At 46.2% G+C, this 288,358-nt stretch overlaps 1 protein-coding gene across 3 annotated transcripts; it reads right to left on the bottom strand.

Annotated features, from left to right (window-relative positions):
- Positions 1-63,464: 63,464 nt before the first annotated feature.
- On the bottom strand, positions 63,465-275,405 carry NTRK3 (neurotrophic receptor tyrosine kinase 3). Of its 3 annotated transcripts, XM_069867254.1 has the most exons (18): positions 275,075-275,405; positions 241,350-241,424; positions 239,974-240,045; positions 220,452-220,520; positions 213,282-213,439; positions 210,853-210,995; positions 209,609-209,750; positions 207,164-207,460; positions 203,730-203,753; positions 202,801-202,871; positions 200,932-201,034; positions 157,771-157,959; positions 104,509-104,639; positions 100,282-100,454; positions 95,159-95,402; positions 84,251-84,325; positions 66,896-67,054; positions 63,465-63,977 (listed from the first exon to the last, which is right to left on the bottom strand). In XM_069867254.1, the coding sequence occupies exons 1-18, from the start codon at positions 275,320-275,322 to the stop codon at positions 63,792-63,794; spliced, it is 2,559 nt and encodes an 852-aa protein (XP_069723355.1). In that variant the 5' UTR covers positions 275,323-275,405; the 3' UTR covers positions 63,465-63,791. The 3 variants fall into 3 exon arrangements, with proteins under 3 accessions (XP_069723355.1, XP_069723356.1, XP_069723357.1); XM_069867255.1 differs by lacking the exon at positions 84,251-84,325; XM_069867256.1 differs by lacking the exons at positions 63,465-63,977; positions 66,896-67,054; positions 84,251-84,325; ... (1 more) ...; positions 100,282-100,454; positions 104,509-104,639 and adding an exon at positions 130,037-132,694.
- Positions 275,406-288,358: the final 12,953 nt, after the last annotated feature.

The raw sequence follows: 288,358 nt of genomic DNA, 5'->3' as shown, positions 1-288,358 counted from the left end.
CTAATATGGTTTAGTTAACACAGTTTTCCAAGCTCATCCAAATAAAAATGATCACTGGATCTAAGCAATTGATAATTAGGCAAGATTTAATATCTTGGGAACCCTTTGCTTTATCCTTGCCATGACCATTTTCCTTTTAATTGGAGAAGGCTTTGTGGGCAGACTGGTGCCTGCTCAGCCATAATTTTTGCCTTTCTCTGATTAACAATCTCAGCACTATCAGCATTAACAAGTGCTCAAAGTCATTAACACTTTTGTTTTTCTTGCAGAGGCTTCTGGGAGGTTACTAAGAAACAGCATTTCTGAAAGGCTGTGTTACAATAGTATCCAACATAAATAAGATTATATAATTCATTAAGTTTATTTAGTATGCTTATAACTAAAATTACTAGCTCTACCTGCTATGTGCAGTTGATTGCTTTTAAAGATTGTCAACAGCCTGTTTCAGCTTTACCTTCACACTAGCTGAGCGACCAGCCTTTGGGTTGTATGGCTAGCCTCTTCCCACAGAAAACAAATCATCTGCAACCTGGAACTCAGGCCAGCCTTGCTGAATGGTTCACAAAATGTTCACTTAGCCTGAAGCTGAGATTTGTATTGTCTGAGCCAAATTTCAAGAGAGGCAGCAAGGGTTTCTAGTGTTGGGTGGGTGCCAGGCAGGTTATGGAAGTTATGAGCAAGTGTTGAGGCCTGTTTCAGACCCAACTTTCAGAGATTCCACTTAGCAAAGCAGAAGCCTCAAGAACTGAAATTCTCATGTAGACCCCTAAGAACTGAAATTACAGCTCTCGCTGCTTTTTCCTCTGAGATCTGGCTGTTAGCTGATGCTCATTTGCACACAACCTCAGGTTTGTAGATACCTCCTGGACTTCTGAGACAGAAGTAATTTCATTTCAGCTTGTGATGATGCCTCAGAAAGCGTAAGGAGAAGCTTCTACTCACAGGTCTCCTGAGTTTTCTTTCCAAGTTGCTTTCCAACTTTATGGCTTCTCCAGAGACACTGGGCTGTTTTACTAATAGTTTCCATCAGCAGCCAGCCCGAGCGCTGCATGAACCACTGTCCAGGCCTCTCTACACAAGTGTTAAATGGTGCTTTATAGCTCTGGACTCTGGTGCATTTGCTCTGCCTAGGCACTAAAATACTCTCCTGGTCTCTGTTCTCTCTTCTCCACCTTGTCCTGGGCCCTCCTTGAAGTTCCTTATGTTTTGTTTTCAGGATCAAAGTCATTCTGGATCTGAAATAGTAAGGCATTGAGCACCAAAAAATCATGGGAACATATGGGCCAGATGAATTTATAGGTTCACCCCTCCATAATGAGCCAGAGCCTGGCAAGTTGGGTGGAAGAAGGGAGCATGGAAATATTGTTAGTCCTAAAGTGAGTCCTGCTTTGTGTCATTGGCCTAGTACTTTTTATTGGAAATAAAAAAAATTTAAAAATTGTTCCTGATATAAACATTATCAACAGTAAAAGACTCTTCATGTTGGATTTATGAATCCATTCTGCCTTGGTGCTCTTGCTCCAGGCTTTCTAAACAAGAGAGCTCTGTTGCTTGGCTGGCTGTGGAGGAAAGAGGTTAATACTGAAGACTACACAAGGTTCTGCAATTAGACAATTTCTTTGTAGCATAATGTAGGCGCCAAGATGACCTCAGAGGCCTTTTTTGCTGTTGCAGAAACATATTGGACAAGTTTTCTCAGCAGCTGTGCATTAGTGTTCCATATTAAATGGGATGATTATAAATTACAACAGCTACCCTAAGATCTTCCCATCACTTTGGATTTCTTCACGGCAACTTTCTTTCTTTCCATCTTTTCCCTTGCCTCCAAGGGCTGCTTTGCAAACATGTGCCATCCGGTGGGAAAGCAGATGGGGGGATAATAAAAGTTATGTTTTATTGATTCATATGAAAATTGCTCTGTCCTTTTCCTAAAAAAAAAAAAAAAAAAGGACTTGCTTCATATTTATTTTCAGGAAAAGAAGTTTCAGGCTAGTAGCATGGGATTCATAGCTAAGGAAAGATATAAGTGTGTGTACACCATAGTATCTGAAGAGTGAGAGAGAAGAGATTTTTCAAAGCTGAGGTGAATTTTTATTATTAATGTTTTGCTGCACCTTGGGCTTTTTTATTTATGTTCTGGTTAATCCATCCTACCTGTACTATCTTCCTTCACAAAACACCAATTTCAAGACACAATGTATTTCTGCTTGCTGGAGGGAAGAGCTCATGGAAAAACCTCAGGGACAAGGGCTAATTGCAGTCGTCTTGGCTGCCTGGGAGAAGTCACACAGCTGCTCGGCCCAGGGCAGGGATGTCCAAACTAGCAAAGTGGCCCAGCTGCTGGGCATCAGTTCATCACTTACCCCCAATTTCCTCTGCACACTGAAAAGACCGTGCAGGAGGGTCTGTATTTTACAGTTCATAGGGTTTGGAGAGGTTGAGAGTATTTTTGGTAGGTTTTGCCCCAAACTTTCCCTAACTCTAGCTATAAGATGTGTTTCTGGCTTTGATACACTTTAAATAATCATAGAATCATAGAATCATAGAATAACCAGGTTGGAAGAGACCCACCGGATCATCGAGTCCAACCATTCCTATCAAACACTAAACCATGCCCCTTAGCACCTCGTCCACCCGTACCTTAAACACCTCCAGGGAAGGTGACTCAACCCCCTCCCTGGGCAGCCTGTTCCAGTGCCCAATGACCCTTTCTGTGAAGAATTTTTTCCTAATGTCCAGCCTAAACCTCCCCTGGCGGAGCTTGAGGCCATTCCCTCTTGTCCTGTCCCCTGCCACTTGGGAAAATGCCTTCTTCTGTGTTGCCTTTGGTGGGTTTTTTTTTCCCCCTTTAGTGTTATTTTGGGGAGAAGTGTGAAGGCTGCTGGTCTGGCGTAGGTAGTTAACAAAAGCTGCTTTCTGATCAGTTATGTTTATTTTTCCAATTGCTTTCTGTAGATAGCCAGGGTGTCCATGCTTTTCTAATGGAGGTGTAATTTTTCACTGAGAAGCAGATGTTTTTTCTCATAGAGGAAATAGAGCACAAGGTCCTCTTCACCTATGATGTAGCTGTGTCCTGTAATTGATGGGTTTTTTCCCCACTTTCAATGTGGGCCCTGAAAGTTTTTGAGTGGCATGATGAATTATCTTGCAAGAATTTATGGCTTTACTTGGTCTGTTAACTACCTGTTATGAACTCTTAGGAGGCTGGAGTCCTTAAGGGGCAAATTGAAAACGTGGTTTGCAATTGTTTGTGAGTTAATCTGAGTCTAAGTGTTTTGGCTGACTTCTGAGCTTTGTCTCTTTCTCTTTTATTCCCTTTTCCCCAGTGCATGAGTCCATCTCAAGAGACCTGGCGACCCCCAGTCTAATCTTAAGCAGCTAAACAAAATTGAATGTTTTTACAATGGTATCGCAGGCTTTTTGGAACCTGAAACACAGCAAAAGGTTTAGGCTTATACATTCCAAAAGCGCATTTGCTAACCTGGCCTTCTTGCTTAATGTGGGCAAAAGAGCTGTTAGAAATAGATCAGTGGCACCTCTGAGTTGGCTGAGACGCAAGGGCATGAAAGCAGGCACCTGGTCATATGGATGGACATGGAATGGGGCTCTCCAAGAAGGAAAACATTGAAAAGCCAGACTTCTCAGGCTGAGACTGATGATGAGCCAGTCGATTTTGGAGGTTCTGTATATTTGTTACGTGTATTCTGCTCTAAAGCTGGCCTACCACATGGATGGTATAAGTAGCTTGTTCACAGTTCAGGAGAAAATACACAATACCAAATTATAAGCAGCTTTTTAGACTAGTGGAGAAAGGGATGTAACAATATTCAATGTCTGGTTTTGTCTATCATTGATTTCTAGTTGGGAAATTAGGTGGGTGATTTTTGCCAATGAATGATGAAGCCCTGGATCATCCACCTGAGTGACACGGCAAGATTTCTGTTACTTAAATCCAATATGTCAGGTTCATATCACTTTTTTGAAGGAGACACTCCAGCTCAGCTAGAAGTTCCTGAGCTCAGGAAAGGACCATTGCATGAATTCTTACATCGACAGGTAAGTGAGAGGTCAGATTAGATGATCATAATAGTCTTTTTTTACCTTCAGAGTTGAAATCCTTGAGTATGTACTTTATAAAAGTGAAATCAAAAAGATGAGAAAGGTCTTGAAGCCAAATATTACCTGCCAAACCCAATTATCAGGACTGCAGTTCGAAGCGATCTGTGCCCTTGCTGGGCCAGAAGCATTTGACCACTGATTATGGCAAAGGATGTCAGAGCTAGAAGTGAGAGGGCTGCAAAATAATGGTTTCCACCTGTACTTTCCTCATGCAGAGAAAAGACCAGAGAGAAATGTGAATTGCCTTAGGCTAAGCTAATGTTTGCATTACAGAACAGGACCTCCCAGAAGGGTGCAGGACCCAGTGTGTTCGCAGTGTGGCTGTAAGGAACAGAAGAAGTGGGAGCTGCAAAAAAAGTCACAAGGATGGCTCTGACCATGAGCAAAGATGAAGAGGGAGATGGGCAGCTAGTGCCAAATTATGATGTGCCTCAAGGCCTGTGCTTCCTTTCCCACTACAGCAGCCACCACCCAGGTGGGCATGAAACAGGTAATCGCACATTTTCAGTGTTTCCCTGCAATCCCTTGTAAGGCAGAGAGGAGAGCCCTTGGTTCCCAGCTCAGAAAGGAGGGAGCAGGCAGCTCCATTAATGAGTGCTTGCAGCCAAGCCTGTCTTGTATCTGATGCACTGCATGCATACAGGTTATGAATAATTTCTTCTCTAAGAAATTAGCCCAAGTTAAAAATAGCCTTTGCATTTAGCTGCTTGCTGCCTCCTTCCTGCTTGCTGGGGCCGGAGATCTGCTGAAGTGTTGGCAGTCATTTTTAATGTGGAAATGTTTAAAAGCCAAAATTGTCTGGCATCTCTTGCCAGTATGGGGAGCTCTGGGGACAGCTGTAGGGCAGTCTGGTTTTCTCCTTACACTGGCCTGGAAGGGAGCCTGTCTCCAGAGAGGACTGGAGACAACTTCTCTATTGCTCACTCCAGTCTTGACCCTTTGCTGAGGCTGTTACCTAGTGCTAACTGGCCTTTTGTTAGTTTTGTAATGTGCCACCTTTTCCATTGGGGTAAGATGTGATATTTTAAAGCTGCTACGTGAACAAATTGAGCTTGATACTTTACCCGGTATATGGGACAGCCCCCTGCATGTGACACCTGCTCCCTGTTACCATCTACAGTGAACTTGTAAACCCAAGGAACAAGTTTTTTGGAAAGTGTAAAGTAATAGTTTCACCTCTCTATTCCTGCTCCTCTTCTGTGGGATTATATCTGCCAGGAGCGTGCAACACTGAAAGGGTTGCAAGTTTAGGTCTAAATTATGCTGATGCTTTCTCACTAATTCTCAGCTCGGGGCTCACTGGAGTTTGTCACCATATGAGAAGCAGGGGCACATAAAGCTGGTAACACATGAGGATTTCTTCATCATCTGCTGACCTGAAGGACTCAGAAACAGGAATATAGAACATCCCCTGGCACCTCTGATATCAAAAACCTCTGCAAGAATTATCCTGTTTATGAGTTTCTGGTATACAGATCCCCATCAGACAAGATCAGTCATTGACAGATTTAGGAGGGTGAGATATTTGACTTACACCAGCTCCAGAAGGGCCTGAGCTAGGTGCCAATTACTGAGACTGTTTAATTGGAGCCTGAAGGGAGCTGAGAAACTATAAACCTCCATCCATATTATCTCAAGGCCATGACCACACAACAAGGCAGGAGTTGCATCACCAAGTAAGCCCTTCCCTCTTAGCCCAGCACTTTGAAAAGATGCAATGGTTGCCTCAGTTGTGGAACTTTTGAGCCTGAAGTTTGTCTCTCCCAGTGCAAACCTGAATGGCTCTCTGCTCATCTAATGCACCTATGCTTTTGCTGTGCTGGCATCCTGGAGCATCCCTTCTGTGGGTGCTCTCAAATCCTGTACCTTCTTCCCTTTCTCAGCTGCCAGAGCAATTTGTGACCTCAGGTCTCAGTCAGCCCTTCTCCCTTGTTTTGTGGCTACACCTTGTCTGCTCCTAGCCTCAGAGATTCATGATAAAAAATGATCAAGTTTTTAGAAATCACAAGGTTCCATGTCTTCCACTTAATTATTGTTTTATTTTGGTATGCAATTATGTTTTGAAGGCACCTCAGGGCTCCAGGCGTTAACCACTTATCACTTGCTGAGTGATTTAAAACCAGTGAAGCACATCCCATTTTCAGATTGGAACAAGGCCTGAATCTTGTCAGAAGACAAAATGAGTTCAGGAATACTCCATGTTTGTAACTTCTTGCTTATGGTTTCATTTCCTGGCCCTCTGAGAGGGGCCAGCTATGTGCTGGAGGCATGTCTGTTCTGTTGCTATTCTGATAAGAAGCAAAGGGCTCATTAGAGGCTGTGAAAGGAAGAAGTCTATCTGCTGTCTGTTCCATACTATTTACTTTGTCAAGTGTCTTCCACAAGCCTCTCTCCACTACAGACCATGAAACTTAGCTGCTAAATCAACCCACAGCTCGGGTATCCCCTGTGTGAGAGGTAAAAATCACCTGTAGAGTGAGACTGTTGTAGGGGTGGAAAGCCAGTGAGTCTCAGCTCTAGAACTGATATGGAAAATGCATACAGTCCCACAGGGCTTGAGTTATTAGGTAGTTATTGGTTTGTCTTCAGGACTTGTTATTGCCTACTAAGAAGCAATTTGTTGAGCCTGCTCCAAAAGCATGAAACCCACAAGCTGTAGCAATTTGCAGGAATAAACTCAGAGCATTTCCAGAGGTTGCAGGGTGCTCTGAGCACTGGCACCTTGGAGAACAGAGGCCTGGCTTATCAAATGCTGGCTGGCTTTCTCCTGAAGATTTTATGACCTAATGGCTTGGGTTTTGCTCTCCCGTGCCTCCTTGACTTCCAGGTGGCACAGTTGGAAGCCCATTTGAAAACATAAACCCATTACATCTCCTTTATTTTTATGTCTCACATTAAAAATATGACACAGCAGCCAGGCACGCATTGAACTCCTCAGTTGGAAGGGTGAGCAGCCCAGCTCATGCATGCTGCAGAGCATTATTATTGACATTATCTACAGTGTTATTCAGCATGCATGCCATATGCTCCAAGGTGTATGCTCTCCACGTATTGACTGAGTCATTTTATGTTTTCCGTATGGGGTCTGTCCTCATGGTTCCTCACAGACTCTGAGATATCGGGGTAATAATGAGAAAGATGAGTGTAATAAGGGAATGAGAGGGCTGAACCTTGCAGGGAGCCCCTGAGCAGCAGGAATGGGAGGCTGGTTAACTCATTTCTTTGTCTTGACTTGGAGATAGGAAGGGAAGGAGCGGTGGGAATGAGACGAGGTGAACAGGAGGGTGGTACACACACTGCAGGGAATGGTTCCCTTCCCACTTGTTGCCTGATGGGTCTTTTGGCGGTAGAAATTTCCCATGCTGAATATGCTTATTTAAAACTGTAGTTTCTCTGAATTTAGTAGGGAGTCTAAGCCCTGATGAAGTGTGCAGTTGCCCATAAACATGTCCCCCGAGCTATTTTGCTGTTGTTCCTAACCTCGTGGCTCATGCAGGTAATGACTCCCAGCCACTTTCTTCTCTATACTGGCCATTTTTTGAGAAACACAGCCATTTCTAAGCAACAGCCAGTCTGAATTACATGTCAGAGCAGCCCTTGTCATGTTCTCACCTGTGCATCATCAGAATAGGCCCAATAAAAAGCCCAATTTCTTTTTATTTCCTAGTGATTTTAACTCCCCCGTCCATTTGACCTTCTGTTGTCATTTATGTTTCTTTCCAGCCCTATATCTGCTGCGAATTAGAGGTTGATGGTTCCAGCATATCTCTTGACATAGAAAGCAGGACCTGGAGAAGAGTCTGTGTGTCAGCACCCAGAACCGTGGCATTTTCAGGGGCTGTTCCAGCCCTCCTCCCCCATGCAAGGCCTGGGTGGTACTTATTCTGTGCCTGTGTCATCCCCTTCCAGCCTCAGGCTCCTTGCAGCCAGCTGACTAGGATGCCTCAGCTCTTTTCCACAGCCCTTTCCGTGTTCTCAGCTTGGATTTGGGGCACAGCTCAGCAATGTTTACTTCTAACATCTGCACCAGGCTGGGGACAGCAATGCTAATACTGCAACAAATTTGGCAAAGCTCAGTGATAGGATTTGACTCAAATTGCAGAGGGAAAAAGAAGCAGCTCTGTAAAAACTGAAATTCCTCTGGATAATAAAGTCTATTAGAAGCAAATAAATAAAAAAGCTAGGTATGAAAGGGGCACTTCCTGATTTTTCTTCTGTCTTAGTGTGATTTGAACATAATTTGATGGGGCTCAGCTAAGCAAGCAATTCAGAGACCCTGAGGAATGGGGCTGTGTTTGCTGAGAAGTCAACATTATGCTCCCACAGCAGTAGGAAATGTGTGAATGAGATTGCATAGAATCAGATCCCTTTCTCCCTGTTGGAAGCTTAAAGAGATTGGAAATGCACTTGAAACCAAATAGACGTGGCTGAACTTGCAGGCTGTGTGGGCATCTTGATTTTACTTGCCCTTTTCAAGGGCAAAGCTCAATAAAAAATGTAATGAAGATGCCCTGGAACTGACTAGTAAAGGCAGGTCTGGTCTCCAAACCAGCATGCAGACCTACCAGGGAAGACAGTTTGGGGTAAAACAAAGGTAAGAAAATAGTGAACAAACTCAGTTAAAGTCAAGAAGTACCAAGAGTTTCTTTGGTGAAGCTACTCGGCTGCTTATCATCAATAATTAGCATATGATCAAACAGTATTTATGGACATGTCCTTGCTTGATGTAGGGTCTATGCATTTCTTCCTGTGTAGTTATTTTGCTTCCCTGCAACTGGAAAACAAGGTCTCTTTGAACCAAGGCCTTTTTCAGGCAACTGCAGGGACTCCCTTGCAGCTCAACACTCAGGGTGAGAGTGAAATATTTGCAATTCAGTTGGACATGCTTTTAGTGATGCATAAGCAGCAGCAACTACTCTCTAAGTGTGGAGCAATTATATAGATGTCAGTTTATGCTTGAAGACCCTGAACTTGCACATGTAAGTCAGGCAAAGAGACAGGACTTCATCTAACTGGTGAAGGTAAAAGATGCAGGTCTGAGTCACAACACAGCACAGACAAAGGTTATTGAAGGATGTGACCCTTTGGAGTTGTGAAATGCAGATATTAGAATTATAGGTGAATATTAATCATAGAATCATAGAATAACCAGGTTGGAAGAGACCCACCGGATCATCGAGTCCAACCATTCCTATCAAACACTAAACCATGTCCCTCAGCACCTCATCCACCCGTGCCTTAAACACCTCCAGAGAAGGTGAATCAACCACCTCCCTGGGCAGCCTGTTCCAGTGCCCAATGACCCTTTCTGTGAAGGATTTTTCCCTAATGTCCACCCTAAATTTCCCCTGGTGGAGCTTGAGGCCATTCCGAGTTCTTATGATGTTGAACCCTTGCACCTTGTCTTATGGAGTCAATATAAATATATTTCTTAGAACGCATACTCAAGTGGGGTTTTTTTCTGTTGCTGTTGAAGTGAGGTGATGTTTTCCATACATAGCCTTGGTGGATGTGCCTGAGGCAGTGTTGAAATGTAAGTTCTCCAGCTTATCTGTCTCCATTATTTCCCTACAAGGCTTAGGCTGGGAGATGAACAACTACTCAGTAGTGTATCCAGCAGGAATTGGTGCTGATACAGGAGGGACACCTTGACAGAAGAGCCATTTGAAGGAATATTAATTATCAGGCAGCTAGTTCTGGACAATTGAATCTCGACTCCAGATGTTTCCATTCTAAGTGCTCTAGCAAAATGCTTAATTGATTACTATCTTGTGAGCTCTGTGTGTGTGTGATAAAACACAAGTCTGCTGAGCTAGAGGGATTGTCTGTTGATAGCAGCCCAGTGCAATGACTGTTCCTTCACCTTTTTAAATTTATGCTTTTTTATCATAAGGAAACTAGGTCAGATTTCAAAAATGCTCTTTAATTTATAGTCTTTATTGTAGTGTCATGGTGCTGATTAAAATCACTGAAGGTCCAGCTATACATGGATGAAATGAAATAAAGATAAATCTGTGTTTGGTCTGAAAGGCCTCTGAGTCTTGTTTAAGGAGGGACTGCAGGTTCAAGGTCTTCTTGATTTCTATAAGTCTATAGAACAGGTGCAAGGACAAGGGAGCAGATTAAAGAAGAAATAGGCCATTGGGATAAAATTAAATCAACCTGAGCTTTTGCTCCAGGCTATAATTCATAGAATGGTTTGAGTTGGAAGGGACCTTAAAAATCACCTAATTCCAGCCCCTCTGCCATGGGCAGGGACACCTCCCACCAGCCCAGGATGCCCAAGGCCCATCCAACCTGGCCTTGAACACCTCCAGGGATGGGGCAGCCACAGCTTCCCTGGGCAACCTGGGGCAGCACCTCATGACCTTCGCTGTGAAGAAATTCCTCTTTATGTCTAGTCTAAATCTGCCCCTTTCCAGTTTATACCCATTGACCCTCGTCCTATCATTACACGCCTTTATAAATAAATCAGAGCTGAAGTTCAAATAAGGAATTATTTTCCCTTTTTCTACCCCTTGAGCTCCAACCAAGCTGAGAAATGTCAAACAAGTGTAAGGCTGTTCTAGCTAACATCTTTCCCGCGGCAGGTTGCTCTAAGAACCACAAGTTAACAGAAGATGTATAACAGGAAAAGTGATATTTTGCAATGGGATTATAAGGCCCTAGAGATCTGACTTGGATTCCTGCAGCTGGATGGGAGAGGTTTTTGTTGTTGATCAGATCAAGCTTCTAGTGAAATCACAGAGGTCTTTTGATTTAAGTTCAATGGAAAGTGGCTTGACCCTACAGGAGATGTTGCTCACAACTCTTCTTTTCATGGTGGTTAGTAGACTGCTTATAAGTTGATCCAATGTGGTTTCTCAGTGAGCAAATACACTGATTTCAATGCAAATACACTGACTTTTAGGCCTCATTACTTTTCCATAATACAAAAGCTAAACTGAAAGTAGTGGAGGAAGAAAATTAGTTCCATGCTTCTGAAAATAAGAACACTTTGAAGTCAATGGACAAGGCTTCCATAAAAAACACTCATATTCATAGGTAATAGTAGTATGAAAGAGCAATTTCATGTTTTACTTTTGTCTTTCCTCTTCCAAGTGCCACGGCATGAAATTCTGCTCTGTTAAAAACTGCTATAAAAACCTCAGTGATCCCCGTGACCACTGAAAAGGACAGATTTAACAAGGGGAAGGGAACTCAATTTGATTTGATGAAATAACCAACTATTTATTTCTTGGTGTTTGGTTATGCTGAATGCTTTTGTTCCAGCTGGGGTTGCTCATCTGTGAGCAACAAACTGATGGCATAAGTCTCTGCACGCAACCTTCATGTTTCTCCATCTGTAGTGTAAGAAGGTTCACAGCCCACTTAATTTGCAGGCACTGTCTGGTTATACCAGTCTTTGCCATCACTGATGTGTGCAGAAACCAGGTGAATGAAGGTAAAAAGCCAATCTGAGGGCAGCTGTAAAGTAGAGACTTAATAGTCCTAATATGCCGAAATTTATGAGTAATTAATTTGTTCTTTTAAAAAATAGCGTCTATTTTTAGCTCTCCAAGGGGGTTGTTTTCTAGGGATTAGTGACAGGCTGTGCTGCCAAGGTGTGTGGGCTGATTTTGGAGAAGGATCCAGCCAGCTTGTATGGAGGCTGATGTCTTGCAGACTCCTGAAAGCACATTGGCAATGGGAAGCTTCCTATTAGACTTGGGCTGTAAAAACTATAGCTGAACTGTTCCTTTTTACAGACAGTCCTAATCCAGACAGCTAAAAGGGAGCAGCAGCTCTGGAGGAATCCAAGATTCCTTGGCTTCCCTTCTTGATAACAAACATAGTATGCTTTCTTCTGAGAGCATTGCTGCGGACAAGGCAGGCATCCTGGCACCAGGGCTTATGGGACAGAGGCTATTTATGTACAGAACAAGGAAGGAAGGAAGGAAGGTGGGATTTTTTGTCTGCATGCAGCTACCTGATCCCATTTAAATGCCATTGATACTCAGCAGTAATTGTAACCTTCTAGTCCATAACCCACTGTCAAGAGCTACAGTCTGTCATAGCTCACATGGGACTAGAATCCAAATACCCAGAATGTCAAGAACTCAGATTTGGGCATCAAAACTGAGCCTCCTGCAGGGAGATGTCAAATCCTGGGCTGAACTTCTTCTGGTTTGTTAGTTCCCAAACTCAAAATGACAGACGGTTCCTGCAGCTAACAAACTGCTACTCCAAGAGAAGAGATCAGTAGGAGCAGTTGGGCACTGATGAGCAAAGGCTGAGTGTCTGTTCCACGATGTGTAGGGCTTTGCGATAATAATTAGATCTTAAAATGTGTCAGTTCTACATGAGACAAATCATCGGCGTAGGCCAGGAGCATGTTTCCATGGGAGTGTGAGCATGCACGTGTCTGCGTGATTTGCGCAAGAGTTAGCTAATGCAGCCATGACCCTGCATAGCCAAAACCAAGTTTGTAAACTGTAGGAGCGGGATGGAAATTATGAGAGAAGGAGGGACTCTTGTTACTTCGTCATTTCCACTGTCTTCACCACTTCTGACTTTCACGAAACCTTTCCCCACAGAGCTGCAGCCAGTGTTGCTGCTGTAAAGGCAGTGAGGAGCACAGCCATGGTACAAGGGTATTCAAATAAAAACTTTCCTTTCCCATCAGGAAAGCTGTTTGCTATAAATTGTCATTTGAGTGTCTGAGAGAACAAAAATACTATGTCTCTATGGTTTCTGTTTCTACCACTTCTCTTCTCTTGTCTTAAAAGTTTTTATGCTCTGAGGAGGGAGGAGGCCGCTCATCTGAGGGAAGAGGAGGTGTTGAGGTGACAAGGGATGACTGAAGAAGCAGGAAAAGAAGGGATGATCACATAAAGTGGATATGCTGGTCTGAACCATTGCAGTGTGCTGAAGTCATGCTTTCTCTATGCATCCATAAATCTATGTCATTCAGAAGCACCATAGCAAGAAACCTCAGCTGGTCATATCTGGCTTCTGCAGACCAGTAATGGCTGGAGAAATTTCTTATACTCATCATTTCCATCTTCCCGGGGCTGAATCAATCAAGAGGGTGAAGAGGAGGATTTTTTTGGAAAAATCTTTGGGTTTTTCCAAGGCTCTGTGGCAAAACATTGCAGCCGGCTTTCAAGACACCCATAATTTTACCTTCTAAACTCTTGTTTCTTTTCCCCTCCAGTCTTCTCAATATTCCCTACACAGAGTATCCAAGATCCTTTCAGTTGTTGCTCTTTTCTTTTCTTCCATGCTTGCTGAGAAATGGCTCAGGATCTATTTCCTGTCCCCTTGGGTTTAGAACCTGGCCAGGCGTTTGTGAGAAAAATCATGCATCCCCAAGCAAACCTTTTGTTTTAGGATTTGGTGAAGGAGCTTGTTGAAGATCTGGACATGAATTCTGTACACTACTCCTGTGAACTCCTCCACCTGTCAAATGTATGAGATCATACAAGGTCTATTTTTGTTGATTGTGAGACCAACTTTATCATCCTTTGGCCTGTCTCTTTTGAAGGGGTTGGCATGAGTACTGATCTGTATTCCTCTTTTCCAAGCCTTTAATTTTGGGCCATCCTTTCAAAGGGAAGAGCAGTACAGTTGCTCTTGCACAGCCCCTTATCTACCACTACGACCTTATTGAGAATTAGGTCAAAGTGCAAAATATGTGAAATCTTGCACACAAGAGAATACCCAAGGGGACTCCAGACAAGGAGAGTAGAGTGCTTTGTCACCATGTTAAATTGAATCCACAACACAACAAGTTTGTCGTAGCCTGCAGACTTCAGAGACTTTTGAGGATGGGGGAGCATGGTGGGGAGGGATCTAAGGAGCTATTAATTTTGTGTGGAGTAAGTACTTTTCTCTGCCCCTGTAGAGAAAGGAAAAATACACATAGCTTATGGGGCCTGTCATTGCTGAATTTCACATGGATTTGAATGCCAGCCTTATAGCTGTGGCTTTGGAGCTCAACAGGCCTCATAGCAGAAGCAAACATATTGTTACTCAGTGCTAGAGAAGTCAACTGAGCCAGTAAGTATCCTGCAGAAACCGTGGTTATGACCTACTTGACCACTGCCACAGCAGTACCAGAATCACCACTTCCACTTCGGAGTCCATGATGTGTGGAGGTAATCTACCAAGCCAGAGAGGGGAAGATGTGTTTCTTTTCAGCATGTTGGCTGGATTGCAAAGCAGATAATCTTATTCTGTCATGCAAAATTTCCTCTTCATTTCTTTTATCTATGAGGGGTACTGTCGTCTTTTCTGGCATGCCAACTGCTTTGAGAACTATGCTGGTCCCCACTGACCACCAATTTATTATATTGCAGAGGGATGCATTTCAAGCATGAAACCAAGTAATTCCTCTGTCAGCTCATTGTGAGATGTCTCTGGCTAAAAGCCTGGGAAACAATTTTCTTATGACCTACCGTTTGATGATAGTGGACCCTTTTATGGTGCTGCAGTCTGCCCCATATGCTTGGCTTTGACTGATAAAGCTCAGCCGAGAGAGAAAAAAATCTGCTGATCTATAATGCTGCTGCTGGCAAAGGCCAGAGCCCTGCATGGGGCCTCCAAAGAAGGACAAGAATCTATCTGTTGAGATTGAGCCTGATTTAATTCTTCTTATAAAGCATCTTGGCAGCTGTCTAGATCTGACAGGTTGATAATAAGACTTTTCCTCAATGCAGAAGGGAAAGTAATTTACATTGGCTTCACACCTCTGGCAAGCAGGAAAGATCCTGCCCTACGTTAGAATGAATGGGGAGCAGACGTGAGAACAAGAGCAGGCAGCACTGGAGAGAAAGGAGGAAGGCTTGCTCCGTGCTTCAGCAAGCATAAGAAAATGCCATTTGGAAAATGCCTATGGGTGAGAGAGCTGGGCTTGGAATCAGCATTCTGTCCACGACAATGGTTCTGAGTAGCTTTCCAGCCAAATCCTAAAGGATCACTCTCTTACAAGGAGCAGCATTACTACCTGATTTCATTTTGCTCCATTTAGACAGTGCTTCTGCTGATATGCTGCTTGCTCCCCCTTGTTACAGGCACACAAGCACCAACATCGAGCTGCCCTAAGATATTTCTTTTTTATCATTTAGTTGATAACCAGCTGAGGGCCCCCAGGGGAGGACTGTGGCTCTCATTGTGAGGTGAAGGCCTCTCTAAGAGGTACAAGAATGCAATTACCCAGCCTCTAACTCTCTCTCTACCTGAGCAGGCACAGCCATCCCCAAGAGGGTTGACAAGCCAAATCCAAAACTTAACCTGTGTTATGTTCCCCCTTAGACCTGCTGTCAGGCTAGTTCTGGTTCTCCAGTTAGTGCCCTTTGTAAGCTGGGCACTTAGCAGCTTTTTGTTGGTCTCCTGTCCTCCAGAAGGAATGAGTTGAGGAAATATCTCCATGCTTAGACATGGGCTGTGCTGCACCCATGCCTCAGTGCAGCACCAAGGGAGGTAACGGTCCTGAGATGTGCTTTGAGATCCTCAGATGAAAGCATGCCAGGACAGTGTCAGATCCTTCAGGGAAATGTAAGTTAGAGGGCTTTGTTCTTCACAACCTACCAACTTTAAAGGTCCCTGTCTTTTCTGCCAAAATTGAACTGTGAAATGATGGGGAAGGAAGAACTGAAATTATGTCAAAACAAGAGAAAGTGGACGAACAGTGAAAGCATTTAGCTTCCCTGCTCCCCAACCACTAGCATCAGGAAGAGTATTTGCTCTGCTAGAAGGCACTGGCTAGGGCACAGGTCTCTTTCTCTCAAACTGGCTTTTGTTACAGAGATATTTTTTGGAGACCTCATTCTTGAGCATACTCAGCCAGAGAAAGGGCAGACTGGGAGACTCCTGAGAGGTTTGTGTGGCCCTGATCAACTTCTGTGAAGGTGGGAAGGAGGACACTGAGATGCAGACAGCTACTGAAGGCTGCTAGGAAGCAGAGTAGAGAAGGAGCTTGTGCTGCAGGGACACAATGACGATAAGGTAAGTTTTTCTGACCCCTTGTTTAGTCTGTACTTGAAAGAAACCTGTGTCAGGTTTCTTGTAGTATGTAGCGTGTATTTGAGCTTTGGATAGTGTCATGTGACTGCTCCAAGGAAAGTGGAGGTCCCACTTCAAAGGTGGGGCTGATTTTAGGGTGTTAGCAAGGGTAAGTAGGGAGGAAGTGTCCTGTGGTGGGTGGGAAGGTTCAAGTTGTTGAAGAAAAGATCTGAAAAGCAGATCTTGTAGAATCCCACAAGATAATACCACGGAGAAGATTGCTCAAGAAATGGTATTTGATCCCTTTCGGGGGAAGTAATCAAAAACTATGAGAACTTTACTTGAATATTAGTTGGAAGAGCAATGTAACTAGGTGTGGAGCTTGCATCCACATCCTGGCTGAGCTGTGCTGGAGAGTAGCATGCTTCTGCAGCATAACCTTATTGTCTGGAGGTCTTAAATGCTACCTGTCATTGTGGCAGGTAAATATGGAACCTTCCTATAAAGGCTCAGCATTTACAACAGTTTTTACAAATGAGAGATCTTGCCTTAAAGCAAAAGAGATGAAATTAAGACAAGTGCAAAGCACTCCTCTTAGTCAGGCAAAGCAGAATATACAAAGACAAAACAAGGAATATGGAATGAAACAGGAGAGGACTACGGCTGTACCAGTTCGCAAGCAGAATATGAATCAACCCCACGATACTGCTGCAAAACAACTCATTGTGTCCAATACTGTATTAACAAGAGTGCTCTTTGCCAGATATGTGAGGTAATTATTATAACCTGCTGGCAGAGCTTCAGCCAAGTGTGAGTGTACAGAACTGATGTGAAACTTTGCCTACACCCATTTTCTCTGGAGAAGGAGTCCAGAAAGAGAAAACAAAATAAATGAATGATAAGAGGTTAGGCAAATGTGTCCTGTGAACAAAGACTGAAGGCACTGCATTTGTTCATTTTAAGAGAGAAATGATGGAAATGGGAAGCAGTAAGTCATTCTACACATACATAGTACTTCTAAAAAGTCTAGTGATGAGATGTTTTCCATGGTCACTGGTATAAGAAAAATAAAGTATTTGAATTCATAAAGAAGATGATTTAAGATGTTTGTTAGGAAAACTCTTCTAATCTCTACACAGATAACACTGAAGTAGGCTCATTGGGGAAGGTATGGTATCCCCTTTCTTAGTGCATTTTAGGAATGGGCTAGACAAAAAAACTACTAGGAAAAATAGTTATTTAAGTATATTCAATCCTGCCTCTGATGACCCCATAAAATGCTTTCCTGCCATATGTATCTATAATTAAGCACAATGCAAAAACACAGCTTCTTCCTTGAGGAGTTAAAAACCCATATATAATTAGATAAAGTCTTTATCCTTTAATGGCAAAACTAGGTTAAACGTGCTTTATGTGACAGCTCTGTTCATACATCATTGTGGAGCAAACATCAGGAGGAAAGGGAACACTTTAAACTAAAGAACAATACTGCTATAAAATCATGAGTATATAAATGGCCAAGCATAAATTAGGCAGAAATTGAAAGAAAGTTTCAAACTGTTGAAACAGCGATGTTCTGAAACAGCCTTTCATAATGGGAATGCTGGGGGCAAAAATCAGAACTTGTTTTTAAAATGGAGCTTGCTAAATTAATTCAAAGGATCATAGGGAACGCCTGCCTGTCATAGCAGAGTCCAGAACCAGGAGATCCCTTTTGTTGCTGGTTTTTAGGAGCTGAGGCAAAGAGAAGTACTTTATGCCAGTGGGACTGTGTTCTGCTCTTTATTGACTTAAATGTACCTCTTTCATCCCTGCGCTTTTCCATGTGTGAGGCAGTTACCGATATTCCTTTTAAGCTCTCAAGGTCATATCTCTGTTTATAATTGCATAATTGCACCAAGGTGAAGGAAAGAAATATAAGTTTGGGAAGACCTTCTTGAAGGGGACTGCAAATCCTCAGGTGTGCTGGGTGTCCTCCTGACTTTTCCAAGGCTGCAAACACTTTGTGCTGATTGGAGTGAGTGTCATTTGGGTTTAATGCAAGCAGCTGGGAGAACTGCCTCAGGGAAGAGCTGAGCCACTGTAATCTGCTAAACTGGAGACAGACCTCATGTCCCAGGAGGTCACTACTTAGCAGCTCTAGTGGGGCAAGATAAGGTGTTGAGGAGGGGCAAGACTACTGCAAAGCAACGTGGTGTTGTGCCAAACGTAGCTAATAGGACAGCACAGGCTGTGTGCCAGAAGACGAGCTTAATTTCTTTGCTGACAAATGAAACAAAGATGTGATTGGAGGTGCCACATTTTGGAGGTATGAGCAATTTCCCTATAATCAATCATCCAAACCAAATTGTTTTCATTTCTTTGCATTATTTAGCAGCCATTTGATGGCAGACAATTTGATGGCTAAATTTTTTTTTTTCTTCACTGATATGATTTGTGGGCTTTGGCAGTGGGATGCTGGGGTGAAGGAAAGGTGAACTGGGCTTCTGTGATCAAAAAAAACTTGGCAAAGACCACATGTGTAGTTATCAGCTGATCATTCAGACATAGGCATTGTTTGTCTGCTCTTATTAGATCTGTAAAGTATTTGGCTGTGCAAAGCTGACAGTGAAACATCTACTTGAGAGGAAGCAAGAGGGAAGGAGTGAGGAGGTGATAAGGTAGAACTTAGTTTGATACCAGCCCCTGGCTCTCCTAGTAATTGCAAGAAAGGTGAAACATACTATTAGATCTATCAGCTCTCCTGCATATTCCCAGGAGAATGAAGCTATCGATGTGGTTAGAGACCATGGAGGGAGGGCTAGGAGGGGCAGGAGTGCTGGTTTCTGTATACTGGGCTGTACTGTATTGAGCAATTCCCTTTATTTTCCTAGGGGTAAATGTATCATTGAGACCTTGAGGGATCCATTTTACTTTCCCTTGGACAATGCATGTGCTATGGGAGAGGAAGGAGGAGTTAGTGGGAAGCATACGTTAAGGTGACTCAGTGACTGGTTTGTGTTCTGACATGGATTCTGCTCAGGTTTTTTCCAGCATTCCCTTGTATTGGGTCAGGTAGAAGGAGAACTGCTTGGTGCAAATATTGTATAATAAAAGGGAAAGTTGTGGGGAGATACAGTAAGAATAACGTCTAATACAAAGGGTGTGCTTTTTATCCCTTCTAAATCTGGTGATTTTGACCCTATTCTAGTAACGGCCAAAGAGCCTGCTTGCACCACACAAGCCAGAACCTGATTTATAGAAGGGCACCCTACAACTGTGAAGTAACAACCTGTGTCCTTAAATGAAACAGGAAAGGCTTTTCCTTCAGGCAAACAGAGCAGGACATTCTGATGCATTACATTCGAAGCTTCTTTTAAGCTGCTTTGTACCAGGGTATGTCTCTGGAGGCAGCATTATAGACAAGATGCAGATCTGTGTGTGTGACTTATGATGCTGTGAATGTCCTGAAAATTCCTGCTAAATGGAGCCTGTCCTGCTCTATGGTGCTCCCCAAGGGATGCTTAGACTGGGATCGTGTAATTCTATGGCAAGGAGCTGGTAGGTGATACTGCTGGAAAATCTCCACACAGCAAATCCCAGAACTGCCTAATTTTGTGATCCATCGGGGCAGGACACAAGCACTGTCTTTCAGAGAGAGCTTCAGGATGAACAGAATTGAAGATCAATTTAAGGATTCATGTCTGCTCTGACTCAAGGGCTTGAATATGTGTTTAAGTATCACCGATGTGTTTCATTTTTCATTTAGCTGGCTTTCTAACAGTTATTGGTGGTGTGGCATGTGTGGGAGTTTAGAGGAGAATGGCTGGGTTTGCTGCTTGTTGTCAAATCTGAACACACACAAGGCTGGGAGCTTGTGCAGTTAACTCTGGGAATGACAAAGGCATCAGGACCTCCTAGCACGTATAGGTAAACAAGAAAGGTATGTTGATTATATCACCAACACAGCAGATTGGCTCTAAGTACACACTCGCCTCTCTGTGGCTCAGCTTCTTGTACAAAAAATAGAGATCATGATACTTTTCCTCCTGCCTTTGTCTGTCTTGCCCATCTGGCTGATTGTTCGTGGAGTTCTTATTGTTCTTATTGAGTATTTGTATGGTGTTTTGTACAACAGACCCCTGATCGCAGCAGGGGGCTTTCATGTGCCGCTGCATTAGAGTGAGCACAGGGATATCTGAACCCTGGTGGAAGCAGCAGCCTGTGTAGCACTAACGAGGATTATAGATTAGGCATGTGCCTGTCACACTGCAATGTAGTCAAATTTCACTGTAGCAAACGTTGCTTCTAACAAACCATTTTTTGCAACAATAAGAAACATCATTTTTCACATTGCTAATTAGTTCTTGATAAGGCAAATGCTTACAAGACGTTGAATGGATAGGAAGATATTTGTTTTCCTGCTTTTCCCAAGGTATGTTGTATTTACCCCTGAGGATACATCTTCTGTTCCCCTTCATGTCTTTATTTTCTTTTTAAAGTGCATTTCAACGTTGAGCAGTGCAAAGCCTCAAAGTACAGAGTATTTATGGACAATTCAGATCGAGTGCTTTTCCTCATTATTCTGAGGTGGTGAATTGCTGTCTCTTTTTATAAAGACTATCAGGTTATAATGAAAATTTAGTTCAGCTTCTTGAATGGCCACATTGTGCAATACCGAAGTCCTTTATCTCTTGCACTTCTTGCATCCTCTTTCTCCTGATCTTCAGAAAAGAATACACCTCCTGATCGTGATTGAGGTAACAAAGCAAGAAACAGCCCTTTTTTGCTTCGTTGGGCTGGTGGAACAAGCCATGCATGATGTTTATGCTTTTACTATCAAACCATTTACAGGATTGCACTGTCAACAGATCTTTAATGTTATTGGGATGTGGAGAGGTTTAACCTGTTCTTTGGCGTAGATTTCACTGATGTCCTGTTGCCTCAGTTCAGCGTTTACTTCTTTTACTGGGAAGCACATGCTGGGGACTAGGAATAGGACAGGGTTTTTGCTTTTTTTTGTCACTACTGGTGGTACATAGCAGCTGCTTCATGAGGGTTAGTGAAATCCTCTGTGCTGCAGCAACTGTTGAACCAGAAGAGGAAATGTTGCAGCAAAATACTTGGTCTTTTGTTCTTTTTGCTCCCATATTGTCCTTCATGCTTGTCTGCTCTTTGCTAGCAAAAGTACAGCAGTACTTAAATACTGTACTCGGGTCACCCTAATGGCCTCTGATTTCACTTGAATAGGCACAGACTGGCAAGAAGTGGAATAAGCGTGTACTGTACATTTATCTGCATATTAGTGTGTGCTCAGGGAGGCTTGGTGCACGTGTGAGCAGACTGAAATTGCCAGCTTTGCTTTTCCCATCTCCTCTCCTTTTCCAGTGATGGCAGTTCAGTAACCACCAGAACCAACACACACAAATATAGGTCCTTGGGATTCACCTCCCTTAGGTGAAGGGGCAAAAAAAATTGTACCAGCTCCCGCTGGCAGTCATTAAAAGCTGCTTTACCAAGCTTTCAGCAGCTAGAGAAACTCATCCTAAGATGCTCTGCGAGGAAAGTTCAAGTTACAATGGCTGCCACAGTCCGAGCAGCTTTACCTCCTGGTGTGAGCCTGTGATTACACGGCAATGATGGAAAGCTTAGTCATAGCAGCATGTCTCCAGGAAACCTTGTGTAGGGGAATGTTGCCTTGAGGCAGCAGACAGCGTTATCAAAAGCCTAGCAGGGACATATGCAAAATATAGGAGTTTAATTGCCAAATTTCCTCTTTATCTTGGTATAATTAACAAGCTGGTGTCTCTACAACTCTAGTTGAAGGGATTACTCAGAAACGCGTTAGGGATGTGTTAAGGAACATAGGACCTGTGTTTATGAAGTTGTAGTGGCACCTTTCACAAAAGGAGATATCTCAAAAATTAAGAATGGTACTTTCTTATAAAAGTGCCAAAGAAATAAGAGTCTAGCTATCAGTCTTAATAGTTTACACTCCTCTCTCCTCCAGATGTTGACATGCAACGTGGCTTAGTTGACCATCCACTTGCAGCAAGAAATAGGCATTAACTTCTCAGATGAGAGGTGTACTAATATTCCCTTGTAGCTGAGGCTAGCAACTGTCTGTTAATGGTGAATCTCAAAATAATTTGTCATGCATCCACACAAGTAATCTCAGCAGACTGGTCACAGCGTGATATACAATGAATGCAGTGACTCAACGCTGCAGTGTTGCATGCAAACTACCCAGGAGGTGACACCTGACAGTATCAAAAGGTGAAGATTTGAGTTAAAATTTCCATTATGACTCAGCTTAGTGTCAAGTAAAAACCCACCAGGTCTGTTAACTTGTGCCTTGCATCTAGCAATCACAAAAGTCTCCTTGGTTTGTGAGTAAAGAGACATTTTACAATAAAAGCTGGGTTCTGCCTCTTCCCTGTTCATACGTCCTTGCTTTTCAGACAAGATGACATGTATAGCCACAGCAATGAGAAGCAGATTTCTGGAGTGTGAAAGCAAGCTTGGCTGAGCCTGGGTGCTAGTCAAGTTTGAGTGAGACTTATCTTGGGAGGGGGCTGGCAATGTTTTTAAAGGCAATACACTCCCAAGCCTTTTGAAGCCTTATCAGGGATCTGACTGTTTTATCTATAATGGCTTTTCAGAAGGGATGCAGAGTGCTCCTGTATGTTACTCATGCATCAAGCATGCACAAATCATCCTGGCTCATAGAGCAACAGGTGGAATTGCAAAACTGCAGTTAATGACTGAGTGACAGCCATCTGCAATACGTGCTTTCAATGTGATATTATGAAGGATAATTTTTATCCTGCCTGTGAAGCTGAAAGAAACCCAGGGGAGAGGATCTCTGGGGTTTATTTGCCTTGCTTTTAATTGATTTTGGAGATTAAAGCCTGAGTGAAAGAATTGGCTTGAAAGCCCTGGGTACTGAGAGCTTCTGCTTTTGTCAAAGAATGTGCATGGGAAGCATATTGTTAGCCTTTCTGGGCCTTGACCAGAGGCTGTCAGGATGGTGCAGGTTAGTCCAAGTGATGCTGTTATGGGGGATGTGACATCGTTTTTACAAACTCAGTGGGCTATAGAAGTGAAGTGTTTGAATTGTAAAGCACTGAAGACCAGAAAGACTTCATAGGCTTTGAATCTGTCCTTCACAGCCAGATGCAGACAGAATGGGGCCCCTGCTGTCCTGAAGCTAGCTGCAACTTAGGCTGCAACCTAGTCTCTGCTATGTTAGAGAGGATCTGGGACTGAAGGGAATCAGAAACAATCCTTGTGGCAGGTGCAACCTTGGCGTGCCTGTTCCTTTAGCGTGCACCCATCTGAATCCTAGGGTATACACACTCATGGCTTTAAAAACCTGTGATGGCTGGTTAAGCCAGCTTTCCTCTTGCCTCTCAGAAAAACTCTGCGGAGAACATGCTCTCCCTGCTGCTCCAGCAAGCAGGACCTGCCCAATGCTTTAACAGCCCTGTTCTGGAATTGATGGGACCTTAGCAACACTGATTTACATTCAGCTGTGTAATACAGGCATAGGGATAAAGCTCCATCCTGACACCAGCCTTTGGTCTGGCTCTCAGGGTGCAGTGGGATTTTGGAAAAGCTTCAGCTAACCTGCACCCCAGCCACAACTGCAGCAGAGGTTTTGTGATGGATGTGGGGGGAACTACCCACACTGTATCTGAAGGCATTTTGAGATCTCATAGCTGAAGCTTGCTTACTAGAGAATAGGTCTCTCATGAGCATATTGTTATTAGGAAGGGTTTTTGAAAAAAAAGAAACACTTTGAAAACTGGCTAGTTTATTTACACTCCCAACTTACTTGACATGTTGTATCATAAATCCTACCTCAGTCTACCATGTATTTAATAAACAAGTAATGCATTTATCCTGCTAGAGAGCTCACTTCCTACAGCATTGCCCTCTGCAAACATACATGTAAAATGCTATTTTTGCTGCTCTGTTGATGACTTTTGAGATAGGAGGTTGGATAACAACAAAACCTAAGTGTTTGCTGTTTGCAAATTGTTCCTAAAACGTTTCCCTCACTTGTCCTGACTCCATTCCTAATCCGTCTGTTTCTCTATTTGTTTATTTGCGCACCAAAAAGTTTTTGCCATAAATTATAGTGTCTTTGAAGGGCTTCCTTATAACCTTTAAACCGTTGCCTGAAACAGCATGAATAAAAGCTTCCCAGTAAGGGGATGAATGGATGTTGGGCTGTTTTCCTAGGTGAACTGGGCCCTAGATCTACTTTCAGTTTAATGATGCTTCTACTCACATGTGAACCCCTTGTTTCTGTGCCTTCCTCCAGCTGCAGCTGACAACAGTGAATGTCGGTATGTGCTCACTCTGAGCTCAGTTTAGGCTCTGAGATAAAGTTCCTTGACAATCAGAGGGGCTGTGCCTCTGTAACACTGATTAGGATGGCAGAGAGCTTTCCTGGGCATTGAATATGAAAGGGCTGGGAATCCTTGGCTGACCAGCATTTAGAGATACTATGCAGTATCAAACCAGAGGGCTATGACTGAACCCATCTGTCACAATAATAAGACAATTTTCTGAGAAACATTTTTTTTTTTCTCTCTGTATTGTGCTCTGGCCCGGAGCTGGTCTGGAAAGCATCCAGGATCATAGCAGGCAGCAGGTGAGACTGTAGTCTGCTAACTGATGTGTGCCATTTAGAACTGCTTGGGAAAAAAAGATCAAGGCCTAGCATAGGGAAGAGAGAGGAATCTCTGTTACTGGGCTGATGATTAGTTTGGAGGCTGTATGGCCATTTTGTCCAGGCCTGGGAAAAGCCAACAGCCAATTTCACTGAGGTCTCCATTCTGTGCTTTCCTGAACAAGAAAGGTAAGGGTGCAACTGCAGAACATGCCCTGCAAATGACTGTCAAACTCATAACCTATATGAATGGGTGGTTTCTTATGAAAATAGCAAGTTATGCTCTCTGTTCCTGCTCTTGCTCATTTGTGCTTCATGGCTTCCTAAGGCACACCAGGGCTAGGTCTCAGTGAAAGGAATGTGGAAGTACCTAGGTCTGTCAAGCACTTTGCAGTGTGCAGCAGTTTTTCTAGAGCCAGACTTTGTCTAGGAGAAAGCCTTACTGCCTGCATCAGCCTATAACCATCTGTGCTGCCTTGCATGGTCCTTCTTTCTACATATCCTGCTCCATATGTCCTCTGGATAACCATGATCCATGTGACTATCCCTACTAGCCGTTCTCTCCAAGCCTCTATCCCACATAAGGCTCTTTCAGTGAATGCCTGATAGGTCACACAAGGTGAGCAGGGAAAGTTTCCATGATAAGCAAGACACTGGGGTGGCTCAGGAGCAGAGGATATAGCCTTAAATTCTATTACTGCTGGGAACTTACCACTGGATTGACTGTAATGACCTTCATTTTTATCTCAAAAGCACTGTGTGATGCTCCCCCTCAAGAATTTTCTGAGTTCAAGAGAAAAGGAAAGAAGAGAAAAATACCAAAAAAAGAGAACCTTTTGTTTCAATGATGCATGACCCTTGTTCTTTGGGCAAAGAAAGCATGTTGTCTCACTGGTCTCTGCTTCTGTTGTACTGAGAACAGGCCAGATCCCATTTCAGCATTCCCTTGTGCTCTTGCACAAGGCTTTAAAACCACAGAGGTCGCTTCCCTGAGCTGCTGACAGGTCAAGCATTCAGTGTGATGGTTGTGCTGTTAATCTGAGATGTCAAGAAGCATGCCAGCACAATCCTCTCTTGATGCGTGACTGTTCCAGTCTGTGTAGCTGTCACGGATTTTGATTAGGTTAATTTATTTGGGAGGCTGGAAGAATCTTTGGGTGCTTCTGTATTTTTCTGATGGCCCTCTGGAAATCTATTTGCGTAATTAGCAAAGGTACACATGTGGATCCAAATGGAAATCTTGTGCTTGCAGAACCATTGACTGCATGCTTGTAAGACGACGTGCTCACCAGCGCTCTAAACGTATTCTAGCGAGTTGTAGCCCTTTCCACAGTGAATTCATTCTCAACTGCTCCCGTATAATGCATTTCTCTTCTCTGCATATCTCTCAGCTGTGACACTGCTGCTGTTTTGGTGGATTGCTTTTTCTAATCTCTCTTCTTTCTTCAAACTGTAAACTTGCTCCTGATGTAATTACTGTGATAAAGTTCTGTGGCATGACAGATCATCCTTAACAGCACTGTTGCTCTTAACTTCAGACAAGAGGATATTTTATTCCAAACTTTTGTGGAAAGGGTGGTAAACAGTAAACAGGTTTGTTTTCCCCAGCACCATCTCCCTCTGCAGTATGCCTGCTGGAGAAGTTGGTCCCCATGTGCATCTTCCTCAGCACTGAGGTTCATTTGGCACTTCTCTGCAGCCTAGAATGGTGCTAATGAAGTACTGAAAGGTGGACAGCATCTTCTGTAGAAGATGAGTTAGTTGTCAGCCTAGTCCTCCCAGGCACGTGCCCACCATGCTGATGACTGTCCTCTCCAGCAGTGTTCCTGCTGAGAGTGCCAGTGTCAGTGTGTTGGACTCTGCAGGGCAACCTCCACCCAACCCTGAAAAGAAGTCACTCTGGGGTGAAAGGGTAATAACTGTTGTGAGGTTTTTTCCTGCTATAAGCAGAGGACAGCAAATTACAATCGAAACACCCTTGCTGATCAGAATGCAGGAGAGTCTTGTTGTATGTAGCCATTGCCTGAATCCTGTTTGTCCAAGTATGGAAAGGCCTAATAACTGCATGATTCAAAGAATTTCTGAGTAAGGGAGGATGGTAGAAAAGCAAGTTTTGCACCAGTCTGGTAGCTTCTCTCTTTTTACAATAGTCTGTGACCTATCTTGTCTTTTGCTGTTTAAAAAAAAAACCCAAACAACTACTTACTCTCTGAAACTCATTTTTACTATTTGTTTTCACAGTCTCGCTTGACAACTAAAAGCTATAGCAACTGCAGCTTTCCAGGCTCCGTTTTACTGTGTGCTGTATGCTGTGGTGCCTCAGAACAATTTACAATAAATAGAGGGATCCATGGGAAAAAGGAATAAAAACAGATGAGTTGTCAGCATGATATAGGAGCAGGGAGTTTGCTAGGTTTCTGAAGGAACCTCATTGCAGTGAATTCCCAAACAAAGGGCAAATATGGAACGAGAAAACTACAAACAGTGACAATCTCGTGTTGCTTTAGGGATTTACCCACCCATTTGGAGGGTGTCGGGTTATTTAGGGAGTCAGTGGCGCCCACGGGGATTGTGCCACTGTGCACATGTCACAGTGTAAGAGAGGTCTGGGTTCATGTGTGACTGCAGATCATTTGGGGTCAGAAAAGTTTTCGGTGTCTTTCCCTGTGACTCTCAGCTACACTGAAATGCTTTTATGCCAAATCCTTTCCTGGCCTGCAAAATAGATATAGTCTCAGGTATATAACTTTTCTTCCTGAGGAAAGTCTGATTCCTGCTCAGTGTGGCTATGTATTCTCCTCCACCACCCTGCCGTGGACATTTAGGAGCCTGGGCTGCCAGTGAAGCTCAGAGGACTCTGGAGGCTGACTTCCATTAATTTGGTCCTTTGTGATCCTAAGGATTGACTTTGATAGCTTGTACAGACCTATGTGCATCAGGAGTCAGGGGAGCCCTCTGGTTGTATTTCTTCAGTGACATGGCTCTTCAGAGCTCAAGGACAGTAATTGAATGTAATGTCCAAACCCCAAACCAGTCTGCAAATCCCAGTGCTGTGAACAGGAAGCTTCAGAAGAGCTGCTTCCCTCATCTTATCTCTCACAGACAGTTACTGTGTTCTTGATGTAATTATAGTGATAAAACAATGTGACATAACTGCTGGCTTCTATCATGGTATCACTGCTGTTGACTTAAGTGACAGGGTAATAATTTTATAAGAGACCTTTTATTTTTCTTTCCCTGGCAGCCGCTAGCAGTGTTTAAGTGTAGGAGCCAATGTCTCTGATAAAGCACATTATGCACGTTCCAAGAGTCCTAAAAGTTTTTATCAGTTTTATTTATGCACTTCTCTTCCAGGTGAAATTTCCATTTGTTTCTGCAGCATCCAGTCACTGGCTCTCCCCACGTGGCACAGGGACTGATGTTTGCACAGTTGAATTGGAGCTGCAGTGGCAGCAATCAGTCATTCTCAATGTTTGAGAGAGGAGACAGAAAAAGGCCCTTTTTTTTGTACAAAATTCCTGCACTTTTCAGTTGTTAGTGCATTGTGAACGTGCTGGTCCCCTTACTCATCTGCAGGAGGTGTCCTTGGGATGGCTTCTATGAGAAAACCTGGTTAAAAATGAGGCACGTAAAGAGGATTAAGGTGGACTCGGACACCTCCCTTTTTAATATATCAAAGCCCTGACAGAGTATATATCTGTTGCTTTAACTTAGCTGGGAAGATGCAGCCTAGAGGCAGACTACGCAGGGAAACATTCAAGCCAACAGGAATCTAATCATAAGTATTTATGTTCCTGCTCTCGCTTGTCTCAGCTGTACGTTTATTGATGTAGTTTCACAGGAGTGCAGAGCCTTGCTGATGTATGTCATTGTCTACCACTGTCAACCAAATCTCACCGTAAAGCACAGGCCATTGGGTAAAGAGGGACACGTGGTAATTCTGGTCCATCTTGCAGCCATCCACAGTGACTAGAAATACTTACGAGTGCAAAGTGTAGATTTTCATAGTGCCTCACGGCAAATGGAAAAAGTGCTGCTGTTCTCTATAAATACATGCAGGTGATATAACAGGGCTGCACAACAAGTGAGGCCCATGGGCTCCTTCCAGCAACACTCATGGGACCAGATTAGCTGGTAGGACTTGCTGGATGTTGGGATATTTCCTTACCCATCCAGCCTGGATGCTAAGACTTTCATGAGCAATCCCTGTGATGCTGCTGCACAAATATTAGTTCCCTGTCCATTTTGGGTGAACAAGCCGAGGTGTTTAATGCTGAAAGCTGGAGGAGGTGATGATTTCATAAGCTCTGCTTCCCCATGTGCAAAATTAGTTGTGCAAAACAGTAAAAATACTTTTTGTTTCCCTGTACAGAGTTGTCAGGGAGGATGATAAGCTCAGGCAATCTAGTTATAGGTAGACTGAGTGGCCCTTTGCAAGGTCTTGGATATTTAGATTATTTAACTGATTTCTTTACTTTTTTTGTTCATTACGAGACACGAGAATGTCTGGAAGAACCAATGTTTGCATTCGGTAACAATCAAATAAAGGGAGGAACCATCTGAGAATATTAATGGGCAGCAAACCTTAGAGTTTATAGTTTGAGCTTGTCAAAATGACTCTGTGAGGAGTTCTGACAGTGTATAGGTTTGAGTAGGAAGAATTTTTCACTTCTTTAAACCAACCTAGGGTGTTTGTATTGAGGAATATGCTTTTTTTTGGATGGTTCAGAATTTTCTGGGGTTTGCCTCTCCATCCAGGAAGTAAAGCAGGAGGGAAAAATACCCGAACTTAGTGCAAAATCATTTTTCTGTCTTTGGTTTCTCTTGGAAAACAATACCAACCAATTAGGGTGAGGTGGGAGAGCAGCTCTCTGGAGAGGCAGGAGGGGGTTTTAAAAAAATTCTACCAGTTTTAGAAGCCGTGGTTGGAAACAAGCCCATGGAAGGCGAGGCCATCATGATGTCTTTCCCAGCATAAGCAAACTGGGAACTGATGCATTTGCGAAACTATGAGAAATCCAAAAGCAAACTTATAACTGTGCTTTTCCTCTCTTGCACTAAGAAACCACCATGTTTTATCATCATCTTTAGGGAAAATGGGAGGTGTCTAGCTGATGCAGGGGCACCCCATTGCCCTGTGCTGCAGTGGGGGCTTTTCTCACCAGCGACGTGCTGGGGGAGTGGGAGCTGCTCTCAGCCTGTATTTGTTTGTGTTGCTCATTTGTGATACAGTCACCTCTGGCAGTCCCTAACGACAGGCTGAGAAGTTGAAACAGGCACAAGAGGCAAGTGAGGGATGTGACTGTTGGTTTAATGCTCCTTTTGTAGTCTTTTCCACCCGTATTAAAGGTGTCTGTTTAATACCAAGTGATGACTGCCCCGACTGTCACTCTCTGGGAGATATTGTGTCTCGGTGCCTTCCTGAGCTTTTCAGGCAATCAAATGGTGGCATATGGCGACGATAAACAAATGCCTTTAAAGATTCTCTGCGTTGCTATTGAAGTGCTGATCCTGCTGGACGTGTGACCCATCAGACAGCAGAACAGGGAGAGCTTTTCACCTACCACTGTCATTCTCACAGCCAGGAGCTTTTGTGTGGCTTGGAGCTGTGGTAGAGCCCCAGACAATGGGAAAAGGATGTTTTAATAATAACCCTTTCTGCAATCGACCTGCTGCTGATGGGAGCTGCCAGGAAGGGCCCTGAGGCTTAGAGCTGGAAAAAGACCATTTTTTTTCTGGATCTTGGTTGCACAGCAAGTGCTGCTAGTCAGAAATAATGCTTGGCTGGGGATGGAAGAAGCTGGGGAATGAGGAAGAGAGACAGATCCTGGGCTTGGAATGAATTAATACTCATGGTGCAGGTGAGAGGGTACTGGACTTCTTCCCCAGCTACCCAAATGGGCCAGCAAAGAAATGAGATCAGGCCTTTCCTTGTGCCAAGTTTAGCTATTGCCATCGATGACGAGGTGTCAGGATTATTCTCAAATCTTGGACTTGTTAACAAGCACAAGTAAAATCTTCATTTAGCTCAGAGAATTGGTTCATAATGCCAAAAGCTGATGGGATAAGTCAGAGCTAAAAGTGGGGTATTCGTTATTCCTCAGTGCATGTGACACAGCTGTTACCACTATGTAGATGATGGACACAGAACCTTCGTGCAGCCTGGTGTGGGGACAAAGCTGTGTATTAGACCCCAAGAAATTACATTTGTTGCTTTGTGTCTGGCCCATGAGTGAAAACATCCGCTATTTCCCTGCCCTGACGTAGCTATAAGGTGAAGAAAATGGCTGCAGTTCTGTATGTCTAAAGGGTGAAAAATCATAGAATCATTAGGGTTGGAAGGGACCTACTAAAAACAACTCTTGAGAAGCCAGCAAGCTCAAAGTTGAGAGCCACTGTAGTGCCAGGGTTGAAAAACAGGGAGGGAGTTGGCAGCCTTTGGTCAGCTTGAACGATGCTCCCTGCATTCACAATGCAAGCGTCCCATGGCTCTGCTGAGGAGAGCAGGGTAGCAGGAATAAGATGGATAATATTCCTTTGTCATTATCAATATAACCATAAAATATCTTACAAATAATACCATGTGTAGACATTTTCATAACTAGTGCTGAGACCTAAGGTAAACATGGCTTGTGTGAGCAAGTAGGTGCTGGGGATGCCTGGCTGATTGGACAGGAGATAGATGGATGGAGACTTCAGATTTGTTGTGCAATGGAGGCATGTTAGGTAGGGACAAGCTCAGAAAGATGTAGGTTAAGGTGCTGGACCACACCAAGTGCACATGGGGAGGCTCCTGCTCCTGCTTTGATTTTCTTCATTCAGCACCTCACCTGTTTTCTTCTCTTAATTTCCTCTCTCTTTCTCATTTCCTCCTCCTCAGATTAGTTATCACTGTAGCTCCCCTAGCACCTCCCCTCCCTTCCCACCATGAAGAACTTTTCAAGAAAGGCCTAGAGCCCTGCAGGGATTTCCATGCTGTTTTCTATCTTTTTTTTAGGCCCCTAGTTCACCTAGGAGATGGGCTGCAGAAAGGACTGGTCACTAGCAGTGCTTTCTTTTCTTGACAGGAATGAATCTCCTCTTGCTCGATTTCCCCTTCACAAAGCGTGAGTCAGCTTCATGGCCAAGCTTTCCACTGCTGTGTACGTGATAGTTTTTAGAGTAAATCTCCAACATACGACTGGGTTTGATGGTTTATTGCAACATCTTAAAAGGGATCCGGTGCCTTTACCTTGTTCTTCCCTTCAAAAGTAACTCTGTAGGGGGCTTGTATGGTTCTGTGGGAGAGAAGGGGGATGCTATTAGTTGCAACATGTATTGCTGGTACGCATTTGAGGCTATGCAGCCCACAAGGATTACATGCTTCAAAAAAAGTGGAATTAATTCTGATTTCAAAATAACATTTTGTTAAAGTGGAAATGAAAAGCGTTTGCTTCACTCTTTTGAGGCAGCTTTCATGTTTGGGGGAAAGGGAGGAAAGTAGAGGGAGTGAATGGAGTCAGTCCTCTGAATCAGCTTGTCCAAAGTAATATCTCATTCTTATAAATATTTCAGCAGTTCTCAGCTACTCTGAGAGCATTATGTTTTGGCCAGGTAGTCCAGATTTACATGCGATGTAACATCAATTAATTTGCAACCACCATCATCTGTAATATGTCACCTACTCAATCACAGACACAGTATAGCTCCTGGCCCAGGGCTCTGGCATCTTCTTTCCAGGGCAAACCACAAGTCACTTCTAAATCTTTCAAACCTCTTTCCCTTTCCGGTTGGTTTGGGGATTAACTTCTCATCTGAAAGCCCTTTCCTGTGCTGTGAGATCTCATTTTGTTTTCTGGTAAGTAAAGTTCATTTGCTTTACTGAAAGAAATGCAGTGTATGTTCTGGTGATTTTCATCAATTCTCTTTTTAAAAATAAAAAAATAAAATAAAAATTAGCCTCTCAGTAGAACCCATTTTGGTAGGTAGGTAACAGGTGGAAGAGCTTAGTTCCTGTCCTTGGGTGAGGTAGTTGTGCCTGGAAGCTGGGCAGAGGGTGCTTTGGAGATGATATTGTTGATGAGAACACGTTGTTGGAAAACTGGGATGTGTCCTGCCAGAGACAGCCCAAAACAAGGAGCACTATGTTGCGTATCGTGCATTTTATTTGCCTTCTCCTGCATTGAATGCAGGAATGTGTTTGGCTGAAGGATGTCTCCTGGTGATAATTCCAAGTGTCTTCAAAGTTTTAATTTGAAGTCATCAAAAGAAGAAAAAAATACCACCCAAAAAACCTATCCTTTCCTTTCTTCCTGTTCCTCATTGTTGCCAATGTGTGCTTGATTTCTCATTTGGGTTCACCTGGCTTTATGTTTCAGTTGCTGTTTGTTCTTGTTATGCCTTTTCCTGTGTGAGCAGAAACCTCTCCAATATTTGAGATCTTTGCTGCTAGAAGTTGCCAAGTTGCTATCCCCCATAACTACCTTTTTTTTTTTGATAAAACAAATTGAGCTCCTCTTAGCCTCTCACAGCAAGGCATTTTCCCTTTGCATCTGGTATTTTTTTGTAATTCTCTCTAACACCATCTCTAAGGGCTTCTTAGCAACCTTTGAAAAAAGTATTTGTGAAAGCTGTTATCAGAACGCCAGCATCAGTCTCGTGCAGTCTGAAGTTACAAGCCACATTCTCCATCCCTTTTGCATACGACTAAAGACTGCATAAGACACTACTGACTATATTCTTCTCTGGGAGCTTGCAGTCAGTTACTTTATTAGGCAGTAACTCCCCTTTTTTGTGTGCCTGTGCATTGCTTTCTTTTCTTGTTCTCACTGCACAGATACTCCCTCGCACTTCCCTGAAGCTTTCCACCCACAGTTCAGAGGTAGATCTGTCCTACTTTGTTTGTTCCCTGACGCATACCTCTGTGTTTACCTCTATTAAGGTGTTTGGTTTGCACAGGGCCAGCATACCAGGAGGTCTGCAAAGCTTTGTGGGACCTCCTGCTGAATTTCTGTATGCTGCTCGGCCAGCTATTGTGTTGCCTGCAGATCTTAGTGGCAGAGTTTTTACGCTGCCTTGCTGAACAGCACCAGAAAGGCTGACTGGCACTGGGTAATACCAGTCCCCCTGGAACCCTACAGAAACTGGCCTTTTTGGATGCTAATTTCCCCACACTTCCATCTGTCCCATTTTATAATTTCAGCTCTTTGATTTATTCCCTTTTCCTTTCTCAGTCCAAGATTTCTTTACGGTAGTCGTGGAGAAAACAAGAAGTGGGGTGAGAAAAGCTGGGTAATGAGGGGGGTGAATGGGGAAAATGCCAGATTTACAGGTACCAAGAACAAATCTGTGTGTGTGTATGTGTACATATTACAATGCAGAGCAGAAAAGCCTGAAGTCTCCTTTAGCACAGCCTGTAATCCTATTAGAAGGATTACTCTGTTGTCCTAGGCTATCTGATCGTGGTAAGAACTCATTTAGGTCAGCTGTTTAGGAAATTTACACACACAAGGAAAAAAAAATTAAATAAGCCTCTTGCTCTATTTCATAGGGATCGACAAGCTCCTTTCAGACTTTCTCTGTGCTACTGATTACATCCCTGCTCTTGTAGTTTCTCTCCATCCCTCTTAAACCCTCATGTAAATGACTTGCTTTCAGGTTTTCACTTCTAACAGCCGATGCTGGATAGACGGCATGGTAGCTAGACCCTAGGTATTTCCACCTTGAAAGGATTAGAATTTTGAACACTAATGTACTTTGGTTTTTGCCCTCCCTCTGTGTGTTTGTGCACATTATAAGTTTGAGAGCAAGGGTATGGGCAAGCCTGATTTGTGGGCAGAACTTAAAGAAAGCTAAATCTAGTCTGGCAGGGCCCCAATCAGTTTAATCCCTGGTCTGCTGATTATCAGCAATGTTATAATTTAATTTGAAACCTCTGTATTTAGAAGGTCAGTGAAGCACTCCCATGCCTTCATTAATGGAGAGAGAAAGCAGGGCGGCAGTTGGTTCAACTGCCTGTCTCTGTCAGTGCTCCAGTAAAGCCAGGTATTAAACAGAGGAGAGCTTAAAACAAGCAACCAAACAAAACAGCTGGACACAGAAATGTTATTATGCAGCCAGGTAGGAGACCCTTCGTGTTAAGAAAAGCATGGTTGGAGCCTTCACCTCCTGAACCGGAATAAAGCCATGGCCGTCCTGAGCTTTGAATTGTATTTCAAAGCCCTCTCACACAAACGCAACCCCCACCACCCCAAACTTTGCTGCAGAGCTGGGAGAGAGGTGTGTATAAAAATCTCACCTTTTGCTGCCAAAACACAGCACACTCACAAGCTCTGGTTGTTGGCAGGGCTGAGTCTGCAACGTGCAGTTGAGTTTTTTCTTTCCATCCAGTTGAGCTGTTCCTTTCCATCCAGAAGGAAGTGTTGCCAATGTACACTCAAAGGTATGAATCCCTGTTTTTACATAGCATTTTGGTACATTAAGCTCTTCAGCATCTCCAGTTAGAGGAATCTGCCTGAAGTCTGTCAGGACTTTGAGGAGATCCACATGTCTGGCAGCTCAGTGTTGATCATACCTACCCGAGCTGCCATACACTCTGTAATCTCAGTCTTTCCTGCAGGAAGCAACCAGATTAATCATACAACACATATTTGTGAGATGGAGACCCTTCCAGAAAACATCAGATATAGTGTGAATGTGCCACCATGGACTCAACAGCTGGTCTGGTGTACACAGGCTATGTCTGTAGCAACCCCTCTCTTCCTTAAGCATCTTGCCTCTCTGTGTCCCTCAGTGTATGGATCTCATTGAGAGTCAACTGGGGCTTTGTCCAAAGTTTTCTCCTCCTCCCATGCTGGGATCTGAGCAGCAGCCAGGTTGAGGTCTTGTCAAAGTTACTCTCTTCTTAAACTGGCACAGGGCCTTGGAGTAGAAGTATGTTTGACAAGGTGAAGGGAAGTGAAAGGCTTCTGTGAGCATGGAAGTCAAGGTGTTGATGTACATCAGCAGGTTTTCTTCATAGGGAAGTGTCAGATTAAGGTGGCGGGTATTTCTCATTTGTACTGTACCCTTAAGGCATCCTGGTACACAAGATTTGCAGCCGGAGGGGTGGCCTCCCCCAAACCATCATCTTTCTTTCTTTGGCAGCTGCTAAGGCTTGTGAACTACTGCATATCTGGGAGATTCTTACACCATCCTTGATGTTTCCAAGCTATCCAAGCTAGGATGGCAACCTCCTTTCATCCTTTCCTTCACCTCCTCACTTGTGTCTCTTTTCCTGGATTTATTCTGGTTCAAGGGTACAATAGATGATCATTGTTAATTCATGCCCAGCCAACGCATCTTCTTTTAGCTAACCTTTCTGCTTGCTTTAAGAGTGGAGGTTTTTACTGCCAGATACCTGCTCCCTCCTCTCTGTTTCCAGTGGAGTGCTGGTGACATCCAGTGTCTAGTTTGGCTTATCACTGGCACGCATGCCTGTCCTATGCCAATATCCCCAGGGGATGCTATAGATATAAAGACTAGCTTTCCCCCTCAGCTAGTCTGCATTTGAATGAGGAATCACGCACCATGTCGGAGGTGTTTGTGACATCAGTAATTCACACACGAAGAAAAGGGAACCTTTGAGGCCAGAGCTCCCAGGAAAATCTGCCTTTAAAAGAAGAGGTAACTGTGTACAAAGAGAAATAAGAACTGAGAAACAAATCACAGCTTCCATTGGAGATAATGAAAATCTCAGATAGTAACACAACGTGCAACTTACTGAGGCCAAGAGCGGTCCTGTCTCTCTGTTCCCCAGAGAAAGGCTTAGCAGTTTGTAATACTCACAGGGTCACTGCTTCCATTCCCTTTCTGAAAGCAACACTGGCCTTGCAGGAAAAAGGCTGGAAAAAAGGTGCAGAAGAAAAGCCAAGGGCCAGTGGCACAAGCAGCTCTCCGTTCACTGCTTTGTTGCTGCCTGGGGCACATGTAGAGGGACTACATTTTCACAGGTTGGTAGGGAAGGAGGCAAGTTCCCATTGTCCAGAAGCTGAGCTCTCAGCTGGGACTCACACTGGCAAGAAGGACTTTGCTGAAGCACTGGTGGTGGAAGGTCTGATACAAGCCAGCTCCAAGTACTCCAGAGGTGCAGCACAGGATCAAGGCAATATTTATGCTCATCTCCACTTTCCACCCCATTTTATTAACTGAGGCAAACACAGGCTATGCCTACAAGGTTTCTTCCCATGAAGATTCCTGAAGCTGTAGAGTTGTTCCCCAAGAGTAAGTAGAAGCCCTGGTTGCTTGGGTCATTAAAAACAAGACAAAGCACCCTTGGGCTAGGAGAGAGGTCAAATGGACCTTTCTGACCCTAAATGTTGTGATTTTCTCCACTATTCATTTTGATAATGAAATCCATCCCCAAATGTAGTTGCTGCTCTCATAGCTGTGTGCCCAGCCTTGTGGGCAGAACATGCTACTGCTCTCTTTCTGAGCATCTTCTCTCCCATTTCACACATGCTATTAGAAAGCAGTCCTTCTTTAGCAGAGCTTGAGAGTCATAGTTTGATGTGGGTGCAAGAGATGCTTCTAAAAGTCAGCTTTATACTTCAGAATTTTACAGATATCTGAACTGCAAATGGTGGGACTAGGTTTTAAAGAAACAGAACTTTCCTGCACATTAATGAACTTGGGATGAACTGTGCCTCTCCTCGTTTTGAACAAACCTTGAGATTAAGACAGGTGTTTTGATCACTGAGGGACTGAAGGGGCCCTGGGCTGAGCTGCCAAACCCACTTGCTGCAGGACCTATTCTGTGACCACCTCCCAAGCGGTCCTGTTCTCTCAGACCATTTCTTGTGCAAGAAGTGTAGAGGAGTAATATGTTAGCCTGCGCGAGGCCAGAGGCAGCCGACTCCCAGTAGGATAGTTTCCCTGTCATCTAGCTCTGATGATCTTAGTTTATACTGTTTGTTTTCTTTAATTGAATATTTTATAAATTAACATGATTTCCGCATAGTGTTTATCTTTCTCTCTGTGAGCCTTTATGGCCAAGATAGCCTGGAGTAGGCTAATTAAAACACTGAACCATGACTGTGCCCCTAGCTAAAGAGTAAGAAGACCATATAATGTATGTGATGTTGATACAGATCTGGGAGCTGGTGAAGCAGAGCACCAGAGGATCTGTCTGTGCCCATCAGTCTTACTTAAGAAGCCTTTTCTATTCATTGCTGTTGAGGCCTGTCTCTTCTCTGCCTTAAGTGGATGCTAAGATTAGGAGCCTCTGGGTGAGCATCATCCTTCCAGATACCAGTGCTGCCAACGATGCAGTCAGGTACTTCTGCAGATGTTAGTAGAAACGTCCCAAAATGCAGAGCAAAGCTGTACACTGTTACTGCCTGGGAGGACTTTTCCTCTGTGCTTTATTGGTGAGCGTGTCCTTAAGAAGCAGCTACAAGTTGTCTTCCTGCCCCTTAAGATGAGTAGCTGTAAACGGCATGTTCATTCTTATCTCACTAACCACAGACAAGGCTGAACTGTAGCTTTTCTAACCCTAGGTGTATTGATGAACCAGGGGGAGAGCTGCCACCGTGGGGCTGGAGGCATAGGAGTTAAGTCTCCTATGTTCAGCTCTGAGGCAGTCTTAAAGGGACTTTTCAGACGACTGCCTCCATCCTTTACAGGCCTTTTTTTCACTATTGTTCTTTCAAGATAAAGACCTTGGCTCTGTAAAGGAGTAAGCGAAGCACTGTTTTATTGCTACCAGCTGAATAGTAAAAAGCCAAGCATAGCCCATTTGCTGTTGTGCAGTGGTTAAAATCCTGCTCAGCATTTTGCATTCCAAGGCATTCTGCCTCATCCTTTTTCATAGATTCCCTCGCAAGCAGTAAAAATATCTTGCAAACTACTTACGCCCAACCACAAAAGCCCCCATGTAAAAATGTTGGTGCTCAGTTACAGAGGGGAAGGAACTGCACAAGAGCAGCTATAAGAATCCTTGTTTAATTTAAATGAGGAAATCGCTTTCTGCATCTGCAGAGACATTTTAATGTTAACCTCAGACTGCAAGCTGGTTACCTATACAAGCAAGCTCAGATCATAGTCAGGCTGGTGCTAATGCCTTAAGTCCTAACTGAACAAAAGCCTCCTCTGGGCATCATCTTTAAAAATGTTTATAGTTACAGCCTGTGCTGTATACCTTTTAGTATCTGGCTTCTCAATTACATAACCAGACATGGGGTCCAGAGTAGGTGGATATCATAGCTTGTTTTGATGATTTAGTTCTCCTCCTTTCTATCTGTGGTCATCTTTACCTTTGTAACCCAAGTTCCTGTGCTGAATATTGTCATTGTGGCAGCAGGCACCTTCCTCTGTAGGACAGCAAGGCATGCTTTGTACTCACACTTGCACGGAGAGGATGGACAAACTGGGGTCCTGGAGGAGACTGGAGGCAGTAGATCTGAAGGGAAGCAAGGATACGCTGCTGGGACAGATGCCCTGAGCCTAATTCCTACAAAGCTTTAGGCTCAGAACTAGAGAAGCCAACCAGAGCTGTGATGGATGAACAGTTCCCACTGAATCAGGGCAGTGGAAGCAGCTCTATTTAAACATTTTCCTTCCCCTCTACAGTGCCCTTAGCGTCTCTCTTGAAGAACCTTAACATAGATTGATAGGTACAAATCCATTCTCTCACACTGCCCTCTCTTCTCATTTGGCTTAATGTCTAGTGCCAATCCATTGTATTTTCCATTTATTCCAGTGACTATAAGTGAATCTCCTTGTAAAATCAGTAAATCCAGTCCCCTTTCCTGCTTATCCTTTCTCTCAACCATTTCTGTATAATAGTTTGGGCTGAACTTTCATTACTTCTAACTGCTACGGTTGTGGTCTCTGCAGAATGGCTTCCCCAACCCATGTAAGCTCTCAGCCAAAATTAGTTAGCTGTTCTCAGACTTAAAAGCCCTCTGGTTCCAGAGACAGATTTTCAGTATCCCTGTCTCAGCACTCATTCATGCCATTTTGGTGTTGTCATCACCAAAAGCAACCTAATACTCATTGTCTCAACCCGACCTCACTCTCTACCTTACAAAAAACCGAAAGCCATAACCTTCTAAGATGACACTAGTGCCACCACCCATGAGTGAGGCTAATGGTAGGAAAATAAGATCTCCAGGCTGTTTTCTGATATTTTTTTCCATGTGAGGGACTTGAAGTGCATTTGTAGTTTCAGAATTCATGCAAAACAAAGAGGAAGAGATGGAAGAGTGGCTGTACACAGGGAAACAGCAGTTCAGTTCCTCACGGTGTGAACCCAACAAGATGTATTTCTGATTGTTGTTCTTGGAGGGACTCAGAGAGGCAACAGGACAGGGCTTATGGGGCCAGGTTCCTTCCCCAGTAGGAGCAGAAGTAGTCAGGATGTCTCCGTAAAGCGTATGGAGAGAACAACTGCTGAACTTCTCAGACCCTATTCAACCCCAAGGTTTTGAGTATAGCTGCGCCAAGTAAGAGTTAAAGCTGTTGGTAAGATCCCAGGCTCTTTGGTGTTCACTGCTTCTTTGCACATACAGGGAAATTTTGGCAATCTTGCTGTGGTGTTGTCATTAGCATACATTCGTTTCAAATTAATTAAAAGTGAAGATGAGATTCCCGAACTCATTTAACTTCCTAAGCTTGGTTCTCCAGGGACTGATAGTGGAAAAACAGCTGGGGACCCAACATGTCCTTTAGAAGGGGATGAAGTGCAGTTAATCCTGGTTATATCAAAGGGAACGGAAATGAAAAGTAGATTCCCATTTGAAAAGAGTTTCATTTTCCCCTGAGCATTTTCCCCACTTTCTTTTTCCATACAAGAACTTTCTTGTCCAGGAAGGTTGGAAGATATTTGTAGCCTTGATTGTTTAAATATTAATCTGTACTTTAACATTCATTTGTGTGTGTGAAAGAGGAAGACAAGTGCAATGAAAAAATCTCACAAATGTACTATCTGTCCGCTGGATAGAGCTGCTTCAGAGTGTGCTGTGATGTTAGTCAAAGCGGGAGATGTTATATGCTTTGACAGGACCAGTCTATTATGGGTTTCAAAAGGACTAACCTGCAGCAGCCCCACAATATTAGAGGGGGTGTATGGGGACTGAGTTTGCCTAAAATCATTCATTATTGTTCCTAACCTGAAAAAATCCTTTTTCTGAGCTGAAAGTCTTTGCAGAAGTGATATCTGTGTTACATAAGAGGAGGGTGTTTCATCCGTAAAGAGAAGAAGCAGAGGTCAGGCTGAGAGGGTGGGCTCCCAAGGTGCTAGCTCTGAAGAAAGACATGTAGGCACACTTAACTCTGCAAATGAAATGTGTGAATTGAGAGTTATGTAAATCTAGAGTAAAACTCTGTTCTTTCCTTCTCCAAATAACGCTTCACGTAGCTCGTTTTTATTTTGAAGCAATTTTGCTCTCTGATGATGCAGTGTGGAAATCTGCTGAAATAAAACAGAAGTGAATTGCAGAATAGTTAATATTGCAGAACAGCATGGAAGGTACACATCACATTTAATTTTGGGGTCTCGTCCTTGTTTAAGGCAGTTAATCCTCATCAGACCAGGGAAGAGTTGCAGTATCTGGGAACTTAGCTGTTTACTCATGCTCTGGCACTAAATATGGAGGACACATAATAAACTACTTGCAAACAAGCTCAATCCAAGAAGGTAAAAATCCATGAACAGGTTGGTGAAAACATTTGAATAATGAATAAATAGGAGACAGATGACAATTTATGTCAAGGAGGAGCAAGCAAACTTTTTCACTACACACCCATTCTTCTTCCCTTACTTGGCGTTTTCCACTAGGTAGAATGTGGGGCTGGAGAGCCAAGACCATGAACTTGAGATCTGTCATGTCCTATTGGCAGTGGTTTTGGAGGCAGGCTTTTAAACTAAGTCCAGCACAGCAAGAGGGTGTTGCTCTGGTAGCATTGGTCTAATGCCGTAGGATGTGATGGAGCTGTACTGAAGCTCTGTATAAGGAAGTTTTCATAGCACCTGCCCACAGTTTGCTTGGCTACATCCCACAGAGATCTCACTTTTACACATAGCATTTGTGGGTCTGCAGTTCTATTAAGTAGACATGAATGATGGAGAGACCAAGTGTGTTTCCTCAGAGAGCAGCAAGTTAATTAATGGCTCCAAAGCACATTACTGTAGTGATGAGATGATGTATTAGAAATCACTTCAAACCAGGTCGTATCCGTGTGCCATGGACCTTGTATATATGCACTCACTTTTCCTCATCCGCAGTGAATGTGGTACATCCTTTGGTGAAATTATTATTCAGACCTTTAAAAAGAGTGGGCATAGAAACCACACTCCTGAAGTGTTTAAAATAAACCCTGCAGCTACTGTATGTCTGAGCTGTGCATCTAAATAGGTTCTGGGGACACCTCTAGGGCTTTGGAGAATCCTTTCCAAATGGGTATGAGTCATATAACACTTAATCATTTAGATACTGATTGTTTGCTTATGAGTACTCTTCCTTTTTCTGTAAATTGAGTTGACTTTTTGAGGGAAGGAAAGTGCTGGCTTTGCTGTGAGATATAACTGGTCCACACCTGCTTGTTCAAAGAGCTGTTCTTTCTTGTATCTATATCACTGAGAATCACTAGTAAACTTTGCTTCCTGCAATGGAAGTGCCTTCCATTTAAGACAAGTCATGAGGTACACAGAGACTGTGAGGGAAGGGAAAAGTAGAGAGGAAGCATGTCCTAATTTTGGCTGCTAAGTGGATTTATGCATCTGTTCGAATGAGAGCATACATTTGCTGATCAGACTCACTACTTCACTAGTTTAACTGCATCATCCTCCCGCTCAGCTGTTGCACGTTGCTGAGGGAGTTGGGGAGGTTCACAGGCATTACATGTCCTTTGAATAGTTGTGTTTCATTCTGCCCCATTTATGGTATTTTCCTTGGGAATAACTTTATTTCCACTGTGTAGGCTTTTGCTTTTGCCTTCTCTGTTTATCAAACATTAATTTTATACTCTCTATGAATCCTGTGGAGAATGCCAGTCCACTTGAAGTCTGAGGTGACTTGAAAACTGTGTTAATGAGCAGTTTCCTTCCTTTTACTTGTGCAGCTAGAACTTCCAGACAATTTCTTGAGACCAAATATATCACAGTGCCTGATTCTACTCAATCCAAATAAAAGTAGGCTCCTTTTTTAAAGTTAAAGTGGGTTTGGAAGTATTCCTTAAATGTAAGAAGGAATAGATCAAGCTAAAATCTAGATTTCTGGGTTGGGTAAGCTGAACTGGGAACATACTGGAGAAGAGAAGAGAAAATAGTGCCAAAAGGCAGTGGGATCATCTGAAAACAGGCAGCTGGGTCCAGAGGCTTATCCAGAGAGCAGAACTTCATGGGAATAAGAATAAAAGTAGTCACACTGCAGTTAGAGGGAACCCTGAGAACCTGCTTGAGGCTCTAAAGAATGAGGCTTATCACATGTCTTAGTTGTCATCTCTTGTGACTAAGGTTTACCACACTGACGTCTTCATCTCTTGAGATGAAACTGTCTGCACTTTTAGACCTTCAGAACCTTTTGTACCTTTTATCTTTGATTTGATTCCATCTTGTCTTTCTAGCAGCCTTTGATTTCCCAAGTGAATTAAAGTTCCAAATGTCATATATCCAAGGACTGGCATAAATGGGAGTTTAAAAGGACTGATTTTGGAGCAGTAGGAACCACATGCATCCAGCATTGAACAGCTCCCAGATGTCGCAGCTTCATTTAATTGCTGAAATCAGAGATGTTGGGAATGGATTTCATCTGAAAGTCTGATCTCCTAAGCTAAAAGGCATAGGACAGCATTTGCTCATCCCCTGGAGATGCTGCCAGAAGTCTGTCTCTGATTAGCAATGTTAATGGAGTATTAACATAAGCCACGCCAGCTAGGGAAACTGTAGAACACATTATCATCAGGAGAGCCAGCTGTGTAAAGGCATGTAAAGATGATGATAAATGTAGTTTGTGGCTTGGGAAGCCGGCTGCTGAATGGCTCCATCACCTAATCCAGAAGGAGCAGAGTAGGGATGGACATGCCAGCCCGCTGTTCTCCGTGACATCTTACCAAAGAGAGATAGAGCAGGGATAGAGTAGAACAGATGTTACCTTCATAGGAACAGGAAGACGAAGGGGACTTCCCAGCTGAGTCAAGACTTTTGCTATCACAGGCTGAATACTTTTGGCTCAGTTCCATCTTTCAGTTGTTTAGGATCTTGCCTTTTGCAATATCTACGGAAGATTAATGCAGGGTCTAAATACTGTGATGACGCTGATTTCCACTCTAAACATCTCCAGAGATACTTTGTACTATTTGTTCTTGTTTTGTTTTCTCCCTGCCTTGGCTCAGGCTCTGTGAACAGTCCGGTCTGAGAGTGAAGCTCACAGACACTGTAAAACTATTCATTTATGTTATTGCCTTGGATCCTTCATAGTGAAACATTGACCACACACGTCTTACAAATCCTCACATGCTTGCACCATTGTATCCCTCATGGTGTTAACACTTCCATCTGAACAAAGTTTGTTTCTCTGAGTTTGTCCTTGAAATCCAGAAACTTCAAATGAGCAGACTCGGTACATCAGCTCCTTCATCTATAAATTGTGGTGCTTTCAGCTTTGCCATGTGAAGAGAGCAGTGAGATCTAGATCAGTAATACAGAGCACTGGAGCAAAATGCTTATGCTTTAATGTCACAGGACCAACAGACACTTTGCAAGGTGATGCTAAATCCCACTGGCACAAGCTTGTTTGCATAGATTCCTGACGGAGCTACACATTTCACCCATTGACCTTTTTGACATTTTCCTGGTTTCCCTCCTGCAGGAGCACTTCAGCAGTAAAGTGCCATACTCTGCTGAGCAAACTTGGCATCTCGTCAAGCTGACTTATTTGGTATGTATTTACACTTGTAGACTTTAGTACTCTCCTGGCAATTGAGCTTCCTTCCTGACTACATAAATATGATTTCATTATTAGCTTTGTTTAGCTGTTGTTCTGCATCTGCATGCTTTCTTTTCCAAAGCTGCCAAAGAGAATTGCAGGTGTTGATCTCAATTTGCGCCCGAAGCATCTTGAACTCTCTGTTTCACCTGCCAACTCTAATAATGAGTAGAACTCTTGACCTCCTACCTAAAACAAATGATAAAAACTCTCCTCGATATTTTTTTTTTTTTACATCGAGGAGCCTGTAAATTCTGTTACAACTATGGCCTGTGGTTTTGTTTCGTTTTGCTTAGAAAAAAGCATTCAGTTTCTCTCAAAGGTACCTTTCTGCCTTTTCCATCTTGTCCTTAGACCTATAATGTTTACACAACACACAATATAAGCCAGAGAAGCTGCCTTTGCACGAATGGTCCCAAAGTATGTGGGATTTATCTTGTTTAAGTTCTTGTGAGGTGCAGGAGAAGGTGCTATGAGCATGATCTAGACAGGAAATAAAGATCTTATTCCCACTATAAATGCTGTTGCATTGAGCAGGTCAGATGAAAGGTCTCATGCAACTGCTCATAACATTGTGTTAACCTCAAAGGGTGTTAACAGCCTCAGATCCCATTGATAGTAATGGGTGCCCATGTTGATCAGGCTTTGTGGGTGCAGGTGATGACTTCCAAAATGCATCCTAGGAAGACTGAGTAACTTCAATACAGGCGAAAATGAAGAGCCAGTGGTTCGATCTCCACTCTTTTGCAGTCTAAGTATTACCAAGGTCTGAGAGCAGCTGGCTTTGGCACTTCAACGTAGAGGTGGATGAGCTACCAGCACACAACTTTACACGTTTCAGGGTTAAACAAGCTGTTACACAATTAGAATAGAAGGAGGCAGTTTCTGCACAATTTTTGGACAATTCCCATTTACAGGAAACCAACTAATGCTGGTAATCTGAGCATGCAGTCTCACAGCCCCTGTACCTGCACTTCTGTCCAGGGAATTTGAGTCAGAGGAAAGCTGTATGGAGGGTGGCATTCACTGCATGTTCAGCCTTTCATGGGCAGAAATACTGCAGGTGACTGTCACTTTGAACAACTGTTCTAGACTTCCCTGCAAGATTTTGCAGTTTTCCTGCAGAAGAAGAATTTTTCCTCCAGATTTCTTGGAATTAATTTCTACTTCGAGTCTCAGAGCTATATTTGAATCAAAGCATTTCTGCTAGAGAAAAAACCACAAATCTCACTTTACCAGGCTGGTACCTGGCTCTGTAGTGCATAGAGAAGCTGCTGGAGTAAGGGTAGATTTGCTTTTCTCCTGTGTAGGGGCCGACAGGAAAGGTTTTATGAGATGGAGGAGAGCTGAAGAAAGAAAGTGAAACCAAGCAGTCAATTTGCTAGCTGCAGGCTTTTGATCTGTGGCTGTCTGCAAACAGAATCGCAGCTCTGTGATTAGATGTACATGCTCATTATGTGCTGTACTCTCCAAGCAGGCATTGTACATACAGCACAATGTATTCTGCTTCCTTCTGCCCAAATATCTTTTTTCATCTATATTGCATTAAGACCTTGAGGCCTATCATTGGGGAGAGAAAAAATACAATTTTCTTATTGTACAATGCATTTCATTCCCAGCTGCTGTATTAAATTTATTCCTATTTGAAGTGGTGTCTGCAAGTATAAATCATTTAAGTTTATATGTTTTTGTTGCTGTGGCAACAGTTTGACTAATTGAATTCCAAAGTGTCTCTCTCTATTTCAAAGCTATGATAAAGGGCACACATATTCTTAGCAGCAGGAGTCTGAAATGGGGGGGGAGGACAGGCAGCCCTGTCAAAACAGCATGTACTCAAATCTCCTGTGCACAGCAGGACCTTTGGCAATTGGTGGCTAGGACAGCAAGGGCTGTGGAGGAGTCACAGCTACCTGTAAGTTTTCCCCAGGAATACCACGCTCAGAAATGCGTTAATGCCTTGGCAGGATGGAGAAGGCATGGAAGACCAATGACTGAGGCATTGGGAAGGTTATGTTTTACCTCTGTGTCTGTTTTCCTCATCATTCACCAGTCCTCAGTGGACCTGACGAGCTAGAGTACTTCGTGATTATAAACAAGCCAGAGTTATAACATCCCATCTTCTTTCTACGGGAACTTTATGCGAGCTCTTGGGCCTTGTCTGCTAGATGGGATCATGCATGTATTCCCAAGAGATTTCTTACCCTGTCAGTTTTTAGGAGAAAGACAGAACAGTAGGAAATACTGGAATGTCCTGAATCTGCCCATGGTGACTTGCAGGGAAAATTTCTACCTTGCTCTTTCATCCAGCTGCAAAGTAGAGTTAGATGGCCTCCCAGAGTGGGGCAGGAGGACAGACACGCTAATGCTTAACTTTTGCAAGGGAATTTGTCCCAGGAGGATGGAAGGAGCACTTCATTTGCAGGCAGAAATTTCCAGGCAAGGAACCAGTCTGCCTGTGTTACTCACAGCTTGTTCTGGCCACTTCTGTTAGCCTAGAGAGGGCTTCATTTTGTGTTAATTATGTAGGTGTTTATTACAGCCACAAAATGTTAATAGACAGCCTAATGGAAATCATGCTGACTAATGAGAAGCCCCTGAATACCTGCTGCTTTTCTCTGGGAATAACAGCAGCCACAGTTCAACAGGAAATAATTTCCCCCATTCCTGATCTGTACTTTTACCTTGTGATTACATCCTACTGTTAAACTTTTGTCTGTCTCTCTCTGCAACCTGGGGCGAGACCAGGACTTCTCCCTTCCCTCCACCCAAAAGGGATGCAGGAGTCTGCTTGCCTCTCCTGCTTTCTAAAGGATAATTTGTGAAGGGTTTCATGGAGCTTGAAAAGGTTAACTGTGTGCACCTGAGCCAGCTCAGGGTGGCTGTAGCAGGAATGAAGTAGAGCGAACCCTGAGTGATCCAGTCCTTCCTTCACCTGCTTGCCTTCAAAAGATGCTGTTTGGTCTGGGGCAAGTGCCCGTAGACTGAAAGCCTGGTTACAGGCAACCTCAACTGCTCTCTGTTTTGGTGTGTGTCTATTCCCAGCTCATATGCTCCACCAGCCACTGCATGTTCATGTAATCACCTCATCTCAGGCAGGCAAAGACAAATAGCAACAGGTACTGGAGAGTGGAAAGAACAAGGTGACTCTTAGGGAACTTGGTCAAATCCTGAGGATTTCTTTTTTTCTTTGTTGCATTTTTAATGCGTTTCCAAAGGTTTCTATCACATAAATGCTTTAAATCAATAATAAAAGGAAACTCTGTCTATCAGGCTGCCTAGCCAGAACTAATGTGGCTTCAATGCATATCATCAGTTACTGGTTTGTTATCCTGATGTAGGGAAAGGAAAGGGAGCCGTGTTTGATGAGAGGTAAGAGTGCAGCCTAGTCTTGGGGCTCAGAAAAGAGCAGGAAAAGCTAGCTAGTGAAGCATTTAAGGGGAGAAGAACAGGCTCTTGTTGAACAAGAGATGGAGTAGGCAGAAGAGTGGGTTGGAGGAGTGAAGTATATGTGTGCACTGGGTTGGGAAGGGTGTCACACTGGAAGACTTGATGAGAAGGTGGGTGTGTACTGGATTAACTGTGTCATGTGTAGGCTTCTGGGAGAATAATAGGTTTGGCTATGACCAAGGGATGCTTGAGTGTGCACAACTGCTAGAGGAGAGCACGCACCTCTGATTTCCACAAGGGAGCAAAGGTCTACCTTAGCAAAAAGAAATTCCAACAAACCAACCAACCAATGAAAATAAACAACAAAAAAAAAATCTCATCTCAGGACGCAAAATCCATTGGAGATGTTGGAAAGCTGCATAGTTGAAGCTGTGAATGGAATAAGAGACTCTGTTCATAGCGGCAATATGGAAACTCCCAGCTGGGACCAAGTTTCACATTTTTTTCCCCTGTGGGCAGAAATTTTATGTTTGTGTCTTCGCCCGCCAAAAATAATAATTAAAAAAAATGTTGTCTTACTGCTGCAAGAAGGAGCCAAACATTTCCCTCGTGGTCTGTCTTAGTGAACAGTTGTGAAAACACCAGATTTCATTGTAAAGGTGGGATTTCTCAATGGTGAGAAGCTGTAAATGAGGCATGTTGCAGGGTCCTTATGGAGTGGTTGGTAGGAAATCGACACTAGGCTCTTGGAAGCATTTCAGAAGAGGTTTTAGGAAACAGAAGAAAAGAAGTTCAAAAGGTTAGCTTTCGGTAATACACAATGCTGTAAAAATAGCATCTGAGCATCTTCTGTTACCTGGGTACTGGTACCCAGATGCTGCCAAGTGATTTTTCTGGCATCCTTTCTCCCTGCCTTTACTTCAGCAAGTTATACAGATTATTTTATGATCAATAAATATCCAAGCAGACACTGTGAAATTCCAATCACAAAAATTTATAACATTAAGGCAGATATTGTATAGCAGGATATAAATAAATAGAAATTGTCAGTCAAATTCCTAGCAGCTGGAGTCTGGTGTCAGTTGCAGTAAATTAAGCGTTACTTCACAAATCACCTTTATGGTTTTGCCTAGTAAGTGTATCTGCGCAAAGGCTTTTTTTCAACTTGCAATGGTAAATATCCTCTGGTTCCTGTGATTTCAGTTGAAACTGGTGTCAAGAATCCAGGGGGACAGAGTGACAGCAGTGGATTTTGCTGTAAACCTGAGTCCTGTTCCCAGCTGAGATTTGCTCGCAGGAGTTGATTTTAGGTGCTAAGCAATCCAGGCAACAACAAGCCAACAACATGACAGGGAAGTAACTGGATCCTTTTAAGTCAAGGATAGCTTTCTACACCATGGGAGGGTTGCTTATGTAGTGATTTGGTGACCCAGTGACAGACAGGAGGAGCAGCATGGACTCCTGCCATCTCTACTATGAGGAAGTGAACTATGGTTGTTGTAGGCTGTACCTGAGAAACTATTGACTTGATTCATTCTTCCCATTCTAAGACCTTCATTTACTGCAGCTGGAACAGCATTTCACTACAGATTATCATGTTTCATTAAAAACCATTGAACTTAATGGCCTGACCAACAAACACAAGTCCTAAAGCATCACGTGGAGTTTCCTGCACTGTTGAGATAGCTGGAAACTGCAATAATTTTCATCACAGACTTTTATGAATTGAAGCTCAATGTTCACATGGAACAAAAAGGAGAGAAGAAGCTGCTAGTGGTAGTTTTGTCCTTTATTTGAGAACTACATAAACTATGTTAGGAAGGTACAGGTCTACACACAGTTTCTTCAATCAATAAATGGAGTTGTTAACATAACATTGAAGATATGATACTTTGAAGAAGACATAGACACATGACCAAGGAATATTTACAGCTCTAACATACAATATATTTATATTTGAGAGAGAGTTTCATGTGCATCTGTGCATGCATATACCACTGTGTACGTGGTGCACACACACGCACATGTAAATAGGTATAAAAAGCTTTAAAAAAAAATTACATAATTCAAGAAATGAGTCTGCCTTTCATTTGCAGCAACTGATTATTTTCAAGGTGGAAATGGTACTGGTTTGTGGTGGTCTGGAGTGGAGGTTTCAGTTTGAAATCTCTGTTCTCCAGCTGTTGTTGGCTGAACCTGAAGTAGGTTTCTGGGTGTCTGGTACACTGTGGTGGGATGGTGACAGGAGATGTGTGAGGTGAATGAAAGGGAGGGTGGTGGAGTAGTGGGGAAGAGGGGACACACAGCCTCTGAGGCTGGGGCAGTAATACAGAGATGAAAAAAATGACCTTTGGTGATACCATTAAATCATCCTTTATACTAAACATAAATTATCGACACAGTTTTAAAAAAATAATTTTCTGTTTCATTTCAAGGCTGGAGAAAGAGGAAGGGACAAGTGGGACGGGAAGGAAGGGAAGGTCTGGGGAAAGTAAGTACCTCAGCACTTTAAAAGGTCCCTTGACCTCACTGCAAATCCTTAATTTAAAAAGTCTTCTTGTAAGTCTAACTAACACTGTATCAGTCATCCCCTTCCAGGGTAGCAGCTTGTTCAATGCACATGATGTGGGGAGAAGCAGGGACCCTACTTTGGCCAATATCAGGGTTCCTTATCCTCTGAGGTGGAGCCAGTGGGGATGGGAAGGGCAGGCAGAGATCACAACCACCTTGCTCTCACCATGTTCTCCCATAATGGGTAACCTGGATTGTTCCCAGCAGGGGATAATAGTGAGTTTTGAGTTGGAGAAGGGGAGACTGCAGGATGGAAAAGGTTGAGAACTGACAATTCAGTTGCAAAATGGCAAATAGGATTCAAATGATGCAAAAGAATCCCCAGACTAAGCAAACACATGGATTGTTGCATGGGGTAAAAATAAAGTCTGCCCAAAACAATCAATTCAGCAAATATCACCAGAGGATTTGTTTTCTGCTCATCCAGACTTTCAGTGACATTAAGTAAGGTTAAAATAAGCTGGTTTAAATAATAGTAACAACAAAAAGGCCATTAAAATGTCTTTCTTCCAAGGTGTAGCTGCATCCTCCCATCAGTGCCAGCTCACTGCTAGAGTGAGCTGCGGACCAGCACCTTCTGGGGGCCAAACCTGCCTGCCTGGTTGAAAGGCAGTTCAGCTGGGAGCAGGGACAGTTTCCTGGAAAAGAAGTCCACCTTTGCAGTTTTCTGGAGGGTAGGTGTTTTTCCTTGTGGCAGGAATGCAAGCATGATTTCTCTGTCTAGGCCATCACACTGCCACACAAGCCACTGATGGACCATATTGCTTCAACACAGATGTCTCGCAGAAATTGCTGGAGGCAAGTGCACAAAGCAGCCCCTAAACAGCATCCTAAACACAGTCTGAAGGCCCAAATTTCTTCATCCAAGAAGGTTGTGTATCCACAACCTTTACCTGAGGAAACTCTGCTTCTTTGCCTAACCCAGAAAAGGCAGAGGAAGCTGTGACACTCTCTGAACACTAAATCAAGGTCTATCATTTGACTGCACAAAAATCCTTAATTTCTATTGAAATAACATGTGTAAAATAGCACTTTGTTAAGACACTGTGGGGTAAGGGGATGTAATTTAGTGTATTTATTCTTTTTTTTTTCCTGTTACGCTTTAAGCCTATCTCTATGAAGCTTTCATGCACGAAAATGCCTCCCAGTTCAGCTGAAAATGTAAAGGACATTTCTGGAAAATAAAAAAAAAAGAGGCAGTTCTTCACGGTGGATGTGGGACTGAGCAGGGGGAATGAGGTGAACTAAAACAATCTAGCCTACTTGTACTGAAACCAGAGTAATCAGAAAACAGGATAAATACAGTGAGAATAATGTTTTTGTAAGGATTTGAAGCAGAGAGAGTGGGCTTGGAAAAAACTTCAAGACTTGTTTAGATGAGCACACACCACTTTGTAGTGACTGCTTCCTCACATCCATAGTTATTCCCTGACCAGAACTCTCTTCTGCCTCACCACAGCCCACACTGGACTTTCACTATCCTCACAGTTGCTGACCCCTCACTAAGAAATAATTCCTTGCCCATTTTCTTCATCTCCCTGTGTTCCAAAGGGCTTCCTTGTCCCTTTCTTTACACCATTTACTCTCCGATCTCCTTATTAAATCATCTTTCTCATCCCCTGCAAGATCATTCTTTCTGAGTTTGAGATGGCCCTAAGCATCAGAAGTCTGGCCTCAATTTTTCATTTTCAGTGTTTCAAGCAGTTATGAGGTTTTGTGTTTCAGGCACTTCAGGGTCCTCACTCTGAATGTCAGACCAAACATCCTTTAGTAGTAACTGCCAATTACAGCTGAGGAGTATGGAGGAGATGGGATATAGAGGAAATTGCTTCTAGGAAGCAGCATGTGTTGGGGCATGGGAAGCAGGAATAATCTGACTTTTCTTCCTCACACTAAGTTTTTCTAGGGATGGAATGCTCCTGCATGCTCCTGCCCAATAGATTCCCACCACAATGATGAGGTTCAGGAGATGTTCAGCCCTAATTTGAGAGCATCTCTTCCTTAGTATGGTCCAGGAAATACCACGTATGCAGGCTGAGCAAGCTGGATATTGAAGTACCCGCCTTTTTTTGTATGTGAAGTATGGCTGCTTCTCAGTTTGCAGCGTTGCCTGTTGATGCCTGCTTTTCTTTGCATGGTTCCTCTTTGGCTGACTGTTTTCTGATAATTCTCCATTACATAGTGATGTGGTGGTTTTTGTGGATTGATGTTAAAATAACTTTCAGGGCCTGTTATTTATATGCCCCCTACTTTGAATTTTCCAAGAGATTTATCTGTTTACCATTTACCAACAGGAAATTCAGTTGATGGGCAAAGCTGAGTCACAGGAAGCTGCCAATAAAATTAATACTCTGTTTCTAAAGGCCTAGCAGTGTAGTATTTCTCCATTTGTAAAATTGTCCCAATACATGAGAGAACAGGAACATTTCACAGTCCAAATAATAAGTGATGGAGCCTTCATAGGTGGAACACCAGTGCAGAGTTTGAACAGAGGCTTTAATTCTGAAGGGTAAATAAGTATCTCTCAAACTGAATTGATTATTTTGCATTTTTAACCATCCCACCTCAATCAGACCCATTAGATTGGATATTAGGAACAATTTCTTCACCAAAAGGGTTGTTATCAAGCATCAGAACAGGCTGCCCAGGGAAGTGGTTGAGTCACCATCCCTTGGAGGAATTAAAAAGACATGTTGATGTAGCACTTGGGGACATGGTTCAGTGGTGGGCTTTGCAGTGTGAGGTTAATGGTTAGACTCGACGATCTTACAAGTCTTTTCGAACTTAAAGGATTATGTGATTGCTTGAAAAGAGGATCCTGGCTAACCGAGGGGGAGGGGAAGTGGCTGCGGGCGGTGCCGCTGTCCGCGGTGCTGATCCCAGGGACCCTCCGCTGACTTCCTCAGCTTGCTGTGAGCTTTTCAATTACTGTTCTTGGGGGCTGAGCTGTGTTATTCTCGTTGCGAAGCCTACTTGTAGCAAACAGGGGTCGTGTAAAGAAAAAATACACGGGAAACTTGCTATTGAAGAGGTGCAGGACTACAAATCTCTTACATCATCCAGCAGGATCTGGTATCTCTCTTACTCTCCCAAATCTGCCTCTGATCTTAATTTCAGTTTTCAAGAAAGCCATAAGCCAGGATTTGTTCTGTATTAGCAGAAGAAGGAGAAAAAGGAAATTAAAAGTAAGAGGAGGTTTGCAGGAATGAGAGCTGCTCCTGTCTTGATGGCCCATGTTCTTGGTTGCCAGGGTGAATATTCTGAGTCTTTTCTCACAGACAGCAGTGGATTTTCTTGTATTATAAACTAACGAATGTCTTTTCTGATATACATTTGTTTTTTTCTTGTTGCATTTCTCTTCCTCTCTTCTGCTGTTCTGTCCCTAACATCACAGTGAACTTCGGTGCCTTTCAGCATCCACAGTCTTTACTGACTTCAGAGAAAGTTGTGGGTGTTCTATCCCTTCAAGGTTTAGCCCGGTGTTGCACAAGAAGGTTTAGTTACACAGGATCAACAATTCAGTCCCTTGCTGATCATTTCTATTGTCTCAATCTAGCTACATAAGAATGAGACTGGACTCGAACAGATCACAGCCGGAATCAATCCCAGCCATCTCTCCAGCAATCAGAACAACCTGCTGGGAGCTGAGTAACAGCTGAGTTCTTGGTGAGAGAAATTACAGGCATAAAAACAAAATCAAATAGACTTCTTGTGCTCATTCAACATTTCAAGGCATATTTATAGGTACTGCTGCATGGCATCCTAAATATCCAAGTTAAAAAAACAACAACTGGATCACTCCTGTTGGGGAAAAGAATTTTTCTGTTCTGTTGCTTTCACTATCTTTGCTCTGGATGAAGAAGGGGGAGAAAGACACTGAGTTAAACACGCATTCAGTCCCTGTTATCTCTTCTTTGGGATGTTTGGATATGCTTGAGATGGATCTTTAACAGTAAATCAAAGAGATCTGAAGGTCATTCCTCAGAACTGGAGTAGGAACAAGAGAGCTGGGCAGGAAGCTACTCATGAAAATCTGGGGATTTTTTCACTTTCACTTTCAAGAAGACAGAAGACCTGGGGAGAGAATTTTTTAGATTTTAAGATTTTAAGAGGGAAAATGTTCTTCAAAAAGGTTCACAGGAAAACTGAACAATGGATCAGCAGTTGTTATAGAGAGGTGAGGCATAAATCATATGACTGCCAAGACCAGTGCTCTTTAATGAGAAAAAACCCTGAGTAGCTAATAGTATTTGCCTTGGGAGCAGTAGTCAGTGAGTCTTGGGTAGGACGAGTGTAGGAACCAGAACCAGAATGAGCTAAAACTTCTCTATTGCATGCCTGAGACTCAAGTGCTGTGTCATCTCTGTGGCACAGATGTCTAAGAACCATTGTGGATAGCAGATGGCTGCTGAATGATGAAAGCAGATGAAAGATTCTGGGCCATAAGACCTCAAATCTTGACTACAAAAGTCAGTTCTTGAGATTAAATCAAACCAGGCCCCTGAGCAGAAGGGAGTCCCACAGCATTGCACAAAGCCAAAATGCTACCAGATATGGAAGGGCTCTTGTAAAAATCTCCACATCCCTTCCCCCCAACACACATGCACACACACTGCCACATACAGCAAAAAAAATATCAAGGTTATGTGTTTCCTGAAATATGGCTGGCTGAATAAATACACTTACAGAGAACTCATTGTAAAGCAATAGCAGAAAGAGCAACAGATCATCACTACCAAGGGAAATAAAAAGAAAAGTAACCCAACTGCAATTCAGCCAGAATCATTCCAAACCCCAAAGGTTGGCCTCTTTTTTTTTTTTTTCTTTAATGTGTCTGACATTTTATGGCATCAATAATGCAAACAAAGAGGAAATCATATTTGCAGAACACTAATGCACGGATGTCTAAAGCGAAATACAATACTGATTACTTTTTAAACGAAGCCACCAGGTTTTGATGTGCTGTGGTGGTTAAATTGGTCCATCAAATTCCTTCCAAAGCAAATTCCAGTCCAAAGCAACAGCTTGACCTTCTCTGTAACCTTGGGTAGCCTTTTCAGCTGTATTCTGATTGAGGGTAGTAAATGTTAGTTTCAAGCAATCTTCCTGTTGGGCCTGATTACAGAAATGCCAGGGGCACACAACTCCATATGAAGATGAGGGGAAACTACAGGCATGTCCCCTCTTCATAGGCTATCCCAGGCCTTTGACAAATATAACAGTAAGCCTTGTATGAAGAGCTGTGGGTGAGAGGATGGGTGGGCTGTGAAAGAGATTTCTGGAAGTACTATTGAGATTTTGTCCTTAGGGTTAGTGGCTAATGTTTGGCACACAATAGCTTGTCTCTTGACTAGACTCTACTGCATATGACTGCAGAGAAATGTTTAAGGACGAAAATAAATGTACGAACAAGATGTGGTAAGAACACAGAAATAAAAAGTCTTCCTTTCCTCTTCCATTTTTTTTTTGGATGCTAGTGGTTTTTCCTACAAAGAAGTGCCTCTCAGAGGTGCATCTTGAGAACCCCAGACAGGAGTGTCCCTACTCACACAAGAGTGAAGAAGTTGTTCTGCACCTGCCTAGGAAATCTTGCTGCTTGACCTGCTCCTACAGCAAAAGACTAAAGGGCTTGGGGTCAGGCTTTTGCTTCCAGCTTTACAGTGAGAGCATTAATATCAGGAGTTAAGAGAGTTGTTTTGCAATGTTCTCTGATTTGCACTGAGTGAACTGTGTGAACCTTAATTCATGCAGTTTTGGTTTGGTAGGCAGAGTTAATAGTGTGCCTGTGGGCTGGTGGGTAGTAGGATAGGATGCTGTCGTCTCATATCAGCTGGGAGTTTGTCTGCCATTTAGTCCTGGATCATGACTGATCAGAGCACTGTGTGTGGGGATTGTATGTGTTGGAGTTAATCAGTGCAAGCAGCTAATTGCCACTGGTTAACTAGTGCCTTTTAATTAGGACTGTGTTGCTGGGTAGATACATGAAGGGAGCAGTTTGTCATTGGCAAAAAATGTCAGCCTTGTGATGTAAACCTCTTTGGGGAATTAAAAAAAAAAAAAAAGGACAGGCTGAAGCTACTGTCACTTCAGCACAGCAGAAAATCAGTTTCAGCAGAACTGGCCTGGATGAGGTTAGAGTCACGCTCTGCTGGGGTCAAAAATGATAGCAGCTGCTCCCCGACCCTTTCTCCTGTGCAGAAGGGTGGGACACTATGGGTTTCAGCTGGGATTTACAGGAGACACCCCACATGCATTACAATGAGCTTTGCTGTAAAATTCACTGCACAGAGGTTAATCTAGATGTCAACACTGCCTGACAGCAGTGAAATTACTCCAGGGCAGTGCTCCTTCTGAAGTCTTAATATAACAGTCAATTCCATCCTGCCTGCAGGAAATGAAAGTTTTCTGCTTTGTGTGCGGAATCATTCGGCGCCAATTTTCTCACTGTTTGAAGTCCAAACTGTTTGTGGTCTTGGGATTCACCTCACATTAAGACTTTCGCTTCATTTAAAAACTCTGCTAGTCAAGTCCTGAGAACTGCAAGGACAGGAGTTGTGCAGGGAGAAAAAGAAGAGGGCAGGGGGGAGAAATCTTGTCTCACCTACCACATCAAAATCAAACAGCTTCACCAGTTCTCTGTGCTCTGAAAAGGGCATGAATGTAGAAACACAGTTATTTAAGTATCAAGCAGCAAAGATTCAGGAGGTTGGAAGCCAGCAGAGAGCAGGAGAAAGCATGCAAGAAGACATTCGGGCCTCCCAGAGTTATTATTTTTCTTTAGAGGTATTTCAGTCCTTCCCTGCTGGGACCTTGTCCTAAGCAGCCAGTAGTTCAGCAGTTAAACATCCCCTCAGAACAATTGCTCAAGTTTCAAGCTGTAGGATCAGTCGCTTGTGCTGGGCGGGAGATCGGTTCCCATAGAGGACTCCTGACTGTGTGAAGAAGCGATGGTTAGATTTGTTGTGCCTCCTTTCCCCTTGGAAAGGGATGCTACAATTGTGAGACTAGCAGAAGGGAGAAGAAACCAATGGTCATTCCTTTAGTCTGAAAAGACTTGTCAGGTTGTGTCTGTGAGAAACTCAAGCCACTGAGATGAAACCAACCTATCAGCTCGCTTAGCTCAGCCCCTGAAGAAAGCTGTAAGATTGTGTCCTTCTTTCTCTTCGGTCTCTTATCTCTTTCCACGGTTCAGTTTTTCATGGTTGCAAGCAATGGGACTCCAATCACATCTCTCAGAGAGCTCTTTCATGGCTCGGTAGTATAGTGGAAGGGAGTAAGAGGCACAGGAGTGTCAGAATGCTCCTGCATTCCTCTTGGAGCAGCAAATGACGTCTTTGCCTGTGTCATTTATGACACTGCCAGGAAGAACGGATGTTTTGAAAACATCTGATTTCTCCAGGCTTGAAACACAATATCTGTGATTGCAGGGAGAGCAGTAAAGGGGAACTAAGCAGCTACTTAAAAGAAATGCATACTGATATAAGAGATGCATTTGGGCAGGGGTGGGGATAGCACCTAGAGTTAGGTAAGTTTGTCCACTCCTGGAAAGCAGTGCTGAGAGAGGAATTTTCTCATTTTCTATTTTTGATACTCATTTGGAGACAGCACTGTTATGCCAAGGTTCCATGACCTTACCACCCATCAGAAAGTCACTGTATCTGAATGGAGAACAAGCCTTTTGGGTTGTGCCAAAGCATTCCTTTGCCTGCTAAGTCTCACAGCAGAGGAACCTGTTAATGCCCATAGCCTTCCACTTATTAGAGGAGCCACTACAGCATGGTATCACAGCCAGGATCCCATTTATTCAGCTTGCTTGTCCACACCATTGACTTACGACTAGAGAACACACCTGCAGCTGTTAAGAAAACACTGGGTACAAGCCATGGCTCTGGTGGTTCAGCTGATTCCCAGCCAGATCTGGAAGCAAAGATGGACATATAAAGCATTGTGAATTACAGTTGGATGAAGGGATATGCTCCCTGGGGGCAGGGAAATGAGAAAGTTTCAGAAAAACTTCTTAAGATGACACGGTGAACAAAATACTGTCTCCACACAGATGGGCATGTAAAAGCCCGTTGATCAAGTGTTCAGAACTACTTCTGGTTTCATGGGCTTGCAGTGACCTAGGTCAGCATTCTTCAACCTATACTCTGAATTCAAAGAAACTCATGTATTTGACATCTGGGAAGTAATAGCCTTTCACATGAAAGGAAACAGATCATGCAGTATTATACTTCTGTCCATGGCCATGAAAAAACATAACTTTTACAGGACTTCTTTTAGCTGTATTTTCTCATAGAAAAAAAAAATCAAACCCACAAACCTTTGTTATTTTGTTTTCTGCCTGCATAAATGGTCCCTTGATTTGATTGGTTTCCATCTGCTTTTTAAACCAGTATTTGTCCAGCCTTGTAGCTAACTTTTCCTGGAGCTCCAGTATGTTGCTATTTTGTTTTTCCTTGTATCCACTGTGCTACTTAAAATTCTGTGCCACACTTCTGAAACCAGTCTCAGTTTCTAAACCCAGGATACTCCCTTGCCTTCTAAACCCATCCTTCCCCTTTCCTTGGCTTTTTTATTTCCCCACGTATTTTCTCACCTTGCTCCACCCACTCCTGGGGACAAGCGGACAGCTCAAAGCTAAGTCTCTCAAGTCAGCAGCCTCTCTAAAGGCATTTCAGATTTTTCACATTTGTCTGTGTAGCACGTGTTCTAGAGTCATCTGTCTGCAGTTCAACACTGTGGACTCAAGGACAGGCATGAAATGAGGCAGCTCAGGCTCTTTTTCACTCCCAAACTACATGCATTGAGGGCCATTTAAAAAGACCATATGGGCAAGCTTTGTGGGACACAGGATGGACTTTCAGTCTGGCAGATCCTTAGGTATCTTCCCTTTGCTACATTTCAAGTTTCATCTTACAATTTGACAGATGGGGGGTGGAAGGCAAAGTAATGGCTGGAGAAGACAAGACAGGTCACTGATGAGATCCTAAGGCTGAAGCCACATTTGCTGCCCACAGTTTACTGTCCTAGCATAAAATTGCCATCCGTACTGTGCATCAAAGTAGTACCTTCACTTCCAAGAAAGAATCATTTCAGCGATACCCTTGGGTAACTGAGTTGGTACTAACAATTTCAATTTTTAGGGAATAGGATGCAGCCAGGACAGGGAAGACCCCATGTCCCCTTCTCAGCAGCGCTCAGACTGGTGTTCCTTGCAGCTCCCCTTCACAAGCCCCTTAAGAAGACTGCAGATGGAAGAGGCTGGGTGGTGGGAACATCTGCCTGGACATGCTGGGAATTAGTCCTGGCTTGCCCCAGAGCAAGGTGAGACCTGTCAGTATTCACAGGCAGCAGGGATAGCTCTCCGCTCTTAGTAGAGATGGGAAAATGGGAAGTATCCCCGCTGGAAATGGGGAAGAAGCATGAACTCATTTCTCTGCATCCAAACAGTCCCCACACTCAGATTTATGGCACTCTGTGAGATCTGCCCCGCAAATCTGCTTCTCTTCCTCCCCTCACACACAGCAGGGCCAGCCCAGAGTATGTCTTCCTACAGGGAAGACCACAATTGTCTGTGTTGATGGGCAGCCACACTTCTGGTCCAGGGAAGGTGCTTCTGGAAATGAGGTCTCAGGGTGTTCACCAGGAACTCAGCACATCTATTTTCCTTCTTTCCCTCCAAAACTGTCACGCCAAAAGGGATGCAGCAGTTTCCATCACATCTTCAAACACAAAACAACCTCCTCCCCCACAACAACCCTCCATCCAGTGCCAACAGGCCAAGGGGCATAAAGCAGCAGCAGTAGCAGCCAGGGAGATGTGTTGCAGAACTGCAGCTTATCCTGCTCCTCTGAGCAATTAGTTACAATTAACTTTGACAAAAGGACCTTTTTCCAAAGCAGTCACTGCACTTGGTGGGGCTAGCAGTAAAGCAGTCAGAGAGCATGAACTTTGGTCTCAGCCATTCCACATCTGGGGACCAATATCCTTGCATCTCATAGACCACTAAGACGTAACCATGTGGCACCAAGGTTCAGTGTCATTCTCAGCTTCTGAGCTTGCTTCACTGTCGTGACTATACAAAGAGGTGGCAAAAGGGATAGGGTGGTGGTGCTGCAGAGGAGGCAAAGGAGAAAAGAAGGAAGGAAAGGAGAACGTCACTGCTGTGAAGAATGGTGACAGAGGTATCTCATCAGACATGGAAACACAGTATCTGCCTGTGATCTGATAGTGTAAAAGCCCATGACATTACCTAAAAGCAAAATGAGAGCATGAGAGTGACGGAGTGGGATGGATGAAATGGTGGCCTTGCACAATCTGGCACAGTGCCTGGAAGCCACAAAAGCAAGAAGCCATTTGGAGCAAGAGAGAGGCAACTCCTAGGAAGGGTTTTCCTTGGAGACACTGGGCAACTAACAGCCACCACTTGTTCTCCTCTTTACAGAATCTCCAGTCCTTTTAGCCAAAGCAACCTTCATGCAAAGGAAGCCAGGCCAGGGCTAACAATCTTTCAATCAGTCTTTTTCACTTCCAAAGGTGGACTTAAGTAGGCAGATGAGGAAAACGAGATGTCCTTTCCCAAAGGAGCAAGATCTTGCTATTGAGGTGTGGCATGGTACGCTGTTCCTGTATGCAGACTCCTGGTGCTGGTCCTTGTCCTTGACCATGTCATCTTTGGTGTCCATGCTGTGAGCTGCTAGTGCCTTTTCAGTGGCAGTCTGTCCAACCTCCACTGGCATGAGCCTGTCTCACTGGCCCAGATCTCTCTAACGTGCAGAGGAAGGTTACATCCTTATTCCTACACACTTGCTGCCCTACCCATCATCTCGCACCTCAAGCTTGCATTGCCCTTGACACAAGCAGAGAATAAACCCACAGTCACTGCTGCAATGACTAAATTCCTTGTAGTAGCATTCCCCTGGCATTGTCTGAAACTGTAAGCTAGGTCATGCCAGAACCATGGGTGGGAGGAAGAGATCGGAAAGAGACAAAGGGGATGAGGAGTGGATGAAAAATCTTACCCTTCCAGTAGCTGGCCATAACTAGATCTCAGTCAGAGTCACTCATCTCCCCTGGGCATGAATCCTGGTCATGTCTACTTCTCTGGTCATGGGGAAGGAGCCAAGATCCCTTCTCCACCCCTTCCTCCCCCACATGTATTCCCTTCCAGGCAAGAGGAGGCTATTTTTGTGCTAGTGGTTGTTGTCTTCTCAAAATTGCCTTGACAATGCCTGTGGCGCCCACCTCCTACTTTCCGAGAGCAGTTGCCAAGCTGAGAGTCCCCCTCACCCTTGATTAGCCACAGGAGAAAAATGACCCAGAAAGGTTTTGCATTCTCAGCCCAGTGAGGAGACAGGATTCAGCGTTTGACTCAGCCTTTCCCCAGGTCAGGATTGTTTCCTGCTGGAGGGCGATGGTCTTTAGGGAGGATACTTCTGTCTCTCCCTCGCTGTCCTCACCAACTCCTCTCGCTGCCTGTCGTGCTTTTATCCTCATTGAGATGCAAGGCTGGCCGCTGCGGCCATCCGCTGAGCCGTCTGCTCCTGGAGGCACCTTCCCCTCCTTCCCCCCCTTCTCCCGGGGCTGCCTGTGGAGCTATTCTTCAGCCTCTGCATTTCACAACAGCTCAAAGGCAGATGCATCAATCCTTTCAGGGGATGGGGACGTGAGGAGAATGGCAAGAGGCCTGCAGGCAGGTGTTGGGAGGTTCCCAGCTATCTCACAAGCCTAGTCTCCCTCCCTGTCCCCTGCCGGCTTGTGCCTGAGGCTGGGACTGAGGCGTGGGGCAGGGATGGGGAAGGGAAGAGGATGAGGAGGAAGAGCACTGGGATAAACTGACCCCATAGGCATTCCCAGCTGGAATCCAGCCATGCTCCCAGCCTTCTGCACACTGCAGCCTCTCCCTAAGGAAGGGAGCAGGGATCCAACCCTGTCTGATTAAAGTTTACACCAGGGACCAACTTGGCCCTGGCGCAGACAGCTGAAGGAGGAGAACAATCCCATGGCTGCTAGCAAAGGTGAAAGGTGGGGAGAAAAAGGAGGGGTGTGGATGGTGTGTTTTTCCTCCCACAGTGGCTGCCTGTACTGGGTGCCCTGGACAAGCAGCACTCCTGTCTTGCACACGAAAATGGGTTGGGGATGATTCAGTATCGGGTCTCCATGACCCCCACTCAACTCCCTTGCACAGTCCCTTTGGTCCCACTGCTCTCCCAGTCCTGGCAGCAGCCGGCGTGGGGCAGGAGGGAGGTTTGGGTCTGGCCGATTCATGGTCTGTGGGAGGGCAGCTGGTTCCCAGTGTGTGTTTTACCCGTAGGTGCCACAATCCTTTGACTGTGTGCTCGAAAGCCTTGAGTCTATACATTTAAGAATCAACAAATTAGAAAAATTGTCCTGAAATGTTGGAGGCAGGAAAAAGGCAGGAAGGTAAAAAGGGGTGGGGAAGGACTGAGAGGGATGGACAGAATGGGTTGGTAAAAGAGTTCATCCAGGGGCAATACCCTGGCTTTGTGCCCATCACCTGTGGGCTGGGAAGGAGGGAGACAAGGAGGAAAAGGGAGGACTTATTTCACACATTCAGTGCATATCATACAACCAAGGCAAGGCTTTCCTCCCAGGGCTCCTACCCAGGATGGCATTGCTGCTATAGCCAGTGCAGAGCCCTGCCCAGCAGCCTGAACCATACTTGTAGTAAGGTTACAATTCACTGCTTCATTTCTCAGGGAAAGATACCATCTCCTTTCTTTCTCTTTTTCTGTTTTTTTTTTCTTTTTTTTTTAATTCTATATAATTTTTTTAGTACTCCTTTCTCCCTTTTTTGTTTCTGATTTTTTCAAAAGTCTCATAATTTTCTGTAACAGCAGCTTCTTTCTGTATTGGTGTGGAAGTTATATATAGAGAGATATCTATAAATATATATAAGCCAAACTGCCTTACAGGTTGTTGTTTTGTGGGATTTTTGTTGGTTTGCTTTTTGTTTTTCTCAGTGTTGTATGTGTAGCAGGCACTTGAGTTTATATGAAGATGTTTGCTTGGGAGCTGAGGGCAAAGGACTTGGGAAGGGGAGAGAGAAGGAAGGAAGAAATTGAAGGAAAGAAGGAACAGGGACTTTTGACAAGTGGCCACTGTTAGCCAAGGATGTCCAGGTAGATTGGTGTGGCCTTGCCCAGAGCATGAAGGATCTTGTAGATCTCCTTGATATTGAGCCGTTGCTGAGGTTCTCTCTGCCAGCAGCCCAACATGATGTCATAAACCTCCTTGGGGCAGACTCGAGGCCTTTCCAAAACTCGCCCTTGGGTAATGCACTCAATGACCTGAAAAAAAAGAAAACAAAAAGACATTGCACACCAGTCAAGCAGCTAGTTCTTGACTTATGTGGTACAGTTTAGTGAATGGGAGTGCTGAGAATCCAACAGGTCTGCAGATCCTCAGCACTCGCTTGTTTGTGGGGTATTAATGATAATTTTACAGTGAAAAGTTTGTCTATAGCTGCAGTCTTGCAGTACCCAAAGACCTTCTGCATTTGACACCTACCTACCTCAATGCACTCCCCAAACAGGAGGCCACTAGTAAATGAAATGAAGTTTAAATTTATGATGTCAGTATTTCCTGTCAGTTGAAAAAGAAAAAAACGCCTTAAAATCCTCACAGTAAAATAATATTTTGCACAGCTGAAATGATATTTTTTCCTTGAAAATCAAGACTCCTTTCCATTGCAAAGCCCAGGAGAATTCTACAAGGGACATTTCAAAGCATCCTTTCATACCTCCATCTTCAAGAACAACTTTGCCTCATTTTGACATAGAAAAGCATCTGAAAGGATGAAATTCCATGTCAAATGACATCTGTGATGAATAAAAAAAACCCGTGGTATTAACACTTTCTTCTGGGTCAGGTCAGTGCTGCAAATGAGAGAAATGTGAGCTCTTGGATAGCATTTAAGTATCTTCAGAGAGATGCCATTGGAAAGGACTCCCGTAAGAGTCTGTGTTTTGTTCACCGGAGGAGTGGATGCAAAGGGACAGGAGGTATGGTTTGTTAGAGAGCTGCTATTACTGTCCGGCCTCCTTGGTTGGAGTTGATGAGTTCCAGCAATGCAGTGTGCAAGTGACCTGCCACGCTCTGCAGATAAACACAGATCCCAAGCAGTGTGTTGAGGGAAGCCACTCAGCAAGGGGTGTTTGGAATTTATCATTTATGAATAGTAATGGGCTTTCCACACAGCTCAACGGATACTAATTGCCTTGCTGTTTGCATATAAATATAGAGGGGAGAGATTAGGACCTGCTGAAAGTGCAGGGAGGAAAATGCACATGCAGAGAAGGCTGCAATGCCATAAAGCTACTGGCAGTGGCGACTTGTGGGAGGATGTTATTTATGGTTTCTATCTGCACATCCTGAACATGCACAGGAGACCTGTCCTGGGCCTTTTCTCTCCAGGGCAAAGGATGGGCACAGACAGAAGTTAATGGTAGGGATTAAGCTTTCAGACAAGATAGTGTCCTGCCTCATTTGTCTTTTCAGATAGGGTCTCCTCCAGTCTTGAAAAAAAACCTGCTGAAAGTGCTCTTGGGGTATGAGGCCATGCAGATGCCACAGGAGGGAGTGGGCATCTCAACCCTGACAGTGCCCACACTCAGAGGCAGCAATGCTCAGCCAGCCTGGTGATAACATGGTCCAGTCCTAGCAGCCTGGAGCTCGACCCAGACTCATTTAACCTGCCTCTCCACAGTGCTCTGCAGCTGTGGCCAGGCTGCCGTTGAGACTTGCTTTGATGCCTCATCATCCAGGAGCTGTTGGAGGTGTCAGTCCTCTGCAGCTACTCAGGTTCTGCCCACCTCTCCACAAACTGAAAAATGAGCCAGATGAGAGCTAATGTGGCTTCTTACCATCAGAGTAGTGTGGTCTAGCATGTAAGTCTTCAGCTCTCAGAAAGAAGTGAATACAGCAATAGGGGAGGAAAGGGCAAGGGTTTTACACAGATGGTAGAAAAGCTAATACAGCTGTATCTCTGCAGATTTTAGCTAGCTCTCCTCTCTCAAAGTTGGAGGTGACTATTCTCATTTCTATTGCCCTGCAAAGGAAACTGAGGCAGAAGGCACAAGGCCAACTAAGCTGTCGTATTCCAGCATGCCTATCACCCATGCACAAGCTGTATGTGCTCATTTGTGTGTGTTTGTATTTACCCTCCCAGGGAAATGCAAGAGCAGCTCATTAAATGGCGTGACAAATAACTTCTGTCGCTGTCAATTCCACTGTTTGTGTCTCTAAAATGTTTGCGTGTGCTACTTTGGGATATATAGTCAGGCCCCATTGAGCACACGAACGGGCAAGTATTAGAGCTGTAAAGCAACACCTTGGATTTGCCATCTCTGCAACTAACTTAATTAAGGGATCTGTATCCAGAAAGCAGAAAATGCACATTTCTCATTACAAAAGGTGAAATTTCTGAAATCCATTAGATACACAGTAGGATAAAAATGTGCAAGGTTCCCACACACTGCTATGTCAATGCATCTTGTTCCTCTGCTATAATACCCCCTGCTATTCTGAGCAAAAATCTTCCAATGCATTTCTGCTGATGTGCCTCAAACTTCAGCTCTGACACTCTGCTAATCCCAACCAGCCTTCCCTCAACATTTTTACAGTACAGCCCCATACTGATGGGCTGCAACTTTTACTATTCAAAAAATAACAAGGACAGACCAGCTCCTCAGGTCCCACCCTCCATGAGCTGGGGCAAACCATATAATAGATATCCCCATAGGAAAAAGCCCCACAGAAACGTGCCATGTGCTACATAACAGACTTCAAATACTTTCTCATAAACTGAACATTGAAGTAAGACCCCCAGCTATAAAGTAAGGTGGAAGAAAGCAGAGGAAATGCAGGGCATGACAATAATTTGGATCCCAGCAATAATTTGAGTCTCCTCGGTTCTGGCAGCACCCCAAGAGATTATAAGATGCGGCTGTTATGGAGGTATGTCAGGAACTTAAAAGGGAGAGACTGGGGGTGACACTGGGGGTGAGACAGTACATGGCTTTAACAGAACCCTTGGAATCCTGCATGCCTCAGTTTCCCTAGCTCTTAAGTAAGACTTCTCCCATGGCTTCACCTTGGAGGTGCCAAGAAGGGCACCATCTCTGTACGAACTGCTTTACAAGCAATATGGAAACGAGACATGGTAATAAGTACAGTCTCCAGCTGAGGTGTCTCAGCACTGTTGTACCTCTGTGTTTGAGAGCTGAAACCAGGGCTGCTTCCCATATGTGAAGATCTCCCAAAGGATCACCCCGAAGCTCCAGACGTCACTCTCTGTTGTGAACTTCCTGTACATGATGCTCTCCGGAGGCATCCAGCGGATAGGCAGCATAGTGTGTCCTCCAACCTAGGTGAGGGCAAAGGCACAAGGAAAACTGAGTCATGAGAGCCTATGGAAGGGGTCAGCCCTGATGTTATGTGGACAAACTCAGGGCCTCCCTGTGAGCTGCATCATCAAGGATCTATTCAAAAAAGCTGGGCTGGCTACTGCTACCCTGACTGCCTATGAGCTTACCCACCAATCCCACCTGGTTATCATGATGAAATGTGAAATGTTTCAAGATAAATGATGTCCTCTCCTCCCAAAATGGTCTTGTAAAGAAATCAAATGACAAAATGCCAAGAGTGTACTCCAGCCCTACAGTCTGATGAATCAGGAGGCAAGGAAAGGAACAGTGTTCAATGAAGTATTGTTCTCAATTTTGCAGGACCTCAGTGCACTGAGGCACCTACCAGAAATACAGCTCGAGGTTTGTCCCTCTTCAGTAAGGTTTTCTAAAAGCCATACACAGGCATCTACACATTATCTAATCACATGAAATATTTTGTGCTCATAAAACTGTGCTACAGGCCTTTTGAAATAGTGCTTTGAATATGTAAATGACTGCAGGACCGCACTGCAAAAAGGCGGTCTGTTTATAAAGACAGGCTCTTACAGGCAGGGATATGCCCAGCATTTAATGGAGGGAGGAAAACCAGCTCCATTGGAGAGTTTGGAAATGGAAGACCCCATGGATGAAGTCCCATTGTATGCCAAGCCAGGCAAATGCACTTTCTCAGTCAGGATCTACCCTTCTCTAGGACACGTGAATTCAGCAGCTATACGACAGATTTGAAGTATACATGCAAACACTTCGAAAGCAGATGGATTTACCTTTGGATTTGCTAGAGATTTCTAAGCAAGTGCCTCTGAGCAGGACAAGTTTTTCTCTGTTCTGTTCTTCTACATAAGAAGCACCATCTGTGGGGAAATAGCTAACTGATAAGCGCAGCCGGTGCTAGAAGCAGTTTGGCTGCAAGTCTCCAGCACTTGTTTCTGCTACTAGTAAAGTGTCCAAGGTTTTAGCGGTGATGAGAAAGAGTGCTTTTGTGGTGCTGCTTGGAAGACTGCTTGTCTCATTACAGACACCAAAAAACATAAGTGCTAATAACTTTGTAGTACTGCAACTGAATCAAACAGGCAGAAATCTCTCTGGTCCTAAGAAGGATTATGGAAGAAGGTATGAGATAGGTTTCTGGTATATGTGTGGCTATTCAAAATAATTAGATTGTTATTCTTGCTTGAATGAAAACGTTTCTTGTACAAACAAAAGCTCTTCTCTGAGTTGCCAGTTTTCCTTAGCTTCCACAGGTTTCTTTGCCTGATTAAAGGAGAACTAGCATGGGGAAGGATCAGTACAGAGACACACTGTAGTGTCTGAAAGCTAGAGGGACAGTGCTGGGGAGGTGTGTTGGAATACCGTGTGAAATGGTTATGATGCTTAGCAGGCTTTCTGCATGAAGGGTGCACGACAGACTTATCTGGAGTTGAACAGAATTTGGACTCAGGCTTGCAGTGTTGTAATCAGAGGTCTGCAGACCAGCCCTTTTTCTAACTCTGAAACAGACCCTCCCTCAAAAAAAGTGTCAGGAATATCTTTCTTTCCTAATTGCAGAGGTGATCAGAACTGTGATGTATGAAGGAAAATAGTTCATCACAGCTCTACACCTCCTATTTACAGATGGCTTAGCTGGTGTGTTCTCAGCTTGCTTGCCTGAATTCCCAAGAATGTCCTCTCAGAATGGAAATGGAAATACGCTTTTCTTTGTTTGTTCCTTTGAAATTCGGGCTGCAATTTTAGCTCTTTCCTGCATTCTCAGCTTTTATAAGTTGCTTTTCCTTCTTGTGGGAGGCTCTGAGGAAATGTTATTGACAGAAGAGGACATACATCAAACTTGATTGTTGCAAAAATTGTTTTGTGCTAATGCTTATTCTGTTCTTCTTAAAGTAGCACTAACTCTTCAGCTTTCGAGCAATCTCAGAATGACTATTTATTACAAAGCTCTCTAGATTTGCAATATCCTGAATCTTGCAGGATCATTTGAGATTACCAGTAGTACATTGTGTTGAGAAGACTTATCTCCCTTTTGCACGGGCATTACGACTGTTCAGAATCTATGAACCAGGTCTTCAGGCCACATATACACAAACAGTATTACAGCAGTTTTGCTTGAATGGGAGAGCTCTGATTTACGCCACTTGAGAATCTGAACTTAAAAGTAGAGCAGAGAAGCCAGTAGTCCCATCTCTCTGGGCCCCTCACCACAAGAAGGATGTTGAGGCTCTGGGGCGAGTCCAGAGAAGAGCAACAAAGCTGGTGAGAGGGCTGGAGAACAGGCCTTATGAGGAATGGCTGAGAGAGCTGGGGGTGTTTAGCCTCGAGAAGAGGAGGCTGAGGGGAGACCTTATTGCTCTCTACAACTACCTGAAAGGAGGTTGTGGAGATGAGGGTGCTGGCCTCTTCTCCCAAGTGACAGGGGACAGAATGAGAGGGAATGGCCTCAAGCTCCGCCAGGGGAGGTTTAGGCTGGACATTAGGAAAAAATTCTTCACAGAAAGGGTCATTGGGCACTGGAACAGGCTGCCCAGGGAGGTGGTTGAGTCACCTTCCCTGGAGGTGTTTAAGGGACAGTGGACGAGGCGCTGAGGGGCACGGTTTAGTGTTTGGTAGGAATGGTTGGACTTGATGATCCAGTGGGTCTCTTCCAACCCGGTGATTCTATGATTCTATGATTCTGATTCAGTTCTAAAAAGCTAAAATAATGCCAAGGTCTTTGCTCTCCCCCAGACACATCTTGGTGAAGAACTGACAGTCAAGTGACATACACAGTCAATGACTGGCCCAAGAACGTGATGACACAGGCTTGGCTTATCTCATACGGTGAAGTCCAGGGACTGCCAAAGCATTAATCTCAGTCCTGTATGTCATACGAGACATATATTTTACTAAAAATTAATCAAATAATAAGTAATACTCAAATTACTTTTGGGGGAACTAAAAAACAAATAATGCTCAGGAAAGTGTGGATTCCAAAATATAGCTCAGCTACACCTGTAGGTAAGGAGGTATTCTTTGCATCTCAAACAGCAGGCCACATTTGAGCACAAATGTTAAGTCTTGCACTTACTAGCTAACTATAAGCAGAAGAGGCATCAATTAAACTGTACCATAAAACCTCTCCAATGTCTCGCCTAGTACATAAGGCTGACTATTACATTTTAAAGAATCGCCTTTGACTGTCCCTTACTGCTTCTCTCGCAAACTGATTAGGATTAAAATTCCCATTTCACAGATGAGAAAACAGATGCAGCAAGGCAGGGAAAGGCCCTGCTCTGAAGCTGTATAGCAAATGAACACTAAGTCAAGTCTTCCTGGTCTGCATCCAGCTGTACCCTGTTATTTGCTGATGTAGCAAAATGATTTAGAGCTGAGCATAGATGGATTGTGCTACTGATGCTATAGGAAGCAGACTGTGTCCAGGGTGACAGAAATCCTTTATATAACATGTAGTGGCTGCAATCTGCATTACACCAGTGTAGATCCGCACATGATTCCCACGGCTACATACTTCTACAGGACTAGCTGTTGCCAAAAGCTTAAAAGCAAAATGATGCTATTAAAAAAGGCTAAAAAAGAAGGGTGGTATTTCTTTCTTTTGCAAAGCCAGTTTACATAGCATGTCCTGGGCTCTAGAAAGAATCGTTATCATGTCTTTAGAGAGAAGCTGAAAGCCTTTATTTGCTCAGAGCTGGGCCTGGCAGGTTTCAGAAATTAGTGACCATGCAGGAATGATACTTGTCAGGAGCATGCTACTTCTGAGCTTTTCTAAAGCAGTCATGTCATCTTCCCACGCTGCCTTCCTCCCTTCCCCTTGGAAGCCAGGGATGGGGAGTCCAGCTACCATGCAAGCTCATCTTCTAAAGGCCTCTAAGGGTGAAATGTCCTCAAACAATGGCACTGCAACATCTCCCCTGGATAAAGTCCAGAGCCTGGAAGAGGGATTTGCTTTCAAGCAATAAGGCAAGTAAATCCTCTTCTGTTCCTCCCTTTATGCCGTATGATGCTGCCAAGCTTCCCCTTTCTCCTTGTTACATTAATGCTTCATAGACCTGCAGACTGGCCTCTTTATCCCATTGCCATGGCTGTCTAGCTTTGCTTGACATTTTTGGCTCTCTGGCTTTCTCTCCCTAGACCAACTCCCCATGCCAACGCTGACATGTTATTCCCACTGCTTTGCTCATTCAGTTTGCAGCAGTATCTTGGTAATATATAGAGCAATTAGTAAATATTCTCTGAACGGCCAAAGGTTCCTTCTTCTGCCTCCATTTCAATGAGTAGGTGCAGTATCACCTACTCATTTCTGCCTCTTTCTAATGGATAATCCCAAGTGCATGACCTGGTCCACAGCCACGTTTCTGACACCCCAGGGCACCTGGCCTTTGTTCTGAAGCCTCATTACACATCCAAGCCCATAGACTTCCAGATAACCAGCCACTCCTTTTGAGCAGCTTATTGCAGTGTTAGATATGAACCTCAGGGAGCTGGGGGAGATTCATGAAAGGCCAGCATTAATGGCCATTAGGGAGAGAGATAATTACTTAATGCTAGTACAGCACTTTGACGATATAAAGCTATGTAAGTGCTATGTACAAGTAGTATTATAAGGCTCAAGGTTTATCTGCTACCAAGGAAAGCTAATGTCTGGGGAAAAAAATTCTCTTTGTCCCAGCCTTCTGAATGACATCCAGCTGATTAGGAAGGAAAAAGATGACATGTTAACCCCAATGAGTTTGACAGTACAGCAGCAGGCAGGGGAACAGCAGTGTTTGGTGAAGGCTGTGCAATATATGCACAGTTTGGGCCACTAACAGAGACAGCATGGAAATCAAAACCACAGTAGGGCTGAAAATGCCTCATGAGAACTGTGGACCAGTGGGAATACAGATCCTAACATGTCAAAAGCAGCTCTTGGTGGGCAGCCCTGTTCTTCCCCTTCTGGCTCACATACTAGCTCCAGCGGTGTAACATAGCATTCAGAGGGGATCTGTTGAGCCATCCCCTCCAGGCTCACAGCTGAAGGTTTCTTCATGGATGTCAGCTAAGAATGGAATTTGGACTCTGTCATATACTAAGGCTCTGGCTTATTTTCCTTTTTGTGCAGTTTCCTTCACAACTTTGAAATGAAATAAAAAAAATAAATTAGTGCTTTTATTTTTCTTGGTCTTTTGGCATTTGCTTTCCGTAGTCATTAGACAGCTTTCTTCCTGTTCCTGGCATACTTCAGGGAGGTTCAGCTCCTGCTCCTGCCTTGGGAGGAGGTCACAAGAACCACTGTAGGACACTTCATATGGTGCAGCATTATCAGCATTATTTGAATTTCCTTTTTATTATCAGGATGCTGAGACATTTGAGTTTCTACAGAATCACGTAGCAGTAGCACAGACCTTGGCACCATTTCCCTCGGAAAATCCACTCAGCACTCATGACCTAGTGGTAAGACACACATTCTCTGATTGTTCTCTCTGTTCCTGGTGCTGTAGGTAGCGATAACCTAGGATGCTCTTTATTTGCAGACCTGGCTGTCATCCCAGGCTGGGCTGCACCAGAACATATGTCATTTAGACCACAACTCTAGGAGCTGGGTGATCCCAGGAAGATACTTAGCTCTGCACCTTCCCCAAGCAGCCAGATATATGTCTCCATCAGGACATGTTAATTCCTGCTGTGGGCAGGATGTGATATTTGGCAGTTCTGGACAGCCTTCTATGAATAGAGCCACAGGTGGCTGGGTCACCCAGGAGGACACAAGGACAAAAAAAAGCAATGCAAGCAAGAGGCAGAAGCAGCTTCTCTGTTTGGCTAAGTTGAACTCTTGGAGAAAAACAAACAGAAGTGCTGTAGATCACGCCTTTGTGAGCTGATGTTTGATAGATCAGGTTGGGGGATGAGAACATATCTTCTCAGGGGCGAGCCAAAAGGCAGTAAATGCTCATGAGCCTTCAGTGCTGTGTCCGGCAGCATTGAGAAACATTCATCCACCAGATATGCCAGTATTTCACCTGTATGAGTACTGACAGATTCCTGGGCACCTTTGGAAATCAGAGGGATTAACTCTGTCACGCCCAACAAAGCTGAGCTTTGCTGAACATTAGCTGTACCACTCTTCCTAGTTTGAACTGTTGCCTTACTAGCCTTTTAAGTGCTGAAGAAGTTTACATCAGTTAGCTGAATTTAACATAAATTGTGACTGGATACAGCTCTCAAGTACTTAATCTGTAATTTCCTTTCAGTTTATCCAAGAAAAAAGGTGCTAGCTATAGCTGCCAGAATTAATCTGACATCACAAAAATCCCCAAGATGTTCTCCTGACAGAAAGTCATCATATGTTATGGCCATACTAGGCCCCAAGCTAAACTGCTTCTAAGTGATTTAAAAGCCATCACTACAAACTCTCAGCATAACCCTGCCCTTGCCTTCAGGTCTTGTGCCTTTGCTGTCCCTGCTGTCACAGCCAGTGCTGAATGTGAGCTTAAAATCAGTCAAGAAAAACCAAAAAGCTTCCACCAAACATTTTGACTCACCTGACTTATTGTGCCCTCACCATGCAGCACTCTGCACGTGTCTGCCCCACTTTCTGGGAATGACAGATCTGATCCCCTCCTATTCCTCACTCTGCACCAAACCATCTCTTCCCTTGCAGGCTCTGGCAGTGTCACAGCATGGGGCTTGCTATTCCCCTGGCATGCCAGTGACTGGAGACAACTCGTAGCAGTTTGCAAGGGATCACACAGGGTTTTCAGAGATGTACAGAGCACACAAAGCGACCTGTAGCTTTCTCCTACTTGGCTGGAGCTATACTGGGTGGCTCAGCCTTGCCCAAAGCAGAGGAGATGCAGGTCACCTGCTGCCGGAGGTGAGATGGTCAGACTTAGAGCATGGGGAAAGGAACAAAATATCCCTATTGGGAGGTGATGTAAGGAGCCAGATGGACTTGCTCAGGAGCAGGAAGGACTGACCAGGCAGGGTTAATGCAAAGCTGAGAAGGGGGTGAGACCTTCCTGCTGTCAGTAGGACTGTTTGGCAAGGGACTGTTGGTTCCCCCCAGATGCACATACTGTGTTTAAACACGAGTCCAAAAATAAAACCTGCCATTGACATTGTTTCTGCTTACTTCATTTAACAATCTAGTTGCTTTATGACCTGTAATTCTGAATCACGTTGAATCAAGCACTGTAATTGGCAAGCAGGGACAGTGGCCTTTCTCCCCCTTTCCCTCATCTCTGCTCCACCGAGTGTGTTTTAATCCCACGGTTTTCAGCATTCCTAATGAGCCAGTAACAAGCTGCCAATTACTTATGCAAATGAGGGGGGGCAGACATGGAGGGGTGGCTGTAGCTAGAGGTAAATTCTGCTACCTCAAAATGGCCTGAGATAAATCACTGCAGCTCTAAGAGCTGCCTGTACCCAAGAGTCCTCTCAGTTATATTATCTGCCATCTAAAAATGCCAGCGGTAATGCAGAGGATGGTTAAGAAAAGGGAAACAGAGGAGTAATGGCACATATATTTTTAATTATGTTTGCCAATAATCTGTTTGGTGTGCTCCTTAACACAGTTCACCCCTCCCATTTTCTTCCCAGAACTCAAAGCAGCAGCACCCACTGCTAGGAAAGGGCTGCACAACCAACCTGCAGAGGAACATAAGCCATTTTCTCATTTCCATATAAGTTAATGCTCCAAAAGCCATGACCTCCAACACCAGGACATAAACTGCAAGGAACACCACCCATGCCTCATTCAGCTGGGGAGGTGTGGAAGCACAGCAGCTGTAGTTTGCAAAGCACCAAGAGGTCAGTGAGGCCACCACCAGGTCCTAGTAGGTCCTAAGCCCCTGTCCTAGCAGTTGCTGCTAAATTATTCCAAGGTGACCAGCCTCCTGATCCCCTGGGCTAACTACTGAAAGCTTCCTGTACCCCAGGAAGAGCCTACACTAGGATCTCAGACAGTGGAGTAAAGTGGTAGCACTGCAGGAGGATTCACTGGTGGGAGACCTAGTGGCTTCCTGGGTGTTCCGTTGGCACTGGGAAGCTATGGAGGGAGGTGCATGCAGATGGTGGCTTAGTTGGTCTTCTGCACCACAGCCACAACACAGGCACCACATCTGGGCTGTTCAAAAGCTACCAGCTAAGCCACCTTTCTCCTGGTCCCTGTACAGATAACAGCATAGGCTGGGAAGGCCACTAAACATATTCCAACTACAGCCATCAAATACTCAGTTTATCAGGAACCATATGTATTTACCAATTTAACTCCACCAGGCTGGAGACCCTTGTACCACACCACAGTCTTTTTATTAGGACAGGCCTACTCAGAGACGTGCAATACCCATGAAACAGCACAGCTGTCAGCTAGTTCCAACTTCAAAGGGGATCTGTAGCCTCAAAAGACTGCAAGTATCAACAGAAATTGTCCATGACTGATCTGCATTATCATTTTGCAGTAAGCCAGTAATGCTACAAGTAGTGTTTAATAGCTCGAAAGCTAATCAGATAGAGGCTAAGTTAAACCATCATGATGCAAGAAACTTGTCCATCAGGATTCTGCCCTTCTGGTGATGCAGAGAATGAAAATCGTCTCAGTTTCTGGCTTTGGAAAGTAGGAAGAAGATTTCACCAATAAATCTTAACCTGAGAAATGCAGCTTAGGACCACTAAAGCACTTGCATGTGTGATCACTCTATGCTAAAATGCTCTCAGATTGGTATCTCATAAACTTACCTTCCACTGTTCCTCCCCACTCCCCATCTCTCTCTCTCTCTCTCTGTCCTGACAGTGACTTCCCTCTGGATAACCAATAATGCTCTTTGTATGCAGCCAGAGCCATTCCTGACTGACAACTATATGTGATTTAGAGAAGGCTCCATTACTTAACTTCAGGATGCTGGATAATCAGTTCAACTGCCTTGGCATTAATCATAATAATATTCAAAATTCATTAGGCTAGATTGTTTGGATATCTATTTCTTGTTAATGTCGGATTCACTGAGCGTAGGCCTGGTAGCATACAGACAAATTTAATACAACACAGGGTACAGGAACTCCCTATAGAAATGGTTCCTTTCATTACATGCAGGTGAACTGTGATCTGGCAGCTCCTGCCTTGTTTGTCATTTGTGAGACTTGTTAAATAGCCACAAAACATGGTGAGCATGCTGCCTGTTGGTTGATCAAGTGACACCTATAGAAATATGTAGCTGAGTATGGAGTTTTTAAGGGGGAAGGTGAGATGCTCAGCTCTGCACCTAAAAATTTTATTAGGAACTTTTGTGTCTAAAAACTGGGCAACCAACCATGAGACTTTTATGCACAATCATTATATAGACTTACAAAAATCAGAAGTATTTTTAAGATAAAAATCTGTTCCTTGCTTTCCTGAAAACTTACAGTATTTTAGAATGGAGCATGAGGCCTTAATGTTTTATAAAGATGAAAAAACTTGCAGCAATAAAATAGCTGGATCATTCTTTCTAGCCAGCTTCCTGCAGGCTGATTGAGGATGGTTCCCGATGGTGTGCTTCCCAATGGTTTACTTGGACTGTTTACACATTTTGGGTGACGCTGCTTTCCTTCAGGTATGAGTTAACACCCTCTATTTGAACAGTGGTTTCTCAGCAGGGAAACATCACAGAAACATAGAACAACTTCAGAAGATGCATAGGTTTTCTTTCCTAATGAAGGCAGTGCAGGCACAGATGGCATCTCAGACAAACACGTTGCAAGCCGTGTTAAAATAAAAAGCTCATCATCGGAGGCTGCGATGTCACACCTACTAATGATGTGATTAAACCCATCAGTGCTGGTGGGAAAGCTGTGCCAGCTCCGGCACAGAGACAAACCCCACTACCTGCTGATGTGAGTTAGGCCACCATAGAAACACAGCAATTATATGGTGCTAATAGATAAACTTTCTGAGACCTCAAGTAGAAGAACATGTCCTTCCCATGCACCTCTGTCAAAAAGTGGTGTGGCACACAAAGGAGAGGCTGCAGATGGTGAGAACAGCCAAAGATAGACAGGCGCAGGAGAAGAGAGTAACTGCACCCACCTAAGCACGGCTGCAATGGGGGGAGCAGCAGCAGCAGCACTAGGAAGTGGCAGAACTCAAACCAGTGACAGCCAAAATGATGGCACATGCAGCACCTGAGGTTGGGATTTGGCTGAAAGATTCTGCTGGCAAACAAGCTAAATTCGAAAATTTGAAGCAATCAAGCATTGCATCCTCTTCTACTCTACTTTTCCACCTGAGCCTTCCTATGCACTGAAGTCTCCTCCACTCTTTTTCAAGTTTTTTGGACGTCCTTGAGTAGGACAGAGTTGCTGGAGTCCCATGCATTTTAACCACTGTGTTAAAATTCTTCCTCTCTATTTTATTTTGCCAGGAGCGTAAATAAATAAGCAAACCCACAAACACAGGAACCTGATTCCCAGATGCCATTAGAGCCCTCGAGCACTAAGTGGCCACTGCAGATATCACTAGTTGCCTTCTGCTCCCCTTCCTGCAGCCAGCCAGACACTCCACCTCAGTGGGCCCCGCTGGGACCATTTCACAAATCCAGGCCCTGGCAGGACACATCTGACTGCTTTTACCATATTACAGGATTGCATCTAGATGGCCAGCTCGCTGAACCAGGCAAGTTTTCCTAAAGGAGTCTCTAGCCACCAGCTCTCCATTAGGGGTAGCCGCAAGAGGAAGGACGGAAGGAGAAAGTGAGTCTAAAGAAACCACTAGTGCTCTGCAGTGTCTGATAGGATGAATGACCCCTGCAGACATATGCTGAGCAGACAGGGCAGTCCTCAATTATGTCATTGCTGGAGCATTTACTTCAAGGAGAAATGTGACTACAAATGTTGGGTTTAAAGACTTTGGCTGGTTTCACTGCCTCTGGATGAGCCGCTCTAGTCCAGAAGTGTTAGGTATGTGTATGCAGCATGTCTACATATGAAACAGCTTTACAGTACAAAAACTAGAGCTCAAAAAAAAAACCCTATTAAATTCTTTCTGCCCACTTTCCTTTGTGAGAAATGGCCCTAAAGGATTTGCTAAGGTATTGATGCGTGCCAATCCAAATATCCCAGTGGGCAACCCACAGCCTCCCTCGGGAAATCACAAGCAGGTCTTGCCTACATGATGGAAATTTCCTGCTTGCCACACTGATTTTCCCCAGACTTGTCCCCACCACATTATCCCTGTGCCAACTTCTAGGTACTTATCTCAATGTTTTCTAACCTTCAGACTCACAACTCCAAATATTTGCAGTCAGGTAGTACATCTCTCCACTCTGGTCATTCTTTTGACAAACTATTTACATACAGTTCTTTCTGTCCTCAGTAATCAATTGCTCCACACTGTCTTTTGTTTCTGCGGCATCTCTCCAGAAGCTGTTGACTTTATGGATGCTCTTTGTGGGGCTGAGTCAGGGACATGTAATGAAAGAGTATTTTAAATAACGATTGCTGTAGAGCCACACTCTTTGCTCTTTGACTTGGGTTTTTACATAGAAGACTTCAGAAGAGCACTAGTTTCATACACACACTGAAAGCTTGCTGCCACAAGCTTGCTGGGGAGCTGCCATCCCACAAGGGCCTGTGCTTAGTTTGAAGAGGACAGAGTTTATAAAGACTAAATGCGACATGGCCTAGGGCGGGCACGATCTCACTTTACAGTGATACTGCTGTATATTGATTAGAACTGGCTCGATGCTTTATTAGCCACCCGAGAGGTGCAATGAGTTGCTACTGGAATTTGTGCTTGATAATCAAAGGCATTTGTCATTCTTCAAAATGCTCTGTGAGTAGGTGTTTGATTTGGGTGCATGTGAAAAATGGAGGGTGGCAATCTGGAGCAAGAGGCAGGGAAGCAGCAGGCACAGGTGGAGTTTACTGTTGCCCGTCCCTCCTCCCAACCTATGGGTCATCCCCCCTGGGGCATCCCACATGGCTCCACAGACACCATCCCACAGGCCAGGACTCAGCGGCTGTGCAGCTCTGTGGCTCAGCAAAGTCCTCTACCAGTGGCAAAGCCCTCCCTGACGAAGCTTGAAAAGCAGCAGCCGTTGCTGCCATTCAGCCCTAGCTGCCTGGCACACGCCGCTCCCTCAAAGCCCTCCTGTCTGTTTTGGCTTTCCCATACTTCCTAGACAAACTGCTCTGGTTTTTTAATTCTTCCTCTCGCTGACAGGTACAAGTGGCCTTGCTGCCCTCTCATTTCACCTCCCCTAGCTCGAATTTTAAACTATTTAACAGCTTTAAATGCACCTAATGAGGTTTCAGACTGCACTTCACTGCCATCCCTCTGCTTCTCTGACACAGGGAAGAAGAGAGGTTTGGAAATCAGTTGCGGACTTCCCTGCGTTGGAGGTCTAATTACATTGTAACTGGTGACCTTGTAAGTACAGGGTAATCTCCTGTGTAATACCAGGGTGTATTTTCCCAGTACTTCTGTCTTTTCTACTGCAGCCTTCTGCAGAGATGGAAATACAGCTGGTTAAATAGTAATTAATCTCTGAACCACTTGACATTTGCCCAAGCCAGAGTGAAGTAATCAGGAGGAGCCCACTGGCTCTGCACAGGGCAAGGGACTGGCACAGGAGCCACTTCTCTGGGAGTGTCTGGCATCACCTGACCAAAGCAGGGGCTTTTTGTCACCCAGCCTGTCTGGGTGCCAGCTGCCTGGGGCACTGGGAGTGGGCACCTTTCCTAGAGCGGGATACAGCTGCCGCCTGCCTGCCCTGCATTAGGCATCACTTATTCAGAGAGACACATCCCAAATAATCTGCAGAAGGAAGGGGGCACCAGGGCCATGTGGATGCCTAAGTGGAACAGGCACTTGCCCTGCCTTCATTAGCAAGATGTGGCCAGAGGTTCAGAGTGACTCATCTGTGATGAGAGTGAGCCATCTGGAGCACCTCCTTACCCTCACTGTGAGGGAGGTGCCTGAAAACGGCATCAATGTTTTCCTCTGAACCAATTCAAATCAGCCAGGCACAGCCCCAGGCATTCACCCTGGAAAACTCCAGGAAAAACAGCCACGACATCAGCTTTCTCCCTCCCCACTGAGAGATGTGCTTTGTTCCCTCACACACTAAAAGCCTGTCACCCTAAGGCTGGGGGCTGCCTGTCTGACCCCCGGCACCTTGATGGCAATGAAATATACTTGCATATATTTTAGACCTCCTAACATCGTTCCCTCTGGAGAGCTTCAGGTTTTTATAGTAATCACGGTAATGATTTTCAGATTATAGGCTAATAAAATATTTTAATTTGTTAGGAACATTAAAGTGGGCACTGTATGATTCTTATGACATTTAAATAGTGCTTAAAAAAAAAGAGAGGGGTTCTGAGTGTATTTCTTTTCCAAACAGGAGCACTGAAATAGAAGTAAAAATCCCACACACTGGTACCAAGATCAGCTCTGACACCTCCCCTCCATGCCTGTTTCACTTGAATACCTGCCAAGTTAAATAAGCAAACATGGGATTGGCGTCCTAGTTGCAAACCTGTTTTTGCCAAGTGAGCCCTCCTCCTAGTCACTGTGGTTGTGCCGCACGGCTGTGACCCAATCTAGGTATGTATATGCCATTGCCTTCCATGGGCTGGGTCACAATTTATGGGGGCTGCAATGGGCAACACAGCATTTTTGCACCTCTGCCTATGTTCACCTATTTCTCCTTTCTTGCCCATTCATTGTACGCTCTGATTAAGTAACCGGAAAAGACTGTAAAGCAAGTAAATCACGACTCTAGAGCATCCCATCATTCCCATGGCATGCAATGTACATGGTACCACAAGGCAGACTGATGCACCAGCCCCATTCCTCTGGCTGGGGAGCAATGGCACGGTTTGGGGTGAACAAGAGAGTGCACTGAATAAAGCAGGAGCATTTTGGAGGAGGAATGTCACCCTTACAGCTTTATGGGTTGACATGGCTGATAGCTCCATGCTTTGTTTCCTAAACTGTAAAATGGGGCAATGCAACTCAGTGACTTCTCAAAGATGCTGTGCAGGTAATGGCTTGTACAGCAAAGTAATAAATAGCACAGAAAAGCCTGCCAAGAAAGGGAAAAATAGTCAAATGTTTAGCTCAGGGTTAGCTATACCTGGCAAAAGAGACAGAGGGTTACACAATGAACATTATGGAGAAGAATAGCAAAGAAGTTCCTCTGTTCTGTGAGTACTTTTGCCTTGTAACTCAACTGGATCACACAAGATTAAAGGCAGGTGATTATATAAAGTCTGTACTACAAGACAGAGGCAAGTGTGAGCTCAGGCCTCCCCACTATCATTACCTGACCTTGAATGTTCCCTTTTGCAACCTCAGCACTTTTTTGTGGATAGGATTTCTGAGTGTTATTTTAAGAAAACTGTGTTAAATTTCTTGCTTCTGTGCCAGGTACCTGCTGTTTAACAAACAGGCCATGACTAAGCACAGACTGGAAATTAGAAACATCTACGAGTTAAAGCAATGAGATTCTGGGACTGTCTTCCCTTAGGACCATATTTAATAGTGGTGCTTAATTATGAAAAGGATAAATCCGATAAAATTGATGTAACAGGGGATTGGATTTGATGATCCAGGGAATCCTTTTCAGACACCTCTACACCTAATGAATTTATTTTTTAAGGGCGAGGAGATGCAGTGTTCTACTGATGGCAAACAACATCAAAGCATGTAGATAACCTGCTGATGGGTAGTGGGTCTCCATCACCAGATTTAAACCACTTCTCACCACCAAGAAGTTGGAGCAGGTCTCCCTCCTGGTTCTGCCCATCCTGAACATAACAAGTACAGGTGGACGCAAGAATCCTACCTGCTTCTCCCTTTGCATTTTTGAACCACCAAGGACTTCCAAAATTCACCCTCCTTGACCCAGTGCCGCAAATGTCTCAGCTCAAAGGTTTCCCATGCATTCTAATGTACTTACCTGCCTCCCAACACCATAATGACTACATCCCTTGCAATCTCTTTTTCATGTAAACTCCCTCAGTGAAAATGAGCAGGGATCACCTTTTAAAAACAGGAAACTGAGGCACACAGAGACTAACTGAATTTCCAATGGTGACAGAGGTCAATGGTATCATCGAAGGGACCTGCAGCCCAGTTCAAGGCTGTTATTTCACTGCTGGACTCTTCTCCATGTACCTAACTGGGGCCTCCCTTTCAGAACAGAAAAAGCAGAACAGAAAGTAATTTTCAACCAAAGCGTTCCTGTTCTCTATCAAGCCAAGAGGGCAGAGTTAGGAGCTTCTAAGGGCACAGTGAAAGGTTGGTTCAGAAGAGATGCGCAGAGAAAGTGACTATGTTTTTTTGTCCCCCTGGGTAGCTTTAATTCTTTAATTCCTACTTGCTAATAAGATAAAATGTAGTGATTTCTGCAGGATCAAATGGTGCAGGATAAGCTAAAGGAGTTTATTAATTAGCATGCTTTCAAGACTGAGAAAAAAATAATAAAAAGAAGCAACAGGGTTGTAGATGGTATCTATAAATATAACTCAAGCATTATCTGCCATGACATTTTAGCCAAGGGGAGGCTGTCATGTTAGTGCTGGGCATGGCACTATGATAGTGAATAACAATCATAAATGAGCAGGCAAGTGTTTCTCTCTCCAAAATGTGGCTATTCAGAGACATGTGCTACGTATCTCCAGGGCCTGATCCTGCAAATAATACCAGGTATGGCACTTATGAGTATGAGTGTTCCTCTGGCTTCCCCAGGGATTGCTTGGAGCAGCGAGTGCTAAGCCCAGTGGTAAGCGGTTGCAGGATCAGATTCATAGTGTGCCAAGCACTTTGGATGAAAAGAGCTATAAAGAAGTCACATATTATTATGTCACATTGCAAAGGTCAACTCCAGTATTTGTTCTGTCATAAGGACATGATTGAAAGGCAAAAAAATAGTGTCAGGGCACAGGGGAAAATCATTTTTTAAAAACTGCCTTCAGGGCCGAGGATACAAAATTACATCAGTGCTTAGAACTAAATTCCCATCCACACCTCACAATTCAATTTTGCCTCAGAAAGGCATAAACGTAACAAAATCACCTTTAGGTAGCACGTCGTCTTATCTGCTGACATATCCCCTGTAAAATCAGCAATATCTAAACTCAGACTCCCATGTGATTCTGGCAACAGTCAGGAACTGCCAGAGTCCTGCTTCACCACAGAATCTAGAAGGGCTTTGCCAGATCCACTCAGCTGCTTAAATCTCCATAGATAGTTCCTTAATTCCCCTCATTGCCAGGGCAGAAGGAGTAGAAGTGACACTGGGAGGAGGCTGGGCAGTGGGACAGCTAATCCTTCATCATCTAGCCAGGAGCTGACCCTTCATTTAGCAATGGCATAGGAGGGCTTGGGTAATTGGACCCCAGTATTTTGTCCCAGTCATGGATACTTTGCAAATATTTATGCCCATTTCTCTGGGCTTGCTGGTGCAGGAGATCTACTGAGAAGGGTGTAAGTCATCACGTTCCTGCCTTAACTCATGAGGGGTCACAATTGCTCCACATAGATAGTGTCTTTAGGTGGATTAGCACAATACACTTCCAAAACACACTCAAGCAAAGGCTCCAAAACTCTCTGGATCAAGCACTTCCTTGCGTGCCAGCAGCAAAGCCACACAGGACAGTCAATTCAATGTTTGCCTCTCTCACAGGCTTCTGCAGCCAACCCCCAGAAGCCTTGAAACTCACTGGTGGTGGCTTCTGGGATGCTGTGACAGCTGGGGAACCTCCAGTTAAAATGGTCTAGTTTTAGTCCACACCAATTCCACAGTATCCAAACAACTGTTGAGAGGACAACACAAGTCAAGGATGGAGCAGTGGAAATGCAGTTTAACTGCACGGAGACAAACCATGCTGCGCTCACTGTCATCAGAGCCGGTGGACAGCCCACGCTGTCCCCTGGTGCGGACACAGCATGAACACCCGCAGAGGAAGATTGCACTGAGGAGTTTTGCATTCATCCCTTATTATCTCACTGGGCAGACAAGCCCCACAGAGTTGCTATAGTAGAAACAGGTGCAGATTCCATCACATACAAGAGCCCCTTTGCTGCCAAACACACTAGACCCCGACCTAGTCCCAAAGCCGCTCAACCCCACTTGACATTTCATGCTCAAGCGGCATCAGTTCCCCGCTTCCAGCTGTCCCAGGGGTCAAGATCCACTCACTGTTGCAGCTGCCGGCGGTGCCAGTCTCTGTCGCTGCCACGCTGCGCTGAACTGGCCCTTCGGACGCGGCCCTTCCTGACAGTGAATGGGTGAAAACAAGGGAAGGAGACAAACAAAAAAGAAGGGAAGGGTGAGAGAGGGAGGGAGGGATGTGGGGGATGAAGCAAGGGGACAAGAAGGGAAAGGGTATGTCTTTAACTGAACAGTACGTCTTTCACTGCTGTAATATCCCAACACTGCACAACCCTTGCTGCAAGGGCACAGGGCAGATGAGACCCTCTGTCCCTGGTCACCACCACCTTGCACCCCACACTGTCACCTGCACCAGTGCAGAGGGAGGAGGAGATAGGCAAGAGTCAAATGGGGCTGAGACTCTTGAAACTCCTTGTACTGTCAAGCCACATCTCTTGGGGGACCCAGAATCCCTCTCCAGACAGCAGAATTTTTAGGAGGCATGAGCTGTTCCTCTGTGGCTGGTACTTAAGCATTTTGCTCTTTGCCTACTGCCAGCCTTCCTGGGCACAGTACAGGGACCCATCTGAGTCTTCACTCAAGCAGAGTTAAGGGCATCATTGGACAGCTGTCCCAGTGAAGAACCTTGTACATCACCTTACACTTCCCCAAAAGTCTTTGGTCCATTAGTACTGTTACAGGTTGAGGAAGAAAGGAAAAACCTCATGCCACATCTTCTGATCACCCACAAACCTGCCAGTGCCTGAAAAACTGAAGTTTAGGAGGGGACAAGGGAAGTGAAATGGTGGAACAGGGAATAGAGCACTACTTTTCCCCATGTATTGAAGTAGGACAGATGGGGGAACGGAAGGACGGAGAAGGAGTAAGGACCTCAGTGTGCAAATTAAGAGTGAATGACAAGCATAAGGTCCACTGACGTTCTAGTAAAGTGTCCCTGTTCCCATCAGGACAAAAAGGAGACAAAATCCCAAGTCTAAAGGGCCATTGGTGAGCACGGTGGTTTGGGGCTGATTTCTGGGTGTGCTACTTAGGAGCTCAGGCTGACAACTGCCCAGGGAATACCAAAAATACAGCCTCAGGGTGTGTCCAGCTAGCCATCACCCTGGATGCCTTCCCACTTTGCACCAGAGGTGAAAATTGAGCTGCTAAACGTAGCCGACAGCTCTTTCTGCTTGGGGAATTGCCTGGTGAATAACTGATTCACCCCCCTTCCCAAAAAGTGGAGGTAGGAAATGGGTGGGGTGAAGCCTTAGAAAATTGCTTCATGATGGTTGTTTAAATTGCCTCTGCATTACAATGTACAGTTAGGGAAAAAGAAAAGAGAGATCTGCTGCATAAAAGCCACATCCTAAAACCAGCTGTGGCAGAGGTATGGACATTGGAAAGAAGCAGAGCAAATGAAGTCATCCGGCAGTGGAAAAAAAAATATCAATATCATATAGTGCAGAACAAAGCAAATTCTACCGCAAACACAGACTTGAAACAGAAACATCTTCCTCTGTCAGATCTATTACCATGCATTTATTCCAATAACAAATAACTAACCCAGAGAGTAACCTAAACCTGATTTATTCCTCCATCTAAGTAAATATGAAGAGGCAGCCGAATCTGACTGTAAAAACCACTGATCTCATATGTTTTCCTTGTATATATTGGAAAAAAAGGAGTGGAGTTTCTGCCTTGCTACCAAGGGATGTTGGCAAAGCATTTGGGCTATAGATATTGTATCTTGTCACTAATGACTGCAGGGAACTAAAAGGGATTTGGGTTTTTTAATGCTTCACATTAATTGATAATTTGGTCTCAGAATCCACAGTGGAACACAGGATTTGCTATATTGGATCAGTTTAGTCGCCCATAAAATCTGGCATCTTGCCTCTGTGATGCTCAAAAAAATTATTATCCAGTGTCTTTGCTTATAAGGTCGCTGGCCATTTCTGTAAGGCCATACAATTGAAACAGAAGGAAAGGTCTTTCTGGCCTTCATAGCAAGCCTCTTTAAAACCCTGAAACGTGATTTTGGCAGGGCTGTGTTACATCTTTTCTTTTTTTTTCTTTTTTTTCAACACAAGGAAGAAATTCTGTAACTACATTTTCAACAGACACGCTGCTGGTTTTCTTCTTTGTCACCCCAGCCCAAAAAGTGAGAAGGTGAACTTGTGTTTTCAGAGGGCAAAGGAGAACACAACTGAGGCCAGAGGGGGGAAGATGCTTTGGTATTGAGCAAAACAATATTGATTAGGCTGTGTAAAGATTTCCATCACTAATTCCACAGCAATCTAATCATGTGTTGCTTGCATAACTGGATGGGGAAGAGAGAAGTGGAATCACTTAAGCGTTCAAAGCTCAACACACACCGAGAAAAGATTCCTATTTTTGTATGTGTGCAATTTTGTGCATCGTTGCCTCTTGATTGTACATTGAACATGTACTCTCTTTGACAGCCTAGCCCTAAACAGCCTGTTTATTAAAGACAGCTGCTTGCAAACACGGGCTTTCTCCATCCAGCTGGCGTGGAGAAGCAGCTCACTGTGGTTGTGAGAGAGGCAGGACTGTGTAACAGAGGGTGTCCAGGAGGGGAAAGCCTGTGGAAACTCTGACCATGCAGGAATCAGGAGATAAAAAGGAAGGCAATGGTTTCTTTCCATACAAATATCTTAATTAAGGAGGATGAAGAAGTTATTTGCATCTTAATTTTTCTAGGGAGGTCTTTGGCTTTTCTTGTAGCAGGGCCTTTCACACTAGGGAAGATCTCACTCAAAAAGACACTACTCCACTGCAGAAGTCAGAAAAAAAAAAAAAAGAAAGCAATTTATCCATACTTCACTAAACTAGCTTATAACTTTTCTGCCTCCATTTTTTTCGCCACTCACAGAGAGGCTTGGGGTTGCTTCCCACCTTTCCCAACCAACTTGTGATCTCATGGCTACCCTCATGGTAAAGGAGAGCTGAGATCATGGTCCTGCAGGTGGGAAGGCATAAGGAGGCCACTGGCCAGCCGGGATGCAGTGGGGAAATGGGTCCAACAACCTAGATACAGTGTTGGGGGGCTTACAAACCCAAGTCTCCCTCAAGTTTTAAGCGGCAGTGCTTCTTCCAAAGTGTGAATGGTTCATTTCCATATGTTCAGGAGTACACACACTGGTTCTGGTCCACCTGGGACTAGAATAATGAAGCTTGCTGGCATATGGATCTTCACTACCTTCTGCTCTAGCTACAGTTTAAATCAGACCCCCTTGGTAAAACCCAGGAACTATCAATTTTTCTGGCCTGCTCTGTATGAAGCTCTTCCTTCTTTCTCGTAACACCAGAGCGGAACATGTTTTGGATGGATCTGCACCATAGGAAGGTCTCACTAGCTCCAAACTAGGCACTGTGCAGTTTTCCATGTATCTCATAGTTTTCAGGCTAATAGGATGTTCAGAAAAGGGACAGCAGGAGGATGGGAGCACATTACATGCAGGCAACCTCTAGCAGGTGGCTGGGAACCACACTTGGACAACACAAATCAGAACAGAGGAAAAAAACAGTTTCACAGTCAAGGGGTGGGAAAACTACTCAAGGATGGGTGAGGATCACAAGTAGTTTCTCTCACCTCTCTGGAGCTGTTGGCCGCATCCAGGGAACGCTGGAGAAGTCCTGCCCTCCCTAGTTAAGTTTCATGGGGAGGGAATAGTTTTGAAGGGAAGGGTTTTTGAAATCCCTGCAGGAAACTTCTTCTCACAGCAGAGGTGAACAGGCTTGGGTAGTCTGGCTACAATGACAAACAATCCCAGCTTCCTGAATTGAATCTCTGTCTTGCTAGGCATGGTGCCACTACCCCTCACCAGGGTCCAGCACTTGACTGGTGACTCCCAGTAATCTTCCCAGCTCCTAGAAAAACAGAGATCAGCCTGGACAGCTTTTAAAAGCAGCCAAAGTCCAGTCAGCTGGGACCCTGATCTGTCAAAGATGCATAGCAGAGCGTAGGGAAACAGAAGAGCTCGCAGCATATGTCCCACAATATCTTCCAGTCCTCAGTTATCAGTGGCACAGAGATTTCCTGAAGCAGAGGAGATATTTTGTGTCTGGTAGCCTCTCATAGATTACTTAGCTTTTACAATTCTGTTCAATCACTTTTTCAACCCATCTCAGCTGTTTGCACCTACCATCTCCTGAGACAAGGAGTCCCACCACTTTACTACCAACTTTACACCTTTGTTGGATCCAAACCTGACATGTACATCACCAGGTGGTTTTGGTCTTGAAATACTGAACAACAAGCAATTCCTCCCCAGCTAGATACACCTATGACCTTCACAAATGGAAGGTCATGGAGGTAAAACTGTCATGAAGTTAAACTGAAAGGCTTTGAACTCCCAGCTCTCTGTAGCTCAGGCCAGTGGTTGGGAGAAAGCAAAGCCTCAAATCAAATGCCTGGGAATGAATCTGAGCTTTGACTGAAAGACCGTAAGTTTGATTAACTCTCAGTGAGTTTGTGAGGGTTTGGGTGGTTTGCAGGAGTTAAGCATGGAGATCAGTGTTTGGGCAGACATTGAGACTATATTAAACAAAAAATCTGAACCAAATGACTTGCAATGCAGGAGCGACATATCCTGAGCAGAAGAGGTGAGCACGAAGGTCAAGTACCATAGCAGGGAGTTTTTATTTCCCAAAAACAAACAGCTCTTTTGTGCCTGTGCTTCAAAGAAGATGTCACCAGACTGTGAGAGCTCTTCACCTGCCACATCCCTCTCATTACTGAAATGAAATAAATGGCAACAGCATGAAAACAACAACTCAAGCAGGAGAAAGACAGGTAGACAGTGAGGAAAAGGGGAGGGGGGAAATAGGGCGTGGGTGGAGGTCTTGGCAGGGAGGAGAATTAGGGCAATTACCATTTCTGAGAAAATGCCAGAAATACAACACAATCTGATTTCCTCAATTAATTCTTCTGCACTTCAGCTGCTTTGTTTGAAGGGCTCTTAATGTTTCAAACAGGAGGAAGGGGGGAAAAAAAGACTCAACATTTGTTTTTCCCTCAGAAATGAGGAAGTGTTGAGGAAAAATGTCTGGCTAAAACACAAGATGATGCTGTTACATCTTCCTTTCAGGAGATAAGGAACTGTGCCATGAATTCAATTTGCAGAGGTTTTTACAGGAGCCACAGAGATATCAAAGACCAGCATGTTCAATATCACACTGACTTTTCTCGCACGCAGAACACACCAGGACAGGCACAGAAACACTTAACCCACGCACCCACATTAAGTGGTTCCCTCACCTTCTTTGTTTCCAGCCTTACTGCAATTCAAAGGAAAATTGGTTCTTTTGCCCCTAACCACCAGTCAGGGCAGTTCTGAGGCACTATGGCATGAATCATCCATACCTCATGGCCCATAGAGGTGTCATCTAGGCGAAACAACCGCAATGAAAACAAGAAATAACAAATCAGGGGTTGGGGTGATGGAACATATAGGGTAGACAGATGCCAAGAAGGTTATTTAATACTTTCAACAGCAGACATGGGCCCTTGCACATAGCAAGACTATGGTTCTGCCTGACTGGTCCCTCCCTAGCAGGTCTCCAGGTCACATCTTCAGGTCATTATGAGACTTCCCTGTCCTTATTTATGTAGGCATGACGAAGCAAAACATGTTCCCCAGGATCCCTTAACACAGGAGAAAATTACTTTCCACCTCTAAGTCCTTTCCTTAGTGCAACATATACTTACAGGTATGAAACCTTCCCAACACCACGACAGAAAACAATGGAGAGTAGCACACTGTATTCTTCACCTCAGAGAAGAGGTAGAAGAGACAAAAGGCGATGCTCAGCTGCATAGTATGTACACAGCACTTAGGTGCCGGAAACAGAACTGATGTTAGAAGTTGAATGTGGCACACACATTGTACCATCTACACAAGATTACACGTAACAGTCAGCACAGCCAAGGACTGAACTTGCTTCTCCCCACCCACTGACATTGAAATGGAGCCTGAGCACACCGTCTGGGTGCACAGAGCCTGGCTCGCTCTCTGTCCAGAGCCAACAAATCCTACCTACCACTGTACACCAAGTCTACAGAGAAATCTAAGAGCAGCAGCATTTCCACGCACATCCCCCCACTCCCAGCATGAGTCAGTACCAGATCCCAGATAAAAATTCAGAAGGAGTGCTCCTATCTGCCTGATGGCATTCTCCTTCGTAGGTGATGGTGCAGAACTCCAGCACATTCATCACAGGCCTCCTTCCTGGTGCTAACAGGACTGGTCAGCGATTTCCCTCTGCTAGGCTCGATCTCCCACACTGCAAACGTGCTGCACAAGACGGACAGCAAAGCAACAAGGAGAGCATCAGGGGATATGCAAGTGGGTGTTGTACAGCTGAGGGATACACACGGACATTAAGGAGCCCTGGTAAGGGTGCACAAAAAATGTCATTGGGAGAGCACAGCTAAACCTCTGTAGTGAGTTCAAAGCTGGTGGGAATAGAGCACCATTCAATGATGGTTTGACCATTTAGGGACCCTCTATCTGGGAGAGTATGGGTTAGACTAAATTTATTTTCAATGTATGGCTTGTCTATTAGTCTTATCTACCTTGCTGAATGAGCCTCCAACAGAACACGACACAGGCACTTGCTAAACCTCCATGATCTATTACTTGCGTGGAAACTTCATTGGAAAAATAACTGACTGTATCCAGGAGAAAGAAACAATTTTGAACTCCAGAGAAGAACTAAAGTAAGAGATGGTCTAGATGGGAGATGGTCATCAGACAGTAACCTGACAACGGGTACTGAAACTATTGAAAGAATATGGGGTTTTCACTAGCCATTTTAAAGAAAGAGAATAAAGAAAATGTTTACACAGTAAACCTTCTTGCTTTGGAGGAGGAGGAAGTTGCCAGAGAGATCCTAGATGTTTTAAAGAACACTGACCTAAGGCCAAAGTCATAGCAGAAATGTTGTTTTGGTTCTGATGGTCTAAGGATGTGAGAGGCAAGGTTCATAGGAAGAGAGATTAATCTTTTATTAAACCAACTGATGCTACTGAAGGGGAGGAAAAAAGAAAGACAAATAAAGAGCTTAGAGAGGGCTCGTGCCTAAAATTCATTCTTTTTTTTCCCCCTCCAACAATATTGTATGTTCTAATAAAAGATATTATTTCTTCCTGCAAACCTTGTCTTTCCCAGATCCAAACAATGCTCCAGAGGGGTGAGGACACAGAAACAGGGAACAGTTTTTGTTATTATGTTTAGCTCTGTGTTGCTAGAAATAGAAATGTATTTTCAGAGCACTTTGCAAATCCTGCATGTGTCTTTTTCGGACAAGCAGGTGTCCTCTGTGTGATGAACTGTGACCTGGAGCACACTCAGAACAGATGCCTGGATGCTCAGTCCCCTTTACATTTCAAGTCCAGCCCAGGATTTGGGGCAAGATGCCAGAAGGGTGGGACATAGAAGATCTGCACAGAGGGATGTCTTAATGAGGTTTAATACCTATATAAATCCTTCCTCTACACAACATGTGCCTTCACTGCTGATGTCCCACTCACATCAGGATATTACCTTGTCAGTTATTAAGGACAGTTGACTACGATTTAAGACTGTGTTCTCTTCCAAAGATGAAGAAATACTGCCTTTTCCCTAGGCAGCTGCCATATGATTTTGTTTTGGAATTGACTTACGCATTTTGGGGGATGAAAGGGAAAGTTCCTGGATTATACTGGAGCATAAGTGAGTTCAGAGCCACAGAAGAGCTCTGAGATCAACCAAACCCCAGTCTGCTGACTGAGGGAGCAGCTGGGTGTCTTAACCCAGTCGTGGTGGGCCCCAAGCTCTGGACAACCTCCCCAGCCACTGTGACAGTCTCCATCTTCTCAGGCAGCACTGGGCAGGCACCACGTGCCTGACTTGCTGCAGTCCCCAAGCCACATTCAGCTTAGTGGAGGCACAACGTCCCTGACCTGCAGTGTCCCACCACCTTCTGTCACAGTCCTGATTCATACCTAAAAAAATCACCTTCTCACACATTTTTTTTAAAGAAAACAACAAGGAAAATGAAATCCGCCCAAATTTTTCCTCTCCAATATGGATATATTCCATCCTGCCGGCCCACAGAGACCCACATCAAAGATTGCACAGCACATTACACAACACATCACAGAAATGCTTCTTCAGCATCCCCGCCTTTACTCTTCACACAGATGCTGAGCTACTTCTCTCTGTCTCCCCAGTCCCCCCACTTTCTTCCACTTTCTAATCAGATACTCCTTCACCTCTCCCCACCACCTACATTTTCACAACCATCCTCTCTCCATCCTGCTTGTGGAAAGGAGGTTTAAAGGCAACAGCTGATGGGATCCCTACGTGATGCACAAGGAAAAGGATGCATCTGTCTTCAGGCAGAACATGGAGAGCCTTACAGAGTGAGGAAAAAAGTCTCTCTGCTGCTTTTGTTACACAAATGTGTAACAGAAAATTAAGCAGTTCACCTTTGTTAAAATACTTCTGCATCTCACAAATGCAGGAGCCAGATGGTGTTCTTTCTTTGTTTTAAGAGATTAAAAATGGGAAAGAAATTAAATGGATAGGAGCTAATCCTCAGCCTAGAACACGCTCACATATCCACATGCCCAGTTATTCCTGCTCTTGGGCTTGGGCAGGAGCAAACATGGGGACCCAGCAGACTGAAGTGAGTCTTCTTGCAGAGATCTCCTCACCTGTCGCTTTGTTTCAGCTTCAAGGTGGAATCATGCACGGTATTCCCAGTAAATGACAAATTACAATTTCCTATTTGGATTCTCATATGCTAGGAGGAGAGTGACTGGGCTGTGGCTGGGGGAAGGATGAAGGACATTTGCCCCCTGGATTTCTGCTCTTTGCTGGGGGAACAGATGGCCTGGATGGGCTTCCCAGCTCTGCCACTGAATCCTGTTGACCGCTGGCCTTGGGCAAGTCAGGTAAGCTCACTGCCCCTAATGTCACCAATGTAAATATGGGCAATCAGAATGCTATTTTGCTAGGACCCTTCATTAGATTGTAACAAAATAAATGTCTCCGTGTATGCAGGGCAAGGACTTACTGATCAAGAGTTTTTAAAGCACCAAAATCCAGTGAAAACAGAGAAAGGAAAATGAATTAAGAACAAAAGCCTGTGTTGGTCTGAAGCTCAGCTCTTACTCTGGTAAACAGGTGATAACTAATTATTATCTTGGTCATGCATGGCAATTTGTGTTAGCAGAGAAAAGTCAATTAAAAAGTCTTAAGACACTTCATGAGATAGCATGGTGCAATCCTCAGCAAAGCGTTTTGCACAGACAGGATGAGGTCTACAAGACACCACTACAGAGGAGACAAAAAAATCCCACAACAGTGAACAGCCTATTGCAATCTTCTCGCTTCTCACATTTTGGGGGCCCTCTCCGTCTTTGCATGGTAATGGCAGCAAATTCTATCATTGCAGAGAGCGCTCTGGGTGCTGCAGGAACACAAGCTTGGCTGGGATTGTATCAAGCAGTGTGACACAGGCTGTTGTTGAGGTGGGTTTATCACGGCTGAAGGAAAGAAGTCGGGCAAGAATGTGGGTAATCTCACAGGCTGCTTCTCATCCTCCCCTGGGCTGTTCTCTTCCCTTCTTGCTCCTTCCTGTAGTCTAAACAGCAATGGGACCATAGCCACCTTTCTCTTCCCTCATCACTGCCCAGTAACTGCACCAAGATCTTTACCCACCATGGGCTTTTTTGCACTGGTTAGCGAAGACTGGTTCCCTCATTGGTAATGAAACTTAGTGATAAACCAACATTCTGAGCTGGGAGGGGTGGTATGTCTCAGTAGAAATCTGATCACATTTTAACTCGTCCACAACACAGTAATTCCATTTGGCAACTGCCTATCACAGAAAGAAAACTTTCTGAATCAGGTCAAGACCGTAGGTCAATCCTTTCTCAGGTTGCTGATAGAAATCATCCTCAGAGCCAAACATCCATGTTGTAATCAGAAGTAAACCAGTCTTAGTCCAAGTACCAGGCTAGACACCACTACTCTTTAGCCTGAAAAGCCCTTCTCTGCTGGTGGACGGCCCAGCTATAAACACCTAGTTCAGTGTGCTTCAAACTCTGCACGTCTCAGCTTATCCTGTAGCTGAGGAAGGGCGAGAAACACGCTGCTCCCCCAGCAAGGCTGCCATCCAGTGCAGACAAGGCAGTGCAGACAGGTACAAAAGGAGTGTGCAAGACAAGCGGACAGTGAGAGCACAAATCACAGAAGAAAAGACTGAAAAGTCATCCTGACTGATTGAGCCTGTCCCCAGAGACAAGTGCAGGATTAGCCACTGCACTAAACCCAGGCATTTTTATCTAGTTGCTTCCTGAACTTCTTTAATGACAGGCTCTCTGCAATGTACCTCTGGCAAATTATTCCATTGTCTAAATGATGACCCTGCTGGAAAAAAGTATTTTGAGGTTGAACCTAAATTGCCTATTATTTCCTCTTTCATATTTTATGCACTTATCAGTCAGTCTTTCAGCTGCCTTTTCTCTATGTCCCTGTATTAAGTTTCTTTAATCCAACACCAGAGGTCACGGCCTGTAGTCTTTATCTTCTCTTCAGATTACCTTAAAGTTATCAACGTCTTCAAAAAAGAGGGAGAAAAATAGGAAGGAAGGAAGAATGGGATGACTTCGGAGCCATCCCAAAGCCTGTGACTGTGTGCTGGGGTATCACAGAGAGGTCTCTGTGTAGGCATCTGCATGGATGTCTGAGCAACAAGCATGCCTAGAACTGAAAAGAAGTAAAGACAGTGGTTCAGGGATGCCTAATGGACATCTGTGCACATGTTTCAATGAGGGAATAACCAAGCGAGTGAGCCCAAGAGCTCCAAAACCTGATTTACTGTAACATCTCCTAGTCTCCCTTTGCTCTGAACATCACACTGCTGCTGGATCTGCCTTACCCTGTAGTAATCAGTGCTGTAGACATCTCTTGACATCCCAAAGTCTCCAATCTTCACCAGCAGGTTGGCTCCGACCAAGCAGTTCCTGGTGGCCAGGTCTCTATGGACAAAGTGCTGGGAGGCAAGGTACACCATTCCAGAGGCGATCTGGCTGGCGATGTGGAGCATCTGGGATAGCCCTAGCTCCCCTTTGGCTTGTCGAGGCTGCCCATCCACGAGGATCATAGCATCTGGGCCATGTGCCCTATAGGGAGGAAGAAGCAAAAAGCATAGAGTTGGGTCTCAAAAGTGACCAGGAGACAGGAATCCCACACGGTTGCTGTTCCTTCGGGGGTGGGTGAGGACGAGCCTCCAACTCTGCACTGTGAGGATGTACACAGAGCTCCAGTGGGAACAAAAACCAGAAAAGTTTAAGAGAATAGGAAGTTGGGGGAACATTGATAGGCAAGTGACACACATCCTTCTCCTATCCACACTCTACTGCAAGCTACCTCTTACGGCCACAGATGGAGACATATTGTCAGGACAAAGGGACCGTTGGCTTGATGCAATATGGACATTATTCTCTGGCATGACCTATGCAAAACTCATGAACCTCCAGATATTTACATGTTTGCTGCAGTTAATTCTTACATCTTCAAAACCTTCCCGGAGGCAGAGATGACACCCCCTTTTCTTCCACAGACATCATATTCTTGCTACCTAGTCTCTTTATTAATCCCAAACAACCTGCACTATTTCCTCCAAACACCACATCACCAAACATCAACCCCCTGTTTGATATTAATAAAGGCAAAGATCATAGAGACCTTTTAGAGGAGCACCAGCAGCTTCATCCCCAGAAAACACCTTTTATACCCTAATCCATCCCAGAGGTAACACAAGTACTGTGAGCTGTGAAGGCACAAGCACAGGTACAGAGGTAAGACCAGGATGTCAGCAGATGCAAAGAACATCCTGGGCAACAAAAGGAAATATTTTGCTGAACCAAGTGCATTGTAAATGCAGGACTTAAGGTCATTCTTTTTAGTCCCCTTTCAATCTGTGTATCGAGCCTGCCTTTGCCGTGCTCCCTCTGTGATGTCTTTTCCCCTGGTAAAGCTCACCCTGTGGCAGCATGTGTGAATGTGGAATAACAAAAGCCCTCATATTTAGGGAAAAGCAACAGATTTTGCCATGACCTTCCTCCTTGTGACTAAGATACAGTACAGCATTTCCTCCAAGGCTTTCATACTGTTCTCTTTGAAATGATTCTTGGCATTTCACCCCTGTCATCAGCAGTAACCCCACAGAGAGATAGCAAACTGAAGTCACACGTACAGAGCTTTCTCTCCTTCTTGACGTGGGACTGAACAACGTACAACAAGATCTAATTATTTTCCCTCCTTTGTCTCTGATTCCTAATTGCTCTGTTGGGCTTCAGGGCACACCATTAGCATCCAGGCATCTGGGGTTCAACAGAGAGTTTTACAAATGCCCCTCTCTTCAGCTCCCTCCTGCTGCCCTGCCACTGGGAACATGGCTCTGAAGTTCCACGCCTGGTAGAAAGGACAACTGGAAGAGAAAAGGAAGTCCAGAAACAAGTGTGGAGGAGCCAGGAGTGCTTTTCAGGAGCCAAGAATGGGTGATGCTGCAGTGACTGTGGGATGAGCTGGCTGGGAGCAGCACTGTGGGTGGCAGGGCTGGGAGCAGTAGTGCACTGGAAGAACTGCTGAGGGCAAGGAGGAGCTGCAGAAGAGTATATGCAGAAATGACTGCTTGATGTCTTATTTAAACAGCCCACTAATGGGTTTACCCTAGAAAATTACCTGTTGGTGACAACAGATGTTGACAGCAGGTGAAGTTGTGCCAGGACTGAGCAGGTTAGCCAAAACCAGCAAAGTAACACAAACAATAGCTTCTAAAACTGTGCTGGACAGTTTGTACCAGTCATGCCTTGCAGTTACACCATATTTAGCTGCAGCTGATATCTGTTGTCATCAAAGGTAAACATTCCTATGTGAGAAGGGAAGGATATGTTACTGTCTCATTACTGTCACCTTTTTCAAATACAATAATGGCCTCTAACAAAAGATCTGTGAAGGAACAGGTTATGTTTAAAAAATGGTCAGCCAACACCTTTAATTCACTGGCTTTTTGTACATTCCTACAATATAGGACACATCTCGGTATGTCCTATAATAAAACATACAACTCCCTCCTTCTCTTTCTCTATCCTACATGGTCATAGTCCAGAAGAAAGATGTATCAACGTATTTACAAGATTAAGAGAAGGGATATTAGCACATTCAGCTGTGTCAAGAAACCTCCAAGGAACATGAGAGGGGTCTGCCTATCTCTTCTTGGAAAATGGGTTTAATTCAGCTTTAAACAAAGATCATAAAATTGTGTGGATCCCATGTTAAAGAAGCGTTGGAGATTTTTGTTTGGTTTTTTTTTATTATGGAGTGATGAAGGCTTTTGCCAACATGTGGAAGAAAATAACCCCTCTGGCTTCCTCTGCTGAAATGCCTCATTGTGTCCCAACACAGTCTGACTGTGGGGCTGCTCACAAAGGACATTAGACACAAAGATATTAGAGCTATGCAACTTTTCCAACAAAATCTATTGTCCTTCTGAGTTAACAGCAAATGGCAACAACTTCCTATAGACTCCAAAGAGGGTCAGTAATAGCAAATACCCCTACTTCAAATTCTCTGCTGCCACAGACAGAAAACAAAAACTAGAAAACTGGTGACAGAAGGAAAGGGAATAACCATTGGAGATATTTGGCCAGCAGAGATGGAAGGTGGTCCTGTGTGCCAGGAGAGCTCCCAGTCTTGTCATGCACACAACCTGAGGGCAGTCTCCAGTCCCTGCATATACTGGTCCTAGGGATGCCATGCTCCCTGAAGAGCAATGTCCGTATTTCTTCACAGCAGGATCTTTTCACTACCACTTTTCCAGGACACCATGATCACAGTCACCCCTGGTGCCCAGGGCAGGGTAAGTTGTCACACCACCAGCAATGCTGTTACATGCAGGGGCTCTGGGAGCCCAGTAGAACCATCCCAAGACAATTCACCTCTAGCCTGCCTGGTGGGTCTTGCCACAGCAGTTCATTTTACAGACCAGTAAAATCCTCTCTTTTCTGGGAAGCCCACAAAAGTCTAACAATACTTAGGGGAATTTATTTATTGTGCTTTTCTCTAGGAAACTATGTCTAAATTGAGCCTCTTCCATTTTACTGCTTTTCCAATTTCTGCAATTAAACTGGGAAAAGTCCATCTGAGTGTCTGTTACAGACTCCCAGTGTCTTTGGCCTCCAGTGCCTGGGAGCAACTCTTCCCTGGTAGGCTGGGTGAATCATACCACAATAAAACCTGCTGCTTGCATGCCTGCATCACCAACCCTCTCTAATACCCTTGTAGCTCTTGTCCCTCAGAATTTACCACCAGCAGATAGCTGACAAGGAAAGCCCAAGTCTCTCTTTCCATACGCCCCCTAAGTCATTGTGAGTTTCTGTTTGCTGAGTGTAAGCTCTTTTGTCGCAAAAGCCAGCTTTCTTTGGAATACAAAGGGGTTTCACTGCCTAGAACATGTCAACATACAGAGAAGGGAGCTCATAGCTCCTTGCTCTGTAGCTGCATGGTCTGCTGCTGCTGGGAGGTTACCAGGCCCCTACAACAGAGGGTACCACAAGAGAGGGTCCCAGGGTAACCAAGGCTTCTCCCCACTGAACGTGGTTATGAAGAGCTCTGCAAAGCTAATATATCATCAGCCTTCACTTGTCACATATCTTCTGAAGGATGTCATTTATCCAGAGAACGAGTCAGAGACTGAGCTATAAAATCATATTCAATCTACGCACAACTATGCCAAAATGAGGAGGGAAATCAATGTAGGGATGTTCCCAACTCAGCCACTGCCTTGCAACTGCCCCAGGGAGGCTGCAGACAGGTTGGCACTGCTCACAGAGAAAGGAAGAAACCTTTGAGTCCTTCCCTCTTCTGGTGTAGATGATTGGTTAGAAATGAATTCCTCAGAGAAGGATCTGTGTTTCCTCGTTAGAAACTGACTGCAAAGGTGGAAAAGTAATTACCAAGTGTATCCCAACTCCAGATCTAGACCTGCTGTGCTCAAGCTTCTTGTTCCTGCTGCAATCATGTTCACACTTAGCAGTCAAAACAGGAAAATATCAAGGGTCCAATTTTCTAAATACTGGGAAATAAACCTACTAATTATTTCAAAAGGTAAGTACCACTCCACTTCCACACAGGTTGCAGAGCGTAATTTCTGTATCATGGGAGAACAGCACCACAAACATCCTTCACAGTTGCTCCCTGCCCCTTGTCGCTGGCAGAGTCAGGGCACACAAACGATCTGTCTCATGCTGATGAAATGGTTGAATGATGACTGGGGAGGGGGGTCCAGCAATTTGCATCTCTCTAGAGACACAGAATGCAATTAACACACTTTGTCAGGCCTTGCCTAGCTTCTTGAGTAGCATGGTGTCACAGGTTAGTGCATTTTGTACCTTAGTCAGCATCTTTTTGATGAGGACGGACTCCACAGGTACTGCCGGAGGCCCCTCCAGCCTTTCTCAGCTCTTTTCTGAGTACAGGAATGAGAACCAGAGATCAGACTGGCCCAGGATACCAATCAGACCAAGGACTCTAGGAATTTTCTCAAGGTTTTGGTTCTGCTGCTATTGAAGCAGGAACTGGGTGACAATGGGAGTGCTGGCTAGTGGTTTTCCTGCTTCAGCAGGGCATGGCTTTGTTAGGGACACTGGACTCGGAGCTGCTGACAGCCACGGCTTCACACCCTGCCCCTGCAAAGCAGACAGGGATGGCAGCCACTCTTCCTGCAGCTTCAAACTTGCTGGGGCAGAAGAAGAAAACTCTGGCTTCCATAGCTTGAGACTACGTAAGAGGAAATGTTGGGGTAGGTCTAATAAAGCACCAAATCCAGTGAGGACCATCATATGCTACACACTGTCCTTGGAACAACCAACTCTCATCATGCAATCCACCGCCATCCACATGGCAGTGGGGTCCCTGGTGCACCACAGATCTGTAACAAGCCACATTGAGTCTGCAGAGCAGACACAGAGCACATCCCATGCCCTCCTTTGCACATACCTCAAGAACTTGTTCAGGTCCCCATGCTTCATGTACTCGAAGACCATGATGAGCGGGTCACCATCACCACACACACCATAAAACTTGACAATGTGCTCATGCTGCAGGTTGGTGAGCAGCTCTGCTTCCCTCTGGAAATCCTTGCGGGCTGCCAAGGTGGGGTCCTTCAGCGCCTGAAAGAAGGGGCACAGATACACAAAGGGTGGGCTCAGGTTGGGGTAAAGCCAGAATAAGCTGGTCACAGCACGGCAGAAGAGCCAACGAGGAAGAGAGGGGAGAGGAACTGCTGCTGCCACAGCCCACTTGCACTGGTAAGGCTGATGGTGGGTGCCAGTGGCACCAGCTCGGCATTTTGCTCATGTAGTTACTAGCCCAGCGGGTTCCCCAACTCATTTCCTAGGCAGCAGCAAACATACCTCAGAGGGTAATAGCTTCCAATTATTCCCAGCTTGGGTAGGATTTGTACTGGTGACCTAGGGGTGGATGGCTTCATATCTCATTATTATTAAATTCCTGAGCCAGCCAGTCCTTGCTATCTGTCTTTTATTTTGAAATAGCTGACTGCACTGCCTTTATTCAGAAGATGGATTTGCCTGGCTGTGCAGTTATTGTGTGGATTTTTCAAACCGCCTCTGAAGAAGGACACTGTCAAGTCTTTTCTCATAATTTTTAAAATCATGTTTTTATTCCCTGCCGTTTAGAACAGCTCCCTTGGCAGACTGATGCTGAAATCAGTATCCTTATTGAGAATATCTCATCCTCCACATTGCCATGGCAGGGTAGCTTGCAGGCTCCAGGCTGTGTGTACCAGCCCAACGTCACTGGGTTGCTATGAAGATGTTGTTGTGGGTGCAGACAGTGACTGGGGAGGGTTCCCCACGGGTGGAGACCACTTGTCTATGCAATACCATGCAGTTGCATCACAGAGTAGTTTGAAAGCAGCGTCTTGTCATCCCAGGGTATCAAGGGAGGGCTGTTCCATGAGCACTTTGTAAAAAAAGTTGAAGTCCAGAACATTTGACAAGATGGGATGGGCAGGAGATACAGCATGGCCTTTGCACATTTAAGGAAACAAAGAGGTAATTCTGGTTTTGAGTTGCTGGGTCTCAGTTATATTCCCTTCATCCTCCACATGCCAGGATTGTTTAGAACCAGTTTTGGCTTTAACTGTGCAGCCTGATAGAAGTCAAAAAGGATTCAAGGCAACTTGTTCCAGTTATCCCCAGATTCAATCTGATGCGCACTGGTTCCCCCTTGGTGCTGGGTGACACTAGACGGCTCTTCCCTTACCTACACACAAATGCACTTGCATCCTTATTCCCAGGCTTGACAGGAGAGGTTGCATCAGCAGGTGCAGGCTCCAATTTATGTCCAAAAAGGGATGTTAAACATCAGAAAGCTGTACATAAACGAAGGGGCAGAGCACACTGCTAATGCAATTCCAGATCATCCACGGCACTGCTGGGTGCAATGCTATGTACCGCAAAGTAGTGAGACCTCTAGAGTAGCTGCTTTTCTCCTTGGAGAAGATGTAATGCAAAGTTTTTACCCAAGCCTTAGGACGCTGCTTCATCTTCTTCTACCCCCAAATGGCTAATCACATGGCATAATTTTATTTTAATTCTATGTCCTCTAGGATAGCTTGACTAGAGATATTTAGATGGATGTTAGTTACATGGTGCAGATGGCGAAGCATCCATCCTTATCTCAGGCACCCAATTATTTTTAGTCATTTAATATCTTCATAATGCTGATGCTACTCTATTTTTTTCCCTAGGAAAACAGTCTCCTTCCCCATCTTCCTTTTCTCCCCATTTTTTCTGTGGTTTCATGTAATATTTCAAGCTTTACTGAGTTTAGGTTTCCTCTCCTTTACACACAATAATTTCTACAAGGTGTCAGGACTGTAAGTATGTAAATACCACACACCAATAAAAAAAAAGATATTAAAACCCCCACATTACTAAGATTGCACAGCCAAGCATTTAGAAATCAGGGAAAAAGGAACTGGAAGTGGCAGAACAGGTAAAGAAGACCAAGACCAGAGGAAGAGGCAGATGTATCAGCAAAACAATTGAAATACCTTTCCTAGGAAGGTTTGGAGTTGTATTTGTGCGTCTACCATATGACTCCTACGTGACAGCTGGCAAGTCACTCATCATCTGCAGGTTGCAGCCATTGTCACAAAGTGACAATTGTTCCAATATTGCCAAGGAAATCCCCTCTCATATGGCAACAAGGTCAGGTCCGCACAAGCGCCACACATTTGTTGCTGCAGCAGGGCTCAGTGTGAGTCTGGTACCTGCTGTCCACAGGGCTGGAAATGCATGTCAGTAACTCCATCTTCCACCTAACTGGATCCTTTCAGCTCAGTTTCCCTGCTTCTCCATCTGCCCTCTACAAAATGAGGATAATACAACGCCAGCACCTCACTGGGAGGTTGTGAAAAAGAGCACACTCATATCTAGGGAGCTCTCATACACAGGAGTGATCATCAAAATGGAGCAGCCCACAGAGAAATGAAAAATACATGTTCAGAGGACATGTCCTGAATACCGGCCCCTCCAGCATTTCTAGTACTTGACTTTGTAACCTCAACACTCTTCACTGGATATAGTTTGTGCGCATTGCTTACAACGTTTTTAGAAGCAAGCTGAATAAAACAAGAAGCTTGTCTATGCCATCACATCAAAATTCAACTCATTTGTGGAGCTGCAGTCTTTAGATCCGCTGAAAATCTGAGTCCATTTAACTGAGTGAGTAACACAGCCACTTTCTTTGGCCTTGGGAGGGAGTTCCTGCAAGCACAGCAGAGACAAACTCCAGGCTGCAGACTCAGCTGCTCCAACCAGCGTGTCCTGCTGCTGCCCTGCGCTGCAGTGGCCAGGGAGGTAGTTCTCAGCCTCCGTCGGGAGCATGAGATCTTCAGGAAATGCAGCCAAATCTCAACTTAATATGTAAAGACTTTCTTTCTTTCCATTCCCCCCCTCCCTCCAAGACTTGTAACGTAGCCCAAATTAGAGGGATTTTTCCCTGCCTCCCCTCAGAGCTGGCAAGAAGCCAGATTTCAAGGCCCTGCTCCAAAGCTGGGTCTGTATGATCTTGCAGGATGAAAGGCGCTCTGGAGATGTAAGCTCATAGTAGCAATTAACAGAAACAAGTTCGGATGCTGTTTCTGCCTACATGCAAATGATACTCAGTAGAGACTTGAGAGACAGGATCGCATAAGGGATGGCTGACACTGATAGGCAGGTACCAGCCATATAATCAGGCAATTAGTCATACGAGTAGCTGTGCTACCTCAGCTTTAACCAATCTCAGAGGTGAAAGGTGCAATCTTGCAGTTCAGTCAGAGCATAAGGGGATGAAAAAAGGCTTGAACTGCCAATGATTAAAACAATTCTCAAGTAACTGGATGCCTCCAGCGTCCTGGAGAGAGTGCTGGAACCCTTTTTCCTGTACAGCATCAGTTCCAATGCAGGTCGTCTTCCAAGGAGTTAGAAGGCATCAATTAACTCCCAGGGATTAGACTATGTGTATTTGCCAACGAGAAGCACTTGAGAGGAGAGTGCTTTTCTGCCCTGAGTGGTCTCTTCTGCCCAGAGCCACACTGATGGGGCACAGCTCGCATGAGGACCCTTTCAAGGATGCAAACAGCACAGCACAAGCCAAGCTGAACTTGTGTTGGCTCAAAATCACCAAAACAGGAGCAATCTGTGGCTAGGCAAACAGTAGCTGAGTGGAGTCGAGCTGGGTTGCTTTGCCCATCTTGCAGCAAATTGATCCTGGAAAATTGGTTAGTCGTGCTTAGTTTTTAAGTGCTCTTTTGTGCGGAGGCCTTTTGTTTCAGCTTCTGCATGTTCCACAGAGAGGTAAAAACCAAAAAGAGAAGAGCCCCAGTCCCTCGCGGAGGGAAGATAGACTCCACACTGCGCTGCTGCAGCTGCACGGGAGCCTACAGCTTCCAGACCAGCTTCTCCTCCCCGTCTGTCTCCTGGCCGCCTCGGCAGGAAGAGAGGCTTTGGCTTTGGTGAGGATACACGACCTTGAAGCAAAACACTGAAACTTTGTGTGACTAAGTGGATTTACCGCAACCTCCGGCATCAGATAAATCTCTGCCCCTGGCCCCCGGCCCTCCTTTGCTTCCCTTTCCCACACGAGCTCATCCAGCCTCGCTTTGCCGGCCAGCCCCTCCCCTACTCTCTGCCCTTTGCCCTTGGGCTTTACCTTCACTGCCACCAGCATTTTGTCGTTGGTGGGGCTGAGGTTGTAACACTCGGCCAAGAACACCTTCCCAAAGGCACCTTCTCCCAGCTCCCTCTTCAAAACGATGTCTCTCCTCTTAATATGCTGGACATCTGTTGGAGGGAGGGGAGGAAGAGGGAGACGGTTGAGGAAAGAATGAATCAGGGTTAATTCAGGGAATGGAAAACAACTAATTCAATTTTCTAGCAAGCTGCAAAGGATCTGAAATTGCTTTGCAAAAATATCTACAGGGATCTTTTTACCCACCCACGGAACGCAGCCATCTCTGGGATGGAGCTCGTTTCATGCAAAACATCTGCAAGGAAAGTACTTGAGGTTTATCATATTTTCGCTAAAAGCTCATGGCAACCTTGTTCTCAGGGAGAGGAACCTTTGGGGCAAAATCTCTTACAAAGACCTCTCTTTGGAATGTTTCTGGAAATAATTCATCTCCTGCAAGGCACAGCAAAGGTCAAATGCTTCCAATGCCAGGCTAGGTGAGATTAGAAGGTCCTGTTGAGTTTTGCATTTCAATGGGATCTGTTCAAACCCAAACTCAGAAAGATTTTTGAGGCAGAACCTTGGCAAGTTAAAGCATTCCCAAGGGAAGGAGCACCACTGAAACCCATACACCTTTGGGCACGCACAGGGGCCGGCTGGACAACTAAAGCGCTGCCCTGCAGCAAGACCATGACCCTGTAGCCATCTCCTAAGCATGTTCCAGGAGGAACAATGTCATCCCAGGATAAAGTCACTGGCACAACAAACAAACTCAACCCATTAGTTTTAGCGATCCTTTCCTCTGACATTTAAGATGGTGACAACTGACAGAGAATAGCAACTGAGGTTTCAGGAAGGATCAATAGAGCAATAGCTGTTAATTTAATAAAGGTACAGAGGCCTATGAAGATGGTCTGGTGAGCTAACAGGGTCATTCACAAGGGCTAAGTCTACCCACATACTAGGTTAGATAAGTGACTAGCAGGATCTCCACAAATGATGGGTCATTATTAAACGTCACTGTTTGCTTGAAGAGCTTGGGGGTCTCCATATTCTCCTTTGGGGATAACACTAGGGCACAGCTACTTGTTGCCAAACCTCTAAGCACAATTCTAGCATCACAGAACCCATGTAGCTACTCTGCCAATACAAAGAGGCCTTCTTAATGCCTTGAATGATTTTTGGAAGCAGCTACAAATACACAGCCACCATGACTTTTTCTGGAGGCACATTACTCAAGACTTCTTCTCTCCTAAACTGCCCTTCAGTGGAGCTTACTGCTTCCCTGGAGAACTGTGGTAGCAGAGACAACCTCCAGCTTCAGCCAGATGGTCACGGCAGGGCAGTGAGAGCTACACACTCTTCTACAATGCTTGGTGAGCAATAGCTGATGCATTAGAGGTCTTCTCAAGCAGAAGCATTAGATAAGACAGTGCCCTCTTTCCACTCCTACCCTGGGGCATTCATAACTTGGCCTTGTGTATGCTTGCTTACAAACTGGATGGCTTTTGAGTCTTTTCCATCTCTTCTATGTGCCACAGGAGCTGTACAGGCATGCACCCCTCAGCTCAAATGCATTTCCCTTGGGGCACTGCAGATGCACGAAGAGGAGGTGATTAACACAGAGGTTCAAATTGGCTGCAGCAAAGTACATAACAGCAATCACAATTTATCACCACCTCCTATCACCCAGGCACACAAGTAGGCACTCGCACAGACTCAAGACAGCATATGTCCCCACAGCAACACAAGTACCATTTAATGCATCAAAAAGCCAATGGATTGGATGACTAACATCCTAATGGCTTTCATACAATTATGTTTTCTAATCAGGACATCACGGGCAGATTTCAGGAGCTGCCATCTCTGGCCCTTTCTATTGTTTGGGAAGACGGATGCTGCAAGACTGCAAAAGCAATGGGCCTCATAATGAATGATACCTCTACAGAGAATTCACATTGACCTTTTCATTAATTGTTCAGTAGACTGAAAACTGTTACCAATGTTAATAATATTAGTAACATTAAGGCACAGGATGGCAGGTACATCCACAATGACTTTGGTTTTAAATCTACAGTGACAGCCGGGAGAACAAATCACATGTGGACTTTGCCTTCTCCACCTGGTTTAGCTGAGTGTTTAAGGAGTACTTTGAGTAATCTAAAATATTATGTGTTGAAATGTTAAGTGATGCAATTGGGTGAGAAAAGTCCTAATCTAAGAAAAGCTTGAATAACACCAATTTACTTAACAAAAGTAGAGGACAAGGGTTCTTTCATCTTTCTATTGGCAAGCATTTCTATAGCACTCATCACTACAGCATCTAGGATCTGCTGTATTGACAAACCATGTATTTGCACTCTTGGTCTCCTGAACAGCAGCAGTCAAAAATGCTGCAGGGAAATGATCTTGTATTAAGATGAGCCCAAGGACACTTTAAAAAACTCAGAATCCCAACAGAAATGTAGCAACTGCAATCCAGTTGTCCCATTTGATGTGAGATAAAGTTAAAAAGGAAACTGTCTCACAATAACCAGAGATACTATTTGAGATTATTTACACTTCTGATGAGTAAGTGGGAACATCGTGAGAACTGAAGCAAACCTCTTTCTGAACTCCCCAGGGTCTTGCTTGAAATTTTCAGCTCCCAATTTTTCCTCCCAACAACATCTTAATAAATGATGAGACGTTTCTGAGAGCTGGCATCCAGACTGTATAATTATGTCTACATTACTAAAATAATATCCCATCTCTCTTCAAGGCCAGATTTCACAGCAAGTTGTTACGGTCACCTGAGAAGCTTCAGAGGAAATTTATATGAAGAATTTAAGGAGATATTGTAGCAGACTGAGTTGAACAGAAGGAAAAGCAATCCTTTTGAAGTAGTGGACTCACATAGCACTGCTGGATTTAAAGTAAACTTGGATGGCTATTTTAAAAAAGGGTTCATTAAGTTAAGCTGTTTGACAGAAACTGGACAATCTTAATGTAGAATCAGAAAAGTACTTTTGCTGATGATAATTTTTCTCAACATCAAATGTCCATAAATTTTGCTTCATAGTATCTTAAGCACAAATAGAATAATAAGTGAGTTATAATAAATGGCTTTTTTTGCATGCCTTAGGCTTAAAATACTGAAGTCTACATCAAATTCTTCCATTCATGGTGAGATCAGCACTATGATTAATTCTACATTACTATTAAATATGGTCTTTAAACATAAAGCAATGACAAACCACTCCCGTACTGTGCGAATGGCTGTGTTATTGTGCTAACCTTGCATCTCTCTGCTCATCTGTCCCAGCTATAACTCATAAGGAAGGCCAAGTAGCCATGAAAGATGCTGTGCTGCAAGGGCACCTGGGAGGTTCATCTGCATAAATCTGTTTACCTCCTCCTGGAGAAAGCCGAGCCCTGTCTGATAAACAGCTGGTGTTTATTTGTTTTAGGCAGACAGTGGTGTGCTAATCTGTCTCGGCTGTGTTGCAGTCAGCCCTGCCGACAAGGTGTATGCAAACTGTCTTCCCAGAAGTATCACACACTTTTTTTTTTTTCCCCCACCCCTGTACCATTAACTTATAAAAACAAGCCAACAAGACAATTCAAAAGGAGTATATATGCAGGAGCCACAGCAAGACCTGACAGGAAAACAACCAGACTTGACAGCATGATGGGAATTCATTCAAGGCCGTGCTATATCTACAGGAAGGATGTGAGCGCACAACACTGAAGTAATTCCAGTTTTAAATGAAACATCTTGCAGTCCTTGTTTTGGGATTACTACATCGACACAGAAGGAGAGTTGGGCAGATCCCCCACCTTCCTTCTTGTCCATCAAGCTTTGACACACAGAGAACATGTTTTAAGCTCTTGCCTTCACTGTTGTTCTGAATAACACATGAACCACATCAAAAAATACCTGACCTGCAGCTGCTTGGAAGTGCCCCACGACTTCAGTTGAATGACGGTTGTACACGGGTAAGCTAGAGCACTAACAAGAGGGTAAGTCTGGGACACTGCACTCACCTTTACAAATTGCCTCCAGAGCAGAAAGCTTTCATTCTCTCTGGAAGAGCCAAGGCAGAAGGGTTGCAGCTTTGGATCTGTGATGGGATCTTACCCAACCTCCTCTGAACCTTTTGCAGGATGGTTGACTTGATCTGTGCTTAAAGTGCACTCAGTCAGAAAAGTGGCTGTCTAAACCCAGCAACTTCTTCCTCCTTGTATTCGTTCCCATGTGTTCCTTAGTCATGTTTGCTCCTCTCCTCAACACATATTCCAGTTTGCTAACCTTGCAAACACAGCACAGCCATGGGATACGGGGGAAGAAGAAGGAACAAGATTAATTCTGCTCTTCTCATACATCAATCTAGCATGTTGCAATGGGTCACATCTGCATGGGCCCCTGGTTTAAAAAAATACAGAACTTTTTTGCTTAAATCACTGATTCAATGACTCTTCACACATCTTTTACACTCATATTGCAGAATCTCTCTTGCTTGTGACGAGGTTAAGGCAAAAAGACCTGGACTCAACCTCCTAATCCCAGGTAGAGCATATACAGCTGGTAACAGCCTGTGTGCAATGAAAGCACCCTTCTTCTAATAACCACCACATTTCAATCACAAGAACAGAAAGAAGAACGTTGCAGGGCTACATTTCATGAATCTAATTTACCAATTATTGCCTCATTTCCAAATGAATCCTGGGGGTCAGATGAAGAAGAGATGGGTTCAGTGGCACTGTAAATTCTGCATTTCAGATTCACATCACAGCCTGCACCCTTAAAACCATGGTTTGATAATACTCCAGAAACCTGGATGCACATGATTGTATTTGGACACAGATGACTACAGTGGGAGGTAAACGCACAATTCAAACTCCAAACAGAATAAACCATGGGCAGTGCCAGTACTTAAGTTACAGCAAAATGCAAAACTTCAGCTGGATCATTTACACCAGGTCTAAAATTAATTCCTCACATCTCCTACTTTCAAACTGCCAAACAGCAGCCTGTCTGGTTGCTGCATTTCTAGCAGGTTTCTTGTCCTGTGACTCTTAATTTAGAAACAACATGTAGCTCATTGGGAGCAGAATTATGGAAATACCTCCTTTTATTTTTGCCATCCTTTTAATCAGCAGCTTTCTCTTCCAGCCTGGAAAAGACTAGTATCAATTTTCTATCAGTTTCTTCTTCTCCTCCACACAGGTGGCTCTGTTTTCCCTAGAGGTAGATCCTTTCCTGCACTTCTCCATCACCAACTTCCTCCTCCCTTAGCTTTGTCGTGTCATGGGATTTCTTCTCTCTTTTTCTATTTCTCTATTTCTTGCCCTTCTTGCTATTCAGTCCCTGATTTAAAACTGACTTCTTTTAGATATGTTTCTAGGGTCTGATTTGAGTCTGATCCCAGGCTTTTTGTGGTAATGGCCTTGATTTTCATAATCTTCTAAAGCCTCATTTGCATCAACGGCACTTTGTAAATGATAACAACACTGACATTATTCAGTAGTGGCTGAGTCATTTGCTGTAACAACTAACTTATGCCAAAGTATTGTCTCTTCTTTCTTTATTCATAAGTTGCCCTCAAAAAGGTAGCAAAATTCTCAGTCAATATGATTCATTCATCTTTCCTGACTCATTGCTAAAATAATTCTTATGAATAAATCCTGTATAACTTCCCTGCTCTGTGACAATTAAAATGAAATAAACAAAGCTTACAATTTACACTGGGAACCTCATTATTAAGACATGCAACTACCAAACAGAGTGCCTTTCATGTCAAGCAGTCAATTGCAACCTGGATGTCAACCAAACATACTGATGAGTTACCCAATGTACCTGATCAAAGGGAAGTGTGCAGATAGGGTAGGACCAGATCAAAAAGCCTTGCCACTGGAGGGCTGATAAGTCATTCTCTCACAGACTTGTCTTGTATGAGAGAAGATAATGCATAGGCTAGCTGCACAAAGTCTGAGTCTCCCTCCTGGCCTGGTGCAAATCCATCAAAGTTAACGGAGGATATTGATTTAAATGGTGGACTGCTGTGAAGTACACGTAAACAAAGGGAGAATCAGTCCCACATCCTTTAAAGAAATGAAGACACAAACAGGCTGTTTCTTATCCCCGAGTATGAACTCTGAGTAGCTAGCCCTCCACTTCTGATGACTTCTCTCCCAGCTCTGACATAAGCCACTTCTGCAAAAAGGCAGCTCAGTGCTGCGCCCAGACACTGGTTCTTTCCCAAGTTCCTCCGTTAAAGCACTCTTCAAGGACTCAGATTCAAAAGAGTTGTGATTATAAGGACTAAGCAGATCTGACATTCAACAAGACCTCAAATCATGGAGGTTTATGTAAAGCATATCTGAATCTCTGGGAACAAGCACAATCCTTGGCTGACCCACCTGGGCTCCAACACATGGGTGCACCAGGGTCCTTCCCACACATTTCTTTGCAGGCCCGTGGACAAGACCATCTCACTCAGACCTTTCTCTCCACTTTGAGGACAGTATTTAAATCTTACCAATTCTGTATGACAGATTTCATAGTCACTTGTGTGTGTCCACACAGCAAAAATAGAGACATAGAGACTTTCTCACATCTTCCATCCACCTCTCCTTTGGCCTTGATGGAAACAACCTGAAATGCAAAGGATGTTCTCCCTTTTACTGTTACTCCTCTCTTTGCATCCCTTCTCAGGTTTTTCAATCTCCAGCAAACCAATATATGTCATTGGCTTCACAACCTCTCTTCAGACTATTTCTGACCTCTTGTACCTCACCAAGATGCTGGCAACTTTCTTCCAGACAGCCCCTGGTGCCTGAAAATATATTACATTATCAAACAGTAATCCTTCACAAAGACCTTAAAAAAAAACTACTTTATTTTTCTGCAGTTCTTTGCATTTTCTTACCATCCCCTTTATTCCTTGGGAGCAGCTGCAAGGTACAAGTGCAGACACCAGATGCAAAGGAGCCATTATTGCCCAGCTGACCCAGCAGACCCAGAGCAAATGCACTACATGCTGCTAAGTGCACTTTTGTAAAAAACAGCAGGCCTTGACACATTTAGCTGGACAATCTGGTCTAAAAAAAAATATTATCCAGAAATACTAATTTGGACTAGGAGCTGACATTCAGTGTAATCAAGCTCAAGAAAACAGAAGAGCTAACTCTGCAAGCCAGACCCCTGATGCTTTGAAAACACCTTATATCCACCACTTCCAAGCCTACCTTTTGCAATGAGGACATCATCAGCTCCTCTGGATTTTGCCATTGCAAGAGCAGGGGGAGAGGAAGCCCTGACCGAAAGGGCTGCCTTTCATTCACCAGCTAACTTCAGCCAGTCTTGATTCAATGGAGAGCTGCATTTCTGCAAAACAGCCCTTAAGTTCCACAGAGTGATTTGATTAGTGGCACAAAGCGACTGGATTAGCACCCGCTAAGCTACCATAACTTGAGCTGCTGCATCTCTGCTGCCTCACTAGCTCCAATACCAGCCATATAGCAACAGTCAGCAATGGCACTCTACAGGTACAATGCTCTCAGAGCTAAAGGTGAGTGTAAAAGAAGTGTATGTGTAAAGGGGCTGGCAGACAGGCAAAGCACAATCACCCCTTAAACCAACAATTCATCAGATGCCTGCCCAGAGCCTGGCAGACTCCCTCACCACATCATGCTGAAAACTATTTGGAAGCAGGTGACATAACCTAGTGTGACATATTTGCAAAGTTTAAACCCAAACCAAAGCAAACTCTCATTTTCTTCATGAAATAATGTGAAAAATATGTTAGAACATGCTTGGCACTACAGAAATGCTTTTTAAGCAAGAAGTTCTGTCCCAGCTTAAAGCATCTGACACTCCTATAAAAATAAAACATGTTTTCAAGCTCTTCTCATCCATTTCAGTTCCATAAATCTGAGTACAAACCACTTAGTAATTATTTTATGAAGAGAGCAATATAAAGTGTCCCATGGCTACTGGCTGCTGAGCAGTTTCATCTGGGATGCACAACACTGCAGAGTCCTGCAGAAGCACAACAATCCTGGGAAGATCCTAAAATAAATGAACTAGAGCAAGTGGAAGGTCCCTGTGCAACAACCCCAGCAAACGTCTGGCAATGATTGGAGCAACAAGGAAGCCTCCAGCACATCTGGGCCTTGCTTAACATCCACCACCTCCTCTTTCTGCAGGACTGTGACACTGAAATTACACAAGCAAAGAGCTCATTGTATCAACAGGGCCATTCCTTGATCAATGAAAATAAATCCCTTTACCTATGCTGTTGTCAATGGTTAAAACATCCTTTGGTCTGGAGACCTGGAAGATTTCCTAGAGGAAATCTAGAGATCACACAGCTCCCTGAAGCCAGTGGAGTTGGGGTTTGGGAACAGGCCACAGCAGGAAGCGGGTTCCCAAATGCACCGATCCAATCTCTGCCTCCATCCAACTGTTTATGCCCAAGGCACATGTCAAGATCTCATCAGTTTAGGACAGACATGCTGGCATCCCTTGCCACTGTCACCTCTACAAAGCTGGGTGCAGGTTCACTCCATGCCCACCCATGCCTCTGTACACACCAATTCCTCCTCAGCTCGCTCGCAGGGGAACACAAAATGCTGCTCACAGCACCAAAACCTCCTTAAAATCCAAGACAAAATGCTTAAAAAACAACCAATGATTCCCATCATCTCCTGGACCTTCTCAAATAGTTTTTGGCTGATGCTAGGCTGCAAAGCCAAACTACCTACCTCTCCAGCTTCAGCAGTCTGTCTCCTTAGACATCCAGCATCAACTTCACATCCTGAGAAGACACTCAATCTCTGGCTTTTGTGAACAAAGGTTAACTACACAATTGGGCTCTTCTGAGGAGGAAGACTAAGTCCCGCAGGAAGCAGGTAAAGGAGGAACCAGTGTGCGCTGCAGAGGTCTTTGCATTGAGTGCAAAGCCCAAGAGCCCCATGGCAAAGTTTCATAAAAGGGCCCTTACACAAAGTATTGTCCTTCACCAACTCACTAGTAAACTCCAGCAGCTCTTGGAAATGGGGACTGGGATTCTTGGCAGGGTGGGAGGTAAAAGGAATGAGAGAGGGGAAGGGAGTCTTTCTGGTGAACGTGTTTTCTCTCCACCAGCCAGGCCCCTAGGTCCCCAGCTGCCAAGGCACTCAGAATAAAACATTAATTCAATACCACACATTTAATTACACGTTATTTGAAAGTGAATTTATTTAACGGAGGAAAATAGTCTTCAGAGAGCATCTGCCTCCCTCAGACTCAGGCATCTGTAGGGAAGGGGCTTGGAGAGGAGATAGGAGGAATAATGGCTTGGTTTACATCAGCTGCTATTGCCGTTCAGTTCACCTCTTCAAAAGGAGAGATTTTAAAGAGATAAAGTTGTGTTTTGAAGGAACTTACCGGCTGATTTGATTTCCCAGCTAGTTTTCACTTGATTGGAAAGCGCTGCTGCAGACAGATATCGCTTGGTTTTCTTTTTTATTATTTTTCTGAGGGAAGGGAGGGATTACTGGTGGGGAGATGGAAGAGGATTGGCTGCCCCTCAAGGGACCATGCAGTAGTCAGATTTCAGGCTTAAGACTTTAACAACACAGTAATCAGACACTTAACAGCATCTTATTGCCAAGATGGATAATCACAAGAAAGCTGGAAGCAACCAGGTCTCAGCAGCAGCCCCACAACATTGAGACTGTGTCCTGCCAGGAATGCAGAGACTTACCTTCTGCCTCTGAGGTCTCAGAGGCTCTTGGCTATCTGACTCCACTGCCATGGCTCTACCTGCTCCAACAGGACCAGAGGCCTGGCAGTGCCTGCTTTCAGGCAGCATCATGCCTCGCATTTCCCCAGTCAAAGCTCCACTGCAGAGAAATGGGAACCGACTCCAGTACCTGGCACAGGCAGCTCCTCCCAGGCTGAGCGTGAATCATGCTGAGCTTCTGCAAGGCCAGAAATGAGCTGCCAGGCCCTTTGTAGAAAGCATTTTGCTCTCGGTAAACTCAGCCTGAGTTTTTGCCTTTGCCGTCCCCTGGGTTTTGCAACCCCTGCAACATCCTAGCAGGAAGATGTCACTCAGGGCTTGGTTAATTATCTCATGCCACAACACGAGCTTTTCTCCCAGTCCTCACCCCTGCACTGCACCTTCCTCCCAGATGGATGGGACTAGCATGAAAAAATTCCCTCCTCTCTTTAACAGCCCAGACAGGACTTACCCTCACAGCAGGGTACGCCTCTTTTTGGCCTCACCAGCCAGATCCTGCTGGTGCAATCCCAGTCCCAGCAGTGAACTTCAGAACCATGCTGCAGGCTGCTTGCACACCCAGGCAGATATTGCTGCTCTGGGTTCAGGTCACAGTGTTAAGCTTTTCCTTGCAATTTTGAGGCTTTGGGGTTTTTTGATGTTACTGTCTCAATGTCATTCAGTTTCTGGTTTGAAGAATCTAGCCATGGGCATATGCTGCTTCTGCCTAATGCAAATCTGCTGTCATTGTCTTCCTAAGAGCTTCTGATCTTAATGTGCCTTAAATATTAAAAAAAAACCAGATATATTGAATATGTTTTGGGGAGCATTTGACTGCTAGAAGGGTGGCATTAAAAAAAGAGGTATGGTTTGGAAGTGGTTCAAGCACCAATCCACAGCTGTGGTCTCAATCTGAAAAGACTAAGAACTAGCCCCGAAGTCTGGTGCAAAACGAAGAAGTATTTTTAGAAGAAGCACAGTTCCCTCCAGATGTGGAAGTGCGAAAAGGCTCTCAGAAAAATCTGTTGTAATGGAATATCTGGATTGACTCAAAGCAGGAAATTTGGTGAGAGGGACCAGTCTTCTGCATTTTCCAGTTAGAGCTCCAGGAAGTTTGGAAATACTTCTAACTTTTCCCAGCCTCAACATCATCACAAAGGAAGACGATAATTTTGGACAAAATATAGCATCTTCTGCTTTCTCTTTTTCCTTTTTTGTTTTTCTTCTGAGATCTCTGGGTTCCTATGTCTTTTCTTGCTCCAAGTGCAGTCATTCTCCCACCAACAACTTCCTTTGGTGGTCATTACACGAGTGGCTAATGCAGCCTAACTCACAGAACAAGAAAATTCCAGAAGTAAGGCCATATGAAGTGAAAACATGAGGTGCTGAAAGACAGATTTCAGGCTCAAGTTATGATTTCATTAGAAAGCTTCTCGCCAATTTGCCCAATTTCCATCTCTCCCTTTCTTTCCCGCCTCCTCCGAACCCCTTTCTCACAGGACCAACACAGGACGTGCTGTTACTTCTATGGCTTAATGAGGTGTTCCCTCAGACTCATGTTTTCCTAACACCCCAAATGGACCTTAGCCCGTCTTTCTTTCTGCCTGAGGTTTCCATTGCTTTCTCCCTACTTATTCTGTCTGCACAGCCCCATCTCTTTCTTCATCTTGCCAACTTCTCCTGCAGAAGGAAACCCCTGAAGGAGGAGTAATGTGAGACAGCTCTGTCTGCTGGGCTCTAAAATTGCTGCGGTTTGGGTGATTTCAACAATTGTTACGAGGCAGCAAATTATGCAGAGAGGAATAAAGAGAAGGACAGATCGTACAAAGGAATTAGCTAATCTGATGGCAATAGCAGCTGGTCCTTGTTATCCAGGTCTGTGTTTACTTCAGGCTTCCCATACTCCTTTGGCCTGTGCCTGAGTCAGTCACAGGTAGAATGCAATAAATATTGAACTGGTGCTCCTGTGATGCTTTACACAAAGAGATATCCCCGCTTTCTTCTCAGGTCCTCCTCACTGCTTGAAAAAGAAGCAGCATAATGGCAGGGTGGCTCTACACAAGAGAAAGGAGCTGTGGGTTCATCCTGCAGACTCTAGCAGGCAATGGCTCAGCCATGCATCAACTCCGGAGCTGCTCCATGGTGCAATCTGACTAATTTCACACATTCTAGTTGAATGGAGACACCATTGTGCCAACACCACCTTTCCTTCCTTGGCAGAAACAGAGCGCTTTGAGCAGTGAGAAGTGAACCAGAAAAAGATCTCCCTGGACAAAGCTTTGGAAATCTCTAATCACCAGGAGTTCAGGACTAATTAAGAAACTACATGTGCTTGTTAGGATACTGCCATTCCTTCCCTGATGGCACTGCTTTATCACATCCCCCTCATGTCCTGCCTTTATTATACTTATAAAAGAGAATCCATCTTGGTTTATTGTCTCTGACACTCCCAGCACAGGGAGAGCATGGGGTAATAAAACACTACATCTTTGTCCATTTGTCTGTCTGTCATCTTCCAGTGATGTCTCATGCCATTCTGAGCCAGATGGTTAGGGTGAATTTTCACAGAAAAGCATCACAAACTTCAGTGTGTGCAAGAAAGAAAAAAAAAAGTATTCTACAGTTTTCTCCTGTGGCAAAACATCAGTGTCTGCACCAGGGAAAACATACCCAGTTAATTCTTCTTAAGGGCCCTGTTGAGACTCGAGAAAACATTCTGCAGTGCTGGTAGCCTCAAAAGACATGATTAATTGCAGATGGTGAAAAGGTGCATGTTCAGCTTTAACTGAACTATGTGTGAGGACTGGATGATTGCTAAGTTGGTATTCAAGACACATTGGGAAGGCAACTTACCACCATCTTCAGCTACAAAACAAGGTTATATATATATAATATATGGCTTAACAGCTTAAATTTCTATATGTATACTGGAGTTTTACAGCAAGAACATACTGCTAATGGAAAGGACCAAAATGAGTAAGATTACTGAGAAAGCAGGGAAAGGGAAATAATGTTTTGCAGTTAGCTGAGGAAGCAGAGGCATAAAAAGAATCTCCCAAAGCTGGCAACAGCAATTTGTAGATGAATATATGTGGGTGATGCTGCAAAGCATAGAGTGGGGTATAATGGTGGAAAGATCTCTGATGTGCTATTAGCTCTTTCTCCTTGCAAGCCTTGGATTGGTCTCATTTAATTGGAAAATGTCTCGAACAAAAGTGTATATCTTGCTTTCCTGAATTGTCTTAATTGGAGGGCCAGCATCAGATATTAGGCTGGTAACATGGAAAAATCGGAGGCCAGTTTCCACTTATCTAATCCATCAGTCTGCCTGCAAATCCTGCTTCATTATTGCAATCTGAGCTGTGAAAGTGACCCCAAATTCAGCTTGTATTACAAAGGTCACCTTTATGTCTTTTCTTTATCAATCAGAGTTTAAATCAAGTCCCTTAACTTTTTCCAAGGGCAGAGATTTTTCAAGCTGCTAATAGGCAAACCTACCTAGATCAACATCTGAGTGCAGACAAGTACCCAAAGTTCAAAACTTCCCTCAGACTTCTTGCATTTACACAGCCAGGCTGTGATTCTCCAGCAAACAGAGTTCACATCAAGTCATCCAAGGTCTCCAGATTAGGATCTGAATTGCAGAGAAGGCAGACAAAATTAGAAAATAATGAAGGAAAAAATAATTACCAAGTTGTTCAAAATCACACCTTCATTCCTGGAAGGGCTTCAATGACTGAAGATTCCTGTGCTGTCCAGCCTGCTTCATTTATCCTTTCTTCATAGACAGCACCGTGTCTCCATTGCACAGATCGCAGTCTCTTAGTGCCACATGTCCTCCGGCATGGGTATATTCCCAGTGCTGCTCATGGTATTGTCGGATGGATGGACAGACATCCTCTCTCTCTGCTTCTATTCTCTAGCTTGGGATTCCTCTCTCAAACACATCCCAAATCAGGAGAGGCACTGTGCACGTTTGGGACCTCAGCCACTGTCAGCACTGGTGAAAAAAACATTCATGTCCATGGTATTATAGCAGGGATGACTCTGGCTCCTGCTTTAGTGTTTCCTTGTGGATAATTAGCAGACATTATAAAAAACACAGGTGATCAAGACTGACCTCCAAGGACACATCATTTTCAACTTCTTTCCAACTGGAAACTCTTCTACCAATAGCTCCTTTCTGTCTCATACTCTTACACCAAATTTCTACACAGACTCTTATTTTAAATCCTACAACAACGCTTCTACCTTCAGTCATTAATCTCTGATGCTGGTCCTTGTCAAATACTTGCTGAAAATCTCAGTATACTATATCCACTGAATTTCCTTTATTTATAGTGGCAGTTAGCTCCTTGGGGAACACTAGCAGATTAGTTGAGTGTGACCTCCCACTACTTCAAGCCACATAAGTTTGGCCTTCATAGAGTGTTGCTTTTCCAGGTGTTCTCCCACAACAACGCTTAAAGTTTAAGAAGATTTCAAAGAATTTCCCAGAGCAAATATTAAATTTGCTGGTCTGTCTCTTGTCCCCATTAAGTCCACACACCTTCCAACTCTCATCCACCTGCCCAGTTTTAGACAGACAATTTAAAATGTCAGTGAAGAGCTTGGCAAGTGGTATGCATATCCACAGGTGTGTACGTTATGGGATGTGCTCTCCACCTGCAGAGGATGTTCACCTTGTCTCGTGCCTTTGAACAGCTGGCCACCAATTTGGGGAGACCTTTCTCTTCATCCTCCGTAAAACTGGATGCTGATACAAGCTGACTTGCATTTTCTGTTGCCAGCCTAAGTTCTCCACCTATCTCTCTCAAGATAAGCACTTTCTCCTCTGTATCCTCCATATCAGCTCACTTGTTCTCCTCAAAACTTCAAACCCTCCATGCAGTGAGGTCGGTTTCATTGCGTCTCAGAGATATTTACACAGAAAAGGACCTTGTTGTCTGAAATGCATGCTCAGCATCCTGTATGGCTTTTCCCCTTTGTTTTCTCCTGCTTTCTTCTTCCTCCATACTCCTTTCACTGTGATACTGTAGCAGTGCCCCATCGCCATCTCTGTCTCTTGTTTAGTCAGCCTGGAATACATTAGTCCTCTCGTTCCTTCTTTTAATGTTTTATTTTTACTAGACTGAATGTTTAGGGCAGCCTTCCCAATTCTATCTTAAAGATCTCCATTAAAGCCCAGCCAGCTTTCTTCAACTCGTTTTGTATTCCCCGTAAGCCTGCTTGCAAAAGGCCAGTGGTTTTCTATGACTGTCCTTTCTGCAGACCCTCCTCAGCATTTCAGCTCTGCAGGGAACATAATCACCGTATCCTAGATATTCTTCAATTTCAAGTGTATTTATTACAGCTGCTCTATTTCCTTTAATCCATCATTTCTCCTTCTCCTCCCCCCCACAACTGCCTTCTTTTCACCAAACTATAACTGCACTGAAGGAGGCTTTTTACCTCTGACCCTCATTGGCTGCTCCAGCCCCATTCCTGCACTGACTCATGCTGGGTGCCGCGTGCACTGATGATTGCTCGTTACCCAAGCGGTTTAACAAATGCACCAGGCCCTTTGCAAACAAGTGCAAGTGTCAGAGACAGCACACTCTCACTGGTGACACCTCAGAACTAATAGAGGGAGAGAGGACAACACTTTCATGCACAAATTGCCTGTATCATCAGCACCAAGATGAGAATAAAGTCTGAGAAACTCTCCCAGGCCTGTCTGAGAGAAGGAAACCTTAATAACAGAGAGTGCCCACGTCTGCTAGAGCCTTGTAAAACAATGTACTTCTCGGGGAGGTTGAACTATGTTTTCATGTAAGGGATGCATGTCCCTGTGTTGACAAGGCTGAGCATAAAACCACAAGCATCCCTTCAGAGCTGGAGCTGAAACAGCCAGAGAAGCCCCAGTTGATATGAAAAGCATCAACATGCCTTCCTGTATGTTAAGTTGTGTGAGCACGCACACACCCCAAGGTTTAATTGGTGTATTAATGCATTGACACAAACAAACAGGGACCGCTTTCATAAGCTACAAAATCCTTGAGTACATTGTAATTAGCTGGGCTTGTTAAACCACTTAATAAGCAATAGATAGTATGTGCCTGATGCTCCGGTGTCTTGGCTCAGTGGGAAACAGAGGCAACTGCTTAAATATAAAATCAGTTCAGTTCTTAGGTGAGCCCTTAAGAAATATAATTTCATTCCCTGTCATAGGGAGCATCTGCCCAGGGCAGACAGAGCTGAGACCCGTGCCAGGCTCACAGGTCACAGTCCCAAGCCTTCCCCTGGTGTCCTGTTCCCTGTCTGACCATGCACTCCCATGTGCTTCTTCATGAACTGCAACAGCCTGGGGAAGGTAACACACTTGCCTCAGTTTCCCTTCCTGAAAATGGCCTTCAACCTACATCCTTAGCAAGACTTATTGACTACTGAATGCAAAAGTGCTCTAAAATCCTTCAAACAGGACAGATACAGAAAAAGGGAAGCAACATAGCAGGGTAAAACATCATATAGACACTGTTTCTCAGCAAATCCCAGAGCTTTACAAACTAACAGCAGATTCATAGGAGTCCTTTCTCCTTTGCAATCCTGTCCTCTCAACTCACTACGCAATGACTTCACAGGAGCATCCTCACCCTTCAGACTTGACTGGAAGCAGTTAGGGGGAAATGCATTTCCCTGTGCTTACTCAGGCCCCTTTTTTGCGTACCAGACCTGGAACCTTTGGGACCAGAGGCTGTATGAAGCTCCCTGAGGATATGCCTGATCTGGTTAGAGAAGATGAATGAGCTACAACACGCTTTTTCCATGATCAAGCAGCTCCCAGGATGTGTGTCATGGTTTCCAAGGAAAGACAGGAAGGGCTGGCACTGGGAATATGGGGAGAAAGCACCTTATATGACAAGGGGGGAGAGTTCCTTTTTCAAATGTTGGGCTGCTTTCTTGTGACACCTCATTTTTTTTGTGCACTCTCGGGGGCAAATATCTGGTTTCTGAACCAGGTAACTAAGGCCTGTGAAGCAAATGGCTGTATCTTAGCATCCAGTATGTTGTTTAGATGGGGTAAGGAGAAAGGAATATATTCATATAACTCTATATGGCACAGTGGTACTACCATGACTTCCACCAGCTCACAGAGTGGATCCAAGTAGCAAAAGACAGGAAATCATCAAAAACAGAGCCCACAAGCTTTCTCTCATTACCAGGACTCATATTGTGATCACTCTTTTCCCACTCCCAAAGGGGTTCCAGTAAAGGGAAAAAGTCAACGCGAACACAACCAGAGCAGGCAATACATCTCTAGGGTTACTCAGCATTTCTGAATCTGGAACGGGCAGGCAGTGCCTTAATTTTATCCCACATTCCAGCTTACACCCACAACAATACCACCAATCCATGAGCTTAAGAATTTAACTAGCCCAGCACATCACCACTCGCAACAGCAGCTCTCAGAAAGTGGGCAGAAGAGTTCCCTTAAACACCGCCTCCACTCCAGTCCAACATGGGCACTTACAGCTCTGCAGCTATTCCTAGATCCCAACCAGATTCTTCTTTTTCATCTTTGTTCTGCCTCCTATTCTAGCGCTGAACCCCAGGCCTGCTGCCTTGGAGCTTCCTCCAAACACTGCATTCATCCATTTTTAAAGGTGACCTTCCAACTTTAAAGGAAGTTAGCAAGCCTCACTGCCTTCATTTGCCCTCTCCTTCTTTTCAACCTGCTCTTTATTATGAATTAAAAAGGGGCCTGAAAGCTTTCTCTATTAAAAAATAAAATCTTTAGAAAAAAGCACAGGTTTCCAAATCATTTCTCTCCCAGTTTTTGCAGCAGCCTTCTTGGGTATCATGGCATTTTCTTGCTGCAAACTGTCAGCCACCAGCTCTGATGGTGAAACCTGTGCGGTTGTTTGGCCTCCTCCTATCCCTGGGGATGCTTGCCATTCCCACCCCACCCCAGGCATCCCCCTGCCTTGTGCTGTTGCTGCTGCTTGGCAAAGCAGCACCCTGAAATGTGAAAAATAACCTCTGAGGGAGTAGGGGTGGAAGTGGGCTTATTTTTAACTTGGATCATCCTAGACACCAAGCAAGACTGTGGCCTCTAAGCTCTTGTGCTGGCACAAATAAAGAGCAGCAAATAAATGAAGTTCTCTTTACCTTTTCTTACTGCTAAGGCTGCATTTTACAAGCCCTGGGGCCACATAGCAATGGAAACAGAAGGTGCCTCCAGCCCTTAGCAGAAATAATATTAATCTTGCCAATGAACTAGTCACAGTAATTAAAAAGGCAGTAACAAAGCAACATGATAGTTTCCTGTTGTCACAGTACAACATTTTGCTATTTAATCAGGACAGGCAGGACCTTAATTTTTACAGCAATACAACTGAAAAAAGAAAGAAAACTATGATCTTATAAAATAAAAGCTCAACTTCCAACCCTTCTTTTAGATTACAGAATTAAATCAAAGAAAAAACAACCAATTTCTCTTCCACCGATGTTTTCACTTATTTGACTGTGAGTTCTGGGGCTATTCAGACAGGTTATGTCAAATATTTCTTTTTGCTAGGAGGTCAGGACATCACAAACCAGTCATACAGCCACACTCTGGATTTAGTCAGTGGCATCAGCCTCCACCCCAGGAACCACAGACGTTTTCTGTGCAACGGACATCTGGCTGCCAGGAATGAGGCTGACACCCATAAACTCACTTCATGCTGACCACCAAGTGACCCCAAATAAGCAGGAATCCTTATTCACAGCTAGTTCGTGCCACAAGTTCGTGCCTGCAAGTGCTTTGCTTGGTGCAGTCTGAAAGCAGCCAGCCTCTCTTTACAAGTCATTCAATTGCATTTTTCTCTGCTGCTGTTTGCCAGACCCAGTGTTAACCCTTCAGCCCTGCTTGACCCCCAAGCATCCCTAGGACTCTCACTCTCGATCCAAGCCAACGTGTCCACCTTTCCCGGCAGCCCTGCTGTTCTCTCACATGCTTTCTAGGACATATCTTTTACTCCTTTAAAGGCCACACATCATGCTGCACATCAAGGGAAGCAGCTGATTAGGTTCCTGCTACAATTATCTACTGAAATAGTACTCCAGATTTTTAGGAGAAAAGAGGGCTTCCCAGAGCAAAGGCAGGATTGCAAGAAGAAGGTGCTAGCAGGTCAAGATTTAGTACAATAAATAATGGAATGTTCCTCACCTCACACCCTCAGCCTTTCCTTACCTCTGATGCTCAGTTTCATCTTTGGGCTATGAATGATTCATAGAGCCTTAAAATATATATAATCTATATCTCCTAGAACAAAGAGTCTTTATTCAGGGTGTTGTGAGGGAGCAGGAAATAGCATGTGCAATGCCTGCACTTGGGCTGAAACGTCCCTTGGGAAAGGACCCATGTGGCTCCCTCCTTCTTTACAGACCCAGAAGCTGTTCTGAGTTTGAAGCTCAGCTGTGCAGGAGACCCCAACTCAGTCTCTACAACACAGGGATGTGCTTGCTGCTGAGGGCGTCAAGTATTGCTTTCTTGAATCACACCCAGGACCAGCTCAGAGCCAGGCTCTTCTCATCCATCCCTGGCAGACGGAGTGTACAAATTCCATCGGAGCACTGCGGGGGACTTAAATCATTTATGCAGGATTACAGACAGGGCAACTGCAGCAAAAACTTACCTCCATTTCACAGCCTAATCCATTGAGGACAGTGCCATCCTGACTTCCAGTTCTCTGCCTTGGGCAGTAGATCACATTTAATGATGGTGTCTCTTCCCTTGGAAATTCAGCACCACCTTTCCACCATTAATATTTGATTCCTACTGTGCAGACAAACACAAACATACACACAACCCTGCACCACAACCAGCAAACATCTACTTACTTCTCCAAGAACATCACTTCAGCCAGTTCCAAGGATGTTATGTCAAAGTAACCTCCTTTCCAACCGAAGAAGGCCATCCTCTGATTTCTTGTTGGGGAACCTAAGTATGGACCTGGGCAAGATCTAGTGAAAGCTCCAACCCCATGACGATCCATCCTTACTCAGAAGGCAGCACAGGCAAAAACACAGGCAAAAGATGGTGAGGTCTCAGATAGGGCAGGCTTGGCAGCAAAGTGCTCCGCAGCTCATTTCTAGCAACCTATGGGATGCTTCCATCCCTGTGCTGGCAGGCCAACAGCCCGGGTAGCTGGCAAACCTGAGCTTCACAGTGCTATGAATTACTAGCACAGACATTCCTCAAAAGGTTGAACCATCCCTCCAAATGGATCACCTAAATATATTCCCATGTAGCCCACTTGTTTTCAGTGGTCCTTTCAGGATCAAAGAGGCAGGTTTCAGTCTATGCTGCATCTATGGTTCATGATCACCACAATTCGTTGCTCTCGGAGCCTTAGACTTTTCTTCCTTAGAAGGAACATCACTGATCCTTACCCATTTGGGTGTACCTGACAATATCTTTTATGCTAAAGCGTCTTCTTTGTTTCCTAAAAGTGACTCTCTTTTTCTGATGAAATATATTCTTCCCTTGTAAGACTCCATTGATGTTAATCTGTCCATTTTCTTTGAGGCTCAGGCCAGCACCACTGAATCCACGGGAGTAAACTTGGCACAAGATTAGATGCTTCATACATTACAGACACGCAGAGGAGCCTTAGGACCTAGACAGAACAGTACCCAACTCCCAGGGGTTCCCTCTGAGGTTAACAGGTTTAAGCTGAACGTTAAGTCTAGCCACAGGAGAGCATTTTCATCCAATATGCACTGTCAGGGACTTTCTTGCCTTCCTCTGAAGCTGTGGCTAAACAGATCTTCTGTTGGGATCAAGTGGCAAGCGATTCATATGGCTGCAAGAGAGGCGATCCATCTGTAATGCACAGTCTGCTGGCAACAGGCAAAGGGGGATTAAGGTACACCAGGGCCTTTTTTGCTTATAATTGATGCAAATGAGAGACTTGCACTATCATCAAGCAGCCACCCTTCCAGTTCTGTGCTCCTGAGCTTTCTGAATTAGGGAATACCCATGCTGAACACCTCTCACAGCTCTGCTAAACCTGCTGGCACCCTGGCTGCATCCCCCTGCAACCAGCCCTGACCTAGGCAGTGAAACAGGAGGGACAGTGGGAATTAACCCCTGTCTCCAGCAGCATTTGGGTCTTCCGGTTTTTAGCTCTGATACAGTGCCAGATCTACAGCATTTCCAGCCAGAAGAGCCCCAGCTAGTTCCTGAGCAGAGACTGAGAGTTTCTCACGAGTACTGTCTAATGCAGTCAATTATCCTTTATGCATTTAGAGCAGATCCATCAAAATAATTCCTGCAAGAAGTTTGCATTCAGCATATTACACACAATAGCTCCCTGGAAGGAGAAAAATGACACTTACCTGTCTTTAGGCGAGTCCCTTCTCAGTTGCCTGCACCGTCTGTGCACTATGAGATGTGATGGCTTTGGGGGACATGTACCTCTGGAGTTGTTCAGCGCTGAGCATATGACTGGAGCTTAAATGCTCTTAAACTTGCAACCCCCTCTGGCACCATTTGATGAATAAATGTGTCTTAGGAAACACAAAGCAAACCTGCAGCCACCTTTAGCAGTCTACGGGGAACAGGAGCAGACGCTACCAAGGAAGGAGCAACTATGCACTCCACTGCCTCACCAGTCTAGTCTACAGACATCTCTCCCTCTCCCTCCCTTCTTCCTCCCCTCTCCCAATTATCTTAATAAACAGCCTGGACACATCTCTGACTCACTTGAGATAATGATGACCTGACCACGGCATATTCAGACATCCTGGCAGTTTACTGAGTCTAATGCAACTCCAGTCTGGCTCCTTCTGACTTCTCATGAAGGAGGCTGACCACGAGCTGAGCTGTGATCAGCACAGGGACCCACATAAATATCAGATCAGGCTGCTCCCAGAATTCAGGCTGGAGCCACGAAGACTACTAGCTCTGAAAAAAAAAACCCTGAAGTACTCCAAAGGGCCTGGGGACCAGTGGTTTGCTTGGATTTTTACCAGCGGACAGACCTGGTGGGGTGGTATCAGTCCCAAGATATGAAATAGAAACATGGGGTTAAGGATAAACCCAAATACCAAATTACTGAAGACCATCTCTGCATATCACATTTCTGGCTGCCTGTCTGAAACATTCACTTACCCAACCTGAGAATAAAAGCAGCACCAGTCAGCCAGTCATATAATTTGAATATTTGAAGCAAATCCTCAGAGGAAAAAGGCCAAATAGTCTGAAATCATAGTCAAATCCCTACGAAAAGTCAACCCATCTGCAGGAATCGAGTACAGGTCACAAATGACTCAGTAACAGCAGCGCGAATAATTTAACCAGTGCTTGGAATGAATCCCCCTGCTTTGTAGAGAACAACCAAAATTTATTTCTGAGGATTAGTCAGCAGTTACAAGTTCAAAATTAATATCAAAGTTCAAATATAATTGTCTTGTACTTGCACTCTGCTTTACAGCAGGAGATACCATCATCTTGACCTAGTGAAGAAATCATCCTGCACTTGTTTACCAGGGCTGGGAGCGTGGAGTGGGATTTATTCTAGCTTTTAATTTGACAAACTTAAAGCCTGAAGTCCACCTCAAAGCACTGTCTGGCAAAAGCTCAGTTAACGTTCTTTTGAGTCTCTGTATTGACTTCAATAAGAACAGGCACTTACCACTTCTCTGGAAACTAATTACCAAATCTCAGTAAGGAAGACAGACAAACAACCCCTAAAACTCCAGTGGTATATCCAAGGAGGTGAAATTTGGAACTAAAGAATTATGTCAGGAACTGACACAACCAAACTGAGCTCCCAGCAGCAGCAGAGAGGTGTTGCACCTGCACCCTTAAGCCCTCTGTGTCTTGCCCACATGTAAATTTACAAGAAACACAAAGGAAGGCACATCATTGGGCTTCATCTACTGATTTTTAGGGGTCAAGGCAAAGCAGCCTTGTGATCCCCATGGTGTGGACACAGGGTAGAATGTCCTAGGGCCTGCAGTGCACCCCTGTGGTGCAACAAGCTCAGGCCATCGGAGATGTAGGGCCAGCAGCTGAAGCTCTGTGGCATCAGACCACACGCTGGCACCACCAAAGAGCCTGCCTGTTGGGAACAGAGTAGAGGCACACATAGGAGAAACCACAAAAGATAAACGCAAAGCAAAATGCACCACAACAGCAGAGGAAGATATGTTGTTGCCTCACAAGGTAAAGTACCTTTTCCAGCTCTTTGTGTGCTGGTCACCCGTCATGCTCTTTCCCCTTCAAAGCAGCTGCATGCACTTTCCCACAGCTTGTTAAACTTTCCTGCCAATTGATTAGGGTCTGCAGGCACTGCTAAATACACAGTTAATAAGGACTCTGACTTATTGCACAAACCACACCAGAAACGCTTCAAAATGTTAAGCAAAAATGAAGTCGCTCAGCATTGATTTCTTGCATGCTATTTTCCTGCTGCTCCTCCAGACCTGTGGTTTTTAGCTTCACTACTGTGTCTAGGCCCCTTTATCCTCTGCTAATGCCAGGGCTTAACCCTGAACACCTGCAGCTTGTTCTGGGTACAAATCAGAGCAGAGCAGTGATGTGCTGCTGCAGTTTGCTGAAGCAGCAGAAGTACCTCCTTCTAACTGTCCACATCTCCTGGGACTTCTACCCCACCACCCTGATCACAGATACAGACTGGAAAAGCCAAAGATGTGATTGTAGAGAAAAACATCATCTTCAGAAAAGCTCCCCTATCTATAGAAAAAATGGGTTGACTCTTTAAAAGCACATCCAAATAAACAAAAGAGCAGCAAAACCATCAAGACACATCCTGTGCAATTTGGATAAGCAGCTATAGAGACTCAATATAGCCCAATTGTGACCTACAGCATCACACACATCAAACACTTGCCTGCAGCAAGTCCCACCAGACCATGTGTTGTTTCCATCATGCAGAGAAGTATTGTGCCAGAATCATACCATGCTCATCACACTCACTCCAGGCAAAAAGTCCAAGAAACATGACTCCATCTTTTTAGAGTCAAAACACAAGGAAACAAAACTTCGCTTCTCTGCTTGTTCACATGCAGGCTTCATGCTACGAGAATCAAGAAGGCAAGGTTGTGATTTTCAGAAAGAGCTGATACGTACCACTGCCTACGCCCTACCAAAGCAGTACCCCAAGCTTCTTCAGTAATAAGTGCTGTAAATAGCTCAAGAGCCATTTGAAGCCAGCATGGGGAGGAAGAGCAGGACAGCAGTATCATTTCATGGTCCAGCTGTCTCAAAGAGCACAGAGCCTTCACATCAGTACATCAGGCAACAGAAGCAACCAAGAAGCAAGCACAAGGACAAGTAAGTGTCCAACCCCTGTGAACACATCAGAGATCACAGGCATAGTGATCTCTGAATCCTTGGGAACTAGAAGCAGCAGGTAACATTGTGGGAACTCATACAAAAGGAATCAGTTGTCCTAAAATACAAAGCAAGGCAGACTAAGGCTGACCATAGCAGCAGTCTAAATATTTGGCTAATCAACACCCTGTTTGCCATGTTTCTGGGCTGATAACAGACCTTGGAGTGGTGGGGAGGAAAACACAGGGATTCCAACACCTATGTTTGTTTCCCACATCTCAGAAAGGAAAGGGAAATAGGGATGAAATTCAATGCAGCTCAGAAGCCCATCTTGTGTGTAAGGTCCTATGTCAGGAGACAAACATTTTACTCAAGAATCACAGAAATCCCTGGAAAGGGAAAGATCTCAGCCACCACTTAATCCTGTGAACCACAGCACCCGATCACTTCTAGAGGCATACTCATTAGAAGGAAATAGCATGCAAAAATTCACTCTTTGCATTGTTTTGAGACATTTGCTTGAAAGTCTTGCCAGGAAGTCGCAGGAACAGAAGGTTGCTGAAAAACATGTTTCTATTTTGCTCATCAAAACTCTCACTAGGTTTTCTAAGACGGTTACAGCACCAATCCACCACTATCAGCTCAAACACACTCCCAGCTTCATGCCCACAGTCACCTGGAGGTTGGCACAGATTTAAGGCACATAAATGATATCTCCCATTAATGTTACTAAGACACAGCCACAAACCCACATCCTCATGCCAAGCCTCACATGCTGCAGAGTGGCTCCTCTCTACTCCTGAAGCAACCAACCATCCTCAGATGAATTCCTGATGAGGTACCCAAGCGCAACACTCGTGTACCCCACTGTCTCTATACCACACACATCTTCACTAGCTTAATAGAAGGTTAATTGTCCCTGATGAAGGACAACAGCGCAACACCCAACAGGAGACAAATTTGCACAGCCAAGCAGGGAGACCTGCAGCAACAGCATATTCTGAAACAAAAACACTACAGACAGAACGAATTTTTCAATATCAAGCTGCCTGAGAGATAAGAGTCCAAGCAAAACTCCCTCCCCTAAGTATAGAAACTTGTCTTGGCAAGTCCTGACACCATCTTCCAACAGTACCACCTAGTTCCTGAGAATACCACCATTTTGAGACACAAAAAACAACAGGTTGTCTACTGAGACCAGCAGCTGCTAAGCTCTCAGGCAAGAAAACATCTTTATGCCTGATGAGCTACACCTGAGCTACACCATCACAACTGTAAATCCCACCCTCCACAGCCCCCAAAGAAGCAAACAAACCAGACTCCCCACACATGGACCATCTCATGAAGAAGTAGACTATAGGATGTCATTCTGAACATTTCTTTATTTTGTCTTCAAAGAAGAGACCTGATGCATCTGTTTCGTTAGAAAATAAAGTGTTTATTAAGAAACTAGACATTGAACACCCCTATAGTCTCTGTGAAAAGGGACCGTCCCATTTCCCATTAGCACAGGATGATAGTTATGGCAAGATAAGAATGCTCAAAGATGGAGGAGTCTCATTGACAGAAAATGAGGTAATGATTTACAATAATTAAAAATAAAATAAAATTTTAAAAAAACATCCTTAGACTTGCTACTTAAAGCCACCAATTGCAAACAGCCATGACTGGCTTTCTTTTTCAGCAGTGAGGAACCGGAGACTTTAATTGGTGTTAAACAAATTGAGACATTGATCACAGTGGGGAGAACTGTTTAAATTATGCTGTACGGTCCGGAGGATTTCTTCTAAGCAGAGACGGACCTGAGCTGCAAAATTCAACCTTTCCTCTGCTAGGGTGTTTGGATATAGGCTTCTGGTCCAGGCCCACAGATGTATCTCTAGGACTGATACACACAGTTGAGAGCAGAGTGCCCTGAACAGTGCTAAGGAGAGGAGATAGTTCAGACAGACAAGACATCCCCAGGTCAGGTGGGCGACTTCCAGGAGATGAGGAAATTCAGTTCAGACAAGCACCCAGTGATTCACACGCTTGGCAAAGCTCCTCCTCACTCTGTGAATCTGCAGAACTGAGGTGTCAATAACACATGGCCGCAGCTCCTCTCTGGTGGTGCACCTCTTGCATTTCCAGCTCCGATGCGGGCAGGAAACATTGTTGGGAGTTTTGGTCATGGTTTCTGAAGCCATCCAACCTGAGCCAGGCCTCCTCATCCTAATGCAGATGCCCCCTAAGGCATGTCCATTAACTTAAAGCAGTCTGCTACCATTTCTCCTGTACTCTTCTATTGCACTTTACCTTTTTATGTGAATAAACCAGAAGAAGAAGCAAGAGAATGGAATATTCCCAGGGCCATCCCTACGGGAAAGCTGATAATAAAACCTCCTGGCAAGCTCCAGATTGGTTCATGCAGGTCACCCATGAAGGCAGGATGAAGCAGAACATCCCATTCTGAGGCTTCTGCCCTGTTCTGGTGGAGTGCGACCGTGACTCTTTCCAGTGGCAGTGACCCTTTAGGGCTGGTGATTTAGAGACATCCCTGATGTGATAAGGTCGTCTCAGGCCACCAAGAAGGCAAACAAAGCTGAGTGGCTGGTGAGCAAGCTCCAGGTTCAATACTCCTCTCAGAAAAGGATCTGGCCACACCTGAAGCTTTTGGAAGGTTTTTCTCCCTCTAGAGAAAATCTGCCTTGCTTATAGGTTATCACTGATATGTGTGAGCAAATCTGTATTTCCCATACACATGAAATCTGGAAAGTCCAAAGAAAGCCCTACAAGTTGCCATGAGGGCAGCTGGCTTCTCTTGAGGACAGGATCAAAGGGTCTATTTTTTCCATCTGAGAGGCTTTGGATGAAGTAAGACAAAAGTGGGAAGGGAGGGGGGAGAGAATATGAATATCAGCCAGAGAACAGGATCGATATTCCTGTTTATGCCAGAGAAGAAGCAACAGAATACTTAATTTTTCCTCCTCTTCAGTCAGCCTTGAGCTGATGGTTCTGGGTACACAACTAGGTTACAATCAATCTCTAGTTGGATTTGAGTACAGGGGAGAGCAAAGGGGGCTAGAAAAGGCCCAGCAACTGGGACCTGTGTGCATCTGGTATGCTTTTTCCACTTTGCTTATTACCCTAGTCCTGGCAAGGACAAGGACCCTCCTGTGCTATGGATTCTTCATCCATGAGGGAAGTCCAGGGAACTCCTCAAATAAAGCTCATCGTTCAAGCAGCAGGGAGAGACCAGAGTACGACAACAATATAGTCAGATCCAATGATCTGCTCTAACACAGACAGACAGACAGAAAAAGCCTCCTAGAATATGCGCACTTCAAAGATAACCACATTCTCTTCCTGTCAAACTAAGAATTTTTTTTTTCTTTCCATTATTATTCCTTCCAACATTATTTTCTGTGCAAGAACTGGGAGCGGGGCTGCCTTTGTTCTTACCAAAAGTCTTCGTTCTGCTTTAGTTTCTTCCAGGCTCTCCGCCTCAGCTCGCTCTGGGAGACCTCCCATGGTGGTGCCACATAAGAGGTGATGGCAGCATTCACTGGGTGTTGCAAAGACACAAGCTTACAAGGAAAACTCCAAGCAGGGAGGACATGACTAAAGATGTCAGTTTGGTTGGCTTGGTTGGTTTTGTTTTGTGTTTTATTTTAAAGCAAAAGTACAATTATTTACTGTGTTATTAGGATGACTCCTTTCAATTGGGTTTTAATTCTCTTTATTTGCTCTCATTGCTGCTGTTGTGCCTTGCAGGAATATTTAACGAACACAGCGACCATTGGAGGAAAAGAACAACCCTGTTATCTGGTGACAGAAAACCACAGTTTCAGTAGGCTTTAACGTGTGTACAGGCAGGGCTGTAGAGTTCTATTAGGAGGAGACCTCAATCCATACAGACCACGCTTACTGCTTCCCACCATTTTGAGGGCACAGCCTATAAACTTGACATCAGAACAGGGACTTTTAAGGAGTTTTTAAAAGCCATGACGTCCTTTGCTGAAATAAACACTGACATCCTCAACATAAATGCCTTGGTTAAGAGGTTTGGAATGTCCAGGGAGGCTTATTGGATTCAACATAATTTCTCTGAAACCTAAAGGGGAAAAAAAAACAGAAAAAAGAAAAAAGCAAAATAAAGTAAACGAAAAAACAAAAAAGAGCAAAACTAGAAAAAAAGAGAGAGATATCGACACACATGTAATTATTAAAAAAGAACCAAATGAATAACCAGCAAATGGCTGCCATTAAATTAAAGCCAAAACGCCCTCTCTGGGCAGGACTACCTAGCTCTGTCTTTCCATAAAGAACAGGCAATTATTTCACGTGGTGTATGCAGACAGAAGTGCTTTGAGGACAAGGGGCATGCAAGCAGTCTGGACAGAGAACCAGGAACAACTCTTTTCTAGAGGTTCCCAACCAATCAGGGGTGGAAAAGTCCTAATTCCTATCTAGTTCATCTTTTCCTTAGGCACTGAGTGAGGGAAGCAGAGACTCCTTCCTATGTCTACATTTCTTTCATAATTTATGTAGTCTGGCTTAATATTTCTGAAGCTGAAGTGTGCCACTGCAAGGCTGGGGAGACCTGACTGTCATGATCCCATAGACCTCCTTAGCCCTAGTAGTCCCATCTATATCAAAATTTGCACACTGCAGGTATCTTCTCCTTACACAATCCCACCACTTTTGAAATAATTTGAAGGTTTAGGATTTGCCAGAAATATTGGCCAAATAAAAAGGAAAAATAAGTGGAGTAGAGAACATAGGCACACTCCTTCCTTCAGTCTCAGTGAACTTCTTGGCAAATATAACATTTTCAAGGGCTGCATCAACCATCTCTTTATAATGCTCCTGCCTTGGGATGTCTCAGCCAGGGAAATGCACTACTAGCATGTTTCTAATATAGAAATTATTAGATGTTAATGACTATTAAGTATGAACATTATTATCTGAAGCTAAATAAGTGCAAATAATCAGGACTTGTCAGAGAATAGTTTTCTGGACCAAACCTTTTGCAGAACCCTGGCTCTAAGTTCCAGGACAGAATCCTTCTGCTGAGACATCCAGTCCTACATCCTTCTCCTAAAGGTCCTACCAAAGGAGGGCACAACTTAGTTCACTGTTAGAACACATTCTGATGTTTAGCCTGTATTTTCCTTCTTCGTGACTTGAACTCCTCTTTTATATCAGCTTTTGTGCCAAGTCCTGCAAGTTCTTGCACAAAAACCCCATGCATTTGTCTTCAGGCATCAGCTCCTGATTACTTTCTCAGACACCCATTTCTAACAGTATTTCTACAACTAAGGCCATCTCAATGGACTGGAAAGAGACATGGTAGGAACAGATATAGGTCATTGAAGGCAGCTGCTAAGACTGCAGTGAACTTGCTCTGATTTCAGATCAAGTATATGGACATAAAAAGCTTTTTCTCCAGCTTATCAATACAATATCCCCAGTACAGATCCACCAAGTTGCCAGAACCAAGACTATCATGGCAGCATCCTGGGGATTGCTCTAATCTGCCCTGCTTCTCATGGACCCAAAGGGTTTCTCCAAGAAAATTACTGTGAAGTCTTAATAAACAATTGATCTTAGGTCAGCAAAAAGCTTCTGCTCCTCCTACAGCCACAGGATTCTCAACAAATCAGATAACATACCCTAAGTCTGGCATCACTAGAGCAGCATGGAGCTGCTTAGATGCCCTTGTGAATTGATATCCATAGGAAAGGTGCTTTCCACTAGGCTAAGATCAGGAAGTTTCTCCCATCACATCTACAGCAGTCAGAAGATGTTTTCTTCTATTACTTCTTTCTTTTTTTTTCTTTTTTTTTTATCTATTTACATTTCTTCCCTGCACTATTTTATTTTATCTGCTCAAACACATGTCTCTTTTGATGAACCTGAGGATGCAGGCAAAAGCTGTTTGTTTGCTTTGGAGCTGTTTAAACTTGTTTGGGGGAAAACTATGTGTTATCCTCAGTGGCCCTGAAGGGCTGATCCACATGGGAGAATAAGCCAAACTCAGCCTTGCCTCATGTGTCATAAACAAAATTCATAGGCAAATTCCAAGTGTTGAAATATCACTAGTAGTGAGAAAGAGCATAGTCCAACACTCAGAGCCAAAGCGGAGTTTAAAGTGCTGATGCTTGGAAATGCGTATGTAAACTAAGTCCATTTCTTACCAAAGTCACTGAGAGACAAAGAACCATGGCAGCCCTGAACATCACTATTTATCGTGTTTTGTTTTTCATAATATAAATATATTTTATGGCCACCAAAGGATAGCTGGGAAAGTCTATATTGAACAATACCAAGTATCTCCAAGGAGCACTTCTGTCCGTTTTATTTTCTTTGCATTTCTTAGCTCTGCTAAATTAAGGCAATTCCACTTCTGTCGGACCACATCCAACAGACCTAAAAACCAACTGGGGACACAGCCTCAGCGAAGGGACATGTGAAAGATCAGCAAGACTTAACACTGGGGATGTTAAGGGCTTTGCTCTTTGTCATCAGCACTGTGCTGTGAGTGCCAGCTGCAGAGATCTCCAGTGACAGGAGGGTCTTTGCAGAATGGGACTGCAGTAAGGGTTACGCCATAACGGACGTGCAATCACTACTGAGGGACAACGAGGAATGTGGTGGCAGGACAGCCTACGTTTCTGAAGCTTAGGGCTGAACACACACACCACTGACTTGGGAAAGCAATGCCAGCATCAGTCACTTTGGCATCCTTTTCTTCTAATTTACTAAATTCCCCCAAAAATTTGATAAAAACCCCCATGCTTCTCTCCTGACTGGTTTTCTCTCTCTCCTTATTGCTGTCTCCCATATTGTACTGCTACCTTCAACCCCATTCTCTTGTATGGAGCAGAAACCAATAAGGCTTTTGCTAGGTTTATGTCTTTGCTGTCAGATGTGAGATGGATCATGTTCACTGAGATGTCCAGGGTTAAAATGGGTGAATCTCAACAGGTTCAGAGTTTGGATGCTGCTATGACAAATGCCTTTTTTCTACCATCAAAGATATTAGCTCCTGAAAAACTAGCTTGGAAATGTCTTAAGGAATGTGGGGGGTTTGGTTTACTCCCCCTTTGTCCTTCTCCCCAGAAAATGAAAAAAAGAGAAAGAAAGTATTCATCTTTTTGGAAGGAGTTGGGGAAATTTTAAAAGCAATCCCTTTTGTGGAACATCACATTTGTTACTGCTAGCTGAAAACTAGGAATAAAAATTCTATCTTTGACATTTCTTGCAGATTCGAAGGGGAACTCCAATATGTAAGCCTGAAAATCGAAAGGAAGTAAAAAACCCACCCTGCAGAAACAAATCAAAAGCATCTCCAAAGACCTACAAAATTGGGAAGGGTCTGACAGATTAAACTCTGTGCTTCTTCCTGTTCTAGTGAGACCACTTTTTAAAGTAAAACATAATACTGTCTCTACGAATAGCCATGGTATGGTAGTGGAATAAATGTATGGAGAGTGTTGGAGAATAGGGAAGGAGGAATGAGCTCAGATTTGCTGTGCAGCTCTAACAGCTTGAGATGGAGGGGGCACATAGGGCATTTCTCTAAGCAAACTGGGAGGATGTGGCAATGAAAGGACAAGAAAATTGAAGGCAACCAAACCATGCAACCAGTTTTTGTCCTCAACCCTAGCCATCCACTTAGTCCTCCAGAGCTGTCTCATGTTTCCCAGCATCCTGGCTAGTGGGTCTCAGCCACTCTGCCCCTTGCAGATACCAAATCCAGCCTACAGACAGTGCCCTGAAGGGAACACCCTTCCTCCACTGACAGAGAGCAAGACTAAGGAGATAAACCAGATAACTTCACTGTTTGCCTTCCAGTAAAATTGAAACCATTCAAATATACCATGTTTCTAGGGCTTTTGAGATGTGAGGCTACTCCGGGTTACCTGAGGAGAACAGCAGGGAATGTGACATGGGGAGGGGAGAGAAAGATGCACAATTCTTCGTGGCAGTCCCATCCACCACAGGAGTGGTGCAGCCCAGTTTTGAAACCCAGGGCTGGAAACTGCTTCTAAAACAGCCGCATAAATTGCTGTGGGAATGGATGAGAAAAGCAATGGGATGCCAAGTAACACCTGGCAAAAATGGGTTAAACAAAAATAGAAAATTACGGGCTACAAGCTGGCCAAACATAACATTGCTATCCACACAGCCCACATCTTTGATCTCTCTTCTGTGTTACAGAAGAATTTATGATATAAAGGAAAAGCAATAGGAGACTCCAACAACACTGTAGATTTTCTCTATGCACTGATATGAAGTATGAATAGCATCAAAGAAGGCATGAAAGTCATCAAGCCTGGCCTGCATCCAGAGCAAAGGAAATAGCCATCCGTCTAGTCAAAGCCCGGGTTGATATGCCTATATCTGAGAGGAAAGCAACACAGCAATCCAGGTTTCCTGTCATGGATGAGTTCATCTGCAGGGCTATGATACAAACCCCTCTTTCTTTTCTCCACCCCTACAACATATAGCAGGGTGAGATGGAACCCAGCCTGAGGCTCCACTTTCCGCAACAAAGCAGGTCACAGAAGCACAGCAGAAGCACACCTAGAGGTTCTCCCTGATGCTTTCAGCTGCAGATAAGCATATCATCTCCTGTACCATCCAAAGTAAAGTCAAAGAGTCTAGACCTCCTCTTATTTACATCTACCCAACACTGTTGACTGCAACAGAGAACTGCAAGAAAATCCACTCCACAGATGAATTTCACACTGACATACAGACCTCAAGCAGATCTTCTAGTAGGTAACAGCTCTTTTAAGATTCCAGAATGGCTCTGAAAGCTACAGAAATGCTTATGATTGTTCATTTTCACAGAAACAGGGTCTTTATTCACCTCCATAGCATCTCTCACCTTGTACCTTTGTTCATTTTCTATGGTTTAGCCTCAAGCATGTCTCCCACTTTACTCAATGAGTCTTGACATCACTGGAAACCTCTCGGCGATGTGTTAGATGGAGCTCTAGCTACAGTTTTTGGCATCTTCATCTTCTCCACAACCAGAAAATCATGAGCAGAGGACCGCAGCACTGTGTGTGTTTTTGAGAGCAGGAAAGGGAAGAGATGGGCAGAGAGCAAGAGAAACAGCAGAAGTAAATGGGTCCAGAAGATCCCATTTCCACACAAATTTCTCTCATGCTTAACTAGAGCAGAGGAAGGAGTAGGAGAATACCACACGCACTCAGCAGCTGAACAATGTTCTTTAAGAAAAGGGTCGAATTTGCAGCTTTCCACTCAGTGAACTCTTAAGACAATGTAAGATTCATTAAATCTTTGGTCAGAGGAATTCCAGTATCTGTTGCATTTCTACTGCTGCCGCCGTTATCGTGGCCATGTCTGTATTTGCTGGGATCACAAGTTTGTTTTCTCTGGAACTATTTCATAAGTGGAGTAGTTCCAAGATACTAAATGATGTAGCCTGATAGCTCAGGAGGCAGAGCTCCAAGATTCCTCACCGATTCCCCTTAGGAAAAGCCCCAAAGTAGTAAAGCATGTACCAGGGTATAAAATAAAAAATAAGATGGAAAAAAAAATTAAAAAAATCTATTTAAGTCCAAGGACAGAATAAATCGGCTGTTTTCACGTCTGAGGTGCCCTGTGACTGAGTTAAAGCTACCCTTCCTGTCCAGAGGCACAGCCAATGCTTTTCTCCAGACTGCAAGAGGTGCAGCTATTTAAAGCCACCCGGAGGCCCACTACGTGATGGAAAGCAGCCAGATCAGTTGGGCCTCATTGGTCTTGTTTTTGTTAGATTGAAGCCAGAGTATGCGAAATGACTTGTAAGAGGACCAGGGAAGGGGGAAGGACTGGGCATCCAGCAGTTTCATCCACAACATGCAGAGCCTCTGCCTCATTTAAATCATACTGGGTCAGAGGAAAAGGTACCTTAGCAAAGACAATGGCTGGTTTGTCCCTTGGAACACTCACAGCCATGCAAAGTTGTGTGGCAAAACTCTTCGCATTTATAGGTCAGCTATGAGAACAACCTGCAGGAAAGTGCTTGCAAAACGCCTGAGAGTGTTGTGGTAGATGATGTCCTGGGCATTAACAAGCTGTTGACCTGCCTCTGTCCCTCTGTGTGCTTGCACTGCTATGTCCAGGAGCCCTCTCCTCTGCAAATCTCAATGCTTAGAGGAACAACCGCATCCCCCTGCCTCTGCAAGTCCCTGTTTCTCACCATCATGCACTCTCTCTGCCTCTGCACTCCACAAAGCCCACGAGACCTGGCATGAAAGATCCCATCCCAACAAGTAATACATCATTTTCATCACTTTGTTTTTCAAATATATTCTTTTGTCAATTTTAATTTTTTCTTTTCTTCAAGTCAGCCCTCAGAGCACTGCCAATTTAAGCACTATGCACATTGTTACAAGAGCTTCTCATTTCCACTTTGCCTGACAGGTACCCGCATCCCTCTGACACCGCCTCTGCTCCCCAGCTGCCTCAGATAGCAATAGTTACCCTAAGCATTTTATGCAGTTATTGAAGCCACTGACTAATCTGCCCAGAAATGAATATCCACTGGGAAAGAATCTGGTTGGGCGCATGTTCCTTAATTGCTGATTAATTCCAATTACGGTACAGCTGATCCACCAGTACCACAGATCACCACATCAAAGAGCCAACCAGCAAAGGAAGCCCCTAAGTTAGAACAGCAAAAGCCCTGTCACACACTTCTGTTTAGCTGGAGAGCACTTCATAAACATTAATTTGTCACACCTCACTCATTCCCTGGGGAGGCAAGAGCTGTCGTATTCATTATGCAGATGGCAAAACGGTGGCATGGAGCAGAAACACAGTTTCTCCAAGGTGTGCAAAGGAATCTTTGCCAGTCAGGGGCACTCAACAGGGAACAGACCCCAGACTCCTGTCCTCTCCAGGAGCTTGCAAGTCTAGAAGGGGACAGAAATGCTTAATAAAGCCAAATGGCTGGGATATGAGAGCAGATGCCAAAAAGAGACACACACCGTGGATAGTAAAGCATACAAATGCTGCAGTCTGCAGCTGGGACCTTCCCTGGCCCGGCAGTGCCAGAGATGCTTCCTGCTCTTCTGAGGACAGGAGGAAGCTCGTGGAGGAGCTGATCAAGGCTCAGGATAAATCCTTGCTTGCTCAAGTCTCTTTACTCTGCCACGTGCTTCAGCAATCCCTTATGTTGTCTAGAAAGGCCAGAGCTGCCCTCCAGGAAGCCCAGCGGCAGTACAAGCCCAAGAGCCTGGAGTCTCAGGAAGAGCATCCTGTAGGGAAATGCCATTTTGTGGAGTTTACAAGCTGAGGATGGAAACTGAGGAGCGTACGAGATCTCAGCAGGCAAGGAGACACCAAGTACTACAGAGGAGCTGTAAACGGAAGCAGGAAGAGCTGAGGGCAAAACCACAGCGAGAGCAGCAGGGAGCCCTGAGGAACAATATTTTGTTGATTTTTTTTAGGCTGTTTAGATGCTGCGTTGTCTGGAATTATTGTCCTTTTTCTATGTCTCTTCAGCGCTTCTCATCAGTTGTTTTTGAAACGAAGGCTGCCACCACAGCTTTTCTTCTCTTAACAACTGTCCCACTAGATGGTTCTCAAAACATGTTGCCTTCTGCACCGAAATACATCAGAGGACTGTCATTAATGTTCCCAAGAGAAAACTCCCAGCTTCAGATTTTGTTTCAAGACCATGCTTTGGTACCTGCCAGTATGTGGCAAGCTCTAACGCATACACCACAGGGCACAAGGAAAGCAGAGGAGAGACACAGCAAAGAGACAGAAAGCAGAGGAACATAGGTTTGCACCGGTCCTAGTCCTAGAAGAAGAATTTGAGTAGTGCCAACCAAATGAGTGGTACATATTTGCAGCGGACTTCATTCTGCAGCAGGGGAGAAAGAGCTTTGCTCCCAGAAAACACACATGAAACACAGTATATTTTTGCAAAAGAAGATAAGAAATGCCTGAGAAGATTCCTGCAGCCTCCAAAGCAGAGATGAGGTGACCAGGGAGGGCTGATGCTATGCAATGAGACCTTCACTCTACTCCAGAGTAAAGAGTGAGCCTGGCAGAGCAGGGAAGGTCTGGCACATCACAACAGGGCAGCAAATGAAGACCTAAGCCCCAAACACATGGCTGCTATTGATTAGGAGTCTTCATTCAAAGGACCAGGGTTTCTTTCCTACAAGCTTTTTTCCAGTAACTGGTCTAGCTGTGAATTTTCGCTCCAGCATTCAGTTCCAAGCTTAAAGAACTACATGACCACCAGACCTTTATCTGACCCAGTTTCATTTACAGGTCTGAAAATAAGCCTTTGTCTTTCCCTTCTCCCTCTCACATCAAGCTACCTAAATGCATAAGGCATTTAAAGCACTTCAGCTCAATCTTATTTCACACCATATAATTCTGTGCAAGCCTTTGTGTGTCTGCCCCACTTATGTCACTGGCACGTGCTGATCAAGTATCAGCAGGGATGAGGGACTGGGAAGGGGCTGCACTCCCAGGTCTCCAGATGAGGAGACGCTGCAACACAGAAACTCCCGGGTACACAACTGTTTCCTTCTGTCAGAGGATTTCACTCTTGAGAAAAAAAAAGAAACAGCTTCACTTAAAAAATAAGTTCTTTCCTATTCTCCATCAAATATCATCAGAAGTTCTATCTGCTACCACAGCCAGGACACATCCTCCTCTATGTACGCTGCTTCTCAAAGCAAGAGCTGCCTACACAGGGGAAAAAGCATGCAAAAACACGGCACTTTCATATTTGCACGTGCAACTAAATGTAAGAGATGACAGTTCACAGCCATGAATTCAACCTCAGTGTCAAAACCAGCCCATGCAGAGAGGAAACTGAGCTGCGTGATACCAAAATTACCAGCAGAAAGCAGTGAGAGTGTGCACACAACGTGCTGCATGTGGTACACGTGGGATGGCCAGTGGGGAAGCATGCGAGAAAAAAGCAGAGAGGGATGCTGCGGCACAGAGCACATGGCAGGGAGCAGAGAAGCACCGGAGAGGGGCTGGAGAGCGCACGAGCGCACACGTGTGGGGCTGAGAGCATAATGCTGCTGAACATTTACTCTCACTTTACATTACAGATTTAATGGCTTTTAACAGGAGACTTTGTAAGTGATCAGGAATTGGAACAAAAGGAGCTGGGGGAATAATTATTCTAACCAGGGGAGCTAAAGAACATGGCAAAATCGTGTGCTGAGCAATCATGCTAATTAAAGGCACCCAGAAGAATCAGGATAGAGATGCCAAATGGTTTTCACTCTGCTGCCCTAATCCACTAACTGCCTCGTCACTTTGACTCCCACCAGCTGTGGGAAGGACTGTTCTGGGTGAGTCCCTTTGTAACAATACAGGATGAAGCTAAACAAGAGACATGGGGGTGATGGTCCCTTCTACAGGGGGCTGGAGCAATGCTTGGCCTGCCAGACTGAACAACAGTGGCTTTGCACCAGCAGCCTGCAGGGAACCAAATGCACCCACAGACTCCAGCTGAGCAGCAAGGATCTAAACACACTTACCAGAAAGCAGAACAGCTGCTGGCCACTACCATCACGAGGCTAAACACAACGCACAGACACAACCCTGGTCTTTTTAGGCCAGTCACACCTGCTTCCATGTCTATATAGCTTTAATAATCACTGAGATGGTCCACTCAGGCTGGTGCAGAGGCTTTAAAAGGTAACGAGATCTTCTACACAATGGGCATCATCCTGATCTACTGCCTGAAATGCCATGCTAGCACCAGAAAAGGAACAACTAACAGTGAAACAAGGGCAAGTTTTGACCCAGAAAAAGTGGAGACTAGGAAGATGCCCATGTTGTAGGGAAAGGAAACAAACACAATATTGCTCCAACAGACTAGAGGCTTCAGAGACCCAAATAAAAACTCCCTTGTACTCAGCTTAGTGTAAAATCCAAGATAGGCTCCTGAGGGAGCTGCTGAGACTCAACTTGTTTGGGATGTCAGGGGAAGATCTTCCTCGGACATTGCTGGAGTCCAACAGCGAATCACATGCCAAAGCAGATGGGTGCAGAAAACGTGATTAACAGAAAAACACGCACAGTGGTGAAATCACACACTGAGTACAAGAAGACTCTCTCTATCCTTTCCAACCTCCTGAATAAGGTCTACCACCTCTGATAACCGCTTGGGTGAGATGCAAGTACCTTTATCTCCAGCAGTGCAGAATCTTGGGTTTGTTGCAGCATGTGCCTGCATTGGCACAGGGTCAGAGCTGTAGGTAGGGGAGGTGGGGCAGCAGAAAAGCAAATGCTAACAATTGCCATCAAGTAACGGGTTCTTTCTGAAAACAATGGCTTGTTTGTTAATCAACAGGTCCATTAACATGGAACAAATGCCTCTGTAATGGGTACCCAACGGCTCGCAGGCTGAATTATTTGTGTGGGGCATCTTTTGATTGATTCACCCTAAAGATCATCAAGTAAATGAGAGAGGATGTAATATTTCTGCAGGAAACATTCCACAGCGGATACATTGATTGCAACACTCAGCCAGCTGCTGTGTGCCAGTCTCGTCTTAAAGAGACTTCATATTTGATTCTCTAATTAAATATTATGAAACTGAGAATGAATCAGGGACATCGGCTCGACTGTACTAGGTCCATGGAGACCTGGTATCCTGCCAAAGAGGATCACATGAGTGGCCAGCTCTCCTCCTGCCCTCAGCCCTGCTCCCCTGGTCCTTGCCCAGCCACACAGGTCGCTGTCACTCCTCTTCCTGGCCTCTTCTTGCCTCCACTAAATCCTCCAACCAAGCCAAGGCAGGCTGCTTGGTGGCACACCAGGTACGCAAATCTGCCGACTCATTTATTCAACTCCTACCTGCAACTAAAGCTGTAAAACCATGGCTTGTTTTTCTCCTGCCAATGACTCTGACTCCTGCCCTGTCACCACCATTTTAATTGAAATACCAGTGAACACTCAACAGAACAGGAGAGGCAGGGTTGAGAACGAGGAATACTCCAAGAACAAAGGAAGAAAGTCTAGAACCCAAAAGGTAAATAGCAATTAAACCATCAGCTGAATGATTTGCCACACCAGCAATTCCAGCTGACAGAGATGGCCCACAAGGCAGAACTAAACCCTTGCAGCAATCTTTAATTTGCAAAAGCAGGTTCTTTTCCCCACAGACCAAACACTGGGCTGACACCTCTTTTATGAGCTGCTGAAAGAACACGGTCTTCTGAATGAGCTCTACAAAAACACAGTGACAGGTCCGGCTTACGAGCAAGCCCTGCCACTGCTCACCAAGCCACAGCCTAGGAACTGTCGAAGCCACCTTGAAGGAGACCACCGGGGCCAGGAAACCCAGGCTGCTTGCCACCACTTTTGAAATGACACGCTTATTTCACATGCAAATGAGCCACAAAGTGAAAACAGCCCCTACTTTTCTCCTCTGATATGCTCATAAATAACAGAGGCATAAGGTGGGTTAAGGGTCTTTGAGGCAGCTGGAACACAGAGGTACAAAAGACTAAACATCTAATTGGAGACAAAAGGAGAAAGCTAAACACTCACCCAGGTCCCACGGGGAGACAGAGCTAACCCTCCCCTCCAGAGATAAGCTCCACAGAGAGGATGTTCAGCCTGTTGAAATGATGACGCCTTGAGACAAATAAGAGGTGCTAGCAGCTATTCCTGCTGTAGTTTCCGTCCTTTCTCTCCTTCAGTACAGGCAGGAAAGAAAAAAAACCAACCAAAAAATAGCCTGCAGGTCCCATTCAGGCTGAACTACATGTGCCATCACAGCTTCACAGTCAGGCAATGGGGTAAAAGCTGTAGGTATAAGCTTGGCCATGGATGCTGGGCTCCTGCCCCACTTCCTTTCTTTTCAAAGAAAATAAAATTGAGTTTGTATCGACTATTTAGAAAATGAGACAATATTATACAGGCCATGACCCTCCACAATCAAATCAGGTCATTGCAACATCATGACCAGCATGGAATACGTAGCCCTGATAGCGTACAGGATCAAGAACGATTTTATGCAGCAAACACTGGAAGACAGAAGGCAAATGAGCTGTATCAGGACATCAAGTAAGATCAGAGTGTGATATAAGTTTAGAGTGGCAGGGACAAGCAGCACTCCTGTCTCAGGGCTTCCCTCCCATTCAAACTGGCCTGCCACTCCTCAGAGCCGGTCATTAAAAATATGACAAGTTCTATGAAACATCTTTGCCGCTCTTTGCATGGCATCCCCGCTTTTCCATCCCCATAGCTCTGATCGTTTCCGAAAGAGTAAAGCTGCTATTCACAGAGCAGTTTTACCGCTGTGGCCCTCCCTTTGTCAGCAAAATGTCCAAGAGTAACACACTCAAGGTGCTCAGGAGTGCCAAGATCAGTTTAGATAGGGGACTTAACGTCCTACTTTTGCTGTAAGTCACCACTTCTGTGTCTATTTATACACTGCACACAGACCATTAGAAAATAAAAAACAAATGCATGGTTCAGCTGTGCAGACTTCCACCATCACAACGGATACTCTGCTCTCCTCCCATCTCTCTCCCCCAGTTCACATCTCTCAAATATCCCCTGTCCATGCCCTCTACCTCAGCACACCCCTAACCAGGTCACTCCACGTCCCAGCTCTGTCATCCTGTCTGCTGAGCCCTCAATTTCCTCATCACCCAACTGCTGAGCAAGCACCAGCAGAGACAAATCCATAAGGCTGTTTCAACTCACACACCCTGCTGCAAGAGGGGAGGGAGGTTTCCAGCAGTCCAAGTGCACACATTGGTAGGTATTTATGGTGATGTGGAGGCCACCACGTGTTTCTGGAAAGATGAAGGTGGGTTCGCATCAGGTGGAACAGTCGTGCTGTTCATCTCTACACCAAGACTGTGCGGATCTTGATGTGCATCCTGGGCTCTGTGTGAGCTGGGAGGTCAGTGCTGCTATCCTAGGCAGGTCAAAACCCAGCTTAGCACAACTCCCCTCAAGTGCCTGCTTCACCCCATCAAGTGGAGGAACATCCACCCAATATATTCATTCTGCTACATGCAGGAAGGACACAAACCTTCCTAAAACCTAAGATTTACATAGCAGTCTGTGACAGAGGTTTCCCAACTACATAATGAGTACATTAACTTTAGCTGAGTTGATTCTCTAGAGATGAGGAGATGGAAAAGAATAATCGAAGCAAACTGTGATAGAGTTTTTGATTAAGCAGCTGATGATCAATAAAAGTTATCTGCAGGGCACAGAGAGTTAATGAGCTACCATTCTTGTAGCAAAGAAACACCTGAGCCCAGGGTCCCTACTCAACACAGTCCACAGGGGTCACCAAGACCTGCTCCTCCAGGACTGACAAGTCTAACAGGGGCCACAGAGTCCACAAGTCTCCACTGTCCTCATTCCTGTTAAAAGGGCAATGGTTGAAGAAGGAAAAGAACCTTAAAGAAGAACATGGCTAGAAAGAGAAGAATGAAAAATGTCAACAGACTGATTCAAGGCTTGAGATGCTATGTTTGGGGGAAAAAAATTAAATTGAAAAGGCATTCATGACCTTCTCAGACAGCTCCATTAATTTAAAGAGGCCTCAGAGCTCTGCAGTTGTAACACTGGCACCTGGCATGCCTACAACAGGGAGCAGAAAGGACCAGCCAGCTAGGCTACCAGCTCTCTGCAGACAGTGAAGCCAGCAGGGCTACCAGCTTTCTGCACGCAGCAACGCAAGGCACAGAACGACCCACAGCACATCCTGCAATTACTATCTCGTTATCCGTTCCTCCACAGTGATGTCACTGCAAAGAATTATTAGGTGTTAGATCTTAATACTTATTAATATCTTAAATTCATCCCCAAAGATTCTAAGGCATTAAAGAGTGGACTTTATAGATAATTTCTCATAATAATGTAGCCACCTGTTTAACAGCAAGGCCGCACAAGGGTTTCAAGAGAGCAAGTGGAAAGGAGAGCTTCAAATTAAAGCTACAGAGAAGAGACAAGACTCGCATCAGCAGGACATAGAATGCCATTACCTCTGCCCAAATTTATCTATTTTGCTGTAACTAATCATTTTGCTCTTCCAGAAATGTCCAGAGAACTGTTAGTGACCACAGGGAGCTGCTAGGATCTTTGTATTACATTTCCTCCCAAAGTTCCCTCCTCTGACAGCTCATCCCAGCCTGCCTACAAAAGGGATTTATTTTCCCTTAGCTCACTTAGCTTTCCCATCCTCAGAGGTTCTAGGGAAAGCTGAGAAAAAATCAGCAGACAGGATACTCTTTCTAGAGTGTCCCAAAGGGAACAGAAGGGATGAACAGCACATTAGGATTTCTCCCTCAATTTCTCAAATTCTCACGGAACCGAGGTTTGCAATTGCCCTCTGTAGAGACCACGTCAAGACAGATCATTAATACTACTTGACACCGAGGATCTCTTGTATTAAAAAAGCACTGCAATTACTTAGTTCAAATCTCTATATTATTCATAAGATCTGTATCTATCAAGGATATAGTATTTACACTGCTATGGGGAAATGTAATAAATAAGGCAATAAGCGCTTCCTTCCTCCAGGTCAAGATGAAAGTCTGCATCTTAGAGAGTGGTGCTTTCCTTGGGCAATCCAGGCTTGTATCCCAGGCTCCCCACTCAGTTCCTTTAGCCAGGAACTAAAGCCAAGGTAAAATATAACCGCTCTTCCTTCGAGCCCAGAATTCGGTCTCCAACCAACTCCAGCTCCAAACAAGCAGGCCAGGAGTCAATGTCTAGGTGGAATGAGGTCAGCAGAGAGCCTAGGAGGTCAGCAAGAAACGGTCTCTTCAAAATTAGTTTAAAGAATAAAGTGGAAACCATAGCAGGGCCCCCATGAATGTGGAAAGGGAAAATTTGACCTAACCTATCTGGAAACAAGCAAGAAAAGCCCAGAACTGCTGTTTTGTGGGATTGCAATATACAGCTGACAGCTCCAAGAACTTGTTTGTCTGTCTAAACTCCTGACTCCAAAAGATGAGCTGTGAAAAGACTTTGGGTGGTGACTCATAAACATGCAGCACGGTCCAGTGGGCTGAATACAGACCACACTGCTAGCTGTCAACAACTTGGTGTGACCTTGAGCAAACTGATGTCTTTCCAGCTGCCTCTCCTCATCCATAAAATGGAGATAAAGATGCTTGGCAGACCCTTGATGGGCTGGAAGGAGAAATGCCTCTTTCCAGGAAACAGTGGAGGTGCAGGAAACCAGGTTACTTCTCCCTGTTAAGAAGAGGGCAAAATATACCCCATCCCTCAAATACTCAGCTACCTGCTGTGACCTGCAGGTTCCTCTGACATGTGGGCTCTGCTGGGATCTAGCATGAGAATAGGTCAGTCCCATTCTGTCTCTAGAATTTGGCCAGGATTTATTTTTAACACAGCCCTCTCTGTGAACATTGGTGATAGGATGCATATAACTTCATGCTGATGTCTGACTCTGAGCTAGCCTCTCCCTGGCTACACAGGTGGTATGATCTCCCCCATCCTGAACACAGTGTCTCATGGAGCAGACTTAGAGCATCTTATCTCCTTCCACATGTAGGAAGGAGGCTTTGGGCAGGCACCTCAGATGGAGTTTCTCCTGCTGTCCAGGAGTAACTAACTTGTCCTAGAGCACAAGACATCAAAGTAGGTTCCTAAGCTGGGCTTAAAATGACCCTTCAAAACCATGGAGCCCTTTGCCAAGCTCTTTTTTTTGTTTGTTTTGGATTGTAAGCCATGGGATAGAGCAAAAGCTGTGGCCCATCTGAAAGCAGACTTGAAGACTGGGCTGCAACTTTCTGGTCTTGATCCCGGGTATGGCTTGAAGCACAAGGTCCTTTGCTTTGGTTAACACCTGATGGCCACCTCCCCTTGCTCAATGCTCCACATCAATTGCAGTGCAGAGATGTAAAATGACTGATACTTTTAATACAAAGGGCCTGTCACTTATTTATTAGCTGGCGACAAGCCCCGCAGTCCAGGATGGATGCATTATAAATCAACTGCATTTCTAACCATTAAAAATTCATCCAATTCATAATGTAGGCTGCCCGTAATTTCCTTATTAGTGTTGAGTGTGAAGGATTTTTCTTTCTCCTCCCTTGGTTTTACTTTGCTTTCCCAAAGATCTTGCTCATCTGAGGATTAGCTCAGCTTAATCCTGCAAGAGGGAGGTGGAGGGGTGGGAAGGGCTGGGGGAAGGGAGACGAGGACTGAAATAATTTTATTCCAATGTTTTTTTCTAATTGCAAATTTGCCATATATACTTAGGAGACTTAGCTGCCTTCTTTCCTAGTCACACTTACAGGAGTCAGAGAGACTGCTTGCCCAGAATTAAAGAGATGTTTGTAAGAGAAAAAAAATTAAGTAGATCTCTTTTCCCTCACAAAGGGGAAAAAAGGAGGTGTGGTGGTGGGACAGGGAAGGATGTTGTAAAATATGTTAAAATGTATTAGCAAGATAAGAATAGGTGTCCAAGCATTATAAAACAGTACATTTCAAGTAGATCAGACATATATCTATCTACTATATATATATAAAAATAGGTACATTTAGTAACCTTCAGACACAGCACTCAAATTCACTGAGGAAAAATAGGTTAGCAGGGCTGAAAGAAAGGTGTGACATTTTTTCAGACACATGACGGTGTCAGAGAATAGCAGGTACTGCTGCAAAATCAGCAACAAATAGGAACTTCGAACTAACATCAGGAAAAGCTGAGCCTACACAAAACTCTAAGTCATCACTAGTTCAAGTACTGCATCCTGTATTGACCACACTTAGCTGCAGAAGGCAGGACAGCCTGATTGTTGATGTACATACAAAAATTCTCATGCTTTCCCTGAGCCTCTGTTTGTTCCTGTCGCTTAAACAAATCTATCCAGCTTAGGAGCAGGGAGAGACAGTCCAAAAACCAGATTACAGCAGGGTTCAGCACTAGGAAACTTGTAGTCCGTTTAGGAATAAGCATGCAGGAATCTAAAAATGGATTATGCAATAAACCCTGCCTTAATGGGAGACAAGCCTGGGCACCGAGAGCAATCCTTACATGCTGTGAATTCAATGTACTTTTCACTTTGAGACACTTGCATACAAATCTTACACCAGCTACGCAGAGACATGGGTTTGCCATGTTCTCAGCCCAGCCTGTTCACTTCAGTAAATCACATTGAGTTCAACAAGGCTAGTGCTTTATGCTCAACTGCAGTGCAAGACAGCAGCTTCAGGAGGACACCAGAAGAATTGGTGCTTCCCTTAGCAGCAGCATCTTCCTCCATCCCATCAACTACACCAGCAGTGAACCCACTCCTTGTCCTCACTCAGGACCAACAAAAGCCAGAGGGATGCTGAGGCACACTGGAAATGTTCAGCAATCAAGAATGACAATGTCTGTGCTTTTATTACATTACACATGAAGCAATCAAGCTCTGTCCTACAGAGAACAGCACTGCTCTACCTGGCCTCCTGGGAAGCACAAACCATCACTGCCTGCGCACACCATCTCCCCAGAGCTAACCACCACTCTAGGCTGGGAAACAAAAGTCCCCTTTGACACGAGAATCTCTTTAGGCAGAATATCTTTTTACATGGGTCCTTCACCATCTTTCTGGACTGAACAGGGTATTTTGGGCTGTCTTGCCCAATTGCAGCACTCGAGGCAGGTTTTTAATTTTTTTAATCTCTATTGATGCACAGCTTCTCTGCTAGATCCCAGGCTGTACTTCTTGTCCCATAGGGTCACACTAATAATAATGTTCCTGCTGTGTGTGCAGTCGTGCAAAACTGCTCCAACTCCTAAACAATAGCAGCTACTTTTAATTAGGAAACGTAATTTAACTGGACAATGAACAAAAAATAGCAGCCTGTGATCTAACCAGAGAGATAACTCACATCTGACCACGATGAGTCTGCACACGCTTCCAAGAGCTTGATTTAAATGTGAAGAACAGCCCAGTTAGACTAAAAAGTCATAATACATCGTCCTTTCAAACACTGAGAACTCCTGGTGCCTTCAGGGGTACCCACAGCCAGATACCACATCTCCTTTTCCCCAGGAACACAGAAGTACCCTAGCAAACCAATACTTTCCCAACAGCCAAATATCATAAGCCACAGTAAACTCACTGAAAAGCAAGACAAATGATTAACTGGTGGCCAAAAGAAATTCATATAACTCTACCCACACACACATACACACACCAGCTATTTACAAAGCAACCCACAGCAAAATTCACACAATCAATGAGCCATTAGGAAAATACTCCTGATCTCCATTGTTGCCCCTGACACCAGGGCTGCCTAGGTTTGCAATGGCCTCAGGTCATGTATTATGTTGATACCTCTTGTCTTGCAGAGAAAAAGCCCCAGACATGAGGCGCATCATTTAATCAGTTGGATGCAAGATGAAATATCAAAAGTGAATATACATGCATTTCTTGGGCAGCCTGGTCCAACCCAGGGATGCTGCAGAAGGAGCCTGCCAGGCAGTTAGAGCAGCCTGCAGTGCTAGAGTCACTCCAAATCCAGGAAGAAACCAACTCAGGGTCTCCCCATTACCTAGTATGTTCAGTGCTTGACAGTTCGTACATCACAGGCTCTCTTTCTGAAATCACCCAAGCAAGCCAAACTTGCTTGCTGGCCCCATAAACACTGGGATTAAACAGTTCAGAGGAGTCTCTTTTAGGCCACGGGAGCAGGCAATGTCCTGTATAAGAAAATTCTTCCCTGTTTGCTCTTTGATGACTGTATCCAGGAGTATTTCCATCACCAGGGCAGCCTCTCTGGAGGCAGGTCAACATTGGCAGCCCAAAGCCATTCTCTATTCTTTGAACTGGATCTCTAACCACCAGAAACATCCCTGCCCAACACATTGTTACCTTCCGCAGCTACGCTGCCAGCATCGCTTTCCCATGTCAACACTGAAGCCTGCTCCACCTGCTTCCACCTCAGGTGTTGCCACAAATTAAACACACATTAAAATAACAGATAGGATTGAAACCTCAAGCAGCTGCAGTAAGTGATGTGTTTGTGTGCAAACCAAGTGCCAAGCACACCTCATCTGGAGCAAGGCAGGGCTGCACTCCTGGCTGAAGCAGCTCCTTCTAAAGCAGGTAGGGCCAGGCAGATCCATATTTCCCACCCTCCCACGTTGCTTTTCCTTCTCTTAGTACAATCACACAGACAGCATCTGCAGAGCTGGCTGAGGGGCAAGGTAAACACAATGGATTTTGCCAGCCTTTCCAAGACAGATTAAAAAGCTCTCATTTCTCTAGCACCACCATGGCAGGAAGGTTTGAAGACTGACTCAATGAGCATGGGGTTGCAACTCAAAGTACAGGTGCAATAGGTGGGATAGGCACTCTGCCTCTGCAAACAAAGGTTGGACTTACAGGTTCTGGAAAATGTGGATATTTCTCCCACTTGCTCTTTCAGAGCTGGATGAAATAACACAGAGCCACAGGTAAGAAAAATCATCCGAGACAGCTGGTAAGAACTGAGCAGGTTAGCTCAAGTCCCATTGGCCATAGGATCTCTCCTGTAAGTCAGATGTTGCAGCCTGGGCAAGAGGATGAAAAGGCAAGGCTAGGCACAAAGGAACTTCAGTTCTGCTCCAGTGGGTGAAAGAAGTAGTCGTTTAGGTTGCTTACACTTTTTCTTCAGGTACTTGCAACATCTGCTCTGGAAGCAGCCAGACAGAGCCTGTGGAGTTTCTTCAACATCCAAATCATTTGCAGGATGTCCACTTGGCACTCAGAGTAGTTTCTATGAGAGGTAACCATACACCAGAAAGAAGGGAAATTTGAAGGCAGAAGGTCACTGCACGAACCTCCAATGCCTTCCACCTGCTAGCAGCTTAACGTTGACACTTTTCCACAGACTCAAGTGAGAAATCCAGGTTTTGCACTAGAACAAATGAGGTAACACAGAACAGAGTAGCAAAACACACATAAATAATCATATAGCTACTCACACGCCCTCATTAAATCTTCTAAAAGTATCCCATATGGGTTGACTGCAAAGGACAAGACCATAAGGCAGTGAGGAGCCCCAGTGCAGAAGAATATTGACCCACAAATGCCTCCTTCAGAGAAGTAATGGGCATTGGGTCCTGCTGGAGAAGAGCCTGGGGCTTTAATGTTAAAGGAGCAAAGAGGAAAAGAGAAGTCTAGAAAAACTGAAGAAATAGCAGAGACCTGTGGGAGGGACTGAGACCTCTGGCGTTGGGCACCAGGGTGCTGCTGTCATTTCACGCTTGGCTCCACATTTATATTGAATGAAAATAAGAGTTGAGAAATCCTCTTAGCCCTGGGGTGGGGTGGGGAGAGAAGGAAAAGTTTCTCTTCTTCACTACCAATAGGTTCAGCTACCCTTCATAGCCAAATGAAACTGCAAGAATTTATAGATTTATTTTTGTTGTTGTTTTGGCAAAAATGGGAACATGAGCTGACCAAAAATAGAAATGCTACACACTTCTTAGCTTTCCATGCTCAGGATGGAATGTGCTTCTACTACACTAGACAAACAAAATGAGTTTACAGTGGCAAGGGTAAATATTCTTCCCATTTTTGTTTTCAAGACCCATCAGAAGCAGAGGCAAGGCAATCTATTTGTCTTAAAAATATTATTTTTGAAATGACCGCAATGTTCTTTTTAAACTGCACTGCAATACAAGATAAAGACAGGGTACTGAGTGAAAGAGTGCTGATGGCGCTTTTATTGTGTGATTTGCCTTGTTTTTTTCTGAAGTATTTCTTTTTAGACGATTACCATGTATTTACAGTTAGTGTAATTATATCTAATTACTTAATTAGCATGAATACGTGTAATTACTAACTTCGAATATGTAATTATGTCAGGGCAGCCTATAATAAATGAGGTTGAAAAAAACCCTCATTAGGACTCTATGGAAGGACAGCTGCTCCACCCTTGTGGAGAATGCATCCCAGTCCTCAGACTGCGCCAGTCCTGGAAAACACAGCCAGCTCTGGTCGTGTCTGGCAACTACCTCCACCAAAATCAAACTACTTGCCCCAAAAAGTCTAGCTTCACAGCGCTGGCAGGAACTGAGCATCCACCGCTGGGAGACAGACAAGGAACAGCAAAGGATTTGCCCCCCAGACTCAGTTGCTCCATCAAGCTTTGAATTTTTTTCTCTGATTCATGTAATTCTTAAGAAGACTTTTTTGATCAGACAAGAAACATGAGGGAACAGAGCAACTGCAAAACTGTGCTGTGGCATTTGAGTAAAGCTTGAGAGATCAGATCCAGGAACTAATCTTCATCTAATGCATTGTGCTGATAATAAATTACTACTATTGAAGCAAAACAATCTTCCAAAATGTTTCTTCTGAAACATTACCAGTCTCTCCCCACAAAAACCTCCAGCTACTCATAATTACCCATTCTGCAAATTTGAATCCTGAATATCAGGAGATGGAGCTAAGGTTAAAAGTTGATGTCACTGCCAAGAAGCATATGTATGAAAATTAAGTCCTACCAACAGTCTTATGAACTTATTTGAAGTTGATGCTCCTTTTTTTTTCCACTGGTCAGGAGCTATCTGTTGTAATGAGTTGACTTTCCCCACTCAGAAGGGCTGAGAGCCATTTTATAGACACAAATGAGGGTAGGCTGGATCACGTTTTGCATTGCCAAAACCCCTGACTACAGACTGAAGCTACGTGGTTCTACAAGCTATCTCCTCATCACATATTCTGTCCACAGTGCTTGTTCCACAACAAGTCTTGTTCTTCTCCTCTCATCTGCCAATTTCCAAATACAGAGAGGTGAAAACTCTTCACAAACTGTTGCTCCTCCTACTGACATCTACCAAGCAGCCATGGCACTTGATTTCTCTTCCATGTACAAAAGATGAGGAGAAAAAGACTCCTTTATCTTCTTCTTCTGAAATCAGACTGTGGTTAGACTGTGGTCCATTGCCAATTCTTTGCTTAACCCTCCCAATAGGGTTGAGGATGGTTGAAACAAGGACTGGTTGCAAAGCCTAGTGCTGCCCAGCATGCCATGCAGTTCCAGCATTAAGATGTGGGGAGCATCTTCTCAAAGACTCAATGCTTCATCACAAGTGAACAGCGTGCTGCAGTTTCTTCCATGGCTCTTTAAGAAGCCCTCAGCCAGAAAGGAAAAGAGAATCCTGAGCCAACCTTGTTCCTCCTGCTCCTCTAAATCAGGCAGTAGCAAAAAGGGATAACAGACAAATCTCAAGAAGTCATAGGTGAAAGCTGACTCCAGCACCCTTCGTCACATTGATGGGAGTACAGCACATTCCCAGGGAGGAACACATCTCTGTCACCTTGAGGACACATTAACAAGAAGAGCCCACAGGACAGCATTGTACAGCGGGAGTGAGAGGGGCTGCAGCGCTGCGGGCAGTGAGCTGTTCTCCATATTTCAGCTGCAATTCCATTATGCAGAGCTAAGTGGTTGGGAATAAACATCCGTCATCCCTGCATGATAAGCAATGCTTGCTAGTATAGAGGGTGACAGAAATCTATATCACATCAATGTACTATTAATACTGCATTAAGCATATAGAGTTAGTTCTCCTCATTGCAGCGCAGTAATGGGTATCGGCATGTCCTCAACCCAGACAACATCCAAGAGCACAGAGATGCTTGCAGGAGCAAGGAAGGAGTAAAGCTTCACAATGGAGAGAGAAATTCCTTGCTGAAGATGTTGCTCTAGCAACACCTCAGAGCAAGGGAGAGATGCTGGGTGCCATGGAGCACCTCTGCTCACAGCTGGACAGCAGCTCTGTGGGAGGTGGGTAGCAGGAGAGAGATGCCAGCTTGCATCACTACAGGCTCATCTGGGCATTGAGGTACTCCCCAACCCAGAGGAGCTCTCCTCTCTACAAGTGATAACAAATGAAGAAGTGTTTGTGTCCAAGCTCTTCACAGGGGGAAAGAAAAACCCTCCGGCACAAAAAACACAGGGAAAATAGGAGTGACAAATATTCTCCAGCTCAGGTTTAAGTTGAGCAGAGTACATCACATCAAACAAACCCCCTACAGTTAAAGCTCCCCAAAGCATGCTTAATTTAAAAGGTGAATTATGAATTTTCCAGCCTTAAGCAAAGCCACCAGTGAACTCTGAAGTTTTGTCCAAGTAAAGTCTTAAGGACTAAAATACAAAACATACACCAAATTCAACACTGCCTGAGGTCTCAAAGCCTGGGTTTAGCCCCATGAATGATAAACAAATATAGAACATACAAGAGCTTTCAGCCTGCCAGAATCCAGCTGTGGTTCACCTCTTGTCAGCACCCAAAGAGAGAACCTGTGGGGGAGGCTTTGTTTCAGGCCCAGGAAACCTGAAGCTCAGAGCTGGTGATTTACCATGGATTTCCAGGAGTGAATACTTGTCACTAGGGCTGCATTTTCCCCAACAGGACCTTCCATGGGAGAAGCAGCTCCAGGCATCACCCCCAAGCATCCCTGTGAGCTCTTCGAATCCTAATGAAACACTGAGGCCAAATCCTGCTGTGAGTGACTTCCCTTGCAACCCACCCAGCTCCTACAAGCCCCACAGGGCAAACACTCAGAGCAAAACTTAATCCTTTGAGGTTTAAGCTCTGCTACTGCACAGCTGCAACAGCACCCACATCTTGAACTGGTCGGCACAGAGACTGAAGGAAGAGATCCAAGAGAGCACAGGAGAGGAGGGAAAAAAATAAAGCAGGGGAGCCCCACCCTCCCAAGTCATCAGAGTTTGTAAATCATTTTGAGATGAGGTGCTATAAGAAATGTAAAATATATAATTAACGACACAGAAAAAACAAGCTACATTCAGCTTCTTCGCTCCTGCCTAATCACCACCCTCCTCCTCCCCTGTCTACAAACAGACCATATTTAGCACATTAAAATGAAAAACAAAGAGAGAGCCAGGCACGTTCATTGCATACACTACATCACTACGGCAAGCGAAGCACAGCGATAACTGCTCAGGAGGGCGCATGGTAGGGGCTGCACAAGGGACCCCTCCATGGGAGCAGTGGCTGCAGCTCCCCTTCCCCTGATGGAAGGAGCAGTGGCCAGGGAGCAGCACGCTCCTGCCAAGTGCTTAACGCTGAATGAGTTTCCACAGGTTGGGAGAAAGACCTCCTCCCTGTTACCAGGGACTGAGTTACGTCTCCTGCGCTCACGAGTCAGCAGCAGCCAAAGGGAGAGCAGAGGCAACTTCAGTGCAGCGCTCCCTGCTTCTGGCTGGGCCACAGATAAAGCACCAGTTGGGGTTTCCCCCACCCACCCCTTTTTTTGCAAGCTTTTTATTTTCCAGTTCTACCTGAAACCAAGAGACGCCAAAAGGATGAGCAATAGCAGGAGAAGAACATTATCCAAACCTCCTGCATTGCTCGGCTTGCATCTCAGAGCTGATAAGAGGCCTGGGAGAACTCAACAATTGGCTGCGAGACGCATATTAAAGAGGGCTGCATCTCACCACCTGCATGGGAAACAGTGAGGGACTCCCAGAAAAGCATCCTTTTACCCAGAGCTTTTCTTTCACACTCAGAATTTAGGAGTGCAAACCAGAGAGGAACACTTGATCACACTTGCTATTCTAACAAGTCCACACAAATTTACACCGGGAAGCTGCAAGAGCTTTACAAAAGCCCATGAAAATAAGACAACCAGCATCTAAGCCTCCTATTCCTTAACTCCATGCATCTGCCCCATCTATGGGCACGTGTCCTAAGCTTCTCTCAGGCCCCTCAGGGAGCCAAGGAGGCAGCCCCATGGCTGGGAAACTGCTGGAGGAGGAAGGGGAGGCAGGTCCTTTCCCCAGCCAGGCAGGGGTCACTTCCATCCTGGCACTCCTATGTGGCTCATGGCTGGGACCTCACAGATGGAGCTGGTGAGGCAAACCCTGGCTTCAAATGGCACTTTCAGGCAAAGGGGGAAGGTGACTGGTGGGTGGCGGAGGGAAGGTGAAGGGAGGTGAAGGTGAGGGTGGAAAGTCTTCTCTGGAAGCACCTACATGTATGTTGTGATTTCTGAGACCTGAGATTCACTTTGGTTTCTGGACCATACCAAGAACCACTCTCCTCAAAAACCTTCTCTTCTTCCTCAACCCTCTTAATCTCTTTCTCCCCTCCCATCCTTCCCCATCCCCTCAAACCCATCCCCCTGGTCCTTGCAGGGGGCTCTGGCCGGATCGGGCACTCACACGTGTCTGGCTTGTGGCAGTTGTGACCTTGTCGGAAGTACTGGGGGTTCTCGATGACAGGAATGCGGGTCATGCCAATTACCACCGTGTCCGGTCCAGCGTCCAGGGACGAGGGTGTTGTGATGCCGTGGTTGATGTGGTGGAGGGGACTGGCTGAATCCTCCTCTCCGCTGATCACTGCAACAGGACCTGTAAACACCACACACATCTGTCAGGCACAACAAGGGAACATGGACCTGCGAGACCTGCTGACCATGCGGGTAGGGGTCACTGTGGGTTGGCACTAAATCACCACCAGCCCCAGGACAGGATACCTGCCCCAGCACTCCTGGCAGTTGTCCCATCCCCAGGGCTGGTTTCTCCAGGCAGCTCACTGGGTAGGGGTGACACCTTAAGTTTTCTTTCCTGGTTTTGGAATCCAAAGCTAACAATCCTGCAGGGGTTGAAGTAGTTACAGGTGACACCACAGCAGAGATGAGTCCTGCACAGAGCCCTCTTCTAGGGCTGTCACAAGACAGATCAGTCACTGTGGTGCCTGCACACCCTCGTACCATGAGCTTGGCAGAGTACATAACCAAGCTCAGACTGGAGAAACATTACCCCCAAAGATCTGTTTCACCCCAAACCCATATTGACACCACTTCTTTTATCCATTGTGTTGCCTACCTTGATCCCCCTCCTTCTGTTTCCCCAGATACACAAACACAGAGCTCTTTGGTCAGGCTGATACTTGCAGGGATCCACAATGTACTGGAGCAGATTCTGCTCAGCTCATGCTGCCTACCACCACGACAACAAATGGCAACATCTCTCCCTTACCCTCCTGACCCCACAAAAATGGCAGCACTATTAGACAGGTGAGGAAATGAGGCAAAGTAATTTCAAGATGAGAACAATGGAAACCTCCTATCCCTCCATAGCCTCTCTGTTTTACATTAATTAGTCTCAGCAGAGCAAGAGCACAGAGGCAGTTTCCCATAGGAAGACTCTGCCGTACCAGGACTCCTTGGAGGCCGCAAGTACCTGAGGACAGCAGACAGAAGAGACCCCAGCAAGATATGGAGAGAACAGTCCCACAACCTTTAGATTGGGCTGCAACAAATCCAGAAGGTGCCCTCATCCTTGTTTCCTCTAATTCATCTGCCACCATCCCAAATTTTTTTAACCCCCAATTCCCTGTCTGCTTTTTGTTCACAGGACCTGTTATCAACCCCCACCAGGCTGAGAGGGACATGGCAGAGAGCTCAAGGTGGTCCCTCTGCACTGACACCCATGCAAAGTCCTGAAGTTGCTTTTCCATGGGCATGTGCCTTCCCCAGGTCCCTCAGCACCCACTTACACATACTTGTCTATCTTCATGAAGCAAGTTCCCAAAACATACAGCATGCCCAAATGCACCCACATCAACAGCACTCCTGCAGATAGCCCATCAGCAACCCCATTCCGGTTTCTTCAGCCTCCTGCCTCAGCCAAGACCCCTCACAACCAAGTGCTTGCACTCAATAAAGTGTTGAAGGAAAGAACACCCATACCTGAAAGCCAAGACCTGCTTCCCATACAGAGCTATTTCACAACATTCAGCTGTACTCAAAGTTTTGGCTTATACTTTATTTTTAGATCTTCTAACCTCAGTCTTTTCTATCAGCCGCCAAGGCTGGAAACCTAAAGGAACACCAGGCCTTAATACATTATTCCCCACTTAAATGTGTTCTTACCCATCCTGGGATCTTACCTGCAAGCCAACATGACAAAAAACCTCCATCATGGAGTGAAACTCTATAACCCACGCTGCTGCCATTCATGCGGCATAAACACAGGACCCCGAGGACCTGGGTAATGTGGGGAGCACGCTGCAAACTTCCATGAGGATCTCCCTTATATATTCACATGAGAAGAAAAGCCACACTAACTAGAGATGCCTCTTTTCTCCTGCTTGGATTCTACAAGGGACTACCAGAAGTGCAAAAAAAACAAGCAGAGATGCTGCATTGAGGCTTCAAACCTATTCACAGAGGCCAGTCTTTTACCTACATTGCATAGAAAACTCCTCTCCCCCATTAGTAATCTACTTCTAATTGCACAATTACTTTATTATGTAGCACTAGCAACAAAGAGGGGAGTCTTCAAGCCATTTTACTCTCCAGAGCTTCTGCAAGGACCAGGCAAACACTGGCTCCATGCAGTCATTCTGCCTGCAATAATCTAGTCTAAAGGCTGCTCATTTTTGGAGCTTCAAGTATTGTTTGTTCTTCCAAGTGGGATATAATAAAGTTATTGTGTAATTAGCAGAGTCCTGGCAGCCGTGACAGGTGTTTTAGTCACAAGGAAAAAAGAAAATCTCTCCCTTTATTGTGAATTACTTATGGCAGATCCTTGGGTTTCTTTTACATTACTTCCCAGGCCTGCATGACTTCCAGCTTTTGAGACAGAAAAGTAAAATTCAGCTCCTGTCGCAAGATGCCTCTGTTGGGACCACGCATACTGTATTTCTCCAAATGCAAAAAGCAAACAGGCAATTTTGGTTTGAATGACTTTTGTTCTTTAGCACTGTCAAGTCTTTGTATGCAAACCAGGAGGATGGGGTTTTCAACGGTGTGCGTGTCCATTTGGCCATACTCTGCATCACTGGCCAGTGCGGCTGTGGTGGGAAGGGGCAACCTCTTTCAATGGGCACCTCACGAAAAGAAGTCGAAGATATGACTAGTGTAAACAATTTGAAGAGGGACCAGTAAGATCTCTCCTGCAGCAGAGCAGTGCGAGAGGCCGAGGGCTTATTGCTGTCCCTAAGCAGCCAAGGTGTGGCTTCAAAGGAAGGTACCTAATCACACAGTGGGATGTGAGAGGCCCCTCTAGTGAGTGATATGAAGGAAGTCTTCACTGTCCTCTACTGTGAGAGCAGAAATCACACTTTTGTGACAAGGAGCAAAGAGGATATCTCCTACAGCATCAGTGCTGGAGGGAGATGGTTGTTTTCATAACTAACCATGGGAGGTACACCAGGCTGGCACAGACCCTGCTGGGGACGCAGCCCTTGAAGGCTCACAAAGCCCTGCCAGCACATAACCCTTGCTGTCACTGACAGCACAGCATCTTCTCAGTTTTAAGGAACACAGATCACAGCAGTGTTCCCCTGGCACAAGCAGGTTAGAAGGACATAGTTACATATAAAATAATAGAGCAAGATGAAGGAGGTCAGGTACTTGCAAAACTAAGCACAGCCAGCATCTATTACTTGACATTCTGATGGCAACTTCCTTGCCCATGAAAAGACCCAGAGTCCGACCTTCTTTACACTGAAAAGTGTTTTTGTTTTCTTTTCTACAGCTCACTTCTTCGCAGGACTTTCTACACGTGTTTCAGGCCCCAAACCTGTTCAAGACCTAGGGGGTAAGAAGTAAAAATGTTTCAGCTGATCCGCAGTTGCACTTCCAGTCCCCAGCAAACACTGGGTCCTGTGAATGGACTCAGCTGTTTAGTCATCCAGCTCAAGTTGATGCTGCCAATTTTAGACATTTACAAAATCAATCAACCTTCAAAAGACTCAGTGCCGAACTTTGATGGTCCATGACCATGTCAGCCCTTCGTGTTTCTACAAAATCAGGAAACCACAAGGCAGCCAGGGCACCACTGAGATAGTGCACCTCATACAGCATATTCTACCCCTGCAATAATCCAGGGACAGTTTACTGCCTCTGACTGTATTTCCAGGTCTTGAAAAAAATCACATTCTCAAGACACCTAAGGAACACACTGATGGACACAATGCTTTCAAGCTTTCAGAAACATTTCTGATGACAGGAGGCATTGAGCTGGCATGGACTACAACATATCATCTGGCCAATTCATCCCAACGTACTCAACATGATACAATTGGATTAAAGACGTAATTTACAGCTGAGGACTTCTCCAGGTTTCCCCCATTAACTTGGGTGGGAGCAAGGGATTGAAATCTGGACATTAAATCCTACCACACAGTCATGGCTCTTTATCACTTTCATTCTTTCATCAATATCCTTATTAGTTTCTTCCAACTCAAGATATTCTATGATACCCATTTCTTCTGGATGGTAACTGCTGAGATCCTTGGTCCAGATCCACATGGAAACTCTCCTGCACCTCTGACACTTGGATGAGTGCTGAACTTGCTCCACAAGCTTGAGACAAACTTTAAATAAACATCATTGATATCAAGCAGTCACTGATCACTTTTATGGGTTTGACTATTGCTCTGACACTCAAAATATGTACCGCCATTATTAACTCCTGGGAATAAAACAGCTACCTAGACTTCAACTTTTTTAATCTATCTTGGCAATAACACACATTTTTTGATGTTAAATAGGTAAAGAGGTTGAGGTTCTGATGTATACTGCTGATGAATGGCTCTATTTGGAATAATTCTCACTGGTTTCAGCACTGCATTTTTCAGGTAAGACTGAAATAAAAAATGGAGTTAAAAAAATATTTAGGTTTACCTTCTACTTGACAGAGGAATGGGCAGACACACAGAGGAATGAAGCCAGTTTGGTACTATAAAAATGCAGAATAATAGTCAAGGGTAGCCTGGAGTAACTCCTAATATACCATCCTATGATCTTAAATCACAATATAAAATATTTTGGATCTCCCCTGAAATTTAAAATCTATAACTGAATTGCAGCAGATTTTTCTGCAAGTAACTCAAGTCTGTGCTATGGACAAACATACTGTAGCTATTAACTACAAAAAAAAGTTTATTCGTTAGCACTTTTAGAAGCTTTCATACGTTCTGGGCATCGAGCATGTTATGTCTGTACTCTGGAAGTCTTTTGGTGTCTCTCTTCCATCCAAGCACGGGTCTCACCAGCCAGCAGCATCCACACTGCCTGCAAGGACAGAGTTTAGCTCTTCACCATGCTAATCCCATGCAGTTTTCCTGCCAGGGAAGCAATGTCAGCAGCAGTGACAGAGCCACAGAGCTGCGGGAAAAGGCCGGGGAGATATTAAGAATGTCCCAGGTTTACCTCTGGGTAAAGAAGTGGTCAGCCCCTGCTCCAGCCCAGCAGTACAGCTACGGCCAACCAGCCCTTTTGCAACACACTAATGGGAGAGTCAACCATGACAACCAGAAAATTAGGATCAGAATAAATCTGATGTGATCCAAAGGGCAGCAAGGCAGCCTAAAATCACCGCATTTGAAAATGTCATGGGGAGCCACATTGGTCTCCCTTCCCTTCCACACCCCCTCCAAAGTTAAGTCCTCCTTCCCAAGAGAGTTTGCCGTATTCAAACACGTATTCAAATACCGTTCCTGGCCTCACCTCTGCCCTCTTTTCTCTCCTAGCCTCCTTGCTAGGCTATGCTCAATCCATCCCAGCACTGCTCTCACTCTTCCTACTTTGCCTTCATCCTGATATTATCACTTCTGTCTATACTGAACAAGTACACTTCCAGATTGCTCCAAAAGCTCTGATTTTCAGACAATCTCCTATCGTTCTCTATTCAGCACTCTTCCCTGTGGTTAAACTGGAGTTTGGGTTGGTGTTTTGCTTCATCTCCTTGTTTATCTAGAAACTCTATGAACTAGGATATACTTTTTAGTCCATGCCCATGAATCACCTAGTTCATTCATAGTGTTGTATGGACAACTTGTTGCTTAAGAAAAATAAAGCAAATAATAATAAATAGGTTCAGGAGCACCTGTTTGCGTGATCATATCATAATGGTAATTTTTTTATTGAGGCTAAGAGCTATACTTTTGATAAAATACAGGCTCAGAAATATAGGGTGCTCTACAAATAACCACAGATTAGAGAAGATAAGATAATGGACACTCCATACACATCCACAACCTAATGAATGCTCCAAGCAAACAGGTGAAGAACAACAAAACCTTCAGCTTGCTATCACAGTAACCTCCCCAAAGCAAAATAAATGATTGAAGGTGTAGCAAACATAACCTCCAAGGGAAAACTGAAAGAATTATGCTTTGTGTTGAGAGGAGAAGACTGAAGGGACACATGATAACAGCCTTCAAATATGTAAAAGGTTGCAGCAAAGAGAAATATAATAGCTGTTCTCCATGTCCACTGGGGATAAAACAAAAAATTATAGGTTTAAATTGCACTGAGGGAGATTAGGGTTTGAGCGTTTTCCCTAATGCCTGGTAGTACGGATGGTTGAGCACTGGAATAGATAACCCAGGGACACTGCAGGGGCTTGGCTACTTTCTTTCAAGGATGGTTTAGTTACAGGGCCTGAGTAGCACTTTTCACCTGCAACTCAACAGCCCTCAGCATCTCTCTTTGATGCTTCCAAAGGAACTCCAAGCAGGGACATCACCAGTGCTGCAGACCAGGTTTGGGCAGCCTCTGATGCACCACGGGTGCAGCCCTGAACAGGGATGGGGCCATGATCTCTCCATGTTTCAGAGAGGACAGCTCCATCCACATCCCAGGCCATGTGCTTATGACAGAAATCAATTTTGCTGAAGCAGAGCACAATGAGGTGAGTGCTCATGACTGCAGGACAATCCCCCTCTCACCACTCAGCCCTCCCGGATGTCGCTCAGAACATCATTTTTTGACCAGAAATGATCACTGCTAGAGTTAATTGTGCCACCCACGTTTGCCTGTGCAATATAAAGAAGCCATATAATTAACCTACTTAATTAGGGACCGTATATGACCCATAACTAGAAAAGAAAATGCTCTCCTAGTAAAGTGGGTCACCATGCTTTGCATAGCAAGCACTGAAGCAGATCTCATTAAACTCCAATATATATTACATATAAAACCTCTCCTCCTCTGACTTCAAACCTCTGTTGGCACTTCCATATTTCCCCAATCTTAATCTTAAATGTTGTTCTGCAAAGGTCCATATCACTGACTGATAATTCCAAGGCAGGATCTCTCAGCCTAGCTTTACAACTCAGAGCTACACATACGCACATACCTGTTTATTTTTAATGCAGGTAGAAAAATAACCCCAAACTTCAGCTTATCAAGAAAACAAATTAAAAAAATGTTTTAAAAAAATCCAACCTTTTGCAGGGGCTGAAATCAAACCATCCCCCAGGGCTGATCTCTGCACCATCAAGGAAGGGAACTGAAACTCATAAAATAATAAGCAAAAGCACAACAAATAATTAAAAATGTAGCCATGCTTAGAGTGAGATTGCATTTACTGTCTCATAAAGAGAGCCCTGTCCTGTCAGGCAAACAAAAGGAAATCAATTTCTTAATTTTTATTGGCAGATGTGGGCATGAGGCCAAGCCAGCGCTTGGTGCCTGCACAGGACCTGCTTGGAGCCAGACTGCTGAGGACTCCAGCCTGTCCTCTGCCCTCCTGCAGTGGGAAGCAGTCCCTTCTCATCTCTGGGGTCACCAACCCCATTGCAGGATAATCTATCACGTAGCACTACCTTCCGAGCCACAGCAGACCCCTCACTTGTACAAAACACTGGGCTTTAACCTGAGACCTCCCTAATTCCAGTTCTGTGCGTTTGCTTTGTCACCACCACCTCAACGAGGTCCAAGCGGCTTTTCCCACTCTCATACAGCTCAGTTCTGTCAGCCTATCCCAAATTCACCCTGGGATATCCTCAAATCCTTGCACAACTCCTGCAACACAGCATGGGAGCCGGAGGGCATCACTGACGAGGCTCTCCTGTATAGGACAACTCTGGCTTGAACCACAGCACGCCCAGCTGCGGAGCCTGCAAAGGTGCCAACCCCTCCTCTGCCATGGCCTATGGGGTGCAGACTATTCCACTGTCTTTTCAGGGAAACAGCACAAGTTAAAAGCCATATTCTCGACCTTTTCAAATAGATAAAGACTCCGAGAACATAAATTTTAACTCTTGAAGAAGCCTACTTCAACTCCTTGGCTTCCAGCTCTTCAGGCAGGAAAAAAGTAGACAAGTAGCAATGAATCTTTCCCACTCCTGAAAGAGACGATGGGTTTGGTGTCCTGACCATCTCAAGGAGCCAGAAATCCCACTGCACCTCAGGCTGAAAGGGAATGAGGAGCAGGCCCAGGTGCCCTGAACCCACTACCGCTTAGGTTGAACACGTGGTCCTTCCACAACCCTGCGGCAATCTTCCATCTTCAACCTTCCATAAATCAGCGACCCCTACAGCATTTCAGGATCTTTCCTGAAGAAACAGTGTGCCAAAATTCTGCTGTTTACAAAAGCCCATTTCCCTCTTTACATATAGGCACTTCTTCCTCTCTGGTTTTTTCAGGTGTTCACAAGGGAAGAAGACACCTCTTGCTGCAAAAGGAAGACACAGCAGCCCTGCACATTCCAGCCCTTGCACCCAGTCAGTCCCCATATGGAACATCACTCCAGACCTATTAGGGCATAGAGGTCCCAAACCTCTCCCAATCCGCTCATGTGGTTTCCCCCTCTGCCTTTCTCAGGTTTATTTATTAAGCTTAGATACGAATCCTATAAGCGCTCACATTCACAAATGGAAGCATTAAGAGCAAATCATATAAAATATAAAGTCAATGCATATGACAGCACAAATGCATAAATCCTTATGCTTACAGTAAAATGACAAGACAATCTGATAATTAAAAGGAGAGTGATCTGACAAGTCAGGGTCGTGTGTGACAGCAAAGCCAGTCTGCACCCACAGGAAGGCAAAACAGAAATTTTTACATCTAGGTTTAAAGCTCCCAGCCCACCCGACCTCTTCAGCTCAGAAAGCATATAACCAGGAAAGGGACAGCAAACAGGGCATGGGGGTAAGCTGGAGAATATTTTAGATCCTGCAATGCTGAATCAAAGTATTGGCAAATCAACATCAAAACAAGGTCCCCATTGACCTACCTCCCAAACACAAGGCTTTCATTTCCACCCATCTTCATGGGACCAGCAACATTTGAAGCCAAAACCTCATTTTCCTCCCCCAGGTCTCCATCATCCCACTGCAAACAGCCCCCAGTTCTAGAGCCAGGCACCATCCTGCCTGCTCGAAATCCTCTGCTTATCACCATTTACCTTTTTCCCCTCCATTCTTCCTCCTGACTAGAGATTTACCTCTTGCTTTTTTCCAAACAAAGTCACCAAGCTGTCACCTCAGGGGCACCTTGAACTCAAGAGCAGTGCAGTCTTTACGAGGGGAAGTCTGGGCAGGGGCTGGGTAAAGGCTTCAGCAGTGCCTATTAATCTCTTGGCTCACTCATCCCTATCACAGACACACCGTAAAAATGATAAAAGCATTTCATTCAAACAGTATTACAGAGGCAGTAGGGAAGAGCATGGGGCCAATTGATTTCCAGTACATCTGCTCTTTACCTCTAGGTATAAATACAACAGCAAAATCAATCGGAATAACATCATATCAGATTTCTAATCTCTTCTGTTCGCAAAACGCACTTTATATACTGCGGCGTTTCCTACAGCTTGTCTACAGGAGATCCCAGCACCTTCACACCTCCTAACCTGCCAGTGTGCAGCTGCTTCGTCACTCTCAGCACCTCCAGTGGAAAGCTTCAAGAGCTGCAGATCCAAACCACGGCTCTTCCCCTGCCCCGCAAAGGAGATGTGGAGCTATCTCCCAAAGGAACGCTCCTCATTCATGTACAAGCAGTGCTAAGTAACACTTGCTGAGCCCTAGGTCATGTTAGCACTTGCTAAAAGGGAGATGCTTGCTCACTCACACCCCTTCCCAAGGGGATGCTGGTTTGCTCGGGGCTGATGGGCATCCAGGCATGCTCAGACCTGCTGCTAAGCACACTGAGGCGACAGTCCCTCTGACATGGGCAAGGCAGCAGCAGTATAGGTTTTCCTCGAACCCTTGGGCCCCCACGGCTGTATTCACCCAGGAGCTTGGACACGGTGGCCCTAATGGCATTTTGCTTCCTCATGAGCATCCAGCACCACGGTGCCCAGTGACCCCAGGCAAACGCCCAAGCTGAGAGCAGGGCTGTCTGCTCAGTGATGAGCAGATGTATTTCCTTTCTGCATTTCCAATTTATCACCAGCCCAAGGTTTTTATCCACTCTCCTGGCCCCCAGCCACCAAAAAGTGAGACTGTGACAAACTGATAAATATTTTCCCAGAGTTCTAGTTCTTGCTCTGGTGAATGCGTGAATGGAGCATGAGGTTGGTGAAAAGGCTCCCTGGTGAGGCATCAGAGGGCCATCTTCTGCAAACTCCAGCTCAGCATCTAGGCAATGCTCTCCTCAACCTCAAACCAGACCTTGGCTCAACAACTGCATGACGGAGAGGAAAGAAGCAGCAGCTCCATCTTACCCTCAATTTAGCCAGCAAAGAATGTGCACACAGCATGCGTTAAAGCTACTGCAACTGCATCAACTTCCACATGGTGGCCAGCTTGGGTGAAAGCTTTGGGACATGGTATCTAACCCACTTGGTGTGGAGGTCCCTTATTACGGGGGGGCAACAGTTACATCTTGAGGAGGGGCTCCACTGGCAGGTCCACCACCAGCATATTTAGCCCATTGCTGGGTGGCTGACCTGAACCAAGAGTGCAATTCTGCAGGAACCTGTGTTTATGCCAGGAAATACCCAAAATAGCAAGAACCACTGAAGGTCTCAGAGGCAATAGCTGAGACCACTACTGCCCTCCTGGCTCAAAGGCTTTTCTGACCTTTGCAGAGACTGGTTCCCTACAGTGCTTAATAAACACCATCCATGGAGATAAAGACCTAACAGCAGCTGCTCTGCAATGCAAGCCAAAGTAGCAGCACACATATCCAACCAGTTAGGACCATCACACACAGAGGGCAAGCATTAGGCATGTTTATCATTAGCTCCTTGCCCAGGTCCACCAGCTGCCTCCGTTCATCTCCCTTCACTCCCCTTCCCACGCCTTGGCCACTGCAAGATCAGTCTTGGGTCATCTTGATCTACTTGGAAGGCTTAGCTGCCATGAAAGCAAACTGCTTGTCCCCTGGCTTGAGTCTCTCTTAGTGGAATTAGTGCCAATAGAAGTGTCAGTATCAATTTCATAATGTTATTGGATGGACATAAAACTGAGCCAATTCCCATATTCCTGACAGGCCATCAAAGGGATGGGGATTATGGGTAAGGAGACAGGCAGCCCTGGCAGGAAAGGCAAAGGCTCTAGATCAATTAGCCTGACGAGGCTATCTTCCAGCCACATCACTTCATGCTGACACCAGTGCCTTTTCCCCCGAGCCCAGTCACCCCTGCGCTGAGAAGGTTTCTTTCTCCATTGGTAACTGGAGCCTCTGCAAGCCAAGGGAGCTGTGCATCCCCTCTCCAAATACCCAATTTATGAGGGTCCTGAGACACTGAAGGATTTTGCTGTCATTACAGGACATTAATTTTCAGGCCTCCTTATTTTGGTTTAATATTCTGTCAAGATGAAAAAAACCAAAATCACGTTGAAAGAAATAAAAAAGTGTCCTGCTCTGTATTGCTCAGAGATTTCAAATGGAAGGAGCACTCAAAATGTAAAGTACCTGGCACAACACATTATTTGTCTTTGCTTTTTGTTATTTTTACTTGAGTTTTTGTTCCAAGGTCCTGCTTGGACCATGAAACTAAACTGGTCAGTACCACCATCTGGTTCTCATGCAGTAATTAATAGTGCTTGTAATTTTTCAAACAGAAACAGTTTTCAGTCATTGCTTTTTTGGTCAACTTTTAACCTTTTTGTCTTTAAATGGAATTTTTATGAAAACATCACGCAGCCACTGAAGCTGCAGATGCCAGTGGATTGGGTTCACTTCCAGGAGAAGCCTCACGTGCCCATTCCCTGCCAGCAAGTGAGCAAATGCATTAGCTCAGTGTGCGAATTTGAAGACCCAAACTTAAAATTAGCCCCATGATGTTTACCTTCAGGTCAACAGATAAATCCTTACATGGTCAACAAACAATAAGAAAATCCTTGCAACCATAGTTTGGCGTAGCTCATGCAAGAAAGCAATGAAAATACAAAACTTCTACCTCTCAGAAATTCTTTTTTTTTTTTTTTAATCTCCACAGCTTTCTTTGAGATGATCTCCAGCAGTGATATCAGTCTCTCAGATTTATTCGATCCCAAGATAAATAACGTGTTGCTTACAAAATCAAAACATATTTAACTTGTATAACAGTTTAAAACATGAAACTGCTCCTGCAATTTTATGAGACTCTTATGGAATATGAAGTCCATATCAGAAATATCCACAAACAATTAAAAAAAAAAAAATCCTTTTTTCTTCACGCTGAGCAACTAGGAGAGGAAGCAGGGCCAGGGTGATCCCCAGCCCATGTTGCTCACATCAATAATCGTACTGGAGGTGTCAAGCTTTGCTGCAAGTCCAGGAATCAACATTTACTGAAGGGAAAATCATTAAAGATATGAGGTTTTGAAGGTTTTCAAGAGCCTGTTGTAGACTTAAAGGATAGGGGAAAAGTCTTCAACATTCTCAAGGCAGAACTGATTGGAAAGGGACTGATGTTTTTTTGGGTCAACTATCACCAACTGCAACATAATTGGTATTATGCCTTACTCCAAAATTTGTAGTCCTTAATTGTACAGGTTGTGGTTTTGCTTAAAAGTCTCAGAAGTGGTCCCTAGAGAAAGGCTCCAAAAGCACAGCTTTCTGGGAGCTGACAGCTCATTTGAAACGAATATGAGTGGTTAGAGGTTTCCACCTGCCTTGCTGGGACCCTCACCAAGATTGAGAGGGGTCCTGTGAACAGGGAGATAAAACAAGCAGGCAATAAAAGGCTGAGAGATGAGGAGGGGGACAGAAAACAACTCCCCATTTGGAGAACTCACCACATTGCCAATCCACTAGCCCAAAGAACCGCTTCAGTAAATTAGAAAGCTAGTCATTTAAATGGCTTCCTCTGTCCCCACGCTGCCAGTTAATCTGTAATTCAGATAGATCAGACAGAAGGCAAGAGTCCAGAATATAAAATGATTAGTTCCTCCAAGGCCTGGGAAATTACCCTTTCTAAACAGCGCAGCACGCTCCCCTCCTCACTGGTGAGCTACAGGCATGGACGTGGCTCCCATCAGAGGTCAGTGAGGAATGTCGCTTGCATTTCAATATAGGCACTAGCAAATATATCACCTGTCCCCACGTTGCTGGGTTGGCAGCCCCAGTGAGGGGGATCTGCCACAGCCCTTGCAAGGAGCTTGCCTTGCACTTCCACATTCTGCAAGTCCTCAAGCACCCAGCTAGAAATGCTCAGCCTTTCGCCATCCTGTCAGCCCAACACGAAAGCTTTTTGAGAAGAGACTTTTTACGTAGCAAGAGTGTAAATTGTCAAGTAAAGCAAGCTGGTCAGCAGAAATGCAGTATCTACTGATTTCTATCAAGAACAGCAGCTGGTGGTTCAACACAAACATAGAGGTTGTCGCAGAGCATTTCTTATCTCCCAACTCCCCAGGGGGAACAGCCCCTAGTTCCACCTCGGTCCTCTAAAAATATCAGGAGCTAAGTGTGCCACCGGCCTCCAGCTGGAAGATACCAATGATGAACTCATACAACTTCAGAAACAAAATGAAGTGTGGGAGCTAAACAGATGGACACATTGCAGTGAGTGGCCAGAGAACAGCGACAAGTCATATGAAGCTCCGCATGAGACCAGGGGCACCTGAACGTGGTGCCAGCCATGGAAGCTGCAGAAAATAAATTTTCACAGAAAGGGTCATTGGGCACTGGAACAGGCTGCCCAGGGAGGTGCTGGAGTCACCATCCCTGGAGGCGTTTAAGGGACGGGTGGATGAGGTGCTGAGGGGCATGGTTTAGTGATTGATAAGAATGGTTGGACTCGATGATCCTGGGGGTCTCTTCCAACCTAGTGATTCTGTGAAGCAAAACAAGCAGCTTCCTATTGTCAGGAGAGAGACATGAAGAAGGGGAAAACTCTGTTGAAAAGAACACTTGAAAGGATGTGAAAGACTGGCCATGGCAGGCACAAGTAATGGCCTGAAAACATGAAGGGACAATTAAGGCAGGAACTTCAGAGTCTATTTTTGACTCTGCTGGTTCTTGCAACCTCAGTTGCCAGCTTTGAAAGCATAAGAGCCACCACCAGCTAAATCCTTGTCTCCCTGTATTTATTCCACCTACCCCCAAGCTACTTCATCAACATCCTGAAGGCAGGTGGGAGGGAAGCTGCCTCATGTTAGCTTGCAAGCCACAAGGGCAGAAGGAGATGTGGCATTCGGCATTTACCACCATGACTAAGAGCTGTCTCCCTGCCCCACAATCCATGCCTCTGAAACACATGCCTTGCTTGATGGTTTTGTAGCTCATGACATGAGACACAATAACACATCCACGCTGGGAAGCAAAACCTGAAGATGCATGGAGGTTGTGCAACTTCTCCATCTGCACCATCAAGGGAGCAGGCAGGAGTGAGTGGGATAAACACATGCATGGTGATAAGGGGAAAAGAAAGAAAAAATTAAAAAAAAAGGAAAAAAGGGAGCTTGCACAAGGCTGGTGGCTTTCTAGTTGGGAGTAGCACGTCTGCTTAGCATCAGACCAAGTGCCCCTTGCACAAAGCTCACTTCAAGCTGCCAGAGCCTCCTGCAGCAGACCCTCCAAACCCTCTCCCAAGTTCACCTGTCTGGGAGCACCCATCAGGCTGGTAGCAACACATGGACCACAGCTTGAGTAGGCAAGCAGGACAAGCATGGGACCAGAAAGCAGGACAAGACAAGGAGAGCTGCAGTGGTAGAGGCACCTCGACCATACCACAGCTGCTTTCTAGAAGCCACTACCAAGCCTCTGCAGAAGTAGTGGAACAGAGCCACTTTTCATCCTACCTCTCAAGGAAATCATCACTGCTGTTATGCAGACACAATTATGTCTCCAGAGCCTTTTAACTGCAGCTCTTTTGGGGGTGAGTGGGTTGACAGAAATCTATTCACAGGGCTGACATCACTTGGCTGGGTAGTGACACTGCCACCAACTCAGTGGCTGGAGAGGGATCACAAAATCAGACTGGTAATAGGGGAAGTCCTAGGTAATGCCAAGGCAACACCCTTTGTGGGACTGAACCCTATTCCCTTGACAGTATACCATAAACACTTGGCCAACTTCTCATTCTTCTAGAACTGTTTCCTTTTAAAGAAAAACAAAATAATAATATATGGAGACTGTCTGATTTTGCACTCCCCCTCTAGAGGGGACCAGCACTCAGAGCTGGATGGCTGCATGCGCATGTCAGCCACAGCAGGGCCATGCTGAACAACATAAGGCTGTCTTGTCCCCATCACTCCCATACTCCAGTTGCCCTAAGCAATGCCAGGATCTGAGCACCAGGCAAATGAGAGCACGGGAAAAACGTTTGGCCATCAGTCTCTTGGACACCTTGCCAAATCTATGTCCGGAGCAGAGGGATGGAGGAAGCTCTTGCTGTGGGACCCTTGAACTGCATCACAGAATCCTCTCTGAGCTTGGCAGAGCCAGCCGGGGGCTGCTTTATCATATCTGCCATCTGCTTGTTTGCTTTACAATCCTCTGCTCCTCCTGGCTATACTCAAAGACTCCTACCTGTTCTCCAAAAGCTTTGCTGAGTTTCAGTAAACAAACCACAGGCAGGGATGAGAGTGGGGAGAGAGAAGGGAAGGGAAAGGAGGGGGGAAAAAGGAGAGAGAATCAAAATTTAATTAAAGACACTTTTTCTTCAGGGCCTCTGGAAATTACAAACTCATAAATCTCTTAGTAAAACCCCTGAGCAGTTGGTATGCCAGGCCACCTACCAGTCCCACCAGGAGGGCCATAAAACACAAGCATGCAGCTCACCGGCTCCCTCCCTCCACTTCCACCCTGCAACATCAGGCAACCTTGAGCAGCCTGTCAAACTGCTGACAAGTGTTTCTGCAAACAGGAGCTATCAATCTGCAGCCCCATTAGCAGAGCAACGCAGGGAGCTGCTTGATTCATTTGTAGCCATGGCACGAGAGGTGGGAGAAGGGTGGGAGATGCAAGGCAAGATAAGTCATGGCAATATGGGACCAGAAGACCCTCAAAACGTATTGCTGGAAGCATGAACTTATTCAAAAGCATATTTTTAATGAGAATGGCCAAAGAACAGGCATAAACCAGGACATGGATCCAGATGGACTTCTGTTGGTCAGTCCCCATCGAAGGGCACTGTAGAGAAAACTCATCTTCTGGTAATTCCTCAATGAATCAGCCCAGTATTTAATTCCGTGGCTGAGATGATTCTTCACCAGGGGATGCATGCATGCTGTCCACCCCAAATGTACTTCTTACTAGTGCAACACAGAAAGATACTTAGCATTTTATACCAACAGCAGCAAGTATAACCTGTTTCACCATGTTCCTCAGTCAGCACGTGGCAAGAAACAGACTGAACATCAAGCATGTAGGGGTGTTGCACAGCTCTGCTATATTTAACAGAGTGTCTCTGTACAGTCTCTGGTAGTGTGACGAAGCAACACGTCTTTGCCAGTAGCCTGTCATAGAAAGGCTTGGAAAGGAGGGATGTGGAGCATCTTTCATCCTTTACTCACAACCAGTCACAACTTTGAAGGTGGGAGTAGAGCCTGTTCTTGCTACCATGGTCAAGACTTGAACCTTCTCTGCTAACAAGCAGGTGGTTGGTAAACAGGTAATGAGATTTTGCTGGCTTTCCTTTAAGGCAGATATCAGTGAGTGAGAATGGAAAATTTCTTGCACGGGAAGAAACCAGTACATAGTAAAATCATTTGCTGAGCTATACAATTGGCTAAATTGCAACTAGAAAAAATAACAAAGAGATTAAGAGAAGCTTTCAGAATCACTTGATCCAGCATTGGGTATACTTTAAACCATATTCCCTATTAACCCATCTAGTGACACCTATTTTCCAAGAAATTGAGTCAAGTGGGATAGAACGATGTTGGTTATACCAGGAATCAGAGCTGATAAAGTAAAAAGTTATCTGCCAGAATGGGGAAGATAGAGCTGCTCTGAAAAAGCACACACCAACTTTTTGTCATTGCTACAGCCCAGCTGAATGCCCAAGTCTTTCCAGGAAACCAGAAAAATCTCATACCCCTGCATCTAAGCAACTACTTTGCTTCTGCTGCAGGTCACAAGTAAAAGCATAAGAGCTGAAAACTGAGGCAGGCGTATTTGTAAGGGAAAGCTTTGGAAGTCAGCCAGTTCTCCAGACCTTCCCAGCCAAGCTCTCCCAAGCATGGTTTGAAATAGGATAAATATAGACTATTTGAATCAAATTCTGAACAGCTTACAAAGGAAAAACATTAACAGTCCACTCTGAGACTTTGTTTTGCATTTCTGTACCATCTGCTAAAGGATGAAACCCTGCTAGGCAGAGGAGGCAGCACAACAGATGCCATCACGTCCAGTGGATACTTGAGCACTGGAGGGGCACAGGCAGCCATCGAGGCTGGTTTCCCCATAGCTCAGCTCTCCTCATCCTACTGGATCATGGACCCACAGGAGCAGAACTGGAGGCAGATCTAAGATGGATTTTTTCATAAATGGATTTTCCTGGCTTTATTAAGCTCTCTCTTCCAAGGCTGCTCTCCAAATTGGAGATGCAATGCTTGGAAAGCTAAAGAGTTGGAGATGACAAAGCAAGCCTTCCCAAAAACAAGCAAGCAGCTCGCCATGCAAATGACTGCTCTGGCAGGAGCATCAGTGAAGAGGCCAAACGGTTCAGAGAAGGAACAGAACAATATAAGGAGCATATAGTACCCTATTCTACAAGAGAATCCTGGTATCATCCATGTCCATGGACCAGTTGTGCACCCATCTGTCTCCACCATTATTTACTGTATCTACATATTTATCCACAGCACTTATTTATCTCCACAGTGTGTCACCTTGTTCTATTTATCTTTCTATAAAGCTATAACATTTGTCTCTGTTTTACGACAAAAAAGTGCTTCTTTTTTTCCCTCCAAATTCCCAAAGTAGGACAGTTCCCAGGGGAGATGGTTTTTTCCTCCTGTGCCCTCACTGCAATTCCAGGAGGACTGTGTGGAGACAGTGAATTGAGATGTGTGCCCACAGGGCAGCAGTGGTTGGGGGAAGGTGGACAGGCAGGCAAGAGGACACATCCCTGCTTGCGTTGGGGTGTGTATGACAGCAGACATGCAGGCAGGGTTTGAGCTTAGAAGTGTGGAATATGCTGCCACAGGGTATTTCTCTTTTAGTGTAAGTAAGGGTGGCAGCTGACCCAGCTTTCTCGTTCTACCTGCCTAGTCAAATCTCCCTCTTTCCTCAGCACTCTGTACACACAAAACCACACAGACCTGACAACGCTGTGCTCTCACACTCATAACTTTGCTGGAGATGACCATGCCCAGTACCTCTCAAGGTTGAGCCCCTGGGTTGCTTTTTTTGTTAACAGGCATGCTCGTAGCTCATATCCTCACTCCTTGAGTGGGCAGCAAGGGCAAACCCTTATGGAGTCAGAAGCAGAGTCCAGCCCTCCTGTCGATACAAGCAACGAGCACCCTCAGACTCCATAGACAAGGGAGGTGGTGCTCAGCTCTGCATCCCCCGTGTTTCTTTACTTGTGGCATTACCTCTGCTTTATCCTTCTCTTTTTTTCCCCTTGAAAAGTGAAAAAGGCAAACAAGAGCTTATAAATTATCAATTCCTGATTGATTTTGCTGAGAAAAGCACATAAAACAATTGCACAACAGAGGAGAAGAATAATTTAGCATCTCAAGCAGGGAATGGTGATGCTGCTGAGACAGCTCTATGTAGGCAGAGCACTCCTGAGCTGCTCAGCAGGATGTCTCTGCTCCAGCCTCTTCATTCCACCCTTTCAAAACACTCAAGCAGAACCATAACCTTTTCTAGCAGCTGCCTGAAAACACAGAACCCTGTACTTCCATTAGCAGGACAGTTCCCTTCCACCACAGTTATCTGACAGGACACACACACAAAAGGAGCTCCATGCACAGAGGCTTCCACCAAGAAGATCCCATGGTGTGATGGTCCAGGACCATCTAATGGCCTAGGAGGCTACCTGGAGCAGAGGAAAACTTCTGCATAAAAAACTATGATTTCCACCCCAGAAGCTGTATCTAAAGTTAGGTGAAGCTATCGAGTGCAGGTCTGTTAAATTAGCCTGCATCAACAACTTGCTGCTGCAGATAATTCATGGTAACTGTGGTCCTCCTGTTCACACATAACTGCGTACTAGCAGACAGTTTGGAGCTCTTTTCCATCTGTGGACTCCTTACAAAAAAAGTTCTGCCAAGTGTTCACAGCTCTAGAGTTTCTCCAGTGTCACATGCAAACTTTCCTTCCTGAGTCTATATGGGAAATGCTATGAGGCTGCATGTGCCATGGTTCAACCATTTCATTGAGACTACAATGACACCATAAAATGTTCCTTAGCCACATATGCAGATTTTAGCTTCTGTTTATGGAACTGGGACAATCCTGTAGCTACAATGCTTCCCAAGCTAGTTAATGAAATCATGCAGGGATTACCTACAAAGTCAGCAGCAGGTGAGAGCAAAACAAACCACTCCACAACCCTCAAAGTGATATCTGGGGACTGAGACGTCCAGAGTGCTGCAGACTGGCTGAAACCCAGCGCTAGACCAGATGCGAAATGTGCAATACAGAAAGCACCTACCTGTGTCTTAAGCCAGACAGCCACCACACACTGTTATAGCAGCAAGGATATTGAGTTTTGATATGTTTTGGGGTTTTTTTAGATATATTAACTTCTTCATATCCCTTCTGGTTTGTAGCCTTTGGCCACAATTAGGCCACCATGCTAAAGAGACATACAAGTCTGGCAGCTGACTGAGGAATATTATTTGGCTGGCAGTGAGAATGTTTGTGCATGTGTCCGTCTCAGCACTGGATTTCAAATTGTTTGAGGTCTTTGTGTGCTTGAGTTTAATTCTGAAGAAAAGAACATTTTCCACGCTGTCTAAACCTGGCTTACTTCTCCTCCTGCCTTTTACACAGAGTGGTTCATTTTTGATCACACAGCAAAAAAAACCCCAAATATATATATTCTTTAGAAATAAATACAGAAGATGCTGAAAGAGGTGGGGGCTCATGGATGTGAGATTATATTCCCTCCCTGCTGCAGTAATGATCTGATTAGGATCCTATCCTACCACATTCTTCATGTGCTAAGTCATCTTTACAGAGTTGAAGTCGCCTGAGGGTGAAGGATGGAGGAAGGGGGTGTGCAGGAGGCTGTAGTACCATGTGGTGCTGAAAGGATTGTGCATTCGCCCTCTGGTCACCTTTCAGAAACAAAAATTTCCTTGGGCACCGAAACATCTTTTCTGGAGATCTTGGCAGCAATATCTTTTTTTAAAACTACAGTTTCATCCCTCCAAAGTAATTAATGTGCATATTTGCATACTCTGCATGAGCTGAAAATCCATCCATCCTTTCCAGTCTGTTATTTCCACCCTCTCCCTGAGACTTACCACCTTTCTTGCAAATCTGCCTTTCACCTCTCTCTCCAGCTCCTGTTCCCAAGCTGCGCAGGAAACCAAAGAAGCGTGCCAGCGCTGCTGCACCGAGCCCTATTCTGGTGCCTTCTGGCTAGATATTTAGAATATAGTCAGAATATTCAAGTTTTTCCTTTTTCCCCTTTTCAGAAGTTAATTTCCTCTGATCCAGATGACACTTCCAGCCTAGATAAATTGATCAGAAATTTCCCACCATTAGCTGCCCTCCTCCAGCCTTCACAGTTACAGTGAATTAGGACAGACTCCCACTAAACCAGCCCAAAACCCAGCTAAGCTCTTCACGCAGCAACGCCTGCACACATGAGCCAAGCCAGGAATGAGATATGAGACAAAGTCCAAAGGTGTAACACCACAGCTACTCCATCACCCGCCAGGAACGACAGATGGACAGAGCACCAGAACCCTGCCAGCTTCAGGGAACCAGCCCTGTCCTGGGAAGCTCTGACCATGACAGGAGTGCTACACCTCCAAAGGGCTCTGCAGTTTGCTCTGGATTCAGGATATGACCCTTACACATCTGCCAGGGTTTTGCCAAGGTGCCAGAGGGTTTTGGAACACGCTCCAGAGATTTTCAACAGCCGCACGTCCACAGGCACAACCTGCAGTCCTATATTGACCCACACCTATACAGTTGCCCCACAAATATCTCCTCTCCCAGTCCAAAACACAGCAGAGCTATCACAGACATCAGGAGTAAATAGTCCCCACTCCTTGTGCAATCGGAAACATCTCAAGCTCCGCCAGGGGAGATTTAGGCTGAACATTAGGAAAAAAATTTTCACAGAAAGGGTCATTGGGCACTGGAACAGGCTGCCCAGGGAGGTGGTTGATTCACCTTCCGTGGAGGGGTTTAAGGAACGGGTGGACGAGGTGCTGAGGGGCATGGTTTAGTGTTTGATAGGAATGGTTGGACTCGATGATCCGGTGGGTCTCTTCCAACCTGGTGATTCTCTCTCTCATCCACAGACAGGGTTCATGACTTCTTGATTAAATGTTGTTATTACTACTGGTATGCATAGCCCATTTACCACTACAAAAAAGAAATCCTGGGGTTTTTTTTCTGCCCTGCCTTCTTTCTTTCATATTGACCTTTTTTGTGGCCAAGGAAACGCAGCCCTAAAGACAATGCAAGGACAGAGGAAGTGGAGCAAAGGAGACCAAAGATTCCAATTTACTCTCCCCGATTCCTTGCACGAAACACAGATTGATTAACATTAAACCACTAACAACAGAGATTAAAAGGCAAATAAAGGGATTTTGTTTTCCTAATGAAAGATGTGATTAACCTGCAAAAAACACATACGCAGGACCCTGCCTTGTTGACACCCAAAAAAAAGTTTCTGCAGGGACTATACATGCCCTGTTGCTTCCACCACAAATGGGTGACAAGAGGAACAGGAAGACTTGGAGACTGAGTCAGCTGCAGAGCCAGAGGCACAACTCAGGTCCCCTAATCCCCCACTGGCCATGTGTGCTTGGACATGGGCCTTCCCTGGCCAGAAACCGTAGCCACACACAGCTCTGGTGCTGCCGACTGCCACAGGCTATCAAGAAGACTCCATTCCTACCTCACCTGGGCACAAATGTTGTCACTTAAGTTCAGAAATAGCCAAAAAACAACCATTAATCTGTTCCTGCAGTTTTGGAACTAGGATATCAAAACTAAGGGAACTCTAGGCTGGTTTGCAGACTTATGCGTGTCCAAGCTAACGTGGCAGAGCACAGCTGTGATTTGTCATACGCCACCTAGAACACGGCTCGCACAGTCAAAACGAGTACTTTTCTATGGGCAGTGACGCAGAGAAAACAAGCTCAGGCTCAAATGACTTCATGGCCAGAGCTTACGGGCTGCAGCCAACCCCAGTCTGTGCACCCCACCTTGGCAGTCCTGGAGTGCTGCACATAACACTGTGTATACAAGAACAGCGTATTCTCTGCACGCAGTTCAGTCTACTTTATCAGAGTCATTTGGTTCCAGCAAATCTAATGACCAATTCTAATAACATGACTGTAGCTTTACACCAGGGGAGTGCGGGGCAGGGCTCCACAAGGCTATCATAGCAAAGGCTGCAGGCTGGGAACAGTATTGGCTCCAAAAACCTCCAAGAGCTGCTTGCGTTGTCCGTCAACACAGAAATAAATCATTGCCTGTGCCTCTATCTACACACCATCTTTCTTATTTTCTTCCACTTGGCAGTTCAAATTCAAGCAAATTCATTAGTTTAGGTCACGTTTATGGATGACACATGCTGTACAGCCACAAAAAAAAAAAAAAAAAGCAAGCTTGGCTCTTGGGTGCAAAATATTCTTGCTGTGTCCATTGCAACTGAGGTCACAAGAAAAACAAATTCACTAGGACTTAGCCGGTGCATACTACAGCTTTGTTTCCAACCACAAAACATTCCTCAAAAACAATGGCCAAGGAAGTGCTGTTGCTCTTTAAATGTTACGTTTCCCAGGGGCACGCTTGGGTTATTGAATGTAGGGAAGACAAGGGGAAAGCTTTTGTTCCTGTTTGGGGATTCATTTGGCTGCATTTCTTTTCTCATCATAAGTTATGTTTTCACTTATATTGCATTAAAGCATCTAGAGGCCTTTGGGAATGGATGCCCAAGAAAAAAAAAAAAAGAAATTAAAAAAACCCAGTGGAATTAAAATTGCTGCTTTCTCCACATGGATTTTGTCCAGACTGGAGACAGGGCTCAGCCTGATCACTCTAGTCACTGTGACCCCATCACTTTACCCGAGCTGCTGGCCACCTGCAAACTGGTGTTCTCACTCATCCACTGTCCCTCTCCTCCAAGTTGGTGGCTCCTGCTGTACCCTACACCTCTTGGACCTGTTCTACAGTACCAGCCTGAACGTTTAGACAATGCAAATCCTCATGCCTCATGGCTCAACTTGCCTGCATCTTGTGCTCATTTATATGTCAAAAGGTGCTTTATGTGTTCAGATGCTTCCTTTAGGAACACAGTGAGAAAAAACACCTCTTCTCCTGCTGCTGAACACAGCTCCCCCCTCCTGCCCTCTTTGCAAATTACTGGGATATTGTCGCTAATTATCAGGCTTAACAAGTGAAATTTGCAATTTGCTACAGACACACTGGGGAAGCAATGCGAGAAGGGGGGGAAACAAACGTAAGGAGGAGAGGGGAGCGTGGAGATGCCCTTTGGGTATGGTGCTGTGGGGCAGCCCCACAGGTGCTGGGTCAAAGAACAGGAGAGGGTCTCACCAGAGGTGGTGTTGTGTTTGCATTTCAGAGTGTTTGCTTTTTTTCTGCCTGATGTTTACTTCAAGCATCGCACTCTGAGGGCTTATAAAGAGGATTAAGTGGTGAGGAGGTCTCGCAGAGTTAGAAGGAATTAATCAAGCAGTAATCAGAAAGGAAATTAATCTGAAGAGTTAATTAATCAGCCAAGGCAGGGAGACTGCAGCCAGTCATCCCTATCATGTCTTCCAGGTTGCTATTTCATGCACCGGCACAGCAGCAGGGAAAAAAGAAGGCCGTATGGGGTGGGGAAATGCCCAGCCACCCCTCCATATGTTCTAAGGAGAAAACAGGAGCCCCAAAAGGCCAGGAGGTCTCCATACCCCCATCCTACCATGCACAGACTTCTGTGAGGAAATCTCCACCCAAGTGGAGATCATTCATCATCCGCCTCCCTCAGCCTGGCTCAAAAGTTTCCAAAGCCTGGGACATCCATTTCAGAGACTCTTCCACACTCCTCTTACCTCTTCCCTTTGGAAGAAGGATCTAGATATGCAGCCCACAAGTTTTTTGATTGCTTAATTGATTCTATACACCCAATGTTCTTCTTCCAGCATCCTAAATAGGTCTTTTTATTTCTCCATTGTTCAACTCTTCTAAATATGCATCACTAGGGATCACTTCCCCTTCACTCTGGTCTAGCTGCATTTTATATATTAGCTTTTCTTTTTCTTAATCTTTTTTTTTACAATACATTCCCTGCAGAGCCTTCATCATTTTAGTTGCTCTTCTCTGAATTCCTTCCAAAAGGCGTCAGGCAGAATGTTTCGCAAATTTGCTCTCATCCCTTCCGGACTGCATTTTGACTAATGCCTATTTCCCTTGGGATAAGACATACCCCATGCAGGCGGCCTGATCTGGAACGCTCAACCTTCATTACAGCCTGAAGCACTTAGAGGAACAAAACTCCCCAATTCACAGGGGCTGCAACATGACGCATCTTTGAACTTACAAAACCTAGGCCAGTTTGCAAAGACATCTGAAATCTCATTAACTTCACCATTATTATTATTATTAGACTCTTTTTATGCACAGAGTAGACATTTTAATTCCCTGGATGAAGAAAACAGCTTCTATTGTGTTTCATAGACCGCAAGCAACGATTCATTTCTACGTGCTGCCTACAACCCATCTCCAGGGAGGTGCCGCTGGCCTGGAGCCAAGCTCAGGGTGTGAGGGCTTAGACAGGAGCCCCATATCAGCTCCTTCAAAGCCCCTTCTTCAGAGGGCAGCAGGGCTCACTCCCCCACATGGTCACCTTGCGATCAGCAAGAGGTGCTCCTTGGGGCTGCTTTGCCTTCTGTGAGATGACAGCTCAAGCACAAGTCAGCCCAGCTCAGGCAGGTTGCATCATTCTGCAAAGCAGCAATACCTTCCTCAGCATCAGCAGCCCTTGGTGACCAGGAAAACAGCAGACAGACCAAGGTTCACCTCGCTGAACCAGAGCCATCTCAGTTGTTAAGAGGGAGAAAGACATCTCCATCTGCCACATCTGGGTAGCACAGGTAAAGCGACCTGCCTGGTGCAGGTGGTACCATCGCCAGAGGATTTGGGATGCGAAGGAAGCATGCACTGCAATCCACCATCAGCATTAAACATCATGCTAGATATACAACCTTCTCCCATCCAACCTCTGTCAAAATAAAGGCTAAAGAGGTGCATTTCACAAGGAAAGGCCTGTGAAACTGAAAGCTGGTATGCAGGAGTGATGAATGACTGGCGAGAAACCAGCTGCAGCAAGAATGCTTGGGCAGGGGCTAGCTGGCCACTCTCAAGCAATGTTCTCCATCAGCAGAAGGCTCCATAAGGTAGCTACTGCAGCCTCAAAGGAAAACATCTCCAATTCACAGCTTCAACAGCCATGTGAGCCCCTGAAGTCTTCATTCTCATTATCTTCCCTTTCCCTTCATGTTAGTTTTATTTACAAGGAAGACGAGAAAGAGCTGCTTTCTCTCCTTGCGCATATGCCACTCTCACAAAAATTCCCCACATCACCCAAAGCCGTACCTCCCCCTAAGCCATGAACTTGTCTTATCTTCCTGTTGATAAATAAATGCTATTTTCACATATCCTCTAGAAAGAAAAGCAACCTCAAAAAAAAAGGGGGAGAAAGCAAAACAACTGCTGCTGTCACCTGAAAAAAGCTAAGCTCTGCAGAGTCCAGAGGGAATGGTGAGGTCCCCCCAGCGCACACACATTTCTGGATATCCTGACCCAGAGAAGCAGCTTCCTCATGGGTGTTCTGGTACAGGGAAAACGCTGCTCTTCTCCCACTCCCTCTACGCTGCCTGTCTGTAAACTACTGGATCCATTTCCTTATAACTTACTTCAACTGGGACTACCAATTATAAAAAATCAATTTTAATATTTTATAACCTATCCAGCACCACAGCACTCTGACCACATACAGGTATCCAAAATGCTGGTTCTGATCTGGAAATCTCTCCATTCAGAGCCAGGGCCTCGGATAACTCAGTAATCAATGCTTCTCAGTATGGTACCCCAATAGCAAGATAAAAGAGATGCTGTTGCTCTTCTCCACACTAATAGTGCCACAAAGAGGGTGCATTAACAGACAGCAGCTCCTTCCTTTGAAATCTCTCTTCCCTTCTGGTTCCAACAGAGACTAAGGAGAGAAGATCTGGTCCCTGGGGAAGAGTTTCCACTGCGTTCTGACTTTTAGGGGTGCAATGCTTTTGATTTAGGCTTTTCAGGTGGCAGTTCAAAGAAGGCATTAACCCCCTGTGGGGCATATGAACCCTCTTTGCAGAGGGACCCTACAGTATTGCCTGCAACGCATTCCTGGGTCACACAGAGCTGCAGATGAATAGGTAAGACACACCAGGATAAACTGAAAAAATAAACACAACGCACATACACACAAATACATAAGCTTGGATATAAACACGCACAGATAAGTAGATGAGGCTATCAAATGCAGTACTCCCCCAATCCCTGCAGAACTGCAGACCATCTCCAAGGTCATATCAGCATGGAAGTAATGTAATTACATCACCTAGACTCCTCCCTCCCTTAGTTTCTACACTGATGTTTGCTCTCTTAATTTTAAAGACCAGCCCTGTATCTTGTGGCCCAGCCTGGGACCATTTTGCTCAAGTGGCAGTAAACAAAACTTCACTCATTCTCCAGGAAAAAAAAAAAAAAAGGAAATCTTTCCCGCATGAAATACATGCGTCCGCCAGCACGATGATCAGTGGAGGGTGTGCTGAAAGCTGCCATAACTAACTTGGGCTCTAGGAAAAAATGGAGCATGCAGGGCAGTAAGCAGAAAATCTGTACATACTGCTCTTGTCGGGAGAAAAATATCCAAGTGGCACATAACTCAGCTGTGAACAACTCCCCATGTGAGCATCCCCAGTGCTGGGGATGCAGCTCAGTGCTTGTGCTAAAGGATATTTGCAAATTCCCAAAGCAAGGAACAGGGGGTCATTAAGAGGAAAGCTGCACAAAGCGCTTAACACCAAGGGAAGCAGGGAGAGAGGGCAAAGCAGCCAGCAAAGCAAGGTCCAGAGAGAGAGGATGGAAGAGAGTGCAGGCAGAGGCCACCACTGCCCTTCTTGCCCTCTGGCCAGCACTACTGATCTACACAAGCCCTTCACCAGTTTCTCCAGGGAGCTCACCCTCTAGAGCACTGAAAACTTTAGAGAGTTGGGCCCTTGGGGTCACTTTTTGGAAACCTGGCTCTGCTTCACCAACCCAAACCATCAATCCCCTCCATACTGGACACCATAGTCCTCCACTCTCTCAGAACTTCCCTACCTATTCTCCAAATCTTCCTGAAGTTCAGGCCATTGCTTTTTGTCAATTCACCCTCTGAAAAAGATCTCCGATCTCCTTGTTTTTCCTTTTGCTGCCTGCAGAAGGCTGTGATAATGTATCCTCCTTCAGACCTCGTCTCTACCTGACACAGTAACAAAAAAGTTTAATAATAGCAATCTCCAACAAAGAGCACAGTGAAAGAGCAGGGTAAGCACTTATCAGTAGATGCCAGAGAAATCTGCCAGGAACATGTATCTCAGTGAGCGTACACATAGACATCTCCCAAAACCCACACATGCCACTTTGTTGCACATTCATGCTGAGCTAATTCCACAAGGATGGTCAATGCACACAGCCACTCTTCAAAGAAGATGCTCAGGACAATGTTTCAGGATGCTTTTACTCTTAAGTATGCTTTCATCTTAGAGTCTCACAGCCTTTAACCAAGTCTGATGGATGTCCCCGAGGCTCACTCTGCAGACAGTGGTGAGAGATACCGCTCAAAATGTTTCTGCATCTGCCTAATGAGGAACCCATCACTCCTGAGTGGCTGTGGAGGGTGTCTGCAGTGATTAGTCTCATTAAGCCTCTGCAAAAGCTACTCCAACATCAAACTGATGAACTATCCAAGGCAGACTTGTTAGCAGAGGGTAAACGAAAATCCAGCCTTGGTATTTTAACAGTCTACAAGGCTTCATTTCTGCTTGGATGGCCCTTAACTCTTGCATGCTCTGGATGGCTCATTTGGCTGCTGATCACAGCAGGGAGCCTGTCTCTGTCCCAGCCTACTCATTGAGACCATACAAACTCACCTGCTCTGAGTTACAGTGAGTAAAGCCCTTTTTCTCTAGTTAATGAAACATTTTATTAAGTACCATACCTTGCTCCCTTCATGCATGCTTCAGCACTCATTAGACATTAAACCCAGGATTGGTGAAGGATGTTAGAGGAATTTCAGTAGGATTTGTCTATTAATTCCCTTTGCTACTTTTTAAACTCCCATGCTTAGAAAAATGCTGGCACACATGTCCTTCTCAACAGGTGGCTACTAATGGAATTATCCACCAGCTGCTTATTCAGTAAAGCTCAGCTCATCTGGTAGAAGGAACCCCCCCAAAAAGCTGGGGTTGGTGGGGCTTGGAGCTGCTGTCACAGCTGATGAGGTTGGAATAGAGGTGCATCACCGGGTCCTCACTTCTCCAGAAGCACACGGACAGCAACGCCCCATCTCCCAGCCCACAGTTCCTGTTTCTGCAGCACAAGGAAAGCACAGCTGCTTCAAAAGCCTAATCTCTGCATTTGTGATACACCCCAGAAACAGGGATAAACAACCTCAAACAGATGAGGACTGCTCATTTCTTTTTCCTCTAGAAGCCAAGATTTAGTAGAAACATTTTCCTCAGCCTATGACTTTGAAGAGATTACATCTTGATATCCTGAAGACTTTCTTTGGTACCAGGACACATTTGACCCCCTGCACCTCAACAGCTGCAGCACAAAGCGTAAACACAGGCAATGCTCCCTGCAGTGTTTCTGCTCACTCAAAACACAAGCACACACACACTATTTCCAGGCTCAGTGCTGATGAGTTAAAACTCAAATCTTCAATCTTGCAGGTAATTTAGGAAGGTACTGAGATAATTCTGTTGAACCTGATCTGAGTGTGATGGAGACAAGAGGTTAATAACTGCAGGCTGTACACAGTTCCCCCTGCTCTGCACTAGCATAGGACGGACTTTGGCTCTAGAAAGACAGGTTTGTGTATTTTGCATTGGTTTTGTTGCTACCTGATGGAAACAGCCATATGTGCCTCCTCAATAATTTAAACTGACAGAGTTATGCTGGACCTGTTCACCAAGGTAACATCCTTCAGCACAAAGTCTGAAGGACTGCAGCATGTTCAGTGGAGACACATTCATGGGTCACATCTCCCATAGCTACTGTTCTTACAAGACAAATAAAAGAAATCAACATTCAACCACCAACTTCCTATCTCCCACACCACTAACCAAAACGGGAAACACTCGCTGCTCCCTCCTCCACTCCAGCCTCCTCCTACCTTCCCCATTCACACCCCAAAAAAAGACACAGGCACTGCCTTCTCCACCGCTCAAAACACACCAGCATACTTCGGAAATCATTAGCACAAATTCCAGCCAAGATTATTTATCCTTAAAGAGCCTGCCCGACAGCAAATCTCTCTCCAGCCGCTCCCAGGCTCTGCAGCTCAGTGCAGATAAATAGGCACTAACTGCCAGCTATTAACAACTTCATAAAACATCTTCCTACCTTTATTCCCTGTGATGCTTGCACGCACGTGCAAACACACGCTTGCACTCCAAGCACACAAAGCACTCAGAGATAGGAGTTTCCTTCTTCCATACTTGCTTTGGTAAGAGTGACATGAAGTAAGTGCCTAGGATGCTGCATTGCATCTCTGTCATCCCTCCACACCCTCATTTCTTCCTATCTTCCAACTGCAAACTTCACAATATCTTTGCACATTGTGAAGCGCCATGCTGTCCAAAATGTGCTGTAGATAGTGATGGTGCAGGGGCTATAAATGTGTATTTATGTTATTAGAGATGGTGCGAGAGCAATAATTTTAAACTGGAAGAGGGCAGATTTAGACTAGATATAAAGATGACATTTTTTTATGAGGGCGGTGGAACACTGGAACAGTTGCCCAGAGAGGCTGTAGATGCCCTATCCCTGGAAACATTCAAGGATAGTCTGAGCAATCTGTTCTAGTAGAAAACGTCCTTGCTTATTGCAGTGGGGTTGGACTAGATGACTTTTAAAGGTCCCTTCCTACTCAAACCATTCTATAATTCTGTGATCATGTTTTCAGATGTGTGCCACAGAAGAGAGTTCAGAGATCCCAAAACATGCAGGGCTTAACACTGCTATCTGAAAGTAAAATACTTCGAAACAGCTCCTAGGAAAAGCTCTCAGGTGCTGGGTTCAAGACTAAAGGGTTCTCTGCTAAGAATGGAGGAGGCTGAAAGACCTATGAGTTACCACAAATTTGCACAAAACCCTCACAGCTTTAAGAACCACGTATGTGTTTAAAAAAAAAAAAAAAAAAAAACTCAAGGTGATGCCTGATACAGGGAAAACTTATAGATTTTTCCCAGTGGTTAGAAATCAAGATTTGTCCTCAAGGCAGTTTCAAGCAGCACACTGCCTCCCTGCCTGCATCCAGGAGGGTTTTGAAAGGCCAGTATCAAAGCAGGTTGCTGCACTGTAATTCAGCTGAGCAAACAGGAATTTAAACTAAGGTATCTTCTGTAAAAAGAGAGCTTACCCACTTTTCTGCAAACTGTCTAGTAGCAGGTACAAAATGCTAGTTTGTGTCTCATCCAAATAACTTTAAAAAAGGAATAAAACAGAGAGGCACCTGGCAGGCATTCAGCGGCCCAGTAGCACACATCAGTAAAAGATTCAAATCAACAAAATGTAATATCTCTTCTGCTCTCAACAAAGCAAAGCCTCATACCTTTTTGGCAGATTAACAAAAAGCTTGCCCATATGACTGGTCCCAAAACCACCTGCTGAAACCTTAGCAAAGCAGCCCTGCGGAGAAGTATTTGGGTGTGCTCATTGATAATCTTCAAGGTCCCTTCAACCCAAACCATTCTATGATTCTATGATTAAAAATCATCCAGTTCCAATCCCATGACAATGGCAGGGTCACCTTCCACTGAATTAGGTCGCTAAAAGCCTCATCCAACCTTGAATACCTTCAGGGATGGGGCATCTGCAACTTCTCTGGGCAACCTGTGCCAGTGCCTCAGCACCCTCACTGGAAAAAATTTATTAATATCTCATCTAAATCTCCCTTCTTTCAGCTTAAAACCATTACCCCTCATCCTATCACTGCATCTCCTGATAAAGAGTCCCTCCCCAGCTTTCCTGGAAAGCTGCTAGAAGGTCTCCCTAGAGCCTTCTCTTCTCCAGGTTGAACAACCCCAGCTCTCTCATCCTGTTCACACAGGCAAGGTGCTCCAGCCCTCTCATCATCTTCATGACCCTCCTCTGGGCTTGCTCCAGCAGATCTAGGATCTTCCTATGCTACGGTAGAATACACGTGCTTTACTGATGAGGGGGTTTGGCACATGCTGACATCCCATTAACTTTGATAGCATGTTAATAAACAGAAGAAGCCAAGAAGCATTACTTCAAATCTTTAAGCAGAGAGAATAAGCCCAAATCACTCCTAAATACACCAGTAGCAAAATAAACTTAGACAGAAAAGAAACACAGTGAAGACGGTGTGTTTTGTCATTAAGACTATATAACTAAAAAAGGAGAGAAAAAGCTAAAATCCATCTGCCCTACAACAGCAGAGCGGAAGGGGATTTGTGCACACACCCTGAAGTGAAATCAGCCTGTATCTAATTTCAATTTCTATCACGATACTTTAGACGAAGGGAGATTGAGAGCAAACAAGAGATAAAAGTATTAATACTGTAAAAAACAAATGGAGAGAGAAAATGAAATAACGGTCAAAACAGCTAAGCAAAATCCTAGAAATGTTTCCTCTCTTGGCCACACATGCCACGGGGACAAGGCCTGCAGCAGTTTATAGCACGATACTCAGCAGAAGCACTCAGCAGCTCAAAAGGCATGAAGTCTCATTACCGGATACTGCCACCAATTTAATTCTGAGCACAGAAACTTGTCAAGAAGGCAGATGTACTGTAAATAGGTAAAGACATTTCCTTTTATATACAGATATATGCACACAACTTGCATTTGTTCTCCCAGATGATGTGCAGAAGAAATTAATAAGCCCAACTTTAAATTTACAGTAAAAAATAAAAGGAAATATTAAGAAAAAATATTTAAGAGCCTAAATGATAGCAGAATCGAGAAGATGAAGCAGTTGGTCTATAAAAACAAATCACGCTGAACTACCTTCAATGTCTTATTTTCTCCTGATTGAATTACAAAATTAGTCAATAAAGGCTGTAATATATTTGGGCTTAGTAAAATATTTGATAGTGTCTCAGAATAAACTTCTTTGAAAAATTAATTCAAACTGGCTTGGATACGAGCAGTGTCATACAACAGTATTAATAATAACAGTAAATCTGATTTACGTGGCTATTTCCTGCTAGAGCTGGTCTGGGTGACAAATATGGCAAAGCTTTAAGCTGGAGAGGCTCACCACAGGGACTGGTGTTAAGGCTAGGTTTATCTAATATCTATATTAATTATTTGGAAATTAAACCAACCCACTGAGTTAGCTAAGCCATGTGCCTGTTTAGGGGGCAGGGTGGGACCATAATAATTTCTAAAGCCACCACTAATGCGATGGCTCATTGACTGAGCAGAGCTGGTTACTTCTCACCTGCTCCACTACCTTCTCTTAAGTTCATTGGCACCGGAGACAGAAAGTCATACACGCAGCACATCCCTTAGCCAGCAAAAACAGGCAGAAGTAAAAAAAACACATGCAAACTTCAAAAACATTAAAGAAAAACAAGTTTTGGAGATAAATTGCTAATTTAGTGAGAGACAAAAACCTGGAAGAGAGTTAATGTCCAAATGGTCTGGTGGTGAGAACAGGCTGCAAGGGATTATGAGCCTGCAAGGGAGCAGGACTGCACCCCGCACAGGGAGGAGATGTCTCCAGGGAGCACCAGGGGGATAGAACATGGAGTAAACCCCATACTTGCCAGGCTTGGGGCCAGGAGCCTCCCAACACCAAGAAAACTCAGGAAAGAGCAACAACAAAGCAAACACAATGATGATGGAATGACTAACCTGTAATGAAGGAGCATTTGCATCCACATCCTTGCTTAGCGCTTCAGGAAGAACCAACTGCAACGACCTCAGGGATGACTAGCCACGCTGAAGCCGGGGTTATCAAGTGTAAAAGTATGTAATGAATTAACTTAAATAAGAGAAGCTGAGTAGTTCTCCAGGGCAGCAAACTGCCCTGCCCATGGGTCCGCCCCAGAGCTCCTTTGGTGACCAGCACAGGTCACCAGCACAGGGACCCTGCATGTCACACGTCCTCCTTCCATCTCTTAGCAACTTGTTCCCTGGAGTTACACCCCCACAGTGCCCTGCCCCATAGTGCCAGAGCCCCTCATCAGCTACTCAGCGCTGCTGCAGCATCCCACTGCTGTGAGCACAGGGATGAGCATGGGAATTTACCCAACACCCAAGTGAAAAAAGAAATCAGAGATATCAATTAAGAAATCTAAAAGAATAAATATTGATTCTAGACCACTGTTGCCTCAAAATTATGGGGGGGTCTTTCCTTTTTATAGTATCAGACATCTCTCCTTCACAAAAAAACATATCATGGCTCAATAGGTAAGATCGTGCTAATTATTACCCACAACATCAATCAGAAAAAGGGCCCAAGCAATTTGGACAAAGACATATTCTGCTTATTCACACTGGATGTGTAACTGCTGATAGGGGGAAACTGCCTCTATTTTCCTCTTCCCAAAGCAAGACTGAAGCCGGAGCCCAGTGGAAGCACCGCAGTCCTTGGGCCAGATCAGGAGCATCCCTGGATTCCTGGGTGAGAGGGCGCCAAGGGGCTTCTGGATAAGATGCAAGCGGACCCAGCTGGCAGCTCCCACAGACCCCAACAGCCCAGGAGGAGAACAGATAGAAATCGGCCCATCAGGACGTGGCCCCACAGCCATGATCTGCATCTCTGCACTGCATGGCAAGAAACGCATCTCAGCCCCAGGGCAGCAGCAGCTTTGCCTGCCTCCCCGAGTGCCAGTTCCACTTAGTGTAATGATTATTAAGCCCTGTCAGCAGATATGAAACCAATGGATGCAGATCCACAGGCGAGCGCTTCAAAAGCCACCAAGACACCCCTGCTCACAGGTTTTTGTTATCCATCTGGAAAATTGCGGATGTCACAAGAGCTTTTAGAGCATCAAGATAAAATCGTCATGTCAGCAACAAAAGGGCCACTTCTCCCCTGCCCCAGTCCCAGCAGATGTCTCGATGCCGCAGGCTTCGGCACGAGCAGCCGGTGTTGCATCAGGACTACGACACCACCAGTACCAGGGGGCCTTGCTGGCACACTGCCTGTCCCAGAGCTATCACGGCACCGGTAGATCTCAGCTTGTGCCACATGAATCTTACTCTGAAGGAAAAGCAGGGTGAAGGAAAACAACGTTTTTTCCCTTCACACTAATTCACAGCCTTTTGTCTGACTCTTGACTGCATTAGGCTGCAAAAAACTTGGAGTTTGCTGGGGAGGATGAAGCATGTTCTGGGACAGAGAGAATCATAGGAGCTGCCTTGTGTACAGGCATTATCTTCTGGTCCATTGATTTTTAACAGCGTAGTTAGAGACAGAAATTAGGTTCCTGAGCATCACAGGGTTCTGCACTGCTCCCGCCTTCATCAGCTGGCACTGATGACTGAGTTTCTTAGGTCTGTCCAAGACACAAGCAGGCTCGTTACTGCACCAGAAGCAATAGAACTTGGAGATGCAAAAAGCCCATTAGATCATCAGATGCTCCAGTGCTTTCTACAATTTGCTTCCTCACTACTTTCATCATTGAAGCTTGAACAGCTCAAGTGAGAGCTCCTGTCTCTTCCTTTGGAAGGTCATTCCCCATTGTCTCCACATTTCTAGGCACTCCTTCAAGCATGTTGAGCCCAGGTTCAAAAATCCAGCAGCACCTTTCTCTGCATTTTCCACATTTGCCATCACAGCTCCCAGATGTTTCCCTTGTCAATCCTGCTGTTGAAATCAGTTACCTGCCCCTTGACCATAAGTGAAGCTCTCTTGCTCCAGGGTTTAAGGACAGAGTGTCAGATCTCAGCATCTCTAACTAAACACTGCACAAACAAATTCTACAGCAAGGCACAAGAAGGAAGAGGTGATGAACTCGCCAGGGATATCCTCCCACAGGACCATTTATCAGCATTAACACTAGCAAAATAATTTTCAAAGAATAATTGGACAACTGCAGTACAGACAAACTACAATTAAAATATTAATTAAAGCCCTTTGCTTCTTCCCACACTGCCCTGCACCTTATTAAAGCCACATCAAAGTTGACACTTCGTTTTCTGGTTGCTGGTTGCCTTCAAGGAGGCAGAGGAGAGCACACAGGAGGCAAGGCTTGTGGAGATGATGTCTCTTCATCAGACTAGTGATACTGGTTTAAAAAAAAAGAATAGCCTGTCCTGCTGCTGTATGTTGTACCTGTTCTGAAGATAAACAGAATTATTCTGGCTCTGTGCTGTCAATCCAGCATCCTTCACTAAAGCAAAGGCACATGAAAACAGATGGACAGACACCACCAGACCAAGCAGCACACACAAGTTGGCTCTGTGAAGGCAAGGAGCAGGCAAGCAGGAGCAGCACTGCCACAGAGAGATTAGCATCTTCTGCATGGTCCTTGGGAGAGGCTGCTCAGGTGACTGAGTCTGGGTGATTTCACAGCTGCAGAAAAGATGTGTGCAGCTGGCTGGATGAAGAATTGGGGTGACTCAGTTGCTCCTGAACAGTAAGTGGAGGAAGGATATCTTCTCAACCTTATATTGTGAGAGAAGCTGCCACTGCTCATTCTCACTGTCTCCATCCTTGAGGGTCTGCCCACCACACAGGTAAAGAGACTGAAGCCAGCACAGCACCACGCACAGCAAGATTGCCCCCAGCACTGTCACTTATCAATGCTTTGCTGGTGAAAAGCTAATGCACTGAGCCTAGAATGGGTATAGCTTAAAAAAAATTATTAAAAATTAAATAAATTTCAACATCTTTCTACCACGTCAGCTGAGAGTTCACATCACGCTGCATCACAGGTATGATGGGGGTCACTCACATAGCTTTTGGCACCACAGCATGAGAACTGCTTCAGGAGGTCAGCAGTGAGACACCTGCTAATGCAGAGCTGCCCCAAGCAAACACTGACTGTGCCATGAGACTCCTTTGGGGTAAGTGATGCACCCAGGGTCCAGCACTAGGATGGTGAAAGGAGCAAATAAATGCACCTGTGAGCAAGGAAGATCATGCATGGAGAGGAAAAGCCTGCAGGAATGTGATGTGAAGGAGGCCCAGGAATTCTCAGGTCACCTGAAAACTACTGACATGGCTTTTTTTCTATTTTTTTTTTTTAAATGCTTTTAGTAGTTGCCTAAAATAGACACCTCTGATTTGTAAAAGCAACTGCAAGATAATGGCTGGTCAGTGCATTTTCTATTTGTGGGAATAGGTAAATGTTCTATTTCTAGGTCTAAATAAATCCTGATATTCTGCTAATCATTCCTCTTCCAGGGTCATTTGATGCATCTCTTCTGCCAAGGGTGGCTCCTTGCTCCTTCAGGTTGCAACAAGCAAGGCACCACCCAATCTTTCAAGGCCCTCTCCATACCAACACTACCTGGGACTGAAGGACAAGGCATGTGAGCATTAGCTCAGCAGAGAGCAGAGGTAGAAGCAGGTGCCTTGTCACAGCACCCCTGGGGAGAAGTGGCATCTCTCGAAGGTTTACCAACGAGCCCAGAGCTGCATAGCAGCTTTCCCTTGCTGCCACCACACCGACTACAGACTGCACGGCTTAGCAGAGGATGAGGCACTTAGCAGTTCAAAGAGCTTTATGCTTTATCACCTTGAAGGTACTACATAAATAAATAAATAGCACAGTTTGCACTTCAGCAAAGTATAAACAGGCATTTATAGAAAGAAGCCCCAGTGAAAGCCCATGCCCTTTCAATCCACTTTCTGGGCAAATAAAACCAAGTGATATCAAGTGCAGGAGGTATATCAAGAGGCTTTGCAAACAAACAGAAAGATATCAACAAGGAAAAGCTCCAACCTCCAACAGCCCCATGTGGTCACTCTGCCCATGCCTCTCTGGGGCCTCAGTTCGCCAACCCTGCCGGGCTCTAGGCGTTGCATTCAGGCTTGAAGAAAGCAGTCAGTTCTCTTTTCCAGTGTGTTAGCATTGCTCACCATACATCCCTGAGCCACCAGTTAGCCTTGAGTTTTAATGTATGGCTGTTTCTTTCTGTAGTCATGCCAAGCTGTGATGCTACTTTGCGCTTTCTTTCTTCCTGCTCCTGTTACATGGCAGGTTCCCAGGAGGATGAAATGAAAGGGGCCTGATCACAGATTTCTCCTGAGCAACTAACCCTTAAGGTGCAGGCTCTCCAAGCTGCAGAGTGTTTGTTCATTCCTATACAGCTGCAAACAAATCAGGGAAAAACAACTAGTACACGATTATAGCCAGACTTGGCCAAGGCAACACGGATCAGAATTAAGCCTCATCTGAAAGGCAATTCATGGTTCTTGTATATTATTCCCCCCTCCCCACCTTTAAAAAGCTGCAGCAATAATTGCGTGATGAAGGAGCAAAGAAATAAAAAAAAAAGAAAAACAAGGAAAACAAATCAACAAATGCAAAAAGCCAGGCATCCAAGATATCTTTGCAGGAGCTGGTCCTCTTGAATCAGAACTCTGGAATTGTTCTGCAATCAACTCAGCGGACAGTTACCATCTGTTTATGGAAAAAAATGTTAATAACCCCCAATCATAATCAAATAGGCAACCACTTTACTTTAAGTACCTATTAACTAATGCTAAATTACAATGGAACAGCTCTGCAAGTACTTCTGACATCCATATGCACATCAGCAGTGCCAGCACTTTGATCAGGGCTATTAGAACAAACACCAAATGAACTGATAGTGATGCTATTCCTCAAATATTACAGAAAGCGTGGGCTGTATTTATTTACTGTTCTTTCATTTCTACCCCCACCCTTTGTTGTTTCTGCCTGTTCAGAAAGAAAACGTGTATATCCCAGTGTACAGACATACGCACCAACTACCACAGCAGACTCCACAAAACCTTGATCCCCTGTGTTTTGTTTTTCTGTCCAAGGCTGAGATTCTGTACAGATTCTCTGATAACCAGAAAGGCTCAAGGCACTTCCATCAGTGGGGTATCATCCAAGTTGTGATCTTCTATTTAGCCTCCCTAGTTCCACGATGCCTGTAAAATCAACTCTAAGTCCACCTCCCCACTCCTCTGGGTGGAACTGGCCAGCAAATACAAAAGCTGCAGCAGAGAAAGGAAAAAACAGGCAAACAGTGCTGTACACACATGCTTGCACGCATGCAGAGAGGCGGCACGATCACACGCCTTATTTCTTTAGGAAATTCGATTAAAAAGCAATCGACTCTTTGCCAACTGTAACCAAGTCTGAACCATTATCTGGCAGTATCTGCACCCGAGGAAGAAAATCTCACTTAGAGAACAAGTAGCTTTTAATCTCAGAGCCTGAAAAATAGTTCATCTCAGCAAACAACAAGGGGTCTTGTCTCTGGAATTTCTCTAGCATCTTTCTCCCCATATCTCTGCAAACTCAATTTTTTGTTTTAATTTTTAAGTTGTGCAGCACCAGGAATACATCACACAAATAAACATGAGCACAAGCTCTTTATTCCTAAGCATTTGTAAATGTACAATAAGACAAGCAAAAGGAGCATATATTTCAGTCCATCAACTTAAGCATTTACATGGCCTCCATCGCTGTGGTGTCCAAACATTTTGTTTTTCTCAGGACTTTTCTGTGCCATTATTATTGCCTTATGAAATTTTGGTTTAGTTAGTTCTGGGACCTGCAAGTGGCTTTTTTATTGTACTATGAAATTCCATTTCCTGTCATCTGCTGGGATTAAACTTTGATGGGAAGATACAGGTTTGTGGTGACAAGCCATACCCCAGAAGGCGAGATGCTAAAACCTCCACCTCCTGCGTGCAGTCAAGGAACATGGGACAAAGAGCCAAGCAACATCTGATCATGGGATGCCAGGCTCCTTGCTCCCATGGAATCTGTCCCACCTATAAAACCCACTCCCCTGGCGCATGGCAGTACATCAAAGAGCCCCGACTCCCAGTTTCTTGTTCTCTAAGATCCTATTCTTCTTTGCACAGTAATAAAAGGCTTTAAATAGCATCTCAGCTCCTCCTTTGGATACACTGCCCTTCAGCAAACAGTTGCAGCCCATGTCTACAACTTCAGTGCTTGTCATTTTTTGCATTCAATTTTCCTGGCCGTTTCCACTCTGCTGCCTCCATGTTGCCCGTGTACTGCCACATTTCACAAAAAGGCATTTTGTTTGCCATTTTCCGGCTGCATCTGCCACTCCAGCTCCAGTGATCCCCCAAACCCCAACCTTTGTATTCAGCACACTCCTGTTTTACCCCCAGCTATGGGAGCCAAAGTTGACAGGCAGCTAGAAAAGGGATCTGACCTCTGCCATCCCATGTAAGTGAATTTCCTCTCCAGAGAGAGCAGGGAAAAGCAAAGGGGATGGCACAGAGCCAGCCTCTGCAAGCTCAGTCAAGGGACGCCAAGGAGCCAGGAGCACAGTGTGTCAGAGTCCCCTTCACAAGGAGCTTTTATTGATGCCACCACTCCAAGCCCATTGACAGTGTGCTTGGCAGGGCAGGCTTTTCCACTGCTCGGCTGTTGGCTGTATCAGTACCCTGGTCGCAACCAGAGCAGTGGCTCTGCCAGGACTCTCACACAATGCTCCAAGGGTGTGCCAGCAGCCAGGAGGAGAAAAGTGTGGACGTACCATCCCCTCATAGTCCTCCCCTAGCCACGTGCCCTAAGACACAGTGACTTCCTTTTCAGCAAAGGCAGCTAGGATGCTGGACACTTTGCAGCCCATCAGACCACTTTTAAGATTGGTAGGCAACCCAACACTGGCCCAAGAGGACTTTCCAGACCAATGTGACATCCAACCTTGTCAGACTAAGTCCACCTCTCTCTCGCTAGGAGATAAACCATCTGCTTAATGCTAGGAAAAGCAGAAGGAAAAAGATGTGCTCAGAGAGACTCGTGAGGTGCTTTGGGTAATGTGTCCAACATGAGCACGCTATGTTCTGCATTTATGACAAAAACAACAGGAAAAACCTGCTCCTGCAAGCCTGCCAAGCGGGGATTTCAACAACAAGTGGCAACATATCAGCTGGCGATGAACATCTCCTGATTCAGGGAATGATGCGCTTTCCCAAAGAGTCAAGGTTTGGATTTTTTTTTTTTTTTACTTAGTAAATGATAACACGATGGGTGCTGCACAGGATGGCTCCTGCCCAAGAATCAACTGATAATGAGGGACCCAGAGGAAAGCAAGATGCACGGTCCTGTACAGGATGTCTGAATAAGGTAGGACCTATTTACAAGCCCCAGGTCAGGACCACTCAGCAAAGCCATTTGATTATTTTGACAAGGGCATCACCTCATGAGCACAAAGCCTCAAGGAAGGAGGAAAGGAACAGCAGTCTGATAGTGGAATGAAAGAGGAGACACTTGAGAAAGAGACATCAAGCACAAACACAAGCTTCAGGGTATCAGTGTCAAATGGGGACCAACCGCAGTAGCTCAGCTGACACCCTAAAGCAACCGAATGAGAGAGTAAGGCTTTGGAGTCATGGACCTACAGAGCAGTAAGGAAGGAGAGTTAAAAAACTGAATTTTGGAAAGCGTGCAGAGGACTGACATTTCTTGTGAGGATGAGCCATAGCCAGGGTACCACCAAGCATAGCAGCCACTGCAGGTGAATGGAAAAGTTGTCTTTGTGTTGTGGATGAGAGCGGTGAGGTTTGGTAGCAAGCCTGATGCAAAGAAGGGAGGTACAGGATAAAGACACAAAGCCTGGTGGCATGGCAGTTGACAATGGCACCGTGGTTAAAGAAAAAAGCGTAGGCAGAAGAGACACTGGGGAAAAGCGGGAGGCTCAGAGCAGGCAAGGCCATGTGCTTGGGAGACTATTCACAGGGCAAGAGGATCTGCAGCCTCCAAGAGGGAGCAGAGCTTAGGTAGTATGAATAGACTGCCCATGATGGTTCCTATGATATTTGTGATTCATTAAAGAGCTGTCTTCCTGGTCTTAAAGATTTATATCATTTCTACCAACTCCGACTCTTCAAGCAATGTCATCAGTAAAACTTCTAGAAACTCTGTGGTACTGTGGTGTCATTTCAGATTTGGAAGAAATACAGCATTACGAGGAGGATATCAGGTTTTTCTGGCTAAACATTTTTTGCCTTTCAAAAACTGCAGACACAAGGGCCCATCATAGAACCTCCCTTGTGTCTAGAATGCAGAATACCTACTAACGCGCTGATCTAAACACCTCTGAACACATAACACACAACTGTTCACCAAGACTGGTCACCCATCTAAGGTTCTCTCCTCTACAATTCTTCCATTAAAGTCAGTTCCTTTCTGTATTTGTATCTCTAAGCCCCAACAGTAAATGCCCAAGTACTTCCAAAGTGTTCTGATACATCCCTCGGTAAGGCACGTAATATCATCCCAATTTTACAGATGGGGAAATTAAAGCAGAGACAGAGGTTAAGACAGCTAATTGCCTACGGACACTAAGTGAGTCAGTGAAAGAGCTGGGAATTGATCCCAGGAACCGTGTCTTCCATTCCTCTACTCCACCCACCAGACAGTAAACCCTAGCAGATGGTTCTTATCATTGGACATATGGACTAAATATTGCTAAGCTGGTGTAGAAGATTTGCTGTTTAATTAAATGTCCTGTCTTGCATCTCCATAGGGTGCATAGGGGAAACTCCAGCCAGAATTCCATCTGGACCCACTCAGGAAATATCTCCATAAAGCAAACAAAACTCTAGGCAAGCACAAGACACGTTCCCAAATCTATCAACCTGCCCTGCAACACAGACCCCAGCAAGGCTAGGAAATCAGCTGCGACTCAGGAGCTTACTGGAAGAAGCTCATGTTTTTCAAATTGTGGCTTCAAATTGCATATGCATGAGCCACCAATTAGGCTGGGAACTATTTTGTCATGTGAAGGCTCTTCCTCCAGCCTAAACAGGGCACCACCAATGCTGCCTGACTGGAGATTATAGCAAAGTCACAAAAAGCAGATGGCACGGAGTCATCTGCTTCTGGCATTAGCTCTATCACATCACTGATGTCAGGAGGACAGAGGGACCAGTTCTGCCTAGTGAACATCAGATGCCTTCTCACTTTCCAGTCATTAGCAAGGACACTCCAGATAGCTCCTCATGTGGTTATTCATGATGCAGAGGATGAAACCTTCCAACAGAGAAGCAGCAGAAAGAGACCTTCCACATTATTGAAAGACAGGTCAGCAATTGATTTCCTAGCACAGACATTATAAACTTACAGTAGAATCTCAATCCCCATTCAGCCAGGCACAGAATGAGTACACCTGCCTTTCCAACAGAACCCAAACCAATTTTACATCCTTCTGTTCCTCCTTGACATGTTTGCTCTGCACCCGGTGCAATACAAGGGGAAATCCATGCATCATCAGGCCCACAAAAATTATTTAATCCAACAACAACATCTCCTGAGTACAACTCCCTCAACATATGGCTGGAGGGAGCAGGCTTAAAGCTCTTCTGGGCAATCTTGTAGATGCAGTTATGCACTAGTAAGGAAAATAAATTAATACTTCCATCCAGTCAGAAACACATACAGGTGAGAAGCACCAGCCTGTATATCTCCATTACTCTCTCAACAAACAGAAGGGGGCTGGACAACATTCTCTTTAGAAGGCTTTGCATCAATACTGACGATGTAGGCATAAAACCACAACACCTGTCCGTGTGTGCTATAAGAGCCAGGCAATCCTGGAAAGTGCCTCCTGCTAGAGGAAAGCAACGGCACATACCTTTCATCCCAAACTTGGACCGCCGGCCATACTTGTTGATCATAATAAAGAGGACGACCAGGAGGACACAAGCAAAAGCTGCCAGCCCAACCGCTATGGAAACCTGGAAGGAAAAAGCCTTAGAGTCAAGACAGAGAAACTTAAGAGTCTGGATTGGAAATACAGCACCTCCTTGCCCAGCTAACCTCTGTGTAGGCTCCTACCATCTGCTGCAGCCTGGTGGATATCAACTGTGGAGGAAAATACATGCAAAAGTAAAGGGCTCTGGTACAGCTTGGAAGCATCATAGGCTGTTTTCAGGACTAGGAGATTTCAGATCTCCCTATCAGCAATGCTGTTGTCCTCAGCGTCTCACTCCATACATCTGCAGGGAAGGAGGATCTCTGCTCCAGTGTCTGAGGTCTCCCTTTACTGCATCACACCATGAGCGTCCATTTGTAACATCAGCACTGTTGTGATGCGGCAACACTAAAGGTGTACCTGGGCTTGGAATGCATAGAAGCAGCAGAAAATTCTTTACAAAAATCAACTGTCTCCATATAAACATCCCTCAGGGAAAAGACTGAAGGGAAAATAACACACCAAAAAAAAAAAAATTAGAAGAAATTAAGTAGAACAGGTTTGGGGTTTTTTCCCACAAAACCATTTTGTTTTCCTACAGCCTGTAGTGGTTCCTTATTTATTGAAATTTTTAGTAGTAAATATTTATACTACAACAGTGTCTAAAGTCCTTCACTGGAACTGTAGTTCTACTGTGTCAGTGTACAAGCACAGGAAAGAAAACCACCTTGCCCTGAAGGGTTTACAATCCCAGGCTTATTTTAATATTTATGAATATTTATTCCTTCAAGTCTTAGCTCAAGATACTTTTATTGCATTGATGTAAACAACAATTCCTTTGGCATCTGTCCAATTGTTCTCCTGTACTGGGTCTTGTGATGCATTTAGGCTTCACTTCCTTCTACAAAACTGCATTCTGCTATAGTAGAAAATACATCATTTAACCAAGAAAAAGTAATTTCATTTTGCAGCCCTTTTCCCTGCCCTTGATATATTAGCTACAATATTTTTAAATTTTTTATTTTACCACACTCTATTTTCATCCTCCAGCTTGTTTTCTCTGCTTTCTATTTAATAATCAGTGCACATTATTACTCCAGTCTCACTGTTCAAAGCTTTCACTTCAGCTATAGGAGATACTTAGTTGGATGAGAAATGAAACCAAGGCAGATTGAGTTTTGTCCATTCTCTTAATACCTAGTGGGTTTCAAAATCTTGAAACTTTCACAGAATTAGAGCAATTGTGTACCATGCTAATTTTTTCTCCTCAATACTTATACATAATTTTTTTTTGTTTTCTATTGGGATTCTGCAGAAGACAGACAATGTTGAGATCTGACAAGCTGTGTGCTTTCTTTCCTTTTTTTTGTTTTTGGCATGCCCTGCAGAGCAGTAGAGAGGGCAAACTGTCATTGACAAAACTGAACGAAGCTAAATCTGAGTCTCTCACAGGGCTAAACTTAACAGCTCAATAATAGTGTGAAATACACAATTGCCTGTTTGTTTGTTCTCTGGGTGCTACTTTTTTAGAGGGAGAATTTTTGACCCTGTCAGCAGCAACTTCACAGGATGCCTTATTTTCAAAGGCCTCCCTAGTTCCACACTGCAGACCCAAGAGGATCAGATGGTTCATGTCAGTATTTGACTTGCCTGACACAAGCCACAAAGCCTTCTCATTGTTGTCTTGAGTCATAAAGGAAGAGACTTTCCTTGCAAACATCTCAAAACAGCACAAGAATGTAAATATGAAGTTATCAATAACAAGAAATGCATGCAAAACAGTTCTGTAAAGAAGAGGAGGAGACTCACCCCAAAAGTGTCCTCCTCTGGTTTGTGGGTCACAGTGATTGGTGGGGTGGGACTCACTTCATAATCACCGACTGAAACCAAAACATCCAAGAGAGGAGATGTCAACATGTCTCTCAGGTTACTCCTAAGGCACCAGCACATCCCCAGTGGCAGTGCCTAACCTAATGAGACCAGTTCACACTAACAGAGTGCAGCTTTCTATTTCACAAGGCATCAAAATCAACCCTCAGAGTTCCCTGCACACATCACCAAAGAAAACACAGACCAGGACAATGCTGATGTCACTCCAGCCTTACAAATGAGAAACATTTGGGTGCCTAGTGTCCTAGGGTGGGTGGCCTCCACTGCTGTGCCATCTTCTAGAGTTTTCAGAAATCTACTGTGCTAAGTAGGACAAGATCAACTCCAGCAGAACTTGATCCAAAGAAACGGTTACTTGGATGGGAGCTTGGGAGGGGAGGGAGAGGAAGAATCTGTTGAGAAAACAACAGAAGTTGAGTCCTACTTTTCATCCCAATCCACGTTAGAGAGCATGTTGTAAATGCGCCACACAGCTGCTTTGGGGACAGACCAGCCTGCATCTAGTTAAGTCCCCTTCTGCTACACCACAAGCAACCAGTTAGAGTTTCAGTGATATTTATGCCCATCCCTGCCATTTAAGACCTCAAAGTCTGTCGTTTCCACTACAAGATGTTCTTCAGGATGGTACTAGATAGAAATGAACACCTCCTGGGTTCTAGAGATTGCTCAGCTGATCAAAAGCTCTCCAGCCATCTTGCTCATATATGGAGACACCAGGGCTTTGTGTAGCCTCCACCAACCCGCTTCTGGCTTCCTGATTTTTCTCCTAGGAGCACATAAGCCAAAGGGGCAGGGGGAACCACAAAACCAAAACACCCACAGCATGTGAAGGGCAAGGAGACACTTACTTGAGACAAAGTTGTCCGTACTCTCTGTGGAAAGGACAAAAAGAGAAGCAACAGAGTTAGCAGCATAGCAAAGGGAGAATGGTTTCATTCCCAGCCCACCTCAGATACACTCCATAGAGCCCAGGAAAACAAAACATTTCATATTTCATCCTGTATGGGCAATGGTAGCTGGGAATTGCTGCACATGTGCCAGCAGGGCATGCTGGAGGTCAGGATGGAGAGCACAGGGGTAACTGTGTGGGGTTGAAACAGGAGAGGGATGCTACCGCCAAAACAGAGAACAACAAGCAGCACCCTACACTGAGACTTTTGAATGGTTGTTAAAAAAGCCCGGTTTCAGCAGCCGAGCTAAGCGTAACAGTCAGGTTCAGCAGGATGAAGGGGAAGGGAGAGAAAAAGATTTTGCCCAGGGATAAAATCCTATGGGGATGAGGACAGTTCCCAGAAAGGACAGTCGACACCGGGGCAGGGGGCTAAAGACCTCTTCTGGTCTCCCTCAATGGTTTACTGAGCCACTCTTGAAAGTTAATAGCATCTGAATCACACGTGGAGGCTTTAGCTGTCCTTTGCCCAAAACAGCTGCTCCTTGCCCAAAACAGCTGCACCAATCCTTGTTTTCAGCCTCTTGACTGCTCCAGTCTATTCAGTAAAGATCCTTCAGCTCCAAAGGCGGTCGAGGCCCCAGACAGTGAGGTCTAAAGCTCCCAGCAACACTCAGTTTACATAGCATGAGAACAACATCAGCTTTCAATTCACTCGCCCATGTAAGAAACTGAGCCCTATATTAACTGGAGTTTACACAGCTTTGCTGGCAGAGGGCTCCTGGAAGGTCGCTGAAACGTTCACACTGAAGTATGGGTGAGGTTTGGAAGGGAAGCGTTAAACAACCCCCATGTGACAAACACTGCTTTCCAAAGCAGGGGGAAAACCTGAAAAAATATTTTTCTTTCAAGTCAAGCAGAAGAGTAACTTTCCTTGGCTCTTTCTAGCACGAGGGAGAAAAAAAAAATTTAAAAAAAAGTAGTATTTCATTTGGAGACTTTTTTTCCCTATTAAAGCAGACAGAGACTAGTCATAAAACTCTCGCTGCTTCTACATTTTCCCTTTCCATTTTTCTCTGCTGGATGAAACAAATTCAATAGAAACCCACAATATTTTTTCCCACTGAACCCTATTTTTCATAGTATAAAATGTAGCCAACAAATTTCAGCCAACTTGAATTCTGCGAGAAGTTCCCAAAGAACTGAACACTCATCAAGACGGGAAGGTAGGTACATTAACCTTTGTGGATTGAAGAAGGAGATGGTAGCCTATGGTAAAGATGTCAATGACAACATGCAATGAGATTTTTATTAGGAGACGACACAAATCTGTCCTGGCTCCTAGAGCTACAACTTTGCAGAGAAACAGGACATAGCATGGGGCATATCTCCCATCTCCCATCTAACTGTGCTTTCCAAGTTGAGAGGAGAAAGGTGCAATCTGGCACAGCATCAACAAGAGATTGTAGACCAGCGATTTCTAAAAAAAAACATGGTGACAGGTCCTTTTCAAAGCTGATAGGAATTTTCCCAGTCACTACGCTTTCATTAATTAATTAAAACTAATAATCTCATCCACAGTAGTGACAGCAAAACCCTTGCACGTGTGCACAGCTGAAGGCAATAAGCTTCTTGAATGAACCACTGGGGAACCTTCAATTTGTGAGCATTTTGTGGAGGAATCTACCTTCAAATGTGGAAACACTGCACTGAGTGTTAATGTCAGCTGTGGCAGTGGACGGCACAACAAATTTCAAGAAAAGTAAATTACATCCTGCATTGGGTTGACAGGGTCTGCCATGGAGAGGAACAGCTTTGGAGTTTGGATCAGAAGAAATAAAAGAAATGGGTCAGTTCCTGCTGAGAGATGATTCAGGGTCTGCAACTGCTCCACACCGAAAACACATAAAAGGCGTGGGTGAAGATGCACTCACAGGGGCACTATCTTAGATATATTTCACACAAATGGCTTCTCCCAGAGCCTTTGACACAAGTGGCTCTTCAAACATCAATGTACCTTCCCACGGCACAGCTCGGATCCATTTCCAAAATCAGCTCTCCAGAGCAGCAGATCTGACCCCTTTTCCAGAGGTCCAGCACCTACTTAAGATCCATCCCCATTTCACAGATGAGGAAATTGAGTCACAAAGGTGGGACCTGACAAAGCCGAGATTGCAAACCTACGCCTCTCCACACCCACACACATTTGATAAGCTGCTCTTCTGCCCTGACAGCAGAAAACAGAAATAGGTCAGATAGCCAAACACGGCATCATCCTTGAAGCCTGAATGTATATTTTCCACTCCCATCCATATCAGCTCGTTTGTTCAATTGTCAGATCTTTGAGGTGGAGATCTGGGATTGCATTTACAATGTTTGACCTGCAGGAAAAGTCTATGTACATATATGGTGTGATATAAATAATAAATGAGAGTACCATTGGTATTTTTCTATATTTAGTAAACGCCCTATTTTGCTGGAATTTCTTGGGCTGTAGGGGCCAATTTAGAGCTGCTACTTTCTCATGGAACCATTCCTGAAGGCAGCAGCAAGCGCAGATCTTAACTCCGTGATGGCTTGCATAGTGTTACAATGACAGAGAGCAGACCAAGACCCTCCATGCTCCTACAGAGCAGACAGGTCACCGCAGAAGTCTCTACTACACTCTCCAGAGCTGAACCTTCATGTCTTCACATGCTTTTTTGGTTTTTTTTTTCTTTTTCCCCACAGTTAAGCCCTGAATCACAAGGGAGTACAACAGGGAATTCCAAACAATCAGTTGAGAAATCCCAGCAAACTGATGCTAAGCGACTAATTGAGCTGTCGCATCTTTGTAGACCTGTCATCCTGGAATTGCACATGCCATATTTAGAAAGAAAACAATCCTGACACTGTTGCATCAAGCTATAATCATTTCACAAATGCAAGCTAGAAGAAAAAAAAAAGGAATAGCTGCATCGCCTTGAAGAGCTTTCCTTTCTTTAGTTTATAACTACCAATCAAATAGAAGAACACTTTCTCTCAAAAAATGGGGCAACCTCTTTGAGTCACTCCGAAGGAAATCGAAAATAATTGACCACACTTTTATCCTATTCTCACTGAAACCCCTAAAGATCTTAAAAAAACCCAACACTACAGAATGCACTACACAAAAATATCTAAACCGGATAGTCTCTCTGCATTAAAGAGTTGCTATGACACCAAAGCACATTTGAGTACATGAATCATAACTGATCTGAAGAGGCCTCCAGAGGTCATGTCCTCCAACTCACTGCTCAGACAAAGGCCAGCTTGGGTTGTCCAGGCCTTCTCCAGGTGCAAGGATTACTGGTGAGACCACAGTAAGACCTTTTGATTAGAAGCAACCCTAATGAGATGAACTGAATGTCCTACCTGGAAAGGGCTTTTCAAGGAAGTGTCCTTTGATGGTTTGGTTGGCTGAGCCCAGCTGGTTGGTAGCCACAATCGTGTAGTTGCCATTGTTGTAGTGGGTGGGTTTGTTGAAGAGCAGGCAACCCTCAGATACTTCCCCTTGTTGGTAAAACTCCATGTGGATGATCTCTGTCTCCCGGAGGACCTGGCCGTTGTGCAGCCAGTGAAGAGTGGGAGCTGGGTTCCCATGCACTGCAAATGCAATGCAGTGCTCCAGGTGTAGCACTGGCTCCTCCAGGGTTAGGATGCGAGGGGGATCTAGCAGAGAGAAACATGGTAGGCTCACAGCACACTTCCACCCACATAATGTCTCTGTCCACCATGGAAATTAAAGTTATTGAACACAGAACCTCCAAAATCACTTGTTCCCTCTATTCTTCCCATGGATGTCTGCAAAGAAGCAGCACTAAGTCAAAGGAATCATGCCACACTCCCAAGAAGGAGGATCTGAACCATAGTCTGTTCTCTTGAGCTTGTGGATAAGGGGTACAAATTAACTAGGATGGTCCTTTCACCATCCCAGAAACAATTAAGCTTTGGGTTGCCCTGTCTACAAGCTTACTGCTGCTCTCCTTCCCTCAAGGGATCATGTGAAGGCTGCCTATCCCCGTTAAGGAGGGCACTGCAATATAGCACTGTTACATTACACACGTGCAAGGTCCCCCTTGGGGCCTCTCCAGTCGCACTGAGCAGTTTTGGATCGCATAGCTGTGGAAGAAAACATCCCTCAGTGGCTGCCTGTCCTTGGGGGTTTTGACTGCCTGTATACCCCAAAGGAGTTCTCACCCACCAAACACTCTCCAGGGGTGTTTTAATTAAAGGGACTAGAGTGGGAAAGGGAAAAGAAAAGCGGAGACTCCACCTGCAATTTATTGCATATGCATCGTCTTCCCCCTGGGACACCCCAAGAATTCAAATGCTGCTCTGCCATCACTTCTGAAACTCAATTTACAACGCCTACATGTAAGGTCCCAAACCCCAAGGCTGGTAAGGTCTGAACTAGAAGAACAAAGTTCTGTTCAAAGACAAAGGACACAAAAAGATGTAGGTCTTCCCTGTAAGTCTCCTTTTCCCGATACCATCCAGCTTCAAAGAAAATACACGGAGCATCCACAAGGAATAAATAAAATGCACCAACTTTGACCCATCTTTTGGAAAAAAGGCCGTGAATTTTTCAGGGAGTGAAGGTGGTAGAAGAGAAAAAGGTGCAAAGCTGCTTGGAGCTGAGCATAATTTTCCCACCAGTATCCAGCCACCCTGAACTACAAAGCCATGCCCCAGCTACCATGTTTTGCTCGCAAGCCTAGATCTGCATGTGGCTTGCTCACATCTTCCTGGCAAGGAGGATTCAAAACAGGCAGCCACCTACACATGCACAAACCCAGATCTTTTCAGTGTGAAATTACAGTCCGAGTGATGGATCCGGGCAACAAGAGCAGAGGTAGCAGAAATTGTCAACAGCTTAGAGGATTACACGGGTGAAAATAGGCATTGGCATGGTGCTGTTTAAGGTGTTGGGGAAAAGATGTTAAAATGCAGTGCAAAAACCACCTTCAACTCATCAATAATACTTACTGGGAGGAAGATGAAAGCAGTAGAGCATCTGCTCCCTTTTTCCAGTCCCCTGTGACCTCGTCTTTGCAGTGACCTCTGCACTGCACTGGATGTGCAACGCACATGAGCTCTCCCAGACTCAGAAAATGAGTCTCCACTCTGCCCAGCAGGGTTGAAGGTGGGGGGACAGATTTTCAAACTATCGAGTAAGGGCAAATATTACAGACCCAGCAACATATAGTAAATCTCAGCTACTTGAAAGTGCAAAGCTGTGTAAACTTCCTCTTAAGGTCAGATTTGTGTTAAGTTATATTAGAAAGCACAGAGAAAGTTTAGTATTTGCAAGTAAAAGTGAACAGTTGAAATTTGACATGTGCACATTTACACGCTGTTTGCCGTTTAACTTTGTAGGAACAGATCTGGGAGAAAGCACCAGTATCCCTGAATTCAGCAGCAAGATTCACCCTGGCTTTAGTAGAGCTGACATTTAACAACACGTATTGCACCAGGTTGAGCAACTCTGTGTTTGTAAACAGAGTTTTAGCATCTCTATTGTTTTCCCTTACTCTGCTGGATCTTCTAAGAGATGAGTGGAGATCTGTCCACCACCTGTGTGGCACTGCTGCTCCTCCCCGGCTGTAGGGCTCATTTCTGCATTATTGGAAGCAACAGGAAAGATACTGACCCTTAAGAGAGCTGTGTGAGGATCCACCTTTTCCCCACTGTGCTCAGCTCCTAATCCTCACTCACATAACTGGTGTGTCACAGGTAGCAAGTGACTACGCATACACACGGTACCCAGGGCAGCCCTCCAAGCCTCAGTATGGTCAAGGTCTCTCCACTGCTACTTACAGTAGACGGTGAGCAGCACACTGGCATTGCTCATCCCCACCACGTTCTCAGCGATGCAGGTAAGTAGGAACCCATTGTCCTCACTGGTGACGTTCACCAAGGTCAAATTGATGGCATGAACATTCGTCCAGTTGAGGTTGGTCTACAAATCCCAGAATGAAATACAGACAGAAGTCAGTGTCTGTTGGCTTCTCTCCTCCCCACTCCCGCCACCAGAATCTGAAGATCCCAGCTTCCACGTAAGGTGTGAGGTCTCCAGAACCCAAGGACAACTAGGATCTGGGTGAGGGGAAGTGTTTCTCATAGGAATACCTACTGAGAGGGGGAGAGATGCAGCATTGTAGTCCTGCACTGCTAAACATGGCTTGCCTCGAGAAAAGCTTGGCTATTTCAGCTACAGCTATTGCAGACGCCTCTGTAAGACAGCTTGTTTCATTTTACTCAGCAGTGGTGAGACCGCTCCTCGAATCCTGTGTTCAGTTCTGGGCCCCTCACCACAAGAAGGATGTCGAGGCTCTGGAGCGAGTCCAGAGAAGAGCAACGAAGTGGGTGAGGGGGCACCTGGAGAATAGCCCTTAAGAGGAGCGGCTGAGAGAGCTGGGGATTATTTAGCCTGGAGAAGAGGAGGCTGAGGGGAGACCTCATTGCTCTCTACAACTACCTAAAAGGAAGCTGTGGAGAGGAGGGTGCTGGCCTCTTCTCCCAAGTGACAGGGGACAGAATGAGAGGGAATGGTCTCAAGCTCCACCAGGGGAGGTTGAGGCTGAACATTAGGAAAAAATTTAGGAAAAAATTTTTCACGGAAAGGGTAATTGGGCACTGGAACAGGCTGCCCAGGTAGGGTGTTGAGTCACCTTCCCTGGAGGCGTTTAAGGGACGAGTGGACAAGGTGCTGAGGGGAATGAGGGTATAGTGTTTGATAGGAATGGTTGGACTCAATGCTCCAGTGGGTCTTTTCCAACTTGGTGATTCTATGATTACAGAAGACATAAGTTAATTGGGGAGCACTGAGATATGAAGCTATCTTTACCTTCCAGCCTTACAGAAGAAAGGTTTTGTTGCCTTCAAGTAACTCCTAGTTGCTCATGTGGATACAGTATGGCCCCCATTTCCCTTTGGATACAACCCTTTTACATTTCTCACGGCAGTCTCCACCACCTACCTGACCCTCTGCCCTGCACGCATAGACCTGGGGATCTTTTTGTCACATCGGGCAAGTGTAGAACTGGTCTCGTGGCCCCTACCTGGTGCGTGTTGATGGAGTGGAGATCGGCTACTGTCCAGTCAACGTCAGGCAGCGGCGAACCTGAGCCATTGCAGGTGATGACTGCATTCTCCCCTTCCCGAACCGTCAAGTTCACGTGGCTCACGCTGATCTCAGGTAGGTCTAGGAAAGCCAGACACCGAGGCACTCAGGTGCGGAGCAGCATTTGCTACGCCAGCTGCAGGGTGCACACATGTAGACCCAGGTCTTGCCAAGCTGTTTCCCAAAATCAGCCTCCAGCACCCTGGGATTAGTAGTAGGAGGCAACAGCATGGCATTGCCCTACTAAGGGAAGGATGAGGCAAGTAGACAAGGGAAATTATGGACACTGGAGACATGCCAGCTGAACAGACCCTCCCATCACACTCGAATCCAAAAGTTGGGTGTCCAGTTCTGGCTGATCTTCCCTTCACAAAAAAAAAAAACGCTTCCTCATCTCTCCTACTCCCACAGCAGGTGCTCTTGAGGGCAGTCACCTGGAACAGAAAAGCTGTGTGTGCTGGGAGAGGATCCAAAGAGTTCCTACCTCCAGAGACAAGGCACAGCACACCCAGCGCTCCAGGCAGGAAGAGTGTCCCTCTGATTTATAACAATCAAGAGAAGATGACCAAGGATGTGTCCTCATATTAACTGCAGCTCTCCTAATAAAAGGTGCCCTTGTTCTTCCTTGGTGGTAGCAGAGAGAAACACTGATTTACGGTGGCCCTGATTTACGCCGCTTCCTTACTTGCTGTCACAGGCATCAAACATCCTTGCAACAAAAAACAAGATAGTGTTGGTTGCAAGAAGAAGGGCAAAGAGCCTTCTTGCACGAGGAAGGCTTTCTGGGCTCATGCAGAGCAGAGACAAACTGGGAAGGCAGGGCAAGGGGAGACTGATCAGTGGTCATCTCCCATCACAGGACAGCAGCATCCATCACACTGATCCAGAACCACAGATGGGGATATCCATCCTGGCATTGCCATCAAGGAGGGATATCAGGAAGGAAGTAATATTGCACTGATTTGGAGGGGTGCCAGATGAAAGGAGGCAGCAACTGAGGCCTGAAGTTGCACAGGTGGCCCTGCTGGGGCAGCAGGAATCAGTAGAGGGATATGGGAGTGACACGTATGGTCTCACCAGATTAAGCTAGTAGGAAACGCGGCCACATCAAGCCACACCAGCCCTCAGAACCAAAAGGCAAAGACAAATAGGGTGGCATTACAACATCCTTTGAATCTCCTTAATACGTGAACAGATAACCTCTCCTCTGGAGGTAAATAGAATAATGTGGCTCTTTTCTCTTCCAGGGAAGGTCAAGAGAAGGTGCTGACCCTGCACACCAGCACATTTGTGTTCCTAAATCAGCACCCTGCTATCCCATCAAGTCTAATAACACTATTCATTGGAATCACCTTCTCCTCCCCTCCCTAAAGATTTTTTTCCCTCTAATCCTTGCAGATTATTCTTCCCATTAGAGAAGGAAATTACAGTAGTCTCTCAAATCTTTTTATTTCATCTACAAGCAGGCACACTTTGGCCAATTTCCAGAGGTTAATAAAGGAACCTTATGAGCTTAAAAAAGAAAAAAATCATGCAAATCCAAACGTGCGTGCCATTTGTCTACTACCACTACAAGACCTAAATTCCTAGAACAGAAGACAACAGTCAGAAGGAAAAAGAAGACCTATGGTTTTCCTCCTTTCTTCAGACTGTGAGTTTGACAGCTGCTTGGGTATAGACAGTTTAATTGTTCTGTTGAAGGTACACCTCCTTCTCCTTCCTCTGCAAGGGATGCTTTCTAGTAATAGCAACAGCAGAGCAAAAACTGACACCAGACAGACAGCTGATGTGTGAATAAGGTGAAGGAAAAAGGAACAACTATTAAAGGTGCTTCACACTGCTCCTGGGGCCACTGGACTCTTTTAAACAGCAGCAGGACACAGAAAAAGATATAAAGTCACTCCTGTCTCTTCCCTACAGAGACGGGCTTTGAATTCGAAAAAGAAAAGAAAATTAATAGAGATGTACATTACCTAAGAGTAATGAAAGATACAGTAGCAGTGTCTTTTAACAATGTGCTGTTTCTTGGATTTGTTAGACAGAGGAAGCACAACACAAAACATACCCCTTTTTAAGACAAGACATAGACTCAACACAGACACTCTGCAAAGAAACAGCATTACAGTGCAGGAAATGCCTCAAATCAGCAGATACTTTCACACATACAGAACCAACAGCCCCACATTTACCCAGATATTCTATTTTTAATCCACTGACTACCCTCAATCAACTTCTACTGTCCTGTTCTTGACCATGTGGTGGGATTCTCCAAGCAAATGGTTGAGCAAGGGGTGCCCTATAGGGCAGGAGTCCTCCCTCACACCCTCCTGGCCTCCCTCTTCATGCTCAGGCCCTATGAGTCCTTACCACACTGGGTGATGTTCATCTCCTGCAAAGGGATGATGGCTGCATCCATATTCATACAGTGGAGATCCTGGTACTGCAGATTTGCTTCACCCTTCTCCTGCCAGAGCTGGATCCAGCGGATATCACAGCTGCAGTTGAAAAGGTTCCTCTCTAGTCTCCTATGGGCAGAGAAAGTGCGAGAAAGGACAGTGGGGTGGGGAAGGATGACTAGGGTCATCGCCTGGCTCCAGGTTCCCCAAGGAGAATAGCCATCATGCAGGCACAAGGCTAGTGGAGAATCTCCACTGCATTTTTTGCCCGTGGTCTTCTGGTACACACTGTTTATGTCTCTCCCAGCTCCGGAGATCAAGGTTACGCGTTCATGCATTCACATAGTCTCCTTCACACACGCACACAAGGTTATACATCTCCCAGGGCAGCATGTGGATACATGCAATGTCTTTCACCACAAGATCTGCACATCTGCAGCTCAGTTCCACAGCCATCCAGACACCCAAAACATTCATCCCTCAGCAAAGGAGCAGGCAGATCCCCACTACCCTAAAATATTGATGCACATCTTCAAATCCCAATTCAGTGGGGTCCAAGAGCCTGCTGGGCAAAGCACACTTCCAGCCCCCACAAGCACTCAGTGAAGCTGGCAGCTCTTCTCTCAAGTACCTTGTACAAACACAGCTCCTGGTGACCCAGGACACAAGCTAATGCACAGGGTATCATGCATTTTAATCAAATCAAACAGCACTGCACTGAGACCCTGCTGACCTGGGCCAGGAGAAATGGAAAAAAAGCACTGTCTTTAATGTGAAGTTCACTTGAAACATACTTACGTATAGTTTATATACCAGGAATGTTTATTATAATTGATTTTCCAACCTATTAACCATTTCATTTACATTTTTAAAGCCCTGTAGCTCTCTGTAGAGATGTGAGGAGGGCAGGTCCCAGTAGGGAGGAAAGCCCAGTGCTCAGCCAGGACAGACTGAGTAACCAGCATGAGTTGCAACAATTACTTGAGGAAAACAGGAGACAGACTGATACAGAATTTCTGCCCATATAACTGTGAAGCAAAAGCAAGTACGGAGCAGAAGAGCCAGGACTGCAGAAAAGTGAGCTCAGTCATCCCAAAGCACAGGGGCATCCCTAAAGGTCAAACCATTGCTTCATATGAAATCTCGACCTCTCTGTCATAGAGGGGGAAGTTGTTTTGCTGGTCTGTTCCATGTGTTACTGCAAAATTCATGCTTCCTTTACAAAATTAATTCCATCAACTTACAGAATTTGGAAACAACCTTTCACACATGCACAGCTGCTGTTTTGTCAATACAGTACTGCAAAAGGAGGAGAAGAGATCTTCTGGTAGCACCCATGTGTGTTAAACCTGAACCCTAATGATGCTGCTTTGAATGTTCTCATAGAACGAGATACCATCTGATTTTTTTTTTCCCGAACAAACACTGAGTTAAACTTCATTCTGTGGCTTTTCATCAGTTCATTCCTTTCCTGTCAAAAACACATAAATCTTTTTAAGACAGGTACAAGGCTCAGACAAGCAACTTAAAGGCCAAAGGACTAAATTTAACAGACCAGAGCAGATTAGTGTAGCGATTTGGTGGGATTCAAATGATGAGGCATTACCTCCATGCTACAACAGGTACTACCAGTGCCTCTCACAGAGCTTTGCACCCTCTTCAATGTGGCCACAAATCAACATTCTGCTCGGGATTCTCCTAACGTCACTGTTACCAGCAGCACGTGGGATGCCACATGGGTAAGAGCTGTGGGCATAGCTAACAGAAGACCAAGTACCAGTAGTTGTATGGTGGGATCTGGCAGGAAGCTGGGGGAGCTCAGAGGCAACAGGGGAGAAATTCTGCTCTGTTGCAAATATCCTCGCAAAACGAGGCTGCCTGGGTGAGCTGCTGTCCTAGCACTTAAGGGCAGCTCTGTACGTACAACTGCAGCCTTCCCAAGTCCATTGTTAATTCATGAAGGCCCATGAATAATATAGCAGCAGTATGCTTCACGGCAGAACTTGCCCACAACTTGCCCCAACATCAGCTATGCAACTCATTCTAATCAAGACTCCCATAGGGATTTTTGCACAAATTAACTCCCATCACCAGCTGGACATGCCAAGTGCCAATGGCACCTAGCATGGCACCATGGGTACAAAGGGGCGCAGATGCGTGCAACCGTTTTCTCTAACATGCATTGCAAAAGCACTCTTGACACATGGGAGATGCCCTGCCTCCTTGCTTGGTGCCTGCCCTGCCAGGCCAGCCAGCTTTCCAAAAACCTGAACATCCAACCCTCCCTTCAGACCCCATCAGTGCCCCAACCTCAGGGCTTGCAGGGATCACGAGGATCTGCAGCTCCTTCCAACTCTTCCTCCCATGACTTCTTTCACACATCCCCACTGCCTACATCCCTCTGTTTCCCTTTTTTTCAAGGGGGAAAAAGTACCTCAGCAAACACAAAGTGCCCTTCGGCCAAAACCCACTGTCTAGCCAGAAGGCATTGCCAAGCGCTGTGGAGATGTCTCCCATCACACCAGGAAGGACAAAAACTGGCACTAAAAGGCATGATGGGGCAGCCAAGAGGTCTTCATTGCAGTCACATGCTAAATGGGTGAGACATATCCGGCACAGCTTACTCCAGAGAGGACGAGTAAACCCAAAGGGCATTTTCACACATAGCCTCAGCCTGGAAATGTTGCCAAAGCATCATTTGGTTATAGGCACTCAGGAACTGTGCACACTCCCACACCTTCTGAACGCCTCATTAAAACAGAAAATGCCTGTGAGAAATAGCAAGTATCACAGCCACGAGAAAGCTGGGCTCTCTCTGCACAAGCAGAGCTGCTCTCTGCAAGGAGGAGTTGGCCCAAAAAGAGACTGAACCTGCACGTGAGTGAGAGCCATTTGCCAGCCCCAGGCAAAGCACAGGCTTACAGCATGGGGTGCTCCAGGCACAGCCTCTTCATGAAGCAGGCACACTGCAGGGCTTGTGTTTGGGATGGAGGAAAATGGTGACAATCATGCACTGCACTGTCATTCAAGGGGACAATGACAGAGCTGAAACCCTAGAGCCACGCAGGCACCAAGTCAACTCTTTAGAGAGAGGGATGTTACAAGTACCTGGCTGATCTCAGCTCTGCTTCCTGCATAAAGCTGTACCCATCACCTCCCAAAACTGCCTGGAGAGCCTACACCAGGGTGGATCAGTGCAGGAGAGGGATGCCACAAGAATCCCAGTACGTAGTGGGGCAGACAGAACTTCACACACACACACACAGAGCAGGGTTTGCAGTTAAACGAGACACACACCCTGTCCCATGCCCCCCCACTCACCAGCTAAAATAAAGTTGTCTGCAGCTAAAGAGCAGCAGCAAGGAGCTTTGACACACTTCTCCTGTCTGTTTTGATTCACATAAACTGCTGCTAAGGTTTCATACACTTGCAATTAAAATACTGTCCTGCCTCAGGACTGAGGCCACTTCCCTTAGCTTGAGAACAAAAGCGCATCCAGCAGAAAGAAGACAAAACCTATTTTTGTTTTTCACTTCTATTTATTTCCCAGAACCAGGGCTTCTCTTGGCAGTCCAGCAAGAACTGTTATTTCCAAACCCCTGCCAGAAAGGGATGGGATAAAAAGGGAAGAACTCTGAGAGCGACACGTGGTGTCTGAGGGCTGGATTAGCTAATGCAGAGAGCAGGCAAGTACTCACTGTCTAGCTACAACTCTATTAGTGTGACTGTTGGCGGCAATGTTTTTAAGCTAGAGGCACAGACAATGTGAAGTTGGACTCATAACATTAACAGAGATGCTGCTGTGTCCCATCCCCTCAAAGTCTCTTGCTGTAGGCATGGCAGAAATCTACTGCGGGGCAGGCTGGCAGGGAGCGCTTGTATTAGAAATGCCAACAGGCCAAGCGGAGCGTTAAGATGTTCAGGACTGCAAGGTTTTATACAACCAAAGATGTAATTGAATCCAGAGTCTTAGGTCTTTCTGGGAAGAAATTTCTTGAAATGTCAGCCCTGAGCTCTCTGAGGACATGACAAAGGAAGCCAAGGACATGACAGAGCAAACCAGCTGTGACTTCTGGATAAGAAAAGCTCTAAGTCTAATGTTTATGAGCTGTTGCATGTGTCAGATACTTCCCTGTGCATGCTCAGCTTCAGACTTAGGAGGGCTGTGCGCACATTAGCTTGAGCCCTGTTGGTCAAGGTCAGTCCGTGTTGTGGGAATTAAGGCTGGAGTTACTGGAAACCATTCCAAACCTTGTTTCTGGCCAGGAGGAGGAAGATAATATTCTCTGGAAGTGAGCCTCATTTTTGCCATCCTTTCTTCAGCAAGTCAGCAGGGGGAAAGCTCAGCTCTGTTGAACAAGAGACTCTGCTGCAAAGCAATACCATCTTCCCGAGCTTGTGATGCCTTGAATGCAGCCAAGCAGCTGTTTCGAGCCTTAAGCTCCCATCCACCTGCCTGCTCGCATAGTGTGGCATGATCTTCCCATTAGTCCTCTGCTCTTTCCTCCTCTGTGTTCACTGTGAGTGGCTTTGTCACATCTCATGTTCTGTGGCAATCTCCATGTCGTGTCAGTTGTAGTTCCTCTCCTCCCAACACTCTCATGGAGACAATCCTCCTGTCACTTCCTCACACGCTCCACAGCTCTGAGCTGCCTTGTTGCAAATCATGGTTTTGCCTCCGATGACTATCCTCCCTCCAGATCCACAATTCCCCAGAAACATCAGGACACTGGAACTCTATAGGGTGCCTCTGGTGAACCACTGCACACCCATACCTGCTCATCCCAGCAACCCTCCTCACAGATCTAACTCTCTTGAGAAGTGCAGACCCCTGCCAGCACCTACGCATCCCCGAGGTCTCCTGGCTTCTCCACAACTATGCACAAGTGCTGCTGCTCAGCCTGCCTTCCTCAGGCTTGCTGCCTCTGCATTGGTCTCTATTGCTCACCACTTTCTTCCTTTCCAGAAAGCGTTGGCTCAACCTCAAATACTTGGCTAATGTCAGTCTGCAACTCCCTTTTCTAGCTTTCACCAGTGCTTCACACTCACTTTATGTGGGCCACGTATTCTGTCTCCCTCCCAGATTCTGGAAGCCTCCTTGGAGCAAAGTGTGCCAAAAACTGCCTTCTACTCATCCATCCTCTGCATTTCTAAAAAAGTACATTTCCCACTTTTGCACATCTATTACCGATTTCTCCCCATCTTGGGGATCTACTTTTCCTCATCAACAGGTTGCAACCTTGTCTTTGGACCATGACCACCCTGCAGCAGATAATGTATCTCCTTACCTTAATTCCCAACACCTTTATGTGAATTATTTATTCAGAGCTTATAGCTCAGGCTACACATCCAAACTGCGTTCTCTCACACAAATCCAAAGTTCATCAGGAAATTTTCCATGGCCCTGGGAGAACACTGCAGGAAAATGTCCCTGCTTCATTAATACCAACGTCCCAGTGAGTATCAGCTAAAATATCCCTATCCAGTCATACTTTGGGGAACAGCATCATCATGTTAGTCTGGTACCGCTCTACCTGTGCTCATATGTGGATGGGTGATCCTTAGTGACAAGAGAAAATTTGCCAGGAAGAACCAGTGATAAAGCAATGCCTCAAAATAAAAATTTGACCAGGATCTTACTCCAGGACAGCCAACAACAAGCCAGACCCTGTAGGCATGCACATTTGCAGGTCTAAATTGATCACTGGAGCGTGGTTTGCCAAGACCTCTTTCACAGAACAGTAGCAGGAGATGTTCAGCAGAGGCTCCCAGCACCATGTGATGCCAAGCCTCCCCACAGGACATCACGGATCACATCAGTGCTGCTTTCCCACCCCTTCCTTTTCCTACTAACGAGACCCACAGCCTCCCAAATTTCTATCAGTAGCAGCACCTCAGTTCCCTTTGTGGATTGTATTGGTCTTCTGAGCCTGACTTGGGCTGGCAGACCTGGGGCATGCCTGAAGAAACACAATATGACCAAATGAAACAAAACCATATAAAAAACGAGCCCTGTTGGAAGTATCCCCATTAATCTGCAGGCTCACCATTACCCCAGGCCCTGCCAGCGTCTCTGGCTCAGGACTGCAGCCCCATTTGCTCCTTCAGTCTTGGGTCTCTCTTGGGTAACAACCATCAATCTGAGTTTTGCCAGACGGTGCAATGACAATAAGTAAAGGTCTAAGAATACAAATGACTCATGCTATTAAACTTGAAACCTGAGCCAGGCTTGAAAAATATTTAGAGCTGTAATCAGCAAGGAGACAAACTCCAAATTCAGCATTTTAACTCTGTAAGCCAGATTCCCCATCAGAAGGGCGTTTCCTCTATTTTCTAATATCACTATTAGTATTTTTCATTTAAAAATTTGACAGAAATAAAATACACTGCAGTAACACTGGTGATAACACACTTACTCCCACTTGAAAGACTGTCTTTATTCTTTCATAAGTCACTTCTAGCTTACAGCTCTATTGATCATCAGTGAGGATGAATGGAGCTTCCCAGGATCCTTTGGGACAAATCCTACATATATATATTTTTTTATATCCACCAAACAACTATTTCTAAAATTCAACAAAACAGGTCATCAGGGCAATGCTCCATTGATTTCATGTCCACTTATTCTTCAAGCACTGCACTGAATGCTCTATCAATAATTCAGCAGGCTGAAGGCCACCAGTGCCCCAGGAGAGAGACTACCTCATCTCCCACACAGGAGCTGGGAGGTGCTTCGATTGCCAGAGAGTATGGGAGTCATTAGCCTAAAAAGCAAGGGTGTCTTATAAAGCATGTCCATAAGCTAAAGAAAAATAGATGCAACAGATGAGTATTTCAGAGGATTCACTGAAAATCTGGCTTAGTAAGTATTTCTTAATGTGTTCCTCAAGTTAGTCAACCGTGTACTACCCCAAGCATGACTTGTTCATCATCCCGACATTAATTAGCCAGCTGCTGCAAAGTTAAAAGACAAGCAGTTCTGCTTTGGTGCTTCCGTACCCAGGAAACCCTCCCAAGGACAGCACTGCCCACTGGAGTTTGAGGTAATTATTCACAGGCTTCAAAATAGCTTTATTTGGAAATTATTCCTCCTCTTAGCCTCCCCTCTTTTCCCAGGAAATACCTCCAGGGTGGGACTTACAGTTCAAAGAGTCGCAGGGTCTGGAAGAGTTGCCATGACAGAGTGGTGAGCCGGTTCCCAGAGAGGTCTCTGAAAATTAACAAGGAAAAAAAAAATAGAATTCACGGTAAATAATTCCTCCTGCACATGGTCCTGTTGCCTCTGCAGAGCTCATTGTCCTTCTCTGCTGGGAGGCTGTCAAATAGTTTAGGACCCAAGTTTGGATTTCATAATGACAGATTTTAATGAGGATTAACACAAACGGAAGTTTCTCATTTTACTTATTTTTTTCCAAGGGGGAATATTGTTTCTATAGTGCTGTCATGCTAAAGAAAAAAAAAAAAATCAAAACAGAGCAAGATGTGTCCAATTCTTGCCCGTGAATCTGGAGCTCAACCAACCATAAGCAGAAAGAACAAGTCTAATTTCACACCTTGAACAAAAAAAATTAAGTACAAACATTGTGTTAAAAATGGGAACAGTCAGGTTCAAATGACAGCATGATGATTACCCAAGGTGTCATTATATGATCTGCAGTAGCTGTGCACTCAGTGTCCCAGTACGGCTGCGTGTTGTTTGCACCCAGGGGTACCACCACCACTGCAGCTAACAGCTCCCCATCCCTCTCTCCGTCTGCCCAAACTTGCAAAAACATAAATCTCATCTACTTGGGAGAGAGCTTTGCAACCCAACAGACATCACCTCTTCAGCTGAAAGCCAGAAAGGGTGAAAGAGTGTAAAAGCAACTTAAGTACTAAAAACAAGAGGAAGAAATGTGTTTGGAGCAGACTAAGCAGAAAGATAAAAGCACCAAGTTTCTAATAAGTTGTGAAGATGGTAATGAAATGATTTCTGTAGTGGACTGCCTTCCTGGGAACGCCTGGCCAGCCTGAGAGCTACCAGACAAGGAACCAGCCCATGGGGAGAGCAGAGGGATGCATGGTCTCAAGCTCTGGCAGAAACCCAAATCCTCCCATATCTTTACTGGCCTCCAGAAAACACAGGAGGTGCTACCTCATATCCTTTGCTGAATCCCGCCCTATCTCCACCACCTCCCTCCCCACCATGACCCTAGGTGGTCTGCAAGCAGGAAGGGAAGCTTAGTATGAGGCTGCAGGCACCCTCCTGCCACAGCCCGGTTTGCCTGCTGGGAAGGGTGGTGAAGGGCCACAGCAGCATGAACCACCCAGACATTCTTAAACCCTCAGCTGACCAGAGAGGGGACACAGGACAAGGTGGTACAGAGGTGATAGTAGACAGCCCAGTCATGGCTGGCTCAGCCCATCATCCCCATCCGATCTGCAGAAATAAGATAAAACTAAGGCAGCAAATCCCAGAGCGGCTTCTGCCACTATATGTTTGACGCACGAGGATTTGGGATGAAAGAATAATTTGCCTTATGCTAGGGAAACACACGCTGGACAAATACAGAGAGAGAACAGCCCAGCTGCTCAGGGACTGACGCAGGAATGGATCTGTCCCATCTACCACAAAGCAAAGCTGCAAAGCCCCAAACCCTGCAGTCTATGAGTGGGGAAGCTGCTGCAGCTCACAAAGCAAACCACCATCCCAAAGGCTCACTGTCAGCCTGGCAGAAGAATGAGCCTGAATGCCAGAATGGCACAGAGCTGCATCATTAAATTCTGCTTCACATCAGACTATCCTGCTGTGGAAACCATGGCAAACCACAGGTACCTCATTGGACATGACTGAGAATCCAGCATTCCAATGGCTGTAGACAAACCACTTCCAGTCTCTGATAAAGTTTACAAAGGTGGCAAAAATAGCAGGTGAAGCTAAGCGGGGGCTGGGGTGGTGGGTGGGGAAAATATTGTGAAGCTCCCTCTTTTACCCACCCTGGAGCACTGAGCACCTGGAAACTTTGCAAAGACAGATGAGAAGTAGGAGGGGAAGGAGCAGCTCGCTGCTACTGAAAAGCAAGACAGTAAAATCCCTCCCCCAATCCAGGGAGAAGAAGGATGCTTAGAGGGGGATGCATGAGAGACAGCAAGATGTGGGAGAGAGGCAGAGATGCAGAGGAGGGAGTGAATCTTGCTGGAATGTCCTTTCTCAAAGGTCATGTTTTGCTACATTAGGCAGAAATGTCAAGAGAAAATTGGATTCTGAAAGAGAAGAGAAAAAACAACAGGCTTTCCACGCAAATAGGGGCATCAAAAATAGCATGATCGTGTTATTACAATTTAGGACACAGAGAGATGGAGAAAGGAAACATCCTCACTAATGCAGGGAGCTTTGCCAGGCAGATGTGCTCCGCTTCTCGTCTCCTGCAGTCCCTGGAAACCAACTACTACCACCTCCTCCCTCCCCCAGTCAACAAACCACAGCAAGTATTAGGCAAAGAGGAGATGGGTCTTCACTTGCACACATCTGACAGGAGACTCTACTCTCAAAGGGCAAAGCTGGCATCCAATCTGATCTGACCATCAACTTCTGCAGGGCTGGTCAGGGGGACACGCACCAGCAGCTCCATTTCAGATCAACCAGGACATACACAGGGAGGAACGTGTTTGTTGTTTTAAACACACTTCCCGGACACTTTAAATCATCAGAAAGGGCCTTCCAATGGACCCTTGCAAAGGTCGCTGATCTCAGCACAGAGACATAAAGGGGCTGTACACATAAACACGCACCGAAAATACACCAGTTTGGTCACAAAACACTCAAAGATCAGAGATGCCAGGATTGGGTTTCCACACGCAAAGAGTACTTCTGCTAACTTCTGCCACAAAAGACAGAGCACTCCTACAGAAAAACCTCACCGCACAGCAGTGATTTCCCCCCAGAACAGATCCATCCTGCGTGCTGGTTGGGGCGAGTTTCCCAGGAGATAGTGTGCAATTGTATAATCAGAGACTGTATCGCAGCACGTGCACACAAATTACAGCCCCACGGGTGGAGCTCTGAGCTCCAGCACCAACTCCTGTTCAGCACCTACAAGGTCCCCCTTGCAAGGTTCATGCTTGAACCTTGGCTGTGTACACAGAGTTTCCCAGTATTTAACAGAGCATAAATGGGAAGGATCAGGGAAAAATCAAAGGCTTCTTAGCCAGGACTAGTCCTCTCCCAGCTCCAGCTGCTGTTCTGCCTTCCTGCCACTGTTTCCAAGGCTGAACGTCTGTTGTCACCTCCAAATCCCCAACATTTGCAGTGACCAGAACACTCCTTTTCCTCCTGTGCCAGTGGCTGGGCAGTGCCAGGTCTCTCCTCCCTGACCTGTTTGCTTTCCTCCCCATCTGGCTGTTTTTCCCCAGCAGACTATATCACACTACCTATTCCTCTCCAGCCACTTCCAAATACTTCTTAGCCCCAGTATCCCTATTCATGCACAAATTTCCTATGACCTTCTCTACTTTTACATCCTCCCATCCCAACTCCAGTTTCCTAACAAGAGCTGCCACTCCTGGTCTTTCCCCTGTCTGCTCCCAAACATACTTTACAAAATTTCTTCCCTCCAAGTGGATCAAGAGCCATTCTGCCTCTGTAAGGAGACATCCCAGAGCAAAATCAAGTTTTCCAAGGAAAATCTACCCTTTGACAAAGTTTCTTCCCCTCCACAAAAGGAGGGTGCAGGTGCTCTGTAACAGGAGCACCACCACAGCACACCACGCATCAAGGAAATACAGCGGGAGAGAAGCTTGAGCAAAACAGCCAGTTCTCCCCCACCTCCATCAACCACCTCAAACATCTGAGCCAGTTTTTATTTGAAACTAGAAAGAAATAATTCAAAACAAACAAAAAAAGAACACAGCCAGGAACAGACACCCAACACAGAAAACTTCAGCCTAAGCAATTAAAATTTGGCAGAGTTATAGGAAAGTGGAAGCAGTCCTGTAGCGAAGTGTGCCAGACAACCTTTGTAACAGCTCATGCATCAGCTCCACCTGTAATAAAATACAGCACATCACACATCGAGGAAACACAGCAGGAGAGAAGCAAAACGCCTTCCATGCATATTTCACAGCAGCAAAGAGGAGCCTGTCTCTCTCTCAGGACAGACCTGCCATCAGTGCTCCTGGAACACACTCAAAGTGCTTCTTTGCTACAGGACATTTTCTCCATCACTCACAAGATATTATTTTCCACACAGACAGTCTTTAGAAACAGCTGCCAGGGTTCTTTTTGCCTCCAGAACAGGAGGCAAAGGAACTGGGCAGGGAGAGGGGGTTGGATTGAGCTCACCTGGACCAGGTCCAGGGCAGCAGACACCCAACCCACTCATGACTCAGGCTCAACACCACTCTGCTCTCCTCCTACCACAGCAGCCACTCTCCTAAGCCTCCTGCTTTGCAGGTGGCTCATTACCCCATATCCCCATCAGCAATCCCACACGCCTCAAGGGTAGGACATTATCACTGAGTCACAGCGAAGTCCTAGTTCTTGCTCTCTCCCTCCATCCATCCTTCTCCTGTGTTTCAGGAGGGCACGGGCTGTGTCTGGCAAGCTCTCTTGCAGGCATTGTTCTGAGCTACGTGGTCTCCACAAGTGGACTTCAGTGCAAGAGGACACAGCATGTTTTCTTTTCCTTCAATTACCCAGCAGCCAAAAGTGTTTCCACTATTAAAGCCATTTTTATTCAGCTAAATTAAGCCAGATGCCGCATTAATGACACCAACAAGCAGGAGTCCCTGTAATTAAACTGTAAGCTATATTATGCAGTTCAGCCCAACATAATGGCAGAAATGCTGCTGCTGGGGAGGGACCCTCCTTGCCTGTCCCTCCTCCATGCATCTCCTTCCTCCACTTGCCCTTATTTCCAGCCTGACACATTCGCTTCTGCATGGGAGAAGTTTTTCACACATTTTAATAACATGGTGCCACTCTGAAAATCCTGATCGTGGGGGATTAACTGTGCAGAACAGCTGGGGCTGAGGGAAAATGAGCAGAAATGAGACGAGAGATGCATATCCTCAGCTGTGGTCCCCAGCACAGAATACGCTGGTAGAACTGTGTGGGACTCTGTTGATATCCCCTGCACTCTGAGCACAGTGGCGCTTCCTATCGTCTCGCAGCTCGCTGCAGCCTTGGCTGGGTGCTGGTGGCCACAGGAGAGGGCAATGCTGGCAGCCTCACATACTGCTGTGGGCTTAAGGCTTCATTTACATACACGCTTCATTTCTGCGGCAAGTAAGCTGCCGAAGCTTTGGGTCTGAACCAGAGAAACGCTGGAAAGTCACTCTGAGGCTTGCTCATCCCTGCCAGATAACTCCAGTGACCTCTAAAAGCAATGTTACGCTCCCTAGTGCCTGCCCTGCCTTCCCTCCCTTTCCTGTTTAGTAAGCAGCTTTGCTCATTAGGGGGAAAAAAAAAAAAAAATGTACTGTCATCCCTTAATGAACATGCTAAAATTACCCCAGCAGTCCCAGAAGCTATGGCAGCATAGGCCTCCCCACAAATCAGGCCCTGCAAACATTAGACTCAACTGAAAGGTCCAGTAGCTCAGCACAACGGCCCAGTAGGATGCATTTGAGATAGTACCTGCAAAAGGACCAGGCAATGCCAAGTGCCTGCAAGTCTCACACACCCTGAAAGCAGAGTTGGTGGAACAGGACACAGTGTTACATGGGTCAGCTTGAAATTTCATCTCTTCCAGTGGTTCTCCCATTTGTGTTCCACGACTGGACTCAGTACCAGCATGTATTGGTGCTCTTGCAGAGTAAGACTGTTTACAGAGGTCCCCCAGCCATGATCAGGCAATTACCTACAATCCCATTCTGCTCCTGAAGTAACTCCTTAGTAATATCCAGGTATTTACTGACCCCAAAAAAACAAAATAAGAAAAGACCCCAAGGTTCAATCTTCCTTTGTGAGTTTGGAAAGAGTAACTAACTTTCCTCACGCCCATAGGTACTGTCCTATGCCTTGTAAGGCATCTGTTGCACAGCGCAACCCATCATATTATCATCTCATTCCTTCCCAGTTACTTCTTACTCTAGGGCCAGAGCCAGAATTTTCTATGATTTCCCAGAGTCCTGCATTGGAGGAGAGCAAGAGACCATCACTGATGATACACAAGAAGAGACCCTGTCACTCCATGCACACACTCTCTAACTCTGGAGGCACAATGCTGGAGGAGCAGCCACCAACCACTCTGTATTTCCCAGCTACACAACCACAATTTGTAAAATCCCAACTGTCAATGAGAGAGAGCTGAAGGAGGTGGAAGGGGATGGTCTCCTGCATTGTTCTTTAAACAATACCATTACTAAACAGAAGTTGCAGAGCAAGTAAGAAGGCATAAGGCACCACGCCTCCATCACAGGGCTGCTGTGGCTGGTGCCAGCAGCACATCTGTCCCACGCCTCTCCTCCCACTGCCTTTGCCAACACAGCAAGCGGTCTCCTGCTGCTGCCTTTATCCCAGCCAATCACAAAACACTTTAAAGGACACCACCAACACCATGACACTTCCACACCCTCCAAGTCATCTCTTCTGAGCCACCTCCCAGCTGCGTGAAGCTTTGTTTGGAGACAAATCACTCTTAAGAGCTTGTTGTGCACAGTTTTGGTTCAGTACATGGTACAGATGGCAAGCCATCATCAGATGTGGGTAATACTGTCCCTTATGCTTCAGGATAGATTAGATGCAGGGATTTGGCCCTCTAGACTCCACTCATTTCTCCTCTGCTATGTGCAGTTTCCACTGCTCTTTTCCAAAGACATCTGGGCTCTCGGAGGACTCAAGGAAAGGTTAAAAGCTGGATCAGCCCTGCAGTTGCTTTCCCTTTGTCTGCCAGCTTCCCTGCAGGGCAGAGTCCAGCAGCATCCATAGAACGTGCCAGATTTCTGCTCAAAGAAAAGAAAATCAGCTTGCAGTGGGCAAGAGCCCTACCCCACAACTGACCTCCTGCAGTTGAGAAGTCCTCAGGACTGCTCTATCCCATCTCTTCTATCCCAAATTATAGTACTTTTAAATCCATTAGGCTTGGAATATAACTGTACATTAGGCTTTTCTCCTGCTTCAGCCCACAGAAATACTACTGAAGATGTGTGTTGATTGAGAACAATGGTTGCCAGACAATAACTCCAGCAAGGGGTTGGGTTTATCCCGCTTGTTTGCTTCAAATTACATGTTTCTTCAAGCTAGGAACAGACAATGACTGAGGAATGCCTCCAACTCACAGGTTTCCAGTGGACCCAGAGCAAATACAATCACTTTGTGCAAAAGAAGAGAGCTCTTTGCCGTGGCGAGGCACAGCTCAAGGAGACAGCGTGGGAAGGAGATTCATGCTCAAGTAGCACTTCCCAGCATCTCCAAGTACATGGTGACATCAGACCCCAAACACATGGCCTCCCAGCCTCTCCTATGTTCCCCACCACCTCCCCCTTGAATATAATGAAGCAGCAAAGGACAGGTGCTCAGGAGGTACCACCCCAGCTGGGAGGTCACCTCAAATGCACAGGCAGGTACTGGGAAGGCTGAACAAGGTCCACACAAAAGCCTCAACTTCAACACATAAGCACAGATAGGCTGGGACAAAGTCTGGTTCTCCCACTCCCACTCTGAACTAGGGCTGTGCTCTCAGCTGTTAGAGGGGTCTTGAATTGAGTTTATGTGGGGAAAAAAACTCCCACCTATTTGGATGCCCAGAAATCAATGAGCCCTAAATAATCTCAATCACTGCTTTTGTAGGGGGATAGTAAAAAGAAAAGTAACAGCCACATCTGAGCCCTGACTTGCCTGCCTCAGGGAGGGGTGCCAGTGTCTATGATGGGCTAGGAGAGTAGCAAGTGCTCTCCAGAGCCTCTGAAAAAAAGGAAGGGGTACAAATATGTGTGTGTATATATATATACATACACACACATATATACACACATATATATATCCCAGCAATAGCAAAACAACAGGGCATAAGGCAGGCTAAACTCTCAGCAGACTCTGCTAAATGGTTTCCAATTAATTAACTGATTACATGATAGAACAGAAGGGGATTCAAGTGAGTGCTGTTGACCTTTAAGAATAATTAATATCATCAGGATCGCAAAACTCATCCAAGAAAAATAATTAGGAAGATTCTAATATTGCCTCCAAAGCCACATTGAAGGGGGAAGAAAGGTTCTGGTTAGCTCAGAGCCACAGTTTCAAAGTATTTGCTAGCAAACCCATTTCTCTCTTACACTCACTTCCCCCTGCAAAGCTCCCACAAACACATCCTTCTTTCCTACCCCAGTTAACCCTCCCTCTCCTCTCCACATTAATTTCCCCCATCACCTTTTTTACATCCCATCCCCCTCCTGCTCCATTTCAACCTCTTTCCTAATGATTGCTTACTCCAATCCCTTCTTGCAATTTTCTCTCTTCAGACTGGTCCCTGTCCCTCTCACAGCCATATGCCATCCCCTGCTCATCTTAGATCAGCCCCAAACTCCACTCTCTGTCTTCCTGCACCCAAGGAAGGTGCCCTGATCCTTCCATATGACATGGATCCACTTTTTATCTCTAGTCACCAGTGGCAGCTTCATAGGCTGACAGAAGGCAAGTGCTGCATGTAATCCAAAAAAAGCCCTTTCTGCTTTTCCTCAGCAGTCAAATCCATCACAGAGGCTAGTCTGGGAAGCAGATGTAAGCAATGCACAGCAACAGGAGAAAGTGAAAGACACGGAACTTGTTAATCCCTTCTCTCCCATTATACCTCACCAAGCACATGAATACTCCCACCTCACTATAAGAGTATTTTCCTCCTTTCTCCTTTCCCAGTTCACTTGGCCCACAGGTCCTGCGTGGGTGAGGGGCTGGAAAGCCACTGAGCCAAGCAGGAACTACAGCGGAGAGCTTTGCAGGGAAGGTTGCTTCAACACACTGGAAAGGAGGTTGCATGAGCAGGCCGCATTTCTTGTAAGAGAAGTGTAAAAGAAAAACCTCACAGCCCTGGAACGAAACCCACCTTTGCACGGAATAAATAAATTTCCTCTACTGCTTATTATCATTAAAATTTCTGTGGCTTGACACTTCACTAAATTATAGATAAAAGGAAAAATGGTCTTCCTGGGCTCAGAAAAGCAGGCTGCTGCCAAAAAAGCTGTGTTTACACCGGGTAATGAAAAGAAAGACTGTCGTTAGCCTACAGCGCTCATCTCTCCTCAGCAAGGAGCAGGGCTACCTGCACCCACACCACTGGAGGCCTGGAAGCAGCAGCTGGACATCACCAGGGAGCAGAGCTGGGGAGCACACAGGGCAGTGGGCTGGCAGGAGGAGGTGCACACGTGGGGAATGGGCGACCAAAGGGACCACAGAATCAGCCAGCAGAGATGGCAGCTGCCACCTCCCATGCTGTGTGGAGGTTTCTGGCCACAGCAGGAGGTGAGGCTGATGTGCTCCAGCAATGCCTCATCAAACGGCAAGAAAAAGACTCAGCCTAGGAGATAGACAGCATCAAGCAGGGAGCTGCCTTGCACCAGGCTGCTGCGTCCCTCCAGGGGCCCATGAGATGGGGATGGGAAGCAGGGAGGCAGCCTGGAGCACACCTGATCAAGGGCAGAAATTACCCTGTTTGCAGCAGCTGAGCATACAGGGAGGAGGAATGCTCTGAGCAGAGACCTGCCTGCAGCTACACCTGAGCCGTGGCACTATGTGCCTCTTCCCAGCCCCAGGCATGCTTGGCTGAGGGGTACAGGGAAATGTTGGTGACTTAATACAGTTGGAGTCCAGCAAAGCCCATTTGCTATGCTCCTCACTTATAACCACCCTAAAAGCAGAAACATGTTTTGTCTTTGACAATTAACTCTATCAAAAAACACAAGAATCTCTGGACATGAAAGAAACATTTTTCCTACTCCTCTTAATACATGTTGTATTTAAAAAGGAGAGTACCTTTCACCCACCCCGTATCTTCAAATATCAGACAGTATGAGGAATATTTTCAAACGAAATGACTGATAAACACAAAGCAGTGTGTGCTTCAGACTGTAGCAGGCATTCCTTCCTTATTCTGAGACAACAAATTACCTACAATTATCAACATGTACAACTGCATACAACAAACATTTAGCCAAAGCCCACGGGTTGTGGTTGCAGTGAGACTGGATGGCAGTTCTCCTAGAAAACTACTCATGTGAGAAACCCACAGGCAGCAGCAGGGCAGCAGTGCTGCAAGACAACTCCATTTATGCTGCAGAACAAAGCCAGTGCCAGGAGCCATTGCAGTTCAGAAAGTTTATATTGCATCTGTCAAACAAGCATCTCAGCAGACTGTCTTTATAGTAGGAGAGATGGAAGAAAAAAAGTGCAGCTGGTAATGAAACCGGGCTAATCATCCCTCGGGTGGGCTGGATACAGCTTGCACCTGCAACCAGATACACACAGACGCTGTTCTATTCACTGTCCTGGGTTGCATTGCTGGGGCTGGAAGGGGAATGGGGGTGTTTCAAGAGAAGGGCAAAGGAGGCAGCAGGGGCAGGCAGGGAGGTCAAGCTGCAATAGGCAGGGAAGGCAGGAGGCAGGGAGGCTGTCAGAGGCCAGGCTGCAAGCACAGAAGGCCGAGAGGCCGGGACAAGGCTAGAGGCCAGGGTCCATGCTGCAGGCAGGGTGGCCGGCTGTAGGCAGACAACTCGGAGCCGACTTGGAGGCTGGAGGGAAGACAGGAGGCTGGAGGGCTAGGCTGGAGGCAGGGAGGTCAGTCAGTGTGGGAGGCAGAGGGAGCCAGTCCAGGCCCGGGGGCGGCTGGAGGCTCCGACAGGGCCTGCAGAGCGGGAGGCAGGCGGGGCCCTGTCCGTGGTGCTGAAGCGCGGGGCGCGGGACCCGCGGGCACCGGCAGCAGAGCGAGATGGGCACGGCGGGACCTCAGGGGACAGGAGGCATGAGACACGCTCGCCCTCGGCCACTAGCCAGTCTACAGACGCGGTTACCCACGACTCCCGGGGAGGACAACCCTCTGGCTCTTACCGGCAGCCTTGTAAACATAGAATCACAGAATGGTTTTGGTTGGAAGCAACATTAAAGATCATCTAGCCCCAACCCCCCTGCCATGGGCACCAGCATCTCCCATTAGCCCAGGCTGCCAAAGACTCCATCCTACTCGGCCTTGAGCACTTCCAGGGAGGGGCATCCACAATGTCCATGGGCAACCTGTTCCAGTGCCTCACCACCCTCAGCATGAAGAATTTCTTCCCAGTGTCTATTCTAAATCTTCCCCCCTCCAATTTAAAGCCATTCCCCCTTGTCTTATCACTGCATGCCCTTGTAAAAAGCCCTTCCACAGCTTCCTTGTACGTCCCTTTCAGATACTGGAAGGCCACTATAAGGTCTCTCTGAAGCCTTCTCTTTTCCAGGCTGAACAACCTCAACTCTCTCAGACTGTTCTCATAGAATCTTAGAATCGCCAGGTTAGAAAAGATCCACCGGATCATCGAATCCAACCATTCCTATCAAATACTAAACCATGCCCCCCAGTGCCTCGTACACCCATCCCTTAAACACCTCCAGGGAAGGTGACTCAACCCCCTCCCTGGGCAGCCTGTTCCAGTGCCCAATAACCCTTTCCGTGAAAAATTTTTTCCTCATGTTCGGCCTAAACCTCTCCTGGCAGAGGTGCTCCAGCCCTATGACCGCCTTCATGGTCCTCCTCTGGACCCGTTTGAAGAGTTCCATATCCTTCTTATGTTGGGGAAATATCCCATGGTCTCTTGCATCCGCTCACTCCCTTTCACAAAGATAAATGAGGGGAAGGGGTTGTGGGAAACTCCACCCCCTCACTCAGATTTCTAATAAAATTTTATAATTCCAATAAAACACATGACTGCCTAACTTATGACATTTAAATTCTTGCCTAGTCACGCACCATCATGAATTAATGTCCCATCATTCATGCCTTGTCATATCTTATTGCTCAAATAACATATGATTTTAATGTTTCTATTTTTCTGCCCTCATGCTCATTGCCTGTATATCAAAAAGGGGGAAAATGAACCCTGCAATCCTGCTGTTAGTAAACCAGTATCATGGAAACAAAAATCACAGGTGAGAACTTGTGCAGTCACTTAATTTTCACTCATTCTGCCATGGTTGGTTACTGTCTCCACCAGCAACTTTCAAGCAGCTTTCCATGTCCTCAGGTCCCTTTTGCACAGGGTCCTCATCCCTGTGCAGCAGCTCTTACACTGGCACAGGCAGGTAAGACACCTTACACCACATCTAATCAACTAAGTCACAGGGTTTGGGGTGTGAGCAAAAGGGACAGCCAGAGGCTGTTTCTGGAATACCTTCATGTTACAGCGACCCCATAAGCCTAGGAACAAGGTCCTTGTCATGCCCAAATCTCAAAAAATCAACTCATTTCTGTGTTGCTGGTGATCTCAGAGATGTGGTGAGTTTTAACAAAGACAAAACTACAGCTCAGCTTCAGGATCACATTCAAGAGGAAAATTTGGCTGCTTTTCAGGAGGAATCTCACAACAAGACATCCATCAGGCCATCACTGCAAAAAGACTACATCACAGAGGATGAGCCCCTCAAAACCCCCAGCTTGTCTAAAAATGACATTTTATCCAAATCCTGAAACAAAGCTTGTAAAAAAGAACCCCACCCCAACCCCCTGTTTAAGAACAGCCAGGAAGCCTCATTCAGAACACCCCCAGCATTGTCTGAAGCCTTGTTAAAGGAGGGGATGGGAGAAAACAGGACCTTTGTAGAACCACCGCTGCCCATTTTACATGCCTGCCAAGAGAAAACTGGTCAAACGTCAGGAAGGGAAATAAGTCTCATAGCCACACAACGGAAAGATGATCTCAACATTTCAAAGGAAGGAAGGAGAGATAAAGCCACAGCATAATCTTCAGAGGCCAGGTACCAGAGTGATAGGCATAACATAAGAATAGGAGCTGGCAGCATATATTTGTGATGGCATTATTGTAACTCATCTTACACTGCAACAGCATCCCACAATTTAAGGCTAGGTTTCACTGGAAACCATACAGCATGTTACTCTGCAAATAGATCAAATACAAGCAGAAAAAACAAATGCCGTTATTCCAGGTTTTTACACAGGGAACCAAGGCAGGACAAGTCTTGCCGGAAGGTGCACAGTGCTTGAATAAGAAACTTTCTTTCTCAGGTCCCACTAGAGTACATCAGTCACAAACTCACCACTCCACCTCCTATTACAACACAATAAACCTCCACAGCCGAGCAAAGAAGCCTGCAGTCAGGAATTAGTTACCCAGCCCTCTGAATGCAGGTCAAATGATTTCAACCCAGCCTAAAGAAAAGCCACAGTCCTGCAGGGAACCGGTCTCTCCTCTGGCCTGGTGCACAATGTCTGGTAAAACACAGGATGTACCTCTGCTGCTGCAGAAAATGGAATAGCTGCAATTAACTGCTTATCAGTCAACCTGCTGTAATGACTGGGAATAAACATGCCATCAAATTACTGCTGCTGATTAGCATATCAGCCAGGACCTCCACTACACCAGCATCCAGAGGACAAAGCAGATGGTGGCAGAACAGGAAGTTTGTGAAAGCAGAGAAGTTACTGCTGTTTATTTTAGTGACTGTACTGTAAGCATGCCCAGCATTTTATAGAAGACTTACAGACACGTGGGGAAAAATGTCTCCCTGAGTAAATCACAGCAGAGGTTTGCTCCTACGTAGAAGGGGCTGGAGCAGGAACATCCTTAGAGTGCAAATGGGAATCAAAGGGTACTCAAGCTGCCTGCCAGATTAGGGATAGTAAAGAAATATTCACCTAAAGGAAATTAAAAGCCACTTAAATCTTTCTCATATTTCTTATATTTTGTCTACATTCATGTAGAAAATCAGTTCCTATTTAGTCCGTTGCAAATGCGAAATAAACCACATTAAACTATCAGGGAGGTGGTCTAGGTAAGTGCATTGTGCTTCACCCTCCCCATGAGCAAAGAGACCATATGTTTACTGTTCCTCAGCTGATACACAGACTTGTCATGCTGCACTGACTCAAGATGGGAAATCAAGACCAATTAACACATGACACTTTGGGTTAGGAGGAGATTGACAGGATAGGTATGACAGCAGTGCAGCGATGAAAGGACCAAGCACAGAGAAATCATCAGGAACGAGGAGGAAGGGTAATAGGACATCCAGAATTAAGTCAGAGGGTTGCATGCAGGCAGTCACAGGGCCTAGAGCTGGCTACCAGAGGAGAGCAAAAGAGAGAGTTTAACCGTGCTTCATATATATAAGAATGCCTCATTTAGAACAAGGCAATAGATCATTAACCACAAAGCAGGGGAGAATGACCCTTAAGCCATGACAAAGAGGGAACAGTGCTATATATGCCATAATTCAGAGGCTGATATTTGTTTATTTCTTTATTTAGTGTAGGATATCGATCAAGCTCCTAGACACACAGCAAAGAAGCCAATCCTTGCCAGACTCTCAAGATGGTTGCCTGCAGCTCTTTGAAAGTGCACAGGCCTCAGTTGCTGGAGCACTGAGTGCTGTCCTGAAATCACTGAAGAGGGCAGAGAGCTATTCATCAACCACAGGCTGTTGCAGTCACCTCAGTTTTCAGGGAATGCATGCAGTCCAGTTTCTTTCCTATCAAAGCCTAAAACCATAAACACATCTCTGCCAACTCTCATGTCAAAGCTACAAAATGCATCCAATACCAAGATGTGACTTCACGTGATGCTCCACAGCTGTCACAAACCCAACCAGGACACTGAGGTTAGCCCCATCCTCACGAAACAGCAACCTACAGAGGAGGTTCTGTGAGAGTCCAAATAAAACACAGCTCAGGTTTGCCTGTGAAAACAAGCCCACAGATCAATCAGCTCAGTCTTTCACCAGGCAGAGCATGTCCCTGCACACTCCTACTAGCAACGTTCAGTTCCTTCTCAATCCTCATCTTTGGGACAAAAAGACTGATACAGATAAAAATGTCCATGGAGCACAAGGTGATCTGACCATATCATGCACTCAGCACAAAGCACTCCTGAAACTCACTCTGGCTTTATCCAAGGTTGCCTAGGACCCTTAGGGGAAGACTAGAACAAAAAGCTTGATCCTCAATTCCATCCTTCGTCTGGCAGCTAGCACTGAAAGAGAGCTCTTTGACAAGAGCTGTGTCTTGGCCAGCCCACAAACCAATTTAAAGCATGTATAAACCTGCAGAAGACAGTTTAAGAGCAGCCTCTGAATGCAGACAGAACTAGCAATTATTAATTTTCTAAATAGAAATCTGACTACTTAAGCCTTATTTAAAAGCGTTCGTGTCTGTATAATTACACAACCTTAATTTGTTTTCTTTACTAGCAATAAATAAGGTGTGCACAATTACCCTCTGCAAATACAAGGCAGTGTCTCCTGACTGGCTGGCTGAGTACACAGCAGTCCAGGAAAGCATTTAAAGGGAACCACAGCCTCTTAAGTACCTGCTTCCCAGTGAAAGAGCACTCAGCTGCTGCAAATGTCAGTTCATCTAGCTCTAGGCAGAACCTGCTGGGAGACTCCTCTCCAACACACACAACTCTACTGTCCCACAGCCAAGAAAGGCTGGACACTGTGGCCAGCAGCAAACAGATCCTGTCCACTCCTCTTCATTGATTCCTAGTTCATTGTGAAGCTGTGCTCTTCTCAGCTGGGGGAAGCTGAGGGCTTCCCAGTACCTAATGAGGACTGTGATAATGTTGTATTCTTCCCCCAAGGCACTACAACAACCTTTCCTTACTATTCCTCTGCCTATTTTCATGATATATGTAGGAACTCGATATCCTCACAACTTGTAATTCCCTATTAAGTTCAAATAAATTGGCCAGAGCATTCCTGTGTTATTAGGAGAAGGACAGGGAGAGCAAAAGCATGCAAGACATTTTCTTTAGTAAGCTGTGCTAAACACAGGGATATAGTAAATACATATTCAGATGGGGTTTATGTCTCAAATTTAGAAACCATGTCATCCTGAAGCTTTTTTGTATAGCCTCAAGCCAAAGACTGAGTTTTTCTGTCAACACCAAACATTTCCCACATTCCCCTACATTGCCTGCTAACAGTAACTTCCACGGATCTTGGCTACAAGGGTTCAGTTTTCCACAATCTAGATCTGCTAGTGCACATCCAGTGCACGGTGTTCTCCAGGACCATTCCCATATCAGCCAAAGGGCTGTCCAAGATTCACAGAAACGGAACTGAGAACCCACCACTGCAACTTTACCCTGTGAGAAGACCTCCGCAGCGAGGGCACAAAAAGACACTGGGTGCCAAACAGTTTAGGTCAAACCCACATCCATCCCCATTCAACATTCAGCCAGTACCTCTTCTGGAAGGTGCCAACTGCCTCAAACCCGGTGGCCAACAGGAGATGGAGAAACACACTGCAAAACCCACCGTTATATTTTGGGATAATTGCCTTCATAGTAGCAGTACGCATGACAGCACAAATCATCAGAGAATCCATGGACCCTTATCTCTCCTTCAAGGAAAGGGATCCAAAGCTATTTCTAGATCCACACCTTTGGCTCCCTGTCACTCACTGCTCCTCTACTGATTAGGTTGGCCTCAAGCCACTTACACTTATACAGCTGATTTTAAACCTTAAAAGAACAGGCATGAGCCTGCCAGGCTGCACTTGGGAACGTTTCGAGACCTATCACTTGGGCAGGAGAATGCTGAAAAAACCCTTCATGAGTTTCTCATCTTTCCTCCCTGACTCTGTGAAGCAGTGGGGAGGGGGAGAGCCAAACTTTATCCACAACCATCATCTTAAATGAACCACCACAAACCCGAGCTCCTGCAATTAGAGCTGTGATAAGTGATCTGCTTGTGATTGCACAGCTGGGGTCTGAAGACAACCGCGTGCACCGAGGAAGGGACATAAATAGAAGTTGCTGGGAGAAGGCAGAGATATCTGGCCCATCTGAGAGGAGGAAACCTTGATGAAAGGCACAAGGAAAAAACTCACTTCAGCAGGAGGCTGGAATTTAAGTCAGGATGGGGTATGAGATGGGTTGGGGATGGGGAGAACATCCCTGCTTTTTAGTCCTCATAATCTGTACACGAGTTTCATGTGCAAAAATGCCTGCTGCTGGTCAGACCCAGTGTGTAGCAGCCTGAAAAGGTCCAGCTCAAGGTCCCCACTGCTTCGTGCCAGCCCTCCCTGGCAGTGAAGCCTCTATCACTTATTAGACATATTTGCTGTCTATTGACTCAAGCCCACCTGCAACCATCCAAACAGCCAGCAAAGGAGAAGCAATACGAGGGTGACAGCAATAACACAGAGCAGCAGCTCACCAAGCCTTAAGCACACCAACCCACAGTCCCCAGTACCGCACACATCCAGCTGCAGCCAGCCTTGTCACAAGGGGATTGGGACAGTATCCCTCGCTCCTGTCAGCTACTGTACCTGGTTACAGCAGCCCAGGACTTCACAGCAGAGTGACATTTCCATTAATCCTTTTATCCCTGGCTCCTACGTGCAGCGGTTACAAAAAATGTCAGGTCTTTGCAGCTGCTGCCTCCCAGGGAGCTCAGCTCACCAGAGCAGCTGAGGAAGCACCCCAATGCAACTGCACAGTGCTGTGGCACAGGGGGGACCCCAGATGGCACCAGGTACATGCCAGATTGTGCAAACCCTCAGGAGCCACCACACTCCCCCTGTGAGGTGAGAAAGACCCAGAAAAATCAGCCTTGGCTGCTAGGGATCAGCAGCACCATGGCCTGAGAGCCTCAGGGAGCAGGAGGGAGTTGCCATCCTTGCAAGCACCATGTCTCCATCCCCAGGTACCCGGCATCCACCTTGGTGGACCACCCACCTTGCAAACATCCACGCTGCTGGGTCCCAAGAACAGCATCAAATGCCACCAGCAAGCACAAACCTAGTAATATACTTACTTGCCTCAAGCTTCAAAAGGCAAGAAAGGAAAGATGTTAAGAAAGTGATCAATCTTAAATGACCTAAGCAGTAAACAAACACATATTTCATCACCACATACCAACCTTAACTCTTGACACAAGATGGATGTGGAGTTTTTTCCATCTTTTTTTCCATCTCAAAAGTAATCTCAAAAGACAAAATCAAACATTTTTGGAAAAAAAGCAGCAATGACTGCATGTATACACATTAACAACACACTGAGTCTCAAAAAAGAACATACAGGACCTTTTAAACTCCTACGATATCAAAACCAATTTCATCAAGAATCAAATGTTATTAGTTTTATCTGCTATATACATAAACAGCAACTGCACAATTGACAAACAACCCCCCCCAGACAAATTAATTGGAAGATGTTTTCAGAGAGGACGCTTCCTGGTAACAAATAACTACAAAAAAAATACAAAACAAACACTACAAAACGAAATAATAAAGTAAGGAAATCAGGAAAATCCCAGTGGTCAGCATTAAGGAGGGCTTATGACAACAAAATAAGCACTTCTTTAAACTCAAAAAGGCTCTGTGCTTGTTCTTAAGGTCCTTAACTATTGGTGCCCTTTGGTACTGTAGATCTCCTACTTAGCAAGTACTTTACTGTCACTTAGCAACTGTAACTCGTTTTCCAAAAAAGATGCTTTTGGGGTTTTTCAGTTCACATCATCTCCAACCAGACATCAAAAGACAAATCTATCCTTCTCTGCAGGTCGCATCTATCTCTCCCACCAGGAAGAAGTCCATATTGATGGCTACATGCATCTGCAGACTCAAATGGATGTGCACTACAGCCGTTTTTCAAAGAAGCCACTAAACATTAGTTCCCAAAAAGCAGGGACACACACGCTCTCCATATAGCCCATCGGCTCAAGTCCAAGGCCACTGGCCTCTCACCAACCACTTTTCACCTTTTGTATCTCTACTGGAGCTGAGAGAGGGTTTGGTCTCAGTCCCAGTCACTTTGACAAGATATTATAAGCCCGTGGAGCACCTTGCACACTGGCCTGAAATTCAGGCTTTCCTTTATCAACCTGGGAAAGGTAGATACATACCCAGAAAAGAAATCAGTGACCTGGACCTCAAGGATGAGAAAATTCCCCGGGAAACTGTACCTTGGTAGCCAACAATGCCCCTGCAGCTGGACACTCATGCAGTGTCCCATGATAACAAGTGTCCAGTCTCTCTGGCACAAAACATCCCTACCCCAGGCCCGCTGCAGACACCAGTTGAAGAAGTCAATAATTTCGTGCACAGCTAGCAGCCCCACATCCCAGGATTTGTGCTTGCAAAGCAGCCTTTGGTTAAAAGCTAAAGAGCAGGGCAGGCTCTGGCTGTATGCTGGGGAGTACAGCTATCCCCAAAACTCTGCAGAAAGGAAAATGTGCACCAGCCACCACAAGGCTGTTAATGACCACCACAAGGCTGTTAATGAAGCAAGCACTCTTCAAATCAGCCATCAAATCTCAGTGTCCAATTACTGGCCTGAACCCATCAAGTGCCCAGCAGGAGCTCATTGCATCTTCAGCTTTCCCTCCACCCTGTTTTACCACCTCTCCTTCCCTTTCCCCATCATCATCCCCCATGCCCTCCAGTGCTTTCCTCACTAGGTACTTAGTGAATCTGCTTTGGGGATCACCTTTCCACAGGGAGCAGAGGGAGAAGGGGGCAGGAGCTGCTGGCACTCACATGTAGCGCAGGTGAGGGTTCTTGGCAAAGGCGCGTGGTTGGATGTTTCGTAGTCCTGAGTTCCTGATTGTCCTGCAAAGAGATCCAGAAGGGCAGTGATGGAGCCAAGGGTGATGAATGCTCTAAAACTCTGCACTCAGCACCTGAGGTGCACTCACAGGCATCTCTCTCCCCTGACAACCTCTGTGAGTTAGAAGCAAAGAGAAAATTGAACTTTTCAGCTTCATGTGATATGGCACTGACACAGCACAGAAAGGCTGCTGGGTGAGATTCTCCCCTAAATCCACAAAGGCTTGTTGGGGTGGCCTGGAGCATCTCCTGCTCCTCTAGTCTCCCTTCATATTCACAAGAAGCACTGTGTGGCCCCACAGCAAACCTAACCCCCAGCACCACCATTCTCCACTCCCTCAATCCCAAGAGAAACGCTGCTACTTGAAGCTCTGGTAAGGAGGAGTATTTTGCACAGGGAGTTATGGACATTGAAAGAAGAATTCCCTTCCATTCTGTTTTGGCGAAGCTGTATCAGTATGACATCCAGGATTTATTAACAGCTGCTGCTGAAGACAAAAGCATTTTGAACTCCATTGCTGCTTTCTTAGGTGAGATGAGAACAGCAGCCATCCCAGTTACAAGGCAGGTGTGCGTGTTCTTTAAATTATAGCTTGCTGGGGTCTGGTTATCAAGTGCTCAGAAATGTACACCTCTCCTTCAGCCTGCAGGCAAGCTGTATTTAATGTAAAGCTCCCAGTGAGACACATTAGTAGAGTCTCCCATTAACCCTGAGCAGCACCGTGCATCTCATGCAAGCTCCGGGCAGGAGAATTAAGAGATGGAGTGGTATCCTTACTTAGCCAGGCTTCCCAAGCACCTGGCAAGTCCCTTCAGTCTCATGGAACTCAGTTTCCCCTCTGCGATGCAAAAAGTCAACCTTTCCTGATGCTCAGAGGGTTGTGCAGGGAGATGCAGTTCCCTTATTGTGCAACACTACTGCGATGGCCACTGCACTAAATGAGGACCAACAGCCCAGCAATGAAGGACCAGTGAATACAGATGGAATTTTGCATTATAGGGCTGAAATGAGTCCGAACAACACACAAACCCAGAACCAGAATAGCAGAGGAGAGGTCAGGGCTGACATGTGCTGACATTGCTGTCAGGAGGTAGCAATCTTCCTTCTTGCAGACCCATCAAGGACCAAAATGCACTGCATCTCCATTTTGCAGAGTCTTGTAGCAAGCTACAGCAGAGCCAGTAGCTTAAACAGGCTCTGAACATTGTGGCGTGGACACTGTGGATGAAGGGAAGCTGCAGCTCTTTGCTGGAATGAAGGGGCTGCCCAGTGCTGTTCTCCTCCCCGACATGCAGGTCATACTCACAGCCTTTGGAGTCCCGTGTACAGCTCCATGTCAACAGCATTCAGCGTCTGCAAGTTCTTCCAGTTCTCTATGTGTCTGTGGAGAAGAAGGAAAGGTTCAGCTATGGCACAAGCAGATGGTCACTCTGCCCATGCAGGGGACAACACACAGCAAAAGTGCATCATGCCCTACCAGATGGCCTCACACCTCTTCCCACCTTCCTTCAGCCAAAACCTTCTTTCAACAAACAGGTTCTTCAGCATCCATACCCTCAGATGCATACAGCACACGTCACACTACCAAAACAAGCAGTTTCTCATGCTGCTTTTTATTCAGTTTTCCTAGCGTTTCGGAAAATACAAATAACATGGGTTTGCCCACAGTTTTGAGCATGGAATATACCACCAATCCACTGAAAATCCTTGGCCAAGTCATTGCCCCTCTCTGCGCACATCAAAAAGACACGGTTGAGACAGCTCATGACAAAAAGACTCAAAAGTAAATAAAACCTCTCAACAAAAGCTTGGGGTATAAATGGGGGGAAAAAAGTAAAAAAAAAAAAAAAAAAAAAAAGTCATACATTTATCCAGTCTCTTACTGGGGTAGCCAAACATGGTCCTAGTCTATGCTGGCTGGAAGTGCTGCTGGCAGGAGAGACCAACTTGGTTTGGGAACTTTGTCTTTATTATAAATTCCTCAGTTGCCTGGGGCACTCAGGCAGGTATGTTATAGAGAACAAAAACAGAAATAGATCTGTCACGACAAGATCATTATTCAGTAAATATTAGAGCTGAGGGAAGGTGACAGCCCTAGAGAACAGGGTCCCCTGTTATCACCAGCACAGGAGTGATGCTGGCAGCTGCATGGCCAGCTGGCTACAGCCACAGGCCTCTGCTAGCCCGCTGCAACACTGAGTGGTGGGGAAGTAGCTCAGTCCTCAACCCCCAAACAGGCCTTGGCCATTTCAGGCTTTCTCCCCAGCTGAACTCTTGACACCTTCCCACAAGAAATCACAAACATTTTTAAAAGGGTCCTTGCTGGGGAGAGGGTGGAGGTTGTCCTCTCTCAAAGAGAACTGAGTGGGAGAAACACCTGGCTGGACAATACATCAAAAGCCTAACCTCAAAATTTATGAACATGTGCACCCCATCTCACACCTGCCCTGATGCGATAGTTGGCCTTGGGCTCAGCCCCAGAAAGGGGAAACATTTCCAAGTGATATAGGGTTGACACGATAAGCCAACACTGAGAAATACCCCTTCTAGGCAAGAAGTTTGCAGGACCTCATATTGTGGTCCACAGGGTAAACGTACGAGGGACATTTAAGCACTTCCAGAAGAGTCACAGGAGCCATATGTTCCTCCTCCAGCATTCGCTACGCCTTGTGCTTGCACAAGAGCAGACAAATTGGCATGACAGAAGTACATGCACCCATTTGAGCCCAAAACCATCCAGCACAAGGAAGAAAAATACAAAGCCTGGACTAAACCTAAACATATGTCTCTGCTGTCACCACGCAGATCCAAGAAAAGCAGAGATTCACAAGAGTCACCTCTGCTTTCTGCAAATTCCATAATTGCCTGCATACCCTGAGGGGTTAGTGTATGGATGCAGCATCCAAAGCTCCAAACCGGCTGCTGCATGACAGTGTAAGTTACAGTTCATCCTCAATGACCTGCTCATTGGCTGGATCGCCTCTGTCGCAGACAGAATGAGAATCAGGACGTTATTACAGCCATTTTGTATTCCCTGCCAACATCCAAGGCCCCAGCAAACACTTGCAGAACAAAACACAGACTGGGAGACATCAGTCAAGAAATCTGACGGCTCGCTGAAACCCTTCCAAGACAGGGTAGGACTGAGAGTTCAGGTACTGGGACACAAGATAGCAAGACAGAGCAAGGCTAAAAAAAAAAGTTGAAGACATTTCCCACCTGCAGCTCCTATAATCCAAAAAAGATGGTCCTCCAAGAAAATGAAAGAACATGGGAAGTAGCAGGAATAGGATGATGTGGGCTTACGACTAGGGCATGTTGAAGCTACAGCATCCAAGCAATGACCTTCAGAGAGGGATGGAACAGCCCCAAGCCAGGAGCTGTGGAGCAACCACAGCTGGGGAGGAGGCAGCATCAAGTTCATTTTTGACCCAACACTGAAAGCCACGTGTGCAGGACTCTAGAAGAGGTGGAGAGAAACCCAAGCTTGCTGCCAGCAACATGCACAGACCTGACTTTCTGATGACACAGCACTGGTGTATGGGGGTCTTGGGGATCCCCGATATCCAAGCCTCCTCGAGAAATGACATTACACTAGACGGTAAACATAACACCACAATCTATGTTCCAGTCAGTCAAAAGAAGCCTGTGAGTTTTTTGAGCCAGATATGCTTTGGTATGTTATTTAACATAGACACACAACACCCATAAAGGGAGAAACAAGAGAAGCAACAATGGAAATAAACACATACATACACACATACTTATGTATAGGATAATTCCCCAACCCAGCAGCTGCTGTACATAGAGTGCAATATAAGGAAATAGCATCATGTTGAATTAGGTGCACAGGTCAGCAAGGGACTTTGAGTCCTTTATGATACACAGATACTTCCCTTCTCAGGGACTCCTAGAAATGGCTCTTTCCCTTCTTCTGATTTTTCAACTTAGAAGGAGTTTCAATCTTGCTGCCAGAAGTGGTGGGTTCTCAGGCACCAGGAAAAGCATTTTCATTGGTTCCCTATTGCTTCGGAAATAAATGTGTAACTTTGTGCTGGCTGGGTTCACTGGAATTAACTTTAAAAACACACCAGAAATGCATCTTATTCTGAAAGCTCACGGAGTCAAGCTGTGATTGCAAAATTGGCAGTATTTTCACAGGAAAGCAAACCAATCAAGCAAAGAAACTCCACCCCTAAAACTTAAGACCCTCTTCATGTCCTTCAATATCACAACTAGTTCCCCCTCTTTTCCTTCCAGGGTTTTGCTTGCCCTACAAATCTTATATCCTCCCAATTGCTGCTGAAGACTGAGACCTTCCCTTCTCTTCTGCCTCAGTTCATTGACCTGGCAGGAACTCAGGCGCTGGGTTCACACCAAATACAGATGTGACAACTCCCAACCCTGCCCTGGTCTCTGCAATCATGCTCTGAAGTATGAATTACAGTTAGTGGGTTACTCCCTCCTCCCTGCAAATATCTCTAAATGTATATAATCCTGTGGCATTCCTCAGTTATTATTAAGCTAAGTTGCTCTTCTGCAAGAAGCAATAGCTTTAAGACCAATACTATACTTTGCAAATCTGAAATGCTCACCACATACACATCCACCTAGACTCATTTCCAACGTCTAATAGAGACCATATGAGATAGATTGCTAACACAGATTAGACTGATCACTTTTTTGGGGCAGGGATGTAGAAAAAGGGGTGTTTGATTAAATACACACTTCTTTCTCATGCTTCTTATCCATTTAGAGGGTCCCGCTGTTCCAGGTCTCTTTGCGCTGCAGAGCTGCCTTTATACCCTGCCTTTTACAGGCCAATCACAACCCAGCTTAAGAGCAGCTAGGGCTCTGCCCTCCTAACTCATTCTGAAACACTGCACTAGAAATCCCCTGCTCTTCTCATTTCTTACCCACAAGCATTTTACATCCATTTTTGTGTCAAAACTGTCTTTGCTTCAGCAGCTCTTTTCCTTTCCTTGCATTTCCTCCTCCCTCCTTTACAAGCAAGAGCCAGATCCACCCTGCTATCATTTATAAGTTACACGAGGCAAGCTCTCCTAAGACAGCACATCTGTACCAAGCAGTGAAGTGCAAGGCAAATTGTCTCAAGTGCCTTTAAGAGGTACTAACTCAAGTCCAAGAAGCGATGCAGATATATTGCTCAGGCAGAGTCCTGGTGGTGAGGTTATTTTGCTTCAGGTTTCAGACCCAGCACAACTGGCTGGCACTCACACTTGGTGACCTTTGCAAGACAGAGCGCGATAATAGACACTATAATAGAGAATAGCTCTCTGTTTTATTGATCAGCCTACTTAAATCCCTTTTTCTTGAATAAGGGTGACCAGGATCTCCTTCAGGAGATCTCACTGTACAACAGCACGAGCAAATCCTCTGTTACACTGGAAATGACTTGCAGTCTAGAGATGACACTGGCCTTTCTCACACTTTGGCAGCTTGTTTTCACCCCATAATCAAGTACTGCACCAGCTACTTCCACTAACCAGGTCATTTCCAAATGGATGATTTCCTAGCTGGCAGCAAAAGTTCCTGTTACACCCACATCCACATTCATCCCACTTTGCATTACATACTCTGTCTTGGTTATGCTGCTGCAGCTCTTCCCCTTGGCCATTCTCATCCCACTCTGCACTCCCACAGCCCCAGCACCACGCCAGCAGCAAAGCCTACAAATATGCTCCTGCCTTTTGTGCCAACGTCCACAACAAAAGCAGGAGCCAACATCACATCCACAGGTTATCTCTTTTCTCAACACCTCCTACCGCTTCTTTACCCAGCTCTTCACCTAAAACAGCTGAGCTATACTGCCTCCTCCAGAAAAACAAACCACAAACCACCAAAGGCAGCATCATATTATTTTCTTACCATGATATCACTTCTTTGCTGATGAAATCAGTTTACCTTTCCACAAAAAGATGCGGCACTAGCTTGATAAATGCTAACTTTAGGAGGCCAACCCTCCAGTGTACCACAGTCTCCACATACCTACAGCCATGCCTTCACAGCTTGTTGAAAGCCTTGTAGACCACTGAAGTCAGATCAATGGTCAATCCACAGCTTGTGTGCTATGTCCCAGTTAACAGCAAACTTTTGAAGCATGAAGACCTGTTTGTCAGATCCACAGCTTGTGGTCATCACATCTCACTCTTAGATCCCAGGACACCAAGTGAAGTCAGTAAGGAGGTAGGTGTCTTCTCCCTTGCATCCCACAGACTCAGAGATATCAGCAATCTTGTTAAGCATATGGTCACCAAGTCACAGGGTTAAGGTTTTGGCTGGTCTCCAGAAGTGCCTGGAGCTTGCCTCACTTGTTGGAAGGGTATCAACTGGAACAGCAGTTCCCATTAGTCACCCAAAAGGACACCACGCAAGAAGGTGTTTGACAACACAAGCTGGTGTCCGCTTCTTAGGGCCACACAGCAAGTCTGCACAGCTCTACGTACTCCCTTTCCAGTGCAGCACCAATGCAGCATGGAAGATAATATTCACTGGGATTTAAGAACAACCAGGCTCATTTCATCCCACATGCACAGAGCAGAGGTGAAAAACAGCCTCTTATGCCAATTTACCAAGTGATTAGCTTGAGGCTACTTAATTTGTCTGGCTTTCCTTCACTCTCCTCATACAACAAGAATAATATTTATCTGATCTCTCACGGCTTTTCAAGCACTGTAGTCAATAACTAAAAAAGGCACTCAATAAGCGGCACGTATTATATAGCATGTGCACACACATGCTACCCAAATCTATATCTAGCCCAGACCAGAGGGGAGCAACTCTTCACCAGGATCCCATCACCTCCATTCTCTGCCAGAGCAGGTGACACGTCTATTAGAGCCACGTTGTGCAACTGCCACTGCTCGCGTTTGGATGCTGGGCAGTGAATAAAATGCACATCAGCAAGCAGGCAGCACCCCAACACATACAAAATTATGTATGTATACACGCATTGGAAAGGCAAGCAGAGTGGCTGGCTCCTCTCTCTTTTAGGGCAACAGGAAAATTGATTCGTCATCCAGGCATATTATACCTCGCAACCCAGACAGAAGCATTAGCTTCCAATTACCTGATATGTTTAGCATTATAAACAAACCTCCTGGCATGCCAGCTCCAGACCATGTGAATATTAACTTGATTGCAGAAGGGGAATAGAGGGAAGATGTCTCTTAAAACCCTTCACCAGTAAGACCTGCCATCTCCAATGAAAGGTGCTGCAGATGTTGATTGGAAGCCCTGTAGGCTGGGAAACCCATAGCACTGGGTCAGGTCCCACACTTCAGGACAAAGCACAACCACCCTGGAGACTGCCAGCTCCTTTTATCCATCCCTCAACACTCCACAAGAGGCTGATGAAGCCATAAAGGAATCAGTCATCTTTCACAGTATTATAAGGTACTTATTCCATACATTTAATAACCAGAGGCATGAAAGACTTGATTCTCTTAATATGTAAGTTATAAAAGTGAATTGGTAACTAAACATTAAAGGCAAGTGAAGACGAATAAAGACTTATAAGGGCAATATTTTCCCCATTTGAAGAGTGGGCTTTCCCTTCCCCAAAGGGCATGCAGAAGTCAGCCAGCTGCAGAGAACTTTGCATCATTAAGGATAATTTGAGGTCAGTGGGGAAAGCAGGAACAGAGGGAAGGGGAGCGCAAACCCAGCTTTACAGAAATGATTATGAGCGTAACTCCACAGAGTAATTGGGATTTGTCAAGGTAACAATCATAAAACACACCACCGCAACACAGCTACCTCTGCTCCAGCAGACCTGCTCCTCTTGCTGAGGCCACACAGAGATAAGTGGCTGCAGCAGAAGATGCAAGGGGGATGCACCCAGCCCCCATCCCATGGACTCAGCTGCATCCACCCCAATGATCCAAACCAGCCCATCCAGAAAGGCTGCACAAAGGAAAAAATTCCCTGATCTTTCATTGGCTGGGGTGGGTGCAGGAATGACACAGCCATGTACAAGCCACTGCAGCGTCGTGTCTCAACAGCCTTCCCGAAGAAACTCGACTGCTACAGAACAAAAGCAACTTGAAGGGCACCAGAAGGCATTCAGAAGAGGACTCCTCTGCAGGATATCTTTCAGATGAGCCCAGGTGAGCTTCATACTCACCCCAACAGCATCTGTCTGGCCCCAGGCTGGCTAGGAGCGACTGCTAGGTGCAGAAGAGCTGCTACGGCTGCACTGCATAAGACAATTGCCACATAAGAACACCATACTGTGGAAGGTACCCTAAGAAACAGCTTTGTTCAAGCTCTGCTGAGCACATATTTTTTCCAGGCGCTGCAATTAAGCCATGCTGCCTGGCACCCATAAGGATGCATAGGAGCTGTAGCTAAAGGAGAGGGGGATAGTTCACGTGATTAAAAAACAGACAGCAGTGCAAACACGACCAGGATCTCACCCTTTGCTATTGTCCCTAAGGACATGAGGTCCTCTCAGGCAGAGTGCACAGTGCCCTACTGTTGTGCATTCACCCATTTTCCTTCTATGATCTTCACAAGCCTCCAGCTCACCCCAGGACAGACTACACAACCCACACCAGCTCTGGCCATTGACTTATGGAGCAGAGAGCATCCCTTCCAGGGACAATGTGTCAGGATTACTAGAGGACAGCAGGATGCCTGGACCCAGCATGGATAGATTGCTGCAGCACATAAGAAGCAGTACGTTCCCATTATTGCACACTATATCCAAGGTTTTTCAGTGCAGGAAGAATTACACCCAGTCACTTGCTTTCAGAAAGGAAGAAATAGGATCAAGTGGAATGGCAGAGTTAAAGAAGTGCTGTGGGCAACAGTGCAACTGCCATCACAATAAATACCCTCCTTAATAGCCATCACTATTGCCCAGCTAGTGCTGAGAGAAAGCAGCCCTGGTGTCCCAAGCAAAAACTAAGGTGTCCAAAATCATCCCAATGCTGAAGAAATCTCATTTATGAGAGACAAGCAGCAGTGCAAAAGCTTCAGGTGAAAACTCTCAAAGGCTGCAGCAGCTCCTGCATTGGAAGTAGGGTTGGGGGACAGTGCCTCTGAACCCCTCTGCATAAGGGCTGGACGTTTATTTCATTAACCTCTGGCAGGAGAGCCTGCAAAGCCAATCCTCTGTGTGTGGAGAGGTGTTTCCCACTATGAGTAGCAGATCTGGGGCTCCTGCTCAGGACCACTAACATCAACCTGTGGATGTCTAACCACACTGCATCTCAAAACAGCCAGGCAGCCAGGTGAGACAAGGCGGCCATCTGAGGGGAGGAAAAACAATTCTCCTGGGAGTTTTACACCAAGCACAAAACTCAAAGTGAGGCAGCACCTTGTTTTACAGTGAGCAGGAGACCAAAAGATTCCCACTTTTAAGCAGCACCCTAGGCACCTGCCACGCCAAAGGAAAGAACAGTTTTATCCACAGAATTTCATACACAGTGAGAGCCAGCAGTGTGCAGCGTTTTGTGGTCTTTAAAGATCAAACAGCATTTTAAAGATAAAGCAGCACCCTGGTCAAAATCAGCTTCAGTAATCATATTCTGCCTTATTAAACCCTCCCTGAAACTTCAGACTGGAGGTCAGATTCCCTCACATTCCCATCTCTGAACAGGTCCGGTGCTTTTCAGAAATTTATATATTTATATATATATATATATATATAAGATTAATACAGGCTGACAGAGCTGCCAAGCTCTGCTCCAAAGGCAGCTGCATTTCTCTTCTGAAATGAACTGTGCCTACACAGAGATGTGCTAAACGTATGGGATCACTAGAGTTCAGTTTGGCAGGAATATCTCATGGCACAAAGTAGCACCAAAGAGTGTGTGGTGGAAAGGAGCCCCCCCCAAAAGTTCCAGTGTCTTGTGACGGCAAAGACAATGTCCTGACAGACCATACTAGCTCAGCTAGGACCCAAAGGGGCGTGCTGCCAGCCACACGCACGCATTGCGCTACACGCTGCGCTTGAAGACAGGAGAATGAATGGGGGATAGAAAGAAGAAAATAACATCTCCCACAAACAGGCTGTTACTGTGATATATGCTGCTGGGAATGAGGAGGCAGGAGTAAAAGTCCAGCAAGAGTAGATGCGAGAGCCAGGGATGTGGCTGCACAAGCACCACAGTAGGAGGGGGCTGCGGTCCTCAATCCAGACCCTCTGCCTTTCCTGGCCCTGCCCGCTGCCACCCGCCCCTGCAAACCCACAAGCATGCTTTCCAAAACCACAGCCTCCACGGGAGTCTAAATTCAGGAGCTCTTCACATCCACATCAGTTTCATCTCAAATGCTGTTTCAATGGAGCTGCACATTTTTGGGCAGATACTTCCAACTGCTCCCATGCCTGGGCCCCAAGCGCAGCACAGAAATCAGAGCTTGGAGCTGCATGCTGCAGATGCCAAAGAGTTCCTCTGCTTCTGCACAGTTACGGCTATTTAGCAGCCAAATCCAGTGCCCTCCCTCACTCCTCCATCCCATTTTATCCTCCTCCATTCCCCCACAGCTCCACTAGCCCCCACAGCACAGCTCATCCCACTTCCAGCTTTCCCACACACCCTGAACACCAGCAAAGCCGCTGCCCAAGCAAGGAGAAGGGAGAGCTAATCTGTGTTGGACTTGGATCCCGCTCCCATGAAGCGTTTGTTTTCCCAAAGAGCTCCCAAGGAGCCTCAACTTTGATCCTCCAGCTTTTGGCTCTTCAGATGTTTGTGAAGCTCGAACAAGCAGGCAGCAATGCCCAGCTGGGCTGGCAGCAAGCCAGGTTCCCAGCCACTCCGCACAGGATGGCCACGGGCAGAGCAGCTCCAACCTGCAGGAAGACTTGCCAGGATCCCCATTACCTCCACAGCACAGCAGGTCTGCCTGCCCAGCCTGCCAACTGCTCCCCTAAAAGCCAAAGGACCAGGCAAGCTCTCCATGGAGTTTATTTTCAGCCAACTGCCACGACCCCCCCCTCCATCCCCCTGGGCTTGTATCTGCATTGCAAATAAATCACAGCCAGCCCTGCCCACCCTCCCTAGCAGTGATTTTGGGGCTCCACCATCACCCGTGGGAAGAGCTCGCTCCCTCTCTCCTTACCCCACTGCCCAAGCTTTTCCTACACATTGGCTTGCTCTTCCTGCAGAGATTTAAGAGCAGAAGCATCACTTAGGAGCCGGGGGATGCATGCATTAAGACACAGTGACTCGGAGTGCTAGGCTTCCTGAGATATAAGATATTTTGTGGGAAATCAGCTGGCTCTGAAAAGGAAAAGCCAACCAGCACACCTGCTAAAATGACACAGGCAGGAGAAAACAGAGAAGGGAAAAAAAAGAGAGCAAGGAGAGAACAGACACTTTAAAAGCTCCTCTCCCGACACTCCACTTTGTTCATATAAACGTGAAAAAAAGCACCTTGCAAAAAAGTTGTAGAAGACACTGACAGCCAGAGACACTGCTAACCATGTGGTTGTGTTTGAGCTGATCAAGCTACACAAACAGCAAATGTGGGAATGGTTTCTATCTCCTATCACAGCTCAGTCTGCCATTCCTCTAGATAAAGGCATAACTGAATTATGGAGAAGCCTCTGCTCGCCTGGCACCTCAACAGAGAGCAGCACTCACAGCCAAGGCTTGCCAGTGCTCCAAAACCATCCACCCTAATCAAGCCACTGCCCTTCTCACTCAAGCCATCCACCCTAACCAAGTCACTGCTCTTCACTCCTCATGGGCAGCTCCTTCACTGCACGGGGCCAAAGTTGGGGTGAAATCCTTGAGCTCACACTATCCAAGCATGCTGATGTTGAGCTGCACTGGCTGTTAAACAAATACATTTTGCTTTACACCAAGAAGAAGGCAGGAGCACACAACCTGAGTTACTGCAACTCATTAATCCAGCGCTGACATCTCTACCCTTTGCTGGCAGAATTGTGGGATTGCACAAAAGTTTAAGGCCATAGCAATGAGAAGTGATGACTCCCAATTCCAACTGGACCATGGCAGCCTACATGCGCCCCTCTCCACAACACAAGGCCACGTTCCTTCATACAAGACAAGAGCATAGACACAACAGTTTGGTACTCCTGAAAATAAGACTCCTCTTTCTGAAGAATTCCCAAGATGCTGGCATTACACTGACAGGTATAAAGTCTTGCAGAAGCATTTGAGGGACCCAGAGGTCCTGCTCAGTTGTAATTGCAGAGAGGCAGCAAGCAAGGAAGCCAGACTCCACATCCTGATGGCACCTGCCCTTTCATAACTTAGGTTGAAGATTTATTTAATGGGACACATGTCTTTTTGGCACTGTTTAGGGTCACTGAGCCAGAAAGCAAATCACTTGACAAAGTCAAGACTTTGTTGTTGCTAGATTCTTTTTCTTTTTCTTTTTTTTTTTGGTCAAGAATCATTTAAACTTTGTTTCTGCTCCTGGGCAGATGCAGAGCCAGGAGGGTCCCAGCAGCAGCCCAACCTCAGAGCAAACTTCAGGAACCCAGAGGGTTCTCAGCAAAGGGAAGCTCATTCTGCACAAAGAATACAGACATTGTCTGCTGCTGGCCCCAGGCAGCCCTCCAGGGAGCAGGTTGGCTCGCTCACAGCCTGCAGCAGCTGCGGCCCAAGAGCCCGCACGGTGTGCCAGGCTGGGGCTTAACGGGGACAGCAGCTGGCGGGGGACAGCCCTCCTGCATGCCAGCTCCTTCTCCCTCTGTGGATAATCCAATGGGATGGAGAAAGGCTGCCTTCGTACTCCCTCCTCCTCTGCAACAGGAGGGCTGAGACAAGGTGTCATCAACCTACACAGCTGGTATCAACCCACCAACGTGTCCTTACCCACAGCCTCTCCACATCAGCCTTGTGCCAAGCTTGGAGGGTGCCCACCAGCTCCTGAGCCACCTTTGAGCAGGCCAGTCAGCCAGCAGACCTGTGCAAAGTCCTACTGGTGGCCCCCAGACACAAGCCACCATCAAACCATAGATAAGCCCCAACAGCACTGGGTCAAGCTGCTCTCTGATCTCTCCTGCTAGAACGCCAAGGCTTGGATTCAGCCTCTTGGCCAGGACTCAGTGTCATCATGGCAGGCTTGTGCCTGTCACCACATTCCCAAAACTTTCTGCCCCAAAAACACCACTGATGGCCCTTTCTAGCTGTTTCTCTGGCGCCCAGCAAGGGTAGGAGGCAGAGAAGTAGGAAGCAGGATGAGGATGGAGAGGAGGGCAGAGCCCAGAGCCAAGGCAGCGCTGGGATGCTCCAGGGCCAGAAGCTGCCCCTCTCTCCCCCAGGAATCTGGGCCATGATGGAAAGCAGGGGCAGGGAAAGGCATCTCCAGCTCCCATCTGAGCCGACACAGGCCCCAGCACTACTGGAACTACCTCACCAACAAGCAGCACAATAATGCCACCAGTTTGGGAAACTACCCTGTGCGCATTGGCAGCTGCAACATCCTCCACGGCTCCTCCAAGAGCTGTGACACGTGCTGCCCACACACAGCATGGCCCCACATGCTTTGGTCCATTCCCCAGCCCCAAAGCCCCATAGCCCCAAAGCCCCACAGCCCCATCAGGGCTGTCCCACAAGGGCATCCCATCCCTCCCAAGCAGCACGATGCAAGCACCAACCATGGTTTCCATGTTTTAGGTGTTGAGAGCATCAGGGCTTGTAGGCTGCCCAGCCATGAGGTCCCACACAAATCACAGAGCCAGGGAACTTCTCCTTGGTGAGAGGCAATACACAATCCCCTGGAGCCCCTACATACTGACCAACAGCTTTTCCCCAAGACTGTTTTCAGCAGGGTTGTTTTTGGTTTTTCACATTTTCTCATATCTCCCTTTTGAAAAAGCCTGTAGTTGCTATGGAAATAAGTCTCATCAGTATGGGTGGAGTGTAGCTGTACCAGCCATAAGTCCCTGTGGCTCCCAGTTAACACCAGTGTCTAGGAACTGGCAGCACCAGAGGTCTTCCCAAACTGCACACAGAACACCCTGAGCTTAAAAGCAGCACTTAGCACCAATGGGTGAGTGAGACTCATCTGGGAGTCAAGGGCAGGGATTTGCAATTCATCTAGGGATGAACTAGGAAAAAAATAATTGAGAAATCCTCACACTGAATGTGGGGTTTATGAACAGTAAAAAGTCAGTCTCCCCCAGCGATACCCTCACCAGAAGCAGGAGGTGGCCACAGACAAGGGTAGCAGGAGCAGAGCTGAGCTTTGTCACTGGCCCTGCCACCGGTTCGATGCACCCCTCCAGGGAAGCTTCTGCTGCCCTCTCCATGCTCCCACTTCCCCACCTCTGATGAGAAGCTAATAAGCAAGCAGAATGCAAACAGAAACTATCAAGTGCTGTGAAGAGAGTTGGAAAGCAGAGCAAGTCCTTCCTATCTGGCAAAGAGACCACCATGTTGCACTATTGGTATGTGCCCCAAGAGACCGCATTTCACACACTGAGTCACCCTTTCCCATCCGAGAGCCCTGGCTACAGACCATTAATATTCTACACTGTGAGCTAATTTCTTGCTGAAAATACTGTCAGGGTCTCTGCAGGTGAAGAACCATCCTTTACCACTAGATCTTGGAGCAAGGTCCCCATGCATCAGAGACCAGCCAGGTAGAAAAGACAACTTCTCCACTTGAGTTGAGAGCAGGCCAGCAGTGCTCAGTGCGCAGGGGGTTGCTACTGCCATGGTGCCATAGGTAGGGCATCTGTCATTAAAACTGGATTTAGGGTGAGTGCTAGGGACCCCCATCTCCACCACCTCAGCCAGCTAGAAAAGAGGGAGGGTGTGATGCCCTACCAACAGTGTGGACGCCTCCTGCCGCAGGCCATGCTGAATAGAAGTAGTCTAGCTGCTGGTGCCTGTCACCTTGTCACCAGCTACAGCCCGTGACAAACAGCAGCTCCCCTAGCAATGACAGCAGGAGGCTCTCCCAGCTGCAGGATGCAAACACAGGTCTCCACCATGACCAAGGGTTGTCCCCAGACATTCCCAAGATGCAATTACTTCACAAACAGCAGTTCAACGCTGATGCATCCTGGTGCCACAGCAAAGAGCTTCTGAGTTGCATGCTGGGCAGTCACATCACCAAATCCTTGCTGGCACCTATCACAGACCACCACACATGAAACTCCTTTCACAGCCCCACAGCCCACTTGGCAATGAGCAGGCTGCAGATGTGTTCCCAACCATTTCACAGAATCACAGAATAACCAGGTTGGAAGAGACCCACCGGATCACCGAGTCCAACCGTTCCTACCAAACACTAAACCATATCCCTCAGCACCTCGTCCACCCGTGCCTTAAACACCTCCAGGGAAGGTGACTCAACCACCTCCCTGGGCAGCCTCTGCCAGTGCCCAATCACCCTTTCTGTAAAGAATTTTTTCCTAACGTCTAGCCTAAACCTCCCCTGGCGGAGCTTGAGGCCATTCCCTCTTGTCCTGTCCCCTGTCACTTGGGAGAAGAGGCCAGCACCCTCCTCTCTACAACGTCCTTTCAGGTAGTTGTAGAGAGCAATGAGGTCACCCCTCAGCCTCCTCTTCTCCAGGCTAAACAACCCCAGCTCTCTCAGCCGCTCCTCATAAGGCCTGTTCTCCAGCCCTTTCACCAGCTTTGTTGCTCTTCTCTGGACTCTCTCCAGAGCCTCAACATCCTTCTTGTGGTGAGGGGCCCAGAACTGAACACAGGATTCGAGGAGCGGTCTCACCAGTGCCGACTACAGAGGGAGAAGAACCTCCCTGGACCTGCTGGTCACGCCGTTTCTGATACAAGCCAAGATGCCATTGGCCTTCTTGGCCACCTGGGCACACTGCTGGCTCATATTCAGTTGGCTGTCAACCAACACCCCCAGGTCCCTCTCCTCCAGGCAGCTTTCTAGACAGACTTCTCCCAGTCTGTAGCACTGCATAGGGTTGTTGTGCCCCAAGTGCAGGACCCGGCATTTGGCCTTGTTAAACCTCATGCCATTGGACTCTGCCCAGCGGTCCAGCCTGTTCAGATCCCTTTGCAGAGCCTCCCGACCCTCCAGCAGATCGACACTTCCACCCAGCTTAGTGTCGTCCGCAAACTTGCTAAGGGTGCACTCAATGCCTTCATCCAGGTCATTGATGAAGACATTGAACAGGGCTGGACCCAGCACTGAGCCCTGGGGAACCCCACTTGTCACTGGCCTCCAGCTGGATTTCACACCATTTACCACCACTCTCTGGGCCCGGCCAGCCAACCAGTTTTCCACCCAGGAGAGTGTGCGCCTGTCCAGCCCAGAGGCTGACAGTTTCCAAAGCAGAACGCTGTGAGAAACTGTGTCAAAGGCTTTGCTGAAGTCCAGGAAGACCACATCCACAGCCTTTCCCTCATCCAGTAGCCGGGTCACTTTGTCATAGAAGGCGATCAGGTTAGTCTGGCAAGACCTGCCTTTTGTGAACCCATGTTGACTGGGCCTGATCACCCGGTTCTCTTGCATGTGCTTCATGATAGCACTCAAGATCACCTGTTCCATGACTTTCCCTGGCACTGAGGTCAGACTGACAGGCCTGTAGTTTCCTGGGTCCTCCCTGCGGCCCTTTTTGTAGATGGGCACAACATCAGCCAGCCTCCAGTCCAGTGGGACTTCCCCAGTCTTCCAGGACTGTTGGAAGATGATGGAAAGGGGTTTGGCCAGCACATCCGCCAGCTCCTTCAGTACCCTAGGGTGAATCCCGTCCGGCCCCATAGACTTGTGACTGTCCAGTCGGGCTAGCAAGGCTCTGACCACCTCCTCTTGGATCATGGGAGCCTCATTATGCTCCTCTAGCTCCTGGGTTTGTACACAGGCGGAACGACCCTCCTTACGACTAAAGACTCATTTGTCTCCTGGAGCAGAGTTTTTCCTACATTAAGTGTTGATGTCACCAAGCAAACCCTCACCTAGCTTCACCATCCTCCCCCATCAGCCCTACGTGAAGCCGCTGGGGCTGTCACCACAGCACACCCCACCCTCTGCTCTCAGTCCTGCCTGCAAAGGGGGAAGCATATAAGCAGCACCACCTCATCAGACTGCAAGGCGTATATCTACCTCGGGAGCTATCTGCATCTTCAACCTTGTCAGAGCTCATATGCTTTCCCAAACGGGTGCAATCAAGAGAGAAGGGCAAGCCCAAGCTGGTACTGAGCCATCCACGTATGCTGCACGCAGGAGCCCACACTCCAGCAACTGCCCTTTCCATACAGATTAGCAAGTTCAAGACCTAAAGCATAAAGTAGCAGCCAAAATGCTGCCAACTCCTACTGTTTTGCCCCATTGCTTGGGAACACAGTCTCTCTCGTTCCCTGCTGGCAGAAATCTCATTACACCAACCCGAAACACTTTGCTCCACATTTCTGGAGAAGTGTTACTGGAAGAAGTTGCAAGCAAAGCTGTCTGCAACGCAAAAAGGCTCCCTACAAAAGCAACAGAGTGGCCAGAACCAGCCCTGCTCAGACCAGGGAGAGCAAACCCAGGCTTGAGCCAGGGGAGCAGCCAACCACCCGTGACGCTGTTACACTGCCACCTCCATCTCATGTTGCTATGCCAATGCACATCACCATCCCTTATGCAACATCTTCAAAGGCCTGGGTGACATGCTGTGCAGCGCAAGCTCCTGCAGTCCCTTTATCTCCTGTGACCAAAAAAAAGGCAACCTCAGCGACAGAGCAGGGTCCGTCCTGCAACACGGAAAACTAAAGCACAGACTGAGAGATAACTTATCCTTCATCATACAGCAAACCCTCCAGGAGACTTAAGATGCAAATCTCACAGCATCGAACCTTTTCAGCATTCTTTACCCCAGCCTGGGGGCCCCCATCAAACCCTCAGCAGCAGGAATGCTTTGGCAAGGCCACGTCAGCCCTAGGGATGCTGCTTCCAGGCAGCGTTTTGGGGCTGGCTCCTGGGGAGGGCACCCAAGTGGTTGCCTGGGTGCACTCCAGCTGCACCCCGCAGCACCCCAAAACACCTAGCGGAGAGTCTCCAGCTGTGCACAGCGCCTGCATAGCAGCACAGTGCCTCAAATAAAAACTTCCCACAGTCAACACAGCGAATAAGATTACAACAAATATAAACTAATGATACAGCTGTCAAGACAGATTAGACTGCACAGTGTAAAAAATTGCAGGGCTGTTTAGTCACAACAATATAAGATTAATTTATCAATACAGCTTATGTGGCACTGGAGAGATAGCAAATTGAATAAGTGAATCTTTTCTACACCTTGCACAATGAGGGAATTTCAGACCCAATGGGCGCACAGGTCTGGATGCCTGGGAGGATCCGCAGGCTGGTATCAATGCCACAGGGCTGGTTGTTCTAACCCAGGGGTCTGCACCTCCATCCCAGGCGTGAGGCACAGGTGTACCTGCCACCCCCCTGCATGGCTCTGCACTCACACATCCCAAAAGGTGCCCACCCTTCTGCAGCACCAGGCTGGACACAAATGCTGCTAAATCAAGATACCCAGAAGCTGCTGCAGGCAGGAACTTCCCAGACCCCTTTCCACAATCTCCTCCAAGTTCAGCACTATAGGACTCGAACCATTCGTGTCATCTCACCTTTAAGCTCTGTTCCATTTACCGCATGTGCATGTTTCATCGAACACAGCAATCAGAGGCAGCAATCCACAGTGCTAACGTATGCAAAAATATGCACAGCCACCTCCACCCTTTAGAGGCTAAGCCCTGGCAGACACAAGCAAGCTTGCAGACACGAGAATATCTCTCAAAGGCTGCCAAAAAGCAAGAATCCAACCAGCAGGTCCTTAGGAGATGCTTCCCTATGCATCCTGCAGCTTCTGCCCAAAGACTACAGCATCCTTGGTGGGCCCGTATCATTTCAGATCTCTCATGCGTTGCCATCTGCGGGTTAAAAATGTGCAAGTAAATAAATAGCTGCAGCGATAATGAGCTAAGGTTTCGATCTGTGAAGGTGAGAGCACAGTAGCAGCCGCCAATACGAAGGAAGCGCCCGTTTCTATAAATATTGAAATCCGGTAATTATCATCATTAGAACTAGTTGTGATTTAGCTGTAGCTCAATCCCAACAAGTAAGAATGGCATTTATTTGCCACAATTAGAACAGCTAAAAATATCTCACAAACTTCGCCTCGTTCAGCCTCATCACACTGCTCCCCCAGCAGGCTCAGCCTTGGGCAGGGAGCAATGCAAAGGGGGGACCACTTGAAAGACCATGGCAGGAAGGTGAATAAATCCTTTGCTCCCCCAGGGAGACCACAGCACCAATACAAGGTCACCACACGTTCCAGGAGCCCTTCCCAGCTCTACTCCACAGCTTTCTTCCTGACTCTGGTTCAGCCCAGCCACACTGGCTCATTGGTACAAGGTAGCAGTTCACCATGCAAAGTAACACGCTCCCTATCAAGCTGCCTTTCCTGTATCAGAAGTTTCTTTTCATTTGTATAAAGAGGCACAGAATTGCTTCAACAAACAAATGGAAAGGCCTGGTTCACCTAAGCCATCCTGCTGGCAGTGGGATGCGACAGCACTGGTAGCACCCAACGATTCAAAGAGCCATCACTGATGGGCACACATTTCCTCACCTCATTGGAACACTACAGTGATGCTATGAACTTCCACATGCTCAGCATTTCATCCAGGCCCCAAACAAATATCAAAGAACTCAAAGATCTCGCCCAGCATGCCAGACAGACACCCTCATGGGTGACCTGCCTAGAAGACCTCATTTTTCCTGACCTCTACAGACTGGGATAAATCCCTTGTCTAAAATCCTGCAAGGGGCATCAAGTTATCTTGTCCAACCTCTGCAAGGTGATGAGGGCACCATCACCTCACCATGAGCCTTTAAACATGCAGGGACTCAGCCATCCTCATAGGGGACACATTGGAATGCCAGCTGCCACCAGCAGCTTCCCAGCCTTTTCCTTGACAAGTAAATTCCTGTGGGATGCAGATAGATATTACCTCAAGACAGCTACAACCACTTCTTGGTTTCCCACCCAAGCCCAGGATCCAGGAAAATCCCATCGACCCATTCAAATTGTCCAGGGCTATATCTCCTTGTGCTTGCTCTGAGACTCAAGATTTTCCCCCAGGAAACGTGCCCAGCTCCCCCAATCAGGGATGTTCTTTCCGACAGTCACGGTGAATATTTTCCCCTGCTTATTCGATAATATCTGGAAAGAGCCGTGAAATGGACAGCTCAGCGATTCTCCGCTGCGCGGGGGCGAAGGCACCGAGGTGCTCGCTGCCAGGTCCCAACAACAGCCCAAATATTCATCCTGGCCCCACGGACCACCACCTGCTTCTCCCCAAAATGCCTCCAGCCCTGGGACTTTCCTCCCTCCAAGGATTATCTGACCCTTTCAATGCCTTCCCCCCCCGCCTCGTTTGCCAATATTCCTGTAAAAAGGTGCCGCAAACTGAGGCCACATTCCTGGGCGGGGGGGGGGTCATTTGGATTTTATTTTCATAAGAAAAGTCAGTTTGCAGCTCTGCTCCCACAGCTCCCCCCTCTCCCCAAACACAGCCCATCACTATTTGCTTAGGAACCTAAGCCAGTTTTCAGTCCATTTGGCAGCGTCATATCCAAAGCAAACTGAACTAATTTTAAGAGTAAGATTTGGCGAGACACTATATCAAATGCTTTGCTAAATCCAAATATATTAGGATTTCCACGTTCTGCTCAGCCACTAATTTTGTGATTCCATCAAAAAGAAAAAGCAATCAGGTTTGTCTGGCAAGATTTATTCTTCCTAAATCCCTGCTGTTATTGCTTATGCTTTCCTTATCCTCTAGTGCTTCACTTTCTTAATACTGCAGGACTGGAAGCGTTTGCTGGGAATTTATTTTTGCTATTTATATGGATTTTGAAAATCTGCCTCTGCTCTCCTTCGCTGCCCCCTGCCTTCCCCACTGCTGTTAGCATCCCTGTGCTGCCACCAAACACATCTCTGCTGTCCTCCTCCCAAAGCCAGACAACTGGCCTCAGACACAAGATACAGAAGAAAAACTAATCCAGAAGAAAAGGATGTTTGGCAGCTGGAGAAAGGTCTAAAGGAAACACCCAGCTGAGTCAAGCCCAGATCCATTGCAGAGTATATCAACAGTGTAAGCAGTTAACATTAAAGCCCAAATTAGCCATCCTTGAGTATCACCTCACTTTTCTTGCAAGTTCTCTGGAAATCACCCTCCTGGTGATCACCATAAGCGACACCGGTACGTGCCTTTCCAAAGGACAGATGTGGTCCATAGTCAGTCAGGGCCAGCACCACAATAAACCAAATTCCAAACCACTCTGGCAGCTGAGATGCTTCTCGAGGCTTGTAGAGACAGGTCAGAAAGGCTGTGCTCCCCTGCCTTAGGCTGACACCTAGTACTCCAGCATCCCATTCACATCTTGGGGATTTGAGGCACCCAGAAAGCAATATTTCAAGGCAGTCAGTTCTTCCTGCAGCATTTCCTTCCACAGGAGCCAAGTAGAAGTCACTAAACTCTGTGGGCACGCAGCAGCTTTGCAGACAGCACCATCCCAAAATGCTCCAGTGACCCCATCTTGGCTCTGACTGTGTGTCTTCTGCTGTGCGCTCCACTGACCTCCGTGGGAGTAGAGCAGAGCTGTTCACGGATTTCAGGGTAATGCTCACTCCTGCTCATTAGAAGGAAAAAGGCAGCTCTGTCTGAGCATAATCATCTTCTGCTTGCTAAGTCCGTGGACACAGCAAGGCTCAGTATTTTGCACACCAAACACTCCCGCGCATCTAAGTCTCCCTTCTGAGTGCCCAACGTGTGCATACCCTTGGGAGACCCCTTCCACGGCAAAGCAGCAGCACTACCAGCCTAGATCAAGGCTGAGCCACCTATATGACTCTGACCACAGCCTTTCCCCCAAAAGCACAAACACCTCCCTTCTTGTACACTGGCACAGCCCAGCATGCTCAGGCTTAGCAGCAAAGCTGGGGTTGGGTTATGGATAACACAGCACACAGCACTGAGCTGACACCCCCATGCTTGGCTTCCTACATCTCCCAGGGGTCAGGTCACACCCATTGCTCCCACTCCTACATGCTATCCAAGCATCATCATAAGGGGAAAAAGCAGAGCATGGTCACCCCTGCAGATCAGGACTTCAGAAACAGGACACCAGCATCCAGCAGCAGCTCAGGTGATGGTTCCCCATTACCACAAAGGACCTCTGCTCCTTCAGTGGTCCCTGAAGGCAGTTCGAGGACACAGAGAAGCAAGACCCCAAGAACTCAAGGGATAAATGAAGATTTCCTCTTTGCTGTAGCTATTTTATATATCAGAAATATGTCCTGGGGGAGCCCTCATGAGGACTGGGATGCCTATGGCTAGGCATAAGCTCCAGCAACACCCTCCAGTTTGCACCCAGAGGCTGAAGATGACAGCTCCTCCCCATCTTGCTTCCAGCACAAGGATGACCTTCCTCCGCAGGCAGCTGGCCAGAATGTCCTCTACCAGCTCCTGCCACCACATGAGTCCCAGGGGAGCTATCGAGAGTGGATTAACCCTCCATCACCCCATCACTGCATCCTACATCCCCCCCCAGCCTCACCAGGGCTCAGGATTTACAGCACAGGCAGAGCAAGGAAGTTGGTAGCAGAAAACTGACAGGGACAGAGGATTTACAGGAAAAGGCCAGTTTCCGAGGATGTAGAGGGTGATTTACAGGGTCAGCAGCAATTTACACAGCAGGTAGCACCAAGGAGGCATGGATTTACAGAGGCAGGAGAGAAGTACTTTATGGGTGTTTATTAGGAAATTAGTGTCTCCTTCCCCTGACCACTGTGACCCAGAGAGGGGCGCAGGAGGAGATAGATTTGCAACAAGCCTCCTCCTTGCTGTGGAGGTGTCTCCCACCTCAGCACGACTGCAAGGCTGCAGCTGGCTTCTACTTGCACCCTCAGGGTCATTTCAGTGTGTCCCTGTGTCCTGCCACCACCCTGTGGCAGCTCTCCAAGGCCAGGCTTGGTGGTCAGTCCCTCTGGTGAAGCTACAAATAGCAAATCCTCAGGCATCTCCTCCTCAGAATGGAGGCTCTTCTTCCTGGCAAGCATCACAGCCCCTCCTCGCTAGGGTCTGATCCAGCCCATCTGCTGCCAATGAGGCAGCATTTCTCCTGACACCAAGGCTACTCGCTGCCACCTGGATGGGACTTCCAGGCAAGCAGGGGTCAAAGTCTGCCATCCCTCTATTTTGGGGCTGCTAGCACAGACACACAAGTCGTATCACCCAGTCCACAGTCCCATTTTTCCTGCTGCTTTTGGCATCCAGCAGGAGGCAAGGTTGGGGGCCAGCCCCACAGCTGAAACCCTGGCATGCAGGTCCTTTTCCTGTCCTGCTGCACCTTAGCCAGCTCCCAAATTGCAGGAGGGATGCACACCTTGAGCACGTAGTGCAAACGCAAGCAGTGGCAGCATGTTTTGCTCTTCAGCTGTTGCAGACCTCCCAGCCCAGGTTCAGACTAGCAGCATCCAACCTTCACAATGCCCCTGAATAAAAACCTGTACATCTTCACCTGAACCACAGGCAGCAGCAAAACCATTGCCCCCATCCCTCTACCCCGAAGTTTGACTAAAGCTCAGGAGTATCTTTGCTTTTACAAATCTCTGCCTTTTAATGATGGCTTCAAGGCTCAGAGAAAAAAAGGCCCATTAAACTCACTGAATAAGTTAATGGGGCAGAGAGAATCCATTTCAAAGCCACCCCAGGCTATTTTCCTCTGGAGCTAAAGCCTGAATAAGCAAAAAGGAAAAATTAAAACTGTACAGTGCTTTGCCAATAAATAACCCCCAGTGTAATCCACTACCAGGCAGACCTCTATTTGCAGAGATAATAAGATGCAGTTCAGTTGCAAACCACCTCCCCTTGCTGGGACCACCACTTTTTGATTGTAATTACCTGTGCCATGCCAGGAACCTCCATCTCCTCCCTGTCCCACTCACCTGGCCAGGAGGGGGATGGCACACCCTGCAGGGAAATACCAAAATCCAGCCCTTGGCTCTGCAATTCCCAAACAACCCCACGAACACACCCCTGCATCCCTGTCTCCTTTCTCCCCAGCCCTCCTGCCTGTTCATGCCCCTTCACCCCTGTCTTCTCCAGTAGGGCTGTGGGTTTGTTACTTGCAGATCAACCAGAGCCCACACACAGTGGCTCCTCCCCAAACACTTAAACAAGTGCATGTCCCAGAAAGGGGAAAAAAAAAAAATTAAGAAATCCTTGTTTGTAAATGTTGATCCCACTAGATGAAGTTTGTTTACTATTTAATATTTAAAGATGCTGATTAAGTCTCTGAATAAATAAATCTATGCTACCCGTGCCTTTTGGAAGGCAGGAATCCTTCCCCAGGGGCCAGGGCAGCCCAGAGCACGCCAGGGAACAAGCCTAGGACAGAGCCTGAGGATCCCACTGCCACCCCTCCTGGAAGGGAGAGCTTATCTGCAAACTAAAGCCACACCAGGCAGAGCTCATGCTGGGGACATCAGGGACTTCAGTCATTAAGACCTGAAGGAGAGCACAGGCAGGAAAAGGCACAGAGGACTTCCAGGACTTCCTTGGCCCTGAGGGGGGATCTCAGCTACAACTGAACACTGTAGGACCAAGGCACAAAACGCTGGGGAAACACAAAGACAGGCACCACCACGCATCACCACATCCCACCATGGAGCAGGCAGCCAAAGCTGCTGCAGGGACCAGCTACAGACATCCACCTCCCTCCTGGCTGCCCAGAGTCAGGGCAGGCACCCCACGCTGCTTCATACCTGAGAGCATCCCAGCTTCAGCTCTCCTCTTCCCCAAACTGCTGTGCAGCGTCTTGCTAGGAGCAGTGCAACTGCCTGCATTCCTCACCCCTCAGCTCTCCCACCTGATACCTCTTCAGCCTCACTAAGCTCTGCCTCTCCAAATCCACTCCAGTTGTACCATGCACCTTGCTATTAACCCCCCAGGTGCCAGGCCCTGCAGAGCTGCTTTTTGCATAGGCTCCCTCCTTGCCCAGCCAGCATCCATGCCCCGCATGCACTCCTCAAGCTCAGGTTTTGCTCTGATGTTCCCAAGGACACTCTCCAGCACCTACCCCAGTCTGAAATTAGGGGTAGAGCACTTGCCAATGGAGCACCAGGCTGCTGCTGTGATGCTGACCCAACACCATCCTACTCTGCCCTCCCCACTGCAGAGCCTGGGACAGACCACACAGATGTGTCCAGAGCCCATGCAAGGCTCAAATGAGGGAACAGTCCCCAGTAACACTCAGCTTCTCTGATCTGGCACAGGGAGAGACCCAGGAGGACAGGGATGTTCTTGGCAGGCTGGGAAGCTGAGGACACTCAGCATCATTGACCCAGTGTCCCAATGAACTTTGCTTGCTCCCCGGGCTGCTGAGCCACCAAGTGACTCGATGGCTTTTGGCTCACTTTTCCTGGTGTGTATTTTGGCTGGGAGAGCAAGGGCAAAGCCAAACCACACACTATTGCCCCAGGAACACCTTCCTGGAAGGAAAAGGCTTGGGGGACAAGAGATCTTTCCAGCCACACAATCCACAAAGCTCCCCAGAGGCAATCCCACCTGTACCAGGATGGACATGAGGGATGCCCAAGCCAGCCCTGCCTGCCAGGATTAGAAGGCAGAAGGGCTACGGCCCAGAACATGGGCAGGTTGTCCAAGGGAGCTTTTGCACAGCTGCATCAAACCAGACAGCCAGTTCCCAGAGCATGGGATGGGGGATGAGGCCAGAGCTGCTCCAGAAGCAGAAGGAAGGTCACTAGCTAAAAGCACCCAGGCACTCCCACATGTAGCTTTATGTCCAGACAGGGTCAGGAGTTAGTAGAGCCTGGCATCACTGCAGCTCAGCTGAGCACTCATGTTCCTAATTTATCCTGGCAAAACCCAGAGTATGCAGGTTCCTCAGCAGCACTCAAGATTCCCAGCATCTGTTTGAGTATCTCCACATTTTAACATTTCCATATTTTAACATTTTCTAGTGGGAACCACCTGGGGGGGAGCTCCAGGAGACCTAGTTAAGGGACAAGCTTGCACAATCCAGGAAGATGGGGACTTTACCAGGCTTGCATCTGTTCATACCCACTTAGTCTCTCAGGTTGGCAAGGGGCAGCCAGCAAAGGCAGCAGTGCCTTGTGCCCTCCCTGGCACAACTGAGCCCAGCACAGAGTTGTAGGATAGCTGCAGGAAAGGACCCACATGGGGAAATGGCACCTGGGCTCAGGATCTCCCCGCATCCTTCCCCAGAGCCCTGGGATCGCCAGGCCAACTAGTTGCCATTGGAACAAGCACCATGGTTAAGCAGCACCCCAGGCCACCCATATGTGCTATCTCACCACCACAGTCCCTTGGGAACTCTTCCTGACCTCTCTGCTCCATTGCAGAGACTTTTGTTTTTAATTAAAAAAAAAAAAAAAAAAGTAGTTTTTCTTTCCATTAAGGCAGACTGAAGCTGGAAGAAAGGGAAGATGGGGGCGACTGCACATGTTGGAGGGCAGTACAGGACAGGGACATTCACTAACAGGCTCTGTTATCTCCTTCATCAGATCACTGGGTGGCCGCGGCTGCTGGAGGAAGCCTGGCTGCACACATGGTTCTGGCTTCTCCTTTGGCTCCCCAGCTGCTACAACACATGAAAACAAGCTAAAAATACAGCACATTTTCCTGGTAGTACTCTTCCAAGCTAGCAGGGGCCAGGTCTCACACAGAGGAGAACAGGGCAGGACCCCCGGTCCAATGGGGTCTGGAAACAGAGTGGGACATACAGAATGGAAATGCACAAAGGCACATGCAGTAGGGCTGAGGGAGGAGCCCTGCTAGCTGAGCAGTGACTCCAGTGCAGCCTTCCAAAGGGAGTCCAGATAGATTTTTACCTCCTTTTCTTCACACACAGGGAGGCCCATGTGCTGAGCAATATCACAGCTCTAACCCGTGGCCATCACCCACACCCCAACACACGCTGACCCCAAACATCACCCCTGCCACAATGCTGGGGACCCATTTGCTGTTGCATCAAGGGACCTCTGAGTGCCAGTCCTTCCACCATGCTTGCAGCACATGGCAATAGCCAACAGGGAAATAACCACCCCATCTTTGGCCCAGCTGCCAGGAAAGATGAGATATGTCCCAGGAGCTGCACATGGAGGATGCCACAGGGTCAAGGCCAGCTTCATATCACTGCTCACCCTTGTCCTATTGCTCTTCCCAGTCTTCCCTCCCTGGGGAAGGACACACGGCCTCTTTAGCCCTCTAACCTTCATCCAGCCCCTGCAGCAGAGGGTTAATCAGAGGAGCAAAGTGCATTGCACCTACCCAAGAGGCCTCTAAAGATCACTCTTAGCCTGTGCCCTCTTGCCTTTACCTTGAGGGGTCCTCTGGTGACATCTCTCAATGCTGCTAGGTACAACAGGACCAATATAGCAACCTCATTTATCCCCTCCTCTATGCATGGCCTCTCCTTAAACCCTGTCTGGAGCTGGGCTGAAGGGTCTCCATCCCCTGATGCTTGCTCTGTGCCTCAGTTTCCCCACCAGTAAAATGAGCAGAACTATTAGGGGCTTCCTTGCAGAACACACACAGCCAGAAGCTGGTCACAGACAGCAGCACAGCTTTCCAACCAGGCACCTGAAACAACCCAGAAACATGTCCCAACCCAACCAGAGTAGGCAACGTTAACAGCCTTCAAAAGAGTGCAGATGACCTCAACTCACAGATGGCCTCGAGCTGTGTCCCTTGCAGCACTGGTGTGAGAGATACCGGTACACATGGCAGCGCACTAGCCTCATCCAGGCACAAAGGAGAAAGATGTGACCCAGCACCCAGCCAGATCCCACAAGGGGCACCTGACATAGAATCACCAGGTTGGAAAAGACCCACCAGATCATCAAGTCCAACCATTCCTATCAAACACTAAACCATGCCCCTCAGCACCTCGTCCACCTGCCCCTTAAACCCCTCCAGGGAAGGTGACTCAACCACCTCCCTTTCCATGAAAAATATTTTCCTAGCGTCCAGGCTGAACCTCCCCTGGCAGAGCTTGAGGCCATTCCCTCTTGTCCTGTCCCCTGTCACTTGGGAGAAGAGGCCAGCACCCTCCTCTCCACAACCTCCTTTCAGGTAGTTGTAGAGAGCAATGAGGTCTCCCCTCAGTCTCCTCTTCTCCGGGCTGAACACCCCCAGCTCTCTCAGCCACAAGGCCTGTTCTCCAGGTGTCCCCCAGGGGCTGGGATGCTGAACCCGGGGGGGGTGTCCAGGAGGGGCCCAGCAGCACGGGCGCCTCAGAGCAAAGTCTCTTCTCCTGCGCAGCATCTTCTGTCGCGGCAGAAGGAGGAGCCTTGCCCCCTGGCAGCCCCCAGCCCGGCTGGCGAGCGGCTCCAGCGCATCCCGGCTGTGTGCAGGCTGCCGCTTGCCCTCTAGCGGCACAGCCACCCTCCCGCGGCGGCGACAGGCGAGGAGGAGCCGGCTGAGCCGGGCTGAGCGTGCCCGGAGCTGAGCGAGGCTCCAGGCAGAGCCTGGGCTGGGGTTACAGCGCTCCCAGGGCAGGAGCCTCCCTCCCCAGCAGCCGGGGGATGGACGCGGGGACCGTCCCGGGGACCTGGAGCACCACGGGCAGCCGGTCCCCATCTCTTCCTGCAATATCCAACCACCACAGGCGAGCTGCAGGTTTTTTCCAAAGGAGAAACCTCGCCCCGCAGCATCGCCTCAGCGGGGGGTTTGCTGCGCGCCCCTGGGTGCAGAGGGGAGACCAGGAGAACGTGGGGGAGAGCAGAGTCCACAGGCTGCTGTCAAATGCACCTACACAGCCTCTGCCTTTTCTAACCTAAACGACTGAGTGATTGTGACACCCCCCCCCCCGCCACCGGCCCCCTACTGCAGAAAGCCCAAAGCTCAAAATTACTGCAATTACACTGTGCCCAGTAAATCACATGCCAAGTTACAAGCAGGATTAACGTTCACTTTCAGAAGCCTGGCAGGCTCAGAGGTTGTTTGACTCTCCACTTGACTGCACCCCCCTTGAACAAGATGCACCAAAGCCACTAAACTCAGGAGCAGTCCCTAGCACGGGCATCACACTGAGCAGGCCAAGCCAGCATGCCAGGGTAGCACCGGGCAGCATCATCAAGCACAACCTACCTGCAGGTTTCCCCAAGGGTGACCCCATGGAACATCCCGTGGTCTCTTTGGGGGTTCACCAAATAAGCCCAGCGTTGCTGGGTGCATGGGTGATCACAGACCTTTAGGAGACAACAACATCATACCCACAGGGGTGAGCTGGTGGGGTAGAGATGACCCAGACAGCTTTCTTTAACCCCTAGCTAGAAGCAATACACCTCCAAGGGCAGCAAGACAGCTCCTTCCGCAATGCTCTTCCCCTTCACCTCTGCTTCTCCCCTCCATGAAACACCTGTCCTACACCCAAAGCACCCCCATCTCACCTCTCCCAGGGAGATAAGACAGCAGGCAAAGCTGACTTAAACCCATCCAAACCCTGCAGAAGATGAGGGCTCGGGAAACATCACATGCATCCTGAAACCATCTCGGTCATCAGTTTCTCCTCTCCAAGCAGCAGCTCAGACTACAGACTTGGCCCAGAAAAAGCCTGGGAAGTCCTGGTATTCACCAAAATTGTCTCCTCCCCAGAGAAGCACCCCATGTGGGCCATCAGCAGAGGCAGAAAATGCAGATGTGGCTGAGGAGCACCTGGGGACAGCAGTGGTATCAGGCACAAAGTGGGCAGACACCAGCAGACTGTGGCATGAAAAGGCAGGTGACTCAACCCAGCAGAAAACCCATGTCTCAGACAAAGTGCAGTTGTAACCCTTCAGTGCCTGATGTCTTCTGCTTAGCGTTATCTCAGATGTTGTTAAAAAGCTGAGTTGAGACCTCACCCCAACAGAAGGCTCCTCCAAAACCCACCTACCCTAGATCCTTCTGCAAAAGTACTGGAGGTGCCAGACATTGCCCAGGCCAGGAAAGCGCCTCCCTCCAGATGGGTCAGCAGGGAGAGAGGCCATAAGAGCAGTGCAAGGAGCCAGCAGCCAGCCCAGGGGATGCACCCACCCTCACAAGTTTAGCCACTCTCGTGGCAGCACCCACCATGGACCCAATCCCCTGACACAAGGGGGACAATGAGGTCTGGTACTCCCTGCTTAAGACACCAATTCAAAACCATATCTCCTTGTGCCAAACATCTCTGCACCCTCTTCTGTCTTCAGAGTTTTGTGTTGCATCCACCTCCCCTTTTCTAACATGCTTTGGGACAGCCACTCCGCATAAAAGCAAGCCCTGCAAAACAAAGCTGGATTGAATTAGGGACATTTGAATGGTCTCTGCAGCAGCCAAAGCCTCTGAGACCAGGATATAGAAGGAACAGCAGGATGGGAGGCTTTTGGAACCCAGAGCCCTTCGTCTCCAGAGCAGCAGCAGCACATGAGGCACACTGGGTACACTGTGGCTGATTAAGAGGGGGGGAAAAGTTTGTCCCCTATTGTCTGAAGCAGAGCAATTACCAAAATGTGCTTCACAGGAGCCCCTTTCCCAGCTGTCTGGGCCATCAAAGCAAGTTCTGCTCTCCAGCCCTTCCAGGAAGACGCTTGCTTTTTCATCCCTTCTTCCCAGATGCAGGCACACATGGGCATCACCAGTGCCTTGACTTTCCCAGTGCTGGCAGTGAAAGGGTGCTGCCATTCTATGCACCCCCTCATTCTCCCCCACATCACGTGCTCCCAGCTCCTGCACATCAAGTGGGGGCTGTGCTGCCACTCACCCCACACAGCACCCAGCTCTGACGTGGCTCTCCCACCCCCAACCAGTTCCCACAGGATGCAGCAGATGCTACTGTGAGCTGGTGGGACAGCCCAGCAGGAAAGAATGGGGCAGCTCTTCTTGTCCATGGCTGGGGTGGCACAGGGAGTGGGAGAAGGTGCCTCCCCTTGGCCCTGTGAGACCTCAAACCCCTGCAATTTCACAGTGCTCTGCAACAACCCATCCCCTCTTGAATTCATCCCACCTGGCTGAAGGCAGCAACAAGCTGCATAAATAAACCCTGCAAACCCACCTGTTGGGGTATTTTTACATAAGAAACTCCATCCTCTCCAGTCAAGTTGAGTAAGGGAGGAAGGCTCTAATACCAGAGACATCTGCCTACCTTAAGGGAGCCCAGGGGTGACAAATACAGGCCACCACCACCTGCCTGGCAGCATCTCTGCAGTGCCATAGCAACAGCTGAGAAGCAGGGAGACCCAGATGGCAAACTCCTCCATCCGTCCTTCCCCACGCGCCATGCCGGTGCACGCAGGCACTGCCCACGCTGCCAGAAGGGTAACTCCCCAGCCCGCCCCCAGCACACAGTGCCCGCTGTCACCCAACACATGGCAGCACAGGCAAGCCCAAGCACCCCACAAGCCAGCCAGACCCCCACAGGGGTACCAGAGCAGCAAACGCTCCAGCTGCTTGGTGCACAGTGGCAGAAGGGGGTTTGTGGGGCAGCATCCCCAGGACTGAAGTTTTCCCCATGAGTTTGGTCTCACAAAGGATGGAACCCCATACTACAGGGGTGAGGCTGGGTTAGGGGAAGGCTGAGCATCCTCACAAGTCACACATGGCTGGGAACACAGCAAAGGGCATCCAGCTGCACACAGAAAAGCAAAGGCATGAACATACCTCAGCCCCATGGTCATACTGTCCCCAGATCGGAAGAGGTAACTCCAGCAGCCTGACTCCAAACTGGAACCATCTCAGCTGGGGTCCAAAGTGGCCCCGCAGCTAGACAGGACCCTTGGCAGCTCTTGCAGGAATCTGCGTGCAGAGCCACATCCCCAGGGATGCAATCCAAAACTGAATATATTTCTGGGCAGGCTGGGAAAGGTCAGAGAGACAGCCACCAACACAACCCCCATCTCAGGACAGGAACCTTCTGCCCTTCCCCTGCTCCACCATTAACCTGGCACTGTCTGGACTTGCACAAAGGTCGTGTACCACCATCCCCTCCAGCCCAGAAGACACTCAGCCCTGAGAGCAGCTGCTCCAGTCTCCCTGAAAACCAGGAGGTTGTACAGGAAACCAGATGCAGCAACCAGTGCAAAGGCCGTTCAGATGAGGGGTGCAACAGGAGGCTTGATGATGGGATACCACTCTGCAAGCACCCACGGGGCTGGCCGGCCCTGCCAGCCTCCGAGGGCAGTGCTGCTGGCTGGGTGTCTCCTGTTCTCCTTCTGTCAGCCTTGTCTCAGGGGTCTCATCAGCCACTGAGATATGAAATAACCCAAAGCTCCCGACAGCTTGCCCCCCCCGGTGCCTGGATGGTGGGGGCTGGCACAGAGGGGCCTCTGCCCCAGCTCAGTGGGGGAAGATGGACAAGCTCACCAAGCCAGCTCACATCACTTTTTTTCAGCCCTCCAAAGGGGCCCCAGCAGCCTTTTGTCAGCACAATCCAAGCTCAGATTGCCAAGCTGAGCTGATCTTTTGGACATGAGTAAGGCCCACATGCCATCACCTTTTACACCAGCAGCAGGACAGAGCAGAGACCACCTCCTCCCCCTGGGCCCGTGGGGAGGACCCAGATAGAACATCACATCCCCTGCTCACGGGGACAGGGCTAAGCCTGCCCTACTCACCCCAAGCCCTGTGGAAAAGGTGCTTTTGCCCACTCACTCCCCACAAATGAGGCAAGCTGCCTAACGAAGCCAAGCCTTCAGTGAGCTTGGCAAGCAGGGGGAAGCGCTGCTCAGTGCCCGGCTGAATCAGACCCGCGTGCCGGGAGTGATTCAGCGATGACCAGGCTGGGCTTCAACGCACCCCTCGCCCCTGCATCCATCATGTGGAGGCTGGCAAGGAGAGGCCTGACATTAACCTGGAAAGGTGCAGGACCAAGTGCCGCCCACACAAGAGCAGGAACACAGCTCCAAGCCTGGCTCCCAGCAGTGGCTCCTTTGCAAGGAAGCAGCCCCACCAACCAAGCCATCCCTCTGCTCTCAGAAGCATCCTCTACAAAACACTGCTGTCATCCCAGTAAGCAGAGACCCCTGGGGAAAGTTTTCACTTATGCTCTGTTTTAGCACCTCGCAGCATTTCAGGGTTCATCCCAGTCCTGTGCCTCAGCCCTCGAGGCCCAAGGAGGAAGGCATGGGGCCAGCAGTGATGCAGGGGAGTACGTGCTTTGCTTAGCATGGAGCAGAGATGCACACAACATCCAGCAAACACTGACATCTTCTCCTCCTTCCCCAACTTAAGCTCCTCTCCAAAAAAAACCCCGAAATTTTACTGTTTCTGGAGTTCTCCGGTTTTCTTTGGTTTTGGTTGTTTTTTTTTTTGTTTGGGTTTTGCCCACTCCTTTTTACAGACTGCTTATCAGCATTTTTCAGTTTCAAAGCAGTAAAGACATTTTCTGGGCACAAAAGACCCATGTAATACTACCTCTCACAGTGGTTCAGATATATGTGTGCATCTGCCAACACACTCACTCACACTGGCGGCTTCCAAACCCTTCACAGCCTTTCCTGCTGCTCCCTGAAGGGTTAAAACCAAGCCACAACAAACAGCAAGCACAGGAAAAAAAAAAACAAAACACGAGTTTCTCCGACTTCTCCAACATCATACACATCCCTCTGGCATCACAGAGAATATACTCCACAGCACCACGATACAGGATAAATACGGAGCAATTGGAAGGGGAGTGTTGCATTGGTCTCCCCCTTTACTTTCCCCATTCCAGCTGGTTTTGCAGAAGAGGCTTGCTGGCAAAGCAAAAGCAGGGCTGGGGGTTCAGGGTCAGTGGTACCTGCTGAAAACCTGCTAGGGCATCGCATGAACCTGTAAGCAAGCAGGAAAAGCGGCTCCCGTCATCTTTACCCAGCAGAGGTGACAAGCAGAGCTGTGAAAGAGGCACTGCAATTTTTCCATGGCTCTGCTGCAATTGCACTGTGACCAAACAAGACAGCCTCGGGAAGAGACCCGGCAAAGCCCTCTCTCTCCATGCAACTGTGCCATCGAAGTGAAAAAAAAAAATAAATAACCCTCCATTACTCATTTAAAACCTTGCTGCATTTAACTGCCAGTATAAAGGATTCCACCTCTTCTCTGCTCAACTCCCACTGGCAACTTGCTCTGGGGGCTACATTTCCCTAAATGCTCACATTTCAATTAGCATTAGAATAATGAAATGGCTCAGAGTTCATCTCGCCCAAAAATGTACTGGAAAATAAAGAGCAGAGATTGGAAGCGATGAGGATTTTTTTTTCTTTTCTCACACACACAGCCTGATGGAATCAGAAGGAAATATATTCCTTTCTCGACTCCACGTTGATGAGATTAACATGGGCTTTCCTAACTGCCTCTCCTAACAAGGATAATGCAACTTCAAGTTGATTTTCCAGATAAACAAGCATGCAAACAAACGCAAAGTGCTCAACTAAAAATATCTCCCAGCTCCGATGCTTCTGCCACCACCCCGAGAAGAAAACACACAAATCCTATCGCAGCACCACATCGAGTTGCAAAATTATAACAATGCAAGTTAAATAAGCTACTTAAGGGACATCTCGCTGTCCTATTTTTTTCCCCTCCCCTTAAAAAGGCAAAACCACAGATCCCCAGATACACTCGGCCAGGGCAGGGAAGGAGCATTTTTTGTTGCACGGACATTAAAAAAAAAAATGACATTCTAATCGGATCCAAAGTCTGGAAAAAGAAGCAGCTCAAAACTTGCTTTTCTTGTCCAATTCGGGTGCATATGGGGCCGTGGCATTCCATCCCCCTCCCTTGCAGTTAACAGTTAAAGGAAGCAGCAGCTTTAGCATCTTTGCCTGCTGCTCTCTCTCTCCTGCTAAGGAACCAGATCTCATTTACTTTATTCCTCCTAAGCCTTGGCCAAACTGTTGCTGGTCGATTTTTTTAGGGGGTGGGGGGGTGCTAAAGGGGGGCAAGGGAGGAAAAGCCAGATTTGCGTCTTCTGTCCATTCTGAGCCCTGCCAGACAGGCGCAGCGATGCTGAGGGCACCTGAGCAGCAGCCCAGCCCGCACCCTGGACCGGGAGGGGACCCGCACTTACATGGAAGTGATGTTCCTTGAGATGTCCGTGATATTAATGCTCGTGTTGCCATTGCTGCTGCCTGAATCCTGCCCTTCCAAGAGAGGGAAGAGGTTCCCATCATCCGGTTTCTTGCAATTGATGTCTGTCTTGCTGCAAAGACAATTAGCAGGGCAAGCCAGCACCGAAAGCAGATAGTCTCCCCAAATGCTCCAGAGCAAAAATACCCTCCAGAAAGTGCACTTGGTAGGGCAAAGAGAGACATCCATCTCCGATTGCTGCTTCTAAAAATGAGGAGGAGGAGGAAAGGGGGGATGGAGGGAGGGGAAGGGGGGTAAAGGGGGATGGAAACAAAGACAGAGGGAGGAAAAAAAAAACCAAAACAAAAAAAAAAACAACACAACAAAAAAACCTCAAGCGATCAGATGCAAAAATCCTCCAGCAGATGAAATCATGCTGGCAGCTGGCTCGGGGAGGCTGTAATTCCCGCTAGGGCAGCGGCAGGGGATGCATGATGCTGGCCCGGCCGCCCTGCGCTCCGGAGGATCGGAGAGGCAGCCGGGGAAATAAATAAATAACAAAAACGGTGCGAAAGTCACCAAGTCCCACCTACTGGGCAGAATTAAAATTGACACACCTGCAAAAAAAACACACAGAAGGAGAGGAGGGGGCGACCTCCCCTTCCCATCGCTTCCCTCCCCCGGTTTGGCCAGCCCTGCTGCGGCGGGTGCAAAAAACAGGGGAGGAGGAGGAGGAGGAGGAAGGCTTGCAAAGCGAGCTGGCTCTGCAATAAAAAGGATTCCCCACCCCCCTCCCTCTCCGCTAAAATCAATCTAGGGGAGGGGGGGGAAGAGAGGGAAAAACCCACCCCAGCACTGCTAGAGCCCCCGCCAGCAAAGGAAAAGTTGCAGCTGGGGTTAAATTTGTGCTGGGGAGAGCAGAGGGGCTCTGGCTCGGATCCGGCTTTCTCAAGCGCTTTCGTCTTTTGGAGGAGGAGGAGGATGCTGCCTTTCGCTCGGTTGTTGGGTGGGTTCCCCTCACCTCCCCCGCTGCAATCCGGACACAAGGGTGGAGAGGAAAGAAAGATTAAACTAAACTGGAAGGGGGGGGGGGGGGGCGAAGAACCAGTGTGGATTACAGCAATTTTTTTTTTTTTTCTTTACAGGAACCCAGCGAGAGGCAGATCAGACGCCTGGGTGGGAAAAAAAAGCGACTGGAGATCACCCAGGAAGGACTTTCTAGAAAGACACACGCACACCCCACGCCCTCCCCCCTCCAAAATGCAACCGGGACTCAGCCGCTGCCGGGAAGCGCAGGCAGGAGCATCCAGGGTCGGGGCTCCCGTCCTCCCTCCCCTGGCTTCCCCTTCCCCTCCTGCAGCAGATTCTGCAATCAGACATGCAAAGGGGTTGGGGGGGGGGGGGGGAAATCCTGAAAGAGGAAGACTGAAGTGTTGAAAAGGCTGAGCTCAGAGCACCGAAATGGCATCAGGAGAGCAGTGAGCGCGAGCTGAACAGCAGAGCGAATTAAGATGCATGGTGCATTTTTGGCAAGCACAAACCCAAGCAGATCAGAGCTCTGCTTAATTTGCTCTGCTTCTCTACAGCGCTTTCCTACACGCTCCCCCCACCACCAATAGTTTAACGTTCCTGCTCCTCCACTCATACACAGTGATAAAGGGACACTGCTGCAGGCAGGTGCACAGGTGAAAGGAGGAATTACAGGTGTAGGACTCCCAAATATTTTAAGGGTCTGCTTCTGTCAAGCTTCTGCACAGAGAAGAGAGAGAAATTTGAACCAACACCTCTGGGCTCTGCTATGCACCCCAAATCATCATAGCCCAGAACACACAAGAGGATTTGGGAGTAAAAATAAAAAAAAAAAAGGATGAAAGAAAAATCAGCTGCAGGCAGGATTTGCAACTACAATTCATGCACTCATACCCCTCAGCGTGGAGCAGGCTGCCTATGGCCATACTCACCAGGAGCTCATCCCAGCAGGGCACAAGCACAGCTTATTGCTTGGGTAACTAACTCCTCACCCACTGCTGCACAATTGCATCACAGGCTGTGGGAACATCAGTCCTGCTCCCACAGGGGCTCCTGGGGTACCAGACAGCTTCATCCTAGCTTCCCCCCTAGGAAGCAGGGGGACACTCATCTAGTGAATAAATACAGAGGTGGTAGGGCTGGTTTCTCCCTGAGCCCCACCCACTTGTTGGTTACTGAACTGAAACACCTGGATGCAGAGAGGTCACTGAAGTGCCTCGCGCTGCAAGGAAGAGGGGCACAGGTGGAATTGGTAGGTCCCCAACCCCATGAGAAGCAGCTTTCATCCCCAGGCACCTGAATGGAAACTGTCTAGGAAGGCACAGGAGGGGAAAGTGTCCAGGCATATTTTGGGCTCCTTGCCTCGGTTTCCCCACCCGTGTCAGAAAGACACCATTCTTGTGGCTCAGCACTGCGACTGCATTGGAGAAGGCGCTGAAGGAGAGCACCATGTCACGTACTTCAGCTCCTGGGGAACACTGTGCTCCTCAAGATGCTCCTCAGGCATGTGGGATGTCACACTACCCACAAAACCAGTGGCCAGCATGAGACCAGGGCTTCTTTTCTACCGGAGCTGGTGCAAGGTCACAGCCTCCTCGTGGCACTTGACATCAATCACGCCATCATGTGTGAGGCCATCAGCCTGCCCCGGTGTGTCACTTCAGGGTAGGGACACATTCAGGAGCACACACCTGACTGAGGGACTCGCTGTGGTCCCACAGCACAGCAAGGCTCTCCTCTGGGCAGATCAGCACTGGGACTTGGGGAAAACCACTGTCACCTGGAGGTGGCACTGCTTGGCTCAGGGCTGTGTGCCCGAGCACCCTGCACCCTTCTCACCCATCCACACGGCAGCCCACCCTGCGTCCCCCCATCCCCTATAGGGTGAGCGCTTGACTCCTGGCCTGGGGCAGGGCGCAGCTGCTAATGAAGCAGAAACCCACCCATGGAGGCTTTGGGGTGGGTTAACCACCCGAAGCAGTTATGCGTTTTGCACTCTCCTTGCAAAGATGAGGTTTAACCTACAGAAAGGGAGGGAGGTCTCAGGTCGGCTGTCCCGAGCTGGGGGGATGCCGCAGCCCAGCCGCCCCAGCAGCACGCACACCCCGCTCTGCCACGCGGTGCCAAGGGCGGCCCCGCTTCAGCAGCTGATGAGGAGGTTTGGTGCCAAGCCACGGCTTCCTCTGCCGCTAACAGATAAAGCCACTGCTCATGGAGGAAACGTGGCCGGGAAATGCGGGGGAATGGGAGGAGCGGGAGCATCCAGCTGGGTGCCCGGAGGGCAGGCGGAAGGTAAGGAGGAAAAGAAAGAAAACGGGGGCTGTTCATCCTCCCCATTGCAGGCTGCCAGGAGAGGATTGGAGAGTTCTCTGGCAGAAGAGGCTGCAGCGACGGCAAAGTCCCTGCCACAGAGAGCAGCCGGGCCACCAGCCTTCACCCAGTGCCAGATTGGGGCAGCCCCTAGTCCTGCTTCCCACATGTGAGCCCACCACCCCTCACCAGCCCACAGACGCTCAGCCAGGGCAGCACTACCTCTAGCATACCCAGAGCCAAGAGAGGATAGAAGTGTTTGGGAGCTGCAGGTGGTGGGAACTTGCCATCCCTGCCTCCATCCCTCACTCCTGTCCCCATGGAAGAGGGAGGAAGGAGCAGAGCATGAGTGATGGGGCTGTCAGAGAACCGAGATGGTATCTCAAGCAGAGGCCTTGCCGTTATTGCTCTGAGGGATGCTGGCAAATTGCTCTTTCAAGAAGCATCTCCATGAAGGATGAAATCAGTGTCTCCTGCAAGAACTCTGTCCCGTAGGGGCTCAGAGGCCGGCTTCCCTGTGGCCTTTGAGAGTCTCCTGAAATTCCATGGGATGCACGCAGCCAAGACTAAACCCCAGCTCCTCTGCAGAGAGGTTGCCATTACCCCCACCCCAGCTGCCCTCTCCGTGGGGACACTAGTGGCTACCAAACCACCCGGCCCAGAAGAAGGAGCAGGGCTGAGAGGTGCCTGGGGTCTCCTGGCCATAGACAGAGGTGAAAGCAGCTGTTTTGTTTGTATTTCTGCTCTTCCCACCTACATGGCTGCCTTTAGCATCATGCTCACAAGCTGACCATCTCCCTGGGGACAGTTCTGTCCTCCTCCTGCCACCTCACTTCCCAGGTAAAGTCTCCACAATGCACTGCTTGGCTCCTGGGGCCAGCAAACACCACAGCCCTTTGGGGCATGAGCAGAAAGAGGTACGTGGTCCAATATCTGCTCAGTCATCATAAGCTCCGACGTCCACTCCTGCCTCTGATCTCTGTATCGATCTGACGGGTCCGCACTGAGGCATGCACCGCCCTGCTCCCTATTACCAGAACAGCACTTGCTGCTCACTGAAAATGATGAGCTGACATTTTTCTAGCCCCTCTCTTGCCCATAAGCATCTACAAATCTGCCTGCAGCAGGACCACTTCGCACACCTCTGAAGTGCAGCCAGCCCCAGGGCAAGCAGAGCCTCTGCTGGGCAGCGTACAGTGATGCTGGGCAGCAGCACAGGGTGTGAGCCCTGCCTTGGGAATTTGGCTGCAGGTTCTCACCCCCCTTTGCAGAGAGACCCTGGGAATACAATTTTGGAGAAGGTCCAGCTTGCAGGGTAAATGCCCAGAAGCTGCTGCCAGCTTGCAGGAAGAGGGTCAGGGCTGGTTTGGGTGCACACCACCACCAACACAGGCTACAGGAGAGAAACATCAGCCCTTGCAGAGCCAAGAGGCGTTTGCCTCTCGGCTAAGCCATGCAGGCACACAAGCATCAAAAGTGTTCCTCCTTGAAGCAGAGCTCCTTGTTCCCACCACCCCGGGAAGAACTTGGAAGCAGCTTTTGATCTTATGTCCGTATTGCTTCTCAGGTGCTTGGGAGGAGGAAGCCCCATGCAGGAGGGAAGGTTGCATCCTGCACACAGATCAGCCTGGCCCCAGGAACCTGCAGAGAGGGGCAGGGAGAGGCACGTGAGGCGATGACATTTGGGCAGCGAAAGCCACGTGATGGAAGGTGAAGGTCTCAGCTGGGGGAGGTGGATGGAGAGCATCCAGTGGTAGGAGACTCCAGCCTTGGATCGTCCTTGGTGAAGCTCTGAGCATGTGGGGGAAAGGGCAGGATGAAGCCATTCTGGCAGATGTGCTGTTCATAAACTCTCTGAGGCTGTTAAGAAAGTTTAGGGAAAGGCAGTTAATCAGGAACCATTTGCTCAAATAAACAGGAACAAAAAAAATCAGGAGAAAACATATTCAGGCAGGGTCTAAAAAACAAGCCCTGTCACAAAGATAACAAATATTGCTGTGCTTGCATTCATTGCTAGGACCTGAACCAGTCTCCCACCTAGGCAGCTCCTGAATTAATGTGTCCAGCCCAGGAAAAGGTCTTGGCTGTAACATCCAAGAGATTGTCCACGGAGGATGTCTGCAATGGTCAAAAAAAATACCAAAATGAAGGTCTTCAAAAGCCCAAGGAATAAGAAGGACAATAATGCAGAACAGTTTATATCCACAGTCAAGAAATCAAGGCAGTACTTTGATCTGCTAGCAATGCCCTGTACAGAGCTCGTCTTACTGAGAGGAAAGTGGAGCAATTCTGAGACCTGAGTAGGGAAGCTCTACCTGGGGTGAGGCTGCAAAGCCTGAGGGCAGCTGGGAAGGGGCTGCAAAGGAGTCCCAAGAGGCACTTGTGATGGCCATGCTGCAGGGAGATAACAGGAATTATAGTACTGGCATTGTTCCTCTGGTGACCTGCCATCTGCACATCTCTTGGGGCATTTTATGTGCTAGAAGCCACTCAGTTTTGGGCACAAGTCAGGAAATTCCCAATGAGAGCAATCAGGCCACACAGTCAGGGACACAACCTTTGCCAGGACAAAGGAGCAGAGGTCTCTGTTGTGTTCCCCAATGATTTTCCCCGAACCAAGCCAGGGCTTTCAAAAAACCTAATTCAGTCTGTCAATGCGCATGTGGAAGATGCAGGACTACAGGGACAGGCTGTCAGAGAGAGCCTTGGGTATCCTGCAACATAGGACCTTGGTGCCAGAAAAATCACTTTCAATTTAAAAATCATCAAAATGAATGCCCAAAGACAACCCAAACCTTCAGCTTCTTTTCAAGCATGATTTTAAGAACAAAAGAGTGAGCTACATCCATGCAAAGCCCTGTTCTCTTGCATTGCAGCGCACCATTCAAGTGTCCCTGTCCTCCAGCCGGGCACCCACACCAGCAGCAGCATCCCTCCTGCACTGCTGCGTTGTTTGCAGAAACTTAGGCTGTTGCTCAGATGCTCAGAAGGAAATTGTGCGAAAAGAATAGTGGCTGTGACACACGCCTCATCAGAGAAGTAACAACGCTCGTCTTGGGCCCCTACCAAGCCTCCAAGTTGAATCACAACTCAGTGAAGAATCAATTCCTCCTTGCCCTGAGCTCTTCCCTCCACACGTGCATGGAAGCATGCTCCGCAAACCTCATCTGCCCTTGTAAGGAAATCAAATTGCTTTAGAAAAACTCCCCAGCCTGTTTATGCCTCCAGATCTTACACGGATCTTCCTTCCTGGGGCACTGTGATGACTTCAGGCAGAGGTGCCAGAACAGGGTTAAGCAGGGGAAATTAAATAACCTACTTTTCATAAAATGATTTACCAAAATCTTTTTGTAGAATGCTGCTTCCCCAAATAAATCTGGTGAAGTTGCTATCATCTACAGAAGGGTAGGGAAGACAGCTTTCAGCTCTGCGTCAGGTCTCTGATGTAGACAGGATGCATAGTCCCATTTCATCAACTTGTGCATCTACTGTGCTTCCCAAGCGTCAGGGGATGAGGGAATTGTAGCCCCTATAGTCTATTGGGGTCCCTAGAGGGCACAGTTTCAGAAATGTATGCTACCTTTCTTGTCCCAAGGATGAGGTGAGTCAACAGCTGCTTGAAGTCATTTCCTCGTCCATAAGAGGAATTGTGAAACCCTGAATTACTTAAAACACCTCTCTATCCTGTGAGGAGTGCAAGTGAGGCAGCTGGTCCCACTCTCAACCCACCATGCAGGGAAAAGTGACCTTGATGAACGCAAAGGGATCGTGATTCACAAAGCGTGGCTTAGCCAGGAGCTCCCTGACCCAGCCACCTTACCCCATTCCTGAGAAAAGCAAGCAAATGCAGGCAGCCCGTGGCATCTGTGTTTTCCTACTTTGATGCCTCTCTGGCATCACCTGAAAGCTGGAGCTCCCAGAGCAGAGGGTGACAGGCTGACAGCAGCCCCAGTAGCAGGGCAATGCCTCTGAGCCCTCCTCTCCAGGCACTGCCACGCTTGTTTCTCAACATTAGTCTTAGAGTCGTTAACAATCCTGCTAATGCACAGCATCTAATATCTCCCCATCCGGAGAATGACAGCAGCTGGCTCTTGGTGGCATAATTGTGTTTTGATTCCTTGTGCCAGACTTCCTAGACACATGCTGGGAGTTGAAACCACCTTACAGGAGGGGCCCTTGCCATGGGAAACAGCTACCATGAGCTCTCCTCACCTGGGTAACAAAAGTGGGGGTGGGTAGAGGGGAGATCTGGCGCTGGCTGCAGGAAAGCCCTTTGCTTTGTGTTGTCTTCAAGCCAGGGCAAGATGGTCCCCAGGTCACCCCTCTAACGCTGCCGTCAGCCTCCATGAGCTGAAAAGCGAACTGAAGGCAGGAGCCTGATGTGTGAGCTGTGGCAAATGTCCTGCCAAAGCGTCTGCAATAAACAAATCAATAATTAAGGGAGGATGTACATTAGCCTTTGAACACACTCCAGGTGGAGCTTATTTTAGCCCTTCCAAGGAAAGTGTGCAGGGTGTGTAAGGGAGAGGAAGGGGATGTGCAAAGGGCCAAGGGGCTGCAGGAGGATGAGGTGCAAGTTAAGAATGAAGATGGACAATCAGGAGGAGGAGGGTGAGAGTTATGAGGCAGGCAAATTGCAGGATTAGGGACCTGTGCAGGAAGCAGCCAGCTGGGGGAACTGTTGGGGGGCTAAGGAGAAGAGGGATGCAGGCATTCGCAGGGGCTGGAGGTGATGTGCATGAGCATCCCTGCAGGTATGATGAGTACAAGTCCCATATGCTGAATCTGAGAAGTGGGGATATGTCACGACAGATCATCATGGAGGAGCTGGGCAAAAAAAGCGTGTCACCAGCTCCCCAGTCCTCTACCCCTTCCAGTGTGAAATCTCACTGCAAAGTCTTCTGCTCTTCCAAAAACGGTGGTGCTCAGGGCCTGCCCCAGCTCCTGGTAGACTGGCTAGTGGATAGAAGAAGTGCTTATCTGAGCTCCAGTCTGTACACACCGACTCAGGATCACCAAAGCAAGATTGTGCATCATGGCTCCGTTCAGCTGTGGCTGTTGATGACCCACAGATCTGTGCCATCAGGTGAACAAAGGATCTAGATATCTGCACATAAAAGAGCTGGGGGTTTTATTCTCCTTAAACATGCAGCAGTTTTGCTTGCCTACTCCTGCCTGGCTCCTTCTCCAGCCATGTCCCCTGCTAAAGATCACTGCCTTCCCAAAAGCAGCCTTACCAGCCTCACACTTGCCTGTACAAAGCTCAAAATGCCAAACAACTTGCCAGCCTCCTGTCCAGCCAACTCTAGACCTGCAGTCCAAGAGAGCAACCTACAGTGGGAGACGATCTCTCAGGACATTTTGGTTGGTGACAGGCAACAGCCGGTCAAGCTCTGAGGTCCCCATGCTAATCTGGGGCACACTGCCAGGCTAGGGAGGCAGAAGAGGACGCCAGCAAGCCCTGAAGATGTCTGGGCAGCAGTGCCATATTGTTTTCCCTATTGGCACCCATACCAACTCTGCCCTTCCACTTCTAAAACCAAGAGGGTAAAGCCAAAGCCCAAGATCTTACAATGCAGATAAATATTTGTTCTACTAAAAGGGACAAGTCCCCCATATCTCTTAGCCCACTGATGAGCAATTCTTGGCACTGAGCAATTCCTCCTATCACCCCACCAGTCTGAAAAGTGTCTCTCCCCATCCTTACAGAGAAAGACCTGGTTGACGTGATTTATGCCCACTGCATATCCGAGCTGGCTTGCCACAACCCTCTGCATTTGGGCAAGTGCTGGAAACCACACAGGAGCATCAGCTAATGTGAAACACAACCCACCTTCTCAGCGGGATGGGGTCCCCAGAGCCCATCTTCCCATTCTCCCCCTCTGCCTCCTCCCTAGGCTCAGATTCTGCTCCCTCTGCCAGGCAGGGCTGTGGTTTGTGATAGCCAAATGCATCAACAGCTGAGGGTAGAGCAGCATTAACCAGAGCCTTGCCAGCCCTGCTCCTCCAAGGGAGCTGGGGAGGCTCTGGGTGAGACCTGGGGAGGGATGAAGACAGACCTGTGCCGGCTGGAGGTGCACAGCCACCCACTGCAGAGCTTCTGGGGAAGCCTGAGTTGATCCAAAATCTCAGTGAGTTTTCCTCCAGCAAAGAGCTTCCACTATGAAGAGCTATCAGTGAAATACTTGTGATGCAGTTCAGCTGCATAAAATAAATAAAAGTGACTAATGACTCTGATTAAATATTAAAAGATCATTTTATTTTTGCAAATACACAGAACATTGCACACAGCTGAAATCTGGACATGGCTCCTACAGCTGAAATGACCAAGAATAGTTAAAATGACACCAAGTTCTTCCTTGTGCTATAACAAGGATCATGTGGACCTTCACATCCCACCAAGACAGAGGTAGGTCCTGCAACCATCTCATGTTCAGATTATCCAAACAGTACTTTTACAACCAAGACAGATAAGCTGAGCCTCTAGACCATGCTGTGCCTGTTTGACCTGTCTGTGTGTATAGATATTGCTGTGCTGAGCAGGCAGGCAGTAGCAGTTGCTTCATGGCCTCCCTCAGATCCATCTAATGAATTTAAGATAAATAATTCTCCCTAGTGCTTGTTAGCACTGGCTAGAGCAGAGCTCCTTCTCCACATAATTTCACTGGCCCCAGCAGCCCATCCCCATTCATTCCTCTTGGGGTAGTTTTCCCCCTATCCACCTGGAGGTCCCTCAGGTGCTCCTTGTGAAAGTTGTCTCCCCTCCCGCAACACAATTGGTTACGATGGTTTTGTTGAGCCTGGAGATATACTGGAGAGCACAGAGCAGGTTGTGCTGGAGGTCTGGCAGCTCTGGGTGCTCTGGACCCTGATCTACCACTCCAAGCCTGCAGGGAGAGCAGGTAAAACACGTCACCATGTACCAGCCATAGCAGCCTTTCTGCAGGATCCAGGGGATGAGGTACAGAGGAAAACAAGGTATTGCACAGTGCAGCATCCAAGTCCCATGGCTTGGACATGGGACCTCTGGGCTGAGCAGCCAGAACACCTCCATATAGCAGATTCATGTCACCAGTGCGTGGTTGCTTCACAGGCAGTTTGCACTGGAAAGAAGTGACACATTTTGTTATGAAATCATTCCCTCAGCACCATCTGGTTGTTTGCTCCATCCCCAAAAGCCGGCCAGGGAGAGCCATCCTGACCCTAAGCACAACTTCCTTCAGAGATGTTGCAACTGAGCAAGAATAATTTGTCTCCATGCTATTTTTTTTTTCTTTCTGCTAAAGAGGAGTCCAAGAGGCACTGCAGCATCACACATGAAGCAGTCCCATCTCCAGACTGCCCCAAAAAAGCTACTGTCCCACATCTATCCCTTCCCCTGCCATCTCTGTCTGGCCACAACCACTGCCCAAATACAGAGAGGGGCGCTACTCAATTAAAATCCTGGTTATTAGGAATTTGAAAGGAAAGGAATGAACAGCTGCCAAATGGTGAAGGATAAAATCAATATGGGGAGAGCTGTTATTTAAGCTTCTGAGCTCCGGGGTATTACAAACGTTGGAGAGCAATGAAATAAAAATGATACATAAAGTGACAACATCATCATGTCTGTATAACTGACGCCCTTAGCAGCTGTTTGGTCTGAACAACAGAAGTAAATCCAAATCTGTGCCTGCTGCCCAGGGCTGTCTGGCACTCCTAAGGGGGCACTTTGTGATCAGAGAGAGAGGAAATTACAGGGTATTTTTGCCAACAGGATCATTTTAACCTCCTTTGGTTACTGTGCCCTGGAAGCCTGAAGGATCACACCATCAGCAACTCACTCCACAGACCAGCGCACCAGCCCTTCTAGAAGAGGTTCAGTCTTTGCTGCAGGTGAAGGAGACCCCACCGGGCACAGCAGCTAGTCTGGTGCCTTGACCAGGACCTACCTTCCCAGGACATCAATCTCTTGGCCATCCACGAGCCAAACAGCGCTGCATGAGTGATGCTGGGGGCAGATCCTGCAAACCAGGAGTGAAAATACTAGTCTGGTGTGCAAACTGTCCTTTTCTTGCCTCCGAGGGTTTCTGACACCCTCTTATCACCCTTTAAAGCTTCCTCACACCAACACAAAGCAATAACAGTTTTATTTCTCTCTATTGGCTGAAATTCGAGATTAATTTTTTTTCCAACTCTCTCTACCTCTCCACCATCCTATTGACCAGAGCCCAGCAGTTTGTCAGCACTCCCAGCTCTGCCTGCAAGCTGCCCCCAGCACATCCTCCTGCCCAGGCCTGCATGTTGGACAGTTTGGATGAGGAACAAGCCACGAAACAGCGCTGGGCACCTGGGGAGGCAGAAGGATACCTCGGAAGATGCAGAGTTTAAATATTGGGTTGCAGGAGGATGCTGCGGCGAGGGGATTCGTACTGCCACCTTAGGGAAAGCAAAAGAAATGCTTAACCTGAGAGCAGGAAGCAATGTCACTCTCGCCTTGGGTTTAAGTCCAGCTTCTGCAAGGCCAAGACAAGAGTTTAACCTCCTCAGCAGCACCGAGAGCTGGGGGAGAGCGAGCGTGTTAACCCCGCTTATGGCTGCACTCTCCAGCTGCCACTGCATTAACCCGGCTCCGGGAAAGTGCCCAGCCCCACTCCAGTGTGGGCAGAGGCTTTTAGCTCAGCTCAGCTATTATTGCCACGATGCGTTATGGGTTTGCTGGAGGGAGAGGAGCAGCCTCCGGCTCCCAGAGCACCGTTTAACCTCTTGGAGATGCTCAGGGATGCACCGGCAGGACATGCTGGCAGAGAGCAAAGCAGCACCAGAGCTGAACAAGGCAATAGAGAGGTGCTAAGGGGCATGGTTTAGTGTTTGATAGGAATGGTTGGACTCAATGATCCGGTGGGTCTCTTCCAACCTGGTGATTCTATGATTCTATGATTCTGTGACTGCTGGCGCTGGGGCAACACGGAGCAACCCAGCAGCAGGCTGGGGCTGGGGTGGACAAGGTGGGCGGGGGCAGGGAGGGGACAGATGCTCCTAGCTTGCCTTGGCATGCTGCTCCTGAGCCTGGAGAAACCCAGCATGGCCTTCAGCCTTCCTCTACCCAAATGTCCTTCCCTGGGTTTGTCTCTTGGGATTTCCCCACTTTCCCCCACCCCACAGCCCATCCTGCAGCCCCATATGAGCTCAAAGTCACTCAGATCCACTCCATGGGGCTATAGTTTTCTCCTACCTTCCTGCCTGCACCCAGCTCCCAAGCAGCAGAAGATATGGGGAAGGAAAAGGAGAGGGAAGTTGGACTGTGAGCTCTCTGAAGGAGAACTGAGATCAGTGCTGCTTTGAGAGAGACAGGACAGCAGGAACAAAGGAGGGGGAGGAGGGGCAAGGATGCAGGATGGGGAATGCTGACAGCATCACATGGGATGGGATAGGGTGGGATGGATGGGATGGGATGGGATTGGGTGGGATGGATGGGATGGGTTCAGGTGCTGCAGGACAGAACAGAAAGCTTTACTCTGGAGAGATACGCTATCCGAATCACAAAATCACAGAATCATTTAGGCTGGAAAAGGCCTTTAAGTTATTGAGTCCCACCATGAACCTAACATTACCGAGTCCACCACTAAACCATGTCCCTAAATGCCACATCTGCGTGTCTTTTAAATACCTCCAGGGATGATCTGGGAAGGATAAGAGCTCCAACACAGCTTGGCAGGGCAAGGAGCTGCTGACAGCCACAACCAGAGAATAAATGTGGGCCAGTCGAAGAGAAAGTGTCTAGAGAAACCCGACAGCATTGCTTGTTCTCTGCTCTCCCTGATGCTTGCAGCTTTTCCTGCTTTGGGGGAGAGGTAGAAGGTCCTGGCTGCAACCACAGACATTATCTAACCCACAGGTTTCTCCCAGCCATTCCTGGATTTTTATTCTTCCCACCTCCTCCCAAACCCTCATTCACATCTCTCCC

This window comes from Phaenicophaeus curvirostris, chromosome 12 (assembly GCF_032191515.1).
Source record: "Phaenicophaeus curvirostris isolate KB17595 chromosome 12, BPBGC_Pcur_1.0, whole genome shotgun sequence".
Taxonomy (NCBI): domain Eukaryota; kingdom Metazoa; phylum Chordata; class Aves; order Cuculiformes; family Cuculidae; genus Phaenicophaeus; species Phaenicophaeus curvirostris.
The sequence above is the reverse complement of the archived record's forward strand: the minus strand, read 5'-3'. Positions and strand labels throughout refer to the sequence as shown.

What these genes read in the sequence shown, in the direction of transcription:
- NTRK3 (XM_069867254.1), bottom strand. Translation starts at nt 275,322, where the DNA reads ATGGATGTCTCTCTTTGCCCTACCAAGTGCACTTTCTGGAGGGTATTT. An exon ending in GACCTGAACAAGTTCTTGAG is followed by an intron (nt 95,403 to 100,281) that starts GTATGTGCAAAG and finishes TCCTCCCTATAG; the next exon opens with GGCACATGGCCCAGATGCTA. An exon ending in ACAGCACTGATTACTACAGG is followed by an intron (nt 84,326 to 95,158) that starts GTAAGGCAGATC and finishes ATTCACTGTCAG; the next exon opens with GAAGGGCCGCGTCCGAAGGG.